The sequence below is a fragment of the Symphalangus syndactylus genome, chromosome 22 (assembly GCF_028878055.3).
Source record: "Symphalangus syndactylus isolate Jambi chromosome 22, NHGRI_mSymSyn1-v2.1_pri, whole genome shotgun sequence".
NCBI classification, from domain to species: domain Eukaryota; kingdom Metazoa; phylum Chordata; class Mammalia; order Primates; family Hylobatidae; genus Symphalangus; species Symphalangus syndactylus.
The window spans coordinates 10358606-10580033 of NC_072444.2; the positions used below are offsets into that span (position 1 = coordinate 10358606).

At 49.3% G+C, this 221428-nt stretch overlaps 9 protein-coding genes, 1 long non-coding RNA gene and 1 other non-coding gene across 24 annotated transcripts; 4 read left to right on the forward strand and 7 right to left on the reverse strand.

Moving 5' to 3' along the window:
* The first annotated feature begins 5256 nt into the window (after positions 1 to 5256).
* On the forward strand, positions 5257 to 10134 carry CD164L2 (CD164 molecule like 2). Of its 3 annotated transcripts, XM_055261389.2 has the most exons (7): positions 5259 to 6147; positions 6636 to 6803; positions 6904 to 6975; positions 7483 to 7527; positions 9110 to 9254; positions 9797 to 9874; positions 9995 to 10134. In XM_055261389.2, exons 1-6 carry the CDS (start codon positions 6060 to 6062, stop codon positions 9801 to 9803), a joined length of 525 nt encoding a protein of 174 aa, XP_055117364.1. In that variant the 5' UTR covers positions 5259 to 6059; the 3' UTR covers positions 9804 to 9874; positions 9995 to 10134. The 3 variants fall into 3 exon arrangements, with proteins under 3 accessions (XP_055117363.1, XP_055117364.1, XP_063487603.1); XM_055261388.2 differs by lacking the exon at positions 9797 to 9874 and having other exon boundaries at positions 5257 to 6147; positions 9938 to 10134; XM_063631533.1 differs by lacking the exon at positions 9797 to 9874.
* On the forward strand, positions 10121 to 20161 carry FCN3 (ficolin 3). Of its 4 annotated transcripts, none has more exons than XM_063631523.1 (8): positions 10121 to 10176; positions 14870 to 14965; positions 15313 to 15357; positions 15950 to 15982; positions 16208 to 16335; positions 18013 to 18142; positions 18255 to 18389; positions 19794 to 20161. In XM_063631523.1, the coding sequence occupies exons 1-8, from the start codon at positions 10134 to 10136 to the stop codon at positions 20033 to 20035; spliced, it is 852 nt and encodes a 283-aa protein (XP_063487593.1). In that variant the 5' UTR covers positions 10121 to 10133; the 3' UTR covers positions 20036 to 20161. The 4 variants fall into 4 exon arrangements, with proteins under 4 accessions (XP_063487593.1, XP_063487592.1, XP_055117345.1 ...); XM_063631522.1 differs by lacking the exon at positions 10121 to 10176 and adding an exon at positions 10185 to 11655 and having other exon boundaries at positions 15306 to 15357; XM_055261370.2 differs by lacking the exon at positions 10121 to 10176 and adding an exon at positions 11664 to 14592.
* Positions 20162 to 21783: 1622 nt separating this feature from the next.
* Positions 21784 to 53546, forward strand: MAP3K6 (mitogen-activated protein kinase kinase kinase 6). Of its 3 annotated transcripts, XM_055261271.2 has the most exons (29): positions 21784 to 22702; positions 24041 to 24180; positions 24269 to 24292; positions 24559 to 24749; positions 24868 to 25036; positions 25404 to 25510; positions 25930 to 26100; positions 26198 to 26310; positions 26701 to 26860; positions 27084 to 27246; positions 27324 to 27431; positions 27556 to 27605; positions 27699 to 27794; positions 27941 to 28028; positions 28111 to 28244; positions 28581 to 28708; positions 28955 to 29091; positions 29425 to 29530; positions 30077 to 30234; positions 30332 to 30524; positions 30624 to 30762; positions 31067 to 31220; positions 31355 to 31531; positions 31816 to 31921; positions 32178 to 32322; positions 32412 to 32524; positions 32900 to 32973; positions 33255 to 33331; positions 33531 to 33821. In XM_055261271.2, exons 1-29 carry the CDS (start codon positions 22363 to 22365, stop codon positions 33607 to 33609), a joined length of 3840 nt encoding a protein of 1279 aa, XP_055117246.1. In that variant the 5' UTR covers positions 21784 to 22362; the 3' UTR covers positions 33610 to 33821. The 3 variants fall into 3 exon arrangements, with proteins under 3 accessions (XP_055117246.1, XP_055117249.1, XP_055117248.1); XM_055261274.2 differs by lacking the exons at positions 33255 to 33331; positions 33531 to 33821 and adding an exon at positions 53342 to 53546; XM_055261273.2 differs by lacking the exon at positions 24269 to 24292.
* SYTL1 (synaptotagmin like 1) lies at positions 35063 to 46931 on the reverse strand. 3 transcript variants are annotated; one of them, XM_055261306.2, is made up of 15 exons: positions 46771 to 46931; positions 43482 to 43710; positions 41456 to 41604; positions 41145 to 41217; positions 41013 to 41058; positions 39875 to 39911; positions 39530 to 39630; positions 39263 to 39376; positions 38885 to 39045; positions 38532 to 38628; positions 38063 to 38221; positions 37679 to 37757; positions 37460 to 37559; positions 35507 to 35712; positions 35063 to 35282 (listed from the first exon to the last, which is right to left on the reverse strand). In XM_055261306.2, exons 2-15 carry the CDS (start codon positions 43670 to 43672, stop codon positions 35143 to 35145), a joined length of 1653 nt encoding a protein of 550 aa, XP_055117281.1. In that variant the 5' UTR covers positions 43673 to 43710; positions 46771 to 46931; the 3' UTR covers positions 35063 to 35142. The 3 variants fall into 3 exon arrangements, with proteins under 3 accessions (XP_055117281.1, XP_055117280.1, XP_063487522.1); XM_055261305.2 differs by having other exon boundaries at positions 39875 to 39947; positions 46771 to 46930; XM_063631452.1 differs by lacking the exon at positions 46771 to 46931 and adding an exon at positions 45600 to 46744 and having other exon boundaries at positions 39875 to 39947.
* Positions 53547 to 53606: 60 nt separating the features above from the next.
* Positions 53607 to 67862, reverse strand: TMEM222 (transmembrane protein 222). Its single transcript, XM_055261381.1, has 6 exons — positions 67651 to 67862; positions 59214 to 59298; positions 57934 to 57965; positions 55989 to 56085; positions 55763 to 55893; positions 53607 to 54660 (listed from the first exon to the last, which is right to left on the reverse strand). Exons 1-6 carry the CDS (start codon positions 67845 to 67847, stop codon positions 54573 to 54575), a joined length of 630 nt encoding a protein of 209 aa, XP_055117356.1. The 5' UTR covers positions 67848 to 67862; the 3' UTR covers positions 53607 to 54572.
* Positions 63486 to 67651, reverse strand: LOC129472040 (actin, alpha skeletal muscle-like). The gene has a single exon (XM_055261390.2). It carries the CDS (start codon positions 64830 to 64832, stop codon positions 64239 to 64241), a length of 594 nt encoding a protein of 197 aa, XP_055117365.1. The 5' UTR covers positions 64833 to 67651; the 3' UTR covers positions 63486 to 64238.
* Positions 64710 to 64816, reverse strand: LOC129472816 (U6 spliceosomal RNA). Its single transcript, XR_008654087.1, has one exon. It is a non-coding gene; the product is annotated as a U6 spliceosomal RNA (small nuclear RNA).
* Positions 67863 to 78032: 10170 nt separating the features above from the next.
* Positions 78033 to 81286, reverse strand: LOC129472097 (small ubiquitin-related modifier 2-like). Its single transcript, XM_055261520.2, has 2 exons — positions 79553 to 81286; positions 78033 to 79176 (listed from the first exon to the last, which is right to left on the reverse strand). The coding sequence occupies exons 1-2, from the start codon at positions 79677 to 79679 to the stop codon at positions 79088 to 79090; spliced, it is 216 nt and encodes a 71-aa protein (XP_055117495.1). The 5' UTR covers positions 79680 to 81286; the 3' UTR covers positions 78033 to 79087.
* A 1468-nt stretch (positions 81287 to 82754) lies between these two features.
* On the reverse strand, positions 82755 to 161657 carry WDTC1 (WD and tetratricopeptide repeats 1). 4 transcript variants are annotated; one of them, XM_063631435.1, is made up of 16 exons: positions 161602 to 161657; positions 134484 to 134630; positions 132063 to 132146; positions 106912 to 106958; positions 105766 to 105877; positions 101348 to 101535; positions 98551 to 98733; positions 96867 to 96961; positions 96354 to 96469; positions 94554 to 94629; positions 93841 to 93949; positions 92896 to 93069; positions 89549 to 89784; positions 87202 to 87376; positions 85820 to 86012; positions 82755 to 84810 (listed from the first exon to the last, which is right to left on the reverse strand). In XM_063631435.1, the coding sequence occupies exons 2-16, from the start codon at positions 134529 to 134531 to the stop codon at positions 84613 to 84615; spliced, it is 2034 nt and encodes a 677-aa protein (XP_063487505.1). In that variant the 5' UTR covers positions 134532 to 134630; positions 161602 to 161657; the 3' UTR covers positions 82755 to 84612. The 4 variants fall into 4 exon arrangements, with proteins under 4 accessions (XP_063487505.1, XP_063487506.1, XP_055117419.1 ...); XM_063631436.1 differs by having other exon boundaries at positions 93841 to 93946; positions 161602 to 161620; XM_055261444.2 differs by lacking the exon at positions 161602 to 161657 and adding an exon at positions 161119 to 161439 and having other exon boundaries at positions 93841 to 93946.
* On the forward strand, positions 161601 to 185299 carry LOC129472072 (uncharacterized). 2 transcript variants are annotated; one of them, XR_008653842.2, is made up of 5 exons: positions 161601 to 161808; positions 162454 to 162614; positions 166093 to 166214; positions 166632 to 166723; positions 184961 to 185299. It is a non-coding gene; the product is annotated as an uncharacterized lncRNA (long non-coding RNA). The 2 variants fall into 2 exon arrangements; XR_008653841.2 differs by lacking the exons at positions 166093 to 166214; positions 166632 to 166723 and having other exon boundaries at positions 161613 to 161808.
* A 2188-nt stretch (positions 185300 to 187487) lies between these two features.
* LOC129472697 (nucleophosmin-like) lies at positions 187488 to 188019 on the reverse strand. Its single transcript, XM_063632108.1, has one exon. It carries the CDS (start codon positions 187956 to 187958, stop codon positions 187503 to 187505), a length of 456 nt encoding a protein of 151 aa, XP_063488178.1. The 5' UTR covers positions 187959 to 188019; the 3' UTR covers positions 187488 to 187502.
* Positions 188020 to 221428: the final 33409 nt, after the last annotated feature.

Consider the following 221428-nt stretch of genomic DNA (forward strand, 5'->3'; position numbering starts at 1 on the left):
CTCCTATTTTAGACATCCTGATGGGTGGAGCAAGGAGAAAGAGCTCCCTCTTCCCCAACGCCGCCGTCTGCCCTTAGTCCAGGGGAACCACTCTGGGCAGACTTCTCCAGATGTGACAGATGTGGCCAGTCCTGCGGCAGGGGGACTGGCTGCTCCTTCTCCCTGTGTCTCTTGTCTTGATGCTCCCTGGAATCATGCAGGCCTGTGGGAGGGGAAGATGAGGTTAAGAGGCCTGAGGATCCCAGGCCCCACTGGACAGCCCCATCACAGCACCATCACTGCAGCCCCCGTGGTCGGCCTCCACTAGGCAGGTTTTGGGTTTGAGTGTGAGGCAGCAGAAGGTCAAGTGGCAGGGAACATGGGAAGAGGAGGGGGTCGGAGCTACAGAAGAGGATTCATTTCAGGTTGGATGTGGTGAGTTTAGGGGGCTTAGGGGGCGGAAGTGGTCAAATCTCAATTTCTCCATTTCCTAGCTGGGTGACTTTGGAGAGTTTCTTCAGCTCTCTGTGCCTATTTCCTCATCTAAAACACAGGGATAATATTAGTACCGGCCTCATGGGGTTGTTGAGTGGGTTCTACACACCGTTGGCCATCAATGTTACAGCTGGCCAATGAGGAACACCTGGGAGGTGTAGGCATGCAGGTGGCAACTGATGTTTTAGGGGTAAATGATGTCACCCAGGGGCGGGAGCAGAGAGTGAGGAGTGGCTGCAGGGGCTCCTGCTCCTGGGCTCTTGCACCTGACCCCTCTGGCAACAACCCTTCTCTTCATCCAGGTCTCTGCTCCCAAGTCAGTTCTGAAACGGGCCGCTCTGAACTCTCAGATCCCCACTGGCCTCCCCATCACTCTCCCTCCCCTTCTCTTGATTTATTCATTTTCAGAGGATGAAGTGCTCTTGAAATTATAAATGAATTCACGTTTGTTTGTTTTACTTCATGTCAGCCCCACTAGAATCTGAGCTCCAAGAGGATACTGACTATGTCCCATTTCTGCTGGAGAACAGTGCCTGACATGTAATGGGTGTTGAAGAAATATCATGGACTGGATGATTGACCTAAAAGGGAGCATTCAGAGGAAAAAGGAAAACAGAGAGAATAGTAATATGCCTGGTGCCCAGGAAGGTGGGGGTGTCAAAGAGAGGATCCAAGGGCATCAGGGCCCCAAGACTCAGGGATCCACTTACTCCCCCATCAGAGCTGGGTCCTTACAGAGTTCTGGTCTCAGCGATGGGTGAAGGCTGCTGGCAGGTTGGCATCAAAGGGGGGTATCAGGGACTATCTTCTGCTACTCTGAATGGCAATTATATATTTTTTAAGTTTTCATAGTTTATTAATCCTCTGGTGAAAAATCTGCACCATGGCTGCAGATAAAGCCATTCCTGTTTGCCAGCACCAGCACTACACTCTTGTGACTCCCTGGCTGTCATTCTGGTCTTGAGTTCCTTTAGCTGTTTTCTTGAGGTCTTTTTCTTTCATGTCATGCAAGTCTGTGTTTTGATTAATTTTTCTTTGCATAATCCAAGGAATCATAAATCATACCCAAGCCAGTTGTCTTAACACCACCAAAATGGGTTCTGTTTTTATTTTATTTTTTTGAGACAGGATCTCAGTCTGTCACCCAGGCTGGAGTGTAGTGGTGCAATCACTGTTCACTGTAGCCTCAACCTCTTGGACTCAAGCAATCCTCCCATCTCAGCCTCCACAGTAACTGGGATTACAAGCACACGCCACCATGCCTGGCTAAGGCGTGTAATTTTTATAGAGACAGGGTTTCGCCATGTTGCCCAGGCTGGTCTTGAACTTGTAGGTTCAAGTGATCGGCCCACCTTGGCCTCCCAAAGTGCTGGGATTACAGGCATAAGCCACTGTGCCCAGCCCAAAATGGGTTCTAAATACAAAGATGACATCCAGAGTGGTCTTCTACTTTTTGACTAGTTTTCTCTCTTAGGTATTGTTGTCTTCCCAGGGTGAAGGACACGGAAGACCATCATTTCCACTGAAGTATTGGTCATGAACTTCCTGATCCCAATAGTTATCCTGTTGTTTTTGTTTGCAAGGGAAGTTGATCCTAAGGCAGCCAGGGAGGAAAAGAGTGCAGTGACATTTCTTTTCTTTCTTCTTTTTTTTTTTTTCGAGACAGAGTTTTATTCTTGTTGCCCAGGCTGGAGTGCAGTGATGCAATCTCAGCTCACTGCATCCTCTGCCTCCTGGGTTCAAGCGATTCTCCTGCCTGAACCTCCCAAGTAGCTTGGATTGCCGGTGCCCACCACCATGCCCAGCTATTTTTTTTTTTTTTTTTGTATTTTTAGTAGAGACAGTGTTTCACCATATTGGTCAGGATGGTCTTGAACTCCTGACCTCAGGTGATCCACCCTGCTCAGCCTCCCAAAGTGCTGGGATTACAGGTGTGAACCACCGCACCCGGCATGCAGTGACATTTCTAACCCCGAGAAACCCAGGAGAGCCAAGAGACTAAAGGGGGGGCTATGGGTTTTCACGTGAACCTCATATGCTCTCCCTCACACACCAAAAGTGCTCACACCAATCAGGTCTCCATTCCCCGCATACTTGCTCTCTAAAGGAAGAGATAGTTCCTTCCCCCCTATTCTCCTCATGCCCTCTGTCCCTACCTCCTTGACACCTCCTCCAACCCTTCCCACCTACCAGGTGCCCAGCCAGAGCCCAAGGCTTACGACAACCTGCAAAAGTGAGGGACCATGTCCCCATTTCTTGGGTGAAGCCCAGGAAAGCCAAGGGACTTGCCCCAGATCACATAGTAAATGGCAGAGCTGGGATCTGAAGCCAGGTCCATCTGTCACCAAGTCCAGCGTGCCTTCCATTCTGGCCTAGATGTCACCTTCTTCCCAGAAGGGGCTGAGGCTGAAGTTTGACTAGGGCTGACAGTATCTGCAGTTCTCCAGGTGGCCACCAGATGGCTGTGAGGACTCACTTCCAGGTGAGACTTTTTTTCCTTGCCTCTTCTGTCTTCACCAGTCGGAGAAATCCCTTGGGGAGGGAGGAATTGGCGGGGAGGGGGTGTTCGTGCGTGCGTGTTGTGTGTGTGTGGGTCAGTCATAGATAATCTCCACACCTGAGTCCCTTGTCTAAGACCCAAGGGTCTAGGCATCATCAGTGCCCATATTCTTAGCATAGACCCATGCATTCAGCCATTATTTACTGGCAGCTCCCCTGGGCTTAGGGTTTGTTCAGTGGGTGCTAGGGACAGAAAGATGATCTGGCGACATTCCTGCATTTTCAACAGTCAATAGACACATTTATTGAGCATCTACTATTTCCCAGGCACGGAGAATACAGCAGTGAACAAAAATCCCTGCCATCTTCAATGAGCTTCAGTTTTATTAATTAATTTATTTAGTTAGTTATTTTGAGACGTAGTCTTGCTCTGTTGCCCAGGCTAGAGTGCAGTGGTGCGATCTCAGCTCACTGCAACCTCCGCCTCCCGGGTTCAAGCGATTCTCCTGCCTCAGCCTCCCGAATAGCTGGGACTACAGGTGCATGCCACCACGCCTGGCTAATTTTTGTATTTTTTAGTAAAGACAGGGTTTCACCATGTTGGCCAGGCTGGTCTCGAACTCCTGGCCTCAGGTGATCCGCCTGCTTCGGCCTCCCAAAGTGCTGGGATTACAGGCATGAGCCTGTAATCTGGGATTACAGAAAATTAGCTGGGCACGGTGGCACATGCCTGTAATCTCAGAATCTCAGCTACTTGGGAGGCTGAGGCACAAGAATCCCTTGAACCTGGGAGGTGGAGGTTGCAGTGAGCTGAGATTGTGCCACTGCACTCCAGCCTGGGCAGGAGAGTGAGACTCAGTCTCAAAAATAAAAGTTGTTAACTGGAAGAGATATGGTCAAATATATGATTTGTGAGGGCCAGCATAGGAGGGGCCTGGAAGCTGCTGAGATGCAGTGAGACATACAGAGGAAATACAAGCGGACAGAACCTTTTATTTTATTTTTTATTATTTTTGTTTTATTATTTTTTTTTATTATACTTTAAGTTCTAGGGTATATATACACAAGGTGCAGGTTTGATACATAGGTATACATGTGCCATGTTGGTTTGCTGCCCCCATCAACTCATCATTTACATTAGGTATTTCTCCTAATGCTATCCCTCCCCCAGCCCCCCACCCCCCAGCAGGCCCTGGTGTGTGGTGTTCCCTGCCCTGTGTCCAAGTGATCTCGTTGCTCAATTCCCACTTATGAGTGAGAACATGCAGTGTTTGGTTTTCTGTCCTTGCAATAGTTTGCTGAGAATGATGGTTTCCAGCTTCATCCGTGTCCCTGCAAAGGACATGAACTCATCCTTTTTTATGGCTGCATAGTATTCCATGATGTATATGTGCCACATTTTCTTTGTATATATATATATTTTTTGTTTTATTATTCTCTAAGTTCTAGGGTACATGTGCACAACGTGCAGGTTTGTTACATATGTATACATGTGCCATGTTGGTGTGCTGCACCCATTAACTCATCATTTACATTAGGTATATCTCCTAATGCTGTCCCTCCTCCCTCCCCCAGAACCCGAAGGGTCTCTTTTCCCCTGAGTGGGGAAAGAGACTGGGCAGTTTTGGGGGCCTGAGGGACACTCAGGTGGAGGTGCCGTGGACCCATGGGAGGCATAGCAGAGGGAGCATGGCCTCCAGCATCATTCAATCCTAGCTTTACAACCTGGCCTGCTGCATTGAGACCGTGTGCCCCTGAGCAGCCTGCAAATGGGAGATGACAAAACTCATGCCTAGAGGGTAGCTGTGGACATTAGATGAAGTTGCATGTAAAAGCTCTCAAAATGTACATTCTGCTAGTAAGGGGTCAATAATTGCTAGCTATATATTGTCAGTTACAGGTGTGGCAGTTGTGAAGTCAGAACTGGCCTGGAGATGATTAAGAGATCTGTGGGCTTAAAAAAAATTTTTTAATGGGTGCATAGTGGGTGTATATATTTACTGGGATACGTGACCTGTTGGCATTCATTCATTCATTCATTCAAGACAGGGTTTCACTCTGTCGCGCAGGCGGGAGTGCAATGCCATGATCACAGCTCACTACAGCCTCAAATCCCTGGGCTCAAGCGATCCTTCTGCCTCAGCTGTTGGGTTTTAAATGGGGACTGATGGCAGTGGAATGTCCAGGATGACCCCAGGAGAGTGTGGAACAGGGCTTGGGACTAACCTGGGCCACCATCGAATAAGAGAGGGTTAGGAGAAGCAGATGGGGGAAGGAGGGGGGGGGAGGAGGAAGAGGAAGGAGAGGAAGTGCCCCCTAAGGAGCCTGAGGAGAACCAAAAGAGGCTGGTGCCAGGGCAGGAGTGGTAGCCGTGGGGAAGGCTGCGGAGAGGCCCAGTTGGCCTAGTAATGGCGTCACCCCTGACCTGGCCAGAGGGTGTGGTAGGCCGGAGGCAGACACAGCGGATGAGGGGCAGAAGGGAGGCGGGTGGAGGGGTGCAGTGAATGGAGAGGGAGCACCGAAGCTGAGCTTGGGCAGCCAGAGGGCAGGGGCCAGCTGGGGCCCGGCCCAGCGGTCATGGGGCCTGGGTGGAGGGTGTACAAAGCGGGGCCTGCACCGAGCCCTGAAGACAGGGAAGTGACCTCGTTTCGAATCCAGATTTTTGCCACTGCCTCTCTTCGTGACCTCGAACGAGTCACTCATCTTGTCTGAGCCTCAGTTTCCTCACCTGTGAAGCAGGGATCAAAGCAGTCAGTACTTACCAGAATTTTCAAGAAGCTGCCCTTGGAGGCACACAGTAACCACGCCAGCCACCAGTCCTGGACCCTACCTGCTTTAGTCCAAGCGCCGCCCCAGACCCCCGAATTCACCTGGCCGCACACACTAGCCACGCCCCTAACTGGCCCCGCCTTCACCTGGCTCCGCCCCGACCGAGAAGCCCCGCCCCTGCCTCTCCTACTGGCCACGCCCCCACCTGGCCACGCTCCGGTTGCCCAGGTTTCGCTCCGCACACGCTCAGCAGAGCCCAGTCTGGGAGGGACGCGCCCGGCCGCAGTCCACTGCCCCTGGCCCCCGCCCACGAGCCCATGGAGGCGCCTGGACCCCGTGCCTTGCGGACTGCTCTCTGTGGCGGCTGTTGCTGCCTCCTGTTGTGTGCCCAGCTGGCTGTGGCTGGTAACTCGCGGCAGGGTCTGGCTAGGGGCCCGACGGGGGCGGGTGGAGCTTGCACCTCAGCCAGCCGTCTCCCCAGGAGCAGCCTGGACTTGAGGGGAGGGGGCTTTCCGGCCGAGTGCAGGCCTCCAGGGGTGGGAGAGGGGGCTCCAGCTCTGTGTGGAGCCCTCTGTGTAAATATAGGCCCCAGGTGTGGGGGCCTAGGGAGCTTCAGGTGGTCTGGGGGAGGTGGCTTCAACTGAATCTGGGAACCCCAGGTGTATGCAAAGGGAGGGGCTCTGGGTGAACGTGGGGAGGCTCTAGGTGTGTGTAGACCTCTGCTGTGGAAGCTCCAGGTGTGCGCTGGGGCTCGGGGATCCAGGAGTGAGTGTTTGTGAGAGCCCAGATGTGTGCAGAGGGGCGAGGGCCACCGGAATGCTGGGTGGGAGGGTGGGCAGGTGCCACAGCTTGGCTTCGAGGAGCTCTCCCTTCCCGCTCCACTGCACTACCAGGTAAAGGAGCTCGAGGCTTTGGGCGGGGAGCCCTGATCCGCCTGAATATCTGGCCAGCGGTCCAAGGGGCCTGCAAACAGCTGGAGGTCTGTGAGCACTGCGTGGAGGGAGACAGAGCGCGCAATCTCTCCGGCTGCTTGTGGGAGCAGTGTCGGCCAGAGGAGCCAGGTATGGAGCTGAGCCCTCCCCAGGTTGAGTGCCCCCAGCTCTGAACCCCAAAGCCCTGGCCCCTCTCCCCAAACCTCCCCGCTGCACCTTCTCCCACCAGGACACTGTGTGGCCCAAGCTGAGGTGGTCAAGGAAGGCTGCTCCATCTACAACCGCTCAGAGGCATGTCCAGGTAAGGGGGTTCTTGCGCCTAAGCCAAGTTGGATGGGTCTCCCCAGCCATTGCCTGCCCCCCAGGAGGAAACAGCCTCTCTCAGGCGGTGGACTGTGCTCACCAATACCTGGGCCCAGTATCAGTTCTGCCTTTAGCTCACCGAGAAGTCCCCTCCTCTCTCTGCCTGTTTCCTCATCTGAAAATTAGTACAGGTGTGTGGAGGGGATGGGAGCGTTAGCTATTCTTCTAGTTTAAGGCACAGCAAGGACTTTGGAAGTTCAGAGGGAATGAGAGGGAGTGCTTCCTGGAGGAAGTGGCATCAGTAATGAGCCTGGAAGGTAGAGATGGAGAGAGAGCACATCTGGTGGAGGGAACTGTGTGTCTGGGGCTTGCAAGTATGTTGGGTGTCTAGAGCAGGGACAGGGCTGCATCTGAATCAGAAGTTTAGCGGTGAGTGGGGGCTGGGGTCTTGATGGGAGTCAGGGGGTGGGAAGGCTGCTTTGCTATGGAACCCCTGTCTCCTCAGCTGCTCACCACCACCCCACCTATGAACCGAAGACAGTCACAACAGGTGAGTACTCCCTGGGGACAGGGCAGTGGGAGGAGCAGAGGTGCAGGGGAAGACAGCTCTGGGCTCAGGCACTGACATGCTCTGTGACCTCGGCCCTGCGCCTTCTCCCTCGGAGCCTGTCTCTGCATCTGTGAAATGGGCTGGATGATGCCTTCCTCATAGAGGTGCTCGGCAGGTTTTATGAGAAGCTGTACAGTGCCCACTTCAGTGTCTGACTCACTGAAGGCAATCAAGAAATGACAGTTCCCATCCCTCCTCCCCATCGCTAGTTCTGGGAACTCAAGGTCACCCCTCGGGACTTGTCCTTGGAGGTGAGGGTGTGCGGCTGGAGTTGCTCAGCAGGCATCCTCAGTGCCTGCCTACTGCACCCTCCAGGCCCAGAGAGGGTCACAAGGCGGGTTCCTGCTGGAGCAGAGGCGAGAATGCCACCCTTTGCTTCCCACTCCCTCTCAGGGGCTGGAGGTCACCAGACTTGGCAGGGATGGCTGAAGAGGCCCTTGGTTAATTAAAGCCAGAAACCGATCTCAGAAGCTGAATTATTGATGGCTCAGCCCTCAGCTGGAGCCCCGGATCAGCCTCATGTGGCTCATTTCTCCCCTCTTCTGCTCCTTATCCCCCAGCTTCCTTCTCTGGGGCTCCCTGAGCGGGAGCTGGGACCGTTGTTTGCCCTTCGTATTGTCAGACTCCTTCCACCCCTTACACCTTCTGGGAGGTGGACCCAGTTCAGGCTGGGCCCCTTTCCACTGTCCCAGAATGATTTTCCATCCACCAGCCCTGCCCTGTTCTGGGCGCCCAGCCCAGGGCCTGAAATCGAATCCCTACTGGGAGTGTACAGGTACCATGGCACAGCTGGGAGCCACCCAGGCATAGCCTGGCAACCATGGCCCTAAGGCCCTACCTTCTAAGGGGCAGAGGAAATGGTCAGGGGACCCTGTGTGAGCCTGGCTGTGTCCTGTGAGGTGACTTTGGCCTATAGCCTGTCCCTCAGCCATGTTCCCCCCAACACACACTGTCCAGTCCTCGCTTACCCACTTAGCAGGGTGACAGTTGGGGCCTCCACTTCTCCCCCTGCTCCTTTCCTCTCTGAGGGCTCTGACATTGGGTGACACTGAGGTCTTAGGGCTTAGGAGTCCTGAAAAGGGACTATATCATCTGCATCTTGGCTCTGAACCCTGAGGTCTGAGGCTGAAAGGAATTGTGAGCGGAGGGGTCTGAGTTCTGGCTCTGTCTTCACCCTATTGGGCTAGTGAGGCCCAGGGAGGGTGGCAGCCCAGTCACTGGTCCAAGACACCTGTTGGACCACGTGATCACGAGGCCCAGAGGGAATGTGGGTGGCGTAAAAGCCACAGAGCAAGCCAGGAGCACAGCCAGGGCTGGACGGCACCCCACCCTCCCCTGCCACTGTTCCTCCCACCGGGTGCTTCCCACCTGCCTGTGGGATCTGAACTAAACTGAACCCAGGGTTCAAGCACCCCATATTGAGGACCGGGGCCTCCAGGTTACTTGTGCCGGTTATGAGGGTGGGACTGGGGTCCTGGTTCACAGTGACTGCTATGACCCCTGCCCTGCCTCACCCCTCTAGGGAGCCCCCCAGTCCCTGAGGCCCACAGCCCTGGATTTGACGGGGCCAGCTTTATCGGAGGTGTCGTGCTGGTGTTGAGCCTACAGGCGGTGGCTTTCTTTGTGCTGCGCTTCCTCAAGGCCAAGGACAGCACCTACCAGACGCTGTGAGTACCTGGCCAGCAGCAAGTACCTGAGTCCCAGCTCACCTCCTGGTTCCTGCCCCACCATTCCCCTTCAGTACCCAGGGTGCTGTCTTCTCCGTGGGCAAAGCCCTCAGGACGGTGACAGCGTGTCCCATGTGAGCCACACCCCCTTTGTCTCCTCCAGTTGGGGGATTTCCTTTGTCAGGTGTTGGCTGGGACCAGGACTCAGCCTGGGCCGGTCTAGGAGCCCAGCTGAGCCCTCCTGTGTCCTTTCCCTTCATGCTGCCAGCAGGGAAGAGAACCAGTAGGTGCCAGCCCAGGCAAGCCTGTGGCCCGCATTTCTGTGGCTGTGGGCAGGAGCTGGGCCGTGTGTCTCACTGGGTTTTGCTTTGAGAAGGGGAGCTGTGCCTGAGGCCCTCTGTGTGCCGTGTGTGCTGTGGGGCGGGTCGCCGCAGCCTGTGTTAAAGTGTTTGCTCTTCCTCTGCTGCCTCCTCTCGAGGCAGGGGGTCCTTGGCTGGCTGAGGCAGGGTCACCTCCCTGAGTGTCCTCTTTGGCCTCTGCAGAATCTGACCCCCTTGGGCCTGGACTCCATCCTGAGGGGAAAGGAGGATGCAGAGGCTGGCTTCTGGGCACCCTTGTGGGTAAGCAGGGGGTGGGGGCGGGAAAAACTCTGGCTGCCAGTTTTTGGCTCTTGTGGGCACCAGGCAGGCTCAGTGTCTGATGCCTGACATCTCCTCCTGTCCTGGGCCTGGAACCTGCAGCTGAGAGCATCCCTCAACCGCCTCATCTCCTCCATTGCCCCTGCTGGGCTCCCCAGCCTGACACTGGGTTGTGTGCCTGCCTCTTCCCACCAACTGGCCTGGCGCTGCCCCCAAATAAAGGAACTCTGCACTGCGCTTCATGTCCTGTGTCTTGGGCTGTGTGTGGATTGGATGGGGTGAGGGTACGGCCATTGTCCTCTTCTTAACGGGAATTCCACCTAGGACTGTCGCTGTTACCTTTTAAAATATTTTCATCTGGCCAGGCGCAGTGGCTCATGCCTGTAATCCCAGCACTTTGGGAGGCCGAGGCGGGTGAATCACCTGAGGTCAGGAGTTCAAGACCAGCCTGACCAACATGGTGAAACCCTATCTCTACTAAAAATACAAAATTAGCCGGGCGTGGTGGCACACGCCTGTAATCCCAGCTACTCGGGAGGCTGAGACAGGAGAATCGCTTAAACCCGGGAGGTGGAGGTTGCAGTGAGCCAAGATCGTGCCATTGCACTCCAGCCTGGGCGACAAGAGTGAAACTCTGTCTCAAAAAAAAAAAAAAAAGTTCATCTTTGACACCTGCTTAACCCCCACCCCCTGCCCCTTTACAGATGAGGGTACGGAGACTCAGGGAAGTACACATGCTCAAGCCACACAGCTGGACAGGGCAGGGCTGGGGTTTCAATTCAGGCTTCTCTGGGCTGAGAGTCGTAGTTCATGACTAAAATCCCAGCACTTTGGGAGGCTGAGGTGGGCGGATCGATTGAGTCCAGGAGACCAGCCTGGGCAACATAGTTGAGACCCCATTGATTAAAAAAAAAAAAGTAAAATTAAAATAAACAATAAAATGAATTCAGGCTTTTCTGACTCCAGAGTGAGCAGAACAGCATTCCGGAGGCATCTCCAGGCTCTCTCAGCCTCCAAAAGTTAGGTCTCTGCCCCCGTGCCAAGGGGGAAAGGGCCCCAGGGACTCCACGCAGCCATTCCTGGCCTTCCTCTCTCAGGCTTTCCTGGGAAGCCCTGCCTTCTGTCCCCAGGCACCGAAGTCTTCCCTGATGGTAACATCGCCCATGGATGGGCGCTTGCCAGGAGCCAGGCATGTAGCTGCGCGTTTTATAACTTTTTATTATTTTATTTTATTTTATTTTTTCTTTTCTTTTTTTTTTTTGAGACAGTCTCACTGTGTCGCCCAGGCTAGAGTAGAGTAGTGAGATCTTGGCTCACTGCAACCTCCACCTCCCCCTGCCAACCACAGTCCACCTCCTCACCCCTCGCTTGCACCCTCACCTCTGCCAAAGCTCCAAGCCTCTGGAAATCAGCCTCCCCTTTGTGCACTTCCCCGTCTCCCTAAAGCCCCTGCTGCTTCCCCTGTATGGGATATGATAACACCCCGTCTGCCTTGCCTTCTCTCCTCTCTAGGCTTCTTCTGCATGAGCAGCTCCTCCTGCCTGGGTCACCCTGCCCTTGTTTCTCCCCCAGCAGGAGTTTTCTTCTTCACCCTCCTCCTTTATTGGATGCTTTCTTTTTCTTGCAAAAGTAGTAAATGCCTGTGAGGGTTTGAAAAACGACTATACAGAAGTTTATAAGAAGAGTGAGAACTGGGCTGGGTGCGGTGGCTCATGCTTGTAATCCCAGCACTTTGGGAGGCCAAGGCAGGAGGATTGCTTGAGGTGAGGAGTTGGAGTCAGCCTGGGCAGCATGGTGAAACCCCATCTCTACTAAAAATACAAAAATTAGCTGGGTGTGGTGGGCACGCCTGTAGTCCCAAGTACTCAGGAGGCTGAGGTGGGAGGATCACTTGAGTCCAAGAGGTCCAGGCTGCAGTGAGCCAAGATCATGCCACTGCACTCCAGCCTGGGTGACAGAGTGAGACCCTGTATATATTAAAAAATAAAAAACTGGCCAGGAGGTACCATGGCTCACACGTGTAATTCCAGCACTTTGGGAGACTGAGATGGGATGATTGTTTGAAGCCAGGAGTTTGAGACCAGCCTGGGCAATATAGTGAGAACCCATCTCTACAAAAAAATAAAAATTTAGGCCAGGCGCAGTGGCTCACACCTGTAATCCCAGCACTTTGGGAGGCCAAGGCGGGTGGATCACTTGAGGTCAGCAGTTTGAGACCAGCCAGACCAACATAGTGAAACCCCGTCTCTACTAAAAATACAAAAATTAGCTGGGCGTGGTGGCACGCACCTGTAATCCCAGCTACTTGGGTGACTGAGGCAGGAGAATCACTTGAATCCAGGAAGCGGAGGTTGCAGTGAGACGAGATCGAGTCACTGCTCTCCAGCCTGGGCTACACAGCAAGACTTTGTCTGGAAATAAATAAATAAAATAAAAATAAAAATTTAGCCCGGTGTGGTGGCTCTGCCTGGAGTCCCAGCTACCTGGGGGACTGAGGTGGGAGGACTGCTCGAGCCCAGGAGCTTGGGGCTGCAGTGAGCTATGATCGCACCACCACACTCCACCACACTCCAGCCTAGGTGGAGACCCTGTCTCCAAAAAAAAAAAAAAAAAAAAAAGAGAGAACCACTCCTCCCCCGGTCCTACTCTCCAGAAATAACCACAGTTCACAAGGTCTATGTCAGACCTTTTTCTGTGAATTTACAAAATGTATATATGCACACCTCTAGCATTTTAAAAATACAAAGTGGGATAATGCTGTGCATACTGTTTTGCATTTTTGCCCCTCTCATTTTAGATCAGATTTGCCCTATGAGTTGTCTGAATGGTCCTAATTCATGTGAATCCCATCAATGGCTGGTTGGGTCATTTCCACGTTGATTCTTACGAACAGCACCAATGGTAAACGGGCCTGTCTGCCGATCTTGGCACACTTGTGGGACAGTCTGGGGAAGACAGATTCCTAGAACTGGAATTGCGGTCTCAGGATATCCCTCTCGCAGACACATCCTATCAGGCAAACACAGCCTCCACTTCCCCTGACGCCTCTTGCACCTCAGCCCTCTCCACAAGCACCGGGGAGGTGCAGAGAAGGCCTTGAGGGAGGGTTTGCTGAATGAGTGAATGAACCAGCCCTCCTCTCCTCCCTTATCGCCTGAGGTCCCTCTCCAGCTCAGGCCTGACCCTTCACATCTGGACCCTGGCTGCTGCGTCCTCCCTGGCCTCCCGGCCTCCAGGCCTTCCTACATGGGCTTCCTGCTCGATTGGCCTACGTTAGCAGCTGTTTCCTAAGCCTCACGGGACTGAAAGTTGAGCATGGAGTCACTTTCTTTCTTTTTGAGACGGAGATTTTGCTCTTTCGCCCAGCCTGGAGTGCAGTGGTGCGATCTCGGCTCATTGCAACCTCTGCCTTCCGGTTTCAAGTGATTCTCTTGCCTCAGCCTCCTGAGTAGCTGGGATCACAGGTGCATGCCACCAAGCCCGGCTGATTTTTGTATTTTTAGTAGAGACGGGGTTTCACCATGTTAGCCAGGCTGGTCTCGAACCCCTGACCTCAGGTGATCTGCCTGCCTCAGACTCCCAAAGTCCTGGGATTACAGGCATGAGCCGCTGCAGCCAGCCAGAATCACTTTCTTAATGGTGCTATTCCCTGGTGGGGGCATGGGGCTTGGGTAAAACTCTGTGGCTCTCAGCATATAAGTGGCCAAGAGAACAGAAGTCACGTCCCATCCCTGGGCCTCAGTTTCTCTTTCCTTATTTATTTAACTCTTTCTTACTGAGCACCCATTTTGTACCAGCTCCATAACGCAATAATAAGGATTAATAGCAAGTCCATGTGAGGATCAGAGGTGACGTCAGTATGACGCTGGAATACAGTAGATGCCCAGGAAATGGTAGCGGTTGTCACTATTCATAGCATTGATGAGGATCAGGGAAGGATTCCCAGTGGAGATGGTTGTAGAGCTAGACCTTTGTGGGCAGATGGGGCTTCACAGGTACAGATGACTGTGAATGTAGAGGTCTGGAGAGATGGCTGGGGAGCCCTGGAAGCCAGGATCACAAGTTGGACTCTTTCAGCGTGCGGTGGCTCACGCCTGTAATCCTAGCACTTTGGGAGGCCGAGGTGGGTGGATCACCTAAGGTCAGGATTTCGAGACCAGCCTGGCCAACATGGCGAAACCCCGTCTATACTAAAAAAAAAAAAAAATACAAAAATTTAGGTGGGCTTGGTGGCATGCACCCATAATCCCAGCTACTTGGGAGGCTGAGGCAGGAGAATCACTTGAACCTGGGAGGCAGAGGTTGCATTGGTTGCATTGAGCTGAGAGCACACCACTGCATTCCAGCCTGGACAACAAAAGTGAAACTCCGTCTCAAGAAAAAAACAAAAAACAAAAAACAAAAAGGTGTTGGACTCCATCCTGGTTGGATAGGGCAGGGATAATGCCCTTTCTCTCTGGGGCTGAGGGAGGAAATACTCCCACCCCCTGCTGGCTCCAGTCTGGGTGGGGTGTCCCTGGGGGACAATGGGAGGAAGTCTTGTTTCATGTCCTCCCACCAGCCTGGCCCCCTTATAATCTGGCATCCTTCCCCTGGTGGCCCAAGTAAGATGGATCTACTGTGGATCCTGCCCTCCCTGTGGCTCCTCCTGCTTGGGGGGCCTGCCTGCCTGAAGACCCAGGAACACCCCAGCTGCCCAGGTAGAAAACCTAGGGTGCCCTCCTCACCAACCCACTCTTCATTCCCTCGCTCGGTGTCCCCCCACCAAGCCTCATCAACCTCAAGGAGCAGGGTGGGAGTTTCATAATCTGGGCTCTGCATGTAAATATATGCAAATGGATGCAAAGCACACGAAACCTTGCCAGCTCAGGAGACAAGCATCCTGACAGTGGGAAACTGGGAGACAGGAAGAGAACTGAAGAGGGATCTGGAAGAGACAGTCTACCCTATGCCCACCCTGCCTGTGTCTCCCTGTAGGACCCAGGGAACTGGAAGCCAGCAAAGTTGTCCTCCTGCCCGGTTGTCCCGGAGCTCCAGGAAGTCCTGGGGAGAAGGGAGCCCCAGGTCCTCAAGGTGAGAGAGGCTGGGGAGCGGGCTGGGATCTTGGGAATGGGGAAGGCAGGAATGCACCAATTTTTGTCTGTGCTGAGGGGCCACGACAAAGGAGCAAGGAACCTACTGTGTGCCAGCTCCAGGCTGGGCACCCGGCATCCTAAGATCAACTCTGCCAGGTAAGTGGTTTCATCCCCATTCTGCTGAGGAGGAAGGGGAGGTTGAGAGAGGATAAGATATTTGTCCACAATCACAAAGTGAGTGAAGGGTGAAATTGGGATTTGAACCTCTGGCTCCAAGTCTCTTGTTTCTTTTTTGGTCCTGGGCATGGGGTGGGACTCAGGAAATCTCTGCCTTTGAGATTTCAGGGCAACCTGGACCACCAGGCAAGATGGGCCCCAAGGGTGAGCCAGGTGAGTAAGTGGGGCTGGAGGCCTCCCCGCTTCCTTTGCCTCTGTCCCTGGCCTCTAGGGTGGGATTTCTGCTTGGCTGCTGCGCCTGTGATGGCTCTCTCACCGGGGAATGGATGGCTGGGAGGAGTGCAGAGGATTAGGAGAAGGGCCTGGGTACCCTATGATGGCTCTCTCACCGGGGAATGGATGGCTGGGAGGAGTGCAGAGGATTAGGAGAAGGGCCTGGGTACCCTATGATGGCTCTCTCACAGGGGAATGGATGGCTGGGAGGAGTGCAGAGGATTAGGAGAAGGGCCTGGGTACCCTATGATGGCTCTCTCACAGGGGAATGGATGGCTGGGAGGAGTGCAGAGGATTAGGAGAAGGGCCTGGGTACCCTATGATGGCTCTCTCACAGGGGAATGGATGGCTGGGAGGAGTGCAGAGGATTAGGAGAAGGGCCTGGGTACCCTATGATGGCCCTCCTACAGGGTATGGAAGGCTGGGAGGAGTGGGAAGGATTTGGAAAAGGGCCTGGGCACGGGCTCCGCTGGTGGCTCAGCGCTGGGGTGCTGAGACATCAGAGCCAACACTCGTCCCTTCTCTGGGGCAGGAGATCCAGCGAACCTGCTCCGGTGCCAGGAAGGTGAGGCAGCCCTTGAAGGAGCCGGGAACTTGGGATCACACGGTGTTGGGTGTTGGCAGACCCCCAAGTGTGGCCAGGCCCCTCCCCACAGCCTCCTTAGAACCCTTCTTCAGGGACCTGAAGGAGCCAAGAGGGTCCCTAGGGTCCCACACTTGTTCCAGTGCCTAGGGGTGGGGGTCAGGGAATAACCTGGGCACCACCCCCAGTCCATCTCCCCTTTCCCAGGCCCCAGAAACTGCCGGGAGCTGTTGAGACAGGGCGCCACCTTGAGCGGCTGGTACCATCTGTGCCTACCTGAGGGCAGGGCCCTCCCAGTCTTTTGTGACATGGACACCGAGGGGGGCGGCTGGCTGGTGAGTGTCTGAGAAATGGGCTAACAGGCCAGGCCCAGTGGTCACTTCTCCCCCTTGGCCCCTAGGGGAGCCAGAGCCCATCAGAGCAAGGCATTTCCTAGAAGAATTCACCGACAAATGTTTAGTGAGCCCCCAATGGGACCTGAAGAAGTATGAGGGCTTCACAGAGGAGGTGCCATTTGAAAAGACCTTGAGTCAGGTGCAGTAGCTCATGCCTGTAATCCCAGCTACTTGGGAGGCTGAGGCAGGAGAATTGCTTGAACCCAGGAGGCGGAGGTTGCAGTGAGCCGAGATCTTGCCATTGCACTCCAGCCTGGGTGACAAGAGTGAAACTGTCTCAAAAAAAAAAAAAAAAAAAATAGGGTCGGGCGGGGTATTCCAGCTAGAAGTAAAGATAAACTCAGGGAGGCAGCAGAGTAAAAGAAGGTTTGCAGGGAACGCGTGAGTGAGCTGAGAGCAGGCGTGGGTGTCGGCTAAAGTCTGCCGGCTCTGATGGAGCATGGATTGAGGATCTCTGTAAAGGCCAGTTCATGGACGGCACTAAATGATCAACTGAAGAAGTGTGCAGGGTGCCCAGGCGCGGTGGTTGGCTGGACGTGGTGGCTCACGCCTGTAATCCCAGCACTTTGGGAGGCCGAGGTGGGCGGATCACCTGAGCTCAGGAGTTCAAGACCAGCCTGGGCAACATGGCGAAATCCCGTCTCTACTAAAAATACAAAAAATTAGCTGGGCATGGTGGCAGGTGCCTGTAATCCCAGCTATGCAGAAAGCTAAAGCAGGAGAATTGCTTGAACCAGGGAGGCAGAGGTTGCAGTGAGCCGAGATCACACTACTGCACTCCAGCCTGGTGACGGTGAGACTCTATCTCAAAAAAATAAATAAAATAAGACAGTGGAGCAATGGAAATAGAGGTACTTAGGTTGACAACTCTACAGGACCTGGGGCCTGCTTGGCTTGGAGGGGGAGGTGGAAGACATCAGGGTAAGGCCAGGGGTCCAGCTTGGTCTGTGGGGGTGGCCTCTCTAATGTAAATATCTTGGTTCTTTTTTTTTTTTTTTTTCGAGACGGAGTCTTGCTCTGCTGCCCAGGCTGGAGTGCAGTGGTGTGATCTCGGTTCACTGCAACCTCCACCTCCCAGGTTCAAGCAGTTCTCCTGCCTCAGCCTCCCAAGTAGCTAGGATTACAGGTGCACGCCACCACGCCCAGCTAATTGTTTTTGTATTTTTAGTAGAGATGGGATTTCACCATGTTGGCCAGGCTGGTTTCAAACTCCTGACCTCAAGTGATCCGCCCGCCTCGGCCTCCCAAAGTGATGGAATTACAGGCATGAGCCACCGAGTGCGGCCAAATATCTTGGTTGGTTCTTACAGTAAATGAAATTGGGTTATTTTGACTGACTCCCAGCAGTGCTGGCCATCTCCTGTGAGTGGGGACAGTGCGTTGTCAATTCAGTCTTCCCAGGGCTTGCAAGGCTGTGGCATGAAGTTGAGTGTCAGTAAAAGTTAATAAGGGAATGTAGAGTTCATAGAAATATTTAAAGCTAACTTGAAGGATCCCCATTTTATCAACAGGCCCCAATCCAAAGAGAGAATGGGTATCCACCCACCCCTCAGTTCCTGCAACCTCAGCTGCCAGTGCCCAGCCTGGAGTAATAGCTGCTGTGCCCCCCTCCTGCAGGTGTTTCAGAGGCGCCAGGATGGCTCTGTGGATTTCTTCCGCTCTTGGTCCTCCTACAAAGCAGGTTTTGGGAACCAAGAGTCTGAATTCTGGCTGGGAAATGAGAATTTGCACCAGCTTACTCTCCAGGGTGAGTTCCCAGCAGGACCCTGGAGTCTGGGGGTTACTGTCTGCCGTCCTGAATCCCTGTCCCTCCCCCAAGATCTGAGGACTCCTCCATCCCTGCCTCCCCTTCCTTCCAGGTACCTGGGAGCTGCGGGTGGAGCTGGAAGACTTTAATGGCAACCGTACTTTCGCCCACTATGCGACCTTCCGCCTCCTCGGCGAGGTAGACCACTACCAGCTGGCACTGGGCAAGTTCTCAGAGGGCACTGCAGGTGAGTGAGCCTAAGGGGAGCAGAGGAAGGAGGCTGGATCCTTTCCCAGTGCTGCCACTGCCCCCATGAATGACCCAGGGCAATGCTGTCTCCTCTGTGGGCCTTAGTTTCCGCATCTGAGAAATGGCCGTCATGAAACAGGATGGTGCAACAGTGAAGAATTTGGGCTCTGGAGGCAAACAGACCTGAGTTTGAATCCATCTCTGCCATTTAGTACTTATGTGACCCTGGGCAAGTCCTACCCCTCCACTGAGCCTCAGTTTCCTCCTCTATCAAATGGGCAGGGAGGCCGGGTGCGGTGGCTCATGCCTGTAATCCTAGCACTCTGGGAGGCCGAGGCGGGCAGATAACTTGAGGTCAGGAGTTCAAACCCAACCTGGCCAACGTGGTGAAACCCCGTCTCTACTAAAAATACAAAAAAAAATTAGCCAGGTGTGGCCGGGTGCGGTGGCTCATGCCTGTAATCCCAGCACTTTGGGAGGCCGAGGCGGGCGGATCACGAGGTCAGGAGATCGAGACCACGGTGAAACCCCGTCTCTACTAAAAATATAAAAAATTAGCCGGGCGTGGTGGCGGGCGCCTGTAGTCCCAGCTACAGGCTGAGGCAGGAGAATGGCGTGAACCTGGGAGGTGGAGCTTGCAGTGAGCCGAGATCGCGCCACTGCACTCCAGCCTGGGCGACAGAGCGAGACTCCGTCTCAAGAAAAAAAAAAAAAAATTAGCCAGGTGTGGTGGAGGGTGCCTGTAATTCCAGCCACTCAGGAGGCTGAGGCAGGAGAATCACTTAAACCCGGGAGGCAAAGGTTGCAGTGAGCTGAGAGAGTGCCACTGCACTCCAGCCTGGGCGACAAAACAAGACTCCATCTCAGAAAAAAAAAAAAAAAAGGGCAGGGAGGCAAGGAGGAGGTTTTGGGTGCCACCTGAGGCTCTGTTGAGTGTTAACGTTCTCTGCTTTGGAAGAGGAACCAGGGAAGTCTTCTTTCAGAGAAACAGTGACTGTTGGGGAGAGATTTCAAAGAGGGAAGTGGTTATGAGGGAGTACCTCAGGGAACCCCTTTCCTGGCCAGGCACTAAGAGGTTCCTCTCAGCTTTTCCTAGCAGAGTTGCTCAGACTGGATGGGAGCTGAGAGAAGACAAAGAGCGAGAGGGAGGCTGGGGATTCTGGAGGGGGTAAGACAGGGGGAAAAGCTGGGAGCTTTGGAGCCAGACAGTCCCGAGTTCAAGTCCTGCTGCTGCTTCGACTAGCCGAGTGACCCTGTGCAAACAACCTGGCCCCTTGGTGTTGCTCGTGGAGCCTGATAAAATTCAACTCTTAGCTGCTTTGAGACTGCCATGGCATTGTATCTCCAAAGGTGCCAGGCATGGTGCTGGGCACCAAGGTGCTTTCCATCCCTTCCCTGCCAGGTGATTCCCTGAGCTTCCACAGTGGGAGGCCCTTCACCACCTACGACGCTGACCACGATTCAAGCAACAGCAACTGTGCAGTGATTGTCCACGGTGCCTGGTGGTATGCATCCTGTTACCGATCAAATCTCAATGGTCTCTACGCAGTGTCTGAGGCTGCCGCCCACAAATATGGCATTGACTGGGCCTCAGGCCGTGGTGTGGGCCACCCCTACCGCAGGGTTCGGATGATGCTTCGATAGGGCACTCTGGCAGCCAGTGCCCTTATCTCTCCTGTACAGCTTCCGGATCCTCAGCCACCTTGCCTTTGCCAACCACCTCTGCTTGCCTGTCCACATTTAAAAATAAAATCATTTTAGCCCTTTCAAGACTCTTCCAGTTACTGGGAAAAAACCCTAGAGGGCAGAGCAGGGACACAAGTTTCAGCTCCATTCAGGGAAGAATTTCCTTCCAGTCAGGAAGATGGAAAGGGCAGCCTCTAAAGTAGTGAGGCTTCTGTCTCTGGAGGTGTGCAAGACAAGGCCAGAGGGGCATATAGTGGAAGGACTGGAGGAGATTCAAGCATCCACTGACAATTTCCTGAGGCTCTCTGGGCCCTGCAAGTGGATGGCTTTGTGGCAGGAATTGCACAATTGCACAGATTTTTTTGGTTTGTTTCATTTTTTTTTTTTTTTTGAGATGGAGCCTTGCTCTGTCGCCCTGCCCAGGCTGGAGTGCAGTGAGCCAGAGGGGCATATAGTGGAAGGACTGGAGGAGATTCAAGCATCCACTGACAATTTCCTGAGGCCCTCTGGGTCCTGCAAGTGGATGGCTTTGTGGCAGGAATTGCACAATTGCATAGCTTTTTTTTTTTGAGATGGAGTCTTGCTCTGTCGCCCCGCCCAGGCTGGAGTGCAATGGCATGATCTCCACACACCGCAACCTCCATCTCCCAGGTTCAAGTGATTCTCCTGCCTCAGCCTCCCAAGTAGCTGAGATCACAGGCATGTGCCACCACGCCCGGCTACTTTTTTTTTATATTTTTAGTAGAGACGGGGTTTCACCATGTTGGCCAGGCTGGTCTCGAACTCCTGACCTCGTGATCCACCTGTCTTGGCCTCCCAAAGTGGGATTACAGGCGTGAGCCACTGCCCTGGCTGGGAATTGCACAGCTTTCTCAGCCTGTCGGTTACCCATGCCTGTCCTTTGTAAGTTGTCTGTTTTCCACTCCAGCCTCTGTTGCAGGCCAAGTTCTCAAACTCTACCACTTCCTGCCTGTCCCATTGGGTGCTAGTTCGAATCCAAGGTCAAACCAAGGAAGGTACATTTTCCTTCCACAAAGCAACAGGGCAATGAAACAGCCATTGAGTAGCATTTAAGCAGTTTATTTCCCAAAGCCACATTCTAGTAAGTGGCAGAATTAAATAGTTAAGAGTCTGACAGGCGGTCCTGGGTTTGCACCCTGCTCTGTCATGCGCTGACTGATCCTGGACACGTTATTCAACTTAAGTCCCCAGTTCTTGGTTTCAGGGTCCACTGAGGCTTATACCAGGTTGCTGCCTCACTCATTAATTCACACAAGAAAGTTGGGGATTCTTGGGGATTTGAAGCTGAGAAGGTGTTGTAGTGCAAAGGGCTGGGGTTGACTCCTTCAAGGGGTGGCTAAAGAAATGTTTAGAGTTGTTTAGAGTAGGAAGTGCTTCTCAGGTCCCACGGTCACGTTCTGCACAGAAGTCAAAGGTCAGCGGGGGTCCACAGCAGGTTGGGTCCTGGGGAAAGCAGCCCCCTAGCGACAGTAAAGGCTCAGATGCCAAGTCCCACTCCAGGACTGAAGGCTTTCGGGCAAGCGGCCTAAGGTGTAGGTTTCCCCCATCCCAGTCCCTCCCTGTCTGCACTCACTGGGCCCGGGAGGACACCCATTGTTCATCATGCTCTGCGCACCCTGATGTCTCTAGAGAGCCATTCATTCAACAGATCCCTGCAGAGCAGCGCCTGTATCGAACTTTTTCCCTAGCCCTGGCACATTTTATGTGCGCTTGCTGTGAGCAGTCCACAGTCTTTGGCGTGCACAGGGGCGCAGGCTGTTCCGGAAGCCGCCAGTCTCCAAAGTTCTGGCGGGAGAGAAGGGAGGGGAGAGGCTGAGTCTCAAGCCTCTAGGGAGCGGCGCTGCCCCACGGCCGAGGGTGGAGCTTTCTGGGTCGGCCGGGAAAGGGCTGGGCTCAGCCTACAAGTGAAGGCAGGACAGCGTTGGCGGGCGCTCCTTTGAGAAGTCCAGGTGGCGAGCACCTCCGGGCCGATTCCCAGGATCCCCCAAGTGGCTCTGAGCTGCCGATCACCGGATGCCCCAGATTCCTGGAACCCAATCCCGGATTTCAGAACGTCAGGACCTTGCAAGTCCGAGCTAGGATTTCTCCCTGGACTTTAGATTCCTGGAACTGGACGTCAGGCCGGATTCCGGGCCCCTAGATCCCGTGGGAGATTCTCCGATTCCGAACGGATTCCAGATTCCAAGATTCCTGATCTGCCAGCCCAGGCTCCTGCCCCTCCCCAGGTTCCTAGTGCGCGGCGCCCCGCGCCTGAGCGCCCCCGCATGGCGGGGCCGTGTCCCCGGTCCGGGGCCGAGCGCGCCGGCAGCTGCTGGCAGGACCCGCTGGCCGTGGCGCTGAGCCGGGGCCGGCCGCTCGCGGCGCCCCCGGGCCGGGGCTGCGCGCGGAGCCGGCCGCTCAGCGTGGTCTACGTGCTGACCCGGGAGCCGCAGCCCGGGCTGGAGCCTCGGGAGGGAACCGAGGCGGAGCCGCTGCCTCTGCGCTGCCTGCGCGAGGCTTGCGCGCAGGTCCCCCGGCCGCGGCCGCCCCCGCAGCTGCGCAGCCTGCCCTTCGGGACGCTGGAGCTGGGCGACACCGCGGCGCTGGATGCCTTCTACAACGCGGGTGAGCGCGCTGGGGGCGGGGCCGGATCCAGGCGGGACTCAGGGTCCTGGGAGGGGGCCAAGCCGGGCTCGAAGGCTCAAGGGAGGGGCCGAGAGGGGTACCGGGTCTAGGGAATTTAAAGTGAGCTAAAGCTGAAGGGCTTGGGACAGGGCCGTGAAAAGAGTGGGATTTAGGGGATCTGGGGCGCGGCCGGGCTCGGGACGAGACAGGGATCCCGGCGCGGCTCTAGGGCTCGAGGTTGGGGCTTAGGCACCCTTCAGTCGGAGCGGTGCCCGGCCAGCGGGGCAAGGATGGGGAGGGGCTTTGGAACTCTGGGGCGGGACGGGAAGCGGCGCGGGGCTGTGGTGTCTCAGGGGTGGGGTTGGAGAACTCAGGGTCACCCTCGGGAGAATGTCACGCGGATCTCTTGAGGACAATTACTGGGAGAGGAGCTTGGACTTAGGGAAAGGGGCTGTACCTAGGAGGCTGGAGTTCAGGAGTCCTAACATACTACTTCCGAGGATCGGGCTAGGAGGGGCAAAAAGAGAAGCGAAGGGGCCCGACGGGACTGGATACTGGGTGAGGGAGCTTAGGTTAAGTGGCCTCAGCGGCCAAGAAAGAATGGGCGGGGAAGGGGCGGGGAAGGATGGGCCAGGGGCGGGGCCAGAAGGAGGCTATTCCCCCGCGGGTCACTCCTCCCTCCAGCCAGCCCGGGTGCTCGGCCCCCATACTTACTTGCTCGTGCTAGAGTCCAGTAGCTGTGCGTCCTGGATGTCCATGAAATCGTAGCCTAAAATGAAGGCTGACCCGACCACTGGGACACAAAGATACAATTATCGACAGCCACAAATCGCATACATGTTGACTCATGCAGGCCCTAGCAGACGCTGTCACACACACAGATAAAGTCAGACATGGTAAGCTATACATGTCACAGATATACACATACATACATTTAGGCACAGCGTTGTCTATGCACACTGATGGGAGCCCCTTTCAAGAGACTGTGCTGAAGACCAAAGGAGGGGACTTCTATGTTTGCACAACTCCCACCTCCTAAATGGCCTGGAACAGACTCAACTGGTCCACAGCTTCCCTTCCCCCATGCCAGGTGCTCACAGGCTCTGAACCGTGGCCTGAGGGTCCCAACCCAGTGAGCCCCACTCCTCTCCTGCAACACCACAGCGATCAGTTCTGTGAAAATGCCAGGGGGACCCTAAAAAGGGCCGACCGAAGCCCAAAGCAGAACCAGACCCTACTGGAGTCCCACAGCGAGGCAGGTCAAGCCGGGATGGCCCCCGGCTCCTTCCCCATCGAGCTGGGCTGCAGGGATCAGCGCCGCCCCCTCTGTGCCTGCAGACGTGGTGGTGCTGGAGGTGAGCAGCTCGCTGGTACAGCCCTCCCTGTTCTACCACCTTGGTGTGCGTGAGAGCTTCAGCATGACCAACAACGTGCTCCTCTGCTCCCAGGCCGACCTGCCTGACCTGCAGGCCCTGCGGGTAGGTGGCCTGGGGCTGGTGGAGGCAGGCACAGGGCTGGGGTAAGGCCTACACAGAACACCAGTATCTGACTGTCTGCCTCCTGCAGGAGGATGTTTTCCAGAAGAACTCGGTGAGCAGAATCCACCTCTCACTCAAAAGTGCCCTTTGACTTCCACTATGACCTCTGACCTCCACTAATCCTCCTGGCCTCCTCAGTCACCTAACACCCCCCTGACATCCCATGTATTCCTCTGTTTCCTGTTGCCTCCTCTCATGACGGGTGCCCCTTTCCTGCGATTCCAATTCCCACTGGTGCTGACCTTTGATGCTCTCACTCCACTTGTCTAGCCCTGTGCTGACCTCTGACCTCACTGATTCCTGCCTCCCTTCCACCAGGATTGCGTTGGCAGCTACACACTGATCCCCTATGTGGTGACGGCCACTGGCCGGGTGCTGTGTGGTGATGCAGGCCTTCTGCGGGGCCTGGCTGATGGGCTGGTACAGGCCGGAGTGGGGTCCGAGGCCCTGCTCACTCCCCTGGTGGGCCGGCTTGCCCGCCTGCTGGAGGCCACACCCACGGACTCTTGGTAATGAGGGTCCCCAGGACGGGTGCTGCAGGAGGGGGCTGGTAAGGGTACGGTGGGCTGGGGCTGAGGTACAGGCCCCACCATTCTCTCTCCCTGCCTCCCCTGCCCTGGGCATCAGTGGCTATTTCCGGGAGACCATTCGGCGGGACATCCGGCAGGCGCGGGAGCGGTTCAGTGGGCCACGGCTGCGGCAGGAGCTGGCTCGCCTGCAGCGGAGACTGGACAGCGTGGAGCTGCTGAGCCCCGACATCGTCATGAACTTGCTGCTCTCCTACCGCGACGTGCAGGTACGTGGTGTTCAGAGAGGCAGGAGGGCAGCTGGCATTTGAGGTCAGACAAACCCAAGTTCAGCTCCCGGCTGGGCCACTTGCTCACTGGTGGCTTTGGGCAAATTATCAAATGTCTCTGAGTGCTGGCTTCCTTATTTGTTAGGATGAGCGTGTCCCTGCCTCCTGGGGCAGTTGTGGGGTTGGGAACGCCCAGCATGGGGCATACGGTAGGTTCTCCCTGTGAGATGTGGTGTCCGCTGGGCCTGAGGGAGGCATGCAGAAGATGGTGGCTAGGTGGGATGTCAGGGGTGGGACAGGACCCTGGCTCAAGGTTCCTCGGGGCCTGGAGGCCCATGATGCCAGTGCTTGCCGTTCCCTGATGCAGGACTACTCAGCCATCATCGAGCTGGTGGAGACGCTGCAGGCCTTGCCCACCTGCGATGTGGCCGAGCAGCATAATGTCTGCTTCCACTACACTTTTGCCCTCAACCGGTGAGTGGCAGAGCAAGGGTTAGGTCATAGCCACATAAAGGTTTCCGAAACCTGGGTCTCTGCGTGCAAAGCCATTGCTGTCTGGGATCACTGCTGTTCGGGGAATCTGCTGACCAGGGTCACTGATGTCAGTAGGTCCCTGTTGTTCTGAGTTACTGCTGCCTGGGTCGGGGTGGGGGAGGTGGTGCTGCCTGTGGTATGGTCACTGCTGGCCAAGATCACTGCTCCTAAGAGTCATTGCATCTAGGAATCACTTCCATCTGAGGTCACTAGAGAGGTCAGTGCTGGCCAGGGTCACTATCATTTTGAGGTCATTATTGTCAGGCCCCTGGAAGGGTCCCTGCTGTTCAGTGTCTAGAGGTCCCTGGACAGAGTAGGCCAGGGCCATCAGGGAGGGCCTGAGCCCATCTTTTCCCTAGGAGGAACAGGCCTGGGGACCGGGCGAAGGCCCTGGCCGTGCTGCTGCCGCTGGTACAGCTTGAGGGCTCTGTGGCGCCCGATCTGTACTGCATGTGTGGCCGTATCTACAAGGACATGTTCTTCGGCTCGGGTTTCCAGGATGCTGGGCACCGGGAGCAGGCCTATCACTGGTAAAGAGCACAGTGAGTGGCCGGTGGGCTGAGCTGTGAGATGAGGGATGGTGCTGTGGGCATCAGTCCAGCCCTGTACCCCCTACCCCCACCCCAGGTATCGCAAGGCTTTTGACGTAGAGCCCAGCCTCCACTCAGGCATCAACGCAGCTGTGCTCCTCATTGCTGCCGGGCAGCGCTTTGAGGATTCCAAGGAGCTCCGGCTAATAGGTGAGCACTGATCCTGGCTCTCCTCTCCTCACCCACAGGGGTTCAGAGGGGCCTGGGAAGAGGGCAGGGAGAGAGCACACTGGGCAAGAGCTAGGATGAGTTCATCCATTTTGGACTGTCCTGCCCGTACCCACACCTGGGTCCTAATACCTGTTCTGGGCCCTCAGGAGCCCTCAAACCCACAAATGTTCCCAAACTCGCATCTGCGTGTTCATTACATCCTGAATTCCACATATACCTGTGCCCGAGGTCCTGATCCCACCTGAGGTCTTGCCACACCCAATGATTTACTCATATCTATGTTCATGTCCACACTCGGGCCCACAGAAATGGTGGGCCTCACTCGCCCCTGCACCCACACTCACTGGAGCCCATGCCCCTCTCCCCCAGGCATGAAGCTGGGCTGCCTGCTGGCCCGCAAAGGCTGCGTGGAGAAGATGCAGTATTACTGGGATGTGGGTTTCTACCTGGGAGCCCAGATCCTCGCCAATGACCCCACCCAGGTGGTGCTGGCTGCAGAGCAGCTGTATAAGCTCAATGCCCCCATATGGTAGGTGGCCCTCTCTGCATTCTTGGCCTGACCTGGGCTGTCAGCTCCTGCACCTATGTCCGTTGGCATGCTAGACTGAACCCTGAGCCAATGACCTGGCTACATTTAGACCAGTGCCCGTGGCACCCCATGCCAATGTTCTAGCTATATCCAGGCCAGTTTCCTCTCCCCGGCAGTGCTGGTTGGTGCCTGGGCTGAACTGAGGATGCGGCTTTGCGTGCAGGTACCTGGTGTCCGTGATGGAGACCTTCCTGCTCTACCAGCACTTCAGGCCCACGCCAGAGCCCCCTGGAGGGCCACCACGCCGTGCCCACTTCTGGCTCCACTTCTTGCTACAGTCCTGCCAACCATTCAAGACGGCCTGTCCCCAGGGCGACCAGTGCTTGGTGAGGCCTGTAGGGGTGGTGGACCCAGGAAAGGGTTAAACCCCTTCTGACTGACCCCACTCCCCCACTGCCTGCAGGTGCTGGTCCTGGAGATGAACAAGGTGCTGCTGCCTGCAAAGCTCGAGGTTCGGGGTACTGACCCAGTAAGCACAGTGACCCTGAGCCTGCTGGAGCCTGAGACCCAGGTGAAGTCGCCGCTGAGGCCCCTCACTCACCTTTGCTGGGACCTTTTCTGTGGAGCGTTTCTCCCATCCTCAGACCCCTCTCCTGTCACCAGCACCTCCCATCACACCCCATTTCTTCTTGCAGGACATTCCCTCTAGCTGGACCTTCCCAGTCGCCTCCATATGCGGAGTCAGGTGATAGGCGGGACCTGGGGCAACTGGAAAGATGGGAGGTGAGGGTCGCTGCCACCCAGCCTGACGCTTACTGGGTTCTTCATCCCTTCCCAGCGCCTCCAAGCGCGATGAGCGCTGCTGCTTCCTCTATGCACTCCCCCCGGCTCAGGACGTCCAGCTGTGCTTCCCCAGCGTAGGGCACTGCCAGTGGTGCGCAGCCTTTCATGGTCGGGGTACTCTGAGGGCCAGGATGCCCGGGGGAGTGGGGGAAAATAAGGGATGACGTCCCTTGGATGCTCTGGCTTAGGTGGGGACCAAGATGCCCCTCCCGCGGGTCTGACCTCCCCCACCTTCAGGTTCTGCGGCCTGATCCAGGCCTGGGTGACGAACCCGGATTCCACGGCGCCCGCGGAGGAAGCGGAGGGCGTGGGGGAGATGCTGGAGGTGAGGACGCGGGACTGGGAGCTCGCGGAGGGCGAGGGGCCGCGGGACATGCTGAACCCCCTTCTCACCCCGCGCCCGGCAGTTTGATTATGAGTACACGGAGACGGGCGAGCGGCTGGTGCTGGGCAAGGGCACGTATGGGGTGGTGTACGCGGGTCGCGATCGCCACACGAGGGTGCGCATCGCCATCAAGGAGATCCCGGAGCGGGACAGCAGGTGCGGGGCGTGGCCGCGCGGGTGGGGCTGAGGGCTCGCGAGGGCCGAGTGAGCGGGGCCACGGGCGGAGCGGCTCCTGTGGGCAGGGCCCAGTGGGCGGGCTCGTAGGACCTGAGAGTTCGAGCCCTGTGGACTGGGCCCGTGGGCGGAGCAGCCAGGACCGTGCGGGCGGGACTGAGGTCTGGAGGGTCCTATGAGCAGGGTGGTAAGAGTGGGGAAGATCGGAGAGGGCTCGTGGGCGGGGCGGGTCCTTGGGGCGGGGCCAGGCTGGAGTGGGATGGGCGGGGCTTCTCTGCCCACCTCTGTCCCTTTCCTCTCTCCCCTACCTCCCCCCAGGTTCTCTCAGCCCCTGCATGAAGAGATCGCTCTTCACAAACGCCTGCGCCACAAGAACATAGTGCGCTATCTGGGCTCAGCTAGCCAGGGCGGCTACCTTAAGATCTTCATGGAGGAAGTGCCTGGAGGTGCCTGCCCTGTGTGGGATGGGAATGAAACCGAGGTGTGGGGCATGGGACCGAGGCAGGCAGGGGTAGAGAGCCCTAGGGGGAAATGCACCCTAGTGCGTGTGGGTGGTGTAGCCTAGAATTAGCTGAGGAGTGGCGCTGGGTGATGGAGTTGGGGCTACAACATGGTGTGTCTAGGCCTTGAGCAGAGAGATGTGGGCTGGAGCCAGTGGGTGGGAAGAATGAACTTGGACTGTCCCCACCCAGGCAGCCTGTCCTCCTTGCTGCGGTCAGTGTGGGGACCCCTGAAGGACAACGAGAGCACCATCAGTTTCTACACCCGCCAGATCCTGCAGGGACTTGGCTACTTGCACGACAACCACATCGTGCACAGGGACATCAAGGTAAGCCCTGGGGCTGGCCCGCCCTCATCTGCTGGGGTGGTGGGGAAGGACGCATGGTCCCAGACACAGGCTGGCAGTTTAGATTAAGTGAGCAGACCTGTTGCAAAGGGTAGGGAATTCATCAGGGAGGCTCCTTCGAGAAGGAGGGGAGAAGTTCAGCTCTGAAGCCAAACCAATTGTCAGTTCCCAGAGGGGCATATAAGTGGGATGGCAAGGGAGAGTGTTGACAGAGGCAGGACCAGGCTGGGATCTCCAGGAGATGGGATCCCAGAAAGAGGGTCTAGTTCTGCCAGCAGGGGCCCAGCCCAGTGTCCACTAATGGCTATCAATCAGGGGGACAACGTGCTGATCAACACCTTCAGTGGGCTGCTCAAGATTTCTGACTTCGGCACCTCCAAGCGGCTGGCAGGCCTCACACCTTGCACTGAGACCTTCACAGGTAACAAGCTGTGGGGGTGGTGAGTGGGGATGCTGACCTGGGGCAGAAGATCTCTTGGAACTTTCCAGGGAATGGGGTTTCTCCTAGGCATGGAGTTGGAGTCCTCATGGGGAATGAAACCCAGGGTGAATGATTGGGCCAGGGCTGAGGTGATGGCATCTAGAACTGGAGCTTGGATAAGTGATGAAATTGACTTTAGCAGTTGAGGAGTGTTGATGTAGGCCAAGGTGGGAGTTGGAGGAAAAAGCGGGTGATGGAGTTCAGGGGGACGATGCAAGCCAGGATGTGTGCTGGAGCGCTTCTGTGGGTGATGGAGTCTGTGAATGTGGCGGAGCCCAGGATGAATGATGGAAGCCTTGGCAGGTGATGGAACCCAGGTGATGGAACTCAGGATAGATGTTTGATGACCAGGTTAGGTGTTGAGGTACGTTTTGGATGATACGTTCAGTATGGGTGCAGTCGGCCTGAGGATGATGGCATTCCCCTCCCTGCTCCAACCCCATGATGAAGCCTAGATGGGCATTGGTGCTCCCGTTTCTGTCCTAGGAACTCTGCAGTATATGGCCCCAGAAATCATTGACCAGGGCCCACGTGGGTATGGGAAAGCAGCTGACATCTGGTCACTGGGCTGCACTGTCATTGAGATGGCCACAGGTCGCCCCCCCTTCCATGAGCTAGGGAGCCCACAGGCTGCCATGTTTCAGGTGAGACCCCTTTGGGCCTGGCCCATGGAAGTGACATAGGGCCAGCCTGGGCCTTGGACACCTCTGAATGTCACCGTTGTTCACCTTCCCCCAACAGGTGGGTATGTACAAGGTCCATCCGCCAATGCCCGGCTCTCTGTCGGCCGAGGCCCAAGCCTTTCTCCTCCGAACTTTTGAGCCAGACCCCCGCCTCCGAGCCAGCGCCCAGACACTGCTGGGGGACCCCTTCCTGCAGCCTGGGAAAAGGAGCCGCAGCCCCAGCTCCCCACGACATGCTCCACAGCCCTCAGGTGCTTGGGGGTGGTGGGATGGGCACACCGGAGGGCAGAGGAGTAGTGGAGCTGTGAGGGTGGAGGAGAGCCCAGCTGACAGCTCTGTCCCTCCCTCAGATGCCCCTTCTGCCAGTCCCACTCCTTCAGCCAACTCAACCACCCAGTCTCAGACATTCCCGTGCCCTCAGGCACCCTCTCAGCACCCGCCCAGCCCCCCGAAGCGCTGCCTCAGTTATGGGGGCACCAGCCAGCTCCGGTGAGACTTAGGATCCTGGGATGGGTTCCATTTGCCTGGTTTTGCCTTTTTCTCCCCTCCTACAAAAGCCGTCCCTGGGGACCTGGGCACCTTGACCACTTGTGAATGTGGCATTTGGTGCCTCCCCATGCCCTGTTCTGCCATCTCTAACTTGGACTTGTTGTGTCCTCGCAGTGCGGGGTTCATCTATGTTCATGTCTGTGAGATAGGCATAAAAGTAGGAGAGCCAGGATTCAAACCCGGCAACAGAGGTGACTGGCCGGTTGCTGCCCGTCCTCAATCAGCAGCTCGCCCTTGTGCCCAGGGTGCCCGAGGAGCCTGCGGCCGAGGAGCCTACGTCTCCGGAGGAGAGCTCGGGGCTGAGCCTGCTGCACCAGGAGAGCAAGCGTCGGGCCATGCTGGCCGCGGTATTGGAGCAGGAACTGCCGGCGCTGGCGGCGAATCTGCACCAGGAGCAGGTGGGCGGTCCGCCCTAGCGCCCCCTGGTGGTCGCGCAGGGTCAGGACACCTGCTGATGTCCCCGCCCCCCACCTCCGCGGCAGCGTCTCTTTTGGCTGGAACACTCGCTGACAACCCCTCTCTTCCTTCTCAGGGGGCCCGTCTGGGCAGAAACCATGTGGAAGAGCTGCTGCGCTGCCTCAGGGCCCACATCCACACTCCCAACCGCCGGCAGCTGGCCCAGGAGCTGCGGGCTCTGCAAGGACGGCTGAGGGCCCAGGGCCTTGGGCCTGCACTTCTGCACAGACCGCTGTTTGCCTTCCCGGATGCGGTGAGGGCGCCTTCTGGTAGTTAGAGCTGCCCAGCAACAGGTAGTGAGCTCCCCGTGCCTGGTGAGGTGCCAGGACTTGACGTTCCAAGATTCCCTGTCTCCTCCGTGAAGATCAGGCCTGCAGCAAAAAACCGTCTGCCCAGTCTTAGCTTCCCAGGCCTTCCCTGGACCTCAAGCCCGCCCACCCCACTCGCCTCCCGCCGAAGACTTTCTAGGCCTTTCCAACTCAAGCCCCGCCTCTAATTGAGGCTCAGCTGCCTCAGCGGCACCTCCCTCCCCCGCAGGTGAAGCAGATCCTCCGCAGGCGCCAGATCCGTCCACACTGGATGTTCGTCCTGGACTCACTGCTCAGCCGTGCTGTGCGGGCAGCCCTGGCTGTGCTAGGCCCGGGTAGGAGGGGAATGCCACGGGCCTCCTGCCAGCTAGGGTGTGATGCTTGCTGGGCGCGGTGAACATCGAATGGGGCCGGTGGGGCCAGGCGGGACAGGGGCGGGCAGGCGCCGGTGGCTAAATGGACATCTCCCATACCGGCACCGCCTGGGGCCTGCCCAGAGCTGGGCACCCTACCCCTGCACTCCCTTGCTGGGGTCTGGGGTTCCCAAACGGGCGTTGTAGCCTTGCCTGAGTTCACCGCACTGGGCTGCAGAGGTGGAGAAGGAGGCGGTCTCACCGAGGTCGGAGGAGCTGAGTCAAGAAGGGGACTCCCAGCAGAGCCTGCTTCCAGTGGAGCCCGAGCAGGGCCCCGCTCCTCTGATGGTGCAGCTGAGCCTCTTGAGGGCAGAGACTGATCGGTAAAGCCCCTTGGAATCGCTCATAGCCTCTGCCAGGCTTCAACCCACTCCCCACTCCCCACTCCATTCTACTCTTCTGCGCCCCACAGGCTGCGCGAAGTCCTGGCGGGGAAGGAACGGGAGTACCAGGCCCTGGTGCAGCGGGCTCTACAGCGGCTGAATGAGGAAGCCCGGACCGATGCCCTGGCCCCAGAGCCTCCAAGTGAGTGGGCCTTGGCTGGAGAACATTATTGGTGGGTCCGAGGCAGCTTCTAGCACAAGGCACCCTTGGGCTCATCACCTGACGGGCTCATCACCTGAGCAGGCCTTGGCTAGAGAACACTGTTGTGGATTCGAGGCAGCTTCTAGCACGAGGCACCCTTGGGCTCATCACCTGACGGGCTCATCACCTGAGTGGGCCTTGGCTAGAGAACACTGTTGTGGATCCGAGGCAGCTTCTAGCACGAGGCACCCTTGGGCTCATCACCTGACGGGCTCATCACCTGAGCGGGCCTTGGCTAGAGAACACTGTTGTGGATTCGAGGCAGCTTCTAGCAGGAGGCACTCTTGGGCTCATCACCTGACTGCTTCTTGACAGCTGCTCTTTCAACGGACCAGGGCCTGGTGCAGTGGCTACAGCAACTGAATGTGGATTCAGGCACCATCCAAATGGTGAGTCGAGGAGTGCTTGGCTATCCCTGACCTCACCAGCCAAAGCCTCCATCTCTGTCCATCTTCCTGCTCTTCTCACTGTGCCCTCTGATGCAGAGAATCTCAATACCAGAAGAACACTTAGTATTCTCGTCCCATTGTATGGATGAGAAAACTGAGGCCCAGAAGGGTGTGATCTGCCTCAGTATTTTGGCAGGAGAGCAGAGCTAGTACCTGGGTCTCGACACATCTTTCTGTAATTTCTTATTTGCCTGTTTCTGCGCGTCTTTGACCACATTCAGCTGTTGAACCATAGCTTCACCCTCCACACCCTGCTCACCTATGCCACTCGAGATGACCTTATCTACACCCGCATCAGGTACATCCTGGGCCCCCCAAGTGTGAACCATGCATATGGCCTCATCCTGGCCAACTGCAGGCCTGCCTAGGTTCCTTCCTGGAAACCAAAGGGGCACCTGGGTCCCCTAGGGACAGAGGGGGCACTGAGCAGACAGTGGGTGCAAGAGAGAGTCCAGGGCCACCTTCTGGCTGAGCCACACCGAGTCCATTACCCCCAGGGGAGGGATGGTATGCCGCATCTGGAGGGCCATCTTGGCACAGCGAACAGGATCCACACCTGTCACCCCTGGACCCTGAGAGGCTGAATGAGGGAATCAGAGGCCAGACAGACCCAAGGATGGATGAATAGAGAGGACAAAGGCAGCTTCTGACACACCAGCCCCAGGACCTGGGGCGACTGGAGGAAGCCAGGCGAGTGGGGGCCAGGACTGGTTCCAGTGAGAGAAACCAACCACAGGCACCCAAGCACTACCAGACAAAGCGTATTAAACAGAAGACTTTTGAACCTTTGTCCTGGCAATTTTGGAGGCGTATGGGGGAAGGGGTATCCTGGGAAGAGCCCCCTAGGTCTTTTTAAAAAAAATGTTTTTGCTGGCTGGGCACGGTGGCTCACGCCTGTAATCCCAGCACTTTGGGAGGCCAAGGCGGGCAGATCACGAGGTCAGGAGATCGAGACCATCCTGGCTAACACGGTGAAACCCAGTCTCTACTAAAAATACAAAAAAATTAGCCGGGCGTGGTGGCGGGCCCCTGTAGTCCCAACTACTCGGGAGTCTGAGGCAGGAGAATGGTGTGAACCCGGGAGGCGGAGCTTGCAGTGAGCCGAGATTGTGCCACTGCTCTCCAGCCCGGGCGACAGAGCGAGACTTTGTCTCAAAAAAAAAATAAATAAATAAATAAATGAAAAAAAAAAGGTTTTAGGCTGGGTGCGGTGGCTCAGGCCTGTAATCCCCACACTTTGGGAGGCCGAGGTGGGTGGATCATGAGGTTAGGAGTTCAAGACCAGCCTGACCAACATGGTGAAACCTCGTCTCTACTAAAAATACAAAAATTAGCTGGGCGTGGTGGCATGTGCCTGTAATCCCAGCTACTCAGGTGGCTGAGGCAGGAGAATTGCTTGAAGCCAGGAGGCAGAGGTTGCAGTGAGCCGAGATCACGCCATTGCACTGCAGAGCGAGACTCCGTCTCAAAAAAATAACAAACTTTTTTTATAGACAAGGTCTCACTCTGTCATCCAGGCTGGAGTGCAGTGGCATAGTCATATTCACTGTAGCCTCAAGATTCTGGATTCAAGCTATCCTTCCTCCTCAGCCTCCTGAGTAGCTGGGACCGCAGCTGTGCACCACCATACCCACCTAATTTTTAAACATTTTTTTGTAGAAATAGCATCTCGCTTTGTGGCATAGCTCACTGCAGCCTCGAACTCCTGGGCACAAGCAATCTGCCTGCCTCAGCCTCCTGAGTAGCTGGGACTACAGGCATGTGACACCACCACCTGCAGCTAATTTTTAAAATTTTGTAGAGATGGGGTCTCGTTATGCTGCTCAGACTGGTCTTGCACTCTTGGGCTAAAGCAATCCTGCCTCAGCCTCCCAAAGCATTGGGGTTACAGGCGTGAACCACTGTGCCTGGCTTCTCTGAAGTCTTGGTGGCGGAGTCTGAAGTTCCTTCATCTGGCCCGTCTCACTTCCCTGGCGTTTTCCTGCAATCACCTTTCTTCCTCCCTGCCCCAGCAGACACCAGCCTTTCATTGCTCTTAGAACAGACTTTATTGACTTTAGCCAAGGGCAGGCCCTGAGATGGGGGTCCAGAGAGAGAGGCTTGGTGGGGCTACATCCTGGGGGCCAGGTTGGTTCTGAGGGGTAGAAGGCCATCCACCCACTCGCACGGCTGCTCCAGGAGGGCCTGCCACAGCCGCTTCTCCTCGGGTGTGGAATCCATCCAGGGCACCTGCAGCCCATAGCTGCTGCCTGGATGTGGGTGGGCAGGGGTTGAGGGCATGATCACACCGGACACCTTGGGGCCCCCAAACACCTGCCTGGTCCCGGATTATGCACTGTCCCCCGTTACCACCCTCAGTTCTCAGCAGATATCAAAGCTCAGGAAAGGACAGAGAGGTATCCAGGGCCACACACTGAGCCCCCATCTCCCAGGGCCTGTCACAGGGCCTGTCTCAGGGTGCTGTCCCACTTACCGGTGCCCAGGCTGAGGCGTGTGCCCCCCAGCTGGCGGTTGGCCAGGGCCCCATGGTCCCAGAGGGAGAGCTCGGCACAAGCCTGGCGCAGGTCAGCAGGCCCAAAGCCATCATACACCATGGTGTGATTGAACACAGGGCTGAGGCTGCGTCGCACAACCCTTGTACGCTGGCGGCTGGCCCGGCTGTCATCAGGCAGCACGAAGCTGTGCGGGAGGTGGCCTGGCATCAGGTGACCACCCCTCACACTCCCTAGAGTCATCCAGTCACCACGTCCCACTCGTTCTCCCTCACATATGTCCATGTCCCCTGGCTCCTGCCTGCCTGGCCTTAGACCTTCACTGCCCTGGGACCTTTGCACCAGCCTCCTCTCAGGTCTCCTGGCTTTAAAAGTTACATCTCCTGGCCGGGCGAGGTTGCTCACGCCTGTAATCCCAGCACTTTGGGAGGCCGAGGTGGGTGGATCACCTGAGGTCAGAAGTTCGAGACCAGCCTGGCCAACATGGTGAAACCCCATCTCTACTAAAAATACAAAAATTAGCTGGGCATGGTGGCGTGCACCTGTAATCCCAGCTACTCGGGAGGCTGAGGCAGGAGAATCGCTTGAGCCCAAGAGACTGAGGCTGCAGTGAGCTGAAATCACACCACTGCACTCCAGCCTAGGCAACAGAGTGAGACTGCGTCTTAAAGAAAATAATAATAGCTGGGCGTGGTGGCTCACGTCTGTAATCCCAGCACTTTGGGAGGCTGAGGCGGGCGGATCACAAGGTCAGGAGATCGAGACCATCCTGGTTAACATGGTAAAACCCCGTCTCTACTAAAAATACAAAAAAATTAGCTGGGCGTGGTGGCGGGCGCCTGTAGTCCCAGCTACTCAGGAGGCTGAGGCAAGAGAATGGCGTGAACCCGGGAGGTGGAGCTTGCAGTGCGCCAAGATGGTGCCGCTGCACTCCAGCCTGGGCAACAGCAGAGCGAGACTCCGTCTCAATAATAATAATAATAATAAAAAGTTACAGCTCCTATTCACAGGGCTGCAGAGCAATGTCTCTGAAATGCAGTTCTGCTATTCTCGCTGGCTCAGTGACTTTTATTATCTCCCTGTTGCTCCACCACACCCCTCCTCAAGCAGTTTCCAAGGTTTTTTTTTTATTTTTTGAGACAGTCTCGCTCTGTTTGGCCCAGGCTGGAGTGCAGTGGCCCAGGCTGGAGTGCAGTGGCATGATCTTGGCTCACTGCAGCCTTCCGGGTTCGAGTGATTCTCCCGCCTCAGTCTCTCAAGTAGCTGGGATTACAGGCACCCGCCACCACGCCCAGATAATTTTTTTGTACTTTTAATAGAGACGGGGTTTCACCATGTTGGTCAGGCTGGTCTCGAACTCCTGACCTCAGGTGATCCACCGGCCTCAGCCTCTCAAAATGCTGGGATTACAGGCATAGGCCACCATGCCTGGCCTGTTTCCAAGGTTTTCAAAGCCTGGGAACCCCCTCTGCAAAATACAGTGTTGCTCAGAAGTACAGTACCTCTGTACTGCAGCCTCTGGCTGCGTCAGGGTGGACACCCAGAAGTGATCCGCCTACCTCCATTTCACTCTCTAAGAGTGGAGGCAGCACCTGGAGGCACCTCTAGAAGTCCCCTGGAAGCTTACACTGAACTATAAGTTCCCGGCCAAGCCCCACAGCCTGGCCTCCCAGGTTCTCTATGGAAGGACCCTTGCAGCCCTCAGCCTCAGCTTTTCAACAAGTCCTATAGGCGCCAGTCACGCTGAAATGCAGCCCCTCGAAGGCGTCCTCAGCTTTCCTCACTCCAGGCCTTTGCCCAAACCGTCCCCTTCATCCCTACTCAGTGGTGAAAGCCCAGGCTGCGTGATCGTTGATTAGTAGGGGTTTGTCGAGGTTGGGCACTCCACTGCAGGCAAAAGAAGGGGGGAAGCCCCGAGGGCCAGCACTCCTCACCATTGTACGTAAGTGTCCAGGGATCCTGCCCGCAGCGGCAGGAGGTCCCGAGCCTCCTTCACCCAGAAGTGCAGCTCCCCGCTCGGGGGCAGTCCTGCGCCTGCGGAGAGGCTCGGCTCAGGCCCGCACACGGATGGAGTCCACCGCCCCCAAACCCGGGGACAGGAGTCTCCCGCTTTTCAGGGCGTGTCCAGCTTGGCCTCTCTGGCTGTCACTCACCCTCGGAGCCGGCGGGGACGTACTTGAGGGACAGGGCGAGTAACCCGCGGCTCGGAAGGTCGTCGGGAGAGGGTGGGACCTGCGAGAGGCGGGCTTATCGTGGAGCAGGGGCTAAGGGAAAGGGGCCTCAGGAGGGTGGGGTCTGCAGACCCGGATGGGGTGCGGCTGGCAGAGACGGCGGGGTCTGCCGGGGCGGAACCTAGGGGTCCTAGCGCCCTCAGGGAAGGGGCCGTGGCCGGCCGGGCTTCGCCTGGGGCCGTGAGGTTAAGAGGTTGAGGGGAGGCTCTGTCGAAGGTGGGGTGTGAGGGGGCTGCGGGAGAGCCTGGTGGGGTAAATGCGGGAGACCCGGGCCGCAGGTCTCCCCACGCGGCCTGGCTGCCTCACCCGGGGCTGCAGGGGGAGCCAGGTGGACTCAGAGCCCCAGTCCCACGTGTCCAGGGGCACTTCAACTTCGCCCAGAAAGATGTTGCGACCCAGGCTTTCGCGGTGCCACACGGACAGGCTCAGCACGCGGCCCTGGAGCTCGGCCTGCGGGACGGAGTACTGAGGGCAGGAGGTGCGCTTTAGCGGAGCGCTGCTGGTGGCCCGCGTAGATGCTGCGCGATTTGGCTGGGGCGGGTCCTACCGCGTTCCTACCGTGACGGAATTCTGGGGAGCCCCGAAGGGCATTAATGGGGGCCTGCACTATCACCACGCCCACCACAAGGCTGACAACACTGGATAACGAGTTAATGCCCCCCCCCCCCCGCCGATCCTCCGGGCAATGACGTTACTGGCTGCCCTTGCCACCTCGCCCCGCAGGAAGGGGCGTTCTGTTCATTAACGGGGAACCGCATCGTGGTCACAGTCTCACCCGGAGAGTCTCGTTGAAAACCGGATTCAGATTCCGTTTCTTCACTGCCGTCTTGCGCTTGCTCTGCTTATCCGGGAGGAGGTAGCTTTTGACGTAGCTGGGGAGGTGAGAACCCGAGGTGAGGAGGGGCCCTCCCAGAGCCTTCTCCCCTGCCTGTGGGCTCCCCCAGCCACCACCCCGAACACGTGCCAGGCCTCGTGCTAAGCGCTTTACAGGGATTGTCTCACTTAATCCCACGCCCCCCAGTAACGCTGTCGTTCCCATTTTGAAGATGAGGACGAGGAGGCCGAGACCCTGTGATTGGTGGGCTGGGCTGTGACAGCTGCGCCCCGCTTGGCCGGCTGGGCACTCACGGGTCCGAGCGGCGGCGCCGGGCGGCGGCCAGGCCCTGGCACTGGATCACGTGCACGCGCAGCTCGGCGGCGCCCGGCTCGTAGTGCAGCGCGAAGTGCACGGAGCCGCGGACCTGCACCGCCTCCGCCTCGCCTGACAGGCTCATCTGGCTGCCGCTCAGCTGCGGACGGGAGTGGGTGGGCGTCAGGGCCGCTCACAGGGCTCACGTCGGGGCCGGGGGCAGCGCGGAGGCTTCAGACCCGGGTCATGGGTGGCAGGCCGGGGGGCGGGGCGGGGGCTGCAGCGTTGGGTCCCGCGGCGAGGGAGGGGCAGGCAGGGGCTACGCTTCGGAACGGGTCCACCCCCCGGCCGCCCGGGTCCCCTCCCTCCCGCCTCACCGTGGAGGAGTTAAGGCTGGACACGGAGGAGCTGCTGCTGAGCATGCGGTCGAGTGAGGGGTCGGGCCCCGGGGCCTCCTCCCCGTTCTCCAGGATCTGGCACGCGGCCTTGGTCTGCAGAGGGGGCAAGTGACGGGGCGGCCCGTCTTTCCCCACCCCTGCCCCGAGCGCCCTGGGTCGCGGGCGGTTCGCAGCCCTGGGCAGGAGCGCTCCCCGCCCGGAGTCCGCTCCGGATGTTGAGAGCAGCCACGGGCCACTCCCGCCTACCTGGGCTTGCGGGGGCCGCGGCTCCTGCCCTCCCCACGACGCGGGCTCCAGCTCCGGGTCCGCCTCCTCGGCACAGACCTGCTGGTCTCCTTGGCCAGGATCTGGGGTGGGGCACGAGATGCTAAGCGAGCCCTCTCCTGCTCGCCCCTAATTAAATTCGGAGGAACTGGTTTACAACCCCAGCGAGTGCAGATTCAGGCCCCGGTGCTGCCCTGGGATCGTCCCCACTTCCGAAGCAGGGTGGGAGTGGGGGTCAGGAGAGTGAACACAGGTGGTTGGGGCCCCTTAGGGCTGCCTCTGACCCCCAAAATCTCTCCGTGCTACCCAACAGACGCTCCCACTCACCTTCCTGGGCCTGGGACGCCTCCTCAGGATCTGAAGCCTTTTGGGGGACAGAAGGCGATGGGAAATCAGGTCCCTGAAGGAAGAAAGGGGTAGAGGTCACAGTACGGAGGCTGGCGAGGAAGAGGTCAAAGGTCATATTGGGGTCAGAGGTCATAGGGCTCCAGCCAGCTACCCCAGTTTCAGGTTTAGGGCAGCCCTCGGGGCTGGGCTGGCAGCCAGCTGCAGGAGCGGTGAGACCAGTGCTTCACAGCCCACCCCGCAGGGCTTGTGCCGCCTGACTCCCTGCTCCCATTGGTGGGGGCATTCATACCTGAGTCCTCCACCTCTGCCAGGCCAGGCCAGTCCCTTCCAAACTCCTTTTTTTTTTAATTGACCCATTGGTAGACAACCTTTTTTCTTTTTTAAAAAACTTATTATTTTTAATTGAGACAGAGTTTCACTCTTGTTGCCCAGGCTGGAGTGCAATGGTGCGACCTTGGCTCATCACAACCTCCGCCTCCTGGGTTCAAGCGATTCTCCTGCCTCAGCCTCCCGAGTAGCTGAGATTCCAGGTTATGCACCACCATGCCCGGCTAATTTTGTATTTTTAGTAGAGATGGGGTTTCTCCCTGTTAGTCAGGCTGGTCTCGAGCTCCTGACCTCAGGTGATCTCGGCTTCCCAAAGTGCTGGGATTATAGGCGTGAACTGCCATGACTGGCCTTTTTTTAAATTTATTTTTTATAGAGATGGGGGGCATTTTGCTATGTTGCCCAGGCTGGTCTTGAACTCCTCGGCTCAAGCGATCCTCCTGCATCAGCCTCCCAAAATGCTGGGATTACAGGCATGAGCCACCGCGCCTGGCCCAACTTCACCCCTTAATAGCCAGATTCAGAAGTTCCCTTAGAGGCTGGGTCCATATACCACTGTTCACCACCATTCACCACCGTTTACCACCGTTCACCATTGTTCACCACCGTTCGTCACCATTCACCACTGTTCACCACTGTTCCACCCGGGAGGTGATGAGGTGCAGACACGGGAAGGGACATGTCCAGGGTCTCCCCATTCCCAGGCTGGGGCTCTTTCCCCGCTGTGCCCCGCACATTCCACCTCCCCTCCAGGGACACCGTACTCACATGTTGGCTCATTCACTCTTACCTCAGTCTCCCTGAGCCTCTCCTGAGGGGCCTCATCAATGGTGAGCCTAGGAGTAGGGAGAGGATGCTCTCAGAGGGAGGGACCCTGGTGACTGGTGGGCACCGTCTCCCCCTTCCTGAGACTCCTCCTCACCTGGGCTCTGGCCCCTCTTCCTTCTCTTTCACAGCAGCCTCAGCCTCCCTGTCGCAGCCTGGAGCCTGGTCTCCTGGGCACAGGTGAGAAGTTCTGTGAGCCCCCATGCTCAGGAAGCCTGGCTGTGACTCGGGAGAGGCCCTGGGAGATGCCCACCCACCCCATGCCCATGGAGGGGCATTGCCCACTCAAAGACACACAGTACTGGGGGCAGCCAGGACTGGAGCCCTAGTGGTCCTCTTTCCCTGTCCACATACAGCCAGCGCCCCGGACGGCACATGGCTTGCCCTGCCCCGAGGATCTCCTCTCACCCCTGGCGCTCTTCTTCCTGCGCATAGACGCTCGGACAAGGTCAGAGCCGAAGTGGGCATTGTGGTGCCGCTGGGAGCGTGCTTCCTGGAACCAGTCCCCCGTCAGGATCTTCAGCTGCCCAGGGTCTGCCAGTGAGGCCCGGAGCTTGCTGGAGGAAGGGGGAGGGTGTGGCTGTCATGACTCACCCAAGCAACATTCCCGCCACCCACACTGTAACAGGCTTGGGACCAGGAGCCAGGGACCCAGCAGCAAATCAGACTTGATCTGTGCTGTGGAGGAGCTCGGGCTGCTGGGGAGACCAAGTCCAGACAGAAGAGACAAGTACACTATAGTGAGCTGGATGATGTGATAGAAGTAAGAAAAGCCAGCTCTGCCTGTGAGAATCCAGGAGGGCTTCCCGGAGGAGGTGACATTTGAATTGCCGTTATTTATTTATTTATTTACTTAATTATTTTGAGATGGGGTCTCCCTCTATGCCCAGGCTGGAGTGCTGTGGCGCAGTCTCAGCTCACTGCAACCTTCACCTCCCAGGCTCAAGTGATCCTCCCACCTCAGCCTCCTGAGTAGCTGGGACTACAGGCACATGCCACCATACCCAGCTAATTTTTAATTTTTTTTTTGTAGAGACAGGGCTTTTCCATGTTTCCCAGGCTGGTCTGTAACTCCTGGACTCAAGCAATCCACCTGTCTCAGCCTCCCACAATGTTGTAAGTCACCATGCCCAGCCTTGAATTTCTTCTTAAAAGACAAATTGGAATTCTCCAGGTAGAGAAGGATAATAATTATTATACTTTTTATTATTATTTTTTTGAGACAGGGTCTTGTTCTGTTGCCCAGGCTGGAGTGCAGTGGCATGATCATGGCTCATTGCAGCCTGACCTCCTGGTTCAAGCAATCCTCTCACCTCAGCTGCCTAAATAGCTGGGACTACAGGCGCACACCACCACACCAGGCTAATTTTTTATATTTTCTAGAAATGGGGTCTCACTGTGTTGTCCAGGCTGGTCTTGAATTCCTGGGCTCAAGCAGTCCTCCTGTCTCAGCCTCTCAAAGTGCTAGGATTACAGGCGTTGCCACTATCTCTGGCCAATTCCTCTTAAATCAGTGAAGTAGAACTCCTTAGCCCCCTTTTACAGACGAGGAGCGTGGTGCTCAAGGAGGGTCACGTGAGTTGCCAAGGCTACATAGCTAGAAGTGTCTGTCCCCAAACATTGCTTGTAACGCCCATGCTCTTCTACCACTGTGCTCTTCCAGGAAGAAGTACCAGCGTAGGCATAGAAGTGAAGAGTGGGTTCAGGGACTGGGGAGCACCTGAGTGACTGGAGGGGTCACTTTGTGTCTGTGTGTCAGGTGGGGGTTATGGTGAAAGAGGAGATGGTGGGGGCTGGCAAGGACCGACCAGGGACCATGCCCAGGAGCTTGCCCTTGACACTGGGGAGCCAGGGGAAGTTTTCAGCAGGGATATTAAGGACAGATCTGGCCAGGCACGGTGGTTCTCATCTGTAATCCCAGCACTTTGGGAGGCTGAGGCGGGTGGACCATCTGAGGTCAGAGGTTCGAGACCAGCTTGGCCAACATGGTGAAAACCCATCTCTACTAAAAATATAGAAATTAGTTGGGCGTGGTGGCGTGTGCCTATAATCCCAGCTACTTGGGAGGCTGAGGCAGGAGAATCGCTTGAACCCAGAGGGCTGGAGGTTGCAGTGAGCCAAGATTGTGCCACTTCACTCCAGCCTGGGCGAAAAAATGAAACTCTGTCTCAAAAAAAAAAAAGACAGATCTGGGGAGCACCAGCTGCAGGAGGTGGGCCCAAGAGGCAAGCCTGGAGGTAGGGAGGCTGGCAAGAAAGCTGGTGCAGTCACCCCTGGAGAAGTGATGGGCTGTGAGCTGGCCAAGGCCAGAGGAGACTAAAGGGCGAAACCAAGAACCACCCAGACATCTGACAGGCAGTGGTGTCGGTAGGGACCAGGATGGGGGCCACTCAAGCCTCTTGGTGCTCCCCGGCCAGGGTCTGCCCTGCCTTACCTGACCCGCCCCTCCTCCAGCTGGCGCAGGCGGGCATCTCGTTGGAGGACGCCAGCAATGGCCTCCTGCTCCTCCTCCGTCAGGAAGCTGAGGTCCAACAGTCCTTCAGTCTCAGGCTTTGGCCCATGCGCCATGGGGAGGGAGGGCAGAGCCCAAAGCCCCTCTTGAGATGGGTGGCCCCTCTGGGGCATCAGCTGGGGCTGTGCCCCAGGTGGGCACACGTAGCTTCCTGGGGGCAGACCGAGGGTCAGGTCAAGCCCTGCACAAATGCTTGGCACATCCTGGAACCAACAGCCCTTTTCTCCCCAAACACTTGGCCGGGTATGTGTAGGGTGCCACCCCAGGACGGCTGAGCTCAAGGTGGGGTGAGACACTCATGCACACATGCATACACTAGCCCTTGAACACACTCAGGGACACAGTGGAAGAAGCCAGAGACACACCTGCACACACCCTGAGGTAGAGCCACACAGAAGTGCAGCGATGGAACACACAGACGCACGTGCACACGCGGATCCATGTAGGCATAGATATGGTCGCACATGCACACAGACACCTGCATAAAGACAGGCGCATGCACAGCTGTTCCCCCAGAAAGGGCCCTCTGCAGACACAGACCTGGACCCGTGCCCATGAGAGACATGCACACACATTCTTTTTTTTTTTTTTGAGAAGGAGTCTTGCTTTGTTGCCCAGGCTGGAGTACAGTGGCGCGATCTCATCTCATTGCAACCTCCACCCGACGGGTTCAAACCTCCTGCCTCAGCCTCCTGAGTAGCTGGGATTATAGGCATGCACCATCACGCCCAGCTAATTTTTGTATTGTTAGTAGAGACGGGGTTTGACGATGTTGGCTAGGCTGGCCTCAAACTCCTGACCTCGTGATCTGCCTGCCTCAGCCTCCCAAAGTGCTGGGAGTACAGGCGTGAGCCACCACGCCCGGCCCTACACATGTTCTTAAATCTGCACACAGTGGCCAGGTGCGGTGGCTCACACGTGTAATCCCAACACTTTGGGAGGCCAAGGTGGGCCGATCACCTGAGGTCAGGAGTTCGAGACCAGCCTGGCCAACATGGTGAAACCCCCGTCTCTACTAAAAATACAAAAATTATGGCCGGATACAGTGGCTCACCCCTGTAATCCCAGCACTTTGGGAGGCCAAGGCGGGCAGATCACCTGAAGTCAAGAGTTTGAGACCAGCCTGACCAACATGGAGAAACCCCGTTTCTACTAAAAATACAAAATTAGCCGGGCATGGTGATGCATGCCTGTAATCCCAGCTACTCGGGAGGCTGAGGTGGGAGAATTGCTTGAACCTGGGAGGCAGAGGTTATGGTAAACCGAGATCACACCATTGCACTCCAGCCTGGGCAAAAAGAGCGAAACTCTGTCTCCAAAAAAAAAAAAATGAAAAGAAAAGAACAATTAGCTGGGCGTGGTGGCACATGCCTGTAATTCCAGCTACTTGGGAAGCGAGGCAGGAGAATCGCTTGAACCCGAGAGGCGGAGGTTGCAGTGAGCTGAGATGGCGCCACTGCACTCCAGCCTGGGCAACAGAGTGAGACTCTGTCTCAAAACAAAAACAAACCAACAAACCTGCACACAGCCCAGGCACAACAACGGGGATGGGTTCACCTAGACAAGAACAAGTCTGGGGACAGATATGTCCCTCAATAAAGATGTCCATAAAAATCACACAGACTTTGGCACACACATCGCCCGGCTAACTGGGTTGTAAGCTCCTTGGAGGCAGGGAGAGGGAGTCACCCTCAAAGCCATTACTTTGCCCACAACAGATGGTTGGTAAAAGGTTGATTAATTAAATGCAGAAATATGCCTGCACATACATGGAAATGCACGCATACGACCACCCACCTAGACAGACACACACACGTACACACACACACATCTGCTCACTCCCCCGCGCCAGGAACCTCATAGCCTGGGTCCCCTCCCGCCACCACCTCCACCCTGCCCTGGCCCACTTGGCCTTCCTGTCTGAGGCAACCTCCTCCTCAGCCCACACCCCCAACTTCCTCCCCTGAGGTAACTGCCGCACCCACTCCCACGGAGGCCTCCAACCCGGGGATGCCCCCGCCGCCAGCCCTGCCCTCTTGCCTGGAGCCACCGGGCCCCTCTGCTCTGGCCACACAGTTCTCCCAAGACCAGGCTGGGATCCCGGCGGTGGAGGCCTAGGCTGGCACAGCAGCCCACGCTCAGGTACCACAGTGACTCCGGAAAGAAAATATTTGCCCAGCGCCGAGGGGCGTGTAGACGTGGCAAGGGGCCCATGACTTGGTCAGGGCTGTGTCCTGAGCCCACTGGGCGGCCTCTCCTCTCTTCCCCGCCCCTTCCATGCCACGGCTCCAGGTGGGGCTGAGACCGGTGGAGGCAGCTTGGCGGGCAGGTCCTGGCTTGCGTCCGCCGCCTGCTATGCTCTGTCCCCTCCCAGCTGAGTCAGTGGCCGAGCCCCAGCGATCCCTCTTGACACCCTCAGGAGCAGAAGGCCTCGGCATGGCTGCACGGTGTGCATTCACTCTGTGGATACCCGTGTGCTCCCCAGCAGCAGTTTCCCTGAACTTCTATGGCCAAGGCGTGGGTCTTGCAAGTGCACAGTTTGGCCTCCCCTGTGGCTTGGGGTGTGAGCCCACGTCCCTCTCTGTGCCCTGTTGTGTGGCTGTGTGGGTCCGAGTCTGGTGGGCATGTCTGCGTGGGGTGGGTCTGTGAGCTGTGTAGTTGCTGTGTGTGTCTTTGTGTCCTGCTGCAGTGTGATGCTGCATGGTGACTATATTGTCTGTGTGGTGTGTTCAGTGACTTTCTAGGTGACAGCGCCGTGTGGGGTGTGTACGGTATGCATTGTGCATTTCTTCCTGTGCTGTACGTGTGACTGGGCTGTGTGCTGTGGGGTGTCCCCTGGTGCCTTGGGGGCCACCAGGTGTGTGTGTCTGAGTGTGGGTGGAGGCCGGGAGGACATTCGGCAGAACTGAGCCTATTTCTGTCCTGCGGGCCTGTCTGAGCTGGGCCATGGGCGTCCTCAGCAGTACCCCCTCCCTGAAGTCCCCTCTCCTACCAGAGGCAGAATCAAGTGTTTGGTCTTCCCTGCTGTTTCAACACTGTGGGACAGACCCATTGGTCAAGAGGAGGGTCTGTCCATCTGTCCGGCTGTTCCAGTTCCAGACATGCGCCCACCTCCCCCAACCCCAAGGTGCTGGAGGGTGCTCAGGATACCAGGTGGCAGTGCCTGCGTCTCTGGACCCTGACAGGGGACCCTGGCACCGACATGTGTTACCTGTAGGGGTCCAGTATGGGGGGACACCTTCGCAGGTGGCTCCAGCTCCCCTGGCAGCCGAGTTTCAGGGACGGGGAGAAGAGCCGTGAGGGAAGAAGGCTGACTCAACAGGCAGCCCAGCCAGCAGCTGCCCCACACTGAGGAGGAGGAAACACCTCAGCAGGGCCTGATGCAAAACCGGGCCTGGACTCCCAGCGCCCCGGGGTGTGCCCCCGCAGCGGACTGGAGAGGCCCAGCTTGGCCCCAGCTCCACTGAGCAGGCCCCAGCCACTCTGTAGAATGGGTAGCAGCCCCACCTTGCCCACAACGGAGCTGATAGGAACTCGCTTTGAAAGCAAGTTAGAAACCTTTCTTTTCCAGCCCCAAGGGGAATGGAAGGATGGCAGACTTTGCAGTTAGACCACCCTGCGCAGAGTCCCTGCTCTGCCACTGGGTGTGCGACCTTAAGCAGGTCTCCTCCATTTCTTCTGATGCAAACTGTGGGTAGCAGAGTGCAAAGAGCCTATATTAAGGGAAGTGAAAGTGCCCAGTGCAAGCTGGCATAGTCGGGGTGAGGTGTCTCCACTCCAGCGTAGTCCAATGCCCACGGCCATCTCAGCAGCTGCTGCCTTCTATATCCACATGCACTTCTGGGACATGCTGGCAGAGCAGCCTTCTCTGTCCCCTCTGCTGTCCTGGGCCCCATCTGTTTGAGGAGGCCTGAACTCTTCCAGTGCCAAGGTGAGGGTCCCGTACCCTCTGTCTATGGGGAGCCCCCCTGAACACCCCATTCTACACCCAGATTCTGCCCACCCTGGGATTAGAAGGTTTGGGCCCTAGATTACATTGGCTTCAGGACCATGAACCTCCTGGGTTGTCTTGGGCACAAGAGGCCACACCAAAGCTTTCTGACTCCCCCCAAGTCCACTTCACTTCCCATGGCCTGCCCTGGCCCGACCCCCTCCCCTGAACCTAGGGCCATGCATTAAAGATTAGCAGGCTCCTCATAGACCCCTGGGAGAGGTAGGACAAGGGGTGGATTCTAAACAAAACCAGTCTGGGCACGGTGACTCATGCCTGTAATCCCAGTACTTTAAGAGGTCGAGGTGGGCGGATCACTCTAGGACAGGAGTTTGAGACCAGTCTGGCCAACATAGTGAAACCCCGTCTCAGGCCAGGCGCGGTGGCTAACGCCTGTAATCCCAGCACTTTGGGAGGCCGAGGCAGGTGGATCACAAGGTCAGGAGTTCGAGACCAGCCTGGCCAATATGGTGAAACCCTGTCTCTACTAAAAATACAAAAATTAGCTGGGTGTGGTGGCGGACGCCTGTAGTCCCAGCTACTCGGGAGGCTGAGGCAGGAGAATCGCTTGAGCCCAGGAGGCGGAGGTTGAAGTGAGCTGAGATCAGGCCACTGCACTCCAGCCTGGGAGACAGAGCTAGACTCTGTCTTTAAAAAAAAAAAAAAAAAAGAAAAGAAACCCCGTCTCTACTCAAAATACAAAAATTAACCGGGCACGGTGGCAGGTGCTTGCAGTCCCAGCTACTCGGGAGGCTGAGGCAGGAAAATCGCTTGAGCCCAGGAGGCGGAGGTTGCAGTGAGCCGAGATTGCACCACTGCACTCCAGCCTGGACAACACAGCGAGACTCCGTCTCAGAAAAGCAAACAAGGCCGGGCATGGTGGCTCACGCCTGTAATCCCAGCACTTTGGGAGGCGAGGCGGGTGGATCACGAGGTCAGGAGATCGAGACCATCCTGGCTAACATGGTGAAACCCTGTCTCTACTAAAAATACAAAAAAAATTAGCTGCGCGTGGTGGCGGGCGCCTGTAGTCCCAGCTACCTCCCGAGTAGCTGAGGCAGGAGAATGGTGTGAACCTGGGAGGCGGAGCTTGCAGTGAGCCGAGATCGCACCACTGCACTCCAGCCTGGGTGACAGAGCGAGACTCTATCTCAAAAAAAAAAAAAAAAAAAAGCAAAGCAAACAAAACACCCACTCTTCCTCCCTGTAATCAGAACTGGCTCCCACCACCACTGAGATACAGAGGACCCTGCTCCATCTCAGCCCACAGTGGAGGCTTCCCTACTTATTTTTTGCAAGTTAATCTTATTTTTCTCATCTGTTAAATGGGGGGTAATAATCCCTCCTCAGAGGGTTTTCACTAAAATTCAGTGAGATCCTTGCAGACTTTTTTTTTTTTTTTTTTTAAGATGGAGTCTCGCTCTGTCGTCCAGGCTGGAGTGCAGTGGCACGTTCTTGGCTCACTGCAGCCTCCGCCTCCTGGGTTCAAGTCATTCTCATGCCTCAGCCTCCCAAGTAGCTGGTACTACAGGCACCCGCCACCACGCTTGACTAATTTTTGTATTTTGAGTAGAGATGGGGTTTCACCATGTTGGCCAGGCTGGTCTCGAACTCCTGGCCTCATGTGATCTGCCTGCCTCAGCCTCCCAAAGTGCTAGGACTACAGGCGTGAGCCACCTTGCCTGGCCCCCAGTAGACTCTTGATTAATGCATTTATTGCACCCACACATGCAATACCCATTGAGCAGCTGCTGTGAGACCGTTACTGTGATGCTGCCTCCTCCATTAAGGCCCTCAAAATGGAAGGAGAGTGGCCAACAACATCCGCACCCCTTCCTGCCATCCTTGTCCTGGCACCCCCAAGGATGTTTCTCTGCCCCCCCCCCCTCACCTCCTCAGCAGCTCTCCCTCTTGGAAGGCATGAAACTTCATTATCTGGTCTTCAGGTTTCTACATTTCCCTTCCTTTCTCTGCTCTCCTGTCCTTTCTATAGCTGTGACTCCCTGACACTGATACTTCCAGCCATCTCTCCTGCTGTGTCTCAGCCTCCATTCCTCTGGCCTCTTCCCCACTTGAAACCTATTTCCAAGTTTCCACCTCTGTAACCAGCCCCCATCATCCTGGCCCCTGGCCTCTTGCTGCTTCCTGCCGCCTCCAGGTGCTGTCCACACTTCACTCCAGGTGCCCTCCCATCTGTCTGTCTCCGCTGTCCTCCTCCTGCCCAGGTCTCAGTCCCCGCTCAGCCTCTTCTGGAAGCCTCCTCTTCTCCTGCCTCCTTGCGGCCACATGAGGCCCCCCTGGCCCTTTGTTGCACAACTTTCGAACATACTTTTCTTTGTCATCCTCTGGTTTGGAAGGTTCCAGCAGACAGCCAGGCCATCCCGCGGGCCCGTTCACACATTTCCAAATTGGTCCAGTCCCCTTTAGACACGTCTCAGGACGGAAGCCTCACCACTTCCCAGGACAGCCTGGCCTTCAGCCTGACCCTCAGGATTGCTGCCCTTACTCTGGCTTTCTCCCTTTCGTCACCTATACCCGTACAGCCTTAGCTATGGGCTATTTCCTATCCTTCAACACCCCGGGCCTTCTGTGCTCCCTGTGGGAATACTTTTCCCCAGCTCCAGGACTAGCTCAGCCTCCTCCAGAGTTCAGTGCCCCTGCGCTGCAGCCAGTCTCTAGGCAACATCCTTCTGTTAAGAGGGACGTTAAGAGGCAGGGTCCTAGAGGCCAGCAGATCTGGGTTAAAATCTGGCTCTGCTGCATGGTTCCCTGTGGCCTGGGATCAGTGACAATCCTTGTAAGCCTCACTCTCTTCCTTTATGAAGCGGGGACAATAGCCATCTCACAGGCCTGCTGCTGTCAGGAGAGCTTGTTTTTCACCTCCGCGGCCACTCTCCTTTCGCATCACAGCACCTCTCATTTCCACTCCTGTGCTCCAGTGAGGCCATCGCACAGGGTGGCTCTGAGTGGGGGCTCTGGAGTCCAGCTGCTGGGTTTGAACCATAGTTCCACTCTTCCTACCTCTGTGACCTGGAGCAAATCACTACTTCTCTGCTTCCTTCTTCATCTGTAAAATGGGATGATGGCACCTACCTTGTTGCAGGGCTGTTGTGAGGCTAAGATGGTTTTTTATTACAAGGCCTAGCACAGAGTAAGCACTCGCTAACTGTTGGTGACCTTTTTTTTAAGAGACGGGGCCTTAGGCCAGGCACGGTGACTCACACCTGTAATCCCAGCACTTTGGGAGGCCGAGGCAGGCAGATCATGAGGTCAGGAGTTTGAGACCAGCCTGGCCAACATGATGTAACCCCGTCTCTACTGAAAATACAAAAATTAGCCAGGCATGGTGGCAGGCGCCTGTAATCCCAGCTACTCGGGAGGCTGAGGCAGGAGAATCGCTTGAATCCGGGAGGTGGAGGTTGCAGTGAACTAAGATCATGCCATTGCATTCCAGCCTGGGTGACAAGAGCAAGACTCTGTCTCAAAAAAAAAAAAAAAAAAAAGAGAGAGATGGGGTCTTGTTCTGTCACCCTTGACCTCCTGGGCTCAAGCAATCTTCCCATTTCAGTCTCTTGAGTAGCTGGGGCTGCAGGTACACACCATCACGCCTGGCTAATTTTATTTTTTTATTTTTTGTAGAGATGGGGTCTCACTTTGTTGCCAAGCCTGGTCTCAAACTCTTGGGCTCCCTCCCTCCTCCAGCCTTGGCCTCCCAAAGTGCTGGACACTGTGGCTGATCCTGTTGGTGACTTCTATGGCACAATTTTATGTCCTGTTTCCCTAAGGCAAATTTTAAATTCTGCTAGGCTAACGCGGGCCTTAAACCTTTTTTCTATCTATTCTACTGTGGCTGTCTTCGTTTTTTTTTGTTTTTTTTTTTTTTTCACACAAAACAATAAACATTTTCTAAAAGTACATACGAACAAAAAGATGCATATCAAACATATTAGGAAGGTTGCACATGGGAAGATGGGGAATAGAAATGGGGGGTGGGAATTAAAATAAATGAGAGAGGGACTTTGTATGGATCAATGATAATAACTCAATCCTCTATTTGACAAAGAAGAAGGAGAAGGAAGAGGAAGAAAAAGAAAGTGGGATAAAGGATCAGAAAGGGAGGAAAATAGAAAAAATTAGAGTATGACTCCAGGGTAGACCTGTTTTGTTGTCGCTTGGTTCGTTGGTTGGTTTGACAGTTGTATTTTTCATATGTTTCGCCGTGTTGGCCAGGCTGGTCTCAAGCTCCTAGCCTTAAGTGATCAACCCGCCTCAGCCTCCCAGAGTACTGGGACTACAGGGGTGAGCCACCACATCCAGCCCCCACATTGCTTCTGGCCTCTGTGGTAGACCTCCCAGACGGGGCGGCCGGGCAGAGGCGCTCCCCACATCTCAGACGGGGCGGCCAGGCAGAGGTGCTCCTCACTTCCCAGACGGGGCGGCCGGGCAGAGATGCTCCTCACTTCCTCCCAGACGGGGCGGCCGGGCAGAGGCGCTCCTCACTTCCCAGACGGGGCGGCCAGGCAGAGGTGCTCCTCACATCCCAGACGGGGCGGCCGGGCAGAGATGCTCCTCACTTCCTCCCAGACGGGGCGGCCAGGCAGAGGCACTCCTCACTTCCCAGACGGGGCGGCCGGGCACGTTTTTGTTTCGTTTTGTTTTGTTTTGAGACGGAGGCTTGCTCTGTTACCCAGGCTGGAGTGCAGTGGTGCGACCTCAGCTCACTGCAAGCTTCGCCTTCCGGGTTCACGCCATTCTCCTGCCTCAGCCTCCCACGTAGCTGGGACTACAGGCGCACACCACCACGCCCGGCTAATTTTAGTAGAGACGGTGTTTCACCATGTTAGCCACGATGGTCTTGATCTCCTGACCTCGTGATCCGCCTGCCTCAGCCTCCCAAAGTGCTGGGATTACAGGCGTGAGCCACCATAACCGGCCTGTCTTCGGTATTGAATTTGTCCCCCTCAACCAACTCTCGGATGGACCCAATATGCAAAACAGGTTTTTGAAAATGGAATTGCTGGGGCCAGGCATAATGGCTTATGCCTGTAATCCCAGCACTTTGGGAGGCTGAGGTGGGCGGGTCACCTGAGGAGTTCGAGATCAGCCTGGCCAACATGGTAAAACCCCATCTCTCCTAAAAATACAAATATTAGCCCAGCGTGGTGGCGGGCACCTGTAATCCCAGCTATTTGGGAGGCTGAGGCACGAGATTTACTTGAACTCAGGAGGCAGGCATTATAGTGAGCTGAGATCGTGCCATTGCACTCCAGCTTGGGCAACAGAGTGAGATTCTGTCTCCAAAAAATAAAAAAAAAAAAAAAAATAAATAAATGAAAAAGAAAAAAAAGAAAAGTAAATGGAACTGCTCTGAAGTAGGGAGAGGGCACCTCTGCCTTGCCCTGGAGAAGTCCCAGGCTTGCAGACCACAGCACTGCAGGGTCTGGGGTGAGCTGGCAGATGCCTGACCAGGGACCCCATGGCCAGCTGCTAGAGCATGTCCTCAAGGCCACCTTCGAGACCAAATCCTTGGCTAGTTCAACTGAAGTGATGCATGGGCAGGGTTGGGAAAGGCTTCAGGGAGGAAGCAGCTTTTAAGCTGGGCCTTGGTTAGGCAGGGCCGCCATGAGAGGGATGGTGGAGAGCAAAGGATCGGAGGCAGGTGAAGGCTGGATGGATACAGGGGCCAGAGGCTGGCAGTGCTCCTGGCTCGTCCCCAACTCTGCACCCCGGGGGGCGGTGGGGACAGCAGTGGAGGCCCTACTCAGCCCTAACCCCAAGTCCTTCCCAACAGGGACGATGGAAGGGGTTTCAGTGCTCACCTGCCTCAAGAGGAAAGCTTTGGAATGGGGAATGCAGAATGGCAGGGAATTCCCAGACTGTAGGGGCGGGATATACCTGAGGGATGCTGACGGCTCCAGGCACTGGACACAGACTCAACCATGGCGCTGGCAACCAGACCCTTGTCAAGGGTAAGAGGGTCCCAAGAATACCAAGATGCTATGAGCTAAGGGGCAAGGGGGCCCCAGAGAGGGAGAAAACAACGACAGGGCACCAACTGGAATCAAAACTCTTTATTGTCCTGCCCAGGGAGCCCTTCCCAAAGGAATCCACAGAGCAGGGGGCGCGAGGCGGGCGGCACAGGGCCTTGCTGACAACATGAAGAAAGGGGGAGCTGGAGTTAGGTGGGGGACAGCCCCTTCAGCTCCCCGATGGCACTGGCTGTGCTGGCAGGCCACCCAGGGGAGCCATCACCAGTGTGAGGTCCACACCTGGGGCTGGGGCTGAGTGCTGTCTACACTGCTCTGTCTACACCGTTACTCTGGCACTTGTCAGGTCCACTCACCTCTCTGGCCTCAAACGGCAGGGGGAGATGGGTCCAATGCTGGGAGGCACTGGAAGGCCGTGAGACAATGAAGAGTGGACTGCACGGGCTGGAGGACGCCAGATGGGCACACATGTCCCCCAGGGCAGCTGCCGGCGGAAGTCTGACAAAGGGACCCAGCCAGCCCCTCTGGACCGTTCTAGAGGCCAGTGGTGAAGGTCCTGAAGCAGCTTGGCTTATAGAGACACGTAAGTGTACCCCACCCCATGCTGGGACCAGAGCTAATGCAGAAAGACAGGATCCCAATCCAGCTCTGGTCCCAGGGTCACCTTGACAGGTGAGCCCAAATGTCCTCCTCTCCCCGTACTGGGCACTGGGCTGAGGCAGGACCCCAGCAGGCAGTGGCGGGAGCAGCTCTACAGAGGGAAGCCAAAGCCTTTCAACACAAGAACAAAGGGGCTTCCGGGGCCGGAGTCACAGGCCTGGGGAGGAGGGGACAGGGTGCTTCTGAGAGGCAGAGAGACAACAAACCCCCACCTCATGCTGGTCCTCAGCCCTTCCATCCAGCCAGCCCCGACCCCTGGTCCACAACAACAGGCCCAACCCTGCCTTTTGGGGTGAGGGGAAAAAAATCTGGAACCAAAAGGGATGGCGGCTGTTTCCTTGGGACCCTGGTGGGTGTGGGGCCACCGAGCAGCCATCACCGGAGGTTAAAGACCAGGCTGACGGTGAGGATGATGCCCAGGAGAAGGATGAAGGGCAGCCAGGTCTTCACGAAGGCCCCAACGCTGACAGAGGGAAAGGAGCAAGCATAGGTGGGCAGGGCCTGGTGAGCAGGCATGCAGCCCGCAGCTCTGTGCACCCACAGTCCCCGATAGGGCTGCCATCCCTAAGGAAAACCCTACAACCACCCCCTCACCCCAAACTTGGCCAATCAAGGAAGCAGTCTGGGCCTGGTTGCCCACTATGGGGGATCACCAGCTATGGTCCCGGGCAGGGACTGCTCCGCGCTCCTGGTGATTTACTGACACCTCGCTGGCTGGGAACAGGAGACGTGCTCCCCATTGCTAGGCCTCACTGGCTCCATCTATAGCCACCCACCTCTGGGGTCTCCAGTAGGAGGACCAGGAGTTGCAGTTTGGGTATGGAAGCCACGTGTGCCCTCTGCCTATGGACTTCCTAATGGGGACTGCTGGGAGCTCTGGGGCTGGCGAGGGTCAGCAGTGTTGGGGCTGGAGCCAAGCAGCTGGGAGCCGGGGGTCTGGGTTCAACCTCTGTGTGACCACAGTTATTCTCAGGGGACTTCTAAAAGCCACGCAGTACTTAAAAATATCCCTGAAAGTCTTCTTTTCAGAAGCTCTTAATGATGAACGTGGCTAAGAGGAAAGCTCGGAGAGGCGGCCAGATCAGCACTAGCCTATGCTGGCTCACGAGTCTGGGCTCTGCTGTGGCCATGCTGTGGGGACCACGGGCGACTCACTCAATCTCTCTGCCTAGGAAGGGACCTGTGGGGCAGGCATTATGAGAGGATCTATCTGCTCACTTTACCGGAGCACGGGGATCCGCAGAAGGCTCCCTGAGGAGCCGGAATCATTGCCTGCATTTCACCAAGGACAGCCGTGGCTCCGAGAGAGCAAGGCGGTTGCCCATGGTCTCACAGCGGGCAAGTGCCAGAGCTGCATTTGGGGCCCGGGTGGAGCTGCACTTCAGCACAGCCACCTCCCTCTCCATCAGGCCCTCAGCTCGTCACTCTAGAACCACCATGGCTCCAACTGGCATCTGTTCCAACTGTCCCGGCTGACTGAAGGACGCTAGGAATGGTCTTTCTAGGATCCTTGGGAGAGCAGCCTCTGGACAGTGTGTGGGTGGGCGGGCAGGAGGGCAGCTCACCTGACGTACTTCCCATAAAGCAGGCAGAAGAAGCAGAGCGTCACCATATTCCAGTTGGTGCTGTTGTTGTAGCGCATCAGATTCAGGGCCAATGCCACGTGCGAGTGGCAGTTGTCACAGCAGAGATTGTGCTGGAGGCACCAGAAGGGCTGGTCAGGATGGGCCGCAGGGGAGCCTCCCCCCGGTCCCCACCTGGGGAGTGCTGGTGCCGCCCTGGCCCACCTACCATGCGGTGCTTGTACTCCTCAGAGGCGTCGTGCACAGCCGTGTCCCATGCGTTGGGCCCGCTAGCATAGACCTGAGCAGGGTCCAACTTCCAGTACCTGGGGGAGAGAAGGGCTCTGGACACTTGCTTGGCTCCTTTGTGCCCTCAGCTCTAGGCACGTCCTCTGAGCCCTGCCCTGTGCCCGGGCCTGAGCTGGGTGCTGAGGTGTACAGTAAGCCAGATCTGGGGCAAGTGTTCCGTGGCAGTCAACTGTGACACAGGGTGAGGTGGCCGGTGCCATGGGGGATCCTGGGGGGATATGGAACAAAATTAGGGGTGCTATGCTCTGAAAGTCTGTGTCCCCACCAAGTTCTTATGTTGAAATCTTAACCCCCAAGGTGATGGTATGAGGAGGTGGGGCCTTTGGGAGGTGATTAGGCCATGGGGTGATTAGCTCTCATGAATGGGATCCGTGTCCTTATAAAAGAGCCCTGAGGGAGACCCCTCACCCCTCCACCACGTGGGGAACAGTGGAAAGGCACCTCAGGCCCTCACCAGACACTGACTCTACCAGCACCTGCACCCAGGACTGTCCAGTCTTCAGAACTGTGAGAAAGACATTTCTGTTGTTTCTAAGACACCCAATTAAAGAGATTTTGTTATGGCAGCCAGAACGGACTAAGATGGGGTGTGAGGAGGCTTCCTGGAGGTGACACCTGGGTCCAGTCTGAAGGAAGAGGCTTAGGCAGGCATAGAAAGAAGAGGTGGGCATTCCAGGCCGAGGCAACAGCTTAAGCTCAGTGACAGGCATAAAACTGTGCAGCATGACCCATAACTGAAGTGACTGAGCCCTCCCGGAGGATGCGGAAGGAGAAACACGGTGATGGAATGCTGGCAGCTAAGGCTGGAGATGCAGGTGAGGCCACATCATGCGGGGAGTTTACCCAGCAGCAAGCACTCTCCCATGCAGCTTGCCAGGGTGAGTGGCAGGGAAGCTGATGGTGCTAAAGCCCATAAACCTCAAGGTGGGTGAGAATTGCTGTTCCAAGCACCAGAGTGCCCGGTGGGTCTCAGGCCAAGGACAGCTGGGAGGTCAGGGTGCCCCCTGGCTGTTGTGTAGGGGAATGGCTTGGTGGAGGAGTCTAGAGACCACGGCCTGGACTGGGGCCGCTTAGGGGCTACTGCTTGGAAAATGATGCCCTTAAAATTGTCCTTGAAGAGCAGTCTGGCAGCGAATACCTGGTGGCCCAGAGACTCCTGGACTACACTGCCGCCTGCCGGAGGAAGCCAGAGCAGGCAGCAGGAAGCCCTGCTCCAGGCCATCTCGGCTGTGTGGGACACCAACTCCTCCTCGGCCCAGGCCCTCCTCCCAGTGCAGCCTTGGGCAACGGGTCACCTGAGGACACTGGTGACTGAGGCACTGTCACCAGGCCCACAGCTGAGGTGGGCACCTGAGACTGCAAAGATGAAGACCAAACGTCCCAAACCAAACCAGCAATAGCTCCCAGAAGGCTGAACGATTTTTATTCTCTCCAACCAGAACTTTCCAGCAGAGCTCCAAACAATGCCTCTCTTCTACCTTCCATGGCTCATTTGTTCCCAAAGGGCAGGAGGGTGAATCTAGAGGGAGACAGATCTGGGTGTGGGTCCCAGCTCTGCCACTTCCTGTGTGACCTTGACCAAGTCCCTTCCCTTTCCTCACCCTTGCCATGGAGTTGAAAATACAAACCTGAAGCGCTGTGGCAAGGCCCAGATGGTCTGCAGGTAAAGGCCCTAGCCAGGGGCTGGTGCGGTAGGCACTCTGTACGGGGCTACCATGCTCTGGTGGACCCTGGCTGACCTCTTCCCCCAACCTCAAATACTCTATTCTCAGGGTGTTGGCCCCTGCTGTGCCCCAGAAGGCCTTGTCCGCCCGGGCAGGAGCAGCCTGCCTCTACAGCCAGTCACATGGGTTTTCATCACTTACTTGGCAGGCTTTCCAAAGGCCATATTGTCCTCCTGTTGAGGGACAAAAGCAGAGGTCAGTGAGGAACTTACATTTGGGCCAGATGACAAACCTGGGTAGGTGGCAGAAGTGCAGTGACTTAGAAGAGGGTATGTCGGGGGGCCAGAAGTGGGGCCTGGGCCCTGCCCCGGGGCTGGCATGGCATCTAAAGAGCTAGCGGCTGTTCTGCAGGAAGAAGGCAGTGTGGCACAAGTGCACAGAGCACTGCATCAGAGACCAAAGACCTGGGGCTCCAGCTGCCACTGTCCCTTGGTGTGGCACCCAGGAATTCTCTTGCCCTCTCTGGGCCTCGTTTTCTCCAAGTTCTCTGGTCAGTCTTCTCTGATCTCTGAGGACCGGCAGGAGGGTTCCATCATGGTCTGGCCTCCTGACTCAACAGTGGTGACCCACATGGAGGCCATCTCCACGCCCAGCAGTCTCACTGCATTCATAGCAGGGCGGGGGCGCTGGGCCTAGAGGGACTTCCTGTGAGGGAGACACTGCAGTGAAGTCCTAGACTCATCACATTAGACCTGGGGTACAGGAGTTACACAGAGACAGACTCTGGGTTCAGATCAGGGAGACCCTGCTGACAGACCTGGTCAATGATTAATCACTATAAAAATATATGATAAAGTAATGGATGTGAAAGTATTTTTAAGTACAAAGTGACCTTTGTCGTGTTGAGATGATCATGACAACTATTAATATAAAGAGGTTGGTGCCACCACACCCCTTCAGTCCAGCCTCTGACACCTGGAAACAGGATGATGCAGCTCCTCTGCTGCTGGCCCACTGGACCAGGCTTGGTCACATCCCCAGGGAACAGACCTGAGAACACAGCTGGTTCATTCTAAAGCCCCACCCCCTCTTCTCCATGGCCACACCCAGGGAACCGAATCAGCCTCCCCTGTCCCCCGACCTTGACTCCCACCTTCTGAAGGTCCAGAGATGTGGTTCCTGGATGGTCTGACTCTCCACTCTTGCCTCTAATCCCTACCCATGTCTCGGTACCCCAGGGGTGGGGGCAAAGGGCTGGGTCAGTTACTTAAGAATCCTTCTGGCCACACTGCCCTCCCGGCCTGTCCTGCAGGCAAGAGAAGGGGGAAAGGGGTCAAACACTGGTGAGGGGCAGAGGGCCAGGACTGCGGGTTATCTGCATTCTCCTGGGTCTGGGGAGACGAAGCCTGCCTGCAGGCAAGACAGGATAGCCTTCCACTTAAACCTTGGAACCCCCCGGGGTGGGCAGAACGGGGACTCACCGAGACAAAGTAGGGGCCCGCGAAGTCCCGAATGACTCCTGTGGATGTGCAGATGCCCATGTGGCCGATGATGGGGAAAAACCACCTGTGAGAAAAAGGACGGGGAAGGGACAGAATTTAGGGGATCTTTCAGCCAGTTAGACGGACGCTGGGGCCCCTTCATACAGTGCAGAAGCATGTGAATATTACATTTGGTTGACGAGTGGCCATGAGGGTGGTCCAGAAGGCTGGGGAAGCACAGACAAGCTCAACTGCAAACCGACAGCCCAATGGGATACCTCGGCATCCCGCCAGGATGGCTGCAACTCGAACGACAGCAACACCGACGCAGGTGAGGGCAAGGGACAACCAGAGCTCTCATTCACTGCTCTGGGAGGGATAAACTGTTTCTACCATTCTATTTTTTTTTTTTTTCAAATGGAGTCTTGCTCTGTCGCCCAGGCTGGAGTGCAGTGGCACAGTCTTGGCTCACTGCAACCTCCGCCTCCCGAGTTCAAGCGATTTTCCTGCCTTAGCCTCCTGAGTAGCTGGGATTACAGGCACGCGCCACCACACCTGGGTAATTTTTGTATTTTTAGTAGAGATGGGGTTTCACCATGTTGGCCAGGATGGTCTCGATCTCTTGACCTCCTGATCCACGTGCCTTGGCCTCCCAAAGTGCTGGGATTACAGGCATAAGCCACCGCGCCCGGCCTACCATTTTGTTTTTGAGACGGAGTCTCGCTCTCTTGCCCTGGCTGAAGTGCAGTGGCACAATCTCAGCTCACTGCAACCTCTGCCTCCTGGGTTCAAGCGATTCTCCTGCCTCAGCTTCCCGAGTAGCTGGGACTACAGGCATGCACCACCATGCTTGGCTAATTTTTGTATTTTTAGCAGACACGAGGTTTCATCATGTTGGCCAGGCTGGTCTTGAACTCCTGACCTCAAGTCATCTGCCTGCCTCGGCCTCCCAAAGTGCTGGAATCATAGGCGTGAGCCACCACACCTGGCCTGTTTCTACCATTCTGGAAAACAGTTTGGCACTATACTATATGCCTCAGCAGTTTCACTTTTGGAACCTTTTTTGCCCTCATCCCTGGGAAATAACATTTGCCAAAACTCATTGAACTGTACTCTTAAAATGTGTGCATTTCATTGTATGTAAACTATAATTCAATAAAATTGATAAAAACAACTAGAAAGAATCCAAATGTTCAACAATGGTACGATGAATAAGTGTGGTATAGTTATACATTGAAATAGTCCATAACAATGAAAAAGAGTGTAACTTCTGCTACACACAACATAGGCTTTCACAGACATAAGGGTGAATGAAGGAAATCTTACACAGAGAACGTAACATAGCACTCTGTTTACATGAAGTCCAAGAAAAGGCAAAACGGATCTATGGCTAGAGGTCCACAGCGGGGTGGAATCTGTGGTAGAACTGACTGGGAGGGCACAGGGGGGTCCTCTGGGTCTTAGCATTGCTTTCTAGCCCCTGTCTGGGTGGCGGTTACATGAGTGTGTGATACGCAAAAATTCTTCCCGCTGTATACTTGAGATTCATGCACCGTTTGGTACATAAGTTATACCTCAATAAGAAAGTTAAAAAAAAAAAAAGGTGGGTGGACATGACACCAATGTGGGTGGGGCAGTTCAGGAAAGGCTTCCCTGAGGAAATAATGAAGAAACAGAATGTGCAAGGGTAGAAATTGGAACAGAAGCATGGTGTATGCCACGAAATAAAAGTTCCTTTTTTAAAAAACCATGGGCATTAAAAAACAACAACAAATCTCAGATGCACCCCAGTATGTCACACACAGGAACCCCAGACCTGTCTGCGTTCTGAGAACCATGGCCCTACAGGACCTGGGTGCTGGAGAGACTGATCCAGTTTAAGGAGAACTCACAGGGCCGGTGGCAGGGTCCCGGCCTCAATGCTGCCTGGGTACGAGCACAAAGCACCTGGCTAGGGGTGGAGGCCAAGCCTCCAGAGATGCAGTTTAAAAAAGCAGTTACGGGGGCTGGGGTGGAGTCAGTAAAGGCTTCATGGAGGAGGTGACTTTTAACCTTGACCTGTGAAAGGACACAACATCAACAGGCAGAAAACAACACTGCAGGGCAAGAAAGTGGTGCGTGTACCTGGAAGAATGAAAGGGGGAGAGGCCAGCTCAGGGGCTACTGCTGTACCACTGGCAAGAGATGACGGAGGTCCTGACTACAGGATCAGGGGCAGGGTGGTGAGAAGCACGTGGATTCAAAAGATCTTTCAAATGAAGACTGGAGAGTTTACGACTGACAGGATGGGGGTCTTCCGGATCTATAGCTTGAGCGCTTGAGAGGATGGTGGGGCCAGGGTGGTCTTTCGAGAATTGAATTCAGATTCCATCATTCCCCTGTTCAACACCTATTAATGGCTTCCTACTACACTTACAACACACTTCAAACTTCTTCCAACACTGTGGTGCTAATTATCCCTTGAACCTCATCTCAGCCCCCTCTCTAGCTACACTGCCTGCTTGTGGCCTCAAACACGCCGAATCCTCCCACCCCATGCTTTCTCTGTAGCTGCCCTCTCCTCTGTCTGGAACAGTCTTCCCCAAGAGCATGGCACAGCTGACTCCTCACTGATTAGGCCTCGGCCTCACTGTCAACTTCGGAGGTCTTGCCTGAACGGCGTCTTCCAGCACAGCCACCCAATCCCAGATCCCACTACAATGCTTTACTTCTCTCACAGTATCTACTGCTATCCAAAATCATCTTGGTTATTTACATGCTGTCTCTCCACTAGAACATAAGCTCCAAGAGAGACAGGATTTTGTCTTGGTTACTACGGCAGTGCCTGCATATAGCTGCAACTCACTAAATATTTGTTGACTAAATAATGAATGAACATCCTGCATTTAAGAGTGGAGTCTGGGGCTGGGTGCTGTGGCTCACGCCTGTAATCATAGCACTTTGCAAGGCCAAGGCAGTTGGATTGCTTGAGCCCAGGAATTTGAGACCAGCCTGGGCAACGCAGTGAGACCCTGTATCTAAAAAAATCTAAAAATTAGCTGGAGGATCACTTGATCCAAGAAGTTGAGGCTGTGGTGAGCCAAGGCCGGGCCCAGGAAATTGAGGCTGCAGTGAGCCAAGGCTGGGCTCAGTGGCTCACGCCTGTAATCCCAGCACTTTGGGAGGCAGAGGCCGGTGGATGACTTGAGGTCAGGAGTTCGAGACCAGCCTGGCAAACATGGCGAAACCCTGTCTATACTAAAAATACAAAAATTAGCTGGGCATGGTGGCATGTGCCTGTAATCCCCACTACTCGAGAGGCTGAGGCACGAGAATCACTTGAACCCCGGAGGCGGAGGATGCAGTGAGCTGAGATCATGCCACTGCACTCCAGCCTGGGTGACAGAGCAAGACTCTGTCTCAAAATAAATAAATAAGTAAATAAATAAATAAAAATTAAAAACAACAAACAAACGCCAAGAGTGAAGTCATGCTCAGATATCACCTGGGTTGAGGCTTGCCTTTGTTCTGGGCAAGTTACTCATTCCCATCTCTCTGTGGATAGTAAAAATTACCTTAATGAGGAGCTATTGTGAGGATTACATGGATGGATAGACTTATCCATTTTCACAGAGCCTAGGACCCTGCCTTCCGCTCGGCAGCTGCTCAATGTTGTCACCTCGACGTATTCACACATAAGCACTATCTGACTGACTGCACTAACATAGAGTAAGTTGCAGAAGATCCATAGGCCACAGGATGGACATTCAGGATTATGGGAAAGTAGCTCATCCTGATCTCAGGACTGCCCTCCACCCCCATCTCTGCCCCCATTCCTTTCATCTGCTTGGGAGGAAGTCTGCGTCCAACCAGGATTCCACACGCCACAGCTGTGCTGGCAGCAGCGGATGGAAATCAGAGTAAAGGCTGGAAGCCCCAGAGAAGAAACCCTCAGAGTGGTTTGTCAGCCTGGAAGCTCCCAGAAGGCAGGTCCAGAGCTGCTTTGTGGACTACCTTCTATTCAGGACCTAATACATAATAGGTGCTTTATAAAAATACAATGAATGAATAAATGACTCACTCATCCTGGAGCTCAGTCTGGGAAGTAGGCTAACTCAGCAAAAAAGCGCCAGCCACACTGGCTTCTAAGCCTGACTTCCTCATCTATAAAATGGGGACAACAGTATCTACTTTCATAGGTTGACATAAGGATTGAGTGAACATACAATGTTTACGACAGAGTCAGCATCTAATCTTAGCTGTTTTTATTGGTAGCAGCAGCTATTAAACTGGTTTCTTTTTTTTTCCTTTTTTTTGGTTACAGCAGCACTTTTATTTTTCCTTACACAATGACGTGCTGCTGGGGCCTAATGTTCTCACATAACAGTAGAAAACCAAAATCTGTTCTCATCTCCTTAAAGAATCAAGAATTGCATACAAAAAAAACCCTTACATAAATTAAAAGGATGAATACATTTACAGGTGTAAATGCAAACTGCTTCCAACTCAAGGCAAGTAACAGCCCACGGTGTGCTGGCAGGAAAACATCAGCTAAGAAAGGAAACTGGGTCCTACGGCTTGGACTTTCCAACCCTGACAGACCAGCAGGATAGAAACAACTGGTTCAGGAGCCCTCGTCAGCCTCTAGAGAAATCCCAGAACACTCAGCCATGACATATTAATACCGTGCAAAGATCGGAGGCTGCTGGCCATGCAGACTCACCAAGCCAGACTTGCCTTCCACAAGCACATTCTTACCTCGCCATGCAGTGACCAAGCCACATGTACTAAGGCTTGAAAGCAAAGATATGTACAGGGTATTAAACAAATACCAAGGGGAACAGTTAACTTGAATACAAGGTCAAAATCAGCAACAAGTTCTACAATCCAGTGCTGATAGTAGATACAAGCTTCAAGGACAATTTCTTTTCAAAGGCTTATTCCATTTTCGTGAGGCTAGCATGAGGTATATGCATTTGCCAGGGGCAAATTTATACTTCTGAATTAACCCACGCAGCAAATGCTACGCATCGGCTCGCGATCCATTTAGAAGCATTTGCGGTGGACGGTAGAGGGGCCTGACTCGTCCTGCTCCTGCTTGCTAATCCACATCTGCTGGAAGGTGGACAGCGAGGCCAGGATGGAGCCGCTGATCCACACAGAGTACTTGCACTCTGGGGGCAGGATGAGCTTGATCTTCATGGTGCTGGGTCCCAGGGCGTTAATCTCCTTCTGCATCCTGTCGGTGATGCCCGGGTACATGGTGGTCCTGCTGGACAGCCCCATGTTGGTGTACAGGTCTTTGCAGATGTCCACGTCACACTTCATGATGGAGTTGAACGTGGTCTCATGGATGCCGCAAGATTCCACACCCAGGAAGGAAGGCTGGAACAGCACCTCCGGACACTGGAACCGCTTGTTGCCGATGGTGATGACCTGGCCATCGGGCAGCTCGTAGCTCTTCTCCAGGGAGGAGGATGCGGTAGTGGCCATCTCCTGCTTGAAGTCCAGGGAGACAGATATATGGAACGCTTCACGAATCTGCATGTCATCCTTGTGCAGGGGCCATGGTGATCTTCTCCATATCATTCCAATTTTAGTATATGTGCTGCCGAGGCGAGCACTAAACTGGTTTTTCATGCAGAATTACCAACATCTCTGAGGGGGTAGACAGATCTTTGGGTTCCATTTCCTCCTCTGATCTCTCCTCCAAACACAGGTGACAGTTCCTTGCGCCACATCTATGCCTAGCTCTGCAATCATCACTATACAGTAATACTACGATGCATAATTGACCTTTCTCTCCCTCCTGCTGGAGGTAAGTCCTTCGAAGGTGACATGGTTTGGATCTGTCCCCACCAAATCTCCAGTCAAACTGTAGTCCCCATATTGGAGGTGGGGGCTGGTGGTGGGATCACGAGGCTGGTTTTCTCATAAATGGTTCCGCACCATCCCTTTGGTGCTGTTCTCATGATAGTGAGTTTTCCCAAGATCTGGTTGTTTAAAAGTGTGTAGCATCTCCCCCCTTCACTCCCTCTTGCTCCTGATCCCGCCATGTGAGATGCCTCGCTCCCCCTTTGCCTTACACCATGACTGGAAGCTTCCTGAGGTCTCCCCGGAAGCAGAAGCCACTATGCTTCCTGTATAGCCTGCAGAAGCATGAGTCAAACCTCTTTTCTTTACAAATTATCATCTCAGGTATCAGTGCAAGAATGGACTAACACAGAAGGGAATATGAGCCCTTTGACAGGAACACAGTGTCTTATTCATCTTGGTCTTATGAACACCTGTACACAGATCTGAATAGAAATGGGCTATGAGCTGCTTTTGGCCCAGATGACCAAGGATTGTGGTGCCTCCACCTCACGCTGCTACCATTCCCTGCAGAGGACCATGCCACAAATGGTGTTTTTGAGAATAAGAAAGGCTAAAGAGAGTTTAGGATTACAAGACAGGTTTTAAGAAAACCAATACATTTCCTGAGTATCCCTCCCTGTTATTTTCTTTTTTTTGAAACGGAGTTTCGCTCTTGTTGCCCAGGCTGGAGTGCAAAGGCATGATCTTGGCTCACCGCAACCTCCACCTCCCGGGTTCAAGCGATTCTCCTGCCTCAGCCTCCTGAGTAGCTGGGATTACAGGCATGCGCCACCACCCCGGCTAATTTTGTATTTTTAGTAGAGATGGGGTTTCTCCATGTTAGTCAGGCTGGTCTTGAACTCCTGACCTCAGGTGATTCACCCGCCTGGGCCTCCCAAAGCGCTGGGATTACAGGCGTGAGCCACCACGCCCGGCCCCTGTTATTTTCACACTAATATTTTATTTTCTTCACAACACTAATCACTATCAGGTGCCCTTTTATTAGCTTACTTGTTTACTGTCTATCTCCTTCCACTATGACTTAAACTCTCAAAAGTGTAAAGACCATAACTCTTTTATTCATCACTGTATATTCGCATCACCTAGAACTACCTGGAAACACAGGGGTCACTTAGCACATGTGTTAGAAGAACACTGAATGAATTAATGTACACATTTTCCTAAGATTTTATTTCGTTATTTATTTTGAGACGGAGTTTCACTGTGTTGCCCATGCTGGAGTGCAGTGGTGCAATCTCGGCTCACTGCAAACTCCACTTCCCGAGTTCAGGCGATTCTCCTGCCTCAGCTTCCGGAGTAGCTGGGATTACAGGCACGTGCCACTATGCCCAGCTAATTTTTGTATTTTTAGTAGAGACGGGTTTCACCACGTTGGCCAGGTTGGTCTTGAACTCCTGATCCACCCTACTCTGCCTCCCAGAGTGCTGGGATTACAGGCATGAGCCCCCGCGCCTGTCCCAATATTTTATTTTTAAAGAACAGATTTGGATGCTCTTATATGCATAAGTATTTGAAAACACAAAATAATTCAAGTATTTTAACATAATTGAAAAACTACGATCTTTTTAGAATCAGCAACACCTAAGGCCCCAAATGATCCCTTCTCCACATCACCACTGGCTATTATTGATAGGGGAACAAGCTATCCCATCAGATAAGAGTGGATAAGATGTAGGCCAAAGAGCAAGTTAGATTAGAAGACTGAGCTCTTCATGCCTTTGCTTATTGGGGTGCGAACCTGATCAAGACACTTATGCTACAAGCAGCTCAGCTTCACCATCTGAGAAGATAACCTACCTTAGAAAATGGATGTTTAATTCTGAGAAAATGGGTGTTTAAGAGCTTGGCAAACTGCCCAGCATGGTGAGGAGGGGTTACGTTTATCAGCTGTCAAGGCTGAAGCAGGAGGGCAAACCACCTCTCTCCATGTGAGAGCTCCTCCCAAAAGGCGGCGAGTAGTACCAGAGCACCTGCTTCTCCCTGACAAAGGCTGATGTTACAGAAAGAACTTTGGTCTGGGAGGCAGACAATCTGGGATCTAAACCCGCTTTGCAACTGAGATGGCACGTGAGACAAAGGGTTGGACTCTCAGATCTCTGGGGGCCCTTCCAATGTGGACATCCCAGGATCTCGTGTGGTCCCAACCAAACTCCCACTCTTGCTCCCAGACCCAGCAGGATGTCTTGAATATGGTAAGCGACCAGTAAACATTTGCTCAATGAGAGAATAAACCAGTGAATTAATATAAATGTCTCCTCAGATCCGATGAGGGACTCCCTCTTCTACACACTCACAGCTCGAGCCTCCCAGCCACTTGCCCTTTCCTGCTGGCCTACAACTCTCTCCCCGGCTACACCAGGTGTATTGAGAGCAGGGAGCGTGTCCCAACCGTGTGCACAAACTGGCACTGCATGGATAGCGGGGTTCTGGTGACTGGGCGAGGCGTGCTGGCCAGACCCGAGGCAAAGGCTTGCTGCGCGTCGGGGCCAGAGGCTAGCCCGGGCCCGCCGAGGGACGCCGCGCGGAAGCCGGCTCTCCCTGGGCCCTCCTCGTCCCCAGGCGGATGCCGGAAGAGACTCACGTGAGCACCGGGATGGGCGTCCACACCACGCAGTAGGGGAAGCGACTCCGCTCCACATCCATGGCGACGCCGCCGGACCCGTGATACTGCTTCATGTCCGTCTCGGCCGCCGTCGGCGCCTCCACTTCCGCCATCCTGGGCGGGGGTGGCGGCGGCGGCGGCAACAAGAGCAGAGAACGCCCTTCCGCTTCCGCCATGCGGCGCGCGCTCCGCTCCGACTGGCCCAGGCTCTGGTGCCGCTCGTCTCCATGGCGTCACTTCCCGGAGATGGGGTCCGCCCCGCTTGGCCTTCCCCCGGGAATCCGAGCCGCGTCCCTCTGGGCCCGGCCAGCCCCGCCCCACTCCCTATGCGCCTGCCAGCCCCGAGTATTTGCCGCTTACGCCTCGCGGCTGCAGAAGGGATGCCCTCAGGCAGTTCGCAGTCTAGCGCGGGAGACTTACAAAGAACTCTAATTCAGTACGCCGAGGGCCCCTAGGAGGTGTGGTACAGTCGCTATTTATTGAGCACTTCTTAAGTGCCAAGCACTTGACATGAATTGTTTCTAATTCCAATTCTAATACCTAATTTGGATGTCTAAACTAATTAGACATCCAAATTAGGTATTCCCTCCTGTTACAAGTGAGAAACTGAGGCTCAAAAGGTGAGGTGAGAGACCACGATTCAAATCCAAGTCTTTTTTTTTTTTTTTTTTTTCTGAGGCGGAATTTTTTCTCTTGTTGCCCAGGCTGGAGGGCAATGGCACGATCTCGGCTCACTGCAACCTCCACCTCCCAGGTTCAGGCGATCCTCCTGCCTCAGCCTCCCGAGTAGCTGGGATTACAGGCGCCTGCCACCACGCCTGGCTAATTTTTGTATTTTTAGTAGAGGTGGGGTTTCACCATGTTAGCCAGGATGGTCTCAAACTTCTGACCTTGTGATCCGCCCGCCTTGGCCTCCCAAAGTGCTGGGATTACAGGCGTGAGCCACCGCGCCCGGCCCAAACCCAAGTCTCATACCTCCCTTGCCCTTTTCATTCTGTGGCCCTCTCACGAGATAGTGGTAGCATAAAGGAAGACTACAGTTGTGTGTGCGCACTTGTGTGTGTGTGTGTGTGTTTTATTGTATATACAGGGAAGGCTTGCTGGAAGATAGGATATTATTGAGTCTTGATGTTTGCCATGTGGCACAGGAGTGGGAGTATGAGTGCAGCGGTGCAAAAAAAGGAAGGCTGTGCAGACCACTGTGTGCAAGAATGTGAATACTTCCTGGAGTAAATCATAAGCCTTAGATGTGATCCAATCCCTTCATTGTACAAATGGGAAAACGGGCTCAGGGAAGTTAATTGTTTGAGATCACAGACAACCATACTTAGAGAGAAGCCAGGCTCAAATGTTGGAGCCTTTTGGCTTTTTAAAGGATGTCAAGACAAAGAAAATGAAGTCTACTGGGGTGGGGAGGGGAAGTGGGGGACAGCCCAAAGTCAGAAGGAAGGCTGCCACTAAAAATCAGGCTTAAAGAAAAAAAAAAAAGAATAAAAAGAGTAATCAGGTAAAGGAAGGTATGGACAAATGCACTCAGGAAGTTAGGAGCTTCCCATTTGGGGACGGTCCTTCTTCCACTGAATTACCTTCCCTCAATGCTGATCTATGGAGAGCTTGCTGTCCTGTTTGTAGCACCTAATAATTTCATGTTTTTTTGTGGGGGATGTCTGTCTCTGCTATGGAACTCTAAGGTCCTTGACTTCAGTAGCTGGCACAGTTCCTGATGCAAAGCATATGCCCACTAGATGTTTACTGATTTATTAGGTGATTGAATAAATGGATGTTTTAGAAAGACCTCACAGATTCACAGGCATGATAATGATTACAGTGGGTTAGAATCATTTTCTTTTTTTTTTTTTTTTTTGAGACGGAGTCTCGCTCTGTCGCCCAAGCTGGAGTGCAGTGGCGCGATCTCGGCTCACTGCAAGCTCCGCCTCCTGGGTTCACGCCATTCTCCTGCCTCAGCCTCTCCGAGTAGCTGGGACTACAGACGCCCGCCACCACGCCCGGCTAATTTTTTGTATTTTTTAGTAGAGACGGGGTTTCACCGTGGTCTCGATCTCCTGACCTCGTGATCCGCCCGCCTCGGCCTCCCAAAGTGCTGGGATTACAAGCGTGAGCCACCGCGCCCGGCCTAGAATCATTTTCTAACCCACTCCAAATTCTTTGAGCACGTTTGTACCTCTCCTTGACCCCTGTGCAGTGTGATCCTTGAAGGGCAACAACCAGCATCCAGCACAGGGTTTGGAATAGATTAGGTGTGTAGTTTACAGTTGTTGAGAATAAATTACATTACTTCTTGATTCATTCACTGTAGTTATCTAATCTCTTCTGGACCACAGGCTGTGACGAAGGTCTGTGCCTTAGACATCTTTCTACCATGACTGTCAACCCATAATTCTAGCACAGGGTTGCTGGGTACCCTTTAACCTTTATTGTAGGTATTGATGAATAAACAACAAAAGTAAGTCTCTCAGGGCCTGCCACAAGTTTGGTAGTACTAATACACGTACCACATTTAATCTGCCAATCTTCAATGGCTTCCCACTGCACTTCGTATGAAACACAAATATCTTACTATTGCTCACAAAGCCCTGCACCATCTGGACCCACGCCCCTTCCTTATTCACTATACTACAGCCATCCTGGCCTTTTCTTTCAGTTCCTCTCATGCACTCCTTCATATTCCAGGGACTTGGCACACACTGTTCCCCTCTGCCTGAAATACTACTCCTACCCACTTAAAGCGGCTAACTTTCATTCTTCCAGTCTCAGATCAAATATTACTTTCTCAGCCCATCCCTGGCCTCCCAGTCTAAATGAGAAAGCCCCTGTTAATCTCCTGTTCTTTTTCTTCATAGCTTCTTTGTAGCTATGTACTATTTGCCTCCCCCACTTGACTGAAAACTCTATTTGTCTTGCTCACGTGTGTGTACCCAATGCCCAGTATAGTGCCTAGCACATGGTATTTGTTTAATCAATATTTGTTAAATCGAATGAAAGGCAAATACTTACAGGCTTGGTATCACATGCTGGTTACAGTCTAAACGCAGGAACTGCTACCTCTTGGTGTCCCAAGCCTTTCTAATGGGCTTGGGTTGGTCGGCACAGTGCTCAGGCGGAGGGTCAGACGACAGAGCCCTGGCTCTTTTCCTAAGGTCCACATCATCCTACCCTTGGCCTAGGCAGCTGCAGAAACGTGGTATGAGGAGGGCCAGGTACCTGGAGGTAGAAGCCAGATCCTCTGGGGCCTGACTCCCAGGCTTGTGCCGCACCACAACCCATCCACAAGATTTTTTTTTTTTTTTTGAGACAGAGTCTCACTCTGTCACCAGGCTGGAGTGCAGTGGTACGATCTTGGCTCACCGCGACCTTTGCCTCCTGGGTTCAAGCGATTCTCCTGCCTCAGCCTCCCAGAGTAGCTGGGACTACAGGTGCGCAACACCACACCCAGCTAATTTTTGTATTTTTAGTAGAGATGGGGTTTCACCATGTTTGGCCAGGATGGTCTCGATCTTTTGACCTCGTGATCCACCTGCCTCAGTCTCCCAAAGTGCTGGGATTACAGGCGTGAGCCACCGCGCCCGGCCTTTTTTTTTTTTTTTTTTAAATAATGGATTCATCCCTGCAGAACACTCCTTCTCACATACACACCTTGGTTCTCTCACCCAATTGTAAGAGTCTCTCTGGCCTGTGCCCTGGACTCCTCTGCTGTTGCTTCCTTGTCACCCATAAACAGATGGGAAATCTCCATCAAAGACTAATATTTCCTTGCAGGCTCACAGGATCACAGCAGGGTCCTGGAGGAAGCTCCTGTTATGGCTGAGCTTGGGACAGGATTGACAGGTTTCAGAGCTATCCCTCCCCCAGCACACACCCCAACCTAAAATAGGAATGACCATCTGGATCCACTTATGGGTTTGGCTGGGGGAGGGAAGGATGCCAGAGCTGAAACTGTCAAGCTGGGAAACCTCTGAGGGTAAGATGCTGCTTGTTTGAAGGGTGAGCTGGGGGCATTTCTTCTCTTGGTGGGCGTCAAAGCACTCCCTCAATTGGCCCCACGTATAAGTCCCCAGGACTCACAAATCTCCTCTCTCAGGATATCTTGCTCCTGGCATTCAAGGCCCCTCATGATACCCTCAAATTTTCTTTCCAGCCTCATTTCTCACAGTCTCCTTCGGGACTTGCCTGGAGTTAGCCTCACTGGCCTGTTTGCCCTTCACAGAACGAGTCCTGCACTTCATACCCCGTGTGTCTGCTCACACCGTTCCCTCCTCGGGGACGTCCTTCCTCTCCTCTTCTACACTACTTTCAAGGTTTCAGGCAAATGCTCCCTCTTTGCTCCCAGAGCACGAAGGCTGTGTTTCCACCTATTGAATATTCATGTGTACTTGCATTAGCATTAGCTGTTTACATGTCTGTCGCTCCCAAGGGAGTGTGAACTCCTTGAGAAGGGGACTAACTGGATCTATTGGTCCCTGTATCCAACTAGGCAACTGACAGAGAGGAAGTGCTCAGGTAATGTCACTGGAATTATTTGTTGACTGTAGATGGTCTCCTTAAGGGCTCTGGGGAAGAATCACCTCAATTCAGGGAAAGAGCCTGAGCCAGGGGCATGCTGCAGTATATGTAGCATGTGGGAGGGCAGCATCCTCTCTTCTGCTCAGCTTCGTCATTGCCCTCTCTGGCCCCTGGAAGCTGGGCCTCTCTCCATTATGACTCCAAACCTTCCCATGGTGGGAAGGAGATTAAGGGGACCAACTCAGTGCAACAAACTATTTCAGAGCAAACCCACTGGTCCTTTAGACATCAGAGTTCACAAAATGACTTCCTTTTCCATTTTTTTGTTTTATTTGAAATGGAGTCTCCCTTTGTCACCCTGGCTGGAGTGCAGTGGGGCCATCTCGGGTCACTGCAACTTCTGCCTCATGGGTTCAAGTGATTCTCCTGCCTCAGCCTCCTTAGTAGCTGGGATTACAGGTGCACACCACCACGCCCAGCTAATTTTTTCTTTTTTTTTTTGAGATGGAGTCTTGCTTTGTCGCCCAGGTTGGAATGCAGTGGCACTATCTCGGCTCTCTGCAACTTCTGCCTCCCAGGTTTAAGTGATTCTCCTGCCTCAGCCTCCTGAGTAGCTAGGACTATAGGTGTGCACCACCATGCCTACAAATTTTTGTATTTTTCTTTTTTTTTTTTGAGACGGAGTCTTTCTCTGTCCCCCAGGCTGGAGTGCGGTGGCGCGATCCCGGCTCACCGCAACCTCCACCTCCTGGGTTCACGCCATTCTCCTGCCTCAGCCTCCCAAGTAGCTGGGACCACAGGCGCCCGCCAGCACGCCCGGCTAATTTTTTTGTATTTTTTAGTAGAGACGGGGTTTCACCGTGTTAGCCAGGATGGTCTCGATCTCCTGACCTCGTGATCCACCCGCCTTGGCCTCCCAAAGTGCTGGGATTACAGGCTTGAGCCACCGCGCCCGGCCTTCAAATTTTTGTATTTTTCGTAGAGACAGGGTTTCACTGTGTTGGCCAGGCTGGTCTTGAACCCCTGACCTCAGGTGATCTGCCCACCTTGGCCTCCTGAAGTACTGGGATTACAGGTGTGAGTCACTGCTCCTGGCCCCAGCTAATTTTTGTATTTTTACTAGAGACGGGGTTTCACCATGTTGGCCAGGCTGGCCTTAACTCCTGACCTCAAGTGATCCGTCCACTTCGGCCTCCTAAAGTGCTGGGATTACTGGCGTGAGCCACCGCACCCGGCCTCCATTCCATTTTATAGATGGGCTAAGTTACCCAAGGTTATAGAAAGCACAGCTAGGACCAGAATCTAAGTCTCCCACTTTGGGGTGCCCAGGAAAGCATGATGGCTACACATGTGGACTCAGGAGTCAGCCAGCTCAGTGTTTGAACTTAAGCTTTGTCAATATCTGTCGCACCTTAGGAAAGTAGCAGAACCTGTTAGGGCATCAGTTTCCTTCTCTCTAAAATGAGAAATAGGCCGGGCGTGGTGGTTCACACCTGTAATCCCAACACTCTAGGAGGCCAAGAGGGGAGGATTGCCTGAGCTCAGGAGTTTGAGACCAGCCTGGGCAACATAGCAAGACCTCATCTCTACTAAAAAAGAAAAAAAAAATTAGCTGGGCATTGTGGCACATGCCTGTAATTCCAGCTACTTGGGAGGATTGCTTGAGCCTGGGGGGGCCACAGTGAGCCACTATTTATTTATTTGAGATGGAGTTTCACTCTTGTTGCCCAGGCTGGAGTGCAATGGCGCGAACTGACTCACTGCAACCTCCGCCTCCCAGGTTCAAGTGATTCTCCGTCTCAGCCTCCCAAGTAGCTGGGATTACAGGTGCATGCCACCATGCCCGGCTAATTTTTGTATTTTTAGTAGAGACGGGGGTTTTACCATATTGGTCAGGCTAGTCTCAAACTCCTGACCTCAGGTGATCCGCCCACCTCGGCCTCCCAAAGTGCTGGGATTACAGGCGTGAGCCACCACGCCTGGCCAGTGAGCCATTATTAATTTCATCATCCAGGTATTAAGCCTGGATGTTGATAGTTATCTTTTCTGCTCCTCTCCTTCCTCCCACCCTCCACCCTCCAGCAGACCCCAGTGTCTGTTGTCTCCTTCTTTGTGTTCCTAAGGTTTTTTTTTTTTTTTTTTTTTGAGACGAAGTCTTGTTCTGTCACCTAGGCTGGAATGCAGTGGCACAATCTTGGCTCACTGCAACCTCTGCCTCCTAGGTTCAATCGATTCTCATGCCTCAGCCGCCCAAGTAGCTGGGATTACAGGCATGCAGCACCATGCCCGGATAATTTTTGTATTTTTAGTAGAGATGGGGCTTCACCATGTTGACTGGGCTGGTGTTGAACTCCTGGCCTCAAGTGATCCTCCTGCTTCAGCCTCCCAAAGTGCTGGGATTACAGGTGTGAGCCACTACATTTGGCCTGGTGACGATCCCTTTTAGGGCTTACTAGAGTGATGAGGGGAGACCAGTGTGAGAGTCTCTAAATCACTGTAAAATAGGGGTAAACTATGGCCTCATTAGGACCAGGACCTTATTTTATATGTAAAAAAGAACTGGGTGGGAGCAGGAGGCAGAGCAACCAAGTGGCACATTCCTTCTTCGGGCCGCCACCACTGCCAGACATGTTAATATCCCTAGACCTGACGAAGAACCTGGCACGTGTGGGGCACTGAATGATGGCAGAATATACTGGGGAGGACTCACATTTCACAGTAAAATCCAGTGTTCAGCAACCATGCACAATCCCTGTATTTGCTATTCCTCCAGATAATCTGGAGGCTCCAGGAAGGCAAGGAATATGTTGTGTACAATTTTGTTATGCCAGTGCCTGGCCCAATGCCAGACACAGAGTAGGAGCTCAAAAGTATCATGGGCCGGGCATGGTGGCTCACACCTGTAATACCAGCATTTAGGGAAGCTGAAGCGGGAGGATCACTTGATGCCAGGAGTTTGAGACCTGCCTGGGCAATATGGCAAGACCCTGTCTCTATTTAAAGAAAAAAAAAATTATTGTGACCTATTATAAGAAAATGGTTTATAAAGAATTGTACTAGGCCAGGCGTGATGGCTCACGCCTGTAATCCCAGCACTTTGGGAGGCCAAGGCAGGCGATCACCTGAGGTCAGGAGTTCGAGACCAGCCTGGCCAACATGGCAAAACTCTGTCTCTACTAAAAACACAAAAATTACCTGGGCATGGTGGCGCATGCCTGTAATCCCAGCTATCAGGAGGCTGAGGCAGGAGAATTGCTTGAACCTGGGTGACAGAGGTTGCAGTGAGGCAAAATATCATGCCCTGCACTCCAGCCTGGGCCACAGAATGAGACTCCATCTCAAAAAAAAAAAAAGAACTGGACTAGGAATTAGGGATCAGGAATCTGGTCCTGACTTTGGTTCTAATTCACTAGGGTGCCTCAGGCAACCCCATCCCTTTTCCTGCTCCTCTTTGAAACTCATGGTCCCTATCTGTACAATGTGGAGATAGAGCTAGATCAGTGGTTCTCAGCTCTGGCTGCATACTAAAATGAACCTGGGATGATTTAAAACAATGGATGCCAGCCCAGGTCAGAAATGGAGCAGGACAAAACTCCCATGCTATTTAGTAGTGGGAGCGCCTGTGAACAGCCACTGCACTCCAGCCAGCGCAACAAAGCAAGACCCCATCTCTTAAAAAAAAAAAAAAAAAAAAAAAAGGACGGATGCCTGGGCTCTACCTCAGACCAATTAAAACAGAATCTCTGGGGTTGGGCATGGAAAGTTATAAAAGCATCCTGGGTGATTCTGATTTACAGCTAGGGCTGAGAGCCTCTGAGCTAGATGACTTCTCATCACCTTTTAAGTTCTAAACCAATATTTGGGCATGCTCTTAAGCAGACACAGGAGCAGCCCTCTGGAGCCACACTTGCCCTCCACAAATGCAGAAGTCCCTATTTCTAATCTCTGCTTTACTATACATTCACAGTATGCGCTCATCTGAGCCCCAGACTCTCTTATCAACAGGGCTCGTGAATGCTTTGGATGAATCACACATGTGGACACTCTTTAAAAATGGAGCACCACTGATCTTTTTGCTGTCTCTGTAGTTTCGCCTTTTCCAGGAAGTCATCTAGTTGGAATCATACAGGATGCAGCCCGTTCAGTCTGGCTTCTTTCACAAAGCAATAAACATTTAAGTTCCTCCATATCTTTTTGTGGCTTGATAGCTCATTTCTGTTTATCATGAATAATATTCTATTTTATGGCTGTATCAGTTTGTTTATCCGTTCACTTTTTTTTTTTTTTTTTTGAGACGGAGTCTCGCTCTGTCGCCCAGGCTGGAGTGCAGTGGCGCAATCTCGGCTCACTGCAAGCTCCGCCTCCCGGGTTCACGCCATTCTCCTGCCTCAGCCTCTCCGAGTAGCTGGGACTACAGGCGCCCGCCACCACGCCCGGCTAATTTTTTTTTTGTATTTTTAGTAGAGACGGGGTTTCACCGTGGTCTCGATCTCCTGACCTCGTGATCCGCCGGCCTCGGCCTCCCAAAGTGCTGGGATTACAAGGGTGAGCCACCGCGCCTGGCCTTTTTTTTTTTTTTTTAAATTGAGACGGAGGCTTGCTTTGTCGTGGCCCAGGCTGGAGTGCAGTGGCACAATCTTGGCTCACTGTGACCTCCACCTCCCAGGTTCAAGCAATTTGCCTGCCTCAGCTTCCCAAGTAGCTGGGATAAGAGTCTCATGTCACCACGCCCGGCTAATCTTAGTATTTTTAGTAGAGACGGGGTTTCGCCATGTTGGCCGGGCTGGTCTCAAACTCCTGATCTCAAGTGATCCACCTGCCTCAGCCTCCCAAAGTGCTGGGATTATAGGCGTGAGCCACCGCACCTGGCCTCCATTCACCTTTTGAGCGGCATCTTGGTTGCTTCCAGTTTTGGCAATCACGAATAAAGCTGATATAAACACTCATGTACAGGTTTTTACATGGTCATGTTTTCAACCCCTTTAGTTAAATACAAGGAGAGTGACTGCTGCATTGTATGGCAAGAGTATGTTTAGCTTTGTAAGAAACTGCCAAACTGTCTTCCAAAGTGGCTGTACTGTTTTGCATTTCCTCTGGCAATGAATGAGAGTTCCTGTTCCTCTACATCCTTGTCAGTATTTGCTGTGGACTGTTTTAACATTTTAGCTATCCTAGTAAGTGTGCAATGTGCAACGGTATCCCATTGTTTTAATTTGCAATTCCCTAATGACATGCTAAAAATCTTTTCATATGCTTACTAGTCACCTGTAAATCATCTTTGGTGTGGTGTTCAGATCTTTTGCCCATTTTGAAATTGGGTTGTTTCCATATTGTTGAGTTTTAAGAGTTCTTGGCCAGGCGCAGTGGCTCATGCCTGTAATCCCAGCACTTTGGGAGGCCGAGACGGGTGGATCACGAGGTCAGGAGATAGAGACCATCCTGGCTAACACAGTGAAACCCCGTCTCTATTAAAAATAAAAAAAATTAGCCAGGCGTGGTGGCGGACGCCTTTAGTCCCAGCTCCTTGGGAGGCTGAGGCAGGAGAATGGCATGAACCCGGGAGGCGGGGCTTGCAGTGAGCTGAGATTGCGCCACTGCACTCCACCCTGGGTGACAGAGTGAGACTCTGTCTCAAAAAAAAAAAAAAAAAAGTTGTGAGTTGTGTATTTTGAATACAAATCCTTTATCTGTTTTACAAATATTTCTCCCAGTCCTTGGCTTTTCTTTTCATTCTCTCCACTGTGTCTTTAACTGAGAAATTTTTTATTTTAATGAAGTCCAACTTACCAATTTTTTTCTTTCATGGATTGAGGTTTTGGTGTTGTATCTAAAAACTCATTGCCAAATCCAAGAAAACAAGTGGCTGGGACTGCAACTCCGATTATGTTAAAGCTACAGATCAAGTTGGATTTTCTTCCTATGTTATCTTCTAGAAGTTTCATAGTTTTGTATTTTAAATTTAGGTCTGTCATCTATTTTGAGCTAACTTTTGTAAAGTGTTAGGTCAGTGTTTAGATTTTTTTTTGCATATGGATGTCCAATTGTTCCATCACTGTTTGTTGATAAGACTATCGTTTCTCCATTGAATTGACTTTACTGCCTTGTCAAAGATCAGCTGACTGTATTTGTGTGAGTCTATTCCTGGGTTCTCTATTTGTTCCATTGGCCTATTTGTCTATTCTTTTGCCAGTACCACACTGTCTTGATTATTGTAGCTTGATAGTAAGTCTTGAAGTCAGGAGTGTTAATCCTCTGAATTTGTTTTTCGTAAGTATTATGTTGGTTATTCTGGGTCTTTCTTCTTTTTCTCCATTTTTAACAAGAAGTTTATTTAAACAACAAGATGCTTGACTTAAAAGGAAAACTATTTAGGATTCTTTTTTTTTTTTAAGAGTAATTTATCTCCACTTAAAGACAGATTGCCCTACATGTAAGAGCTATATACACAAAAAGTTATAAAATTGTCCTTGGTTTTACAATGATAAATGAAAAACATTAAAATTCTCCAATGAATAAGGTATTTAAGAATTTTTTTTTGTTAAAATAGTGAGAGCAAAATAACATTGCAATGTAAGATAAGAGTTGAAGGAGCATGCCACTGATGGAGAAAGGGAGGTAATTTTCAAGAATCAGTATTTTCCCCACGGGTATGTTTTGATTGACATCAAGTGGATGTCATTGGCCATTTAATATTTAAAACAGCAAAATGCTTGTGAACATACACCCATTATTTTATTTACAATAAAAGAATGGGTAAGGAAAAAATAAAAGAATAGCGAAAACTATACTATAGTAATAGTCATGGTGTGGTAGAACCAAGTTGCAGTTTTCTAATTGAGAATGGAATCTTGGCCTATAAGAACAAAGTTCTAGAGTAAAGAAGCAGGTTCCTTTTTCAGTAGACACTTCTTGTCTGTTGCTGAAACACATCAATTGTATCTTCATCCTCCATTTCCAACTGTGCAGGTGTGTCTGTTTCATTGACTGGTTGCCTGTCAAACTAGAATCTGATCTGCCTCACTGACAAACTCTGTCATTCACAAAGACTTTCATTACTAAGTGGTATATGACTCTTTTTTTTCTTTTATGAGATGGCATCTCATTCTGTCACCCAGGCTGGAGGGCAGTGGCGTGATCTCAGCTCACTGCGACCTCCGCCTCCTGGGTTCAAGCAATTCTCCTGCCTCAGCTTCCCAAGTAGCTGAGACTACAGGCACATACCACCATGTCCAGCTATTTTTTTGTATTTTTAGTAGAGACGGGGTTTCACCATATTGGTCAGGCTGGTCTCAAACTCCAGACCTCAGGTGATCCACCCATCTTGGCCTCCCTAAGTGCTGGGATTACAGGTGTGAGCCACCACACCCGGCCGGTATATGACTTTTAATTTTAAACTGCACCACAGAACCATCCTGCCCTATTACCTTCAAATTAATAAGATTGTTATTCTCAGTCTTGACTCCTTCCTTGGGCTTTTCATCAGCCATGCGAGTGCTGGAGTCTCCTCAGCTGCTGCTTCACAAATGAGGCACCAGGTCTGCACAGAACGAATGAGCACACAAACGGCACCAGGAGAGGCAGAAGGAGGTGGAACAGTGGAACTCTTCTGGGTCTTCTACATTTTCATGTAAACTTTAGAATCAGTTGGTGATATTCACAAAATAACTTGCTGGGACTATGACCAGGATCACATTGAAGCTATAGATCAAGTTGGAAAGAACTAACATCCTGAGTTTTCCTATCCGTGAACATGGACCATCTCTCCATTCACTTGATCTTCCTTGGTTTCTTTTTATCAGTTTTGTAGTTTTGCTCATACAAACCTTGTACATATGTTGTTAGATTTATTCCTAAGTGCTTTTTTTGGGGGATGCTAATGAGGGCTGAATAGGTGGAGGACGAGGTGCTTTTAGAACAGTGAAACTATTCTGTATGACAATGTAATGGTGGATATGAGACATGCATTTGTCAAAACCCATAGAACTTTGCAACACAAAGAGTGAACCGTAATGTAAACTATGGACTTCAGTTATCATGATGTATCAATATTGTTTCATTAATTATAACAACACACTAATGCAAGATGTTAATAATTGGGAAAATTGAGCTGGGGAAAGAGGGGTATATGAAACTCATTATACTATCTGCTCAATTTTCTGTAGCCTAAAACTGCTCTAGAAAGTAAAGGCTATTAATTTTTTTAAAAAATGGAGTACCAACTCCAAATGAAACAGAGACCCTCGTGAAGTCTTCCAATGCCTCCCTTGCCTACAGGATCGAGTCTGTGGTCTCTCACCAGGCACAGGAAATCCTTCACAGTTTGACTGCCCCTCCAGTCTACCCTCTACAATCCAGCCAAATGGAGTCACTCAGGGTTCATGAAGGAACCTGAGACTCTGCACTACTCCCTGGTCTGGAACATTGTCCCTCCTTTGCCTGGTCTGGAAATGCCTTCAAGAAGCTTCTGCAGACGTTAATTTGGGTACACAGAGGAATGATACCAGCCCACAGTATCTGTTTTATAATACCACCTATTGTGTTTCCGGCAGGACCTCTCAGTAGTTTCAGTAGTGAAACTACTGTTCCCACAGACTAAACCATAGTTCCCAAACGGTGCATCAAGGTGCCTGAGGGCACCCACAGCAAATTCACAGGGGGCTAAGTAGGACATTTTGAAAGATATTCAACATCTTTGGCTAATGAGAGAACTACTAGCTCAAGGTAGTTCACAGTTCCATTATTAGATTATGCCACAATCCTTTTGATTATGTCATCTTTAAGAAGCTGGGTCTTGGCCGGGCACAGTGGCTCGCGCCGGTAATCCCAGCCCTTTGGGAGGCTGAGGCGGGTGGATCACAAGGTCAGGAGATTGAGACCATCTTGGCTAATGCGGTGAAACCCCGTGTCTACTAAAATACAAAAAGTAAGCCGGGCCTAGTGGCAGGTGCCTGTAGTCCCAGCTACTCAGGAGGCTGAGGCAGGAGAATGGCGTGAACTCAGAAGGTGGAGCTTGCGGTGAGCCGAGATCGCACCACCGCACTCCAGCCTGGGCGACAGAGCGAGACTCCACCTCAAAAAAAAAAAAAAAAAAAAAAAAAAAAGCTGGGTCTTTAGTGGTTGCTGTGATAAAAAGCAAATGAAAATCAATGTGGGACAGGAAATGAAGGTAGCAGTGTCTGCTTTGATTAGAAAATTTAACAAGGTGTTCAGTGCCCAATGGGCAGCATAGATCCCATTAGTAATTGCAGTTGTTTAAGAACGAAGGCCGGGCGCGGTGGCTCACGCCTGTAATCCCAGCACTTTGGGAGGCTGAGGCGGGCAGATCACCTGAGGTCAGGAGTTTGAGACCAGCCTGGCCAAGGTGGTGAAACCCCATCTCTACTAAAAATACAAAAAATTAGCTGGGTGTTGTGGCGGGCACCTGTAATCCCAGCTACTTGGGAGGCTGAGGCAGGAGAATTGCTTGAACCCAGGAGGCGGAGGTTGCAGTGAGCCGAGATTGCACAACTGCACTCCGGCCTGGGTGACAAAAATGAAACTGTGTCTCAAAAAAATAAAAAATAAAAGATAAAAATGAAATAAAAATAAAAATACAAAAAAAAAAAAAATAGCTGGGCGTGGTGGCACATGCCTGTAATCCCAGCTACTTGGGAGGCTGAGGTAGGAGAATCACTTGAACCCGGGAGATGGTGGTTGCAGTGAGCTGAGATCGTGCCACTGCACTCCAGCCTGGGCAACAGAGCAAGACACTGTCTCAAAGAAAAAAAAAAAAAAGAATGAAATAAATATTGTTTCTTCCAATTCAGGTGTATTATTTTTTAAATGGCAACTAACTTGTTAGGACATACCTACTTTTTAAGTGATTTGGACTGAACTGCTTAATACATTGAACTGTTATTTCTTTTGATTGAACTGTTGTTTCTTTTGATTGAACTGTTATTTCTTTTGATTGAACTGTTGTTTCTTTTGGCTTAGAGGCTCCACGAAAAAATTACTGAGATGGGAGATGGTGCTGTGAGCTAAGAAAGCTCAGGAACCTCTAGTCTAAGAGATCATCTAATCCAGGGCACTTCAAAAACTTGCAGATGTGAAATCAGTTTAGTGGGTTATAACCATATTTTCTTCCCAATAAAACAGAAAGGTAAGCAGAGTACGCTGCATGTAGCAAGAGTTAATATTATTGTGTAAAACTTTTGTTCATTATATATATATATATATACACACACACACACATATATCTACAAGTAATCATGTGTCTATTGGGTCACAATGTAAAATGGTTTGAAAAACCACTAAGATTCCAAGTCCCTTATTTTACTGATGAGAAAACAGCCAGAGAGTGAATGCTGATGATCACAAATCACAGCCATGAGATCTGGGCTCTGCACTCAGCCCTGCTGGGCTGGGTGGCCACTGCTCACAGTGACCCTTCAAGGCAGGCCTCATTCTGCCCAGTAGAGGTGTGGTTACTCAAAGTCACAGAGCTACAGAGGTGAGGGACCAGGTGCCCTCACTTTGGTTCCAAGACCCACCTGCACCCCACAAATGCCACCAGCCACACCTAGAACAAAATGGTTTTAATCAATTGCGTCACCCTCACTCTCCTGGGAGCGGAGCAACAAAAAGGCTCGGCTCCTGCCCCCAGAGGACAGTAAGGCTTATGTGTCTCTCCACACTGCAGGGCCCAGGCTGGGCAGGCAGGGGGTGGGAAGCAGGACAGGAGGCAGGGAGGGAGGGTGGGAGGCAGGGAGGAAATGGCAGGTGGCTGGAACACAAGAAAGCAAAGGGGACCCAGCTGGTCCTTGGGCCCCAGGGCCCAGCCCCAATACTCCTGCTCTCCCTTCTCCCTGGCTAGAGAAAGGTCACGGAGAAGAGACAGGGGAGCAGGTCCCAGCAGCAGGAGAAGCAGCAGCAGCTGTTTCCTTCACCAATAAATATACTTCATTACCAAGCTAGAAGAGAGGGGTGGGAAGAGGGACTGGGGTGGGAAGGAAGGGGGAGAAGCTGCCACCTGTGTTGCTGGGATTAAAGCAATGAGATGGTGCCAGACCCCCCACCACTATCCTCACCCTCCCCTTGTCTTCTTAAAACTGTGAAAAAGCTTTTAACATGGCCCTCCTGTCTCCAGGGCTGCTCTGAAGCCTGACTGAGAGGAGGCACCTGGCAGAGACAGGGGCTGAGGGAGGGAGCGAGGGAGTGGAGGGAGAGGAGAAGGGAGGCTGCTTTTCCCCAGGGGCTGCAGCTGGAGGGCTGGAGCCAAGTAAGCACTGAGGGGAAGCAGGGAGGGAGAGAGGGGGAAGGATGAACCAACTACCTGGAGCAGCTGGAGCTAAGAGCCAGGGGGCAGAGGGGAGGGGAGGCCTGGTGAGTGGTGGGTTGATCGCTGCATCCAGTGTAAAGCTTGGGGCTGCTGGGGAGGGAGGGGCCGAGTAAGGGACTTTCCCATCTGAGTGGCTCAGGAGACCCACCCCTCCCCTCTCAGAGCAGCAAGGGACAGAGAAAAGCCATCACTTCTTTGGTCTTTGTGGCGGCTCAGCATGTGGGATGGGAAGGAGGGCAGAAAGGGCAGAGAAGGGCCCTTAGCAGGAAGCGCCACCTCAGCAGAGTAGGCCTGGCTGGGAGCTCTGGCAGAAAGGTCACAGTGAGGCTGAGGAGCGCCCAAGAGGAGAACGGCCGTAGTGCAGAAGTGCTGGCATGGATGGGTGGGGTAAGGTGCAGTGCCCCACCCTCTGCCAGGGCCCTTGGGAAAGGCAGAGCCTCCAGAGGTGGCCAGTGAGAGTAGGTGCAGGGCCAGAGCTAGTAGCCAGGAGAGGAGCGAGGGTGCTCCACAGCGACCTCAGCAGGCGGCCTGGTCTTGCCCACTCCAGGGCTCCCATCCTTCCTTTTGGTTCCGCTCTAACACTGGTGGCTCTGGAGGGAGGGTGGGACCCATCCTTTTTCAAAACCTTTCCTGAAGACCACAGGGGAGCTAGCCTTGCAGGCTAGGGAGCAAGAGTGGCAACAGGCCAAGGAAAGCCCTTACCAATTGGGAATCCCACTCCTCCTCCTGCTGCCAGCTAAAGGGCAGGACAGTCCCTGAAGACAGTTCAGCTTGTTCCTCCCCACCTGAGGCAGAAGGGGTTTTGAGGCAGGCCAGAGCCCTCTAGGGACATGGAAGCAGGAGATGGGGGGGGCATATGGAGGGGTGTCCCCTCCTGCTCTTTTTTTCAGGGCTGGGGATAGTCAGGGGACAATCAGCCCAGAGTCTGAAAGCCAGCAAGTTGTAGCAACCTCCACCCCTAATGCCAAACTAACAAACAAAACAGGGGAAATGAAAAAAAAGGGGGGTGGGGAAGACAAACCAAAACAGAATCCCCTGACCTCCTGCCCAGGGCAGAGGGTCCAGCCAGTAGCAGGGGCTGGGGACCAGGGCTGGAGGGTCTAGCTGGGCCGGCACTGCACCTGGCCCTCAGAGCTGTCCTCATCATCAGAGGCCCCGGCACCCCCACTGCTCAGGCCCGTGATCCGATAGCCCATGTTGAGCAGCATCACCTCCAATGGGTCTGCATTCATGCGCCGCTGGTTGGCCTGTGAAGCACCCTCCATATCTTCCACGACTCGGCCTGTGAGGTCTTCACTCTGTGGTGGAGAAAGGGGTGACACACGTGGGGCTCAGGGAGGGAGAGACACCAGGGTACATGTATAGGGGCGGGGGAGGGAAATACACAGACTAAACTATCTATAGGGGGAGGTACACGTACATGCCAGGAGGTGTATATGGGTGGAGGGGAACACACAACCCTGGCTACGTATTGTTGGGGGTGCTCATGCTGGAATATATATGGGGGGACACGCCACCTCAGGATACACAGGCCGGTCATAACATGCTGGGATACACGTGGGGGACAGTACACACCAGGATATGTTGGACACACATACTGGGATACCTGGGACAAGGGGCAGATGCGACTTCCCCACCCCATTCTGTTTTGCTGCCACAACAACTCTCGCTTCACCTTTCTTTCTCGTCTCCTCTCAATGGGAAAGCCTATAGGGGCCTCTCTTTAAAAGTCACAGCAAATTATCTTGGGAATCAGACATACCACTTGACTTTTGTTTTGCCAGCTGAGAAGAGGGAAACAGTAGGGCAGAGGGGAAGGGGAGGCACCAAGCCAGCTTCCCTGGCTACCCACCCTGGGAGTGGAGGGCACTCCACTGTCCTAAGTGTCCTTGTGGGCTGGACACTTCACAGGCATCTCTTCTTTACTCCTCACCACAACCTTTCAAGGTGGTGCGGTCATTCCCATTCCCAATGTACAGATGATTAAAAGCCTGGGTCAGAGATGGTGAAGTCTCTCAGGCAGCGAGTGAGGAGACTGGATTCGAACTTAGGCCTACCAGATGCCAAAGCCTGCACAGTTCCCTTGTGACCAGGGCCTCTGCACAGCCTCTGGAGAATTGCCGCTGCATTTGGAGCTTCTGGAATCTGAGGACACAGCCTTGGGCCCCGGGGTAAGGCTTACTCAGCAGCTTCTAGCCTCTGGGTGGCTCATTTCTCTTCCCCGCGCTAGCAGGCTCCCCTGGAGCCTTCCATAGAGTCCCTGCCCTCCTCTCTGCTTGGCTTTGGTCACCTTGCCTGCACCCTCACCTCTGGTCGGGGGTTCCAGAGCCGCACAACAGGATCGATGCCACTGGTGGCCAGGAAGCAGTAGCTGGGGTGTGGCTGCAGGCAGTTGACAATGGACTCATCCCCTTGGAGCACACGGACCAGGTTGGTGGTCTCCTTTTCCCAGATGAAGAAGGAGCCATCGTCAGAGCCACTGACGATATACTGAGCGTTGCTGGCGGGGGCAAAGGGCAGGGAGGTCAGGTGGGGTACTGCCCTACAGCCTCAAGTAGAGGCTGCATGGCCTAGGTAAAGGGGGAGCAAGGAAGTCTGCAGCCACTCAGTCCCCCACACGCTGGGGTGTGCACTTGACCCTGAATTCCTCCATGTATATAGCCCTGGTCACTGTTCTCTTAAACCCAGGGCCAGCGACTACCTGGATTTCTCCAAGACAGTCTCCCCTGCAGTTCATTATTACCTCCTTGGGCCAGGATCATCTTACATCATCTCTCGGGCCTCTAAAATACCCTGTTTTAAGCCTCCCCTGAGCAGTCCCAGGTTTCTGGCATCCAGACTCTCCGTGCCCCTCACACACCACTGACATTTAGAGGGCATCTTGATGGATTCTTTTTTTTTCTCAGAGACAGGGTCTCATTCTGTCACCCAAGCTGGAGTACAGTGGCATGATCATGGCTCACTGTGGCCTTCACTGGTTCTCCAATGTCAGCCTCCTGAAAAGCTGGGACTACAGGTGCATGTCACCACACCCAGATAATTTTAAAAATTTTTTATAGAGATGGGGGTCTATGCTGTCCAGGCTGGTCTCAAACTCCTGGGCTCAAGCGATCCTCCCGCTTCAGCTTCCCCAAGTGCTAGGATTACAGGCATGAGCCACTGTGCCTGGCCTATGGAGAGATTCTTGATTCATGTTCATGTGTCTCACCTACCCAAAGAAAGTACATCTACAAATGAGGGGTGGGGGTGATGGTGTCTGAAACACAGGGTGTGTCCCTTAGTACACAGGGCACAGTTTTGAGCACAAAACAGATGTGCCAAGATTCCCAGCCTTGGAGGGCTGCTGCCTCATACTCCCAAGCAGAGGGAGGTTCCTTGAATACAGATAAAGAAACCAAGCTCTGGCACATGCAGACAGAGGGAGAAGGAGGTGGGGGATGAAGGAGTGCTGGAGGCTCTACTTGGGTTATCTTATTAGTCCTTGTTACGGCCTCATAAATGGGCATGGCAGGTTGGTCATTTCATAGATTAAAAAACTTTAGAGGCTGACAAAGGTGAAGCCATTTGCCCAAGGGTACAGAGGCAGAGCAGGGATTTGAGATTCTTCTCTAAAACCATTATGCCCCAACACTCCCCACTCAACCTCCCGCTGCCAACTGGGCTGCACCCTCCTCTTCAGGGCCTCGGACCTGCCAAAGAAATTGGCCTCCTTGATATCCGTGGTGGTGTTGCAGTGGCCGCAGTAGCGGAACTGATAGTCGTAGCTTCGCTCCCGCAGCACCATTTCATCCTCTGAGATGGAGTCCTTGCGGCTCGTGCTGCGGAGGCGGACTGGGGCGCCGCCACCAGGTCCCTTCTTCTCCTCTGGGGGCAGAGATCCAGAAAAGGTAAGCGTCTTGTTCCCTTCTCTCCTTCCCTATTTTCCCCCACCTATGGCTCTGTTTTCAGTCCAAAGTCTGACAACATAGAGCTACCTGCCTCCACCCTTATCCTGGAAAATTGGGGAAAGGTTGTGAGGAAGATGCATCTTTGGATTTAGCCCCTGAGGATGTTCAAGAGGAGGCCTTTGATGCCAGGAGGGCCCTGGTTCAGGTCCCTAAATGAGGGCCTGAAAGCACCAAAGACGCAGAGACGCAAAGTCTGTTTCTGTGGAGGGGAGAGGCAGGGGAGGGTAGAGTGAGGCACTAGTAAAGAGAGAATGGATGACTTTGTTTTTTTTTTTTTTGAGATGGAGTCTTGCTCTGTCACGCAGGCTGGAGTGCAGTGGCGTGATCTCGGCTCACTGCAACCTCCACCTCCAAGGTTCAAGCGATTCTCCTGCCTCAGCCTCCTGAGTAGCTGGGACTACCATGCCACCACGCCTAGCTAATTTTTGTATTTTTAGTAGAGACGGGGTTTCGCCACGTTGGCCAGGCTGGTCTCCAACTCCTGACCTCAGGCGATCCACCTGCCTCGGCCTCCCAAAGTGCTGGGATTACAGGCGTGAGCCACCGAGCCCAGCCTGGGTGACTTTTATAAACAGATTCATAGCACTTAGGGCAGTAAGGACCATGCCCTTACCCTCTGGAAGACAAGTTATTAGGGTCCCAAATGAGAGTCACTGATCAGTTAAGTGACAGGTAAAGTCACACAAGTTTTCTCAGTTCCTTAAAAGTGACTCACTCATGCCTGCTTCAGGGCCTTGGAGCATGCTGGTCTGTATGCCAGGAGCTCTGCATCTCCCACAGCTACACTTTGTTGTTGTTTGAGACAGGATTTTGCTCTGTCACCCAGGCTGGAGTGCAGTGGTGTGATCATGGCTCACTGTAGCCTTGACCTCCTGGGCTCAAGTGATCCTCCAGCCTCAGCTGCCTGAGGAGCTGGGACTACAGGTGTGTGCCACCACCCCTGGCTAATTTTTTTTAATTTTTCTTTTGTTGATATGGGATCTTGCTATGTTGTCCTAGCTGATATTGAACTCCTGGGCTCCAGCAATTTTCCCACATCAGCCTCCCAAAGTGCTGGGATTATAAGCGTGAGCCACCGCACTAGGCCGAACAGCTATATTTTGTATCTAGTTAATGCTTCCTTTGTATCCTTTAGATCTTAGTTTAAATGTTTCTTCCGGAAGAACCCCAGAATGCCATCAAGCCCCCCCCACCCCCAACATGCACACCATTCAGGTCCCCATGGCACTTGTCATACTTTTTGTTTCTCCTTTATCACTTGGTTCCTTCACTAGACTGTAAATGCCATAAACACAGAAATTCCATGTGACTTAGTCACAGCTCTATTCCCAGGACCCAGCACAGTGCCTGGCACATGGCAGGTGTCTGATAACTATTCATTAAACAAATGAATTTATCACATGGTTGGTAAACTGCAAAGGAGAGAGGTGAAGATCCATGTCTGCCTCCTGTGAGCTCACCATTCACGTTTACAGACCACACTCCAATGGCCCACTTCACTCTCCAGCACACGGAGGTGAGCTGGGCAGGGCTTCGTGCTCTTTGTGCAGGTAAGGCAGTAGTAGGTAGAGAGGCTGCGCTTTCTCCAAGGCCACACAGTCACGTGGTGGAGCTGCATTTGGAACCAAGGCCCCACAGTCCAAGCCTGAGGCATTTCTACTGCTCTGCGCTATTGTCTCTGCTGCACTTGTACACTCGGAACAAACACAACGACCGGCTTCTGCCTCTCAGATGCCCAAGTGGAACCACCAGGGCCCTGTCTAAGCAGGTGCGAATGCCTAGTGGGAGCCTGACTGAGCTCAGCTTCCTCCTATCCTGGGTACCAGGCACTCCCCCAGGTGCTTTAAACGTGCCATTTAAACATGCTGATCCTCAATAGAAACGCTCAGTGGGAGGTGCTGGCATGTCTCCTTTTCAGACCAGGAAACACTCTCAGACAGAGACCAAGTAACTGCCCCAAAGTTGCATGGTTTCTGAATCAACATCTGAACCCAGGCCTCTCCAATCCCAGAACCATGACCTCTCCAGAATGTCATGCAGCATCTCCAAGAGAAAGAGTAACAGCACCCCCTCCTTAGTGCCCACTCACCACCATCGTTTTTAGAGAAGAGGGCAGCTGTGATGTCGCGGCCCAATGCATCACAAGCGCTGCTGTGGGCCTGCTCCGGAAATTTCCCTTTGAAGTCGTCCAGGCACTCCAGGGCTTCAGCCACATACTTGAGCTCAAAGAGGCAGCGGGCCAGGCGAAAGTGTGCCTTCAGGTGGCATGGGTTTAGGGAGATGGCCTTGAGGCAGTCCCTCAGGGCATCATAGTGGTCACCATCCCTGGGAAGGCAGGGAAGAGTGGCTTGGAGGTGGAGCCACGTGGCAAGCAAGGGGTCCCCATTCAGTCTCCTCTGCTTCCTGTGGCCACCCCAGCCCACCACTGACAGATCTCATGGCAAGGGGACTTGAGGACGAACAGAATCCTGGCTCAGCCCAGGCCTCCCCCATCAGGAGACAGAGTATGGTTAAGGAGCAAGCCAGGAAACCCTGAGGTCTTGAGGGTGGCAAAAGCTGGTGTCAGGCTGCCCTCTGCTGGGCACAGAGTGCAACTGCACACTGGCTCACCCCAGGCACCCGCAGCTCTGCAGCAGAAGGCCTGGCATCTTGCCCACCACAGGCTCCCCAAGCCCTCCTTCTCTCTTCCCCCATCCACCTTCTCAAATCACCCCCAGCTGGCCTTCAAAGCCACGTCCAAGGCAGGGGGCCCTCAAGGACAGTTCTGTGGTCTGGGGAAGCCAGAAGTGCCAGGCTGGGGATGCAGGGTCTGACCAGCAGGCAGCAAGCCCTCAGCCAGACCCCCCTCTGTCCTGGCTGACTGATCCACAGCAGCTGTGGCCTCTACCTCCTGGGGCTGGAGGATGGGGCCTGACAGTCTGGCAGAGTCAGCTCTCTGGAAGCTGATGGTAAGGGGGGTTGTGCACACCAGGAGCTCCAAATCGTCCCCACTCACTTCTCCAACCTCCTGAAGCATGGATGAAGGGAAGTGGGAGTGCTTTTGATGGGGAAGCGGGGAAAGAGGAAGTGAAAGGAGGTCAGAGAAGCCCCTCCTTTTCCCACCCTGTGCCAGAATATAGGAAGCACACTCCCCCAGCACCCATAGACCTGTCCTTGCCTCTTGTCTGGAGAGCCAGACGGGCCACAGGAACTGCTTCTTCAGAAGCCTTTTTTTTTTTTTTTTTCAGCTGGGCTGGAGTAGGCCTAGGACCCAACTGTGCCAAGCAACAGTAAGAGGCACCCCTTAGAGTTAATGGCCCCTTCTCCAAGGGCACAGCTCACAACAATCTGGCATGGCTAAGGCAGGCCTGACATGGGAAGGTTCTTCCTGAGCCTCCTTCTGCAGTACTTAGAGGGAGCACCCAGTCCTCGGATCAGCCACGCTCAGACCAGGAACCAGCAGCTCAGCCCACGTGGGGGCAGGCAGGAAACAGAGCTGCTTCAATGGCGTGGCCTGCGTCAGGATGAATGGCTGTGACGAAGGAGCAGGCACTGTTTGGAAACCCAATTACTGCATGCAAGGTGCCCCTCTGAGCTCCTGGGGAGAGCCAGACCAGAGACCAGCCAGGAGCCAGAGGGTGACAGCTCCCACTGCATCCAGGAGCAGATGGCAGCCCTGGGGAGACTGGCCTAGGACAGAATGTGACATTCTAGGGGTCACTGGCAGGCATGTGGGGATGGGGGTAGAGAGCAGGCTGGCCCCAGGGCTCACCCTTCCTAGACTCACTGCCAGATCTATCTCCCTGAAAGGACAGCCCTCGGCACATCCCTCTCCTGCTCAGAACTCTCCAGTAGCTGCCCATCACGCACTGAATCGAGGCCAACGTCACCGCTCTGCATTCCAAGCCCTCCCTAGGCCGGCCCCAGGCTACCTCACAGACTCATCTCCTGCCAGTCCCTTTCCGAACTCTCTGCTCCAGCCAAATGGATTTGCTGTTCTGCAAACAAGCTCTTCAGTCAGTCCCCCACCCCCACGCCTTTGTTCACACCATTTCATCTCCCTGGAATGTCCTTCCCCCACAGGCCCCTCCTCTCCTTCATCTCCTGTCTAAGCCTGCCTATACTTAAAGCCCATTCAGACGCCATGTCTTTCTGATGCTTCCCTGCTCCCTAGCTAAAGTGACCCAACTTTTCTTGATGCCCACAGCCCTTTACATGACCATTCACAAAAGTCACTGCTTCCTATCTCTTTAATGCTGAGCTATGTCCACCACTTTACCCACTGTCCGGAGGCTCCTCTGGAGCACAGGAGCTCAGAGTGATAGAACTTTGTGTTCCTAGTACCTAGCACATAGTAGGAGCTCAGAGAACATGCTGAGGGCACATATGGATTGGGAAATCACCAACCTCTCTCAGCAAGAATGCAGGAGTGAAGCTGAGCTCTCAGCCTACAGCCTGGATGAGGACCACTGAGTTCTACCCAACTGTTGGACAGAGAGGTGAATCAACTCACGATTCACCCAAAACAGTCATCTCCTGGGTTTGGCTGCCACCTGAGCCCTTGGCCAACTCCTGATGCCTTAGCTAAGGCCGGGGGACAGCATCTTCCCACCCCCACCCAGCACTACCATCCTGCTGACTTGGGTGGGTTTCTTAAGCTTCCCTCTCTGGCCTGCCTAGTTGCAGCCAGACGATGGCACACCAGCTGGCCTGTCTGTCTGGGCAGAGCCGACGGATGCCAGACGGAGCAGAAATGGCTGTGGGCCCAGCTCTATCCATCTCTAGTCCTGGCCCTGGCTGGGGGATGGGGGGCGGGGTCTGCATGTCTGCTTGCCTGCTGGTGCTGCAGGCAGAAGGGCTGGGGGCCCTGATGGTCTCCAAAGATGAGGAGTTCTTTCAGATATGGTCTACTTCTTCATTACCAGCCACCATACCCTAGCGTGACCCATAGCCAGCTTTGGATCTCTGGGATATGGTTTGTACTCAGTCCAAAGGGTCTAAGAACACAGAAAGCAAGCCTTCGGGGGGCAAGGGACTGCAGAATATTTTAGACACGTACCAACTGAATTCACCAAACCCCTCATTTCCACTTAGCAAGATTCCACTGCTCTTCAAAGTCCAATTCTCCAACAGTTGGGACTAACAGTACTCAACTCCTACTTCCCCAGGGGCCACAGCACTTTATAATAATATGCCATGTAGGAACTAGTTTTGAACATGTTCCACGTAACTGTGAGCTTCCTTAGTGCTTGAGACTTCCTCATTAATGGGTCAGGTGCCTGCCCACCATTAACCTGGAGGTGGGGAGGAGAGGCCAAGAAGCCCTAAGAGGCAGCAATATGTTCTTGCCACTTTCCCTGCATGCCTTGGCAACTTGGCTCCATCAGGCCCCTGCCTTTTGGTCCAGCTGCTTTGTCCCTCATCCTGACCCAGATCCCCTCTGCAGTGGCCACTCACCACTTGCGCTTCATGTAGGCTGCTGCTCGGTTTCCATAAAGCATGGCATTGTGAGGGGCCCTCTGCACAGCCTTGCTGTAAAGCTGAATGGCTTGGGTCCACTGCTGGCAGGCAAAGGCCTCATTGGCTTGCTGTTTCACACGCTCCAGGTATGGTGGTAGCTCTACTTGCGGGCTGAAGGGGGAATAGAGCCAGGTCAGAACAGTCAAAGAAGGTCAGAGCAGCCCCTCAGGGAGTTTGTAACATGGCCTGAGGGCCACCCAGGTTTTCTTGGCCCCTGAGATCTGACTGCTATCTGGAAGAGGGGACCACTACCCCAGTCTGGGATATTACCTATTACTGTGATAGGGAATACCATTTGGAATTCCATTCCAAATACTCTCAGCCAGTGAAAAGAAGAAGGGCAGAAATGAAGCTGTACTTAAACTCCTGGTCATGGTAGTAGCTGATACCACCTGCCTCCATGCTGAGCTGAACCTTACGACCACCCGAGTCCCTCCTATGGATCGCTGTCTAGAGAATTCTGTTTCTCTCAAGGCTAGGGAGTTTGAGCACTCTGTATCCAAAGCCCAGCACAGAGCCTGGCAGAGAAAAGAGGCAAGGATATGCTACAGGATGGGGAATAATATAATGGGGAGGCCCATTTGTATGCAGCCCCTTTTTGCAGAGAGCTCAGTGCTAAGAGGCAGCTAGCCCCTGAGTCCTGACCCCAGTTACTGGTACCAACAGGCTAGAGCTACAGTCTGACCATGACTAGTGTCCTGCCAGACAGAGGGGCACTGGAAACACTAGCCACCCTCCAAGAAGCCTCTTTGCCTTGGTCCTCACTCTCTGGGATGCATGAGTGGGTGTGGGTCAGGAGGAAGATTTACAGGTTATGTCCCTCCCTCCAGTCCATATAGTGTAAGTGGGGCTTGGAGGGCTGGACAAGCCAGCTGGCCTCACCTGACATGTCCCCTACTCTCCGGCAGCCGGAAGCCATTGCTATGAAGGTGCAGGCCACTGGACACACCGTTGGACACACCGTTGGTGGACATCTTGCCATTCTGGACTTCTGGCAGAAGACAGTGAGAAAGTGACAGCAACAACTCAGGAAGAGGACCCATTTCTTCCTGGCAGCCCTCTAGCTTCCATCACCGGGTCTGATGGTTCCATCGTGGGACTATTCTCCCAGAGTAAGATCCATTCCCAGAAAGCAAGCTCTGACGTAAAGAAAAGCCCGTGCGCCCTCTGCTGGCTGGCGAGGGACACAACTTCACCGTGGCATTACTCAGCTGGGGCTGGGGCTAGGGCTGGGGCTGGGGGTGGGAATGGAGTGAAGAGGTGCCTCAATCAACTGTAGGCCCCAGGAAGAAATCAGTGAGAAGACTGGGCCAGGATACAAAGGAGAGGGGAACTACTTCAGGTTCTCAAGAGCCAAGCCATGGAAGGAACCTGTCTTTTCAGAGGGAAGCAAAAAGGGCAGTGATGCGTAGCTCTTGAAGAGATCTCTGCTCTAATGTCATCTTCTTTCTTACTGCATAGGTGGGGTTATTTCAGAGATCTGCTCTTTTTGGAGGATCACAGTACAGAGTAAAGGGCAGGCTTCTCAGCAGGTGCAGTGTGCACTTAAGCTCCCTTACACCGCCTCAGCAGAGACACCCTAACGGAGAACTTACCCCCTGAGGAGTGGCATTTTCGAGGCAAGAGGAAGGTGTACGGCCGCTGCTTGTAAGTCAAGTCAAACAAATAGACCTAGAGTTGAGGGGGGCAAAAAAAGAGATGGAAGCTGTGAGGTAAGGATGTGGTTGAACCAGTAACCAGGACTTGGCTTCTCAAGAACCAGAGTCTTGGAACACAGTGAATGTTGAGCATACAACCATCAAGCTATCCCAGGAGGTATTTCCAGCAAACTTCAGGCTGGAAAATCTTCCTAGCTCTAGCATTCAGGGTGGGCTATCTGATCCACCCAAAGCCCTCCTTGAAATACTATCATTAATTAGAATCACATTTGGCTGGGCACGGTGACGGAGCCTGTAATCCTAGCACTTTAGGAGGCTGAGGCAGGAGGGTGGTTGCTTGAGCCCGGGAGTTTGAGACCAGCTTGGGCAATATGGCGAAAAACCCTGTCTTCACAAAAAATACAAAAACTAGCCAGCTGGTGCCTGTGGTCCCAGCTACTCAGGAGGCTGAGGTGGGGGGATCCCTTGAGCCTGGGATGTCGAGGCTGCAGTGACCCGAGATTGTACCACTGCACTCCAGCCTGGGTGACATAGTGAGATCTTGCCTCAAAAAAAAAAAAAAAAAAAAAAAAAAGAAGGTCAGGTGCGGTGGCTCATGCCTGTAATCCCAGCACTTTGGGAGGGTGAGGTGGGCGGATCACCTGAGGTCAGGAGTTCAAGACTAGCCTGACCAACATTGTGAAACCCCATCTCTACTAAAAATACAAAATTAGCCAGGCGTGGTGGCACATGCCTGTAACCCCAGCTACTTGGAAGGCTGAGGCAGGAGAATTGCTTAAATCCAGGAGGCAGAGCAGAGGTTGCAGTGAGCCGAGATTGCACCACTGCACTCCAGCCTGGGCAACAAGAGCGAAACTCCATCTCAAAAAAAAAAAAAAAAAAAAAAAAGAAAAAGGAAAAAGAAACCACGTCACATGTTTAAAAAGATGAACTCCTCAAAGGTCACAAAGCCAAATGTCTCATTTCACATTTACCCTAGCACTACTCCTGAGCTTTTCATGATTCCTTGGACAGGTGCAGGAATGTCTGGCTTATCCTCACCTATTCTGCATCCCGTTTCCTTTGTACATATTTGGGCCTTGCCTTGTAATGTCATTAACTGTTTCATTTGTCATGTCTCCCATCAGCCTGGGGATGGATCATATTTCTCACTTGTCTCTCTTATATTTATAATAATGCTAGTCCCAGAGTAAGTGCTCAGTGTTGGCAGAGTAAATAAATGTATGCAAGGCTTACTAAATATCCTGAGAGCACACAAATAGAAGGTTTAGCAACCTGCCATTATCAAAGAACACTTCCCAAAGCTGGCACTAACCCACAGCTTGCTCTGAGCTGCATGCTCTGAGCCCCAGGGATTTCCTCCTAGGAAAACAGTACACGAGGAAACTGAGGCTCAGAAAAATAAAGAGATTTGCTCAAAGTCACAGTAAACAGCTGCTAAACAGCATGCCAGCATTTGAACAGAAGTCTGTCAATTCCAAAGCCTATATTCTTAACCAAAATGCCATACTATCATATTTCTATCTAGTTCATTAAGAAAAAATGAAATAAAAAGACTGAGCTAGGACACCTCTCTGGGAACTCCAATGATGCCACGTCACCCCCACATTTCAATGTAACATCATTTACCATAAGGCTGTTGCGTCTTGTCTGCCTCAGCAGTGAACATAAGGTACATGCCCCTGGCTGCTGGGCATGGAATGGTGATGGGGCAGAACCACCTTATGCTGTACATACCTGTTCCCCCCCCATGTTGACTAGCAGCTCTGTGCCATTGGGGCTGAAGGTCACATAGGTGGCAACCAGCACTCTCAAACGGTTGTTGTAGTCAGGAAGCTTCACTGGCAGGTGACCTGCAGGGAATAGCCCAGTCATACTAGGGTCCCAGTCCCCTTCAAAGGGGCATGAGATTGTGTGAAGTCAGTCATATCAAAAATGATACCAATCAACTTTAGCATAAAAGCAGCTACAAGTGTTGAGCCCTTACTATATGCACTGGGCTAGCTGCTTTATATATTTTATCTCATTTAGTCATTATAACCCCATTTTACTTAACCTTGATGAGTTTCTTTTCTGTAATTTGCTGAAGGTGACAGAGCTTGTCAGTGGCAGAGTTGAGATTAAAACTCAGGTCTGTCTGCCTCTAAAACCCTTGCTCTTGACCACCATGCCATGCTGTCTCCCTGGACTGCCCCCAAAAGAGTCAGCATGTAGCCGAGAGTTTGGGGCCAGAGCTGTGCTGAGCACTACCTGCTACGTAATACTGGGCTGCACCGTCTGGAAGGGGTTTCTGCCGGTCACAGAAGGTGTGCACACCTGCCGAAGGGCTCTGCTTCATGCTCTTTCTGGTGGGAAGGAAAATCATATAGGTTAAAGCCCCTGGCTAGACCAGACCACACTCACTAGAAGAAAACTTACATTTGTATCTGAGAGATACAGGAGGTATTTTTCTTCTTTACCTAAGCAACCCCAAAGGCCCACCAACTAGATAATTACAGACATATACATTACAGTGCTTTACCAAGTAGGTCATATAAGCTGTCTGGGTCTTCATGACCACCTTATCTTTCCCATTTTACAAACAAGCAAGCTAAGGTTCAAGGCCCGCTCCAAGCCATGCAGTGTGTGAGGGGCAGCAGTGGTCACCAAGCCCATGAATGAAAATAAACAGGCGGCATTCCTGCATCCATCCCACGAATCATAGAAAGCCCAGGCTGGAGAGGCAACTCAGGTCTGGGAGTGCTGGGGGGTTCTGAGTATTATAAGAATTAGCAGGAAATATTATATACAGTGATTTCTTTGAGAAAGACACTATAAGAGATTTATATAAGAAATTATAAGAATAAATAAATATAAGGAAATTATAAGGAATTTATATAAGAGATTATGGGTAATTTATACTTTTTTTTTTTTTTTTGAGATGGAGTCTCACTCTGTCGCCCAGGCTGGAGTGCAGTGGCGGGATCTCCGCTCACTGCAAGCTCCGCCTCCTGGGTTGATGCCATTCTCCTGCCTCAGCCTCCCCAGTAGCTGGGACGACAGGCGTCCGCCACCATGACTGGCTAATTTTTTGTATTTTTAGTAGAGACGGGGTTTCACTGTGTTAGCCAGGATGGTCTCGATCTTCTGACCTCTTGATCCGCCCGCCTTGGCCTCCCAAAGTGCTGGGATTACAGGCGTGAGCCACTGTGCCCAGCCTAATTTATACTTTTCATATTTTCCAACATAAGCAAGGATTAAGTTTTTTAAAAATCACAAAATTGAAGAAAGTCCATTTCATATAGAAGAAGGGGCCAGGCTGGGTGTGGTGGCTGACGTCTGTAATTCTAACACTTTGGGAGGCCAAGGCAGGCAGATCACCTGAGGTCAGGAGTTCAAGACTAGCCTGGCCAACATGGTGAAACCTTGTCTCTACTAATAATACAAAAATTAGCCAGGTGTGGTGGCAGGTGCCTGTCATCCCAGCTACTCGGGAGGCTGAAGCAGGACAACAGCTTGAACCCGGGAGGCAGGGGTTGCAGCGAGCTGAGATTGTGCCACTGTGCTCCAACATGGATGACAGAGCAAGACTCTGTCTCAAAAAAAATAAAAATAAAAAAGTAAAAAAATAAATAAATAAATAAAAGGGGCCAGGCACAGTGGCTCATGCTTGTAGTCCCAGCACTTTGGGAGGTCGAGGTGGGAAGATTGCTTTAGCTCAGGAGTTTGAGACCAGCCTGGGCAACATGGAAAGACCCCACCTCTACAAAAAAATTAAAAAATTAGCCAAGCGAGGTGGCGTGTGCCTGAGATGGGAGGATTGCTTGAGCCTGGGAGGTTGAGGCTGCAGTGAGCTGTGATGGAAGAAGAGGGCATGGCAATGGCAGTGAGGGAAAGGGGCAGCCGGTTCTCTGGGGACTGACTCACGGGAGACAGGAGACTAAACTATTCATACCTGTGGTTATGGATCATGCGGATGTCATAGAGCCTCACGAAAGGCCCGCTGGCCCCGACTGCCAGGCAGTTGTTGTCCTGGGGGTTGACGGTGAGGCACTTGGCCTCCACCAGCTGGCCACAGTACTCTGTCAGGTCAATCAGCACCTCCGAGTGTTTGCTGTTCTCTCGAAGGTCATACTGGCTGTGAGAGAGGACAGAGTTAGGGAATTGGGGCTTGGGGTCCTTGCGAGGAAGGCAGGGGAGAAGACAAGTTCTTGTTATGCAGGAGGATTGGGAGGGACTGTGGACCTGTTTCTAAATCAGAATGTCAAAAACAATTCCCACTTCTTGAGTGCCCACAGTGTGCCAGGTACCTGTAGTAGGCTTCTCACACATCTTATTTTATTCTACTAGAACTCCTAAGGTGGATACTACTGTACATATTCTACAGATGTCAGTATTATTGCTACTATTATACCACTACTGATTACCAGCACTTAGTGGAAATGTGCTTTGTGTCCAGTATTGCCCCTTAATTAATTCCTAACGTCATCCCTAGGTATCATTAGAATACTGAGGTTCAAAGATGTTGAATAACCTGACTGAGATGACACTGCTAGTAAGTGCAGAGCTGGGGAAGCTTTCTGAGTCTGCATCTTAAACACTGCTCCGCTCCTACCTAATCTAGTTTCTTTCATGAAACAAGGTATGGAGGTGACAGCAAAGAGAATCTGCAGATCGTCTAAGAGCTATCTAGATATACCATGGGCCAAGGCAAGCCTAAAAGTCTCATCCACGCAGTAAAGGTAATGCCAAAAAGTCTACCAAACAGCAGGAAACTCCCACCGCTCCAGACGGGGAAACTTTGTGCTGCCAATACACAGGTATCCTCAGAGAGTGGTGGGTAGGGGGGACATCACCTATATGCTCACCCCTCTTGCCTAGACATCTGTTATCACCTTTTTGCTGTTCACCTTGTCTTTCTAAGCCATCTTCACCTGACTGCTCTTCCTAAAATATTATTTTACATCACTCTCCTGCTCAAAAAATTGCAGAGATTCCTCAATACTTTAGCACAAGTTTACTTTTACCAAACTCCTCAGTCTGGTTTTCAAGACTCAATTTCACATCTCTCTCCAACCTTATTCCTCAGTTTTCTAAATGTGGGTCAATTATAACTACAGAATTCTTTATCCTGCACATGCCATGTTTATTTCTGCCTTTGGAAACTCTGCTCAAGCTGGGGAATACACTCTGCTTTTCCTTGCCCATCCAAATCCTGTCTGTTCTGGAAGGCCCAGCTTATGTTCACCTTCTGCTAGGACACCTTCTCTGACGGTGCCTATGCCTAAACCCTTAGGATCCTACCCGATGCGCTAGACGCTCAGCTTCTACCAGCTGGCCCTGGCAAAATCTGGTCAGCCAAGGTCAAAAAGTGCTACATGGAGCTGGACCTGCCACTGACAAAGTACATTCTGTCTTCTGAGGTTCAGGGATGCAGCGACTTATCCCAGTCAGATACTGAGTGAGAGAGCTAGGATTTGACCCCAGGTCTGTCTGACTTCATTGCCTTGCTCTTGACTATGTTATAATTTATATATGACTTAGATATTCCTCATCTGTAAAAGGAAAGAGGGCACAAAGTCCTACAGGAACTCAAGGGAGACGGATTAAAGCAGGCTGGGGAGATAAGGAAGAAGTTCTAAGGTCACATCTGAATAAAGGATTTAAAGAAGGGCTGCGACACCATTTTAGAATGAAGGGAAGTAGAGGCAAATGTGTAACAATGCAGGGCACTGGAAAAGGGGACAGTCCATTTTACCATTTCCGGCTGGCTCGCCCCCTCCCAGGTATATAGCCACTGACCAACTGTTCAAGAGAAATGTATCAAGCAGTTCTATGTGCCAGGCCCTGTGCTGGGCTCTAGGGACACAACCAAGAACAAGACAGACATGGAGTTGCTCTAAGAGAGTTTACTTTCACTATTTAGTGAGGATACAGACAAAAAAGTAAACCAATAAGTAAAAATAAAATAAGGCCAGGTGTGGTAGCTCACACCAGTAATCCTAGCACTGTGGGAGGCCGAGGTGGGAGGATCACTTGAGCCCAGGGGTTCGAGACCTGCCTGGGCAACACAGAGAAACCCCATCTCTACAAAAAAAAAATAGAAAAATTAGCCAAGCATGGTGGAGCGTGTCTGTAGTCCCAGATATTCACGAGGCTGAGGTGGGAGAATCACCTGAGCCCAGGAAGTTGAGGCTGCAGTGAGCCATGATCACGCCACCGTACTCCAACCTCGGCAATAGAATGGAGTGAGACCCTGTCTCAAAAAATAAATTAATTAATAAAAATAAAGTAACTACAGGTGGCAATTAGAGTTACAGAGGATTGTTGAAACAAGCAATAACGTCTGTCTACTTTAGACAGGATGGTCAGAGAAGGTGCTTCTGAAGAGGTAACTCAAGCTGATCTCCTTAAGATAAGAAAGAGTCCGACATGGGAAAAGCTGGGGACAGAGAATCTCAAGTAGAGGAAAGAGTAACATGAATGCCCAGAGGGAGTAGAGACCCTGGACACCTGAGGTGGTGAGAAAAAGCTGTGGGCCTAGAGGTAGTACAAAGGAGGGCAAAGAGGGAGGAAGGTGAGGGCGGAGTAAGCAAATGTTCCCAGTGGAGTTTGTACACAGACAACTGCCCTGGGCAGACAAAGGAGGTTAGAACTCTGCTGGAGGGAAAGAGCTAGGTCTGTAGAAGGAAACACTATAGGATGATGGGATGGGAGAGCGACAGGCCCCACTAGATGCCCCAGACTCTTACCGGATAAGCCCATCCTCAGCAGCACTCCAGAATGTGTTGGGCCACATGGGCGCTGTGGCGATGCGCTTCACCCGGTTTGTGTGGTCTCCAAACATGTGGATGGTCTCCTTTACCGTCAGGTCGTGCACATGCACCTTAGAGTCAGCTGCCCCCGTGATCAAGATGCGGTCCCCAGCGTGAGGCAGGAACTATTTAGGAGAAATGGAGGAAGGGGTGGGTGGTGAGAGTAGAAATGGCCACGGAAGGAGGCTAGCCTGGATGTCTGCACCCTTTTCTCTCCATGTCAGATAAGAGAATGAGCCCATGCAGACTGGGCACGGTGGCTCATGCCTGTAATCCCAGCTGCTCAGCAGGCTGAGGCAGGAAAATCCCTTGAACCCGGGAGGCAGAGGCTGCAGTGAGCCGAGATTGTGCCACTGCACTCCAGCCTGGGCAACAGAGCGAGACTGTCTCAAAAAAAAACAACAAAACAAAACAAACCCTTGAGGTTCAGCAGTAATATACAGCAAGATTGTGTTCAAGCCCAAGTCTGTCTGACTCCCACATGCCCTACTTGCCTCATGATGACTACTTAGTAACTAGAGATTAAGTAATAAATTAGTCCTGAAGTGAAAAAAACTTTCAGTGTTTTAAGGGAATGGGTGTGTGTGGGTTTTTTTTTTTTGAGACAGAGTCTCGCTCTGTCACCCAGGCTGGAGTGCAGTGGTGCAATCTTGGCTCACTGCAACTTCCACGTCCCGGGTTCAAGCGATTCTCCTGTGTCAGCCTCCTGAGTAGCTGGGTAATACAGGTGTGCACCACCACGCCCAGCTAATTTTTGTATTTTTAGTAGAGGCAGGGTTTCACCATGTTGGCCAGGCTGGTCTCGAACTCCTGACCTCAGGTGATCCACCTGCCTTGGCCTCCCAAAGTGCTGGGATTGTAGGCATGAGCCAGAATGCCCTGTTGGGAATGAGTGTTTTAAATTAGTTTGACTGCTTCTGAAAAACAATCTGGTAATAGTAACAAAGATTAAAAACAATTTCTATCTTTTGACTCAAAACTTCCACTTCCAAGAAATAATCCAGGCCAGGCATGGTGGCTCACGCCTGTAATCCCAGCACTTTGGGAGGCCGAGGCGGGAAGATCACAAGGTCAGGAGATCCAGACCATCCTGGCTAACACGGTGAAACCCCGTCTCTACCAAAAATACAAAAAAATTAGCCAGGCGAGCGCCTGTAGTCCCAGCTACTCAGGAGGCTGAGGCAGGAGAATGGCGTGAACCTGGGAGGTGGAGCTTGCAGTGAGCTGAGACCGCGCCACTGCACTCCAGCCTGGGCAACAGAGCGAGACTCCGTCTCAAAAAAAAAAAAAAAAAGAAATAATCCAAAAAGAAAAAAGGGACCTAGTCAGAAATGCTTGGATGCCTCTTATAATAGCAAATATTGGAAACAGCTCGAATGTTGGACCGTAGGGAAGGGCTGAGCATCAAGAGGATACATCTCTGTGCAGTATTTATTAAAACAAACAAACAAACAAACAAAAAAACAGGCCAGGTGCCGTGGCTCACACCAGTAATCCCAACACTTTGGGAGGCCGAGGTGGGCGGATCACCTGAGGTCAAGAGTTTGAGACCACCCTGGCCAACATGGTGAAATCCCGTCTTTACTACAAAAAAAATTAGCCGGATGTGGTGGTGTGCACCTGTAATCCCAGCTGCTTGGAAGGTTGAAGCAGGAGAATTACTTGAACCCGGGAGGTGGAGGTTGCAGTGAGCTGAGATGGCATCACTGCATTCCAGCATGGGTGACAGAGCAAACAAGACTCCATCTCAAAAAAAAACCAAAAACCACCATCCTGATAAAGGCAAGGACAAAATGCTCCAGATGACATCTGATAAGAAAAAAACAGCTGCAAACATAGCTTCAAATAATGAAAGAAGAAAGTATGCCGTTCTGGGCTGGGCGCTGTGGCTCGCACCTGTAATCCCAGCACTTTGGGAGGCGGAGGCAGGTGAATCACCTGAGGTCGGGAATTCAAGACCAGCCTTACTAACATGGAGAAATCTGGTCTCTACTAAAAATACAAAAAATTAGCCGGGTGTGGTGGCGTATGCCTGTAGTCCCAGCTACTCGGGAGGCTGAGGCAGGAGAATCACTTGAACCCGGGAGGCGGAGGTTGCAGTGAGCCAAGATCTTGCCACTGCACTCCAGCCTGGGCAACAAGAGCGAGACTCTGTCTCGAAAAAAAAAAGAAAAGAAAAAAGAAAAAAGAAAGAAAGTATGTAGTTCTATCACATAACTTTGAGGATGAAAAATATTTAGGAGTGGTGCTGAATTTTCATGCGAGTTCAAAAAATTGAAATATCTTTTTTTAAAATTGAAAAGTTCCTCCCTACCCACAACAAGGCTGAGTGGTACTGTTGGGGGAGGGGCAATGTCCTACACTGAAACAGCTGATGTCCCACTTGACTTTAAACGTTCACAAAGAGCAACGATTCACTCTTTCCACATAGGCTTCTCTAAGAGCTCATTAGAACAAGGTCTAGATGAGATAGACATGATTTAATTATTTTAGGAACAACCAGTAGTCTTTAATCCTGTCTAGAGACGGCATACACTCCGTGCACAGCAGAAATAAACTGGGGAGCCCTTGTCATGATCTTGTGGCTGCGCCACACGCATCGCTCACCATAGTCACCACCAGGGGGAGCGCATGAGTTAAATACATACACATCTGCAGTGTTTCCACTACCTAAAGAAAGAAGAATCCTTTTCGGGCTTTTTTTTTTTTTAATTTTTTTTTTTTTAAATAGAAGGGGAGGCTGAGAGTCTGCATGTAAGTGCCTTTCCCAAGGTCTTACTGTTAGGGAGTATCAAGACCATTATGAAATTCTGGTGTTAGAACTCAATGTCTTGTGCTCTGATGCTAAACTAATAGCTTAGGTCCCCTTCCCCAGGCCTGACTGGACCGTAGGGAAGGGCTGAGCATCAAGAGGATACATCTCTATCCTCTTGACTAAAAATTGGACCTAAACTCTTTGCAGGGGCAGAAAGCAGTTTCTGTTAGTCATGTAAGAGGTAAATCATCATTGTTCTGTCTCTAAAGGCGAGAATCACAGCTTGAGGGAAAAAAAGGGTTTAGGAAAACAAGTAGGTTAGGAGCTATCATCTTGTTCAGGTATCTTGTAATTCCTCTTGATATTAATTAGGAAAATATTTCTTAGAATAGTGAGGCTTTCCGAAGGACAACTTCATTCTCACATCTATCCATTATAGAATCTCAGAGCTGGAAAGGCCCTTCCTTGCAGGCCATTTCTTCCAACTTCGAACCTTGGAGATAAAGCACCTGGCAAGGGGACAAGTGCAGGGATAGGACATTTACTCATCTCCTCCAGGAGCCCATTCTACATTTTTCAAAGAGCTCTAAGCATTAGACAGTTCTTTCTTTCCTCAGGCCCACATTTAATTCTGTGGACTTATAGCCACTGGTCCTAGGTCTGTTTTCCGCAACAAAAAAACATGTCTCATGTCATTTCCAGGGCTTCAACAGAGCTTCAAAGGTCTGAAGACACTTGTAAGTCCCCTTCTCACCTCTCCTCAGCTCAACTCTCCTCCTCCAACAAATCAAAATATTCATTTCCTATGAAGGGGTAGAACAGATAAAAAGCACTGGGCACAGACTTATCTCATTGAACTGTCACATCAACCCTGTAGACTGTTATTTCCTTTTTTTTTTTTTTTTTTTGAGACGGAGTCTTGCTCTGTCGCCCAGGCTGGAGTGCAGTGGCACAATCTCGGCTCACTGCAAGCTCCGCCTCCCGGGTTCACGCCATTCTCCTGCCTCAGCCTCTCCGAGTAGCTGGGACTACAGGCGCCCGCCACCACGCCCGGCTAATTTTTTGTATTTTTTAGTAGAGACGGGGTTTCACCGTGGTCTCGATCTCCTGACCTTGTGATCCGCCCACCTCGGCCTCCCAAAGTGCTGGGATTACAAGCGTGAGCCACCGCGCCCGGCCTGTTATTTCCTTTTTAAAAAATTAATTTGTTTACAAATCTGGGAGATTTTCCTTCGCTGCTTCCTTTTTTACAGATGAGCAAACGGGCTCAGACAGGTCAGGTGATTTGCCCAGGTCACACAATGCCCAAGAAGCAGATAAGGGAGACAAACTCAGGTATGCCTGCTCTCTAAGTTCATGTTCAGAACAATACCCCCACCACTACCATTCACATAAAGATAAATTCATCTAGAATTGGCCACTTAGCTCTAACAGAGGAAGAAGAACATGGAAGAGAAATGAGGTTTCAGGAATCACCAACAGATACTTAGATCATAAGGTTGTCTGTGACCCTAGGTGGTATATGGGACACACACATACCAACATGGCGTGGCCACAGCCCAGTCACTCTTGTGCTTGCTCTGTGGCTTGTCCTGCTCACCTTGACAGAGAAGATATTTGCAGTGTGTCCCGTGTGCATGGAGAGCAGCTTCTTGTGGTGCAGCGGGTCCCACACAATCGTGTGCTGGTCATCGGAACCAGAGGCCAGCAAGCTGAAAGCAGAGTGAGGGATTGTGATCTCTCCTCAAATTCCTAGGCTCCCTTTCCCCATCCCATGTTCTCAGTTTACAAGGAGTTAGGTTACAGAATTTGAAGAACAGTAAATGTCACAGAATTTAAGGTTGCCTTGTAAACAGCTGATTCTCTTCTATTTTGTCCTGAGAAATTTCCATTATTATTATTTTTTAAATGGAGTCTCGCTCTGTCCCCCAGGCTGGAGTGCAGTGGCACGATCTCGGCTCACTGCAAGCTCTGCTTCCCAGGTTCACGCCATTCTCCTGCCTCAGCCTCCTGAGTAGCTGGGACTACAGGCGCCCGCCACCACACTCGGATAATTTTTTGTTTTTGTAGAGACGGGGTTTCACCATGTTAGCCAAGATGGTCTCAATCTCCTGACCTCGTGATCCACCCGCCTCGGCCTCCCAAAGTGTTAGGATTACAGGCGTGAGCCACCACGCCCGGTCAATAAATTTCCATTATTCTTAAACACATTGGCTTATTAAAAAGACAGGGTTTTGGGCTGGGCGCGGTGGCTCATGCCTGTAATCCTAGCACTTTGGGAGGCTGAGGCGGGTGGATTGCCTGAGCTCAGGAGTTTGAGACCAGCCTGGCCAACACGGTGAAACCTCGTCTCTACTAAAAATACCAAAAATACAAAAAATTCGCCAGGCACGGTGGCGCGTGCCTGTAGTCCCAGTTACTTGCGAGGCTGATTAAGGAGAATTGCTTGAACCTGAAAGGCAGAGGTTGCAGTGAGCCAAGATCACGCCATTGCACTGCAGCCTGGGTGACAGAGCGAGACTCTGTCTCCAAAACAAAACAAAACAAAACAAAACAGGGTTTGGATGGTCATCCAACTTTCCATCAATCTGAGATTGTTTAATTGTGTTGAAAACTATGGGCTAAGCTGAAGAACAGCAGAGAGCAGCAGTCTCTTTTCATTTGGGTCCACTCAGGAGGAGCCTTCTTGTTCCATCCTCCTCACTTCCTTCCCCAGCACCCTTCAGGTGCTCTAGCTCATACTTACTCTCCTTTCTCATTCCACTCCAGACAGTTGACACATCCTGAGTGACCCTGCGGGAGCAAATGAAAAGAGACAGGAAGAGAGTTGGTTAGGGGTTCTCCTGGGGAACTCAACACCAAGAAGTGGAATTGAACAGGTAAACCAGTCTTTCCATTTTCAATATTTTCCAAGTGCATGTGAGTGGCCAGAGTGGACTTAAACTGACTAGCGTCTTAAAATATATAAAGTACTTTCATATTCATGATCTCACGTGATACTGGGCACTTCTGAGCCATAAAGGACAGGTTTCACTGATCCCATTTTGCAGAAAAGTAAACTGAAGTTCAGAGAGTAGAAAGCAGTGAAAGTGAGATGCAAACACATTTCTGCTTTTACCATTAGAAGGAGTATGTCAGCCAGGCACAGAGGCTCACACCTGTAATCCTAGCGCTTTGGGCAGATTGCTTGAGCTCAGGAGTTGGAATCAACCTGGGCAACATGGCGAAACCCCGTCTCTACAAAAAATACAAAAATTAGTTGGGTATGGTGGCATGTGCCTGTAGTCCAAGCTACTCCGGAGGCTGAGGTTGGGAGGATGACTTGAGCCTGGGAGGTGGAGGTTGGACTGAGCTGAGATCACACCGCTGCACTCCAGCCTGGGCAACAGAGCCAGACCGTGTCTCAAACAAAACAAAACAGAAACAGAAAAAGAGATATGTTTGAAACAGTACCTTCAAGGGACATCCTCTCAGTCACAGAAAATTTGTCAGGAAACATTCAATCCAAGGACAGCCAATTAACTAGAAGGCTAATCTTTTATTCACCCAGCATTTTTTTTTTTTTTTTTTTTTTGAGACAGAGTCAGGCTGGAGTGTAGTGGCACGATCTCGACTCACTGCAACCTCTGCCTCCCGGGTTCACGCCATTCTCCTGCCTCAGCCTCCTAAGTGGCTGAGACTACAGGTGCCCGCCAACACGCCTGGCTAATTTTTTGTATTTTTAGTAGAGACAGGGGTTTCTCCGTGTTAGCCAGGATGGTCTCGATCTCCTGACCTCGTGATCGGCCCGCCTCGGCCTCCCAAAGTGCTAGGATTACAGGCGTGAGCCACCGCGCCCAGCCTCACCCAGCATATTATTCATCAAGCACCTACTGCATGCCAGGTACTGTTCAGATGCTGGGGGTACAGGAGTATAAAAAACTCCTTGGATCTTCTGGAGCTTAATTCAAATAGGTAGAGCCTGGTGCAGTAAGGTAAATTAGGTCAGAGTCTTTATCTTGGGGATTTGAATTGAAAAGCATGAAGAGACTGAGGCAGTTAACAGCAGATGCTGAAACTGAAAGCATGCAGAGAGAAATCATGGCTGGGGCACAGGATCCATGAATACACAGAAGGACTGAAGGAGCAGAAACGGGTCTTACATAGGGTAGAAGAGAACAAGTCATGAGGCATTCCTACATACTGTGATTTCTGTTCCTTCACCCTCTCCTCATTCCCAACAGCACCTTGATTTACATTTGACTAACTCCCTGCCCCAGTTCAGACCATGTGTTTTAGACGCGTAAGTTCATTCTCCTTGCTACAGCGACGGGTTCTGGAACTCACGCCGAAACCAGATAGGACGCAGCATTCGCTTGGCCACAGGGATTGACTCAGAAATGAGCCTGTGACCCCAATCAGATGGAAGGGGGCAGAGTTGCTATGAGCTTCTGGAAAAGTCTTCTCTTCTTAGGAGACAGTCTATGGAAGAGATGCCTTTCTTTCTCTGGATGTGCCACCTGAAATTGCTGCACACATTTTGCCACCAAGAGGGAAGCCAGTCTGAGAGCAAAATCAATACACAGAGAAGAGCCTGGCCAAGGGAATCAGAGAAAAATGGAGCAAGAGTGACCAGAGTAACCAATCCAGTCATCTACCCTATTCCTGCACTTACAGCTAAGTGGGCCAGTTAGGCCAGTCAGTTCACTATTGTTTAAGGCAATTTGAGTTGGGCTGTTATTTGTAGGCCATAGCATTCTAACTAATCAACTCTAACTCATTCTTGGGTCTCGGTTGACAGGCATTTCCTTCGAGATGCCTTCCCTGTCATGTAGATTTGGCAGGAAGGCGTGCCCTTCCTATGGGATCCTACTGTCATACTGCATTACAGCTCTCTGTCAATGTGGTTGTTTTCTTCCACCAGACAGAGCCCTAAGAAAGCAGGTATGGATCATATTCATTGCATCTCCAAGGCTAGGGATGGTGCCTGGCACATACCTGTTGCCTAAGTAAACAAGTAACTGTAGTGAAACTAGTGGGAAAAGCTGAGAGATATGAACATACTTACTTTCCCAACTGTTTAGTCAGAAAATGCCCCCCACCACTCTTTATCAAACCTCAGTACGCACCACAGGATTTTTTTTTTTTTTTTAAAGAGACAGGGTCTCACTATGTTGCCCAAGCTGGCCTTGAACTCCTGGCCGCAAGCCACTGCTCCCACCTCAGCCTCCCAAGTAGCTGGAACTACAGGTGTTCACCACCGTGCCTGGCCTTCTTCCCTCTTTACTCCTTGTCCTGTAAAGAATCTCATCTGAGGTGAAACTCATTTCTTCCCAGGCTCTCTACTTATATACATTACTGCTTTGTTCAAGCCTGCCAGATCATTTGCTGACCTAAGGTCTTTTACCTTCCCATGGCATGTGGATCAAACCTCATGCATGACTCTGGTGTCTCTGGGTCAGAATCATCTCTGCCCTTAGTGCTCTCATTTTTCCAACAAGCTGTAAATTACTTGTGCTGGGGTGGGGGTGGGGTGGAGTGGGGCAAGAGGTGATGTCGCAGCTTCAGTTTGGAATCTCCCGCAACACCAAGGACCTTGAATGACCATCACTTACTGAGGGCTTACAAAAAGCAAGGCACAGTGTCTAACTGAGCACTTGTGGTAGGCAAAATATGGCCTCCTACAGATGTCCATGTCCTAATCCTCTGAAACCTATGAATATGTTATTTTAGGTGGCAAAAGGGACTTTGCAGATGTGCTTAAGGTTAAGGACCCTGAGATGGGAAGATTAGCCTGGATTATCCAGGTAGACCCAATCTAATCACATGGATCCCTAAAATTGGAGTACCTTTCCTGGCTGCAGAGAACTGGAGAGATGGAGGTATGAAAGAAACTGGACCTGCTGTTGCTGGCTTTGAAGATGGAGGAAGGAGGCAGGGAGCCAAGAAATACAGCAGCCTCTAGAAGCTCAGAGTAGCAAGGAAATAGATTCTACTCTACAGCCTTCAGAAGGAACATAGCTCTGCCAACATCTTGATTTTAGCCTGGTCAGACCTGCATTAGACTTTTTAATCTACAGAACTGTAAGATAATAAATTTGTGTTGTGTTAAGCCACTAAGTTTCTGGTAATACAATATGGCAGCAACAGCACTCTGCATCCATAACCCTGTTTTAAGAGACAGGTATTGCCGGGCGCGGTGGCTCATGCCTATAATCCCAGCACTTGGGGAAGCCAAGGTGGGTTGATCACCTGAGATCAGGAGTTCGAGACCAGCCTGACCAACATGGTGAAACCCCATCTCTACTAAAAATACAAAAAATTATCTGGGCGTGGTGGTGCACCCCTGTAATCCCAGCTACTTGGGAGGCTACAGCAGGAGAATCACTTGAACCCGGGAGGCAGAGGTTGCAGTGAGCTGAGATCACGCCACTGCACTCTAGCCTGGCGACAGAGCAAGACTCCATCCCAAAAAAAAAAAAAAAAAATTAATGAAGGGTTTAACATGTTAGGACATACATTGGGAACCTACTTAACAAGGAACAGAGTGTTTAAGAGAAGTTATTTTGGCCTTGATAAGTAAGGCTGGTTTGCTTACAGGTACAATAAATAATCGTATTGAAGAATACAATGAAAGAAACTGAGCTTATGGCATATCATATCAGAGTTAAACAGTGGGTAAACAAGAAAAAAAGAAGAGAAGAAAAGGAATTGAGAGGTGGTACTTTTAATAAATTGAGAGTAGGGACTGTTTAGAGATGGAAACATTTCTGTTTAGGGTGAGTTTTGCACACCAGGGAACTAGAGGAGACAGGAAGTATACAGGGAAAGAATCTGCAATGAGAGCTCCAAATCTCACTTGAGTTCCAAATTACAATCTAACCCTCAGTTCCTACTTAACTTTATTAAATACTGATTATAATTGCTATTCATTGTAAGTACCAGGCCAGGCACGGTGGCTCATGCCTGTGATCCCAGCACATTGAAAGGCCAAGGCAGGACGATTACTTGAGCCCAGGAGTTTGAGACCAGCCAGGGCAACATAACGAGACCTTGTCTCTACAAATAAAAAAATCAGCTGGACGTGGTGACATGCGCCTGTGGTCCCAGCTACTCAGGAGGCTGGGGTGGGATAATTACTTGAGCCCAGGAGGTTGAGGCTGCAGTGAACCTTGATTGTACCACTGCACTCCAGCCTGGGTGTCAGAGGCAGACCCCATCCTCCCCCAAAAAAGAAAAAGTCCCTAGAGTTTGCCAGGTAGCATTGTGTTAGGGGGGAAAAGGAGGCAGGGAGAAGTATTTTATCACTGACATTGCTTAGAATTGTAAGTGCATAATGATAATAAGAGCAGATGGACTTTTAGTTGGTTTTATTACCACCTTTAAATTCCTTACAGACTATGTACCTCCTTAGAGCCTATACTACTGTACCCTCCTTGCTACTACAAAGTAGAATACCAGATATTTACATACGTTATGTCATTATCACTCCCTTTTAAAAGGTAAGACCCATCTCAGAGATATTAAATAACTTACCCAAGATCATACATATTTTAAATGCCGAAACCTTGATGAGAACCCAGGTCAATTTGGCTCAAACGCCACCCTTACTCCCACCTGTATTAACAGAATATCTTGGCCAAGCACAGTGGCTCATGCCTGTAATCCCAGCATTTTGGGAGGCCAAGGCGGGAGGATCATGAGGTCAAGAGATCGAGACCATCCTGGTCAACATGGTGAAACCTGTCTCTACTAAAAATACAAAAATTAGCTGGGCGTGGTGGCGTGCACCTGTAGTCCCAGCTACTCGGGAGGCTGAGGCAGGAGAATTACTTGAACCCGGGAGGCGGAGGTTGTGGTGAGCCGAGATGGCGTCACTGCACTCCAGCCTGGTGACAGAGTGAGACTCCATCTCAAGAAAAAAAATAAAAAAATAAAGAGGATATCTCATGTCACTACCATTTCCTTACAGAACTGCTTTGACAATTTGTTATAGCTAAGTTTATATCTATCTGATGCCTCAGGAATTCCATCCTATGATGCAGCAATTCCACCCTACGTATTTACTCCAGTGAAATGTATTTGTCCATACAGAGTGATATGAGAACATTCATTGCTGCTTTATTTTTAAAAGCCCTAAACTGAAAATAACCCAAATAGTCATTAAAAGGAGAATGAGGTTAGGAGTTCCAGACCAGCCTGGCCAACGTGGTGAAACCCCGTCTCTACTAAAAATACAAAAATTAGCTGGGTGTAGTGGTGTGCACCTGTAATCCCAGTTACTCAGGAGGCTAAGGCAGGAGAATTGTTTGAACTGGGGAGGCGAAGGTTGCAGTGATTGTGGTGAACTGAGTTTGTGCCATTGTACTTGAGCCTGGGAGACAAGAGCGAAACTGTCTCAAAACAAAACAAAACAAACAAACAAAAAAACTCCCCCAAAAAAAACAAAACCAAAAAACAAATGGCTATAGAATATTCATCCAAAGATTAAGCCATATTTATTCACTCCTCCCTTAGTGTTGTACATTTAGGTCAGTTCTGATTTGGTGAGTCAATGTATCTTAAAAGTCCAATGAGAAAAGAACATTTACAGTGACTAGGCAGCCCAGACTAGGCCCAATGCCATAATTTTTGGCATTTGACCGAAATATTTAAAATATGTATTATAACTCATGCTGCTCAGGAAGCTCTGATGAGTAGTCATGCTGTGGGAAAGTGTTTTAAAATGGGAAACATTATTAATAAATACAATTTGGTAGACAGCAATCAATAAAAATGTGGGGTCCACAGAGAAAAATAATAAGTCATATAGGCAATAAATAGGCAACTCATTCATTCAATACTCATTATTTATAAGGTAATGAGAGAAAAGGGAATAAACAGTAGGATGACACAGGTCCATGTTTATAGCAACAAGAGACAAAGTTTTATCATAATAGAAAAAAGAGGCCAAGTGCAGTGGCTCACACCTGTAATCCCAGCACTTCGGGAGGCCAGCATGGGCAGATGATTTGAGGTCAGGAGTTCAAAACCAGCCTGGCCAACATGGTGAAACCCCGTCTCTACTAAAAATACAAAAATTAACCAGGTGTGGTGGCGCATGCCTGTAGTCCCAGCTACTTGGGAGGCTAAGGCAGGAGAATGGCTTGAACCCAGGAGGCAGAGGTTGCAGTGAGCTGAGATTGCACCATTGCACTCTACCCTGGGCAATAGAATGGGACTCCATCACAAAAAAAAAGAAAAAAGAAAAAAAGGCAGCTGGGTGCGGTGGCTCATGCCTGTAATCCTAGCACTTTGGGAGACCGAGGCAGGCAGATCACTTGAGGTCAAGAGTTCAAGACCTGCCTGGGCAACATGATAAAACCCCATCTCTACTAAAAATACAGGCCGGGCCTGGTGGCTCATGCCTGTAATCCCAGCACTTTGGGAGGCCGAGGTGGGCGGATCACCTGAGGTCAGGAGTTACAGACCAGCCTGGCTAATATGGTGAAATCCCATCTCTACTAAAAATACAAAAATTAGCCAGGCATGATGGTGCACAACTATAATCCCAGCTAATCGGGAGGCTGAGGCAGGGAAAAAAGGTTGAACCTGGGAGGCGGAGGTTGCAGTGAGCCGAGATAGCACCACTGCACTCTAGCCTGGGCGACAGAACGAGACCCTGTCTCAAAAAAAAAAAAATTAGCCAGGTATGGTGGCTCACACCTATGGATCCAGCTACTCAGGACGCTGAGGCAGGAGAATCACTTGAACCTGGGAGAAGGAGGCTGCGCTGAGCCGAGATTGCGCCCCTGCACTCCAGCCTGGGTGAGAGACAGAGAGACTCTGTCTCCAAAAAAAAAAAAATTAATAAAAATAAGAAAAAGAAAAAGGAGAGAGATACCAAAGAAACCCAGAAGAAAATAGGAATGTCAGGCTTTAGGAACAGGCTTAAAGGATGTTTGAGAACATTTTCTGACTTTCAGGCAAAGCCTGTGATCCAGTTTGTGTAGCTACACGTAAGGACCCTCTCTTAACTACAACCCAGTGAGATTCATCATATACACATTTAACATACCTGCTGACTTCAGGCCTAAACCCTTGTGTAATGAGGCTCAACTTAAAGCGTCAATGTCAAAGAGCATGAAAGTTACGGATATTTAATGAACCCTCCACAAAAAATGCCAACTAGGAAAGACAGGAAGCAGACAGCCAAGTGCTTCTAACTTCTTAAAAAACAGCATGAATGCGTCTGAACAAGCAAGATTTCGATTAAAATCCAGCAAAATTAACGGAACACTTACTAAATGCCAGGGTAGATGCTAAGCTTTCACTTTTGTCAATTTATTTAAGCTTCACAATACACATACTTATTACCATGTATTAAGGTTATGTAGGTGCAATATTTTAACAGAATGGAGTAAGTTGTGACAGCAAATAAAACTTTAAAAAATTCCTCACTCACTCTCCATTGACTTAATGATATGTTGTCTTAAAATCAGAATGATTTGAATATCCAGACATTTCCATAAAATCTTTTCTTTTGTTCCTTCTTTAATCTAGCTCAATGTTTTCTCAAATTTTAGTGTGCCTAAGAATTACTTATATGGAATAGTAATAATTAAAAGAATAGGTAAACTTAGCTTACTACGTGTCAAGCCCTGTCCTAAGTACTTCACATAATTATCCTTGAAAATCCATTAAGTTGTCTATAAAATACAACAAATATTGTTTTATGTGTACAAGCTGTATTTCCTTGAGCAAGTTCTTTAACCTCTCTGTGTCTTAGGCTCTACATCAGTAAAAAAGATAATAATTGTAGATAGCCTCATAGGGTTGTTGGGGGAAACAAACAGTATTTGTAAAGCACTTTGAGTGGTTACTTTGATAGCTGAGTGGCAGAATCAGAAATAAAATTCAAATATGTCTTTTCCATTGCACCAAGAGAGTTCAAGACTTACAGCACAGGCTGGGCATGGTGGCTCACAAGTAATCTCAGCACTTTGGGAGGCTAGACAGGAGGATTGCTTGAGCCCAGGAGTTGGAGACTAGTCTGGGCAACATAGTGAGATGCTAGCTCTACAAAAATTTAAAAAATTAGCCAGGTGTGGTGGCGTGCACCTGTAGTCCCAGCTACTGGGGAGGCTAAGGTGGGAGGATCACTTGAATCTGGGAGGTGGAGGCTACAGTGAGCCATGATCACGTCACTGCACTCCAGCCTGGGCATCAGAGCAAGGCTCTGTCTCATAAAAACAAAAACAAAAAACTCCCAACAAACAAAAATGTAAGCACAGCCCAGTGTGAACTATATTGGAGAAAGAAAAATCCTCCTAAAAGTCATGAAAAGAAGCGATTATATTTCTGGTCAGGCTCCAGCGATCCTCCCACCTCAGCCTCCTGAGTAGCTGGGACTAGAGATGTGTGCCACCACACCTGGTTAATTTTTGTATTTTTTGTAGAGATGGGGTTTTGCCATGTTGACCAGGCTGGCTGGTTTCGAACTCCTGGGCTCAATGATCTGCCTGCCTCACCCTCTCAAAGTGCTGGGATTATAGGCGTGAGCCACTATGTCCGGCCTTAATTCAATCTTTTAACAATTATTCAAGCACCTATTATATACTAGGCATTCTTACACATGCAAAGGTTGTTGTGGCAAATAAGAGAACTCTAGTAGGGTAAGAGAGAAAATAAACAAACATATAAATTAGTAAGATGAATTCAGATGGTGCTAAGTGTGATGAAAATATGTTATTTATTTTTATTTTTTGAGACAGTGTATTACTGTGTCACCCAGGCTGGAGTGCAGTGGCGCAATCTCAGCTCATTGCAACGTCTGCCTCCCAGGTTCAAGTAATTCTCTGCTTCAGTCTCTCAAGTAGCTGGGGTTACAGGCGCGCATCACCGCGCCTGGCTAATTTTTCTATTTTTAGTAGAGACGGAGTTTTGCCATGTTGGCCAGGCTGGTCTCGAACTCCTGACCTCAGGTGACTCACCCACCTTGGCCTCCCAAAGTGCTGGGATTACAGGCATGAGCCACCGTGCTTGGCCTGGATATACTTTAGTGGTCAGGGAAAGCTACTCTGAGGAATTAATATTTGAGGTGAAATCTGAATGCTGAGAAGTAGCAAGTTACACAAAGATGTGAAGGAAAATCATTTCAGGCATATGGAAGAACGAGTATAAAAATAACAGGCCTGATAATGCCAAAGAAACAGAATGAAAGCCAATGTGGTTAGAGCATAGTGATGAAGGGGACAGAGTAAGATGAGCAAGATGGGCTCAGGGAGGTGAGCAGAGGCCAGATCCTAAGGGTGTTTTACAGGTCATGGCAAGAAGCTTCATGGGGCCAGGAATTGTGTTGGTCTTATTCACTGCTATATTCTTTTCCCAGTGTCTAGAACATTTCTGTCATATAGTAGACATTCAATATTTGCTTGAAAATACGACTGAATTAATGAATAGTTCCTAGTTCTGCCCTCTGGCACTTCAAAGCATGAGTTCACTCCATCATCTAAAGCAGAGGTCAGCAATCTTTTCTGTAAAGGCTCAGATAGTAAATATTTTAGGTCTTGCAGGCCATATGGTCTATATCACTACTACTCAATTCTACCATTGAATCACTAGAGCAAACATAAGCAATACATAAGTGAGTATGCTGTGTTCCAACAAAAACTTTACTTATAAAAACAGGTGGCAATAAATTTGAATTTAAAGCTCATCTGGGCCAGGTGTGGTGGCTCACGCCTGTAATCCCAGCACTCTGGGAGGCTGAGGTGGGCTGATCATTTGAGGTCAGGGGTTTGAGACCAGCCTGGCCAACATGGTGAAACCCTGTCTCTACTAAAACACAAAAAAAATTAGCCGGGTGTCATCATGCATGCCTGTAATCCCAGCTACACAGGAGGCTGAGGCAGGAGAATCGCTTGAAACCAGGAGGCGGAGGTTGCGGTGAGCCGAGATCGTGCCACTGCACTCCAGCCTGGGTGACAGTGTGAGACTCTGCCTCAAAAAAATTTTTTCAAATTAAAATAAAATAAAGCTCATATGGAAATATCAGAGACCCAGAATAGACAAAACAATCTTGAAAAATGAACAAAGTTGAAAGACTCATACTTCCCGATTTTATAACTTACTACAATGCTACAGTAATCAAAACAGTGTGGTATTGACATAAGAACAGACATTTAGATCAATGGACTAGAGTTGAGAGTTCATAAATACATCCTTAAATTTATAGTCAATTGATTTCTGATAAGAGTATCAAGATAGGCTGGGAACAGGGGCTGGCACCTATAATCCCAGCTATTTGGGAGACTAAGACAGGAGGATCACTTGAGACTAAGAGTTTGAGACCAGCCTGTGCAACACAGCCAGACTCCGTCTCCTAAAAAAAAAAAAAAGAGTGTCAAGCAATTAAGTAGAAGGAAAGAATAGTCTTTTCAGTACATGGTGCCGGGACAAGTGGATGTCCACATGTAAGAGAATGAAGTCAGATCCCTACCTCACATTATACATAAAAATTAATTCAAATGGATCAAAGACCTACATATAAAATCTAAAACTATAAAACTCTTAGAAGAAAACACAGGTGTATACATTCATGACCTTGGATTAGGCAATGTTTTTTAAGACACAACACCAAAAGCACCAGCAACAAAAGAAAAAAAGTTTAGTTGGGCATGATGGTGTGTGCCTGCAGTCCCACTACTCAAGAGGCTGAGATGGGAGGATTGCTTGAGCCTGGGACGTTAAGGCTGCAGCAAGCCATGACTGTGCCACTGCACTCCAGTGAGGGTTACAGAGAGAGATCCCATATCCATTAAAAAAAATATAAAACATAAATTGAATTTCATTAAAATTAAAACTTTTATGCAAAGTCACCATTAAAAAATGAAAAGACAACACACAAAGGAAAAGAAACAAAATTTCAAATCATACATATCTTATAACTCAACAACAAAAAAGGGGAACTCAACTAAAAAATGAGTGAAGGATCTGAATAGACATTTCTCCAAAGAAAATACACAAATATGACAACAAGCACATGAAAACATGCTCAACATCATTAGTCATTAGGGAAATGAAAATCAAAACCACAATGAGATACCACTTCACACCCACCAGGAGGGCTATAATAAAAAAAAAATTTTTTTTTTTTTTTTTTGAGACGAAATCTCGCTCTGTCACCCAGGCTGGAGCGCAGTGGCACAATCTTGGCTCACTGCAACCTCCGCCTCCTGGGTTCAAGCAATTCTCCTGCCTCAGCCTCCCGAGTAGCTGGGACTACAGGTGTGTGCCACCACGCTCGGCTAACGTTTTGTATTTTCAGTAGAGACGGGGTTTCACTGTGTTAGCCAGCATGGTCTCAATCTCCTGACCTCGTGATCTGCCTGCTTCAGCCTCCCAAAGTGCTGGGATTATAGGCATGAGCCACCACGCCTGGCCTATAATAAAAAATATTGATAATAAGAAGTGTTGGCAAGGATGCAGACAAGTTAGAACTCTCACATATTTCTGTTGGGAATGTAAAATGGTGGTACCACTTTGGAAAAACAGTTTGGCAGTTCCTCAAAAAAGTTAAACACGGCCGGGCACGGTGGCTCATGCCTGTAATCCCAGCACTTTGGGAGGCCGAGGCGGGCGGATCACGAGGTCAGGAGATCGAGACCATCCTGGCTAAATGGTGAAACCCCGTCTCTACTAAAAATACAAAAAATTAGCCGGGCATGGTGGCGGGTGCCTGTAGTCTCAGCTACTCGGGAGGCTGAGGCAGGAGAATGGCGTGAACCCGGGAGGCGGAGCTTGCAGTGAGCCGAGATCACGCCACTGCACTCCAGCCTGGGTGACACAGCGAGACTCCATCTCAAAAAAAAAAAAAAAAAAAAAAAGTTAAACACTGAGTTATCATATGACCCAGCAATTCCAGCCTTGGGTATATACCAAGAAAAGTGAAGAAAACATGCCCACACAAAAACTTATACACGAGCTGGGCACGGTGGCTCACGCTTGTAATCCCAGCACTTTGGGAGGCCGAGGCGGGCGGATCACGAGGTCAGGAGATCGAGACCACAGTGAAACCCCGTCTCTACTAAAAATACAAAAAATTAGCCGGGCATGGTGGCGGGCGCCTGTAGTCCCAGCTTCTCGGGAGGCTGAGGCAGGAGAATGGCGTGAACCCGGGAGGCGGAGCTTGCAGTGAGCCGAGATTGTGCCACTGCACTCCAGCCTGGGTGACAGAGCGAGACTCCGTCTCAAAAAAAAAAAACAAAACTTGTACACGAATGTTCATAGCAGCATTATTTATAATAGCCAAAAAATAGAAACAACCACATGTTCCACCAACTGATGAATGGATAGACAGAATGTGGTATATCCAAATGATGGAATGCTATTTGGCCACAAAAAAGAAAAGTGCAGATTCATGCTATAACATAGATGAATCTTAAAAGCGTTATGCTAAAAAGCCACACACTTTGTAATTTCATTTACGTGAAATGTTCAGAATAGGAAAATCCATTGCAACAGAAAATAGATTAGTGGTTTCTGGGGTAGGGCCAGTATGGGAGAAGGAAGTGACTGCTAAGATGGGTAAGAGGTTCCTTTTTGGGGTGATGAAAATGTCCTGGAATTAGATAGCAGGGATGGTTGCAAAACTTTGTGAATATAGTTTGTGAATAGTCAAAACCACTCAATTAAATAAAATAACAAACAAGCAAACAGGCAACATTCTGGATTTGGCCCACTGGCCACAAATTGCTGGTCTGTGATTTAAAGGACAGTCCTCACGAAAGGAAGTCTCTCACAAAGTCAGATCCCTGCTCCATCTTTTTCTTTATTTTTTTATTTTTATTTTTGAGACAGAGTCTCACTCCGTCGCCCAGGTTAGAGTGCAGTGGTGCAATCTCGGCTCACTGCAACCTCCGCCTCCTGGGTTCAAGCAATTCTCCTGCCTCAGGCTCCTGAGTAGCTGGGATTACAGGTGCCTGCCATCATGCTCGGCTAATTTTTTGTATTTTTAGTAGAGATGGGGTTTCACCATGTTGGCCAGGCTGGCATCTTTTTCTTTAAACATGACTGTTTAATGAACTTGGTATCTAGTTTACTTCTCTAAAATGGTATTATCTTAAAAAGCTCTGACAAGTCTTTGTTAGAATAAGGTTACACTATGCCCATGGAACTGCTCTGGTCTACCAAAGCTATTCACAAAGGAAATCAATCTAGTTTCATATGACTTGTTCCCATAAATTCGTAATTTGAATTTATGCTAAAATGATATAAGAAACAAAATGGAAAAAGCAAGCAGGCCAGATTGTAAAGGTGAAATAGATACATAATGTTTGCAATTGTTTAAGGATAATATGAAGAAAACTAATAAGGCAAGAGAATAAATCCACCAAGCCAGGAACTATCTATTAAGGCATTTTTAAAACAGACACATGGTTGAGGTGGAAAGGATATGAACTCTGGAGCCAGATAAGCCTGATATAAATCTTTTAAATCTTATTTCTACCACTCATCTGACCTTAGAAATGCCGAGTTTTACTCTGATTTGTAAAGTGAGATTCCTTTCTTCTTCTACCATGTGTCTAATACTGTGCCAAGAAATCCCACAAGTGAATGAAATAGCAGGAATCAAAGTGTGATCACAACTTCCAAGGTGATCTTGGAAGATCCCTGGTAATACATACAAAATGAAAGCAAGCAACTCCCCAAAAAAGTGAGGACTGCAGGCCATGGCTGGAATCCCAGGATATTTGGTTCTTGTCCAGTTGTGACAATAAAACTCACGAGATGAGCTGGCACATGTAACTGAAGAGGGATGTGGAATGCTCAGCAAAAATGTCCCAGGAAAGTGGAAAACTGATTGGGTCTTATATACTAGAACGGCTTAAATTAATCCTCATTAATTTAAATTTAAATTGTTTAACCTCAACCTCCCTTCTGGCTCTCTTACTTGGTTGCTGCCACTACAACAGTTCTTTGTATTTTCTTTTACTTTTAAAAAATGTTCTATGGAGATGGGGCCTTGCTGTGTTGCCCAGGCTGGTCTCAAACTCCTGGCCTCAAATGATTCTCCTGACTGCCAAAGTGCTGGGATTATAGGCATGAGCCACTGTGCTCCAGCCAGTTCTTTGTATTTTCTTTTCTTTTTTCTTTCTCTCTCTTTTTTTTAGACAGTGTCTCCTTCCGTTGCCCAGGCTGGAGTAAGTGGTATGATCACGGCTCACTGCAGCCTCAACCTCCTAGGCTCAAGCAATCCTCCCATGTTAGACTCCCTAGTAGCTGGGACTACAGGCACACACCACCACACCTGGTTAATTGTTGTATTTTTTTGTAGAGATGAGGTCTTGTTATGTTGCCCAGGCTGGTCACAACTCTGGGCCCAAGTGATCCTCCCACCTCAGCCTCCAAAGTGATAGGATTACAGGTGTGAGCCACTATGCTCAGCCCTTTGTATTTTCCTAATGAACAATTTAAACTTTCTATTTTGAAACAATTTCAAACATAAAAGGTTTGAAAGAATAGTATAAGAATGCCCATATATATGTTTTACCTAATTGATAAATTAAATAATCTTTTTCCCTCTCCCTCCCTCTCCTCTTTCTCTCTCTGTACACACGCGTGCATGCACACACACACACACACACGTGTAAAGTACTTTTTTTTCTGAACCATTTGAGAAATCAGTTGTAGACTTCAGGATCCCTTACACTTAACTACTTCCGGGTATAATTCTTAAGAACATTGGTCATTCTTTTATTTAACCAGTGCATATTTATCAAAATCAGAAAATTTAACACTGATATAATACTGTTGTCTATCATATAGTCCATATTCAAATTTCACTAACTGTCCAATAATGTCCATTTTATTTTCCTCATTCAGAATCCAATCCAGGATCACACACTGCATTTGGTTTATGTTTTCTTAATGTCATTAAGAAAATTAGTCACTGGCCGGGCACGGTGGCTCATGCCTGTAATCCCAACACTTTGGGAGGCTGAGGCAGGCAGATCATGAGGTCAGGAGATCAAGACCATCCTGGCTAACATGGTGAAACCTCGTCTCTACTAAAAATACAAAAAATTAGCCGGGCGTGGTGGCGGGCGCCTGTAGTCCCAACTACTCGGTAGGCTGAGGCAGGAGAATGGCGTGAACCTGGGAGGCAGAGGTTGCAGTGAGCCGAGATCGCGCCACTGCACTCCAGCCTGGCCGACAGAGCAAGACTCCATCTCAAAAAAAAAAAAAGAAAAAAGAAAAAAGAAAAAGAAAATTAGTCATTTTCTCTGTTTCTTTTAATCTGAGGCAGTTCCTCAGCCCTTTTTTGTTTCCTATGACACTGAAATTTTTGAAGATTGTATCAACTTTTGCCCTGTCCCAGGACTAGAATTAGTTATTGCTCCAAAGATTCCTGCTACCGTTTAATACAGAACGGTATTTAGAAACTAGTAACCCATAATTACTATGGTATCACTGCTTCTAAATTACCTTTGCGTGGACACAGCTGGAAATAATAGATAAACACAAATTTCTATATATGTAGTTTATTTTTATTTTTTTTAGAGACAAGGTCTCACTCTGTTGCCCAGGCTGGTGTGTAATGGCACAATCATAGCTCACTGCAGCCTTGACCTCCCGGGCTCAAGAGATTCCCCTGCCTCAACCTCCTGAGTAGCTAGAAGTATAGACATGTGTAACCATGCCCGGCTATTTTTTATTTGTGGAGATAGGGATCTCACTATGTTACCCAGGCTGGTCTCCAACTCCTGGCTTCAAGCTATACGTGTTTTTAAAATAATGAGTTTATATTGAAACAGGCTAATTCCAATCCAGTGCCTCAAAGTTCTTCCTTGTCTTTCTCTATTCCGTATTTGAATTTCCCTTCTACAGTGAGAACTCTGGCTCCCAACAACACTGACTTCTTTATTCAATTCTGTAACATACACAAAGTAGTTATAGAATTGCTACAGTGATACTACTACAAATGACAAATCTACTAAGTAGAGCTCAAGATTTCTTTGAAGTTCATTTTATCTTTACACTGAAAATATATACAAAGTATCATGTTAAAAAATTGGCTGGGCACGGTGGCTCACGCCTCATCCCAGCACTGTGGGAGTACTTGGGAGGCCAAGGAGGGATCACTTGAGCCCAGGAGTTTGAGACCAGCCTGGGAAACACAGCAAAACCTTGTCTCCACTAAAAAAATTTTTTTTCTTTCTTTTAAGACAGAGTTTCACTCTTGTTGCCCAGGCTGGAGTGCAATGGTGCGATCTCAGCTCACCATAACCTCTGCCTGCCGGGTTCAAGCGATTCTCCTGCCTCAGCCTCCCGAGCAGCTGGGATTACAGGCGTGCACCACCTCGCACGGCTAATTTTTGTATTTTTAGTAGAGACGGGGTTTCACCATGTTGGTCAGGCTGGTCTCGAACTCCTGGCCTCAGGTGATCCGCCTGCCTCGGCCTCCCAAAGTGCTGGGATTACAGGCGTGAGCCACTGTGCCTGGCCTATTTTTTATTTAAAAAAAAAAAATTTTAGGCGGGGCACAGTGGCTCACGCCTGTAATCCCAGCACTTTGGGAGGCCGAGGCGGGCGGATCACCTGAGGCCGGGAGTTCGAGACCAGCCTGACCAACATAGAGAAACCCCATCTCTACTAAAAATACAAAAATCACTGGGCATGGTAGCACACGCCTGTAATCCCAGCTGCTCGGGAGGCTGAGGCAGGAGAATCGCTTGAACCCAGGAGGCGGAGGTTGTGGCGAGACGAGATCGTGCCATTGCACTCCAGCCTGGGCAACAGGGTGAGACTCCATCTCAAATAACATAACATAACATAACATAACATAACATAACATAACATAACATAACTAACATAACATAACAACATAAAATACAAAAAGTAAATTACATGAGTTAGTTGGCATCCCACTTCCCAACTTTGTTGATTTAATTTTACTTTTTGAAAACATAAAGTCTCAACATGGTTCTAAAAGTAAACAGGCATGGTGGCTCGCACCTGTAATCCCAACATCTTGGGAGGCTGTCGCAGGCAGGTCACTTGAGGCCAGGAATTTGAGACCAGCCTAGCAAACATGGTGAAACCTTGTCTCTACTCAAAATACAAAAATTAGCCGGGCATGGTGGCAGATGCCTGTCATCCCAGCTACTCAGGAGGTTGAAGCACATGAATTGCTTGAACCCAAGAGGCGGAGGTTGCAGTGAGCCAAGATCACGTCACTGCACTCCAGCCTGGGCAATAGAGACAGGCTCTGTCTCAAAATAAAAATAAAATAAATAAAAGTAAAAACTACAAAAAGGTCCACAGAAGATTTACTCACCTTTCTCTACCCTTCTACCTTATACCTCCCACCCGCTGGAGTGACCAATTGCATTAGTTTCTCCTTATCCATCCTGTGCTTGCTTCTATTTACAAAAACCATGCAGGTGCATATATCAGTTCTTATTCTCCCTGTTACACCAAAATTGGCAAAAATTATATTAAAATGGCCCTCAAGCATGTGGAATATATATTAAACTTCATTCATAAGAGAAATGTAACTTAAAACTATACTGAGACACTTTTCACTAGTTAGAATGATAAAAAAAAAATTCAAAAGCTCAACCACATAGTCTACTGATGAGTTATGGAGAAACAGGCACATTCATGCATTGCTAGTGGAAAGACAAAATGGTGCAACTCCCAGGGTGAAGAATTTGGCAACATCTGTTTTGTTTGTTTGTTTATTTTTGAGATAGGATCTTACTCTGTTGCCTAGGCTGTTTTATTATTTTAATTTTTAATTTTTTGAGGGAGAGTCGCTCTGTTGCCCAGGCTGGAGTGCAGTGGCACAATCTTGGCTCACTGCAACCTCCATGTCCTCCCAGGCTCAAGCGATTGTTGTGCCTCAGGCTCCCAAGTAGCTGGGACCACAGGGGTGTGTCACCACCCCTGGCTAATTTTTGTATTTTTAGTAGAGACGGGGTTTCACCGTGTTAGCCAGGCTGGTCTCCAACTCCTGAGCTCAAGTAATCCGCCTGCCTTGGCCCCCCAAAGTGCTGGGATTATAGCACTTGCCCTAATTATACCTCTTAAATGTCTCTCAAATCCACTGACTTCTCTCCATCCAAATTACTGTTATTTTAGTTCAGGTAACCCATCACCTCTTCCTGAATCACTGTCATAACCTCTTAACTGCTTCTGCCTGTCTCCAGTTTAAACTCCTGCAATCTATTCTTCATTTTGAAGCCAACATTAATTTTTTAAAAAGCATAACTCTGCCCAGGCATGGTGGCTCATGTCTGTAATCCCAGCACTTTGAGAGGCCAAGGTGGGTGGACTACATGAGCCTAGGGGTTCAAAACCAGCCTGGGCAACACGGTAAAACCCTGTTTCTAACTAGCTGGGCATAGTGGTGCATGTCTGTAGTCCCAGCTACTCAGGAGGCTGAGGTAGGAGGATCACCCAAAGCCTAGAAGGTCAAGGCTATCGTGAGCCATGATCGCATCCCTGCACTCCAGCCTGGGTGACAGAGCAAGACCCTGTCTCAAAAACAACAACAACAACGACAACAAAAAAGGCCGGGCGCGGTGGCTCATGCCTGTAATCCCACCACTTTGGGAAGCTGAGGCGGGCGGATCACAAGGTCAGGCGTTCGAGACCAGCCTGGCCAATATGGTGAAACGTCGTCTCTACTAAAAATACAAAAATTAGCCAGGAGTGGTGGTGCACACCTGTAGTCCCAGCTACTCAGGAGGCTGAGGCAGAATTCCTTGAACCCAGGAGGCGGAGGTTGCAGTAAGCCGAGATTGCGCCACTGCACTCCAGCCTGGGTGACAGAGCAATTCCATCTCAAAAAAACAAAAAAACAAAAAACTCTGATCATGTTGCTCTTATGGTCAAAACCATTCAATGACTCTCCATTGTCCATAGTCTTCCATGTAGCCTACAACATCCTTCATTATGAACAGCCCATCCACACTTACCTCACCAACCTCATTTCTCATTCCTCTTCCACTTGGACTTTGTGACTAATTGTTCTCTTGAACTGAGTATTCTCTATTCTCTCTTGCCACACTCATATGTTAGCCTAACATATTTACTGTTTTGTACTTTTTTTTTTGAGGCAGTCCCACTCTGTTGCCCAAGTTGGAGTGCAGTGGTGTGATCATGCCTCACTGCAGCCTCAACCTCCTGGGCTCAAGCGATCCTACTGCTTCAGCCTCCCAAATAGCTGGGACTATAGGCATGTGCCTCCACACCTGGCTGATTTTTTTTTTGGAGAAACAGGGCCTCCTTATGTTACCCAGGCTGGTCTTGAACTCCTTTCTGGACTCGCCATCCTCTCATCTCAGGCTTCCAAGGTGTTGGGATTTACAGGCATGAGCCACTGCACCCAGCCTACATTTTTAATTTAAAAAAGTACCTTGGGCTGGGCGCAGTGGCTTACGCCTGTAATCCCAGCACTTTGGGAGGCTGAGGAGGGTGGACCACCTGAGGTCAGGAGTTCAAGACCAGCCTGGCCAACATAGTGAAACCCCATCTCTACTAAAAATACAAAAATTAGCTGGGTGTGGTGGCATGCACCTGTAGTCCCAGCTACTTGGGAGGCTGGGGCAGGAGAATCGCTTGAACCTGGGAGGCGGAGGTTGCAGTGAGCCAAGATCGCGCCACTGCACTCCAGCCTAGGTGACAGGGCAAAACTCCGTCTCAACACACACACACAAACACACACACACACACACACACACACACACACACACACACAACCTAAAAAATTAAAAAAAAAAAAAAAGTATCTTGAAAGCCAATCTGTCATCTCTCTGGCCTATCATTCTGCACTCATCTGTGAAATCTCTCTTTTTTCATGTTTTCATTTTTGATGGTATAGAGGCAGAGGTCTTGCCATGTTGCCCAGGCTGGTCTCGAACTCCTGAGCTCAAGTGATCCGCCTGCCACAGCCTCACAAAGTACTGAGATTACAGGAGTGAGCCACCATGCCTCGCCTGTGAAATTCTCAAAATGATGATGAACACATTGGGGTTTGAGAGAGAATATTTGTTGAGCATTATGTTTGATATAAGACTAAAGGAGTATGACAGGAACAAAAGTTGCTACAAACACCATGGAAGGCAATTTTGGTAATATTTATCAAAATCACAGATGCGTATATCCTCTGACCTACAAATTCCACCCCAGGTATTCATCTGATAGGGATATAACTGCATGTGCCAAATGATGTCGTAAGGAACGACCTTGTACATGCAAAAAATTGTAAGTAATCTACATGTCTATTGGTATGGATAATTTAAGTAAATTATGGGTCCACATACACAACAGAACACTCTGAACCATGAAAGAATTAGAAATTAGAAATATCTTATGTATTAATATGGCAAAATTATGAAAGTATCTTTTTAAAGATACTTCATTGTTTTAGACCTTATTTTTTTAGTAAGTTGTTGATTTTCTTACTGAAACAGTAAATGTTAGGCTAACATTTGTGAGAAAAGGTAAGAATTTTATGCATAAAATTCCGCTGAAAGGATACTGAAACTCATTATATTAGTTGATTCCATGTAAGTGGATTAGGTAGCTGTGAAAAATAATGAGGAGATGACTTTTTAAACTTTTGAATTTGAACCATATGAATGTTGACCTATTAAAAAATAAGGTGAGTGGATCACTTGAGGACAGGAGTTTGAGACCAGCCTGGCCAACTTGGCGAAACTCCATCTCTAGCAAAATAAAAAAATTAGCTGGAGTTTGAGACCAGCCTGGCCAACTTGGCGAAACTCCGTCTCTAGCAAAATAAAAAAATTAGCTGGGTGTGATGGCATACGCCTGTAATCCCAGCTACTCAGAAGGCTGAGGCACGAGAATTGCTTTAGCCCAGGAGGCAGAGGTTGCACTGAGACAAGACTGGCCACTGCACTACAGCCTAGGCGACAGAGTGAGGCCCTGTTGCCAAAAAAAAAAAAAAAAAAAGAAAGTAATCCAAGTTAAATTGGAGGCTTTTTAAACAGTCAGCTCTGTAGGTACAAATTCTATCAACATACAGGAAGGGTAACAAATATCAAGACTAGCTAAAGTCTGAATTTTAAACGGACATAAAATGTAAACTATAAAGTCAAAAAGTAAAAATCAGACCAGATTATTAAGGTGGAAGCTAGAGAAATTGCATGGTTGAATGGGGGTAAGGTTATGAAAGCTATCTCTAAATGTGGAAAATCAAAAAAGCCAATCACACGAACAGGTTTTTATTGAGCATCTACTAAATGTTTGACACTATGTCATAATAGTTCTCTTTCAGCTTCCCTTTGCATTTTTCAAAAGCATACAGAGTAGAAAATTGGAAAACCCAGGAAAAAATGTTTTGCCCAGATCGTAAAGAAAACATAACCAGTAACCACCAAAAGGCAGGAGCTTTTACTGTTGATTTTCCCTCTTATCCAACCCTTACCTCCCACTAATCACCTTTTCTTAATGCCAAAGATAACCTATTATTGATTGACTAACATGAGGTTCATACGTGACAATGATGGAAATAAAACAGGGAAGGAAATGACTGAAGAAGTTTTAAATAGCTAGATGCCATCAAATCAGCATCTTGGGACTGGTGTCTTAGGAAACTTTAAGAGCTTTCCATAAATAACAACAATAATGGCAGCTAAGGTTTGTTGTATGCCATGGACTTATACAATATACTGGACACTGTGCTAGGTCCTTTACATAAATTAACTTACACCTAAGAGACATTATTTTACAGATGAAGAAATGGCCTTTAGAAGTTAAACGACTTCTCCAAGTTCATATTGCTTATAGGGGTATTTTAATTACTATTTGGGGTAATGCAAATAGTATTCCCTCCAACTCCAAACCAGGAAAGAGGAAAACAGATGGCTTTTTGAGAGTTAGACTGTAAAAATCAACACATTCGAGCTTTTTTTCCTCCTTGGCTATCATGATACCACGTTCTCCTCAGACCTCTATGGCTATTCTTTCTGTCTTCAGTGGGTAGAGGAAGAGGAAAAGTAGGTACTCTCTAAATGCTGAAACACCTTGGTTCTTGGTCCTGGACCCTTTTCTTGCTCCTCCTACTTTTCCCCCAGGAGATATTATTCAGGTATCCCATTCCATGGCTCTATAGAGCAGTGGTTCTTAACATTTTCAGTTTCAGGACCCCTTTACGCTATTAAAAATTACTGAGGATCCCAAAGAGCTTTTGTTTATATGGGTGATATCTGTCAATATTTATCACATTAGAAATTAAAATTTTTTTTTTTCTGAGATGGAGTTTTGTGCTTGTTGCCCAGGTCTGGAGTGCAATGGCGAAATCTTGGCTCACTGCAACCCCCACCTCTGGGGTTCAAGCGATTCTCTTGCCTCAGCCTCCCAAGTTGCTGGGATTACAGGCATGCACCACTGTGGCTGACTGATTTTTGTATTTTTTTGTAGAGATGGGCTTTCTCCATGTTGGTCAGGCTGGTCTCAAACTCCTGACCTCAGGTGATCCGCCCACCTCAGCCTCCCTAAGTGCTGGGATTACAGGCGTGAGCCACTGTGCCCGGCATTTTTTTTTTTTTTTTTTTAACAAGGTCTCACTCTGTCACCCAGGCTGGAGTGCAGTGGCACAATCACAGCTCACTGCAGCCTTAACCTCCTGGGCCCAAGTGATTCTCCCATTTTAGCCTCCCAAATAGTTGGGACAAGTATGCACCACCATGCTTGGCTAATTCATTTTTTAAAAAATGTTTAGTAGAGACAAGGTCTTGCTATGTTGCCCAGGCTGGCATATTATTAATTCGCTAAAAAACAACAATAAAAAACACATTTTAAATGAAATAACTATATTTTCCAAGGCAAAGAATTTAATGAGAAGAGTGGCATTGTTTTACATTTTTGCAAACTTCTTTAATGTCTAGTTTAATGGAGGACCAGTAGATTCTCATCTGCTTTTGTATTCAGCCCATTGCAATGTCATTTTTGGTTGAAGTATATGAAAAAAATCCAGCCTCACAAAGAAGCTGGAATTGGAAGGAATATTTGAATAGCCTTTTCAGGTAACTGTGTATATCTTTCTTTGATACTATGCCAAAACTCAACAAGTACTAATTTCTTTTAAGATTACAGTGTGGGCTAGGCACAGTAGCTCACACCTGTAATCCAAGCACTTTGGGTGGTTAAGGCAGGTGAATGGCTTGAGCTCAGGAGTTTGAGACCAGCCTGGACAACATGGTGAAACCCTGTCTCTACAAAAAAATACAAAAATTAGCTGGGCATGGTGACATGTATCTGTAATCCCAGCTATTCAGGGGGCTGAGGCAGGAGGATCACTTGAGCCCGGGAAGTTGAGGCTGCAGTGAGCCATGATGGCACCACTGCATTCCAGCCTGGGCAACAATGCAAGACACTGTTTCAAAAAAAAGAAATTAGATTCAAAATGTGATCTTGGCTGGGTGAGGTGGCTCACGCCTGAATTCCCAGCACTTTGGGAGGCCAAGGTGAGAGACCTGTTTGAGGTCAGGAATTGGAGATCAGCTTGGGCAACATAGCAAGACCCCAACTCTACCAAAAACAAAACAAAACAAAACAAAGACCCACAAAACACATGATGTTGAGGAAGAAAAGAGACTGGAACTAACATTGTGGAGTCTCTATGTCAGACACAATGAAAAAGCTGAATTTCTGGACCAAAGGTCTGGCCTATCCATGGACTGGACAGGACAAATTTGAACAAGTGTTTTGGTTTTTGGTTTTGTATTTTTTTAAACATTTTATTATTTTATTTTAGTTTTTAGAGACGAGGTCTTGCTATATTGCTCAGGCTGGACTTGAAATCCTGGGCTCAAGCAATCCTGTGTCAGCCTCCCAAATAGCTGGGACTATAGGCATGTGTCATTGAGCCTGGCCTTCTTTTATTTTTTTCTTTTTTGAGACAGAGTCTCGCTTTGTTGTCCAGGATGGAGTGCAGTGGCACTATCTTGGCTCACTGCAACTTCTGCCTCCTGAGTTCAAGCAATTCTCGTGCCTTAGCCTCCCGAATAGCTGGGATTACAGGCATGCACCACCATGCCTTGCTAATTTTGTATTTTTAGTAGAGTTGGGATTTCACCATGTTGGCCAGGCTGGTCTCAAACTCCTGACCTCAAGTAATCCACCCTCCTTGATCTCCCAAAGTGCTGTGAATACAGGCATGAGCTGGTCTTTTTTTTTTAAATACCTATTCTCAGTCTACATCCCTACAGCATTGCTTTGATGCTAAAATAAGAAAGTGTGTGTGTTTGTGTGTGTGTGCACGTATACATTATCTGTATATGTATATGAAAACACTATAAATTCTATATTCCTGTATATAGGTAGGAATCTGTATTCACTGCCCAAGCCAATAGTAAAAATAGTGGTATGAAATTGAACAAACTTTTTTAAAGCACAAGGCAAATAATATGTCCAAAAAAATAATTTAAGGCCAGGCACGGTGGCTCACGCCTGTAATCCCAGTGGGAGGCCGAGGCGGGCGGATCACGAGGTCAGGAGATCAAGACCATCCTGGCTAACATGGTGAAACCCCGTCTCTACTAAAAATACAAAAAATTAGCCGGGCGTGGTGGCGGGCGCCTGTAGTCCCAGCTACTCAGGAGGCTGAGGCAGGAGAATGGCGTGAACCCGGGAGGCGGAGCTTGCAGTGAGCTGAGATCGCACCACTGCACTCCAGACTGGGTGACAGAGCAAGACTCCATCTCAAAAAAAATAAAATAAAAAATAATAATTTATACGTGACTATGTCAATTGCTGATCTTGATTCAGATTTAGTTGTCTACCGGAGAAGTAACTGTCAGAGAAACACTTGTTTATGCCTTGATAAGGCCAAGAGGATTTCTGCAGGCAGAGAATGGACAGCAGGTCATCCGCATCTAGGGTGCAAACTGGATCTCTTACCTGCAGCTCTGCTTCCAGGCCCAGCCGCCGGATAAAGGGGTCAGTGACATGGTAGCGCCGCTCAAAGCTCAGGGCACCCCGCTCCTAGGGGACAGAAACAAATTCGTGCTTTCATTGATTCAATTAAATATGATTTATTATGTGCCTATTATATATCCAGCCCTTTCCTGGGCACCATAGGAGCTAAAGAAGACAACAAGGAACTGGCCTATAGGACTTTGTATTATTCTTGGGCAAGGATTAGAGAAGAATAGAAGACAGTAGTATATAATTAAGCACTAAGTTGTGCTGTTCAGTTTTTTTTTTTTAAGAAAGCAAAAAATTTTTAAAAAGGAAAGAAGAAAAATTGGAAACAACAATAGGGAATAGTTCCATATTTAGGATGGACAGGGTGGGCATCATCTTTAGGGCACATATTGCACACAAAGGGAAAAAAAAACCCTGTTGATTCCGTGCCTCTAGGAAATGGCCCCTGTCTTTGAGGACCACCCAGTCTAATGAAATCACACACAAAAAACTTCCACAAATGGACAAAGCTAAAAGGATTCAGGGGCTGGGCATGGTGGATCATGCCTGTAATCCCAGTACTTTGGGAGGCCAAGGAGGGCGGATCACCTGAGGTCAGGAGTTCAAGACCAGCCCGGCCAACATGGTATAACCCCATCTCTATTAAAAATACAAAATTAGCCGGGCGTGGTGGCTCACGCTTGTAATCCCAGCACTTTGGGAGGCCGAGGCGGGCGGATCACGAGGTCAGGAGATCGAGACCACGGTGAAACCCCGTCTCTACTAAAAATACAAAAAGAAATTAGCCGGGCGTAGTGGCGGGCTCCTGTAGTCCCAGCTACTTGGAGAGGCTGAGGCAGGAGAATGGCGTGAACCCGGGAGGCGGAGCTTGCAGTGAGCCGAGATTGCGCCACTGCACTCCAGCCTGGGAGACAGAGCGAGACACCGTCTCAAAAAAAAAAAAAATTAGCCAGGCATGGTGGCACGTGCCTGTAATCCCAGCTACTCGGGAGGCTGAGGTAAGAGAATCACTCAAACCCAGGAGGTGGAGGTTGCAGTGAGCCAAGATCATGCCACTGCACTCCAGCCTGGGCAACAAGAGCAAAACTCCGTCTCAAAGAATAAAAATAAAAATAAGATAAATAAAAGGATTCAGGGATGCAGGGAAAAATATACAAATATGCCAAGTACATGGCTCATGCAGAGGCACATACTCAATCCTTCTAAATGGTGACCACAGCTTATGCTGCATGCCACTTGATTTTTAAAAATTTGTAGTTAAAAATTTTTTTAGGTCAGGCATGGTGGCCATGCCTGTAATCCCAGCACTTTGGGAGGCCAAGGTGGGTGGACCACGAGGTCAGGAGATCAAGATCTTCTGAGTAACATGGTGAAACCCCGTCTCTACTAAAAATACAAAAAATTAGCTGGGCGTGGTGGCGGGAGCCTGTAGTCCCAGCTACTTGGGAGGCTGAGGCAAGAGAATCGCTTGAACCCAGGAGGTGGAGTTTGCAGTGAGCCGAGATCACACCACTGCACTCCAGCCTGGGCAACAGGGCAACACTCCATCTCAAAAAAAAAAAAAAAAAAAAAATTTTTTTTTTTAGTACTTTTTAGCACTTGTCAAAGAACTTTCTCAAGCTCATTCAGATTTCATTCTCAAGGTCAGCCTACAGGCAGACAGCCATTATCATCATTTAACAACATAAAACTGAGGCACAGGAGGTAAAATGACTAAAGACCTATAGTTAGTTAATTAGGGTAGTGGTGAGATGAAGCTCCTGACTCCAGCTAGGGATTCTTACCAGCGCTGGAGCACATCATGCCTTGGTTTAATGTATTCCATTAAACCTCTATGGCTCCTTTTCTGAGGGTTTCTCTAACAAAGCCTGGGGCCACTTCACTAACTGAACTTGACTGTCCAGTTATCCATTTATCTCACAGGTATCAGAGTGTCTTCTACATACAAACTGCAGAGGACAGGCTTTAGCACAGGAGAGCCTCAAAGAGAATACAAGCTGAACTGGGACTAATACTCTCCCAGGATCTCTTACATATACAACTTGGCAGCTGGAGCAACATGAAGAAGTTATATTTGCTCTTGTGCACCACCTCCCCAACACAAGGATGTGTATGTATCTGCACAACACATTGACAGCTCCCCTCCCTTGCCAGCCTGCATTAATCTCAGCAGCCCAGGCCCAAGTATGTGGAGAGAGTCTCCATGAAATCCATGTTCTTAGACAATACAAGATGGAGAGAAAGAGACGTTGATTCTAGTCCTGGGTCTGCCACTAACTAGCTATGTGACTTTAGGCAAGTCACAGACTGTAGATTTCAGTTTTTTCATCTGTAAAATCAATCTGTGGGAAAGAAAGGATCTCATGATCTGGTTCAGAAGTCTGGGCTGCTTACCTTGATCTGCCTACGGATGAGGTCTCTAGTTATGTTGACTTTTGCCATCTTTTCTTAATGGTTCAACAGAAGGAAGCTATAAAAGGATCTTCAGGACCCCTGAGCATTCCAGCCAAGCCCAGGTCCACAAAATACACATTTAATTACCTGGGGGAAAAAAATCATCAAACTTTGGAGGATGGATAATAAGGTGACTCCCAAGACCTAATTCCACCCCTAAAACAGCCCACCCAGTGAACTGGCCCTTGCCTGTCATTTGTGGCATGGTGGGCTGGCCCTGCTCCATAGTGTTGAAAAACCTCTGGAATGGGTGAAGTGGGTGGGGAGAACAGTAGCACAGTCCTAACAAGCATTGGAACAAACACGGAAGGAATATGTTATGCTTCATCAGAAAATGGCAGGTTGGGTGTAAGTATGAAGGATAATGGTAGCATATCCTTAAAGTTAGAACAAGGCAAAGCTAGAAAGACATCAAGTTTCACTTGCTCAGCAGGCATCTGTGGCAGCTCGTCTGAACCTTTAGTTATGCTTCAAATCTCTGATCCTCAGCTTGGCCCTCCCCGAAACCAAATCAGTATCACAGAGAGAACTCTCAAGCCTCCAATAGATTCACAGAATCAAACGGTGTAAAGGAAATGTAATGGTGACTGTGTCCAAGACCCAACCTAATAAAGAAATCCTTCTTTAACATCCTGGTAGGGCCGGGCGTGGTGGCTCATGCCTGTAATCCCAGCACTTTGGGAGGCCGAGGTGGGCAGATCACAAGGTCAGGAGATCAAGACCATCCTGGCTAACACCATGAAACCCTGTCCCTACTAAAAATACAAAAAAATTAGCTGGGCATGGTGGCAAGTGCCTGTAGTCCCAGCTACTCGGGAGGCTGAGGCAGGAGAATGGTGTGAACCTGGGAGGCAGAGCTTGCAGTGAGCCAACATTGTGCCACTGCACTCCAGCCTGGGCGACAGAGTGAGACTCCGTCTCAAAACAAAACAAAAAAACAAAAACAAAAAACAAAAAACAAACAAAAACATCCTGGTAGGTAGGCTTTTAGTCTCACTACTCTTTTTTTCCTTTTTTGAGACAGGGTCTCACTCTGTCACCCAGGCTGCAGTGCAGTGGCATGATCATGGCTCACTGTAGCCTCAACTTCCAAGGCTCAAGTGATCCTCCCATCTCAGCCTCCTGAGTAACTGAGATCACAGGTGCACACCACCTCTCCCAGTTAATTTTTTTTTTTTTGCCATCTTGCTGAAGCTGGTATTGAAATTCTGGGCTCAAGAGATCTGCCTACCTCAGCTTCCCAAAGTGCTGGGATTACAGGCATGAGCCACTGCGCCTGGCCTAGCCTTACCACTTGTTGAAGCAACCTATTCCTGTGTTATACAACTCTGATTGTTAAAAATAATAAGCAATTCTATTTCTGAGGATTTGCCATAAGAAAAAGAAAAGTCAGGTGTGGTGGTGCAGTGCTGTGCACCTGTAGTCCCAACTACTCAGGAGGCTGAGACAGGAGAATCACTTGAGCCCAGGAGTTCAAGTCTTCCTTGGGCAACATAGCAAGACTCTGCCTCTAAAAAAGGAAAACATGGCCGGGCGCGGTGGCTCACGCTTGTAATCCCAGCACTTTGGGAGGCCGAGGCGGGTGGATCACAAGGTCAGGAGATCGAGACCACGGTGAAACCCCGTCTCTATTACAAATACAAAAAATTAGCCGGGCGCGGTGGCGGGCGCCTGTAGTCCCAGCTACTCGGAGAGGCTGAGGCAGGAGAATGGCGTGAACCTGGGACGCGGAGCTTGCAGTGAGCCGAGATTGCGCCACTGCACTCCAGCCTGGGCGAAAGAGCAAGACTCCGTCTCAAAAAAAAAAAAAAAAAAAAAAGAGGAAAACAATTTTATCGTAAGAAAACTCAAAATATGGCTGGGCACAGTGGCTCATGCCTGTAATCCCAGCACTTTGGGAGGTTGAGGTGGGAGGACTACTTGAAGCCAGGTGTTAGAGACCAGCCTGGGCAGCAAAGTGAGACCTTATCTACACCAAAAAAAAAAAAAAAAAAAAAAAGTTGGGCATGGTGGCATGCGCCTGTAGTCCCAGCTACTCAGGAGGCTGAGGTGGGAAGAGCACTTGAGCCCGGGAGTTTTGAGGCTGCAGTGAGCTATGATGACACCACTGCACTCCTGCTTGGGTGACAGAACAAGACCCTGTCTCTAAACAAATTAAAAATAAGTAAAATAATAAAAAGAAAACAATAGCTCTCTTTGGTTAATGATATGACTTTTTCTACTTTTTAATATTTTCAAAATTATTCTATAAAAGCACACTAATTTGTAATCAGATTTTAAAATACTAGACTTTCAAGGAAAGTTCTGCCTCCTCTCATTTTCACCTTTTAGTCCTGGTTCCACCTCTGAAGCCACATAGAAGTTTAGTCTTTCTTCCCAATGATGGCCCTTTGTGCTCAGAAGATGGCTCTCAGGGTCCACCAGTTCTCTCTGCCAACCCTGCCAGTCATTAGGACCTTACAAGGCTACTTTTCAATCTCTCACCAGCTGGCCTCCTCTCCTGAAATCACAGGTTTTTCACCTGATCTGTGAGCAGACTCCTTCCTTTCCTCTGTCATTTAACCACAAAAGAAAACTCGACACCTAAACATTATGTTATTGCAGATTGTTTTCCTTTAGTGCTAGGCATGCAGTAGGACAATAAAAAAAAACTCGCTACCAAATTAGATGTTCTCATTCAACCCGAGTTCTTTGGGGCTAACGCCTCCATAATCAATTTTGGGATAACAAGCTCTTTCTTTCTTTCCCTCCATTCTTTCCTTCCCTCCCTAACTCCCTTCCTTCCTTCCTCTTTCTTTTTTTTTTTTGGCAGAGTCTGGCTCTGTTGCTTAGGCTGGAGTGCAGTGGCACAATCTTGGCTCACTGCAACCTCTGCCTCCCGGGTTCAAGTGATTCTCATGCCTCAGTCTCCCAAGTAGCTGGGACTACAGGCACCTGCCACCACGCCAGCTAGTTTTTGTATTTTTAGTAGAGGTAGGGTTTCACTATGTTGACCAGGCTGGTCTCGAACTCCCGACCTCAGGTGATCCGCCTGCCTCAGTCTCCCAAAGTGCTGGGATTACAGGTGTGAGCCACTGTGCCCAGCCATTTTTTTTTTTTTTTTTTTTTTTGTAATTGAGATGGGGCCTCGTTATGTTGCCCAGGCTGTCTCAAACTCCTGGGCTCAAGCAACCCTCTCACCTCAGCCTCCTAAAGTGCTGGGATTACAGGCGTGAGCCACCGTGGCTGGCAGGATCATAAGCTCTTTAAAAGATAAGAACCGCCAGGCGCGGTGGCTCATGCCTTAATCTCAGCACTCTGGGAGGCCGAGGCGGGCGGATCACGAGGTCAGGAGTTTGAGACCAGCCTGGCCAATATGGTGAAACCCTGTCTCTACTAAAAATACAAAAATTAGCCAGGTGTGGTGGCACACACCTGTAGTCCCAGCTACTCAGGAGGCTGAGAAAGGATAATCATTTGAACTCGGGAGGTGGAGGTTGCAGTGAGCCTAGTGTGCACCACTGCACTCCAGCCTGAGTGACAGAGCAAGACTCTGTCTCAAAAAGAAAAAACAAACAAACAAAAAAACAGGCAAGAACCTTCCCTTACAACATGAAGCCATTCAGCATTGCCATCTTAGTGTCATTACCAGGGAGATATGGCAGTCGCTGGCATTTTTAAGAGTAAGCATCAAGAACACCAGGAATACCAGTTGAGAAATATAGTTTCATGACGATTTTTGCAGGAGTCTTTGGCCATCAAATTAAAAATGTGAATTTGAACAAATTAGTGTAAGCTAAACGCTAGCCTGAAATGGCATCTATAGCTCTGCTTTGTGATATACTGGTCAAAGCCAAACAACAACGATTTCCCCACAATCACCAAGAATATGAGGTGAGAATGATTACATTGGAAATAACATCAAAGAAGTGAGTATATCTGGTATTAAGAAAGAACAGTTGTGTGGCCTTGCTTAAGTCTCTTAATCTTTCCAAGTAGACACTCATTCCTGTGACTCACAGGCATAGGACGCATTGGAACAAACACTGATGGGGTTATGTACGCTTCACCCAAAAAAGGCTCATTCCTTACCCCCAATACCCTTTTCCTTGGAAGACTGCTGTGGAGGTCAAATGAAACAATGTAAATCAAAAGGTTTTTCTTTTAAGAATATAAATGTTTTTATTTGCTAAGAAATATATGTTGTCAGGCTGGGCGCGGTGGCTCACGCCTGTAATCCCAGTGCTTTGGGAGGCCGAGGTGGGCGGATCACGAGGTCAGGAGATCGAGACCATCCTTGGCTAACATGGTGAAACCCCGTCTCTACTAAAACTACAAAAAATTAGCCGGGCATGGTGGCAGGCGCCTGTAGTCCCAGCTACTCGGGAGGCTGAGGCAGGAGAATGGCATGAATCCGGGAGGCGGAGCTTGCAGTGAGCGAGATTGCGCCACTGCACTCCAGCCTGGGTGACAGAGCGAGACTCCATCTCAAAAAAAAAAAAAAAAAAGAAATATATGTTGCCAAATATTAAGCACTTACTATGTGCCAGGCATTGTGCTAAGGGTTTTATAGTCATTCATTCAACAAATGAACATAAGGAGCTTTTACTATATGCCAGGTGCTGTTCCTGGCACAGAATGAAGGGATATATCAATGAGCAAAACAGGCAATGTCCTTGCTCATGGTACTTACATTCTAGCAGGAGGGAACAGACAATAAACAATGAAATAAATAAAAATAAGAAAATATCCAGTAGTGGAAAGTGTATGATGACAATAACACAAGTTGAAGTGACAATGACTGGTGAGCTACTTTTAGACTTCAGGTCCAAGAAACTGTAGTGGACATTTGTCGAATTTTCTAGCTTCTCAGCATTTGAACGCTTCTTATATTTTGGGAATTCCCCTTTTGAGTCTAGTGGGAAGCAGAGCCCCTTACCACTATAAAGTGAGAAAGGAGGTGACTGAGATTCTCTTTCTGAGGCTCCCTTGCAGCTATAATGTGAATATATGGCCCAGGCTATGCCAACCAGACACATCACCCCTAAACCTTGAACTGGGATCTAGTGTCTCAGAGTCAGAGGACCACAGAGAGTCCACCTGGAGTGTAGCAAGGGGTGGCCACAGTGGCCATTAAGTCCAGTGCAGCAGATGGTGTTAGCTTTGTAAGTAGTGGTGGCAACAGTGTGTTCACCAGGCTGAGTGTATGAATGATTTTAGTTGTGGGTTCTGCCTGCTGCCTAGTTTCTCTTGTTCTAGCATTCTTCAAGCACAACTCTATGACCTTTCCTGATGTTTTGTGAATTTCCTTAATATCTTTTCAGTAATCAGCCAGAGTTGGTTTCTGTTGTATACAACTACAAATCCTGCCTGATAGAGAGGGGTTCTCTGAGAAGATGACATTTAGGCTGAAACATGAATGACAAGAAGCAGCAAAGAACTGGGGGAAAACCACTTCCAGGGAGAGAGTGCTAAGACCCCAGAAGAAGAGTGGTTCAAAAAGTTTTGGCTGGGTGCGGTGGTTCATGCCTGTAATCCGAGCACTTTGGGAGGCTGAGATGGGCGGATTAACTGAGGTCAGGAGTTCGAGACCAGCCTGGCCAACATGGTGAAACCCCATCTCTACTAAAAATACAAAAATTAGCTGTGTGTGGTGGAGCATGCCTGTAATCCCAGCTACTCAGGAGGCTGAGGCAGGAGAATCGAGTGAACCTGGGAGGCAGAGGTTGAAGTGAGCTGAGATCGTGCCACTGCACTCTGGCCTGGGCGACAGAGTGAGACTCCATCTCAGCAAAAAAAAGTTTTATGGGCTGGTCCGAAGGTACCAAGTTATCTCAATTGATTATTCACAGTTACATATCGAACTCCTTGTTCTACTGTTTACCCTCTTTTCACTACTGCACTTGTCTTAAACAAAAAAAGCTTGTAGGGTAGATGCTCTTACTGTCATAATTTTACATATGAGGAAACATATTCATAGACATGCAACAATTTTCACAATGTTACACAGCTAAAACTGGAGCTGGAACAGGAACTCAAACCCAGGGCTATGTGATTCCAAAGTCCATTCTCTTGACAACTATGGTATGTAATTTCCTAGAGTAACGATCACTGTGAGAATCCACCAAAAGAGCCCACTAAATTGCCATGACTTATTCATTAATTTTCTTAAAATGTTAATTGGGTATTTACCTAGCACCAAGCACTGTGATAGACACGGTGGAATAATGAGATGAAACACATAGTAGCCATACTAAGAGAGCTCAGTATCAAAGACAAGGGGTTTTTAGCTAAGGCTGGTGTGTGGCTTGGAGATACTAAAAGGAACAAGAATGGGGGGAAAAGAGAAACCAGACAAGCAGGAAACCACAATTCAGGTAAATGGTAAAATGGAAGTTGGGATCAAATTGGTAGACAGGTTTAAAAAAAAAAAAAAATGTCAAATTTGGCTAGGTGTGGTGGCTTATGCCTGTAATCCCAGCACTTTGGGAGGCCGAGGTGGGCAGATCACCTGAGGTCAGAAGTTCAAGGCCAACATGGTGAAACCACATCTCTACTAAAAATACAAAAAAAATTAGCCAGGCGTGGTGGTGCACGCCTGTAATCCCAGCTACTGGGGAGGCTGAGGCAGAAGAATCGTTTTAACCCTGGAGGCGGAGGTTGCGGTGAACCGAGATAGCGCCACTGCATTCCATCCTGGACGACAGAGCAAAACTCTGTCTCAAAAAAAAAAAAAAAAGTCAAAATTTAATACAACTGATGCCTAGTTAGCATTCTTTTTTTTTTTTTTTTTTGAGACAGCCTCACTCTGTCACCCAGGCTGGAGTGCAGTGGCACGATAGTTCACTGTAACCACTGCCTCTCAGGTTCAAGCGGTTCTCGTACCTCAGCCTCCCAAGTAGCTGAGATTACAGGCGTGCATCACCATGTTTGGCTATTTTTTATGTATTTTTTGCAGAGACAGGGTTTCGCCATGTTGGTCACGCTGATCTTGAACTCCTGACCTCAACTGATCCACCCGCCTCCACTTCCCGAAGTGCTAGGATTACAGGTGTGAGCCACCACGCCTGGCCTGGTTAGCATTCTGGTGAATATTTCTGCTCCCATCCTGAGAAGAAATGATAACATACTGGTAGAGAGCTCATCTTGGAGCATACCTATCTTCTCTCCTCTCAAGAAAAGAGACTCAGTGCCTTTCCACAAGCTTTTACAGGCAGGCAAACATAACTAGAAACACTTTATTTTAAAAAATCGGTTTTTTTTGGTTTGTTTTTGTTTTTAAAACTGGAAACACTTCTAAGTAGAGATTATTTAAAAGGTTCACATCAGGAAGGAAATACCCTTAAATCTACCAAGGGGCATAACAAGTTTCATACTTCAGTCCAAAAGTCTCTCAAGCACAAATAATCAGATCAATAAATCAATAGTTATTTGAGGATGAGAAGATTTAATCATGATCAAATTTTAAAAGCATTATTTTAAGGAGGGCTTTGAGCTCAGATATAAAATGACATGAATGAGAGATTTGGAATTGACACAATAAAGTTACATAAAAGATTAAACACTTGAAAAGACTACATCAAGGGGATTTCTATCTGGTGCAGTATGCAAATTACACAATGTTCAGTTCTGCTAAGAGGCAAAAAGGCTGAAATTAGTGACTAAGAATTCATAAAATAAAATTTTCAATACCTATTATGCCAGGCACTGTGATAAACTTTGAAAATATAGCAGATGCCTGAATGTGGTGGCTCACGCCTATAATCCCAGCATTTTGGGAGGCAGAAGTGGGAAGATCGCTTGAGATCAGGACTTCGAAACCAGCCTGAACAACACAGCAAGACCTTGTCTCTTAAAAAAAAAAAAAAAAAGAAGAAGAAGAAGAAGAAGAAGAAGAAAATGCAGCAGAGGGGAGGCCGGGCGCAGTGGCTCACACCTGTAATCCCAGCACTTTGGGAGGCCAAGGTGGGCAGATCATGAGGTCAGGAGATCGAGACCATCTTGGCTAACACAGTGAAACCCCGTCTCTACTAAAAGTACAACAAATTAGCCAGGTGTGGTGGCACGCGCCTGTAGTCCTAGCTACTTGGGAGGCTGAGGCAGGACAATCACTTGAACCCGGGAGGCGGAGGTTGCAGTCAGCCGAGATTGCACCACTGCACTCCAGCCTGGGTGACAGAGTGAGACTCCATCTAAAAAAAAAAAAAAAAAAGAAAAAAAAAAGAAAAGAAATGCAGCAGAGACTAAACCAAACACCAAACACAGATACTTCTCTTCAAAGACACACAATAGGCTGGACATGGTGGCTCACGCCTGTAATCCTAGCATTTTTGGAGGCCGAGACGGGCAGATCACCTGAGGTTAGGAGTTCGAGACCAGCTTGGCCAACATGGTGAAACCCCGTCTCTACCAAAAATACAAAAATTTGTTGGGTGTACTGTCGGGCACCTGTAGTCCCAACTACTCAGGAGACTGAGGCAGGACTAGTACTTGAACCTGGGAGATGGAGGTTGCAGTGAACAGAGATCGCACCACTGCACTCCAGACTGGGTGACAGAGTGAGAATCAGTCTGAAAAAAAAAAAAAAAACCAACAACAAAAAGCAAAGACAGGCAATACAGTTGTCCTTCATTGACTACGAGGCCATTGTAATCAGAGCACCATAAAGAGACTAAAAAAGGGAAATGTAACCAATGACCAAAAGACATAGGTAGGACACTAAATTCAGAAAGAACTTAGGCCAGGCGCCATGGCTCACACCTATAATCCCAGCACTTTGGGAGGCCGGGGCGGGCAGATCACGAGGTCAAGAGATTGAGACCATCCTGGCTAACATGGTGAAATCCTGTCTCTACTAAAAATACAAAAAATTAGCCAGGCGTGGTGGCGGGCGCCTGTAGTACCAGCTACTTGGGAGGCTGAGGCAGAAGAATGGCGTGAACCTGGGAGGCGGAGCTTGCAGTGAGCCGAGATTGAGCCACTGCACTCCAGCCTGGGTGACAGAGCAAGACTCCATCTCAAACAAACAAACAAAAAAATCAGAAAGAACATGAATTAATAAGTTAAACCTTTATACTCATTTGTTCCTACATCTTAGAAGCACAAAAATGACAGTGAGGGAAATGAACTAAACACATCATAGTAGAATAAGAAAGACAACTTGGAAAACTGTAATGGAAAAAAGGGACCACAGGGACCATAACACCACAAGTAACCTTTTTTTTTTTCTTTTTTTTGAGATGGAGTCTCGGTCTGCCACCCAGGCTGGAGTGCAGTGGTGCAATCTCAGCACAATGCAGCCTCCACCTCCTGGGTTCAAGCAATTCTCATGCCTCTGCCTCCTGAGTAGCTGGGATTACAGGCATGTGCCACCGAGCCTAGCTAATTTTTGTATTTTTTTGTAGAGAAAGGGTTTCACCATGTTGCCCAGGCTGGTCTCGAATGCCTGGCCTCAAGTAATCTGCCTGCTTCGGCCTCCCAAAGTGCTGAGATGTGCCTGGGCACAAGTAACCTTTAATGTGTATTCTTCATTCTAAAGAGAGCACAGTTAACAATACACCCTGATTTGCATACTTGAAGCTCTAATAACATTAATGGCTAATTTATCTGTAGAATATAAAAGCTCAACAAAAAATTTCTCTAGCTAGAGGACAAAGGTTTTTTAATTTTATTTTTGTTTTTTGAGACAGGATCTCACTCAGTTGCCTAGGCTGGAGTGCAGTGGTGCAATCATTGCATCACTGCACTGTAGCCTAGACCTCCCCAGCTCAAGCAATCCTGCCACCTCACCCTCCTGAGTAGCTGGGACCACATGTGTGTGCCACTATGCCCAGCTAATTTTTAAATTTTTTTGTAGAGACAAGACCTCACCATGCTGCCCAGGCTGGTCTCCAACTCCTGGGCTCAAGCAATCCTCTCGTCTCAGCCTCCCAAAGTGCTAGGATTACAGACATAAGCCACCACACCTGGCAGGTTTATTTTTTTATTTTTGAGACAGAGTCTTGCTCTATCACCCAGGCTGGAGTGCAGTGGCATGATCTCAGCTCACTGTAGCCTCTGCCTCCTGGGTTCAAGCAATTCTCCTGCCTCAGCCTCCCGAGTAGCTGGGATTACAGATGCCCCCCACCATGCCCGGCTAATTTTTGTATTTTTAGTAGAGACGACGTTTCACCATGTTGGCCAGGCTGACATGCCTGGCAGATTTTGATTTTTTTAATAGAGGCAGGGTCTTACTCTATCACCACTATATAGTGGTGCGATCATAGCATACTATAACCTTGAACTCCTGGGCTCACAAGTCCTTCTTCCCACTTCAGACTCCCAAGCAGCTAGGACTACAGGCATGTACCACCATTCCCAGCTAATTATTGTTTTTTTCTAAATTCGGGGTCTTGCTATGTTGCCCAGGTTGGTCTCGACTGCCTGGCCAGCTTCAAGCAATCCTCCTGCCTCAGCTCCCCAAACTGCTGGAATGACAGGCATGAGGCACTGTGCCCGGGCCCAAAGGTCTATTCTAAGTTAGGATATTGTGGACCAGCTCTAGTAGATACTCAATGAATTAAGGAGAAAAAAAGCAGCTGATTTCTGGGAGCTGGGATTATGAAAAATATAAAAATACTTAAGGCACAGAAGAAGACACAAGACATAATGTTACAAAGAAAATATGAGTTGCTATGCAGATGTTATACCTCCCAAAAGCTATTCTATTCCTGGAGCTCTAAAATGCGCAGCATATCACCACGTAACCCCATCATTTCTATAAACTTTTAACTTAGGCTACTGGAAAACTTTCTTCTATAAGCCTATCTCTATGATTTTAAACGACACTAACAAGAAAATAGAAGTCTGGCTAGGTGCGGTCGCTCACACCTGTAATCCCAGCACTTTGGGAGGCCAAGGTGGGCAGATCACCTGTGGTCAGGAGTTCGAGACCAGCCTGGCCAATATGATGAAACCCTGTCTCCACTAAAAAAAAAAAAAAAAAAAAAAAAAATATTAGCCAGGAGTGGTGGCACACACCAGTAATCCCAGCTACTCGGGAGGCCGAGGCAGGAGAATCACTTGAACCTGGGAGGCAGAGGTTGCAGTGAGCTAAGATCACACCACTGCACTCCAGCCTGGGTGACAGAGTGAGACTCTGTCTCAAAAACAAAAGAAAACAAAACAAAACAAAACACAAGTCAATTAACAGCTTGATTTGGAGGAATTAGTCTAATCATAATGCCAAGGTGATCAGTAATATAATAGCCTGAGGTTAACATGACTTAGAACAAAGTACATTTGTGAAGATCACTCATCTAGAACTAAGAATTGAATGGTAATATCCAAATATGAAGATCTACTCCTTTCATGTGTGCTACAGTCCTTGTTTGGCTCTGGATAATGCAGCAGAAAGAGAAAAACATATAATACTTAGGCACCTGGGCCTGAATTCCAGCTTCCCCCTCAGTGTACCAATTAGTACCTACGTAGGGAAGTTACTTAAATTTTCTGAGTTTCAGTTTCCTCATTTGTAAAATGGGGATGCTAACACCTACTTTAATGGGTTGTTGTGAATACATGATAAAATATATATGAAAATACATAACAGGGCCGGGTGTGGTGGCTCATGCCTGTAATCCCAGGACTTTGGGATGCTGAGGTGGGTGGATCACCTGAGGTCAGGAATTTGAGACCAGCCTGGTCAACAAGGCAAAACCCCGTTTCTACTAAAAATACAAAGTTACATGGGAGGCTGAGGCAGGAGAATCGCTTGAACCTGGGAGGCGGAGGTTGCAGTGAGCCGAGATTGCACCACTGTACTCCAGCCTAGGGGATACAGCGAGACTCTTGTCTCCAAAAAAAAAAAGGACATAACAGTATCGTATCTGGATTGTAGTAGGTGCTCAACAAATGTTAGCTAAATTGAATTCTACTAAAACCTGGTAACCCCTGTTAATATTTGTTCAGTGGCATGGATTATAACATTTCCCCCGCCCCAAATTTCCTTATCAGAGATGAAGCTGACAAGAGGTATTTCATTGTAGGATGGCAGGGGCAAAGTATAGGATGTCTTTATCACCTGTTAGGTTTGAAACGCAAAATCAGAAGGAAAATCGTGACTTTGTTAAAAGTGAAGAAACGCCACACAAAAATCTGTGCAAGAATGTATTTATAGCAAGGCCAGGTGCACTGGCTCACACCTGTAATCCCAGTGCTCTGGGAGGCTGAGGGAGGATAACTTGAGGCCAAGAATTTAAGACTAGGCTGGGCAACATAGCAAAACCCCATCTCTACAAAAAATTAAATTAGCCAGGTGTGGTGGCCATGCATCTACAGCCCTAGCTACTCAGGAGGCTGAGGCAGGAGGATTGCTTGAACCCAGGAGTTTGAAGTTACAGTGAGCTATGATCATGCCACTCCAGCCTTAGTGAGAGTGAGATTCAGTCTCAAAAAGAAAAAAAAATGTTTAGAGCAGCATTATTCATAATAGCCAAAAGGTGGAAACATCCATCAACTGATAAATAGATAAACAAAATGTGGTATATCCATACAATGGAATGTTATTTGGCCATAAGAAGGAATGAAGTGCTGATACATGCTACAACATAGATGAACTCTGAAAATATTATGCAAAGTGAAAGAAGCCTACATATTGCATAATTCCATTTATATAAAATAGAACAAAATAGAATAGAAATAGGAAGTAGATTAATGGTTGCTTAGGGCTGAAGGGAATGGGGGGATGGAGAAGTGACAACTAAAGGATATGGCTTTTTTTTTTTTTTTTTTTTTTTGAGACAGTCTCACTCTGTTGCCCAGGCTGGAGTGCAGTGGTGCCATCTCGGCTCACTACAGCCTCTGCCTCTCAAGTTCAAGTGATTCTCGTGCCTCAGCCTCCGGAGTAGCTGGGATTACAGGCATGCACCATCATGCTTGGCTAATTTTTCGTATTTTTAGTAGAGATGGGGTTTTGCCATGTTGGCCAAGCTTGTCTTGAGGTACTGGCCTCAAGTGATCTGCCTGCCTCAGCCTCCCAAAGTGCTGGAATTACAGGTGTGAGCCACTGAGCCCTGCCAGGATATGGTTTCTTTTTAAAAAATTTAAGGCTGGGTGCAGTGGCTCACGTCTATAATCCCAGCACTTTGGGAGACCAATGTGGGAAGATTGCTTGAGCCCAGGAGTTTGGGACCAGCTGGGAAACATGGCGAAACCCTGTCTCTACAAAAAGTTAAAAAATTAGCTGGGCGTGGTGGCACACCTACAGTCCCAGCTACTTGGGAGGCTGAGGTGGGAGGACTGCTTGAGCCCAGGAGGTTTTGGCTATAGTGAGCCAAGATCACACCACTGCACTCCAGCCTGGGTGACAGGGCAAGACTCTGAATAAAAAAAAAAAAAAAATTTTTTTTTAAGTGAAATTCACATAAGATGAAACTAATCATTTTAAAGTGTATCATTAACAGACAACCTATAGAACAGGAGAAAATATTTGCAAACTATGCATCTGACAAAGGTCTAATATCCAGCATCTATAAGGAACTTAAACAAATGTACAAGAAAAAAACAAACAATCCCATCAAGTGGGCAAAGGACATGAACAGACACTTTTCAAAAGAAGACATACATGCGGCCAACAAGCATATGAAAAAAAGCTCAGTATCTTTGATCATTAGAGAAATGCAAGTCAAAACCACAATGAGATACTATCTCACACTAGTCAGGATGGCTATTATTAAAGTCAAAAAATAACAGATGCTGGTGAGGTTGCAGAGAAAAGGCAACACTTTTACACTGTTAGTGGGAGTGTAAATTAGTTCAATCATTGTGGAAAGCAGTGTGAAGATTCCTCAAAGAGCTAAAAACAGAACTACCATTTGCCCTAGCAATCCTATTACTGGGTATATACCCAAAGGAATATAAATAGTTTCACCATAAAGACATGCACACTGTGCAGTATGTTCATTGTGGCACTATTCACAATAGCCAAGACATGGAATCAACCGAAATGCTCATCAATGGCAGATGGGATAAAGAAGATGTGGTACAGGCTGGGCACAGTGGCTCACGCCTGTAATCTCAGCACTTTGGGAGGCCGAGGCCGGCAGATCACCTGAGGTCAGGAGTTCAAGACCAGCCTGGCCAACGTGGAGAAACCCCGTCTCTACTAAAACTACAAAATTAGGCGGGCATGGTGTCAGGAGCCTATAATCCCAGCTACTTGGGAGGCTGAGGCAGGAGAATCACTTGAACCTGGGAGGCAGAGGTTGTATTGAGCTGAGACTACGCCATTGCGCTCCAGGCTGGGCAACAAGAGCGAAACTCCATCTCACAAGTTAAAAAAAAAAAAAGAAAGAAAGAAAATGTGGTATATGTACACCATGGAATGACCATGCAGCCATAAGAAAGAATGAGATCATATCCTTTGCAGGAACATGAATGGAGCCGGAGGCCATTATCCTCAGCAAACTAAAGCAGAAACAGAAAACCAAATATGGCTTGTTCTAACTTGTAAGTGGAAGCTAAATGATGAGAGTTCATGGACACAAAGAAGGGAACAACAGACACTGGAACCTACTTGGGGTGGAGGGTGGGAAGAGGGAGAGGATCAGAAAAAAATAACTATTGGGTACTAGGCTTGGTACCTGGGTAACAAAATAATCTGCACAACAAACCACCATAACATGAGTTTACCTGTATAAAAAACCTGCACAAGGCCGGGCACGGTGGCTCACACCTCTAATCCCAGCATTTTGGGAGGCCGAGGCAGGTGGATCACTTGAGGTCAGAAGTTCAAGACAGCCTAGCCAACATGGTAAAACCTTGTCTCTACTAAAAATACAAAAATTAGCCGGGCGTGGTGGCAGGCACCTGTAATCCCAGCTACTCGAGAGGCTGAGGCAGGAGAATCGCTTAAACCCAGGAGGCAGAAGTTGCAGTGAGCTGAGATCATGCCACTGTGCTCCAGCCTGGGCAACAGAGGGAGACTCTGTCTCAAAAAAATTTTAATTAATTAAATAAATAATAATGCAGAAATAGGCTGGGTGCAGTGGCTCACGTCTGTAATCCCAGCACTTTGGGAGTCCGAGGCAGGAGGATTACTTAGGCCCAGGAGTTTGAGGCTGCAGTGAGCTATGTTTGTGGCACTGGACTCTAGGCTGGGTGACAGAGTGAGACCCTGTTTCAAGAAAAAGGAAAAAAAAAAAAAGGCTGGGCACAATGGCTCATGCTTGTAATCCAGCACTTTGGGAGGCCGAGGTGGGCAGATCACCTGAGGTCAGGAGTTTGAGACCAGCCTAGCCAACATGGTGAAACCCCATCTCTACTAAAAATAGAAAAATTAGCCAGGTGTGGTGGCAGGCACCTGTAATCCCAGCTACTCGGGAGGCTGAGGCAGAAGAATCGCTTCAACCTGGGAGGCGGAGGTTGCAGTAAGCCGAGATCATGCCATTGCACTCCAGCCTGGGTGACAAAGCAAGACTCAGTCTAAAAAAAAAAGAAGGAAAACACATGTCCATACAAAAAGCTGTACATGAATACTCAGAGCAGCATTATTCATAATAGCCCAAATTAGAAACAACCCAAATGGCCATCAATTGATGAATAAATACTATGTGTTATTATCCACTGTAATGGAATATTATGCAGCCATAAAAAGGAATGAGGTACTAATTCATACAACAACATTGAAGAAACTTCAAAACATTCTGCTAAGTGAAGGAAGCCAGTCACAAAAGACCACATATTGTATGGTTCTATTTATGTGAAATGTCAAGAATAGGAAAACCTACAGAGACAGAAAGAGATGGGAGTGTCGGGGAGGAACGTAATAGCTCAAGGGTATGTTTCTTTTTCAGGTGATGAAAATGTTTTGGAATTAGATAGTGGTGACAAGTTGCACAACTTTGTGACTATATTAAAACCAATGAATTGTATAATTTAAGAGAGTGTCTATTTTATGGTACGTGAATTATATGTCAATAAAGAAGAAATACCTTAAAACCCTTTCTTGGCCAGGTACGGTGGCTCATGCCTGTAATCCCAGCACTTTGGGAGGCCAAGGCGGGTGGACCACGAGGTCAGGAGTTCGAGACCAGCCTGGCCAACATGGTGAAAGCTCCTCTCTACTAAAAATATAGAAATTAGCTGTGCATGGTAGCAGGCACCTGTAATCCCAGCTACTTGGGAAGCTGAGGCAGGAGAATCGTCTGAACCCAGGAGGCGGAGGTTGCAGTGAGCCGAGATCGCGCCATTGCATTCCACCCTGGGTGACAGGGCAAGACTCCGTCTCAAAAAAAACAAAACAAAACAAAACAAAAAAACCGTTTCTTTTCTCTACCTCAAAATCACAGGTTATGAAAAGAAAATTTCATTCTTAGCTTTTCCTTCATCTATCTCCTACTTTGAGCTGTGGTTATTTACGTGGCTTCTCTTTCTTAGAAGATTAAAAGCATGCTGAGGGCCTGCTCTTAATCCGATTCATCCATTGATCCCCCTGGTCTTCCAGGAGTGATGTAAGCTTAGCAGGCACCAATAAATATTTGCTGAATGAATAATGGCATGACTGCCTTACATACATACAATGTTTTATACCTATCAAAGCACTTTTGTTCAAGCTTTTAATTTGAACTTTGCAACAATCCTTTGAGGAAGCTAGAAAGCTAATATAACATTGCTATGAATAATGCTGCTATGAATATTCATGTACGATAATAATCCCCATTTAACAAGGGAGAAGTGAAGCAGAACACTACATGGTACTGAGGAAGCAGCACTGGACTGGGAGGTCTAGGGTCTTGTGCTCCAGGGCAGCCTCTGCCTTTAACTGGCTGTATGACCGAGTGAGGCATTTTGCTCTCTCAGTCTATTCTGCCGTTTATAAAATGAGAGGTGGACTCTGAGATAAGCTACAAAACCCCTTCCGATGACACTATGCTGAGATTTTAAGTAGACACTACTGGTTAGCAGCAGACCAGAGATGGAACCTAAAACATCTGTATTCTCTTTCCTCTGGACATGCTACCTCCCATAGCAGAGACGTGCCCCCAACCAGGGTGACAGCTGACCCCCTTTCAACATTCTGAATTATGCAAAGATGTATGCAAGTTTCCTTTCACTCTATTTATAGTGGTTCTATTGGAACAATCCTACAAAAAAGACGAAAGATGCAACGAAGCGAGGACTCAGCTTCACTTTCAATGCATAAAGGTCACTGGAAATAGCATAAGGCCGGGTGTGGTAGCTAATGCCTGTAATCTCAGTGCTTTGGGAGGCTGAGGCAGGAGGATCACTTGAAGGCCAGGAGGTCGAGAGCAGTCTGGGCAACAGAGTAAGACCCTGTCTCTACAAAAAATTTTTTAAAAAATTAGCCAGGCATGGTGGCACACTCCTGTAGTTGTAGCTACTAGGAAGGCTGAGGCAGGAGGGAGGAGGGAGGATTGCTTGAGCCCAGGAGTTTGAGGTTATATTGAGCTATGATTGTGCCTGTGCACTCCAGCCTGTGTGACAAAGTGAGGCTCTATCTCAAAAACAAAACAAAACAAAACAAAAGAAAGAGCATAATAAAATGAAGAGTGTAGCTGTGGACCTAACAGATCTTAGGTTCAAATCCCAGCTCTGACACCTATTTTCTGTCTGACTTGACATTTTTTTTTAATTTTTTTTCTTTTCTACACCTCTTATGTCTCTTCATCTTTTTAATTAAAAAATTTTATTTGTTTTGAGACAGGGTCTGGCTCTGTCACCCAGGCTGGATTGTGGTAGCATGATCTCAGCTCACTGTAACCTCTGCCTCCCCGGCCCAAGAGATCCTCCCATCTCGTGAGCCTCCTGAGTAGCTGGGATCACGGGCATGCGCCACCACACCTGGCTAATTTTTGCATTTTTTTTTTGTAGAGATGGGGTTTCACCATGCTGCCCAGGTTGGTCTCGAACTCCTAGGCTCAAGCGATCTGCCCACCTCAGCCTCCCAAAGTGTTGGGATTATAGGCATGAGTCACCGTGCCAGACCCTGACTTGACATTTCTAAACCTTAGTTTCCTAATCTGATAATACCTACCTCTGCAGGGTGAGGAGGAACAGAAGCGCTTGCATGTAAACTGCCTGACGCTGATCCTATTAAATAATATTTATTGAACATTCTAACATTTTACAAGTGTCATCTCATAGACTCCTCATAATAATCCTGTGAGACAGGGGCTATTGTTATCCTCATCTTATAGATGCAGGATCTGAGGCACAGAAAAGTGAAGTTGCCAAAGTTACACAGTTCTTAGACAGAGAGTCAACCTATACAGTCTGACTCCAGGGGCCAGGCCGTTGGCCACTAAAAAATAACTACTGGGCCGAGTGTGGTGGCTCACACCTGTAATCCAGCAATTTGGGAGGCCAAGGCGAGCAGATCACTTGAGGTCAGGAGTTCCAGACCAGCCTGGCCAATGTGGTGAAACCCTGTCTCTATTAAAAATACAAAAATTAGCCGGACATGGTGGCAGGTGCCTGTAATCCCAGCTGCTCGGGAGGCTGAGGCAGGAGAATCACTTGAACTCGGGAGGCAGAACTTGCAGTGAGCCAAGATCCAGATCATGCCACTGCACTTCAGCCTGGGTGACAGAGTGAGACATTGTCTCAAAAAAAAAAAAAAAAAATTACTGGCCAGGGAGCAGTGGCTCACACCTGTAATATCAGTATCGATACAATTTCAGGAAGCTGCTGAAACTTTGTCTCTTACCATTCCTTAGGGTTAAGCTGCCTTGACTCTGCTGATCTCAAACACAAATTTAAAGAGTGCCATTTCAGGGTCATGGACGAAGTTGGCACAAGGACAGTTTTTGGGAAAGGTTTCGCTGGTAGGATAGACTCATCACCAAAGCATCTTTAGGAAACTTCTTAGCCATCTTTGAGGCTTCTGGCTTAAATAATCCCATGTAGGACTGCTTGAGGTTTTCTCTGTAGAAGAGAGATGCTTCTAGGCAATGCTTCACTTTCTGGGAAGCTTTAGATAAAAACTCACCTTGATGTCTTCTCCCCTGCCCAGTGGGCTCTGTATTGCTGTTTGAGCTTTTAAGAGACAGGGTCGCCTGGGTGCGGTGGCTCATGCCTATAATCCCAACACTTTGGGAGGCCGAGGTGGGTGAATAACCTGAGGTCAGGAGTTTGAGGCCAGCCTGACCAAAATGGTGAAACCCTGTCTCTACTAAATACAAAAAATTAGCCGGGTGTGGTGGTGCACACCCGTAATCCCAGCTATTCAGGAGGCTGAGGCAGGAGAATTACTTGAACCTGGGAGGCAGAGGTTGCAGTGAGCCGAGATTGCACCACTGCACTCCAGCCTGGGCAACAAGAGCGAAACTCCGTCTCTGTCTCAAGAAAAAAAAAAAAAAAAGAGAAAGGGTCTAGCTCTGTTCCCCAGGCTGGAATGGAACGTAGCACTATCACAGTTTACTGCAACTTTGAACTCCTAGGCTTAAGGGATCCTCCTGCCTCAGCCTCTTGAGTAGCTAGGATTACAGGCGTAAATCACCATGTCTGGCTAATTTTATTTTTATTTTTTGTAGAGATGGGGGTCTCATCATTTTGTCCAGGCTGTTCTCGAAGTCCAGGCCTCAAACAATCCTCCCATCTCACCCTCCCAAAGTGCTAGGGTTACAAGTGTGAGCCATCTGGCCAGGCACGGTGGCTCATCCCCGTAATCCCAACACTTTGGGAGGCCAAGGCAGGAGGATCACTGGAGGTCAGGAGTTCAAGACCAGCCTGGCCAACACGGTAAAACCCTGTCTCTACTAAAAATACAAAAATTAGCCGGGCGTGATGGCACACGCCTGTAATCCTAGCTATTCAGGAGGCTGAGGCAAGAGAATCGCTTGAACCCAGGAGGCTGAGGCTGCAGTGAGCCAAGATTGCACCACTGCACTCCATCTTGGGTGACAGAGCGAGACTCAAAAAAAAAAAAAAAAAAAAAAAAAAAACCGTGTGAGACGTCACACCCAGCCACTTGTTTGAGCTTTGTGAAAATTTTTTCTGGATGTTTTCAGAACTTTGTTTTCCAGTGATCATAGCTAATTTTCCTGTCTGCTCTGAGGCCCCACAATTACCTTAAGACAGTGGAAGGAAACAGAGAAAAGGGAGCATGTTTTCATAATGCTATACTCTCTCACTATTTAAGAGCATCTGCAGTCTTTAACTTGCACCCTGACAAATCCTGCCACAATTCAAAATATCTCTTGTAGAGAAGGCTCTGGAGTTTCATCCTGTAACTCTACTACTAGCTGCAAGGTCAAGGAAAACTAAACCATTCAATTTAGAAATGCTTCCTTTCTAACTCGGTGACAGTTGTGTTACATCCAGATGTGTGACTCAAAAGGGAACCAGGTAGGCCATCAGCACCCAAACACTCAGGCCTCAACTATGAAGCTCCCTGACCAGGAATGCCCAGCTCCCATTCTCAGGAAGGCCCCCTAAGAGGTTCAAGGATAAGCAGTTTTATAGAATTTGGGGGTCATGAATAAGGACAAAATTGTACAAAAGTCCTGATCCAAACACTGCCCTCAACAGCCTCTGGAGAACTCCCTGGGCAAGGTCTGATCCTGTTCCCCACCCCACCTCCAAGAAAATGGGGTTAATACCTCCCCAGATGGCTACATGGAGGATTAAGGGTCATTATTCTTGGCCCTGAGCTCTGTTACAGCTCTAGCAGTTGTGACCTTGTATCCTAAAAGAAGATAATGAATACAAAAATGCCAACGGTGACCCTCAAATCTGGCTCTGCAGTAGTAGCTGAGAATTTTCTTTGCACAGGGCCTCTGACACTGCCTCCTATACACTCTGGCCTTTTGATGGCATCCTCCCCTTATTCAGGCTTAAAGTTTTTTTTTTTTTTTTTGAGATGGAGTCTCACTCTGTCACCCAGGCTGGAGTACAGTGTTGCGATCTCAACTCACTGCAACCTCTGCCTTCTGAGTTCATGTGATTCTCCTGCCACAGCCTCCTAAGTAGCTGGGACTGCAGACACCCGCCAACACTCCAGGCTAATTTTTGTATTTTTAGTAGAGACAGGGTTTCACCATTTTGGCCAGGCTGGTCTCAAACTCCTGACCTTGTGATCTGCCCACCTCAGCCTCCCAAAGTTCTGGGATTACAGGCATGAGCCACTGCGCCCAGTCCAGGCTTAAAAGTTTTTAAGGTATTAGTCTTCAATGCCACAAAGCCCTTCAAGGAGTCAGCAGCTATTACTCAATAGCACAAAGAGTGGGCCCCAGAAATCTCAGGGTTACATGTAGGCCTGAATTTACCCAGAATAAGCCAACTAAGTGGTACTCCTTTACATCCAAGCCCTGGCTCTTGAGGGCAATCAGTGAGGTCTAGTAAAAAGGATATATTTCATCATTTAGTCCTCAAAAACCCACTAAAAAGTAGGTACTACAATAAGCCTCATTTTATAGGTGAAACCATAACTCTGAGAAGATACATGATTGACCCTAGGTCACAGAGCTAAGGAGGAGACATGGGTTCAAATATCAGCCCTACACTACTAGTTGTGTAACCTCCAGCATATTCCTTAACTTTAGAGTCTCAGTTTCTCATTTGTAAAGTGGGGATAATGGTAATACCTTCCTTCCAGGGGAGTTCTGAAGATTACAAGAGACACTGTAGAAAAAGTAGAGCTGGGCTTGGTGGCTCATGCCTGTAATCCCAGCACTTTGGGGAGCCAAGGAGAGTGGATCACCTGAGGTCAGGAGTTCGAGACCAGCTTGGCCAACATGGTGAAACCCCATCTCTACTAAAAAAATACAAAAATTATCCAGGCATGGTGGCGTGCGCCTGTAATCTCAGCTACTCAAAAGGCTGAGGCAGCAGAATCGCTTGAACCTGGGAGGCGGAGGTTGCAGTGAGCAGAGATTGTGTGTACTCCAGCCTGGGCAACAAGAGCAAAACTCTGTCTTAAAAAGAAAAAGTATCTAGCAAGTGCCTGGTATATACTAAATATTCAATACATGTTAGTTTTTTTTTTTTTTTTTTTTTTGAGACAGAGTCTCACTCTGTCCCCCAGGCTGGAGTGCACACGATCTTGGCTCACTGCAACCTCTGCCTCCCAGGTTCAAGCAATTCTCATGACTCAGCCTCCCAAGTAGCTGGGATTACAGGTGTGCGCTACCACGGCTGGCTAATTTTTTGTATTTTTAGTAGAGACAGGTTTTGCCATGTTGCCCAGGCTGGCCTCCAACTCCTGAGCTCTGCCCACATCGGCTTCCCAAAGTGCTAGGATTACAGGCATGAGCCATGGCGCAACTGGCTTTTTTTTTTTTTTTTTTTTTTTTTTTTTGAGACAGGGTCTCTGTTGTCCATGCTGGAGTTCAGTAGCGCAGTCTTGGCTCACTGCAACCTCTGCCTCCTGCACTCAAGTGATCCCCCCGCCTCAGATTCCCAGGTAGATGGGAATACAGGCACACACTACCACACCTGGCTAATTTTTAAATTTTTTTTGTAGAGACAGGGTTTCACTATGTTGCTCAGGCTGGTCTCAAACTCCTGGGCTCAAGCAATCCACCCACCTAGGCCTCCCAAAGTGCTGGGATTACAGGTGTGAGCCACCGTGCCAAGCCATGTTAGGTTTTACAGATCAAACAGACAGGGAGGTTGGGCATGGTGGCTCACCTGTATTCCCAGGACTTTGGGAGGCTGAGGTGGGCAGATGCTTGAGCCCAGGAGTTTGAGACCAGCCTGAGCAACATAGTGAAACCCCATCTCTATGAAAAAAATTAAAAAATTAGCCAGGCGTGATGGCACACACCTGTATTCCCATCTACCCTGTCTCATAAAAAAAAAAAGGCCGGGCGTGGTGGCTCACGCCTGTAATCCCAGCACTTTGGGAGGCTGAGGCGGGCAGATCACCTGAGGTCAAGAGTTCAAGACCAGTCTGGCCAACATGATGAAACCCCATCTCTACAAAAATACAAAAATTAGCTGGGCGTGGTGGTACATGCCTGTAATTCCAGCTACTCGGGAGGCTGAGGCATGAGAATCACTTGAACCTGGGAGGCAGAGGTTGCAGTGAGCAGAGATCATGCCACTGTACTCCAGCCTGGATGACGAAGTGAGACTCTGCCTCAAAGAAAAAAAAAAAACATGTGGCAAACTCTGCTTGAATATCTGCAATGATGGGTAACTCACTCCCTCACAAGGCAGCCCATTTTGTTTTTAGAAAGCTACATTATCTCCTATCAAACCAAAGTCTACCCTCTTGGAAATTATGTCATTTAATCCTGAGATGCCTTCTAGAATCACAGAGAACATCCAGTTTCCTTTCCCCATGACAATTCAAGTATTTGAATGAGGTATCATGTTCCCCCAGGCTCTTAGCCTTGGTCTTTTCAGTGCTTCCTCATGTGTCACAGTCCCAGAGGCAATTCAATATCACAGAGCAGACAGACCTGGGTTTGAATTCCAGTCCTTCCTCTTACTTGCTGTGTGACCTTAAGCAAATTACTTAATCTCTCTGAATCTGTTTCTTCATAGGTATAATAGGGAAAATGATTCTCACCTCACAGGACAGTCATGAAGGTTACACTGGATAAAGTAAAAATACTAGCTAGCACTGAGCCCAAGATATACCAAGCCCTGAATAAAATGTCAGTCACTTTTTAGGACATATCCCAACTGGCAAATACCTCTCAAAGTAAATTAACTACACCAAGGAACTGGTTTCTTTCTTTTTTTCTTTTTTTTTTTTTTGAGATGGAGTTTCACTTTTGTTGCCTAGGCTGGAGTGCAATGGCACGATCACAGCTCACCGCAACCTCCACCTCCTGGGTTCAAGCGATTTTGCTGCCTCAGCCTCCTGAGTAGCTGGGACTACAGGCACGTGCCACCACACCCGGCTAATTTTTTTTGTATTTTTAGTAGAGATGGGGTTTCACCGTGTTAGCCAGGATGGTCTCGATCTCCCGACCTTGTGATCTGCCCACCTCAGCCTCCCAAAGTGCTGGGATTACAGGCGTGAGCCACCACACTCAGCCAGGAACTGGTTTCTAATAGCAACTGCCAAAACTTTGGCTTTTGAAGAGATGATAGCTAAGAAAGTACAACCTAAGGGTTTTGTGGGCCCAGCAATCTGCAATGGCAGCCTAAAGATGCAGTGGAACATCTGGAAAGGTGAGGTGGAAAGAAGAAAGGAAACAGAATAGATAACTAAACCAGTGACCCAAAGAAAACACAAGTATCACCAGATTACATGTTCTGTTTGACTTCCTCTCTGAGACTCAGAACTGCACATGTCAGCAACATTCCTTAATTTTTAAAAGGAGCGAAGAGAGTGGTCATGGAGGCCGTGTCTGTAGTCCCAGCTACTAGGGAGGCAGAGGTACGAGAATCCCTTGAGCTCAGGAGTTCGAGACCAGCCTGGGCAACAGAGTGAGACCCCATCTCAAAAAACAAAAATAAAAGGAGAGAGGCCGGGCATGGTGGCTCACACCTGTAATCCCAGCACTCTGGGAGGCCGAGGTCGGTGGATCACGAGGTCAGGAGTTCAAGACCAGCCTGGCCAAGATGGTGAAACCCCATCTCTACTAAAAATACAAAAATTAGCCAGGCATGGTGGTAGGCACCTGCAATCCCAGCTACTTGGGAGGCTGGAGCAGAAAATTGCTTGAACCCAGGAGGCGGAGGTTGCAGTGAGCTGAGATCGTGCCACTGCACTTCAGCCTGGGCAACAGAGCAAGATTTCATCTCAATAAATAAATAAATACATACATACAATTTTAAAAACGAGAAAAAAAATAAAAATAATTAAAGACCAAGTCATAGTCTAGATCTTCCTTAGCAGTTGGCCCCTCAAGATCCACAAATGTTTGGCAGTGGGCTTCAAGATTTTCAGTTGTCTTTCTAGATCCTAAAGTCTAGGTGTGCAAAAACACCCTACATAAGATGCCCAATGAGTCAATACTGAACTCCTCCCGACTAAAAAAACTGTCAATTGTATGAAACTGGTAAATAGTCGTTAACATCATCATCATATTTACACGTGTTCTCTCTTTCCCTCGTGACCCTCAGGGAAGGTGTCCCAGGCAGAAATATGGGCTACTGCTCAATTATTCCGCAGAGTTGATCCAAAAGCACTGTTCCTTCAAATTGAGATAAGACTCGAACAGAAGTGCTCCCATATAGGTCAAAAAAGGAAAGGAGAGCAGGACTCCAGCCTTAAAGCAGCATGATCACAAACTATGACGGAAAAGGTCATTTCCCACCTGCCAATGAAATACAACAACCTACAATGAAGAAATCTCAGTAAGTCTCAGACTTGGCCCAAAGGAGCCCCACTAGTTACTCCCTGGTCTGTTATAGAGGATCTGGCTATTACACTCAACAGCAAAAATTCAATTCAATCCCGCTAAAGATATAAGAATCACAAGGAAGAATAAGCCAGAACTCAAGACAGAAATAGCATTAAGTAGTTCCTTCAGTACAGTGAGCAGAAGCTGGCCACTCAACGACTCTAAAAGACACAGAAAAGCTTAGTAGGGACCACTGGGCATACCGGTGTCCTAGGTGGGGATTTCATAACGTCTTTGAGTCAGAAGCTGCCCTCAAAATAGTTTTCTTCTCAAAACGGTTCCAGGCTTTGTTAGAAAGGGAAGATTTCACTGCCACTTTACCCAGATCATCTACCCCATCCTTGGAATGAATGGGGAAGCTTCAGCCACCCTACCAGGCTCCTAAAATCACCAACTTGAGAGAAAAACTATAACGTTGCTCTACCAGTACTTCAGGAGGTTAAAGAAAGTCACAGAAGAAAAGAACTTTGGGGAAAACAGTCAAGTTCGGCTGTTAAGACATTAGTCACAGGCCCCTGTAACTCTCCTCTAGAAACCCTGGGAGTACACCCGCAGAGGAGAGCTCAAGGCACCAAGCAAAGTCAACCAGTCTGGCAAGGGGGCGTCCCACTGCGGCTTTCAGTCCAAGAAGTGGATCCTGCTGGTTCGCAGTCTCTCTTCTATCTCCTCACTTCCTATTTACCCTTTGAAGTGGGTACTGAATAGCCCATTCCCAAGCAGAGGCCCTTTGTATACTGGGTGCTACAGTCGCCTGGTGGAAACACCTTGGCAGAGTTGTTTGGTGCCAGGATGGGTCACTGAAGGCATCTGCGGTGGACACACACACACACACACACACACACACACAGAGAAAGAGAGAGACAGAAACAGAAAGACAGAGAGCGAGAAACTAAGAGAGCAGGTCAGGTCGGCGTTGCCCTCCCAGCACTTACACCTGCCCCTTCTTCCTGACTCCCGCGCCAGATCAGATGTCAAACAAAAACTCCGCAAAAAAGTCCCGTGATGGAATGACTTCCACCTCTCCCTCCGCAGATCCTCCCCGGACTCCCACAGCCTCCCCCCGCGTCCCGACCAAACCCTCCGCCCCCACCCCGCCCCCAGACCACTCTGCCCTCCGCCCCGGCGAGGCCTGGCCCCTCTCGGGACACCCGGGGCCCCGAGGCGGGTAGGCTCAGGCCCCCAGGCCGGCAGGGCTGGAGCCGGCCCAGAGCGGGCGGCCCGTTCGCCGGGGCTGCGGGAGCCGGTCCCCGCCTCGGCGCCCGCGGAGGGCAGGGGGCGGCGGTGACCCGTACCTGTCAAGTCTCTTCCCCCGACCAGCAGCGGCGCAACTTCAGGAGCCCATGTCCGTCCGGGGGGGGCGGCCCCTCTCCCGGGAGCGGGGGCGCGGATCCCGGGGAGGGGGCTGGGGGGCTTGAGCAGCTCTAGCCCCTTCCCATGCTCCCCGCCCGGCGCCTGGCCGGGGCCGGACAGCGCCTCCGCCCGCCCCTGCGCACCGCCTCACACCCGCGCTCACACACACTCACACTCCCTCGCGCGCTCTCACACACGCACTCCCCTCCCTCCTCCTCCTCTGTTTATCTCCTCCAGCTGTCTGGGGACCCAGGAGAAGCCCAGCAACGCGCCTGCGCCACGCAGTCTCCGCCTCCGCCCCGCGCCTCGCAGCCGGCGGGTACGCCACGGAGACTGCGCCCGGCCGCTTCAAGAATGGCTAGCCGGGCCCCCCCACTTACCCCCCCGCGCCCGGTCAACGACTGCTGCCGGCGGCGCCCACTAACCTGCTAGTGGGGGAGCCCCGCACCGCCGTGGCCAATGGGCTTCGCCGCTCGCGGGACCGGCAGCCAGTGGGCGGGCGGGAAAGCTGGGCTAAGCCCCGGGGCACCCTGGGAGTCGTAGTTTTTCGCCGTCGAGGAGTTCCTGCCGAGCGGGCTCACCCCGCCCGGTTGCCATTAGTTACCCGGACGCACCTCTCACCCCACCACCGGGTAAAACGCTCCTCACACCGCTTCTGGGACACCCGCCCACACACGCTCGCCCACTGACCCCCAGGCCCCTGCACAGCCCCTAAGACTTCCTCTCAGCCCCCGAATTGTGGCACCGCTCAGGCTAGGGCCCCGGGGGCTCCTCAGCCCACTCCTTCCTGCTCTGGGGGGCTGCTGAAGTGGCACAGTCCTCACTCGCGTCTCCTGGGCCTTAAGGAAGAGAGTGTAAGAGAATCGGTCCTACGCTGAGTAGCCTGGAGAGGAGTCAGCCACACACACTCTGGGTGCCCTCGGGTTGATGGGAGCGACTAGGTCCATCTGACCCTAGCGGAGTCACTGCTGTTCCCACCTCTGAGGAAGAGACGCAGTTCCAGCCTTGTGGAGTCCCGGGTCTGATGGAGGAGAGACCCTCCTCTTTATTAAGGAAGTTCCCAAGGTGACAAGGGTGGCACTAAGCCTATCTTCTTAAGGCAGAGACCAGGCCCCACCCGTGAAACCTCAAGTCAGAAAGGGAAGACGTGTCACCTTCTGACAAGGGAAACTTGTCACCCATAGGGTGCCATTTGTCAGATACTAACAATAATTCACTTTTATTCGCACTGGATTGGGTACAGTCCCTTAGCTAGGTACTATTGCTGTGTTTTGCAGAAAAGGAAAGAAGCTGAAGCAGAAAGGCTAAAAGCAACTTGCCCCCGGGGTCCTGATAAGTTGGCAAATTGGGAATTAGACCCAGATCTGCCTGACACCAGAGTCTGAGCCTTTGAACACTGCCTGTCTTTCCTGTGAAAACCAGACAGCACCCGCTCTCAGTAAGGACTGAATATATGTATTTGGCATTTACAGTGTTTATCGCTCCGTGTGTCGCTTGGTTCTTTTTTTTTTTCCAATTCTGCTCGCATCACGAGTACGAATTTGTCTGTGAATACCTGAATACTCCCAGAGACAAAGGTAGTATTTCTTTTTTTTTTTTTTTTTTTTTTTTTTTGAGACGGAGTCTTGCTCTGCCGCCCAGGCTGGAGTGCAATGGCGCGATCTGGGCTCACTGCAAGCTCTGCCTCCCGGGTTCACGCCATTCTCCCGCCTCAGCCTCCCGAGTAGCTGGGACTACAGGCGCCCGCCACCACGCCCGGCTAATTTTTTTTGTATTTTTAGTAGAGACGAGATTTCACCGGATTAGCCAGGATGGTCTCGATCTCTTGACCTCGTGATCCGCCCGCCTCGGCCTCCCAAAGTGCTGGAATTACAGGCTTGAGCCACCGCGCCCGGCCAAAGGTAGTATTTCAATTGCTGGTGATTTCTCCCCAAGGGAGATTTCTCCCCATTTAGAGGAGTATGAACCTACCCTTGTGAAACCGCTCACAAAGCCTTTTATGCCTTTCTCCTAAAAATGTGGATCATTCCCCCTGAACTCTCCACCACAGCTGTTCCACTGAATATAAAAAATCATAGACTTTGGGACTAGAAGAAAGCTTTGAGATCATCTATCTGTAGCTCCCCAGGTTCACGTTGCAACCTTGGTTAGGGTCATTGGGTTAATTAAACTGAATAATAGCTAACATTTATTGAATACTTGCCATGGGAGACAAGTGCTTACTAGTGGATTAAGAAACACTCCGGGGCCGGGCGCGGTGGCTCACGCCTGTAATCCCAGCACTTTGGGAGGCCGAGGTGGGCGGATCACGAGGTCAGGAGATCGAGACCATCCTGGCTAACACGGTGAAACCCCGTCTCTACTAAAAATACAAAAAATTTAGCTGGGCGTGGTGGCGGGCGCCTGTAGTCCCAGCTACTCGGGAGGCTGAGACAGGAGAATGGCGTGAACCTGGGAGGCGGAGCTTGCAGTGAGCCAAGATTGCACCACTGCACTCCAGCCTGGGTGACAGAGCGAGACACCGTCTCAAAAAAAAAAAAAAAAAGTAAAAGAAAAAGAAATACTCCCAGCCGGGTGCGGTGGCTCACACCTGTAATACCAGCACTTTGGGAGGCCAAGGGCAGGTGAATCACCTGAGGTCGGGAGTTCAAGACCAGCCTGGACAGCATGGTGAAATCCCGTCTCCACTAAAAATACAAAAATTAGCCTGGTGTGGTGGCGCATGCCTGTAATCCCCGCTACTTAGGAGGCTGAGGCAGGAGAATCACTTGAACCCTAGAGGCGAAGGTTGCAGTGAGCCAAGATGGTTCCACTGCACTCCAGCCTGGGCAACAGAGAGAGACTCCATCTCAAAAAGAGAAAAAGAAAAAAGAAAGAACAAAGAGAAAAAGAAAAGAAAGAAAGAAAGACAGACTCCCACAATCACATAGCTAGGAAGTAGTACAGTTGGGATTAAAGCCTAGACTATTCGAATCCAGAACCTCCATTTTTAAATCATTTTAGCATCCTGTTTTTTTGGCAGAGAACCGCCCCCCCCCCCTTTTTTTTTTCTTTTTTTGTGACGGAGTCTTGCTCTGTCGCCCAGGCTGGAGTGCAGTGGGGCGATCTCCAATCACTGCAAGCTCTGCCTCCCGGGTTCACACCGTTCTCCTGCCTCAGCCTCCCGAGTAGCTGGGACTACAGGCGCCCGCCACCACTTCTTCATTTCTTTTAGTAGAGACGGGGTTTCACCGTACTAGCCAGGATAGTCTCAATCTCCTGACCTCGTGATCCGCCCGCCTCTGCCTCCCAAAGTGCTGTCACTACAGACGTGAGCCACCGCGCCCGGCCAGAGAACCCCCGTTTTAAAGTCTTGTTTAATGCTGGCAAGGTCACAGAGGATCTTAGATATACCGACAGAGAAGAGTGGGTGATGTTTCTGTGACTCCTAGCACTCCTAGTCTATGGCACATAGCAGAAACTCAGTAAATATTTGTTGTCAGAATGAACTTTCGTTGGTAGAGACTGATGACAGGAAGACTATTTCTTTTGAGATGGGAGTCTTGCTCTGTCGCCCAGGCTGGAGTATAGTGGTGCAATCTCAGCTCACTGCAACCTCCGCCTCCTGGGTTCAAGCGATTCTCCTGTCTCAGCCTCCCGAGTAGCTGAGACTACAGGCACACGCCACGATGCCCGGCTAATTTTTGTATTTTTAGTAGAGATGGGGTTTCACCATAATTGGTCAGGCTGGTCTCAAACTCCTGACCTCAGGTGATCCACCTGCCTTGGCCTCTCAAAGTGCTGGGATTACAGGCATGAGCCACCTTGCCCCACCAGGAAGAAGACTATTAACAACTGCAGTTACTATTTATTATTTTCTAATAGATACTCACTCATACTCTTATACTTGCTTGAGTTTCTCTCTTTCACACTTCCTCTCTCTCCATATAGGCAGAGACCTATACATAAATCTATACATACATATGTGTACACACACACACACATATATACATTAACACACACTAACTCATTTGCTTATCCCAACCACGTTGTGAGTTAGGTATGATTCATACTCCCATTTTACATAGAAGAAACAGAGACTCAGCCAGGCATGGAGGCTCACGCCTGTAATCCCAATGTTTTGGTTCCAGACCAGCCTGGGCAATATGGCAAAACCCTGTCTCTACAAAAAATGTAAACACTGGCCAGGCGCGGTGGCTCATGCCTGTAATCCCAGCACTTTGGGAGGCGGAAGCAGGCAGATCACGAGATCAGGAGTTTGAGACCAGCCTGGCCAACATAGTGAAACCCCATCTCTACTAAAAATACAAAAATTAGCTGGGCATGGTGGTGCGTGCCTGTAATCCCAGCTACTTGGGAGGGTGAGGCAGGAGAATCGCTTGAACCCTGGAGGCAGAGGTTGTGGCGAGCCAAGATCATGCCACTGCACCCCAACCTGGGCAACAGAGCAAGACTTCGTCTAAAAAAAAAGAAAAAAATTAGGGCGGGCATGCTGGCTGGGCCAGGTGTGGCTCATGGCTGTAATCCTATCACTTTGGAAGGCCGAGGTGGGAGGATCACTTAAGGTCAGGAGTTTGAGACCAGCCTGACCAGCATGGCCAAACACTGTCTCTATTAAAAATACAAAAAAAAAAAAAAATTAGCCAGTTGTGATGATGCATGCCTGTAGTCCCAGCTACTTGGGAGACTGAGATAGGAGGATTGCTTAAGCCTGGGAAGCAGAGGTTGCAGTGAGCCAAGATGGCACCACTGCACTCCAGCCTGGTACACAGAATGAGACCCTGTCTGGAAAAAAAAAAAAAAAAAGGAGAAGAAAGGAGAAGAAGATGGTTAAGTTCAAAATTAGACACACACTTCCCAGCCACAGGTGTTTTCAGATTATGAAATAATTTTCTTTTTCTTTTTTTTTTTTTCAGACGGAGTCTCACTTTGTCACCCAGGCTGGAATGCAGTGGCGAGATCTCGGCTCACCACAACCTCCGCCTCCCAGGTTCAAGCGATTCTCCTGCCTCAGCCTCCCAAGTAGCTGGGATTACAGGTGCACACCACCACACCCAGCTAAGTTTTTTATTTTTAGTAGAGACAGGGTTTCACTATGTTGGCCAGGCTGATCTCGAACTCCTAACCTCGTGACCTGCCCGCCTCGGCCTCACAAAGTGCTAGGATTACAGGTGTGAGCCACTATGCTCGGCCTAAAATAATTTTCTAACCAATAGAGTTGGTTAGAACCAATAGAGTTGGACTACTTTGAGAGGTTGTAAGTTCTTTGTTTTTGGTAGTATTCAAGTACAGGCTATACACACATGTGTCCAAGATACTCTAGAAGCAATTATTGTATTAGGTAGATATTTAATTAAATGACCGTTTCCAATTTTTTTATTTGGCTCTTGGAAACAGACAAGGATTATTCAAATAAAGCTATGGCAGTGAATGTTGCTGTTTTTTCTCTCCTAAGAGCATGAGATGATGCCTCAACTGATCACCAGCTCTGCAGAGGCAGTCACTGATACCATCATTTTCATCTCCTAATTGGATTCCTAGGCAAAAGTGGGTATATTCAACCTACAATTAAAGATGCTTATATTTTACAACCCAGCAATTCTACTTCTGATACCTTAGGGGAACTATTGCGTGTGTGCACGAGGAGACATTGGCAAGAATACTCCTTCCAACTGTATTATAATAGCAAAAATGTTGAAACAACCTGTCTTTCTGTAAGGGGAATCAGTGGATGAATTGTGGGTTAGTTATACAATGGAGTACCATACAACCAATTAAATGATTTACATGTAATCGAGATAGATAAATCTTAAAAACATAATGAGTGAAGGAAGGAAGTTTAAAGATAATACATTCGGTATGGCATTTATGTAAAATTTAACAAAAATGTCATATATTTATAGATATATATGTAGAAAAATACAAAAAGTTAAACGGGAAAGACAGCAATTTTTGCAGTGTGCTTACTTTTTTTTTTTTTTTTTTAACAGTACTACTTCTGGCCAGGCTGGGTAGCTCACACCTGTAATCCCAGCACTTTGGGAGGCCGAAGTGGGGTGGATTGCTTGAGTCCACGAGTTTGAGACCAGCCTGGGCAACATGGCAAAACCCCATCTCTACTAAAAAATAAAAATAAAAAAAAATTAACTGGGCGTGGTGGCGCACCTGTAGTCCAACCTACTAGGGAGCCTGAGGTGGAAGAATCACCTGAGCCCGGGAGGTTGAGGCTGCAGTGAGCCCAGATCATGCCACTGCACTCCAGTCAGGGCAACTGGAGTGACACCCTGTCTCACAAAAGCCCCCCAAACCCCCCAAAACAGTACTGCTGCTTGTGGAGCAGGGCTAACTCATAGGCAGTACATTCTGAGTCAACCAGCGAGTGTGCTCACTTCTAAGAAAGAGGAAGAAAAGAGGTGGGGACGGGGTTTTAGCTGTATTTATATCATTTTATCTCTTAAAAAAAGAGATTAGAAAAAAGATTAGAACTAAATATAATATTTATATTAAATATTAAACAAAATGTTAAACATCATTTTTATCTTGGTGGTTATATTATCTGTAGATTTCTGAATATTTGAAGTAGTTTCTAATTAAATATTACAAAATTTTTTTTTTTTTTTTTTTTTGAGACAGAGTTTCACTCTCGTCGCCCAGGCTGGAGTACAGTGGTGCGATCTCGGCTCACTGCAACCTCTGCCTCCCAGGTTCAAGCAATTCTCCTGCCTCAGCCTCCCAAGTAGCTGGGACTACAGGCACGAGCCACCATGCCTGGCTAATTTTTGTATTTTTAGTAGAGACGGGGTTTCACCATGTTGGCCAGGCTGGTCTCCAACTCCTGACCTCAGCTGATCCACCCGCCTTGACCTCCCAAAGTTCTGGGATTGCAGGCATTACCACCACACCTGGCCACAAATTTTTTTTAATTAAATGAAGAAAAAAATCCATCTTGACAGGCACTAAGCCTGACTAAAAGTTAAAGGTCTATAATCTCTATACTGTGATAATTATTATCATACAAAAATGTCATCTTTTTTTTTTTTTTTTGAGACACTGTCTCATTCTGTGGCCTAGACTGGAGTGCAGTGATAGGCTCATAGCTCCCTGTAGCCTCAATCTCCTAGAGTCAAGAATCTACCTACCTCAGCTTCCTGAATAACTGAGACTACAGGCATGCACCACCACTTCTGGCTAATTTTTTTTTTTTTTAGAGATGGAATCTTGCTATGTTGCTCAGGCTGCTCTTAAACTCCTGATCTCAAGCAGTCCTCCTGCGTCAGCCTCCCAAAGTGCTAGGATTACAGATGCGAGCCACCATGCCCAGCCTCATACAAGAAATTCATTGTTTAAACAGTAACAACAGTCTGGGTGCAGTGGCTCACGTCTGTAATCCCAGCACTTTGGGAGGCCAAGGCAGGAGGATCACTTGAGGCTGGGAGTTTGAGATCAACCTGGCCAACGTGGGGAAACCCCTGACTCTACTAAAAATACAAAAATTAGTGGGGCATGGTGGTGTGCACCTGTAATCCCAGCTACCTGGGAGGCTGAGGCAGGAGAATTGCTTGGACCTGGGAGGCGGAGGCTGCAGTGAGCCGATATCTGTGCCACTGCACTCCAGCCTGGATGACAGAGCAAGACTCTGTCTCAAAAAAAAAAAAGAAAAACAAAACACAGTAACAACGAAGAAGTATTACCTCCTTTTATTTCATTTAGGACTTCTGGTTGCAAAGTGTCTTGGGAGTACAATCTAAGTCACCATGAGAAAAGATAGAGACCCACTGATTTCAGTTAGTTCCTTCGTTTAACCAAGGAGAAAACTGTGGCCTAGAATAACTTGTTAACTTGCTTAAAGTCACAAATCACCAAGAGCCCAAACTCTAAACTCTAGTCCAACTCATTGAGAGTTTCCAAATTTCTCTTGTGCATATGTTGTACCTGTGTTCCAGCTGTGCCTTCCACTTGGAATCACTCTCTTACTCCCATCTCTGTTCCTTCTCTAAAATCCTACTTAGCTAGGCTAAGAAAGAATCAGCCAATCTAGGCCCGGCGCGGTGGCTCACACCTGTAATCTCAGCACTTTGGGAGGCCAAGGTGGGCAGATCACGAGGTCAGGAGTTCAAGACCAGCCTGGCCAACATAGTGAAGCTCTGTCTCTACTAAAAATACAAAAAATTAGCTGGGTGTGGTGGCACATACCTGTAATCCCAGCTACTCAGGAGGCTGAGGCAGGAGAATCACTTGGACCCGGGAGGCAGAGGTTGTGATGAGCAGAGATGGCGCACTGCACTCCAGCCTGAGTGACAGTATGAGATTCTGTCTCAAAAAAAGAAAGAAAGAAAGAAAAAAAATTAGCCGATCTTACTCCCCAGACTTGAGTCTGAATCTTAGGCTTGAGTGGGCCCTAATCAGCTTCCCTTCTCTGTACCTTCACTTCTCTGCTCAACCTTTTAAAATTTTCATTTATTAAATTTTATTTTATTTTTTGTAGAGACAGGATCTCACTTTTTTGCCCAGGATGGTCTTGAATTCCTGGCGTCAAGCAATTCTTCTGACTCAGCCTCCTGAAGTGCTGGGATTAAAGGTTGAGCCACTTCATTCACCCTGTCAGCAGCACATTTTCTTGTTGGAACTATTCTGATCATTAAGCAGTTCTTCTTAATGATAAAATTCTAACTTCCACTTATTTGTCCCAACTCTGTTATCTGTGGCAACATAGGTTTTGTATATTAAATGAGGTGATTATTGTGCAAACTGTAAAGGTCTGGGACAATTTGGGGGGATTAGCAGGAGCGGTAGTCATAATGATCCCTTTTGCCCTTAATAAAGCTTCAAGGGCTGAGTGCAGTGGTTCATGCCTGTAATTCTAGCAGTTTTGGAGGCTAAGGCAGGAGGATTGCTTGATCCCAGGAGTCTGAGGCCAGCCTGGGCAACACGGCGAGAGCCTGCCTCTCCAAAAAAAAAAAAAAACAACAAAACCTTCAGTGTGTGGTGGCTCACACCTGTAATCTCAGCTATTTGGGAGGCCTAGACAGAAAGATAGTTTGAGGCCAGGAGTTTGAGACCAACCTGGGCAACACAGAGAGACCTCGTCTCCGAAAATACTTTTTTAAAATATTAACCAGGCATGGTGACATGGTGGCATGTGCCTGTAGTCCTAGCTATGTAGGAGGATGCCTTGAACCCAGGAGTTCAAGGTTACAGTGAGCTATGATCGTGCCACTGCACTCCAGCCCAGTGACAAAATGAGACCCTGTTTCTAAAATAAAAATAAAAATAACTTCAGGCAATGAAACTCTCATGTCCCCACTAAGCCTTCTGTTTCCTAAGCTAAACGTCTCCATTTCCTTCCAATCCAGCCAACAAAGGCAAAGATTGCCACCAGTGAAAACATTCATGAGACTATGTCAAGAAAACCTGTGGCATTTCCAGGAGTCATTCCAAAGATGTCTATGCAATGATGGCCCCACTAGAATAGTTAGATCCGTTAAGACTGTTTTCAGTTGCAAATAACATGCAATCCAACTAGCAGTGGCTTAAACATATGAGGTTGAGTTTTCTCACACAGCAAGTCCCGAGGTGATTATTGTAATTAGTTCAGCCATTCAACATAATTTATTTCTATCTTTTTTTCTGTTCCAGAATCCTAAGTTTTAGTTTTTCACTATAGTTACAAAATGGCTGCTGTAGCACCAAGCATCTCAACTGTGTTCAAGGCAAAACGCACAAGAGAAAGGGAGAGGCACTAGCTGCTTTTTATCAAAAAAGCAAAACCTTTTTCGAAGACCCCAAACAGATTTCTATTTATATCTCACTTGCCAGAGCTACATCTTGTAACGACCTCTATCTACAAAGTAGATCTGGAAAAGTCTGGAAAGCAATTATTTAGTATTCCTAGCCTCTATATGGCAAGAGAAGGCAAAGGAAAATAAATCGAAGCATGGATTTGAGCTAGCCAACCAGGAATATCTCCCACAGAACATTTCAAGGTGATAATTTTGGGCAGAACTCAAATCCATGGCTCAAACCTAGTTCCATATGGACAGACTCTCAGCTGTGTCAGTCAAAATCAGGGGGGATAGGCCAGGCACAGTGGCCCACACCTGTAATCCCAACACTTCGGGAGGCTGAGGCAGGAGGATTGCTTGAGCCCAGGAGTTCGAGACTAGCCTCGACAACATAGCAAAAACTCATCTCTACAAAACAAAACAAAACCAATCAGGGGTATAACTTCTGCTAGTCAAACTCAGAAAGGACATATCAAATAGAATTCCAGGGGTCAGACGTGGTGGCTCACGCCTGTAATCCCAGCACTTTGGGAGGCCAAGGAAGGGGGATCACTTGAGGTCAAGAGTTCGAGAACAGCCTGGCCAACATGGTGAAACCTCATCTCTACTAAAAATTTTAAAATTAGCTGGGTGTGGTGGCACGCACCTATAGTCCCAGCTACTTGGGAGACTGATAGCAGGGACTCAAGAATCGCTTGAACTCAGGAGATGGAGGTTGTAGTGAGCTGAGGTTGCACCACTGCACTCCAGCCTGGATGACAGAACAAGACACTGTCTCAAAAATAAACAAACAAATGAACCGAAACAAGAGAATTCCAGTGTTTTAATGTGCAGTGGGGAATAGTTGTTAACCTTGCTTGACAATAGACAGAGCATGGTTCCTCTCTCAGGGAGCAGGTTAGTGCATCAAGGCACTGAAAAACGAAGACTGTTACCTGTTAGATGAGCAGGTTATTTAGCCTCTTTATATCTTGTAAATAGGGTATATCATATGTCACCACCTACTTGACAAGAATTATAAATAGAAATTCACAGTATGCTTGTAGAACACATTGAAATAATGAAATTCAAATTTTAAAACTGACACCACCCAACTTCCAGATTACTATAAAGCTACAATAATTGGCCGGGTGCGGTGGCTCACGCCTATAATCCCATCACTTTGGGAGACCAAGGTGGGCGGATCACTTAAGATCAGGAGTTGGAGATCAGCCTGGCCAACATGGCAAAACCCCATCTCTACTAAAAATACAAAAATTAGCTGAGTGTGGTGGCAAACACCTGTAATCCCAGCTACTTGGGAGGCTGAGGCAGGAGAATCGCTTGAATCCAGGAGGCGGAGATTGCAATGAGCCGAGATCATGCCACTATACACCAGCCTGGGAGACAGAATGAGACTCTGTCTCAAGAAAAGAAAAAAAAAAAGCTACAATAATCAAGAGAGTGTGGTACAGGTGAAAGAATAGACAAATAGATTAATGGAACAGAATATAGAACTCAGAAACAGACACACACAAAGGCAATTCAATGGAGAAAGGATAATTTTTTTTTCTGAGACAGTCTCACTCTGTCACCCAGGCTGGAATGCAGTGGCATGATCACAGCTCACTGCAAACTCAACTTCCCAGGCTCAGGTGATCCTCTCATCTTAGCCTCACAAGTAGTTGGGACTACAGGTGTGCACCATGACACCTGGCTAATTTTTGTAATGTTTGGTAGAGATAGGGTTTTGCCATGTTGCCCAGGCTGCTCTCCAACTCTTGGGCCCAAGCAATCTGCCCACCTCAGATTCCCAAAGTGCTGGGATTACAGGTGTGATCCACCATGCCTGGCTGTGGGTAGTTTTCTTAAGAAATGATGCGGCCAGGCGTGGTGGCTCACACCTATAATCCCAGCACTTTGGGAGGCCGAGGTGGGTGGATCACGAGGTCAGGAGTTCGAGACCAGCCTAACCAACATGGTGAAACCCCATCTCTAGTTAAAAAAAAAAGGGAAAGAAAAAGAAATGATGCTAGAGGCTGAGCACGGTGGCTCACACCTGTAATCCCAGCACTTTGGGAGGCCAAGACAGGCGGATCACAAGGTCAGGAGTTCAAGACCAGCCTGATCAATGTGGTGAAACCCCATCTGTACTAAAAATAAAAATTAGCCAGTTGGGGTGACAGGCGCCTCTAGTCCCAGCTACTCGGGAGGCTGAGGCAGGAGAATCGTTTGAACTCAGGAGGCGGAAGTTGCAGTGAGCAGAGATCGCACCACTGCACTCCAGCTTGGGCAACAGAGCAAGACTCCATCTCAAAACAAAACAAAATAAAAAAAGAAATGATGCTAGAACAACTGGACATCCACATGTAAAAAATGAATTGAACGCTATGATTTGAACATTTGTGTTCCCCCAAAATCAGTATGTTGAAATCCTAACCCCCAAAGTGATGGTATTAGGAGGTGGGGCATTCGATAGCTGATTAGGTCACGAGAGTAAAGCCCACATGAATTAATGCTCTTATGAAAGAGACCCCAGAGACCTCCTTCGCTCCCTACTACCATGTGAGGACACAGCAAAAAGATGGTACATGTACCAGGAAGTGGGCCTTCACCAGACTTCAAATCTGCTAGCGCCTTGATCTTGGACTTCCCAGCCTCAAGAACTGCAAAAAATAAACTTCTGTTGCTTATGAGCTATCCAGTCTATGTTACAGCTGCCCAAAGAGACTAGGACATCCAGACACTAACTTTATAACTTTGACAAAAACCAGCCAGGTGTGGTGGCTCACGCCTGTAATCCCAACACTTTGAGAGGCCAAGGAGGGCAGAGCACTTGAGGTCAGGAGTTTGAGACCAGCCTGGCCAACACAACAAAACCCTGTCTCTACTGAAAATTCAAACATTAGCTGGGTGTGGTGGCATGTGCCTGTAGTACCAGCTACTAAGGGGGCTCAGGCAGGATAACCCCTTGAACCTGGGAGGCAGAGGTTACAGTGAGCCGAGATCGCACCACTGCATTCCAGCCTGGGAAACAGAGCGAGACTCTATCTCAAAAAAACAAAACAAAACAAAACAAAACAACTTTCACAAAAATTAACTCAAAGTGGATCATAAACCTAAATGCAAAATGCAAAATCATAAACTTCTTCAAGATAACATAGGAGAAAATGTAGGTGACCTTGAGTTTGATGATGAATTTTTAGATCCATGAAAGGATAAATTGCTATGTTGGACTTCATTAAAATTTAAAACCTGCTCTATAAAAGATGTTAGGAGAATGTAAAGACAAACCACAACTGGGAAAAAACATTTGCAAAAGACAAAGTACTCTTAAAACTCAACAATAAGACCAGGAATGGTGGCTCATGCCTATAATCCCAGCATTCTGGGAGGCCAATGTGAGAGGATTGCTTAAGGCCAGGAGTTCAAGACCAGCCTGGTCAACAGAGCAAGATCATGTCTCTAAAAACATTTAAAAATTTGCCGGGCGCAGTGGCTCATGCCTGTAATCCCAGCACTTTGGGAGGCCGAGGCGGGCGGATCATGACGTCAGGAGATCGAGACCATCCTGGCTAACGCGGTGAAACCCCTTCTCTACTAAAAAATAGAAAAAATTAGCCGGACGTGGTGGCAGACACCTGTAGTCCCAGCTACTCCGGAGGCTGAGGCAGGAGAATGGCGTGAACCCGCGAGGCGGAGCTTGCAGTGAGCCGAGACTGTGCCACTGCACTCCAGCCTGGGCGACAGAGCGAGACTCTGTCTCAAAAAAAAAAAAAAATTTAAAAATTAAAAATAATTAGCCAGGCATGGTGGTGCATGCCTGTAGTTCCAGCTACACCAATTAGCTGGAAGCCTGAGGTGGATCACTTGAGCCCAGGAGTACAAGATTGCAGTAAGCTATGATCATGCCACTGCATTCCAACCTGGGCGACAAAGCAAGACCCAGTCTCAAAAAACTAAAACAAAGCAAAACTCCAAAAAACCTCAACAATAAGAAAATAACCCAATTAAAAAATGGGCAAAAGGTCTAAACAGACATCTCACGAAAGAAAATATACAAGTGGCAAATAAGCATATGGAAAGATGCCAAACCACATATGTCATTAGGGAATTGTAACTTAAAATGAGATACCACTACACACCTATTGGAATGGCTAAAATCCAAAAAACTAACAATAACAAATGCTGACAAGGCTATGGAGCAACAAGAACTCTCATTCATTGCTGGTGGAAATGCACAATGGTACAGCCACTTTGGAAGACAGTTTGGCAGTTTCTTACAAAGCTAAAAATAGTCTTACCCCACCATCCTGCAATCACACTCCTAGGTAAACACCTAGGAGTATTTACTAGGGTAAATAGTAGTTTATTTACTTTAATAAATACCCTAATGAACTAAAAGACTTATGTCCACATAAAAACCTGCACATGAACATTTATCTAGCTTTATTCATAATTGCCCCAAACTGGAAGCAGCCAAGATGTCTTTCAAAAGGTGAATGGATAAACAAACTGTGGTACATTCATACGACGGAATGTTATTCAGTGATAAATGAGCTATCAAGCCACAAAAAGATATGGAGGAAACTTAAATGCATATTGCTTTCTGAAAGAAGCCAGTCTGTAAAGGCTTCCTATTGTATGATTGTAAATACATGACTTCCTGGAAAAAGCAAAACTGTAGAGACAGTAAAAAGATCAGTGGTTACCAGATAATCAAGGGGAAAGAAGGGGAGGGATAAAAATAGGATTTTTAGGGCAGTGAAACTATATTATGTGATACTGTAATGGTGGATATGTGACATTATGCATTTTTTTAAAACCCATATTGCTATATGACACAGTGAACCTTAATGTAAACTATGGACTTTAGCTAATAATAATATACTCAAATTATGATTAATAGTAATATATCCATGTTGGTTTAATTAGTGTGGTACAAATGTACCACACTAATGTAATATTAATAATAGGGGAAACTATGAGGGAGGTAGTGGAAAGGAGGTATATGAGAACTCTACTATCTGCTCAGTTGCCTGTAAATCTTTCTTTTTTCTTTTTCAGACCGAGTCTCACTCTGTCACCCAGGCTGGAGTGCAATGGCACGATCTCAGCTCACTGTAGCCTCCGCCTGCTGGGTTCAAGCAATTCTCCTGCCTCACCCTCCTGAGTAGCTGGGATTACAGCCACCTGCCACCATGCCCAGCTAATTTTTTTTTGTTTTGTATTTTTAGTAGAGATGTTGGCCAGGCTCTCAAACTCCTGACCTCAGGTGATCCGCCCGCCTCTGCCTCCCAAAGTGCTGGATTACAGGCATGAGCCACTGCTCCCAGCCAGTTTCCTGTAAATCTAAAACTACTCTAGAAAAAGAAAACAGTTGGGCGCAGTGGCTCACGCCTGTAATCCCAGCACTTTGGGAGGCGGAGGCGGGCAGATCCCCGGAGGTCAGGAGTTCGAGACTAGCCTGGCCAACATGGCAAAAGCCCAACTCTACTAAAAATACAAATGTTAGCCGGGTGTGGTGGCTCACACCTGTAGTTCCAGCTACTCAGGAGGCTGAGGCACAAGAACTGCTTGAACCCGGAAGGTGGAGGTTGCAGTGAGCCGAGATCACACCACTGCACTCCAGCCTGGGCAACAGAGTGAGAGTTGGTCTCAAAAAAGAAAAGAAAAAAAGAAACACACATGCACATAAATAAATAAATAAGTAAATATTAAAACTACTCTAAAAAATAAATTCTCGTTGTGGCTCACACCCATAATTCCAGCCCTTTGGGTGCCGAGGCAGGTGGATTTCTTGAGCTGGCGAGTTCCAGACCAGCCTAGGCAACATGGCAAAACCCCCTCTCTACAAAAAATACAAAAATTAGCCAGCAGTGATGGTGCATGCTTATAGTTTTAGCTACTCAGGAGACTGAGGTGGGAGGATGGCTTGAGCCTGGGATGGCAGTGAGCCAAGATTGTGCCGCTCACTCCGGCCTGGGCTGTAGAGCCAGAAATTGTCTCAAAAAACAAAAACAAAAACAAAAACAAATAAATAATTCTATTAATTAAGAGATATACAGTGGGCTGGGCATGGTGGCTCATGCCTGTAATCCCAGCACTTTGGGAGGCCGAGGCAGGCAGATCACCTGAGGTCAGGAGTTCCAGACCAGCCTGGCCAACATGGCGAAAACCCATATCTACTGAAAATACAAAAATTAGCTGGGCGTGGTGGCATGCGCCTGTAATCCCAGCTACTCAGGAGGCTGAGGCAGGAGAATCACTTGAACCCGGGAGGCAGAGGTTGCAGTGAGCCGAGATTGTGCCATTGCACTCCAGCCTGGGAGACATGAGTGAAACTGTGTCTCAAAAAAAAAAAAAAGAAAGAAAGAAAGAAATATACAGTGGTTTTGGCTTTTTGGCAAAAATATGTTTTTTTTTTTTTTTTGAGACGGAGTCTCTCTCTGTCGCCCAGGCTGGAGTGCAGTGGCGCAATCTCGGCTCACTGCAAGCTCCGCCTCCCGGGTTCACTCCATTCTCCTGCCTCAGCCTCTCCGAGTAGCTGGGACTACAGGTGCCCGCCACCACGCCCGGCTAATTTTTTTGTATTTTCAGTAGAGACGGGGTTTTACCGTGGTCTCTATCTCCTGACCTCGTGATCCGCCCACCTTGGCCTCCCAAAGTGCTGGAATTACAAGCGTGAGCCACCGCAGCCGGCTAAGGACTGCATTTCTTTCTTTCTTTTTTTTATTTTTTTGAGATGGAGTCTCCCTCTATTGCCCAGGCTGGAGTGCAGTGGTGCGATCTCGGCTCACTGCAACCTTTGCCTCCTAGGTTCAAGTGATTCTCCTGCCTCAGCCTCCCGAGTAGCTGGGATTACAGGTGCCTACCACAACACCCGGCTAATTTTTGTGTAGTTTTTTGTTTGTTTGTTTAGTAGAGATGGGATTTCACCATGTTGGCCAGGCTGGTCTCAAACTCCTGACCTCAGGTGATCCACCCACCTCAGCCTCCCAACGTGCTGGGATTAAGGCATGAGCTACCACACCCGACCTACATTGCATTTTAATGCTGACAAAGATGAGGAAGGATGGGCAACCTTACATACTGCTAAAATAAAAAGGCAAACCACAAAGGGGGAGAAGATATTTACAACACATGTAAATACACATGTATTCAGGATATACTGTATAAAGAATCACTATAAATCAATAAGAAAAAAGATGACTCTAGCCAGCCTTGGTGGCTTACGCCTGTAATCTCAGCACTTTGGGAGGCTGGGGCAGGTGGATCACCTGAGGTCAGGAGTTCCAGACCAGCCTGGCCAACATGGCGAAACCCCATATCTACTAAAAATACAAAAATTAGCTGGGCATGGTGGCAGACGCCTGTAATCCCAGCTACTCAGGAGGCTGAGGCTGGACAATTGCCCAGGAGGCGGAGGTTGCCGTGAGCTGAGATTGCGCCACTGCACTCCAGCCTGGGTGAGAGAGCGAGACTCTGTCTCAAAAAAAAAAAAAAGAAAAAAAGAAAGAAAAAGGATGACTCGATAAAAAATGAGCAAGATGCTTGAACATGAACATTAGTGACAGAAAATTCATATGATTATTAAACATATGAAAAGTTTATCAATCTCAAGTCATGAGAGAAATACAAATTAAAAGTACAATGAGAGCTCACTACTCACCTACCAAAATGGCTAAAATGTAAAATATTGACACTACCAAGTTTTGCTGAGGATGTGAAGCAACTGGTACTCTTATTCACTGTTCGTAGGAGTGTAGAAGAGTACAATCACTTTCAAAACTATCCGACAGTATCAAATAAAGCTGAACACACATATGCATATCCTACACTCTAAGTGGATTGTGAATATATGTTCATATGTATACCAAGGTATGCACAAGAATATTTATAACAGCCAATGCAACCATCACAACCAAAAGTTGAAAACAACCCAAATGATCATCAATAGTAGAGTGGATAAATAAATGTGTATATAAATTGCGGTGTTATTCATACAGGGTGTTACTATATGGCAACAAGTAGAGAACTACCGCCACATGTAACTATCTAGAAGGATCTCGCAAACATAACACTGTAGGAAGAAGTCAGGCCTGCTTCCTCCTACATGATTTCATTTATCCAGATTGACCTTCCTAGACCTAGCTCATTTAACAGCCGTGTAGTATACCATGAGTGAAGATCCCATAAATGTTGTTTAACCATTCCTGTATTGATAAACATAAACATTTAGGGTACTTTCAGTGTTCTTTGCGATTTTAAAAAGTGCTACAATGGGATTGACTTCAACTTCCCAAACCGGACACCTTCCTGTGAGACATATTAAGCATTTATATATTGGATAAATAAATATAGATTGGAACCGGGTGTGGTGGCTCATGCCAGTAATCCCAGCACTTCAGGAGGCCGAGGCAGGCAGATTGCTTGAGCTCAGGAGTTTGAGATCAGTCTGGGCAACATGGCATTCTGTCTCTACAAGAAATATAAAAATTAGCCGGGCATGGTGGTGCGTGCCTGTAGTGAAGGCTACTCAGGAGACTGAGGCAGGCAGATCGATTGAACCCAGGAGGCTGAGGCTGCAGTCAGTCGTGACCATGCCACTGCACTCCAGCCTGGACAACAGAAAGAGACCTTGACTCAGGAAAAAAAAAAAAATTGGAGAAATCTCTTATTCCTAGGAAATAGCATGTGATATCACGTAATATTTGATTCCAGAATTTCAACCGATGGTCAGCAGCATAAGCAAATGTCTGCTGGTAAAACAGAGTTTGGCAGACAGGTGTTAATAAGGAGATTATCTTGGCTACAGCCAAATTTCCCAGGAGATCAGTTTGGGTGGGGGAGGTGAGGCCTAATGGAAATAATTGGAAAACCCATATGAAGAGTTGAGATTATATCTCCACATGCACTGGGGAGTCTGAAAATGCCTGATTGGGGAAATGCATTCAGTCATCAGAGATTCACTAAATACCCACATTGCATCAAGCACTGAACTGGGTAGAGCTCAGGCTTACAAAGACAAAAGGCACTGGTTTCCTAGATACTCATAAGATAGTGACAAAGATCAATACATCTATGATCAAAGCAATAAATTCAGTAAGTTTTGTAGAGGTTTATGTAGTTTGTCCACAGGAAGGAACAACAGACTCTGTCCTAGGGAGAGAGAGTCAGGGAGGGGTTTAAGATGAGCCTCAAGTTTGATAGTCGAAAACTTAAAGCATGACGTGAAGTTAGAAACACTGAGAACTTTAATTTGTGCAGCAGCAATGAAAAAAAGAAACTCATAACTGACATTTGGGAAGTGGCTACCTTCCTAGGTGAGAAACAGAGTGGCTCTGGGAAAGGGGAGAGAAAGAGGTTTACTTTTCATTCCTATACCTTTTAGTACTCTTTTTTTCCTTTCTTTTTTTTTTTTTTTTTTTTTGAGCCGGAGTCTCACTCTGTCACCCGGGCTGGAGTGTAGTGTCACAATCTCGGCTCACTGCAAACTCTGCCACCTGGGTTCAAGTGATTCTCCTGGCTCAGCCTCCTGAGTAGCTGGGATTACAGGCACCCACCACTATGCCCAGCTAATTTTTTGTATTTTTATTTATTTTATTTGTTTTGAGATGGACTCTCGCTCTGTTGCCCGGGCTGGAGTGCAGCGGCGCGATCTCAGCTCACTGCAACCTCCGCCTCCCAGTTTCAAGCGATTCTCCTGCCTCAGCCTCCTGAGTAGCTGGGATTACAGGCATCTGCCACCATGCCTGGCTAATTTGTTTTTGCGTTTTTAGTAGAGACGGGATTTTGCCATGTTAGCCAGGCTGGTCTCAAACTCCTGACCTCATGTGATCCGCCCGCCTCGACTTCCCAAAGTGCTGGGATTACCGGTGTGAGCCACCGCACTCAGCCAATTTTTTTGTATTTTTAGTACAGACAGGGTTTCACCATGTTGGCCAGGCTGGTCTTGAACTCCTGACCTCATGATTTGACTGCTTCAGCCCCCCTAGTACTTTTTTTCCTAAGTTTTTAAACTTTTTATTTGAATATTTTAAAAATTGTGCATTCCAAGGCCGGGCTCACTGGCTCACGCCTGTAATCCCAACAATTTGGGAGGCCAAGACGGGCAGATCACTTGAGGTCAGGAGTTTGAGACCAGCCTGGCCAACATGGCCAAAGCCTGTCTCTACTAAAAATACAAAAATGAGCTGGGTATAGTGGCATGCGCCTGTAATCCCAGCTACTCGGGAGGCTGGGGCAGGAGAATTGCTTGAACCCGGGAGGCGAAAGTTGCTGTAAGCCAAGATCGAGCCACTGCGCTTCGGCCTGGGCAACAGAGCAAGGCTCTGTCTCAAAAATAAATAAATAAATAAATAAATAAATAAATAAATAAAATTGTACATTCCAATAATTAAAAGCATTTGAACAAAATAATGGTACTCTGATTAAAATGCATTTTACAGCCTACACCTACTTTTGAATTTTACACACACATTGGTAATTTGTCCAAAGCTCTACGGCAAAGTCTGTGTAACTCCGATCCATGGTGTTAATCATGACGCTAGGCTACCTCCCAAGTAATAATCTCACGCCTTGTCCACTTGGAAGGCAAAGGAGAGGTGGTTGAGATTTGGTGGCACTGACTGTGATGATGAAGGAGACGGAACTTAAACAAAATGCTTAGTTTGAACCGTGGGTCACTGCAGGAGGACAATGTCTGTGCAGATTGATTATATGAATTGGGTCATTTTTGTCATACCCAACTAAAACAGAGTTGAGGGGCTGAGGGGAAAAGCACTCAGGACACATTTTGTTTCAAAAATGTAATTCTCTGAAAGCCTGGCTGCTGAACGTGCCTATTGTCACCTGAAACCAGTTTTATCTAATAGTTGCTGAAATGACTCTAAAAGTAATTTTACCCACTGCCATCACTCACCAATCAAAGTGAGTGTGGCAATCAAAGGTTGCCAGCTCCCCAGAACCTTACTAGTGCCAATGAACTTTCTCTCTTTTTTTCTTTTTTTTTTTGAGATGGAGTCTTGCTCTGTCACCCAGGCTGGAGTGCAGTGGTGCAGTCTCAGCTCACTGCAACCTCTGCCTCCCAAGTTCAAGAGATTCTCCTGCTTCCGCATTCTGAGTAGCTGGGACTACAGGTGCCCACAACCACACCCGGCTAATTTTTGTATTTTTAGTAGAGGCAGGGTTTCACCATGTTGGCTAGGCTGGTCTCGAACTCCTGACCTCAGGTGATCTGCACACCTCGGCCTCCCCAAGTGTTAAGATTACTGGTGTGAGCCACCATACCCAGCCAACTTTCTCTTTGTCGGAGACAGGGTCTCACCCTGTCACCCAGCCTGGAGTGCAGTGACGCAATCACAGCTCACTGCAGCCTCGACCTCCTGGGTTCAAGTGATCCTCTCACCTCAGCCTCTGGAGTAGCTGGGACCACAGGTGCACATCACCAGCAGCTAATTTTTAAAATTTTTTGTAGAGATGGGGTCTCACTCTGTTCCCCAGTCTTATCTTGAACTCCTGGGCTCAAGCGATCCTCCCACCTTGGCCTCCCAAAGTGCTGGAATTACTAGTGTGAGCCACTGCACCTGGCCAAAAATTTTCAAAGAGCAATACATTTCTCTTTTTTAAATAAAATCTCCAACTTTCTCTTTGTTCTTCAGACATACTGAAGACTACCCTGTCTGCATATATGCCCCAAATTACAATTCTTTCTTCACAAATGAAATGTTAAATTTAGAGATTCATCTCTACATTTGTTTGTTTGTTTGTTTGTTTGAGACATAGTCTCACTCTGTCGCCCAGGCTAGAGTGCAATGGCATGATCTTGGCTCACTGCAACCTCCGACTCCTGGGTTCAAGCAGTTCTGCTGCCTCAGCCTCCCAAGTAGCTTGGATTACAGGTGCACACCACCACACCCGGCTACTTTTTTTTTTTTTTTTTTTGTATTTTTAGTAGAGACGGGGTTTCACCATGTTGGCCAGGCTGGTCTCGAACTCCTGACCTCAGGTGATCCACCCGCCTCGGCCTCCTAAAGTGCTGGGATTACAGGCGTGAGCCACCACACACAGTCTATATTTTTATTTTAACTTCAAAGTGTTAATGATCATAATGTGGACCCTGTGAGAATCTATTGGTTTGGAAAAGAAGATGATGAGTTTGCTTTGGAAAGGGTGAATTAGAAATTTGGGCCGGGCGCGGTAGCTGAAGCCTGTAATCCCAGCACTTTGGGAGGCCGAGGTGGGCGGATCACGAGGTCAGGAGATCGAGACCATCTTGGCTAACACGGTGAAACCCCGTCTCTACTAAATACAAAAAAATTAGCCAGGCATGGTGGTGAGCACCTGTAGTCCCAGCTACTCGGGAGGCTGAGGCAGGAGAATGGGGTGAACCCGGGAGGCAGAGCTTGCAGTGAGTTGAGATTGTACCACTGCACTCCAGGCTGGGCGACAGAGCAAGACTCCGTCTCAAAAAAAAAAAAAAAAAAGAAAGAAAAAAAAAAGAAATTTGGCAGAAACATTTAGACGAAGATATCCTGTAGTCCATTCCTCCAAGACCTTTTCAGTGGGTCTGCAAAGTCAAAACAATATCCATAATAGTGCTAAAAACTTATTTGCCTTTTCCACAGTGGTTCTCTCATGAGGGTACAGTGGAGTTTTCCAGAGGCTACAAGATGTGATTATATCAATCTCATGGCTAATGGTATCTGTGCTTGGTATTCCTGTGAAATTTTTTCAGTTTTAATTCCAGTATGGTAAATATCAATAGATGTAATCTACAAAAAACAGACATTTTTGGAGGGTTCTCAATAATTTTTAAGATTGTAAAGGGGTCTTGGGACCACAAAGTTTCAGATGCTCTGCTAGTCAACAGCTTTCAACCTCTTTAACAATGCCTTACAAAGAGAAATCCATTTTACATTGTGACTCAGTATCCACGTATATATGCAGATGTGTAATTGAATAAGAGTCTCACAAAACAGTATTCTGGTGCACTATTTGGGATGCACCAGGTGTTTTCCATTTCATTAAAAATATTAAATTGCTGATAACGGTTCACTAAATTTTTTTTTTTTTTTGAGTCGGAGTCTTGCTCTGTCATCCAGGCTGGAGTGCAGTGGCGCAGTCTCGGCTCACTGCAAACTCCGCCTCCCGGGTTCACGCCATTCTCCTGCCTCAGCCTCTCCGAGTAGCTGGGACTACAGGCGCCCGCCACCACGCCCGGCTAATTTTTTGTATTTTTAGTAGAGACGGGGTTTCACTGTGGTCTCGATCTCCTGACCTCGTGATCCACCCGCCTCGGCCTCCCAAAGTGCTGGGATTACAAGCGTGAGCCACCGCGCCCGGCCTCGGTTCACTAAATTGATTTCATGACCTGCTAATGAATAATGACCTGCAACTTGAAAAACCCTGCTCTAGGGTATAGATGAGTGGAAATATGGAAGAAGCTGGAGCATGAGGAGGAGCCATTCCTGACAGAATGTGGTGCACACTTCATGTTTGTGGAGGAAGTGGATGGATGCATAGTTCCTTGAGTTTCCAGTTCTCCAACTGTGTAACCTTTGCAAAAAGCCAGGAGGTTATTGTGAGGATCAAATTTTTAAAATGTAGGTGAAGTCTCTTTGTATACCGTAAAATACTACAGAGAGAAGAGGGATTGCTGTTAGAAGAAGCTGATAGAAAGTCTAGGCTGGTCGCAGTGGCTCACGCCTGTAATCCCAGCACTTTGGGAGGCCAAGGCAGGCGGATCACCTGAGATTGGGAGTTCCAGGCCAGCCTGATCAACATGGAGTAACACCGTCTCCACTAAAAATACAAAATTAGCCGGGTGTGGTGGCGCACACTGGTAATCCCAGCTTCTTGGGAGGCTGAGGCAGGAGAATCTCTTGAACCCGGGAGGCGGAGGTTGTGGTGAGCTGAGATTGCACCGTTGCACTCCAGCCTGGGCAACAAGAGCGAAACTCTGTCTGAAAAAAAAAAGAAAAGAAATATCAACCCAGTTGTTTTCTTGACTTTGTTTCAGAATGAATCCTTTCTGCATCATCTAATACAAGGTTTATATATTCATATCAAAACCAATGATACAGCCTTCTATCCGCATATTCACTTGCTCATAGAGCCACACCTGAATCCAGGATCTGTTTTGTAAACATCTGAAGAGAGGTTGATGGGCTGCACCATAACTGCACTTTCTGGCCCTGGCCGAAGTACGCCGAAATGAAATCTCACAAAGAGGACACTGACTCTCACGCTACCTCAGAAAGCAACTTTCAGAATAATAACGAACATTTCTTGAGTACTTACTGTTTGCCTGGTATGGTGCTAAACTTCAGTAATAAATGTTTAACTCATTTAATCCTTACCACGGTTTTATTGTGTGGGCACTATCATGGATTGTCTTCACTTTACATACAAGGAAACTGAGGCTCAGAGAGCTAAGATAATTTACAAAGTTACTTAGTATAGTGGACTTTAATTTTTTTTCTTTCTTTCTTTTTTTTTTTTTATAGATACGGGATCTTGCTGGCTTTGTTGCCCAGGCTGGTTTTAAACCAGCTTGTTGCCCAGGCTGGTTTTAAACTCCTAGGCTCAAGCGATCCTCCTGCCTCAGCCTCCCAAAGTGCTGAGGCACCATGCCCAGCCCCAGACTTTAAATTTTTGTTAGCTTGTTTGTCTATCCAGCATCTGATCTCTTTTTTTCTTTGAAGAACACCTGGATTTTCCTTAAGGAACCATGCCTCCCACACATTCAGTCTACGAGGTTTGGGGAACTTGGCTTCAGCTCTTGGATTCTAGGCTGCATATGTAACTTTCCTACAACAATGGCAAAGAGGTATCTCTTTCCTCTGCGCTGGTAACTATGAGGATATAACCCTGGAGATACAGTAGCCACCTTGCCAATGCTGGGTGGGAGGTCACCTGAGGACAGATCAACACGGAGCAGAGCTGAGATGTTGGAGGGTGGGAGGTGCAGGAGGGAGCAAAGGAAAGAGAGAGAGAGAGAGCTGATGACAAACTTTGAGCTCTCAGATCCAGCCTGAAGACAGATACCCATGAACGTTTCAGTTAGAAGAGCCAGGACATTCCCTTTTATGCTTGTCAGTTAATTTAATTTAGTTATTTAACAAACACTCATGTAGAACTTACTAAGTGCCAAGAACTATTGGAGGCAGTATACAAATATCAACTAATTTAGTCTTCATGACAACCTTATGAAAGGAGGTAATATAATTATTTTCATTTTATTTATTTATTTATTTATTTATTTATTTATTTGATACAGAGTCTCTCTCTCCCTCTATCACGCAGGCTGGAGTACAGTGGTGTAATCATGGCTCTGCCACCTGGATTTCTTGGGGTCAAGCGATCACCCCAACTTAGCCTCCTGAGTAGCTTAGGACTACAGGCGTGTGCTATGACGCCTGGCTTTTTTTTTTTTTTTTTAACTTTCTTTTTCTCTCTCTTTTTTTTTAGAGACAGGAGTCTCACAATGTTGCCCAGGCTGATCTCAAACTCCTGAGCTCAAGTGATCTTCTTGCCTTGTCCTCCCAAAAGATTGCAAGCATGAGACAGTGCACCTGGCCATAATTTATTTTTTAAATTTTGCATAGAGACAAGGGTCTCGCTATGTTGCCAGGGCTGGTCTCGAACTCCTGGTCTCAAGCAATCCTCCTACTTTGGCCTTCCGAAGTGCTAGGATTACAAGTATGAGCCACCATGCCCAGCCTATTTTCATTTTAAAGATGGGAAAACTGAGGCACAGGGAAACTAAATAACTTGCCTGGGTCTTTGTTGGGATGGTTACTTTTGGAAACTAGCCAGGATTTGCTCTCTTTCCAGATCCCACGCGCTGAACCCTTTGCCGGTATTTCTTTTTTTTTTTTTTTTTTTTTTTTTTTTGAGACAGAGTCTTGCTCTGTCGCCCAGGCTGGAGTGCAGTGAAGAGATCTCGGCTCACTGCAAGCTCCGCCTCCCGGGTTCACGCCATTCTCCTGCCTCAGCCTCTCCAAGTAGCTGGGACTACAGGCGCCCGCCACCACGCCCGGCTAATTTTTTGTATTTTTAGTAGAGACGGGGTTTCACCTGGTCTCAATCTCCTGACCTCGTGATCCGCCCGCCTCGGCCTCCCAAAGTGCTGGGATTACAAGCGTGAGCCACCGCGCCCGGCCGAAACTATTTTCTTAAGGAGACTTCCTCCACTGCCAGAGATCTTGAATAGCCTCTTGGTCAGTTAGCCAGAAGCAATTCTTCACATAATTGATGAACTCAGCTTCCACTTTGGGAAGAGAACCACCTTTTTCTATACTTGCTTGCATTTTTGCTTTAATGTCTTCTACAGAACTAGGTCCTTTTGGTGTTTTAGGAGTTTTTTCCTGTTTTTTGAAGGACTCTTGTCCTTTTGATCTTGGTGTTGATGATAGTTTTGAGTCTTTTCCATTCTGATTTGACTTGTGTGCATTTTTGGCTGGAGTATCTCATATTAGATTTCTTCACTGGCACTTTTTCTTCAGCTTCTTCATCATCAAAACCATCATCATCATCATCATCTTCATCAACAGCAAGTTTTACTTTTTCTGTGGAACCCTGCTACCACCTCCAGGGGCAGACCACTTTCCAGATATACTGAAGAGTTTCACATCCTCCTCCTCTTCATCTTCTGACTCTGCGTCTTCCTCCACAGCTACTAAGTGCTGTCCACTAATATGCACTGGCCCTGAACCACACTTCAACCTTAAGACCACTGGTGGTGTTATTTCAAAGCCCCCACGGGAAACCGTTGGCTGTGCAGACATTTTCAAAGTCGCCAGTGTTACTTTAATTGGACTGCCTTCGTAATTCATTGCCTCTGCTTCAACGATGTGCAATTCATCCTTTGCACCAGCCCCTAAACTGACTGTTCTTAAAGATAACTGGTGTTCATTTTCATCATTATCCACCTTAAAGTGATCATCTTTGTCAGCCTTTAGTTCACAACCGAAAAGATAGTTCTGGGGCCTCAGGGGGCTCATGTCCATGTCCATCGAATCTTCTATCGAGTGGCGGCACACACTTAGGTGGGAGAGAAGGCGGACGGAGATAAACGAAGAGAGAACAGCCGCTCAGGATGGAATCATACCAGGCGACATTAACTATTAACATGTAAAATGTTTATCCATGTGACATCTAAAATTGCTGTGAGTAGTCCTGCCCCACTGTGTTGCCTCCCACTTCATGTCACTGATGCTTAGTTTCTTCGTCTTTATAGGGCTAAGCTTACGTCCCTCACAAGACTGTTGTTTGAAACAAATGAGGAAAGAACTGAGGCATCGCCCTGTGGCTTATAAAGCATTAAATAGAAGGGAGGCACCATAGCTGTTAAGATGATACACTTCTTCAGGGCGAGAGTGAAGATGTTGGTTTTTGACCTCGTAAGCCTCATTTTCTACCAGTCTCCTCTTGGCTAGCCTTACCAGGCTCCTTTTCTGTCTTAGGGTGTGCCCTTTCTTCTCTCACTGGAAGATTTTTGCTCAAGCATTCTCTCACACTGAAACACTCTTCCCTCTGTGGCAGATTGTGTTTTCCAAGAATGGCCATGGCAATATTTCTGCTCTTCCAGAATCTTGCTGCTCCCTCATCAAGAGAGGGAGTCTGTTTTTGTTTCCCCTCCCCTTGAAATGGAATGGGACTCTTATTGACCGCCTTAACAATTAGAACGCAGGAGACAGAATGCCAAGTGACTACTGAAGTTGGGTCTAAAAGGTGATATTACTTCTGCCTGAGTCTCTTTCTTGGGATGTTTGCCCTTGGAACCTAGTCCTGTGCTGAGGAAGCCCAAACTGGCCCACGTGGAGCGATCACTCAAAGAAGCCCACGTGCAGAGGAGCTGAGGCCCCTAGCCAACAGCGGACATTAATCACCACCTGTAGATGATTCCAGGTTTCAGCCTTTAAGTGCTCCAGCTAGTCCCCACACAGGTGCAGAGATAAGCCACCTGTGGTGTCTTGCCTGAATTCCTGACCCAGAGAACTTGTGATTGTAATAAACGGCTGTTTTATGCCAATAAGCATTGGAGAAATTTGGTATGCACCCATCATAACTAGAACACTTCCTCTCTTTGCCTGGCTGAGTCCTAAGTATCCTGCAGCTCTCACTAAAATTCCCCTTCTTTAGGAAGGCCTTTCTTTTTTTTTTTTTTTTTTTTCTTTTTTAGATGGAGTCTTGCTCTGTCGCCCAGGCTGGAGTGCAGGGGTGTGATCTTGGCTCACCGCAACCTCTGCCTCCCGGGTTCAAGCGATTCTCCTGCCTCAGCCTCCCGAGTTAGCTGGGATTACAGGCACCCGCCACCATGCCCCATTAATTTTTTTTTTTTTTTTTGTATTTTTAGTAGAGATGGGTTTCACCATTTGGCCAGGCTGGTTTCGAACTCCTGACCTCAAGTGATCCACCCATCTTGGCCTCCCAAAATGCTAGGATTACAGACATGAGCCACCGTGCCTGGCCAAGAAGGCCTTTCTTGAACAGGGCTAGATTGGTTCCCCAGTCATAATCTCCCACAGTGTCCTCTACTTCCCCTTTTGTAACACTTACCACATCTGTTGTGATGTTTTTCCCCACTATCTGCTTTGCCATACTCTGAGCCCCATGAAGGCCAGGACCAGGTCTGCCTATAGAATCTCCAGCAGCTAGCCTGGTAGATATGTGTGCATGGGATGCTCTCAGTAAATATTTACCAGGTGAATGGACAAATACGTTGCCCCACAGTGCCTGGCACAAATGCTCGGATGCAGCAAGAGATGGATCCATCCTTGAGGGTTTGGGAATTATTTCTGAAAATATTCTAGCCGGGAGTGGTGGCTCTCGCCTGTAATCCCAGCACTTTGGAAGGGTGAGGCAGGCAGATCACCTGAGGTCAGGAGTTCAAGACAAGCCTGGCCAACATGGTGAAACCCCGTCTCTACTAAAAATACAAAGATTAGCCAGGCGTGGTGGCGCATGCCTGTAGTCCCAGCTGCTCTGGAGGCTGAGACAGGAGAATTGTTTGAACCCAGGAGCCGGAGGTTGCAGTGAGCCGATATTGAGCCACTGCACTCCAGCCTGGGTGACAGAGGGAGACCCTGTCTCAAAAAAAAAAAAAGTCTCAAAAAAAAAAAAAAAAACAACCAAAAAAAAACACCAGGCGCTGTGGCTCATGCCTGTAATCCCAGCACTTTGGAAGGCCGAGGCAGGCGGATCACCTGAGGTCAGGAGTTCAAGACCAGCCTGACCAACACGCAGAAACCCCATCTCTACTAAAAATACAAAATATTAGCTGGGCGTGGCAGCGTGTGCCTGTAATCCCAGCTACTTGGGAGGCTGAGGCAGGAGAATCTCTTGAACCCGGGAGGCGGAGGTTGCAGTGAGCCGAGATCGTGCCACTGTACTCCAGCCTGGGCGACACAGCGAGATTCTGTCTCAAAAAAAAAGCAAAAAAAAAAAAGAAAATATTCCTATGTAGGGTACTCCATTGCAGCCAAGGTGGTACCGAAACACTATATAAATCCCTTGTTATTGCCATGAAAGATATCCAAGATATGTTGTTCAGTAATAAAAAGTAAGTTTCAAGAAAGATTTTAGGCTTCCACTCTCACCTGGAATGAAGAAAGTGGCAAAGAACATTGCTCCTCCCTTAACAATGAGGAAAAGGCAGATAATTTATGAAGTCCTGATTTTTCTTGAGCTCATCAGAGAGCTAAGGTTGCAAGGCAACCAAGTCAATTGAATTTCAAAGAGATACAAGCCTCTCACAGATGTGATGGAACACACAAATTGCATCACCTTTGACAGAGCATGGGGGAATGTGGTGGCTGCCATTCAAGTGGGTAAAAGAAAATCAGCTAAAGCTTAAAAAAATTTTTAAGCACCAAGTGTGCGCCAGCGTATCAGTTTGTTACAGACTGGGGCCTAGACACAAGGGGAGTTTGCACTCACTCCAAGCTCTTTTCCATGGGCCTCCGGTGGGCCCTTACAAGACTGGAGGCAGGCCGGGCGCGGTGGCTCAAGCCTGTAATCCTAGAACTTTGGGAGGCCAAGGTGGGCGGATCACGAGGTCAGGAGTTCGAGACCATCCTGGCCAACATCGTGAAACCCTGTCTCTACTAAAAATACAAAAAAATTAGCAGGGCGTGGTGGCAGGCGCCTGTAGTCCCAGCTACTCGGGAGGCTGAGGCAGGAGAATGGCGTGAACCTGGGAGGCAGAGCTTGCAGTGAGCCGAGATGGTGCCACTGCACTCCAGCCTGGGGGACAGAGCCAGACTCTGTCTCGAAAAAAAAAAAAAAAAAAAAAAAAAAAGACTGGAGGCAGGGCAGGAGACCAGAGAGAGCCCCCTCAGTGGCGAGGGTGTGCAGGTGGTAGGCTGTAGTTGAGGGATGAGCATGAAGTCCCACAAGCTGCTTTTCAAGGGGGCGAAGGTGTCTGCGGGAGGGAAAGCAGACCCTCTCATGCCACAGCTCAGCAAAGATTTATTGCTTCTAGAAAGGAGTAGAAGCAAAACTCACTTGCCTTTGGTATTGGGTGGGTAGGAAACACTCTCACCCCGTGACCCACTGCACCTGGGAGAAGGGTAGAAGCAAAAACCCTCTACCTTTTCAGGGAAACCATCTGAGGCCCAGGATCCTACAGCAATAATAAGCTGAGAACTGCTAACACTGCAGATAACCAAAAATACATGGAGGAGGGGCAGGAATGCTGAGAAGGCTCCAGCCTAAGTCTCGGATGTATTGAGTCTGCCTAAGACGAAGGCTGGGTCAGGACAACGGAGAAACCCATCTCACTTCCTGAGGAGCCCAGTACCAAGGAACAAGCAAAGGCAGTCTGCCACAGTGAGAGATGCAGGAGCATGGGGAAGGAGCTCGGCTGGGGTGCAAGTGTGCAGGGGTGGCTGAAAGTTGACCAAGCAACAAACAAAAGCTGAGAAAAATCATTGTCAGCAGACCTACAATGAGAAAAGGTAAAGGAAATTCCTCAGGCAGAAGGTATATGATACCAGATAGAACTTGGATCTACACAAAGAAATGAAGAGTACTGAAAATGGTAAAAATACAAGGTAAAGATGAAAAACATTATTCTTTTTTTAAATTTATTTTGAGATGGAGTTTCACTCTTGTTGCCCAGGCCAGAGTGCAATGGCACGATTTCGGCTCACCACAACCTCCGCCTCCCGAGTTCTAGCGACTCTCCTGCCTCAGCCTCCTGAGCTGCTGGGATTACAGGCATGCGCCACCACGCCCAGTAATTTTTGTATTTTTAGTAGAGATGGGGTTTCACCACGTTGGTCAGGCTGGTCTCAAACTCCCGACCTTAGATGATCCGCCCGCCTCGGCCTCCCAAATTGCTGGGATTACAGGTGTGAGCCACTACGCCCAGCCCATTATTCTTATTTTTAATCTCTTTAAAAAATAATTGGCCGGGCACAGTGGCTCACGCCAGTAATCCCAGCACTTTGGAAAGCCGAGGTAGGAGGATTACTTGAGCCCAGGAGTCCAAGACCAGCCTGGGTAATTTAGCGAGACCCCATCTTAAGAAAAAAAAATAAAAAGATTAAGAAGAGTACCAAAGGTGGTAGGAAGGAACTGGAAGTATATTGTTGTGAGGTTCTTGCAATATATGGGAAATGGTTTAATATTCTTTGAAAGTAGATTCTGGGCCAGGTGCAGTTGCTCATGCCTGTAATCCCAGCACTTTGAGAGGCCGAGGCGGGCAGATCACGAGGTCAGGAGTTGAGGCCAGCCTGACCAATATGGTGAAACCCTGTATCTACTAAAAATACAAAAATTAGCTGGGCGTAGTGGCACATGCCTGTAGTCCCAGCTATTCCGGAGGCTGAGGCAGAAGAATCGCTTGAATCCGGGAGGCGGAGTTTGCAGGGAGCCGAGATCACACCATTGCACTTCAGCCTCGGCAACAGAGCGAGACTCCGTCCCCAAAAAAAAAAAAAACAGAAAGTAGACTGTGATAAGTTAAATATATGCATTATAAGTACTACGGTAACCACTGAAAATTTAAAAATAGGTATAACTTGTAAGCCAATACTGGAGATAAAGTGAAATAATTTTTTTTTTTTTTTTGAGACAGAGTCTCGCTCTGTCGCCCAGGCTGGAGTGCAGTGGTGCAATCTTGGCTCATTGCAACCTCTGCCTCCCTGGTTCAAGTTTACGACCAGCCTGGGCAACATAGCAAGATCTCATCTCTACTTTTTTTTGGTAGAGACAGAGTTTTGCCATGTTGTTGCCCAGGCTGATCTTGAACTCCTGAGCTCAAGTAATCTGCCTGCTACTCAGCTAGTGAGCTACTCAGGAGGCTAAGGCAGGAGAATCGCTTGAACCTGGGAGGTGGAGGTTGCAGTGAGCTGAGATTGCGCCAATGCACTCCAGCCTGAGTGACAGAGCAGGACTCCATCTCAAAAAAAGAAGAAGGGGATTTTTCCTCTCAGAAGTCCCCCCTCTTTCACTAGGGAGAGAGCTGTTTTCCTTTCTCTTTCTCTTGCCTATCAAACCTCTGCTCCTAAACTCCGCATGTGTGTCCATGTCCTAAATTTTCTTGGCGTGAGATGATGAACCCTGGGTACCTACCCAGACAACATAGCTGCTTCATCCTGGGGACCTTGTCCAGGACACCAAGGTACATCATTCATTGAAACAGTGAGTACAGGAGCAGACTCCAACTCTGTCCTTTCATTTTAGGGCTCTCAGCCTCCATTGTATTTTATTTTATTTTATTTATTTAATTTTATTTTATTATTTTGAGGCAGGGTCTTCCTCTCTGACCCAGGCTGGAGTGCAGTGGTATAATCTCGGCTCACAGCAACCTCCACCTCCCAGGTTCAAATGATTCTCCTGCCTCAGCCTCCCAAGTAGCTGGGATTACAGGCCTGCACCACCGTGCTGAGCTGATTTTGTATTGTTAGTGGAGATGGGGTTTTGTCATGTTGGCCAGGCTCCTCTTGAACTCCTGTCGTCAGGTGATCTGCCCGCCTCAGCCTACCAAAATGATAGGATACCAGGTGTGAGCCACACCGTGTCAGGCCTCCATTTTAGAACCAAATCAAATCACTAACAGGCATCCTTCAGCCATTTAAGAATGCGATTAGCATGGCTGTGTTCTTAAAGACTTAGATGTGAGGCTTGCTGAGGAGAACATGGAGAATCCCCCAGTACCCACAGATTGCTGGGCAAGTTAGCCGTGTTTGAACCAGCTTCCTTTCACAGAGGACTTAGCTGTCATGTGGGGCTGAAGAGGTCCTGGAAGTAACTGAGGATTTCTGGCTGAGGCTACCCCCTGGTGTTATCCAAAGGCTTCTGGACTGACCCCAGCCTCCGACCACCCGATGGGGCGTCAGCAACAGGATCTCCAACTTTTCTATGGTAATCTCCTCCTTTTCTGTCCGTGACTGCCATGTCTCCTATCCTTTCTGTGTATGCAGACAGCACCTCCTCAAGCCTGCATATAAAATCCAGTGCATTCGCCACTGGCCAGCCTTTTTCTCTCAAAAGTGCCCTCTCTTTCACTAGAGAAGAGAGCTGTTTTCCTTTCTCTTTCTCTTACCTATTAAACTTCTGCTCCTAAAAAAACAAAAAACAAAACAAACAAACAACAACAAAAAAAAAGCCCAGGCACGGTGGCTTACACCTGTAATCCCAGCATTCTGGGAGGCTGAGGCGGGCAAGCCATTTGAGGTCAGGAGTTTGAGACCAGCCTGGCCAACATGGTGAAACCCCATCTCTACTAAAAATACAAAAAAATTAGCTGAGCATGGTGGTGCATGCCTGTAATCTCAGCTACTCGGGAGGCTGAGGCAGGAGAATCACTTAAGTCTGGGAGGCAGAGGTTGCAGTGAGCCAAGATCATGCCACTGCACTCTAGCCTGGGTGACAGAGTGAGACTCCATCTCAAACAAAAAAAGAAAAATATAAAAATGAGGCCGGGCGTGGTGGCTCACGCCTGTAATCCCAGCACTTTGGGAAGCTGAGGCGGGCACATCACCTGAGGTCAGGAGTTCGAGACTAGCGTGGCCAATATGGTGAAACCCCCGTCTCTATTAATAATACAAAAATTAGCTAGGCGTGGTGACACACGCCCATACTCCCAACTACTCGGGAGTCTGAGGCAGAAAAATCACTTGAACCCAGGAGGTGGAGGTTGCAGTGAGTTGAGATCGCGTCATTGCACTCCAGCCTGGGCAACAAGAGCAAAACTCTGTCTCAAAAAAAAAAGAAAAAGAAAAAGAAAACCAGATCTAGACTAGTCCTACATTCTATGGTCAGGAATACTGAGACCCAGAAATACATCAGTGACTTGAGTAAGATCACACCATGAATGGGTGTGAATCTGTAGATGTGATTTGGTGAGCATTATAGGTTAAGTGCACCAGACTTAGAGAGATCTGGGTCTCTGGTACTGGCTTAACCACAAAACTCTACAACTTGAATAACTTCTCTGGACCTCATATCTCTTCCGTAAAAGGAGGCGTTTACTTTGCATTTCTCTGCTATAAAATCTCTTCTAATCCTTCACGTCCAGAGGTCCTAATTCGGTACTTTGTGTGACCTCCTCTCACAGTGCCACCTCGTGGCTCACTATGAACCCTGCATCTTCTCTTCCTGAATTAAAATCTTTGTCAGAGAGGATAGAAACCCTTGTGGGTAATAGCGGACCATTCCCTTACCGTGAGTGATCTGGCTGACAGATCCCACTCCGATCTACTCTCCATGTGTAAGATGTGGGCATCACTTCAGTGCTGACACAGCTAGAAGATGTCGCAGGGCTTTTCCTGACCACCTGTCACACTCTGCATTCACAGAACCAGGGCTTTGTGACAGTGCTTTGGGTGGCGCCGTATCTTAATTTTCATTTTAAAAGTCTCCTCCTGGCAGGGTTCGGTGGCTCACGCCTGTAATCCCAGCACTTTGGGAGGCCCAGGCGGGAGGATCACCTGAGGTCAGGAGTTCAAGACCAGCCTGGCCAACATGGTGAAACCCCATCTCTACTAAAAGTATAAAAATTAGCCAGGCGTGGTGGGCCCCTGCAATCCCAGCTACTCAGGAGGCTGAGGCAGGAGAATTGCTTGAACCCAGGATATGGAGGTTGCAGTGAGCCAACACGGTCCCACTGCACTCCAGCCTGGGTGACAGGGTGAGGCTCTAGCTCAAAAAAAAAAAAAAAAAAAGTCTCCTCCTGTCTGAGCGCAGTGGCTCATGCCTGTAATCCCAGCACTTTAGGGCAAGGTGGACAGATCACCTGAGGTCAGGAGTTCAAGACCAGCCTGGCTAACATGGTGAAATCCCATCTCTACTAAAAATACAAAAATTAGCAGGGCTTGGTGGCAGGTGCCTGTAATCCCAGCTACTTGGGAGGCTAAGGCAGGAGAATCGCTTGAACCTGGGAGGTGGAGGTTGCAGTGAGCTGAGATTGCACCACTGCACTCCAGCCTGGGCGATAAGAGTGAAACTCCATCTCAAAAATAAAATAAAATAGAAGTCTCCTCCTGCCATGTGTCTGGTCTACGGCATGACACTCACCTCCTTTGCCACATCCCAAGTTTGATTTATTTTTTCTCTTTCTCTGGACACAGCTCAGCTTATGACCAAGAGAGGAAACGGCAGGAGGAAGGCCATGAGCCTGTTAACATCAAGCTGGGGAAAGTGCCAGAAAGATTCCCAAGGTCCCTAACCTCAACAGCTCTGTGACCTTGGACAAGTTATTTAATTTTTCTTTTTTTTTTTTTTTTTTTGAGACGGAGTCTCGCTCTGTCACCAGGCTGGAGTGCAGTGGCATGATCTCGGCTCACTGCAACCTCCGCCTCCCGGGTTCAAGCAATTCTCCTGCCTCAGCCTCCCGAGTAGCTGGGACTACAGGCACACGCCGCCATGCCCAGCTAATTTTTTGTATTTTATTAGAGATGGGGTTTCACCATGTTGCCCAGGCTGTTCTCGAACTCCTGAACTCAGGCGATCCGCCTGCCTCGGCCTCCCAAAGTGCTAGGATTACAGGCGTGAGCCACCGCGCCCAGCAAGTTATTTAATTTTTCTAAGCCTTAGGTTGCATCGTGGAGATAAAATTACTTGTCTCCTGGGTAGTTCTGAGAATTAGAAATACAGCTATACGGGCCAGGTGTGGTGGCTCAAGCCTGTAATCCCAGAACTTTGGGAGGCTGAGGCAGGCAGATCACGAGGTCAGGAGTTCGAGACCAGCCTGGCTAATATGGTGAAACCCCGTTTCTACTAAAAATACAAAAATTAGCCGGGCGTGATGGCGTGTGCCTGTAGTCCCAGCTACTTGGGAGGCTGAGGCAGAAGAATCACTTGAACCTGGGAGGTGGAGGTTGCACTGAGCCGAGATCGTGCCACTGCACTGCAACCTGGGTGACAGAGCAAGACTCTGTCTCAAAAACAAAAAACAAAAAACAAACAAAAAAAAAACCCCACATATTTGTTAGGGGCCTACTATATGTCAGGCACCATTCCAGGCATTGAGAATACAGCAGTGAACAAAACAGACCAGGTCCTGTCCTCATGGAGTTTACATTCTAGTGGGTGGAGACAGACAATAAGCAAAGAAGTGTCTATAAATATGTCAAGGCGTGGTAGGTGCTATGAAGACAAATTAGACTGATTATGAGGCTACACATGGAGGTTGTCATTTGGATAGGGTGATCAGAGAAGGCTCCTCTGATTTTTAGGCGGAGGTTGTCATTTGGATAGGGTGATCAGAGAAGGCTCCTCTGATTTTTAGGCAGAGGTTGTCATTTGGATAGGGTGATCAGAGAAGACTCCTCTGATTTTTAGGCAGAGACCTGAATGAAGTGAGGAGGGACACATGCAGATATGGGGACGCACCCTTCTGGGCAAAAAGAAGGGCGTGGCTTTGAGTTCAGAGATTCTCTCCATGCTGTGACCACTCCAGTCATGGCAGGGGTCAGAAATGGGCACTGAATACCCTGAAAGGAATAAGGATTTTACTATAAAACCATTTCCTTTTTCCCTGAAAGATGAAATTCCCCCAGAGCACTTTTAAACCCGTGCAGTCTTCGGAAGACTTGAATTGGTTTTGCTCATTGCCAGCTGCATCACATACTAGTTGCATAAACCTGGGCACATCATTACCTTCTCTAAGCCTCGGTTTTCTCATTTATAAAATGGGTATACTAATACAGATTTGCCATGAGGAACAAATGAAGTTATGCGTACAGTGCCTGGCACAGAACAGATTGTTTTTTTTTTGTTTTTGTTTTTGTTTTTGTTTTTTGAGGTGGAGTCTCGCTCTGCCGCCCAGGCTGGAGTGCAGTGGTGCGATCTCGGCTCACTGCAAGCTCCGCCTCCCGGGTTCACGCCATTCTCCTGCCTCAGCCTCTCCGAGTAGCTGGGACTACAGGCGCCCGCCACCACGCCCGGCTAATTTTTTTTTTTTTGTATTTTTTTAGTAGAGACGGGGTTTCACTGTGGTCTTGATCTCCTGACCTCGTGATCCACCCGCCTCGGCCTCCCAAAGTGCTGGGATTACAAGCGTGAGCCACCGCGCCCAGCCTCAGATTGTTTAATAATGTTAGCCTTTTGTTAACAACCAGGATGGAGAAAACTGGCTTAATTGGGGTGTGAGAATCTAATTAATTCTAGCCTTGAACTCTCATTGCTGCTATTGCTGGCAGGAAAAAAGTACACAGGTACATTTATTCCCCTTCAACTCCTTTTTCTATCCAACTTCCCTCCCCCCAGCTTCTGACCTGGGCATATGTGTGGTTTCAAGAAGGCCTGTTGAAGAGAGAATTCACAGTTCTCCTGGTGGCACAATATTCTGGTTTAGTCTTGAAGCCCCATCTTCTTCTGCTGCTGAGCCCCTTCCTCCACCGATGTACTGGACTTCTCTTACTGGGGGAGGAGAGTGAGCAGAGCGGGTGTGGTGAAGAAATGACTCAACCTAGAATTTGTGGAATTTTGCATAAGGCTCCACCCTGCAACTCCCTGCCCAAGGGGTCTCTGTGCTGGGTCGGTGGAATGGTGCCAGCCCTTACCAGGTGTGGCATGTTGAGATTCTAAATGTTGAGCCTCACTGGTAGTCTCAGCTACTCAAGACACTGAGGCAGAAGGATCACTGGAGCACAGGAGTTTGAAGTTGCAGTGAGGTATGATTGCGCCACTGCACTCCAGCCTGGGCAACAGAGCAAGAATAAAAAATAAACGTTGAGGGTCAGGCGTGGTGGCTCACGCCTGTAATCCCAGCACTTTGGGAGGCCAAGGCAGGTGGAGGCCAGGAGTTTGAGACGTGGCCAACACAGTGAAACCCCGTCTCTACTAGCTGGGTGTGGTGGCACGCACCTGTAACCCCAGCTACTCTGGAGGCTGAGGCATGAGAAACATTTGAATCTGGGAGGCAGGGGTTACAGTGAGCCGAGATTGTGCCACTGCAGCCTACGTGACAGAGACTGCTTCTCAAAACAAACAAAAAAAGAAATGTTGAGTCTTTAAAGACACCTGAACAAGGCTAGGGCAGGTGTGGGCAGTGGAGGTGATCACCTCTATGCTAGTGAGTTAGAGTCGTGCCAGAGCTAGGCCTCTGGAGGCAAAGAAGAGCACGTGGAAGGGAGGGGCAGTGGGTAGGGGGAGGGAAGGATCAAGGGAAGCTGGACTGTGTGACCTTGGCTGAATCACTATGTAATCAGTCCACACCCTTGCTCAATAGCCTTCAATGACTCCCCATGCCACAGGATAAAGTCCCAAAAACTTAACCCTGATCCAACCTCCAGTTTCATTTGGCTTACTACTCTCCTCCACCCCTTCCCCATGCTTCCTCAAAGGCAGCCTCAGAGGTCTCTGCTTGGGCTCCTTTTTTTTTTTTTCTTTGTTATTCAACCAGAGCCAAGTTGGAATCTTTTTTTTATTATTGCCTTTCTGCCCAGGATTCCTAATATGATACACACAATATATAATATCTATGTTTAGGCCGGGCGCGGTGGCTCACGCTTGTAATCCCAGCACTTTGGGAGGCCGAGGCGGGTGGATCACGAGTTCAGGAGATCGAGACCACGGTGAAACCCCGTCTCTACTAAAAAATACAAAAAATTAGCCGGGCGTGGTGGCGGGTGCCTGTAGTCCCAGCTACTCGGAGAGGCTGAGGCAGGAGAATGGCGTGAACCCGGGAGGCAGAGCTTGCAGTGAGCCGAGATGGCGCCACTGCACTCCAGCCTGGGCGACAGAGCGAGACTCCATCACAAAAAAAAAATATATATATATATATATATCTATGTTTAATAAACTTTTTATGTGGAATCATTTTAGATTTACAGAGAAGTTGCAGAGATAGTCAAGGGAGCTGGGTGCAGTGGCTCACCCCTGTAATCTCAGCACTCGGGGAGGCTGAGGTGAGAGGATCCCTTGAGGCCAGAAGTTTGAGACCAGCCTGGGCGATATAGCAAGATTCTGTCTCTTTTTTTTTGAGACAGAGTCTTGCTCTGTCACTCAGGCTGCAGTGCAGTGCTGCGGTCTTGGCTCACTGCAACCTCCACCTCCTGAGTTCAAGTGATTCTCCTGCCTCAGCCTCCTGAGTAGCTGGGATTAACAGCCCGGCTGATTCTGTCTTTAAAAAAAAAAAAAAAAAAAAAAAAGGCCAGGTGCAGTGGCTCACGCCTGTAATCCCAGCACTTTGGGAGTCCGAGGCAGGCGGATCACGAGGTCAGGAGATCGAGACCATCCTGGCTAACACGGTGAAACCCCATCTCTGTTAAAAAATACAAAAAAATTAGCCAGGCATGGTGGCAGGTGCCTGTAGTCCCAGGTACTCCGGAGGCTGAGGCAGGAGAATCGCTTGAACCCGGGAGACGGAGTTTGCAGTGAGCCGAGATCGCACCACTGCACTCCATCCAGCCTGGGCAACAGAGCAAGACTCCGTCTCACCAAAAAAAAAAAAAAAAAATCAGGAGCCAGGCACAGGGGCTCATGCCTGTAATCCCAGCACTTTGCAGAAAAAGCCTAAAGAAGAAACAAAGTCAGCATTTATTTTACCATCTAGGGGAAAACTTCCTATCAGAGTGGTCTGAGGATGGAATAGGATCCCTGTAAGTCTGTGCTTCGTTCACCAGCCCAGTGTGGCTAATGAGCGCGTGAAAGGGTCTACACGGAGATGATTTTTAAAATTTATTATTTATTATGATGATGACTATTTTTGAGACAGGTTCTTGCTCTGTCACCCAGGCTGGAGTGCAGTGGCTTGATCATGGCTCATTGCACTCCAGCCTGGGTGACAGAGCGAGACTCCATCTCAAAAAAAAAAAGTATGTTTTGTTTTGTTTTGTTTTGTTTTGTTTTGTTTTGTTTTTTGAGACGGAGTCTTACTCTGTGGCCCAGGCTGGAGTGCAGTGGCGTGATCTCGGCTCACTCCTGGGCTCAAGCAGTCCTCCCACCTCAGCCTCCTTAGTAGCTGGGATTATAGACATGTGCCACCATGCCCAACTAATTTTTGTATTTTTTGTAGAGACAGAGTCTTGCCATCTTGCCCAGGCTGGTCTCGAACTCCCAGACTCATACTGTTGTCCCACTTTGGCCTCCCAAAGTACTAGGATTACAGGCGTGAGCCACCACACCCGGCAAGACAGTTTAATACAAAAAAATCTCCATAACAATTTTTTATAATCATATCATGTTGAAAGATAATATTTCAGATTTGCTGAGTTACATAAAATATATTATTAAAATTAATTTCACCTCTTTCTTTTTACTTTTTTGGTAGTTACCAGAATGTGTTCAATTATACACATGGCTTGTGTTAGATATATTTGAGCACTGAGTAGATTTGGGTGTCGGCTGGCAGGTGGTGGTAGCGGAGTTTGGATTAGGTGATTTTCTTTTAATTACTAAAAATTATGTTTTGTTGGCCGGGAGTGGTGGCTCACGCCTCTAATCCCAGCACTTTGGGAGGCTGACGTGGGCAGATCACGAGGTCAGGAGCTCAAGACCATCCTGGCTAACACGGTGAAACCCCATCTCTACGAAAATACAAAAAAATTAGCCGGGCGTGGTGGCGAGCGCCTGTAGTCCCAGCTACTTGGGAGTCTGAGGCAGGAGAATGGCATGAATCCGGGATGCAGAGCTTGCAGTGAGCCGAGATGGTGCCACTGCACTCCAGCCTGGGCGACAGAATGAGAATCCATCTCAAAAAAAAAAAAAAAAAAGTATGTTTTGGTTTTTTTTTTTTTTTTTTTGAGACGGAGTCGCGCTCTGTCGCCCAGGCTGGAGTGCGGTGGCGCCATCTCAGCTCACTGCAAGCTCTGCATCCCGGATTCATGCTGTTCTCCTGCCTCAGCCTCTCTGAGTAGCTGGGACTACAGGCGCCTGCCACCACGCCTGGGTAATTTTTTTGTATTTGTAGTAGAGACGGGGTTTCACTGTGGTCTCGATCTCCTGACCTCGTGATCCGCCCGCCTCGGCCTCCCAAAGTGCTGGGATTACAAGCGTGAGCCACCCCGCCCAGCGTATGTTTTGTTTTGTGGGTTTTTTTTTTTTTTCGAGACAGAGTCTCTCTCTGTCGCCCAGGCTGGAGTGCAGTGGTGCCATCTCAGCTCACTGCAACCTCTGCTTCCTAGGTTCAAGCGATTCTCCTGCTTTAGCCTCCCGAGTAGCTGGGACTACAGCTGCACGCCACCACGCACAGCTAATTTTTGTATTTTTAGTAGAGATGAGATTTCACTGTGTTGGCCAGACTGGTCTAGAACTCCTGACCTGATCAGCTGTCCTCCGCCTTCCAAAATGCTGGGATTACAGGTGTGAACCACCACACCCAGCCCATTATATCGTTCTTATGCCTTTGCATCCTTATGTAACCGGTGGAGGGTGTCCAGGTTCTTGGTGTCTTGAACAAAGAATTGGACAAAACACACAAACAAAGCAAGGAAAGAATGAAGCAACAAAAGCAGAGATTTGCTGGGCACAGTGGCTCACGCCCGTAATCCCAGCACTTTGGGAGGCCAAGGCAGGTGGATCACGAAGTCAGGAGATAGAGACCAGCCTGGTCAGCATGCTGAAACTCTGTCTCTACTAAAAATACAAAAATTAGCTGGACATGGTGGTGCGCAGCTGTAATCCCAGCTACTCAGGAGGCTGAGGCATGAGAATCACTTGAACCCAGGAGTCAGAGGTTGCAGTGAGCCAAGATCGAGCCATCGCACTCCAGCCTGGTGACAGAGCAAGACTCCCTCTGAAAAGAAGAAAAGAAAAGAAAAAAAAGAGCCCAGGCGGGTGGATTGCCTGAGCTCGGGAGTTCGAGACCAGCCTGACCAACATGGCGAAACCCTGTCTCTACTAAAAATACAAAAAATTAGCTGGGTGTCGTGGCGGGCGCCTGTAGTCCCAGCTATTCGGGAGGCTGAGGCAGGAGAATCGCTTGAACTCGGGAGGCGGAAGTTGCAGCGAGCCGATATGGTGCCACTGCACTCTAGCGTGGGTGACAGAGTGAGACTCCATCCCCCCCCCCCAAAAAAAAGGAAAAAGAAAAAAAAGAAAAAGAAAAAAAAAGCAAAGATTTATTGAAAATGAAAGTACATTCCACAGGGTGGCAGCGGGCCTGGACATAGGGGCTCAAGAGCCCCGTTACGGAATTTTCTGGGATTTAAATACCCTCTAGAGGTTTCCACTGGTTACTTGGTGTACCCCCTATGTAAATGAAGAGGATGAAATAAAGTTACAAAGTTATTGGCCAGGCACAGTGGCTCACGCCTGTAATCCTGTGGGAGGCTGAGGAGGGTGGACCGCTTGAGGTCAGGAGTTCAAGACCAGCCTGGCTAACATGGTGAAACCCCATCTCTACTAAAAATACAAAAATTAAGAGTGGGTGTGGCGGCTCACGCCTGTAATCCCAGCACTTTGGGAGGCCAAGGCAGGCGGATCACCTGAGGTCGGGAGTTCAAGACCAGCCTGACCAACATGGAGAAACCTGGTCTCTACTAAAAAATACAAAAACTAGCTGGGCATGGTGGTGCATGCCTGTAATCCCAGCTACTTGGGTGGCTGAGGCAGGAGAATCGCTTGAACTCTGGAGGCGGAGGTTGCGGTGAGCCGAGATCACTCCGTTGCACTCCAGCCTGGGCAACAAGAGTGAAACTCCATCTCAAAAAAAAAAAAAAAAGAAAAAGAAAAGCCCGGGTGCAGTGGCTCACGCCTGTAATCCCAGCACTTGGGAGGCCGAGGCGGGAGGATCACGAGGTCAGGAGTTTGAGCAGCCTGACCAACATGGTGAAACCTCTGTCTCTGCTAAAAATACAAAAATTAGCCAGGCGTGGTGGTGGGTGCCTGTAATCCCAGCTACTTGGCAGGCTGAGGCAGGAGAATCGCTTGAACCCGGGAGGTGGTGGTTACAGTGAGCTGAAATTGTGCCACTGCACTCCAGCCTGGGCAACAAGAGTGAAACTCTGTCTCAAAAAAAAAAAAAAAAAATTAGCCAGGCATGGTGGCACATGCTGTAATCCCTGCTACTTGGGAGGCTAAGGCAGGAGAATCACTTGAACCAAGGAGGCAGAGGTTGCAGTAAGCCGAGATTGCGCCACTGCACTCCAGCCTGGGCAACAAAGCGAGACTCCATTAAAAAAAAAAAAAAGAAAGAAAAAAAGCCATTTATTCTTGGTACACCCCATGTAAATCAAGAGGATATTTCCTGTCATAGCTGAAGAGTTTCCCTTTGATTTAGTTCTAGGAAGTCCTTAAGTTCCCTGCCTCCAGGCCCTATTCCCCTGCCTCATTTCCCCCTTGAAAGACGTGATTCCCATAAATCTTTATAGGAGGCAGAGGGACGAATGGTGTTTTTTCTGTAACTGCTTCATGCTGGCTTGGGGCATAGTGACCCCCTATTGGGGACCACAGAACTCTCACCCTGCTCTGTCTAGTGGAGGCAGGGTAGCTCCTTGAAGGCCATGGGTGGTGTCTTCACCTGGAACTGGCTGGAACAGTTGTCACATGATCATCTGAAGCTTGATGGTCTCTAGGTGAGAGGAAATGAATTTGGTTAAAAGAGTTAATGGTAACTTCATGGGGTGGATAGCTATGCTGTCAGGAATGTTTGTTATAGAGATCTGCAGGAGAAAAACAAAACCTGGTCTGTTGTCTGTTCTAGGATCTATGTGTTTCCTTAAAGTCAGCATGAGCAACTCCATTTTGGTCTGGTTTGGTCTGTTGGGGCCTAGTGCATGAGCTCAATCCAAAACAATGGCCTCTCATAATTTTGTTTTTAAAAATTCTCCCTTTTTGGACCAAAACTTAGGGCCTCAGAGCTACTGTCAGTTACCATCATTTTGAGTTTCTGGTCTCAGCATGTCATTCATAGGTTACAGTTTCCTCATGGTCACACATTTCTTTCAGCTCTTGTCATTCCAGTTGAAGAGAGACCATTTGACATTCTAGAGATAGCTGCATGCAAACATTTCAAACCTTTGAGAGAATACAGCGCACCAAGGGTTTGGAGTATTCTCCTTACGCAGGGTCCCCATAAACCAAATCTCCTAAAATCAAATAGACCAAAGAATGAGCTGAAGAGTCTACTCACCTAAGAAATCTTTTCGCTAATCCCCTACCACTGAATCTCTGTAGTCTTCATTTGATGTATTTTTCCATAGGCCACAAGTGCCAGCAGCTGTGCAGATATTTCCTTGTTAGCCAATTATAACTTTCACAAGAGAATTTAAAGTCTATCGTGTGGCCAGGCACGGTGGCTCACACCTGTAATCCTAGCACTTTGGGAGGCCAAGGTAGGCAGATCACCTGAGGTCAGGAGTTTGAGACCAGCCTGGCCAACATTGCAAAACCCTGTCTCTACTAAAAATACAAAAATTAGCCGGGGATGGTGGCGGGCCCCTGTAATCCCAGCTACTTAGGAGGCTGAGGCGGGAGAATTGCTTGCACCCAGGAAGCGAAGGTTGCAGTGAGCCGAGATTGCGCCACTGCACTCCAGCCTTGGCGACAGAGTAATACTCTGTTTCAAAAATAAAATAAAGTCTATCACGTAATTATAGGCTTTGCAGTAGAATCTGCTATAGAGCCTATCATGAGGGATATATGTCTAATCATTGCATTTCCAAACCATGGAAAAAGGACCTAACAAATGATGCCCTTTCAGAAGAGTGAAGGACTCCTGACAATGTTCTCTTTAACCTACTATGTGGGTGAAGAGGAGTGAACTAGTTCTGCGATCTCCTCCACCTTCGTGATCTGGATGGAATGGGTCCAGGCGCGGTGCCGGGCGCCCATGTCTCGGTAGCACTGGGTGACACCGCCTGCGGTGTTCAGGTCCCGCTATTCTCAGTACATGTTGCGGGGGGCCGCTCCGGGAGTCACAGTGCAGCCAGATGCTGAAGTTCTTCACCCCCAGGGGGAACTTCTCAAGCATCAGCCCACAGTATACAATCACCCCTGAAAACTTCTTCTTTAACTGAGATACGAAGTACCAGAAGCGGGACTCGGTGACGACATGATTAGGCGCAAAGATTTCCATGAGGCAGAGGGGCGGTGTGTGGCATTTGGGGGTGGGCAGGCAGCGACCCACCACCTTGTACTCTCACAGTGTGCCCAAGGCCTTCATGGCATCCTCTTGGCGCTGGTGCCACCCGCAAAAGGACTCTTTCTCTTTTTTTTAAAGTCAGGGTCACACTTTATTGCCCAGGCTGAAGTGCAGTGGTGCGATCCTAGCTCACTGCAGCCTCAACCTCCCAGGTGTAAGTGATCCTTAGCTCCCCTACTCCCAGGGGTCTCACTATGTTGCCCAGGCTGATCTCCAACTACTGGTCTCAAGGGATCCTCTTACCTCCGCCTCCTAAATTCCTGGGATTACAGGCGTGAGTCACCCTGCCTGGCCAGGTCTCGCTTTTGCATTAGTTTCCTGTGTTTCTAGGAAATTGACATCCAGGTCCCCAACCTCCACTGGTTTTCTTTCCTATGATCCATCTTCAGGAGAGCTGGCACTGACATCCAGGTGCTGCTTCTTTCCCACCTCCCTCCTCACACTTTGCAAAGGAATTTTACCCTACAGCATTGGGGTTTGGGGGCTGGATAGGGAATGAAAACCTCCAGGGGCACCAGTCAAAGGTGAAGGGCTCTATTGACCAAGTAACAAAGAGCTTTGCATACCTGGCAGTTGCCAGATCTTTGCTTTCAACAAATGCAAAGGAGGTTCTCATTCTGTTGTCATTAAAAATAACTTTGGGTGATAGGTCACTATGTGATTTTTGGCTTGTAACCCAGAAGGAATTCAAATAATTAAGTGACATTACTATAGCCAGGCGCGGTGGCTCACGCCTATAATCCCAGTACTTTGGGAGGCCTAGCGGGTGGATCACTTGAGGTCAGGAGTTCGAGACCAGCCTGGCCAACATGGTGAAAACTAGTCTCTACTAAAAATACGAAACACATAGCCAGACGTGGTGCCACACAACTATAATCCTAGCTACTCAGGAGGCTGAGGTGGGAGGATTGCTTGAACCCAGGAGGCAGAGGTTGCAGTGAGCTGAGATCATGACACTACACTCCAGCCTGGGTGACAGAGGAAGACTCCATCTCAAAAAAAAAAAAAAAAAAAAAAGCCAGGCATGGTGGCTCCCACCTGTAATCCTAGCACTTTGGGAGGCCAAGGTGAATGAATCATTTGAGGTCAGGAGTTCGAGACCAGCCTGGTCAACATGGTGAAACCCTGTCTCTACTAAAATACAAAATTAGCTGGGCATGGTGGCACCTGTAGTCCCAGCTACTCAGGAGATTGAGGAATGAGACTCGCTTGAACCTGGGAGGTGGAGGTTGCAGTGAGCCAAGATTGTGTCACCACACTCCAGCCTGGGTGACAGACATTATTGTAACAAAATTCCCTCCATTCTTTTTTCTTTTCTTTTTAAAGACAGGGTCTTGGCCGGGCTCGGTGGCTCACGCCTGTAATCCCAGCACTTTGGGAGGCCGAGGCGGGTGGATCATGAGGTCAGGAGTTCAAAACCAACCTGGCCAACATGGTGAAACCCCCATCTCTACTAAAAATACAAAAATTAGCCGGGTGTGGTGGCAGGTGCCTGTAATCACAGCTACTTGGGAGGCTGAGGCAGAGAACTGCTTGAACCCGGGAGGCAGAGGTTGCAGTGAGCCAAGATCGCACCACCGCCCTCCAGCGTGGGTGACAGAGTGAGACTTTTTTTTTTCTCAAAAAAAAAAAAAAATGGCCAGGCACGGTGGCTCATGCCTGTAATCCCAGCACTTTGAGAGGCTGAGGCGGGCGGATCACGAGGTCAGGAGATCGAGACCATCCTGGCTAACACAGTGAAACCCCGTCTCTACTAAAAATACAAAATATTAGCCGGTGTGGTGGTGGGTGCCTGTAGTCCCAGCTACTCGGGAGGCTGAGGCAGGAGAATGGCGTGAACCCCGAGGGTCAGAGCCTGCAGTGAGCCGAGATCACACCACTGCACTCCAGCCTGGGCGACAGCGAGACTCTGTCTCAAAAAAAAAAAAAAAAGAAGTTGCCCAGGAAATCGACCATTCTACTGTCATCTGGCATTTGAAGCAAATTGGAAAGGTGAAAAAGCTAGATAAGTGGGTGCCTCATGAGATGAGCGAAAATTACATAAAATTTTGTCGTTTTGAAGTACTGTTTTCTCTTATTCTACGCAACAACCATTTCTTGATCGGATTGTAACATGGGACAAAAAGTGGATTTTAGACAAGTGGGAACAACCAGCTCAATGGTTGGACTGAGAAGAAGCTCCAAAGCACTTCCCAAAACCAAACTTGCACCAAAAAAAGGTTCTAGTCACCGTTTGGTTGTCTATTGCCGGTCTGATCCACTCCAGCTTTCTGATTCCTGGTGAAACCCTTACATCTGGGAAGTATGCTCAGCAAATCGATGAGATGTGACAAAAACTGCAACACCTGCAGGCCGCATTGGTCAATAGAGAGGGCCCAATTCTTCTCCACAACATCCAACTGCGGATCGCACAACTAACTCTTCAAAAGTTGAACGAATTAGGCTACAAAGTTTTGCCTCATCTGCCATAGTCACCTGACGGCTCGCCAACCGATCACCACTTCTTCAAGCACCTTGACAACTTTTTGCAGGGAAAATGCTTCCACAACCAGCAGGATGCAGAAAATGCTTTCCAAGAGTTCGTAGAATCCTGAGGCACAGATTTTTACACTACAGGAATTAACAAACTTATTTCTCATTGGCAAAAATGTGTTGATTGTAATGGTTCCTATTTTGATTAATAAAGATGTGTTTGAGCCTAATTATAATGATTTAAAATTCATGGTCTGAAACCGCAATAACTTTTGCACCAACTTAATATTTTATTATTATTTATTATTTTTATTTTATATATAAATATAATTTTACTTTTTTTTTTTTTTTTGAGACGGAATTTCGCTCTTGTTGCCCAGGCTGGAGTGCAATGGCATGATCTCGGCTCACTGCACAAGCTGAATAACCTCCATCTCCCGGGTTCAAGCTATTTTCCTGTCTCAGCCTCCCAAGTAGCTGGGATTAAAGGTGTACGCCACCACACCCAGCTAATTTTGTATTTTTTAGTAGAGACAGGGTTTCTCCATGTTGGTCAGGCTGGTCTCAAACTCCCAACCTCAGGTCATCCACCAACCTTGGCCTCCCAACGTGCTGGGATTACAGGCATGAGCCACTGCACCTGGCCATAATTTTACTTTTTAAAGATAGCATCTGGCTCTGTCACCCAGGCTGGAGTGCAGTGGTATGACCTCAGCTCACTGCAACCTCTGCCTCCCAGGCTCAAGCAATCCTCCCACCTCGGCCTCCCAAGTAGCTGGGACTAAAGGCATGTACCACCATGCCCGGCTAACTTTTGTAGAGACAGGGTCTCACTATGTTGCCCAGGCTGGTCTCGAACTCCTGAGCTCAAGCAATCCTCCTCGGCTTCCCAAAGTCCTGGGATTAAAGGCGTGAGCCACTGCACCTGGCCTATTATTTTTATTTTTTAGAGACGGGGTCTCGCTGTCACCCAGGCTGGAGTGCAGTGATGCAGTCACAGCTCACTATAGTCTCAAACTCCTGGCCTCAAGCTGAAGCAATCCTCCCACCTTGGCCTCCCAAAGTGAGCCGCCACTGCCTGACCCCCAAATTTGTAAATTGTAATTTAACACTATATAAATTTCTGTGAAAATATAAATTAGGTGATCAATAACAAGCTTTCCTTTTTCTCGCTCTGTTGCCCAGGCTGGAGCACAGTGGCACACGATCTCGACTCATTGCAACCTCTGCCTCCTAGGTCAAACGATTCTCCTGCCTCAGCCTCCTAAGTACCTGGGATTACAGGTGCGCACCACGGTGCCTGGCTAGTTTTTGTATTTTCAGTAGAGACAGGGTTTTGCCATATTGGCCAGGCTGGTCTTGAACTCCTGACCTCAAGGAATCCACTTACTTTGGCTTCCCAAAGTGCTGGGATTACAGGCATGAGCCACTGTGCCCAGCCAAATAACAAGCTTTCAAGCATAAAATATATTACACTAGAATACCATTCTTTAAGAGGAAGCAAAATATAACCATACATTCAAGAAGAAAAGTAATGATGTAGCTTTCTGTTGTTTAAAGTAGAGCTTGTTCAGTATTTTCTTTTCTTTGTTTTCCCCCTAGACAGAGTCTTGCTCTGTCGCCGAGGCAGGAGTTCAGTGGCAAAATCTCGGCTCACTGCAACCTCCGCCTCCTGGGTTCAAGTGATTCTCCTGCCTCAGCCTCCTGAGGAGCTGGGACTACAGGCGCCCACCACCAGGCACGGCTAATTTTTGTATTTTTAGAAGAGACAGGATTTCGCCATATTGGCCAGGCTGGTCTCGAACTCCTGACCTCAGGTGATCTGCCTGCCTCGGCCTCCCAAACTGCTGGGATTAGAGGCATGAGCCACCGCACCTGGCCCAGTAATTTCTTTAAATGGGTAGTAGTGGATATCAAATCACCATGGTACTTACATTGAGTCGAGTGATAGAACAGTTTTATTTAAAATATTAATATTGGCTGGGCACAGTGGCTCATGCCTGTAATCCCAACACTTTGGGAGGCTGAGGCGGGTGGATCACCTGAGGTCAGGAATTCGAGACCAGCCTGGCCAACATAGTGAAACCCCATCTCTACCAAAAATACAAAAATTAGCCAGATGTGGTGGCAGGCGCCTATAATCCCAGCTACTTGGGAGGCTGAGGGAGGAGAATCGCTTGAATCCAGGAGGCATAGTTTGCAGTGAGCCAAGATTGTGCCACTGCACTCCAGCCTGGGCAACAGAGCGAGATTCCATCTCAATTAATTAATTAATTAATTAATAATAAAGATAAATAACATATTAATGTTTCCAATATGCTAGGAGGTATAGCCTTGGCAATGACTTGTGTTTAAGGTGAAGAGTTTAGTTGTATCCCTGCAGATCCAGGCTGTGTTCTCCACCCTGCCTCTCCCCTGGTTGGCTGACTTGGATGGAGGATATCAGTGGCTCCTGTGCCCGCTGGTCTTGGGTTCTACTTTGGTTTGGCCACTAGGGAGTCCTGGCAGGAAATCCGAGAGAGGGAAAGGAGCGAGGCCAGGATGTATCCCTCTGGTTCCTGCCCTGTGAGGCCCAGTGAAGCTGGTCCTGTCCCTGGGCAGAAAGTTAGCAGTGCTCCTTTTAAGACAGAGGATTTGCCTCTTCAGGCCTGGGGTGGTAACAGCCTGGCTGCCACCAGTCCCAGCTTCCAGCCCGATCTCCTGTGATTTCCCTATACCCTGATCACACATCCACATTAGTCACTTTTTGTTGTTTTTTTTTTTGAGACGGAGTCTCGCTGTGTCGCCCAGGCGGAGTGCAGTGGCACAATCTCGGCTCACTGCAAGCTCCGCTTCCCGGGTTCACGCCATTCTCCTGCCTCAGCCTCTCAGAGTAGCTGGGACTACAGGCGCCCACCACCACGCCTGGCTAATTTTTTTGTATTTTTAGTAGAGACGGGGTTTCACTGTGTTAGCCAGGATGGTCTCAATCTCCTGACCTCGTGATCCGCCCGCCTCGGCCTCCCAAAGTGCTGAGATTACAAGCGTGAGCCACTGCGCCTGGCCAAATTAGTGGTTTTGTGTATATAACCTCCTTGAATTGTCTTGAGTGTAACATTTGTTTCCTGTTAGAATCTTCACAAAAAGGGGGTGCAAAGTTTTAAAAAATTATTTTAAGCCAGGCGTAGTGGCTCATGCCTGTAATCCCAGCACTTTGGGAGGCCGAGTGGGTGGATCACTTGAGCTCGGGAATTTGAAACCAGCCTGGACAACATGGTGAAACCTTGTCTCTGCAAAAAATGCAAAAATTAGCCAGGCGTAGTAGCATCCACCTATAGTCTCAGCTGCTTAGGAGACTGAGATAGAAGGATCACTTGAGCCTGGGAAGTCGAGACTATGGGAGCTGAGATTGCACCACTGCACTTCAGTCTGGGTGACAGAGCGAGACCGTCTCAAAAAATAAATGAAATAATAAAATAAATATAAAATAATTATTTTAGGGGGCACAAGAGAAAAACGTCCAAGGACCACCGATCCAGACGGTAGCCTCATTCATTCGTTCCCTCATTCATTTGTTCAGTAAACACTGACTGCATCAAGCTCAGTGCTTGGTTAAAGACAAACCGACTAAGGCCCCTCTTCTCAAGTAGTAACAAAGTAGTGGGAGCAACAGGCACACAATTAAACAAACGACAATTAATAGAGTGCAATATGTGCTTTAATAAAGATTTGGGGCCAGGTGCGGTGGCTCATGCCTGCAATCTCAGCACTTTGAGAGGCTGAGGTGGGTGAATCAACTGAAGTCAGGAGCTCAAGGCCAGCCTGGCCAACGTGGTAAAACCCCATCTCTACTAAAAATACAAAAATTAGCTGAGCTTGGTGGTGAGTGCCTGTAATCCCAGCTGCTTGGGAGGCTGAGGCAGGAGAATCGCTTGAACCCGTGAGGCGGAGGTGTAGTGAGCCGAGATCACGCCATTGCACTCCAGTATGGGCGATAGAGCGAGACTCCATCTCAAAAAAAAAAAAAAAAAAGAGAGAGAGAGATTTACAAGGATGTTTGATACAACATTGTTCATAATAACATAAAATTGGAACAACCCGAATGGCTATTAACAGGGGAACAGAGGCTGGGCTTAGTGGTTCACACCTGTAATTCCAGCACTTTGAGAGGCCGAGGTGGGTGGATCACCTGAGGTCAGGAGTTCCAGACCAGCCTGGCCAACAAGGCAAAACCCCATCTCTACTAAAAATACAAAAATTAGCCAGATGTGGTGGCACACGCCTGCAATCCCAGCTACTCAGGAGGCTGAGACACGAGAATTGCTTGAACCTGGGAGGCAGAGGTTGCACTGAGCCGAGATTGTGCCACTGCACTCCAGCCTGGGTTCCAGATGGAGACCCTCTCGCAAAAAAAAAAAAAAAAAAAAAGGAACAGATATAAAAATTGAGGTATATTAATATACGGAATATTTAAAACAGTTAAAAGGACACAATGAGATTTATATGTATCAGCATGGCTTGATGTTATAACGTGTGAAAAAGTAAAGATGAAGAATGTGTATGATATAATGCTATTGATATGCATTTTAAGGGCACACAAAAATACCATTGTTTATGTGTGCACGTCTTAATTAATTCATCTCACGAATTTTTTCCTGAATGTCTTATTATGTTCTAAGTGCTATTCTCAGGTCTGGGGATACAGCAGTGAACAACTATAGCTAACAATTATTTAATTATTTAGGACTTACCAGGAGCCAGCCAATCATTCTTTTTTTTTTTTTTAAGACAGAGTCTCATTCTGTTGCCTAGGCTGGAGTGTAGTAGCACGATCTTGACTCACTGCAAACTCTACTTTCCAGGCTCAAGCAATCCTTCCACCCCAGCCTCCCAAGTAGCTGGGACCACAGGCATGCGCCACCACACTTGGCTAATTTTTTCTGTTTTTAGTAGAGATAGGGTTTCACCATGTTGCCCAGGCTGGTCTTGAACTCCTGAGTCCAAGCGATCTGGCTGCTTTGGCCTCCCAAAATGCTGGGATTACAGACATGAGCCACTGTGCCCAGACATTCATAAATAATAATTGCAGCAAACACTTATGTAGGTACAATTCCAAACAGTTTACATTCATTAACTCATTTAATCCTTACAATATCCTTACAACATAAGTTCTACTATTATCCTTCTTTTTTTTTTTTTTTTAGAGACAGAGTCTTGCTCTGTCGCCCAGGCTGGAGTGCAGTGGCACGATCTTGGCTGACTGCAACCTCTGCCTCCCAGGTTCAAGCAATTCTCCTGCCTCAGCCTCCCGAGTAGCTGGGACTACAGGTGCACCACCATGCCCGGCTAATTTTTTTTTTTTTTTTGTATTTTGGTAGATATGGGGTTTCACCATGTTGCCCAGGCTGGTCTCGAACTTCTGAGCTCAAGCAATCCTCCCGCTTCAGCCTCCCAAAATGCTAGGATTACAGACACGAGCTACCGTGCCCAACCCTCCTACCCCATCTTTTAGATTAAGACACTGGGGTGCAGTGCAGTTAAATAACTTGCCAAAGGTCACATGACTAGACAGTGGTAGAGGCTGGGGACAGTGGCTCACGCCTGTAATCTCAGCACTTTGGGAGGTCGAGGAAGGAAGACTGCTTGAGCTCAGGAGTTTTAGGCCAGCCTGGGCAACATAACAAGGTCTCATCTCTACAAAAAATAAAACATTAAGGCTGGGTGCAGTGGCTCACGCCTGTAATCCCAGCACTTTGGAAGGCCGAGGCAGGTGGATCACCTGAGGTCAGGAATTCGAGACCAGCCTGGCCAACATGGTGAAACCCCGTTTACACTAAAAATACAAAATTATCCAGGCCTGTGGTACCAGCAACTCGGGTGGCTGAGGCAGGAGGATTGCTTGAACCCAGGAGGTCAAGGCTGCACTGAGCCGTGATTGTGCCACTGCCCAGCCTGGGCAATTGAGTGAGACCCTGTCTCAAAAAAAAAAAAAAAAGAAAGAAAGAAAAGAAAAGAAAGGAAATGATAGTGGTAGAGACAGCATTCGAATCTAGACAGTTTGGATCCAAGTTAGCCCTATTAATCATTATGCTCTACTGCCTCAAATTTCTGCCATTGAGGAGCTTACAGTCTAGTGGGTCAGCATAGGCAATAGAAATATATAGTACAGTCGGGCACCGTGTCTCACACCTGTAATCCCACCACTTTGGGAGGCCAAGGCGGGTGGATCACCTGAGGTCGGGAGTTCGAGACCAGCCTGGCCAACATGGTGAAACCCCTGTCTCTACTAAAAATACAAAAATTAGCCAGGCATGGTGGCGCGCGCCTATAATCCTAGCTACTTGGGAGGCTGAGGCAGGAGAATCGCTCAAACCCGGGAGGTGGAGGTTGCAGTGAGCCAAGATCAAGCCACTGCACTCCAACCTAGGCGACAGAGCGAGACTCCGTCTCAAAAAAAAAAAAAATAGACTGGTCGGGGAATGCCTCACTGAGAGACATTTGTGCAAAGATAGCAAGGAAGTGAAGGAGGAAACCATGCAGCTATCTGGGGGAAGCAGTAAGCTCAAAGGCTCTGATAGGGGTAAACCTGGAGTATTTAAGGAATAAATAGCAAGGAAGCCAGGGTGGCTAACGCGGAGAGAAAAGGGAAGAGGAAGGAATAAAGGAGAGGAGGCCAGAGAGAGAGGTGGGAGTAGACTGGGTGGGGCTTTGTAGGTCATAATAAGGACCCCGAGGCGGGGGTCTGGCAGGGGATGACACCATCTGACTTAGGCTTTTAAAGGGATCCTTCTGGCTGCTTTGTTGAAACAATAATCTGGGCGGGGAAAATGGCACTGCTTGGACCAGAGTGGGCAATGGAGGTGGCCAGAAACGGATGGATTCTGGATATATTTTGAAGATTGAATTGACACTATTTGTGGAGGATTGATATGACAGAAAGGAGCCAAGGATGACTCAAGTTTTTGGCCAGAGTAGGTGGGAAGATGGAGAGGCTATCTCCTGGATGGGGAAGACAGTGGGAGAAGCAGGTTTGCGGAGAGGGTGGAAAGGTCTGGAGTTCAGTTTTGGACGTGCTGATTTTGAGATGCCTGTTGCATGACCAGGTGAAAATGTTGAATGTTCAGTTGGATGCGGGAGTCTGGAGTTTACAGTAGGGAACTGGGCTAGAGATAGAAATCTATGAGTTGTCCTCATATAGATGGGGCTTGAAATCATGAGAATAGATGAGGTCATCAGAGAAAAGAATGTAGATAGAGCAGTGAAAAGGCAAGAACCAAGCCCTGGGGCCCTCAGTATGTAGAGGTTATGGCAGAGGGGGAAAAAGGAGAGAAGGAGGAGGAGTCAACAAGGGGAAATTGAGAAGGAACAGCCAATGAAGTGGGAGGAAAGCCAGAAGGTTTCAGGGTCTCATAAGCTATTTGAAGAAAGTGTTTTCAGAAGGAGCAAGTGATTATATATGTTGAAGTCTGCTGATGGGGAAAGAAAGATGAGGATCGAGAAATGACCATGTGATTGAACAACATGGAGGGTCACTGGCAACATCGACAAGGGCAGCTATTTATTTATGTATTTATTTATCTATTGAGACAGAGTCTCACTCTGTCACCCAGGCTGGAGTGCAGTGGCATGATCTTGGTTCACTGCAACCTCCCCCTCCCGGGTTCAAGTGATTCTCCTGCCTCAGCCTCCAGAGTAGCTGGGATTACAGGTGCCTGCCACCACGTCCAGCTAATTTTTGTATTTTTAGTAGAGACAGGATTTCACCATGTTGGCCAGGCTGGTCTTGAACTCCTGACTTCAGGTGATCCGCCCATCTTGGCCTTCCAAAGTGCTGGGATTACAGGCATGAGCCACTGCACCTGGCCTATTTTATTTATTTTTATTTATACATATATATATATATATATATATATATATTTTTTTTTTTAGAGATAGGAGTCTCCCTATTTGCCTAGGCTGGTCTCAAACTCCTGGGCTCAAGTGATCCTCCCACCTCAGTGTCCCAAAGTGCTGGGATTACCGTCATGAGCCACTGCACCTGGCCAAGAGCAGATTAGGGACAGCATATGAGAGGGCAAGCCCACGGATCAGTTGGAGACAATGGGAGAGGAAAACAATGCAGGCAGTGAAGACAACTCTCTTAAGCATTTGGCAGTGCTAGGAGTGGGTGCGGGATGAAGAGACGTGTGTTAAAGTGTTAAAATAACACATTATACTTAGGATAGACGTTGCCTGGGGCAGCAGGAAGGGAGAAAAGTGTCATTGATAGTTTAAAAGACTTTAAAATTTGATAAAAATTTTACAGATATCTGTAAAACACATCAAAAGCGTACACACACACACGCGCGCAGGCACACGCACACATAGGGGAGTTTTTTGTTTGTTTTTCGTTTTGTTTTGTTTTTTTGAGATGGAGTCTCACTCTGACACCCAAGCTGGAGTGCAGTGGTACGATCTCAGCTCACTGCAAACTCCACCTCTCAGGTTCAAGCAATTCTCATGTCTCAGCCTCCCGAGTAGCTGGGACTACAGGCAAGCACCACCACGCCCGGCTAACTTTTGTATTTTTAGTAGAGACGGTGTTTCAGCATGTTGGCCAGGCTGGTCTTGAACTCCTGACCTCAGGTGATCTGTCTGCCTCGGCCTCCCAAAGTGTTGGGATTACAGGCGTTAGCCATAGCACCTGGCCAGTTTTTTAGGAGACAGAGTCCCGCTATGTTGCCCAAGCTGGAGTGCAGTGGCATGATCATAGCTCACTGTAACCTTGAACTTCTGGGCTCTAAGTGACCCTCCCACCTCAGCTTCCCAAGTAGCAGAGACTACAGGTGTATACTGCCATGCCTGGCTAATTCTGAAATTATTTTGCCAGGCACAGTGGCTCATGCCTGTAATCTCAGCACTTTGGGAGGCTGAGGCAGGAGGATTGCTTGAGTGCAGGAGCTTAAGATCAGCCTGGGCAACATAGCAAGACTTCATCTCTACTAAAAATAAAAATAAGAAAATTAGCTGGGCATGGTGGCATGCACCTAAAGTCTTAGTTACTCAGGAAGCTGAGGTGGGAGGATGGCTGGAGTCCAGGAGTTTGAGGCTACAGTGAGCTATAATCACACCACTACACTCTAGCCTGGGCGACAGAGTGAGACCTTCTCAAAACACCACCACCAACGACAACAACAACAAATAAATAAATACATAAATTATTTTGTAGACACAGATTCTCCCTATGTTGCCTAGGCTGGTCTTGAACTCCTGGCCTCAAGTGATCCTCCCACCTCAGCCTTCTAAGGTGCTGGGATTACTGGAGTGAGCTACTGTGTCTGGCCAAAATATACATATATTATTGAAAGTAAATATAACAAACTGTTACAGCTGATAATTCTGAATTTGGATGTTTGCTATATTACCTTTATACTTTTAAATTTTCTTATAAATAATTAGGGGAAAAAAAGGTTTGTGGGCCAAATGTGTGCAGGACTTTGAGTGCCATGCTGGGATGGGGTATGTGCCTGTCTAAACAGGGGATGACCATGGCTCAGACAGCTCTTCCTGAAAGCTGTGTAGGCTGAGGGTGGTGGCTCACACCTGTAATCCCAGCACTTAGGGAGGCCGAGGCGGGCGGATCACGAGGTCAGGAGATCAAGACCATCCTGGCTAACAAGGTGAAACCCCGCCTCTACTAAAAATACAAAAAATTAGCCGGGCGTAGTGGCGGGCGCCTGTAGTCCCAGCTACTCGGAGAGGCTGAGGCAGGAGAATGGCGTGAACCCGGGAGGCGGAGCTTGCAGTGAGCCAAGATCGCGCCACTGCACTCCAGCCTGGGCTAAAGAGCCAGACTCTGTCTCAAAAAAAAAAAAAAAAAATCAATCCTGGACCTGTTCCCTCAGATCTGCTAAAATCCTAACTTGTCCAGCACAGACACACACACACACACACACACACACACACACACACACACACACACACACACAGGATTCTGACAGTGTAGAATGGGGGCAAGTTTAGTGGAAGATGGTGGGGTGCCTGTGGCATATCCAGTCAGTGAACATTAGGGTGTCAAGGTTGCCGATGGGTGTTTATCAAATCCATTATTGATTTTCCTCCAGCAGAAAACACAGGGAATTGCACATAGTAGGAACTCACTAAGTGTTTATTGTAAAATTATGAACTTAGCTTAAAGGCAATTCGCTGGATCCTAAATTCCAACTCCTTACCAACCTCCGAACTCTCTTCTAGTTACCCAGCGTGTACATGCTTTTTCATGGTAGCTATCAGCATGGCGAACTGGGAAAAGCCTGGACTTCAGAGTTGGGCAGACCTGCCTCCAAACCTGGCTCCTCTTCTTCCCAGCTGTGTGGCCTCAGACAAGCAATTCTCCTCTGGGAGTCTTGGCTTTCTCATGTGCAAATAATGCATTCTGTGATTCATTCACTCAGCAAATATTTATTGAGTACCAATATGCACTGGGCATTGTTCTACATGGTGGAGAAACAGTGATGGATGAGATAGACGTGGTCCCTGCCCTAGCTGAGCTCACATCCTGAAGGGAGAAAAATGCAGTAAAAAAATAAAGGTAACAGGCCGGGCGCGGTGGCTCACACCTGTAATCCTGGCACTTTGGGAGGCAGAGGCAGGTGGATCACGAGGTCAGGAGTTTGAGACCAGCCTGACCAACATGGTGAAACCCCATCTCTACTAAAAATACAAAAATTAGGCCGAGTGCAGTGGCTCATGCCTGTAATCCCAGCACCTTGGGAGGCCGAGGCAGGTGGATTGCCTGAGGTCAGGAGTTCGAGACCAGCCTGGCCATGGTGAAACCCTGTCTCTACTAAAAATAAAAAGAAATCAGCTGGGCGTGGTGGTGGGTGCCTATAATCCCAGCTACCAGGGAGGCTGAGGTGGGAGAATCACTTGAACCCAGGAGGCAGAGGTTGCAATGAGCCAAGATTGCGCCATTGCACTCCAGCCTGGGCAACAAGAGCAAAACTCTGTCTCAAAAAAAAATAAATAAATTAGCTAGGCATGGTGACACGTGCCTGTAATCCCAGCTACTCAGGAGGCTGAAGCAGGAGAACTGCTTGAACCCAACAGGCGGAGGTTGCAGTGAGCCGAGATCATGCCATTGCACTCCAGCCTGGGTGACAGAGCAAGACTCTGTCTCAAAAAAAAAAAAAAAGAATAAAAGTAACAAATAGGAGAATTATACTGTATGTGAGAAGGTGAAACGTGCTATACAAAAAAGAAAAAAGGAGCAGGGGGCCTCTGCCCGGCCGCCCCATCCGGGAAGAAGTGAGGAGCACCTCTGCCCGGCCGCCCCGTCTGGGAGGTGAGGAGCGCCTCTGCCCGGCCACCCATCGTCTGGGAAGTGAGGAGCGCCTCTGCCCGACCACCCACCGTCTGGGAAGTGAGGAGCGCCTCTGCCCGGCCACCCACCGTCTGGGAAGTGAGGAGCGCCTCTGCCCGGCCACCCACCGTCTGGGAAGTGAGGAGCGCCTCTGCCCGGCCACCCACCGGCTGGGAAGTGAGGAGCGCCTCTGCCCGGCCACCCATCGTCTGGGAAGTGAGGAGCGCCTCTGCCCGGCCGCCCCGTCTGGGAAGTGAGGAGCGCCTCTGCCCGACCGCCTCGTCTGGGAAGTGAGGAGCGCCTCTGCCCGGCCACCCATCGTCTGGGAAGTTAGGAGCGTCTCAGCCTGGCCGCCCCGTCTGGGAAGTGAGGAGCGCCTCTGCCCGACCGCCTCGTCTGGGAAGTGAGGAGCGCCTCTGCCCGGCCACCCATCGTCTGGGAAGTTAGGAGCGTCTCAGCCTGGCTGCCCCGTCTGGGAAGTGAGGAGCGCCTCTGCCCGGCCGCCCCGTGTCTGTGTAGAAGTGAGGAGCTCCTCTGCCTGGCCGCTCCGTCTGGGAGGTCTACTACAGAGGCCAGAAGCAATGTGGGGGCTGGACGTGATGGCTCACGCCTGTGGTCCCGGCACTCTGGGGGGCGAGGCGGGTTGATCACTTCGGGCTAGGAGTTCGAGACCAGTCTGGCCAACTTGGCGAAACATGAAGAATACAACAGACAAACCAACCAACCAACTCAGTGACAACAAAACAGGTCTACCCTGGAGTCATACTCTAATTTTTTCTATTTTCCTCCCTTTCTGATCCTTTATCCCACTTTCTTTTTCTTCCTCTTCCTTCTCCCTCTTCTTTGTCAAATAGAGGATTGAGTTATTATCACTGATCCATATAAAGTCCCTCTCTCATTTATTTTAACTCCCACCCCCCATTTCTATTCCCCGACTTCCCATGTGCAACCTTCCTAATATGTTTGATACGCATCTTTTTGTTTGTATGTATTTTTAGAAAATGTTTATTGTTTTTGTATGCAAAAAAAATTAATAAAAAAAAAAAAAAAAAGGAGCAGGGGAAGGGACTGGGTGGTAGTGGTGGTGGCCAGGCAGGGAAAGTGTCACTATTACATAGGATTATAATGTAGTAGGCCATGTCAGGAAGCGAGAT

Excerpts from the sequence above, each read along its gene's own strand:
- CD164L2 (XM_055261388.2), top strand. The coding sequence starts at position 6,060 with ATGGAGGCGCCTGGACCCCGTGCCTTGCGGACTGCTCTCTGTGGCGGC. Across the intron at positions 6,804-6,903 it reads GTGTCGGCCAGAGGAGCCAG|GACACTGTGTGGCCCAAGCT; the intron begins GTATGGAGCTGA and ends TTCTCCCACCAG. Across the intron at positions 9,255-9,937 it reads GACAGCACCTACCAGACGCT|GCAGGCTCAGTGTCTGATGC; the intron begins GTGAGTACCTGG and ends TGTGGGCACCAG.
- FCN3 (XM_055261370.2), top strand. The coding sequence starts at position 14,439 with ATGTCCTCCCACCAGCCTGGCCCCCTTATAATCTGGCATCCTTCCCCT. Across the intron at positions 14,593-14,869 it reads GGAACACCCCAGCTGCCCAG|GACCCAGGGAACTGGAAGCC; the intron begins GTAGAAAACCTA and ends GTCTCCCTGTAG. Across the intron at positions 18,143-18,254 it reads GCACCAGCTTACTCTCCAGG|GTACCTGGGAGCTGCGGGTG; the intron begins GTGAGTTCCCAG and ends CCTTCCTTCCAG.
- MAP3K6 (XM_055261271.2), top strand. The coding sequence starts at position 22,363 with ATGGCGGGGCCGTGTCCCCGGTCCGGGGCCGAGCGCGCCGGCAGCTGC. Across the intron at positions 26,101-26,197 it reads CGGGAGCAGGCCTATCACTG|GTATCGCAAGGCTTTTGACG; the intron begins GTAAAGAGCACA and ends CCCCCACCCCAG. Across the intron at positions 29,531-30,076 it reads TTGCACTGAGACCTTCACAG|GAACTCTGCAGTATATGGCC; the intron begins GTAACAAGCTGT and ends TTTCTGTCCTAG.
- SYTL1 (XM_055261305.2), bottom strand. The coding sequence starts at position 43,672 with ATGCCCCAGAGGGGCCACCCATCTCAAGAGGGGCTTTGGGCTCTGCCC. Across the intron at positions 41,059-41,144 it reads GAAGAGGGGCCAGAGCCCAG|GCTCACCATTGATGAGGCCC; the intron begins GTGAGGAGGAGT and ends CCCTACTCCTAG. Across the intron at positions 38,629-38,884 it reads CGGCGCCGCCGCTCGGACCC|CTACGTCAAAAGCTACCTCC; the intron begins GTGAGTGCCCAG and ends TCACCTCCCCAG.
- LOC129472040 (XM_055261390.2), bottom strand. The coding sequence starts at position 64,832 with ATGAAAAACCAGTTTAGTGCTCGCCTCGGCAGCACATATACTAAAATT.
- TMEM222 (XM_055261381.1), bottom strand. The coding sequence starts at position 67,847 with ATGGCGGAAGCGGAAGGGCGTTCTCTGCTCTTGTTGCCGCCGCCGCCG. Across the intron at positions 59,299-67,650 it reads ACGCCCATCCCGGTGCTCAC|GTGGTTTTTCCCCATCATCG; the intron begins GTGAGTCTCTTC and ends TTTTTCTCACAG. Across the intron at positions 54,661-55,762 it reads CTTTATGGGAAGTACGTCAG|CGTTGGGGCCTTCGTGAAGA; the intron begins GTGAGCTGCCCT and ends TCCCTCTGTCAG.
- LOC129472097 (XM_055261520.2), bottom strand. The coding sequence starts at position 79,679 with ATGGCTGATGAAAAGCCCAAGGAAGGAGTCAAGACTGAGAATAACAAT. Across the intron at positions 79,177-79,552 it reads TCATATACCGGCCGGGTGTG|TCAATGAAACAGACACACCT; the intron begins GTGGCTCACACC and ends ACAGGCAACCAG.
- WDTC1 (XM_063631435.1), bottom strand. The coding sequence starts at position 134,531 with ATGGCAAAAGTCAACATAACTAGAGACCTCATCCGTAGGCAGATCAAG. Across the intron at positions 94,630-96,353 it reads TCAACATGGGGGGGGAACAG|GTCTATTTGTTTGACTTGAC; the intron begins GTATGTACAGCA and ends CCTCAACTCTAG. Across the intron at positions 87,377-89,548 it reads CTTCTCTAAAAACGATGGTG|AGGAGAAGAAGGGACCTGGT; the intron begins GTGAGTGGGCAC and ends CTCTGCCCCCAG.
- LOC129472697 (XM_063632108.1), bottom strand. The coding sequence starts at position 187,958 with ATGGACATGGACATGAGCCCCCTGAGGCCCCAGAACTATCTTTTCGGT.